The 288,358-nt window shown below is 37.0% G+C and overlaps 1 protein-coding gene across 3 annotated transcripts; it reads right to left on the bottom strand.

Moving 5' to 3' along the window:
* Nucleotides 1–129,128: 129,128 nt before the first annotated feature.
* GABRB2 (gamma-aminobutyric acid type A receptor subunit beta2) lies at nt 129,129–274,480 on the bottom strand. 3 transcript variants are annotated; one of them, XM_068205663.1, is made up of 12 exons: nt 274,445–274,480; nt 272,856–272,974; nt 271,844–272,076; nt 271,626–271,717; nt 270,640–270,707; nt 225,368–225,588; nt 196,115–196,197; nt 156,680–156,817; nt 155,353–155,505; nt 151,914–152,158; nt 138,880–138,930; nt 129,129–135,229 (listed from the first exon to the last, which is right to left on the bottom strand). In XM_068205663.1, exons 3-12 carry the CDS (start codon nt 271,918–271,920, stop codon nt 134,882–134,884), a joined length of 1,476 nt encoding a protein of 491 aa, XP_068061764.1. In that variant the 5' UTR covers nt 271,921–272,076; nt 272,856–272,974; nt 274,445–274,480; the 3' UTR covers nt 129,129–134,881. The 3 variants fall into 3 exon arrangements, with proteins under 3 accessions (XP_068061764.1, XP_068061763.1, XP_068061765.1); XM_068205662.1 differs by lacking the exon at nt 274,445–274,480 and adding an exon at nt 273,127–273,293; XM_068205664.1 differs by lacking the exons at nt 138,880–138,930; nt 274,445–274,480 and having other exon boundaries at nt 272,856–273,109.
* Nucleotides 274,481–288,358: the final 13,878 nt, after the last annotated feature.

Raw genomic sequence — 288,358 nt, 5'->3', positions numbered from 1 at the left:
AGACTCCCCAGGTGCACACTGTCCTGGGCAGCACAGGGGGCTAGGGATCAGCCCACCCGAACTCCACCCTTTGCTGGGCACAAACTGCACAGAATATGTTGTGCTATATGTAAAGGTTTTTTTCCATCCAGGGCATGTGAGCGAGTTTGGAGCTGTAGCTCTGATTCTTTTATGTTTTGTACCTAATTTAATAAATAACTAAACCTCACATACATTAGATACCATTCAGATTCTTGAAACACAGAGTACTTGCAAACCTCACTCTACAGTTAGTGCAAGACTTGTTTAGAAATAATGAATGGCAACTGATTTAATAAGAAGACAGGATCTGATGAGTCAGGCTGGATTTACCTGCTTTCCTAGTCCATCAGAAATCCCTAAGAAAAACTGCCTGTTATCTCTGGGTATGACATGCCAGACTGCTGTCTCTTTAAGTACAGAGAAGGAAATGGAATAGAAACACGGAAAATATTACCAAAAGGGAAATTAACTTATTTTTAAATAACTGCTTTAGACCTAGAGTAGAGAAATGCTCATGAAGGCACTGCTAATGAACATTTATACCAGAAGACAGTAGCAGCCATTGGAGCAAATGCCACCCAATGATCTTGACGTGGTAAAGCTACCACAGCTGATGACTGAAAAGGTGCCCAGTTGTGACCATACAGACCTAGAGTGAATCGGTCACATCTTTAACCCCAGAAAACACATTAGTGAAAGATGAACATGTATTGAAATAGAAGGAAAGTATTTATACTTCTTCCAGCTGCTTCCCTGGCAGGTAGCAATCACCAGTCCATTGAGGCCAGATCATTACTCCTAAACTCAGTGACAGCTGGTAGAAAAGGAAACTTGAAGCAAACCAGGGAGAGCGATCTACAAATAAAACAGTATATTTTGTGTCTTGTTTATTACCAGCAATGGGCACACTGGCTGCCAGATGCCAGCAGTAACACACACATGCTGAAAGTGAAAACTTGTCTCCATTTATTCCCTGGAGAATCTGAAGAAATCAGCTTTATTCATGAAACAGGACAAACATACTCTTTTTCACCAGGCTCCAGAGGATTTAGTACAGTAGGTGACAAAATCTGAGTAACATAAATTGTCAAACAAATGAATAAAAACAAAGAAAGAGCTGCGCACTAGACATCAAGCTCCTTAAGACACAAATCATGTCACAGGGCTAAGAAACTCTAATAATAATTTTTTTAACACAGATATGAACTTTGGCTGGTTTTAGTAACATTATTGTGCCATATCACATTTCAAACTAGGATGCCCTTTGTGGTGGGACAGCTCTGGCTCTCCAGTAAAAGTATTTCCCTTTATATCTCACTCAACAGTTGTGGAAGAAGCGTCTTCCCCTAGGGCTAAGTGATTTAGGAATTGCAGTTGTTATATTGCAAGAAAACATTATCAAGGTTCCTACTTTCACTGCTCTATCTCCATTTCACTCTACAGTTTGCCCTTGCTTCTACTTTCCTGCTTTCTTCAGATTACATCCTAAATATCAGCTGCCAGCACTCCAACCTACTTACAGCCCATTTGGGGGGAAGGAATTGCTGCAGACTCTCAACTTACCACCCATCCAACACATACCAGTATTTTATTTAATATTCTTGTCATCTAGATACTACTGCAGAATAAATATCTCTACAACTATCTGTTGCTGTTTAACTAAATAACAGTTGACCTGGTCCCACACAGCATGTTGTCCGAGTTTTCTATTGTGGGGAAAATTCAGCAAATCCTCTGGAACCTTAAAAGTTAGGTCTTTCTCTCTTTTCAGATGAGAAGCTGTGGTAGAGTAGTGAGGCTTTAATACTTGTGGCTACAGAAAATGCTTCAGCTCTTGGGTGCCTAAACTGGTTTCTCACCAATTTGAGAGCCTTGTTACCTCAAGGTTAAGCCAGTCTAAAAAGGAGCCACAATCAAGCAATTTATTCCTTGTGTCCTATTTCATGAAGGGGATTTATCTCTTCATATATCAAAATTCAGGAATCGTATCTTAGACATCATCCTTTACTCCAGTGGGTGTTTCATATCTCATTCACCAGTGAGGGTAAAACTGAAAAGTTTTATTTCCAGAGAGAAGTTTGAACAATCCATAGCAATTTCCAGGGGTTCTTATATGAATGGGAAGAGGAAAGATCTCACACTTTTCTTTCTTTTTTTTTAATGTGTTAAAACTCATTTTGGTGTGTCCCTAGGAGAGGAACATATATACACTATCTCAAATGATACAAAACCAATGAAAATCATAGGATATCCTAAGTAGGAAGGGACACAAGGATGGTTAAATCTAATTCCTGGCCCTGTACAGGACAGCCCCAAATTTACACCATGTGCCCCAGAGCATTGTCCAAACACTTCTTTACTCTCTCAGGAAAAATAAAAATATTTAGTGACATTTTGGTGAGGCAGCAGATAGCAAAATAAAAAAAACCCAAAAAACATATTAGAATAAAAGTAGAATTTAAATTAATTTGTATATGTAAAGAGGAAAAAAGTGCTGTCAGTTTAAAGACAATGAAACATTCAGTTGGTGTATTATGGGTAATTATAATAACATTCTGAAAAGAAAACTAAATATATTTTTTACCTGATTAGTAACTTAATTTAACTTTTAATTTATTAATAACCTAGAAGCACCTGTTGATGGTTGCATAATTTCATGACTTGAAACAGTGAAAGGTTAGACCCAACTATATGGTAAGCCTCTCATCTGCAGAAAACATCAAATTTCTTACTTCAAAAAAGTAAGTATTTATCATTTCAGTGGGAAATCTTCACTTTGAGGTTATAATGATGAGCCAAAAGACAGCTTCAAATAGATCCAAGTATATAATTCTAATAAATAATGTATAAATAAAAGTCCACAAAAATTAGGACTTTTTAATTGCCTTGGCCTCACATACTCTCACAGAGCAATGCCTCTGCCATCACACAGAGATAGGATGAAATGAATTTGCTCCTATACAGATACCATTGTATACTTGATTTACTATCTGCACTGGAAGGATTAATGTAACAGCAGTTTGCCAACTGTCTACCACAGTGTGTCAAAAAGGAAGGAAACACTGGAACTATTTTCTCAGTGTACCCATCTCCCACCCGTGGAGTCAAAATGAAACTTCAACAGTCAAAATATCTTAACTTCTGTCAAACACAGCGTTGAGAAAAGCAGAGACTTCAGGCACATTGTATGAACCCTAATTTACCTTGTTTTATTGAAATGCACAAAGCTGAGCTGAGAATATTTTAAAGAACATAGGAATTGTTCTGCTCCCAGGTGATTTGTGCATCTCTTAACTTTGAGACCTTAGAGTTTTTTCAGCCCCCTTACCTATACATACCAAGCCTTTAATCCTAAAACTAAACCACAGCTAGTACTTTTGTAGCTGGAGTAGGTGAAAACCTTTTTTTTTTTACCTCTTATTATTGCAGAGTTTCTTGTCAGCTCTCCATATTAAGAATTAGGGATCATCTGGGAATTCAGAAAGGAGATTACCCAAAGATAATAAAACCAGCTGGCAATTAAATATAAGGTAAATGGATATGACAGTATTAACTTGAGTCTGCAGGCAACAGCAGCCCCCCAAAAATGGAACTTTTTGTTTTATCTATGATTCTGAAGTAAGGCAACCTTAAGTTTAAAAGTTTATCTTTTCCACATTATTTAAATTTGAGGGGAGACAAATTTTAAAGTCACAGGAACTATAAGAAATTATAAGTTACTAACTGGAAGCTGGAATTGTAACTTGTACAAATCACTGTGACAAAAATGAATGCAATACACAGAGTTCTGGAATCAGCCTGCTCTGAGCTGTTTGCAAGCCCCAGGGTTGATCCTGACACACTACAAAGCAAGACCTAAACCACCACAGGATAACAGATCTTAAGGGAAGAACTGTTGAAAAGTCTGTTTTGCATGCATAGTTTTAAAAATGCTGAGTAGCTTGATTTCCAGTATGATATAGGTGGAAAAGAAATCAATTGCTAGGTTAACAAACCCATTTCCCCCTCTGATTTCTTTGATTTAAGATTATTATAATCCAGTTTGTTTCATGATATGAAATCCAATTTGGTATCTGAGTCTCAAGGACATATGAATGTAAAAGCAAAGGCTTTTCAAACCGATTTTTATGTGCATATTGGCTATTACTCCATGACCAAGGTCTATAAATCTCTAACTTGAAAGACTAATAGCTCTTATTGATTATAGTTTGATCATGCAAGATAAAGCAAGTGGCAATAATAAATCACCTTTATGGATTATTTGTGTTCGTCAAGTGAATGGGATTAAATGTGTGTTTGACATATTTGTTGATGAATCTGATTTTTAGGTAAAGATGTTTCTGTGTATAATCTGTTAAAGAACTGTCACACAGAAAAGGAAGAAACATTTTCAGTCAGTTTAAAGCATCAGTCTTCTGTCTCAAGAACAAACACTGGGACATACTGGCACATAAATTATCACTCGCCCTAGAAACTCAATTTTACATTAAGTTAATTAAAAGGCGGCAAGAAAACACCACTGAAATTCACTAAATGGAAGCAACTATACCAGGCAGATTACCTGTACCTATTCTAATTGTGCATACAACAGCTTTTTTGTGATCCTTTTAGGAATTAAACTCTTACATGACAATAATTTTACAAATTACCTAGATTATCCCCTGGAGTCACCCAGGAGATGTTTGTAACTTGATATGAAGAATAGCTCCTCCCTGAATTTACCAGTTTTGAATATTATGCCAAGATATTCAGGATTTTTTCCCCACAAACATAACCACTTTAGCACTTTTCATTGTTCTGTGAATAAGAGAGAATAAAAACCCCAGAAATAAAAGCGATACAAAAATTCCTCATATTTCTAAGCTCTATTACTATTACTCCCAGACCTGGGATAAACTGCATTTGCAATATACATTCTAAGGTGATTTGCTGAAATTCTGAATTTTAGTGAAATATAACACAGTACTTAAGACAGCAATCCTAAATCTGCCTTGGAAGAAGTGAAGTGTTACCCATCTCAGTCTTCCCAAAGTCTCCTCCCATCTGACACTTGTGTCTATCTTTTCTCTCTCCATCCTTCCTGCCCCACTTGCTCTTTCCTCTTTTGTTCTGCTTTCTTAAGAAAAGGAAAAGTAGGGGTTTTGTTAGCCCATGCTTTTATGTGAGCAAATAGAACTTGACTCTTCACTCCCCATAAAAATCTGCTGTGTAAAAAAAAACCCCAAAACAACCCAAGATTAAGGGCCTCAATTATGGGCTGTCTGAAAATGCTTGTGTGGCAAAGTGACTATGTTTTTTAAACTAATTGCCACTGGTCAAAGGAACTTGCAACATTTTCCTATCAGTTTTTACAACATTCAGTGTGTCAGAAATGCTTCTCCCATTTTCTCAACAGAAGCAGAGGCACAACCCACCCCAGCAGCTGCTGGCTGAATTCACTGCTTCAGCCACACATACATTTACTTCTGAACTGCAATTCACCATTTCATCCCCTGCTGGAACAAAATCTTGTCTCCAAGAGTGTTGGCTGAGCAGTTAGATTACATGATGTCGGGAGGTTATATTTCCATTACATTACAGATTTCAGAAAACAAAGACCTTACTACGGTAATTCATGTTCCCCAGAGAACACTTGAGCTGTTCTCTGGGAGGCTTGAAGTTACACAGACAGCAAAGCACAAATGGGAAGGGCATTCTGCAAAGTGGGAGAAGAGAAAATTTGCCATCTCCTCCCTCACCTGACAATTAAAAACGGCTTTCTATGGCAAATGGAGAGATAAGGTATGTGTGGATAATCGCTGATAAAATCGAGGAAACTATATGGTAAACCATGTCAGTTCTTGATTCCAACCAGGAGCTCTGAGACCATTTAGGTTACTGCTTAGGTCAAAATGTGACTTCATCAAGACATTAAAAAAGTAAGCTTAAAAAACAAATCATGAGAAAACCCAAAGTTTTGAAATTTAGAAAGAACAGCACATTCAATATCTTTTAACCAAGGAAAACCAATTTCCTTTCTAGGCAGCAATGGCTGCTGAAACTCTCCATCTCCTGAATCATTAAAATTCAAAGCAAATGTGATAAAGCATTGGTAAAAGTCATTAGACAGTCATAGGGAAGAGCTTGCAATCCTGGAATAACAATTAATTCAAATCAATACAGAAATTAGAAGGAAAGATTAGAAATGGCTGAAATTTACCCAGTGAGAAATCATTTATATTTTTATCAAAATGAATCCCGATAGACAATTAGTAAAGCTTCAATTAAGAGTCAAGTTGAAGTTTTCCAACTTATTTTTAGAACACAGTGTTAATACACCGCCAATCTTCAGAAAGAAATGTATGTAGTAAACTGTTGCAGTTCTTTAAGGAATGGTATCACCCTGCAGCAGACCCCCACAGATAGGAATGTTAGAATCACCCTTAAACCCTAGAGGGAACCTATTGGCCAGAGGCCAGATGGCCCCAACCCCCAAGAACCTAGATAAAAACCCACTCCGCCATTGTTCGGTCTCTTTTTCCTCCTTCTCCCCTGAAAATAAACACATGGAAACTGAGCCTCTCTCTCCTGGCTTCTGAAGCTCTGCTCCTCGGCCGTCCCCCAAGACTGACCTAGCATAACAGTTCAGGGGGGCAGTCAGAGGGGATTGCATCAGTAAACCACTGTGAAATTTTGAAGCACAGCTCTAGGGCTGCAACAAAGAAAGTAAAATGTGGAAGTAGTAAACAAATGGAAAATATTAGATTATTTAAGAGGTCTGAGCAGTTTTTTTCCTATACTATGTGGCAGGAAGGCTGTGCTGCAATATTTAAGCCTCACAGAAGACTCAGCCATGATATGTCGGAATGAATGCATTTGCTCTCAGAGTGATCATGAAGAGATGGGCTGGTACCTGATAGGCAGTGACATGGGCAGGCTCCACATGGGCAGGGGCCTCTTCTTTCTGCCCCAGCACTGCAGATTTCGGTTACAGCTCAACACATATGCCCACGATGAACCTCTACTCATTCTCTCAAACAGAAACAGCACACTGTAAAATTCAATGCAAGAATTCAAAACGTTTTCTCCTCTGGATATCTACCAACAAATTCTCATTATATATCAAGGCTGACATCCAAAGCTTTGCAACAGTCAAGGTAATCATCTGAACTTTACTCTCAACAAACCATATAAATAACAACTCCCTACTCATGTTGCAGTCCTCCTCCTGTTTTTTTCTCTTCTTTTGACAACAGAGAACATTCAGATGCTTTTTCTTCTCTTTGAAAAAGGGTAATAAAAAATGGAAAATGCACATGCACACCAGCAGGTGACAGCCTGCTATGACTGTGAATTTTTGTGGAAAGAGCTGCTCTTAGGGTTCTTCTGAAAGCATTTGACATGTTGCTGATATTTTGAAAACCAGAAAGCCTCTATTGTGAGCAATGATAACAAAGCATTTCCTCATAATTTCTTTTTTACAGAGAATGACATTACCAAATATATTTCTTGCCTCTCCACCCATCACAATTGCCTAAATCATCACAACAGTGAATTAACAGATAAAATACTATTATCTCTGGTGTGATAAAAGGTCACTCCTAAAAGCACTTCTCTGCTATGCCTGCAGCCTTCTGGAAAGAGAATGAAACCCCCAAGGTAAGCTGTGTCTCTTTCCATGTCTAAAGATGTGAACAACCCCAATAGATCTGATAATAAGGACAACTAGAATTTCTAAGAAAAGGACTCCTTGCAGACCCCCACCTCCTGCACATGTCATAACATGAATAGGACATTTAAAGGATGAGTTACATCAGCACTCTGCAATGTTTAGATGAAGGACAATGCATTCAGGGGAGGTTCTTCAAATGACCCTTGAGGAGCCATTTGCTTCTAACAAATCCATTTGTGTAAACACTGACATGAAGATGTGCTGGCCAACTCTGTCTTAGTGCCAAGAGTTCACTGAGACACCACACAGCAAGAGAGCTGTGAGCAGGAAAAGAGGTCTTCCCCTTTCCCAGCACAGGAAACAGAGTCAGATAGCAGGAGGCAGGCACAAATGAGATTACTTGGAAGCAAGAAATATTACATGAGATGTTAACAAGAAACACTTTCAGCTCACTAGTTTGTGAAACCATTATAAAAGAAACACCTTTGGATTGCTCCTTCTCACATTTTGTCATGATTCTCCCTTCAGGCCTTGGCCGCTTATGTATGAAGCACAGAGCTATTTTTTTTCAAATTTTCAAAGTCCCAGCCAGATATTTCATGGTGGTTCCCTTTCAAGACCAGCGGTGTTCAACCACCCCAACTGCTCCGCTGTTGCTGCTTTTTCAAGCAGAAGTTTCCTGCTGTCCCATTGGAGCACTTGCCTGATGATTGCTGAGCACATGAGAGGAGAGAAAGGAGGAGAAATACAGCAGCACTCAAAAAACACCAGAGGCATCACAGGGAACCTTTACCTAGAGCTAAATAAAGGTAGGGGTGCAGGAGAAGGGAAGAGATGAAGCCACAAAAACTATAATGTGGTTGAATGGAGTAAAGAGAGACAAAAGGATATCTATGGCATGTAGCAAAGTGAAAGTTTAAACATCCTCCTCTTCTGAAATGTTTCTGTGTCTTGGAAATAAATCATCCAGTTCAACCAGCCTAACAATGCCTACCACATATACAAAATATCATTGGACCAGAGAATAGCAAGATGTTTTCACTTTCTTTTTAAACCAATTTCTTATTGATGATAGCTTCAAAACACTTCAGCTTCTTTTTTCATTCTTGAAACTCTCATTAAGCTTGCTGGACTGGTTTCTTGCACTATAACCATGACAGCTGGACTACCTTTAAAAATGGGGAAACACTGTCAGCCTATTAAGCCTCAAGCTACATTTGCTTCACAGTCAGAAATCTGAGAAATTAATAATCCTTCTCTAGCAAATTTTCTAGAAATGAGTGAAAAGTTGCACATATCCTTTGGTGTTAACAACTCAGTGATGAGGATGGGAGATGAGAATATCAGCATGGCATTTGTGTAATTGCTAAACACACAATGTATCAAGTGTTGTTAATGACCCTCAGTTCTCACTTACTGAGAACTGAACAATATAATACTAAAAGCATATTGTAATTCTATCCCTATAATTAAATAAATTTTAACATAAATTACACTAAAAGTCAATTTTCAGCTTTCTGCAAGGTCTGCATGTCTGAAGACTACAACATCGCAAGCACTGTGAAATGAAAGACTATAATTGTCATTAGTATTTTCTTGATCTTACACTTTCCATTTTCCAGTAGTAAAATACCTGCAGGAGATTTTACCAAAGACTGCATTGCTAACATATTTCACCTACTCCAGCTGTTTCAGCAGTCAGGATATACAAAGTCAAGGAAACACTAAAGAGTCAGGGAATCAATTAACTAATGACCATTACTAACTATTATAAGCAGTCATTACTCTTCTATCCCTAAAATGGTGGAAGAAGGGCTGGATTTAATAACGATGACAGTTAAATATGTAAAATTTGATAAGCTTTAAAGTATTTTGCTTTTTACTCTTGAAAATGCTGACAATTCCATAATACTTTGTAAAAGGCTTGAGTATGTTCTTACAGATAAATTTTCTTAGGAAGACAGAAACTTGTCTTTGGTGTAGAGCATGCTGACTACATCATGAAGAAAAATTGGTAATTTTTTCAGAGACCTAAGATTAGAAACCTAAGTCAGGTTTCTAAGGCCTATATTTTTCCCTTATTTTTGGAAGGAATGGGAGTAATCTGAAAATCATCTACTTGGTAACTTGTGTTGACCCAAGTAGTCATTTGCTATCATGTGTAATTATACTGGGCTGTCAACACTACTCAAGAGTTCCCAAGATTAATATCTTCCAGGGAGGTGCAAGTTTTAAATATGGAGAATTTGTCAATTAAAAAAATAAACTAAGAAATGCATATTTAGAAAGGAAAGCAGAGCTGGGCCATTTCAGCATAGGATTGTAAAAGAAGCTTGAAGTGTGTCCAAAAGCCTCTGAATGTCAATGAGATTTGGGAAGCTATATCCCTTCTGCATCCATGGAAATTCTCAACTTGTTAAACACTGGCTACAAGTCAAAATGATTGTGGTAAATTACACATCTTTTACTTTGATCTTTTGGGTCAATCCAAAACCCAAAGCGAAGCCAAATATGTGGCTTGGAAACCTGCAACAAGGAAAAAAACAGAGGACATTTTATCACTGCAAAGAGATTAGTAAAGCTCTATGTAATTGGCTGTAATCAGAGAGAGGAAATGCAAAGCCATGATATAAATTATACAGACCAATGGCTTTGGTTAGAAAAATGGAAAAATAACCCTTGGATGTTTCCTATGGAGGTGTTGCAACTACTATGCAGTTTGAACTTGAAGGAAAAGCAAAACTCAGGGCAAATCAATTTCCTGCAAACTTAGTCATGCCTGTGTTCTTTGGCTATACAATTTTAGCCCATTGACAGAAGGTGAGGCTCAAGAGTTTGCTGTGGAATAAGAACACTGAGAAGCAAACCAGTGCCCCATTATCACACTCATAATTATCCACCAGCTTTTCCAAAGCACCTGTTTTCCCTCCTGTGCAAGTCAGCAGCACAGCTCTGCCCAGAGCTCTCCGAGTGCCCACAACAGTAAAACGCTGCTTAAATCCTCACTAGCATTCAAGCTTTTCCCCTTAGAAGAAATAAATTTATTATTTTCTTATGCCTCTACTCATCCTGCCTATAAACTATGTTAAAATGACAGAACTCAGAGCAGGACTTTGGTGAAAGTTTCCCTAAAATACAGAATTAAGTCCAGGATGGATGAGCTCTCTGTAAAACTCACCTGGTGAGTTTTACCCCAGGTCAGAAAAACCTCATTAGTGAGGGTGATCAGCACTTACAGGCAGTCCTTGCTGTACATCCAGTCACTCTCTAATCACTGGGGCTTCGCACATTCCCACACTGGAAGTACATTTATATTCCACTGACAGTCAGGCCAGGAATCGGATATCCAGCTTGTCTATGAAGCGATCTCACTTCACAGGCAGCACGTACTTTTTCAACAATGTAAACAGAAGATTAATGAATACAAGTGTTAGGGTGAATCAGGGCCCTGACCCAACAGACTGTCTCTGCTTCTGTCTCTGCTTTTACACTCAGATCATTAAGCAGGGCAGGGGGCATCTTGTGAGTAGCATTTTCTAATCTAACATTTTGGGAGTTCTTTGAGACTACTGAACTTGAAGTATTAGCTCTAAACCCAGTGCTGGGAAACCTTTATATGGAAAGTTCATCAAACAGTGCAAAAATCAGTGAACGTTGCAGTTGCCTGAAACAGTTCATACTCTGAAATTACATAAGTGATCTGAATTGAATGAGAACCACAACCCTTGGGAGCAATTTCCAGCAGCGCTAATGAAAGCACATTGAGTTCTTTATATCCAGAAACTGTCAGTGTTTGCAATAGTATTTGGAGCACATCTTAATGCTGACTCACAGATGCCAAGCATATTATATCACATCACCTTTCAGTGGTTCAGTTTACTCAGCTATAAAGTTCAGCATCTGGTTCCCTTTTGGGAGTTCATTTATATAGAACACCTACTTATATTCTACCTACACAGAGATTAACTGTAAAGACAGAAAGGTCTGGTGACTAAGGGCAGCATTAATGTGGATACATTCAGCTATACATATACACAGGACATTCAGCTATACATAGGGAAAGAAGAGATACAGCCAGGTTGAATGGATTACTCAATAACTCTTTCAAGTTATGATTTTTGGGAGCCAGAATACTTTAGTTGCTAAATTATTCATGACAGGCAGAGTGTGGATACATCACTTACACCTTAAATCAGTTCGAAGTTTTTAAGGTAGCCTTCCAAGTTTGCTGAATAGTTTTAACGGAGGTATGCTTGAAATACTCTGTTATTAGCATACACTTGAAATTAGCAAGTGATCTAACATGAAAAGCAAAGCTGTGCTATTATTTCTGATTCTCAAAGAATCAATTTCAGAAAAATACTTTTTAAAACAGACAACAATGTTACTCAAGCACAAATCCCAACGGGTAGGAAGCACTGTTTTTTTTTCTCATCTCTGTGTCTTGAAAAGTACAAAATGAGGCAAGTCTTGGTCCAATTATTACCCTTTGGAATCTTTCATTTTTCTATGCTCAAAACCTGTCCTTTCTGAGAATTTGTATTTGTTTTGGATTGAAAGATGGGTGTCTGCCAAGGAAGGCAGGAACCTCCCTTGAAATGGAGAATATGACCGCCCCCCCCGGCATTATTATAACTTGGAAATTAAGGGGCTTTCAGGCAAAGATATGAGAAAAGGAATAGCAGTTCTTTACGAGTGTGTTTGTATAAAAAGGCAAAGTACAACAATGGTAACAACAAACAAGAGCAGAAAACTCAACAAACAGAAAACTCAACAGTCCCTTCCCGCTCTTTCAGCCATTTCCCCTTCGGTGCAGTTCCGGACACGGCCAGCAGGGGCGCTGCTGGCTCCCGGCCAGGCAGGGTGGCTGCAGTGATTCCCCTGCGGCTGCAAAAACCTTTTTATGCTCTAAACTCACCCAAAACAAGCTCACACTGGCTGCCTGCACCACAGTATCATTGCTCACGTGTCCTTTTACCCAACCACCTTTTTGATCACATGGTGTCCATGCGTTTTGCCAACCAATCACTGCCTCACACATGAGATGACCTCGTGCTAGCCATACAATTGGTTCTCTGGTTATATGACCTGTTTTTTACCTCACTGTTAGCTGAGCCTTTCCCAGAGTGCTTTCTGGTGGGCAAGAGTGAATAGAACTGAACAGGATTTCTTATCTCCCATAATTTATCTGTTTCATTTCTGAGTTGTTTCTTTTCCTACAAGAGTTGCAAGTGAAAATCTCTCCACTTTCATTATTAACCAAAAATGCTTTGCCACCAGTTTTCTTCTTGAGCATATAGATAAAAAAATAATGCATGCTACTATCAGAAAGGCAGTTTTGAAGTCCCTGCTATCACACAACGTTCTTACTGCCTAGATCCCTGATTCTATTTTGTATTCACTTGAAAATTTACTTTCTCTAAATGTGAGGAACCCAATCACATTATGAGCTGGGGTTTGCCTTTTAGAGTTGCACCAGATTCTCCAGTTGTAAAAAAAAAGCTCTGGACTATTCAGGTATGCTCTGACATACACATGAAATCCATACCATACTTGACTTGTTACTTTGTGCTCTAGAAATACCGGGGAAAGACAAAAAAAAAAAAAAAAAGATGAATCCTCCAAAGGACTGTTCTGTACAAGAGACTTCATTTACTCTATGCTTAGAAGTCCCTAGGAAAACAGTTGCCAATTATTTTCTTTCAGCAAAACACTGTGAATGGTTATTATAAGAGAACCTAGTATATCCCTGTTTTTACCTTGAAACAGAAGGAATATGATTTGACTGAAGGCAAAATGTAGCCTAGCACTGGCAGTTTTATTTTCCTCCCTAGACTCACATGGTTGTTTCAGTGGAGGAAAATGAATGAGAATTTTTTTCTATGAGTGGGTTAATTCCACACCCATTACAGGTCTTGCTTAGCAGAGAAGCACCTCAGTATCCATAAGTAGTCCAGAGCTGAAGGGAGGAGGAGTGCTGAGGTTCCAGAACACCAGGGAGGGCCTGTGGAGGATCAGCTCTGCCCCAGCAGCAGTACCTGTCACCCAGGCTGCTCTCAGGGGATACCCCGGGTCCCCAAACTGCCCTGGGCAGAGCTGCCAGCAGAGGCAGCTGGGAGCACCTCCTGCTCCAGGGCTGCATTTCTAATCAAATGCTCTTCACAATCAGCCAACAGATTTCCAAGAATGCCCTCTATTATGCACAATGGTTACCATTAAAATACTACTTGCTAAGAAGTGGAGTGTTAATCATTACTTTATTAATGCATTTTTTACTGTATAAGATAAAACTATGGAAACTAGGATAAAAGAGGGAACATGATTAAACTTTTAAATAAATCTGTGATGGTATGTTTCAAGGAAAGACTGAATTCTCTTAATGACTTGCAACTCCATGCTGTGCATAGGGAACAAACTGCAAATTTGAGAACGACTAAATAGTAATGGAGACAAAAAAAGCTGGCTTTTTTAATCTCTGTAGTCAAACACATAATGATAGACTTAATCTACCTTTTGATTAAGTCTGACCTTGAAGCCTGCCTTCTTAGGAATACTGCAAGTCATTCTCGAGTAAGTTGAGATTGCAATTAAAAATAATAGAGCAAAGTTTTGTTGCTTGTATTACAAAACATTTTCTCAAACAATTCAAATATTTGCTTTAAAAAATTAACCAAATTTTGGCTATTTGTTACATCAACTAATTAGTCATCACATCACATTCACTTAATTACCAATTGTTCATTTCAGCAGTTAAGTTTGAATCAATGATCAGAATTCTCATTAAACTGTCTTCCACATCAGACAGCACATTAAAAATTCCACAGCAGGAGGAATGAGGCTCTCATGGGCTTATAGCAAACGTGCTTTGGACACAGCTCTCCCTTTGCAGCACAGGGTGGGGGAATAGGATTCAGAAACTCCATAGTACAAAACATATTATTGTATAGTTTCAAGTAACTGTAAATTTTCTATTGCATTTGTAAACCTTCTAAATCTTAACCTGTATGAAACAATTTATCTGTGCCTGTAAACCAGGATTTTGAGGTCTATGGAGAACTCTTCAGATAAAAATAGGTAGAAAAATAAAATCAGTTGTGATAAATTTCTAAGCATAGTATAATTACTAAATCAAATACAGATAGCACATTAGGATATGGATGTAATTTAAATAAGTTTCTGTTTCAAGCATCACTTTGCAATTTAAAGATACACTGATGAGACAGCAGTAATAGAAAGCAAAACCATTTTGGTCGAGATAATTTATGTTTGTAGGATTTTTTGTTCATTAATTTCTCAACATCTTCTGCCCCACTTCAGGATGATGAAATTATTTCACCTTCTGATAGCAACCCAGTTAGTCCCAAAGTAACTCTCAGGTGGCAATCTCTGCCCCAAGCCCCCTCCCTTTTTCAAGGAGACAAAACTGGAAAGAAAAAGTGTTTTGGCAAGGCGTTACTGAAACAGCTTGAGGCAGTGGCGGCTGTTCAACAGAGCACAGTCAAATTCATGTCTGCTCCCTGCCAAATATACAGGAAGAATAAAGAAAACAAACAGGACAGAACAAATTAGTAAATGGAAACAAATAGACCTACCCCAGTCCTCTAAACAGTCTTTAGCTTCCCTTGGCAGTGTTTTGCAAATTAAATATAGAGGACTCAAGCAAGCAGGATAAGAAGCAACATTACTCTACTTGTCATCATTGATGGAGGAAGAGGAGCTATGAGCAAAGGTTTAATTTGGATATTCTCAGCACATGAACAGATCCATAGTAGAAATACTGGGTAAGCTAGAGTAGGTTTATTATCAATTATGAATCATTTAAGTTGCTTGTTAGCATGCATACTGAAAGTATGACCCCTTCCAAACATAACCTAAAAGAACTTAAAAATGTTAAATGTAATTACCTGCTCTATAAATTGCCCAAAGCTTAAAAAGATATCAAGTTTTGACTATGGCTGAAAGTTGGCAGATTTTAAATTTAAATATCTAATATTTAAATATCTAATGCAGGAAGCAATTTAAAACAAACATAATGAACTACGGTTTCTAAAAAGAAAATGGATATCGAGAAGCAAATTATTAAAAAGTTAATCCCATCTCAGAAGTCTAAACCATGTAGCTTAAGGCTTCATATCTCTGCTATACAGAAAGAACTACAATATTCTTGTAATAAAACTTGTTATGGTACAAACTCATGACAGAACTTTAAGTATGGCCTACAAATTTAGCTCACTGCAGAATCTGAGAAATGTAGGCTATAATTTCATTGGGCTTCCACAGAATAATATAGCAGGAAAACCCCAACACTATCACAGGCATGAAAATAGACCATATTTATGGACCCCTCAAGGATCAAGATCAGACTGTAAGTACCACCCAAAACCAAACCTGGGGTACTACTGTGTATACCACAGTCACAGACTGAGTGTATTAACAAGCTACATACAAACTCTAGAGAGCTACCAGAATTCTGATGCCAGAATAAAACTCAACTTCCCAGAGAAAGCAACAGCCACACTACAGGTGAAAGAACAGGAACAGAAGCCAAGGATCTGAAATGTCAAACCAGTGCTTTGTTAAAGCCAGTTTACTTTCAGATCCACTTAAAGTTGAATACAGCTACTAATATAATTTGTAAGCTTAAAAATTCTGAAAATATCCTGTCAAGTTGTCCTGGCTAAAGCCCTGCTCTGAATCTTCCTGCAATTTGGAAACTCTCTAAAGAGAGGTTATAGATTCCTGTTTAATTTTTCTTTTTGATTTGAAGGAGCTTTTATATATACAGAAGCCAGCATATGCTGGATTTTTTTTTTTTTTTTTAATAACAGCAGCTGTGATAACTATAGATATAGTCTTTTGCCAATAAGTCAATTTAAATCATTGCATAAATAAAGATTAATTGTTTGCTTTCATTTAACTTTGCACTTCCTAAAATTAACTGCCTTGCCTCCTTCAAGGAGTTTATTTACTTCAATTTTCACTGATAGCTGCTGAGGAGAATTCATCATCCCTGTAACAGAGTTGCCAATACTGTCAAACATCATTTTTTCATTCTGCAAACATAGAGGAGCACAAAAGTAACTTGGCCTGAGAAACAATTCTCCAAGACTCTCTGCAAATGTCTGGTTTGACGAGACACAATTTGCGCCTGAAGGCGCAGAGGGCAAGTAAATTTCCATTCAATACTTTTAAAACAGCAGTTGAAGAAAGTAGTGTTACTTCACAGTTTTATGAAAAAAAACCCCAAACCCAAAAACCAACAAACCCACCTAGGGGAAAAAAAAATCCAACCCCAAACCAAAAGTAACTTTCACAAACTGATCAGAATAAAAGCAAATAATCCACTGACTTCTGGGTTTGCCTTTGTTACTGGTTTTCCTCCTTTAATGGGTACTTGGTGGCAGCAAAGGTAGCTCTCATCTTTCTAAAACCATTTCCATTCAAATATCTCTATTGCATCAAAAAAATTGCACTACTATAGATCAATCAAAGAATCATATTGTGCTAAAATCTGGACAGAAGGCAGTTTCTAGCATTAAGATACAATTTCTGTGTGCTGTGAGTTTCTTTGTAGAAAGGGCTCACGTAGAGCTTAAAAAATTCTTCTGACATTCTCTGCAATGTTAACCAATGTTATCCTCATTTTAGAGGAAACTGAAAAGGGAACAAATTACTTGTTCAAGTAAAGCAAAGTTTTTGAAAGAGTCTAACAAGGTTCTTGTCTCCTCTTATAGTAATGACCTTTTGGAGACTTATCTAATGTGAGGAAAAAATCTTCATAGCTCTGACACCATGGACCTTATCAGAGATTGAGCAAAAAGAAGGGTTTGGGGGAATCAGAGAGGCAATGAAAGTCAGCAAGAGCAGGTTAGAGACATAGGCCTGGCAGACTAAATTCACAATTTTGTATATGGATGTATGATAATGTGTGTCCTGAATCAGTGGCATTTAAAAAGCAGTAACCATGTTTTATGTGTGGGGGATTCTACAATCAGGGGAGATACTCCATGAAAGAAAACAAAGCCTAGTGAAAATCTGAGATTTAAAACTCTTGGATTCTAAGTTTTTGGAGTGGGTTTCAGCATCAAGATGTGATTTTAAGCATAATATCATTTGGAAGGATATCTCTCAAAGGAGCACAACTCACTGTTTTTGCCTTTTCTTTCAAGCCCCAGCTCAATTTCATGGCAATGAATGTGTTTGTTAGCCTGGGAATTTGAAGGGATGAAGTGCAGAGATTTTGAACTCCACTAATCAAGAAAGAAAATTATCATTACCAAATATACTAGTTTTTAAGTGCTTTGAAAGTAATACTCAAAAATTAACTCTGAAAAACTGGAATTCACACTGACTATCTGAAATTGATATGTCAACACTCTCAAATTACCTCAGTAACTTTTCCTGCTAATCACTAGGGTAAATAAGGGCAAAGAAGAATATTAATTTTTGCTGTTAGATCCACGTATTTAAAACTCTGAGATCCACAGATGTGGTATTACAAGTTTTAGAAAATCATTAGAGTACGTTTGACTGTCTTTCAATGCTTCTCAAGTTACTTCTTTTCCTGCTTTTACAATTGCTTAAAATCAAGCAAATAACACCTATAAAATCCATTCTTGACATAAGCAGGGATCAGGATCCAGGTCAGGTCAGACATAAGACAATTGTTGCATGTGTTGATTTTCTCAGTCCTACAGATGGGGGTACTGCAAGGGTCAAACAATCATGAAAACCACAGCAGTGCTACGAGCTCAGGAAACAGAGGCTACATACACACACGCTGGAAAAAGTTCTGTCTGTCACTGCTTGCAGCTAAGTCCTTACATTTTCCTTCAGACTTTGTCGCTCCTGCACCCACGCAGCATATGCAAACAGAAAACCAAATTCCTGTTTGGCTGTGCCTTCATCTATAATGGAAACAAATTGGATCTCTCTGAGAGCAGCAAGTTGTTGACAACAAAGCTTTCACAGTCAGAGACGTGAGTGCTCAGTAACAAACATATTGATATAAATGTCGGCACCAAAGCAAGTTAGAAGGAGAAATCATTCACCCCTGAAACAGCACTTCAGATAAACACTAAAAGCTACCCTAAAGAAATAGAAATATAGAAAGAAGCTTTCTATATTTAAATAACACTCAATTTCTTCAAAGTCTCATGAAGTCTCACGTAGATTAAACCCAGTGACTATCAATCAATTTATCATATGCAGCAATTACTTAGATAATAACGGAGTGAGCAAAAGGACCAATTTCAAAGTGTCATTTAAAACTCAAGTACTCTTTTCCAAGGCAGATAGTGAAGGTGAAATGCTATTCTCTAGAAATCTCTTTAAGGTCAAACTATTGTGTCCAAATTAACCCTGAGAGTCCATTTCACTGGCATTGCACCAGAACTGAATGAAACTACAGGGTTCAATAAAGCAAATAGAATTATATCAACCAGACTTAAGCAGGCATTATAGAAATCTGGCACACTATGTACAGATTGGAGACCTTCATCTTCATATCAGGTATGTGGAGATAAGTTATTGTTATAATATATATTTTAGTGTTGGTTTTGTTTATTTTTCTTGGTTTTTTCCCCAAAAGTTAAAAAAAATCAATTACAACTGAAGAAGTCTAAGAGCACAAAACTCTCATGTGAAGCAAACCTGGAGGAGTTTATTCCTCTAAAGCTGCTACGACAGATTCTGTTACTTTTCATAGAGCTTTAAGTCAGAAATCATTCCACTGAGCCTTTAAGGAATTCCTTGGCTTTAAGGAATTTAACAGAATGTTATATAGCTTAGAGGCTGAAATTGTAACATTTCATAGATAATTATATTCTTATCATACAGTTCTATCCCAAGAGCTTATGAAACATAGAAATGCATTATTCCCTAAAAATTGACAGAAATTTAGAGTGATTTCTATGAAGTTGAATAGAATACTCATTGCAGAGTTTGATGCTAATGGTGCAATAGAGAAAGTTTGGCATTGCTAGCCACTATGAAATAAACCCAGCACAATTCCTGAACAAATCCAAATGAGCAGAACATTTTCACACCATACTGGGGCTTTGTATCATGTGGCCATAGCATTTTTGATTCAGGGTGGAAGGTCCTCCAACCATATTTTTATCCTGTCTAACCACAGCAATGTTTTGGTTTCCCACCTCGCAAATTTCTGTGTTTTTCCTTAAATGAATTTTAATCACCTGATTTTTCATCGACTGAAGAAGTCTATCATATATTGGTTTTCTGGCCTTAGCCAAGTAGTTCGCAACAGGAAATTAATTTCTGGATAATCTCTTATTTTTCATCATAACCATCATAAAGATAGGAGAATTGAAACTTGCACAAAATAGTTTTAATTAGCCACATGTTTAAGGTAAGTTCTCAGTAAACCAACTTGCACCAAGGTTTATGCTTCAGAAGCTAAAGAAATATGCATAAACAACAGAATAGAAAAAGGAATTTTTTTTCTTAGATATAATAAATAACTCTTGGGTTCCCTGATAGTGCTCAGAAATCTCCTCCTCTATCACCAACAAAAGGTGCTGATCACCTACAATATCATTTAAATACAATATTAATTTAAAATTCTGAAAGTGTAGCTTTAAATATCCTGGAACCAGTTTTCAGGAAAGGGGAAATACTGATAAATGATATATATTCTTATTATTGTTGAAATAAATAATTACTACAGTGTGTTTCAGAGACTCCGTCTGCTACTTGAGCAGACTGCCAGAATATTGGGACAGCCCAGAGAAATATATTGTATTTTCCTACTTTGGCATTTTAACAAAGCACTCCTCTGCACTGCTGTGTAAACACCATGGCCCAGAGCTTTTCTTTGTTAAGTCATGATGAAGTAGCATTTCACAGTTGCAATCATGAAATACATGTTACACCAAAGCCTCCTTCCAAACACAGCCCAGTGTTTAGGTGTATGTGCATATACAGTATTCATAGATATCTGCATATTCAGCTGAATATTAGCAACCAGTAAGTATTTCTAAATCAGAGGAGCTCTGAAGAAGCAAGTTTACCTATGAAAACTAAAGCAATGTTGAATTCTTATTTCAGCATGAAACAGGAACTGAAAAAAACCCCAATGTCTTAAATGCTAGATTACAGCACTTACAAGCTGTAATATCTACGACCTGTATTATCATTCTTCCCACCTCTGTGCATAAGCTTAGTACATTTGTTAGAAAAGCAACTTCTTGCTACAAAGGTTGAGCAAAAAATAGCTCTGGTCATTTCATATAACTCTCGGCCCAATATCTTTGCCCCAACAAGTTTCTATTAATATCTTTCATTATTTCTCAAAAGTAATACTGGAGAAAAATTATTGACATGTAGCTTTTTGTGTAACAGCATCTGTGACATATGAATGAAGAGAGAGAGAGTTTGAGAGTAGACTGAATTATACTTTTATTTCCCTTTGGTTAATTGGAATTTATTAAAAAGATGCTCTTTTACTACAGTCTGCAGTAAGAAGCCAAGGTGAAATGTGGTTAGTGGACATCACTACTCACAGGAAATGATTTTTGTTATCAGAATTGGTTCAGGGAATTTGTAACTGCTTATAGAGGCTTAGAAGCCATCTATAGAATGTGCTTTTCTTAACCATTCTGCAGGTTACAACTTATAGATCTGCAGTTTGAAAATCAAGCTTCTAATCTATGAACAGTGAGCAAACTACTTCTGCTTCTTATCTGTTAGGATTTAAATCTTGAATAGTTGAAATGCTAAAGGCAAGCGTGTCAGGGGTAACCAGCAGAATTGGGGATCTTCATTCCTTGGCCTTAAGCTGGTTTTAAGGTAAAGCTTTTTACTTCTTAATCCATTTAGTCAATTCCAATTGAATGCAAAAGGGCAGAGTTAAAACCAGTAAGCTGAAAGCTAGATATGTCCTGAAACCCATATGAATGTACTTGATAAAACTGGAATTTATGAACAGTACCCCAGGAAAAAAAAAAAAAAAAAAAAAGGAAAGCCAAACCAAACTAAAGCACTTCCCATTCAATCCTTACTTTATCAAGAAATCTAAAGAAGGTTTTTCCAAAATCAGTTCTCGGTGCTAACCAGGTAGAGAGTATTTAATGCAAGATATGCAAAGACACACCTTTGAGATAACTGCTAACACAATAGAAATGAGTGATAAAACAGATTCCTTGCTGGCAGGAAGAGGGAGAACCACTACACATTTTCCTTAAGTGCTTATATGCATAGGGAACCATCCTGTTACAGCTTTTAAAGGTGCCAAGCTCTGGTTGCTTGACTGGGGCTACAGTGACTACAGCACACATTTTGGTTGGAGGCCACCACCCAGCTGCAGGCTGGACAGTTGAACATGCCAGGTGCCTCAGATGTCACCACCACAAAATGAAAGAATTGTTCATCTACTCAATGGGGAATTCCATGAGCACAATGTCCTTCCAAACAGTCAGTCTTCATGCAAGCACTAAAGGGGCAAAGGGAAATTTCTATCATTTCAGGGTTGCCTGAAATCAAAAAGATGGAAAAAGTCACAGTAATTTTTTTCCTGCAATAGTGAGAACGGAAAGCATTTAGATCTGTGGTAGACAGTGGGATCAAATTCAAATTTTTATTTTAAAGTTCTGTCTTTGTGAACTAAGTCAAATCCTCATGTTCTGTGACAACAATTTCTTTGGATGAAGGACACCATCAATGATTTTGACCTGTCAACATTTTTAAAGTAATATATAATATTTACATTAAAACCCACCATTTCTCTTTTCTAAACAAATATGTTTATACTTGTTCCATAAAACTTTACTATTAATAAGATGGTGAAATATCCATCCCTACAAAAAGAGGCATGCTGCTGTGACACACTGTCTTGTTTGCCTTTCATCACTGAGAACATTAGTGCAGTTCCTGCTGGGATAAAGATTTATAGTTTCTTAGATTTTTGGAAACAGTTAATTAGGGAGCTGCACCAAATTTCAGGAAAAGGAAGCCTGAACATTTTGCAAAATGTGAAATAAAGCTCCATATTCAGCTCTTCAGTTCCAGCTGGAGGAGCTAGAAAGAAGAAAACAGTTGGAGAACCCTGAAAAGAAAGGAAGCCCTTTTCTAGACATGGAACAACCCACATATTTTAAGAGCCCCAGCCTTGGCTCTTCCACAGTTAAATACCAGGACAAACAGAAATAAGATTGTAACAAAAGTAATTTCTTACCTCCTTGGAGCATGCACTTGGGAAGAAAAGATTCAGTTTGAAGGGAAACCTGCATCCACAATTAGCAAGGGCAGGCAAACTTGGTTCAGAGTCACAAGTTATTCCTGCTTAATTTACTTTGTTAGAATATGAAACAAAGTGCAACTGAAGAGAACTTCTTTAGCTGTTGAGATATAAGTAAAAGAAAATTTTTTTCCCCTGAGACACTCAGGAGAAACAGCTGAGCTAAAGATGAAGCTTAGGATACTTGGCAAATTTTCTTCTTGTTAATGAAGTGCTGTGTCATGTCTAGGAGGGAAGAAAGGAGGAGTTGGGAAGTTTGATATCTTTAACCTCTTTTCTATCTATTAGCTATCAAGCAAAGCAAAAGATGATAAATGGACAAAAGTCCTTATTTGTCACTATAAACAAATCATCTCCTGGAATTCCCCATTCCCTTGCAGACATGCTCAAATGATGCTTTACAGTTTCTTCTCTCTGGTTCTTGGCCCAGAATGATGAGATGAAAGGGGAGGTATGAACTGAGTGGCTGCTGAAGGCCCTACCAGGACTGGCTGTGCTCTCCCACATGTCAGCATGCCAGACAAGGATCAGTGACCACGTGGGCTTCAGCAGGAATGTCACACTGAGAAGGGCTTTCTTTATTTCTTTCTTGCTTTTTTAATGATATTACACTGGAGTTTTCTGTCCAAAGCTGGTGGGTGGAAGCAAATACCTTGGGGACTGTTGGCCTTCTCACATTAACTTGTTAATGTCTGCTCAGAGCCCCGAGGAATTTAATTGCTAACAATAGGAACCAGTGAATGCTATAATAACTAAATTAGCTTCTGCTCCCTGACATTAACTAGGCAGAACTATATTTATAATATTGTACTTGAAAGAAGAAAAAACCCAACAGATACATTTTACAGCATGAAAAGCTGGACAAACCTCTCCCACTCTTCTGTATTTTTCCAAATAAGAACCATAGAACTACAGAATACCCTGAACTGGAAGTGACCCACAGGGATCATTGAAGTCCAGATTTTATCCCTGTACTGGACACCCCCAAGAATCACAGCATGTGTCTGACAGCAATGTCCAAACACTTCTTGAAGAAGGCAGAATTAGTCTGGGGGAAAATAAAGACAATCAAAACCCCAAACAAAACAAAACTAACAAACAACAACAACAAAAAAAGAGATTTGGCTCTGGAAAATGGGGGAAGTCTGGAAGATGTAGGAGGAAAAGCAGATTTTTAAAAACCAAGAGCCAATCCTAAAGTCTCCTGTCATATAAATATCTCCAAATTAGTGGGTTTCTATAAAAACTTGGAAGTTTTCACCATTTTAAGTTGGTAGGTTGTAAAGTCATCCTTACTGTAGTCTATTCAGTTTGATTTTTAAAAGCCAGAAAAAATGATTTTGCTTTACTAATCAAACAAGAATTCTTTACTGTGATCTCCATCAAAGATTAATGAATGTGTTCACATAAACCCTGGCTGAGTTCTGAGAAGTCTTATGTGAATGATTTGGATGTGAATAGAGCTGCGTGCTTGGATCAGCCAAGGCAGTTAATCAGATCTGCACACTGAATACTGTGCTATTTGTACTGTGCACGAGAAAGAAAATCCTTTGTAGCAGAGACAGAACTTGCACAGTTTTAGCTTCCACTGATTTCTATAAAAGCCATTGACTGACTATACACAGCTTTAAAAGAGAGTATAGTTGTCACACCCATTGGTCTATAATAGCCAAGCAGTTTGAGAACCGATGGAACACCAGCAGAGGACTGGAGAGCAAAACTTTGTCTGTTTTTCTTTGGAATATTTTGACAGTGCTATGAAAAGTAGGACCTTTCAGAACAGTAAGACAGCCTCAGCTGTTTGCATATGCATCAGGATGGATGATTTTAACAGGCATTAAATTTTCTAGAAATGCAGAAGCATGGTCAAACCTGTAGCACAAATATATAATTACATTTCTATTCCATTCCCTTTGTTCTGCCAGAATCAGGCCACTGAACCATTTATTAAACCTGGTAAAATAAAGATGAATAATTACTGAGGTTCTTTGTTTTGAAGAAATGCAGTATGGTATCTTTGTGAAAGCTATGGCCTTTGAGAATGATTTCAAGATAATTGCTCATAACTGTTGTCATTTACTGCAGCCTTAGTGAATACACTTGTTTTGCTGCTCCAGGAGCATTTAGGAGACAAAACCCCACAAACTTTGCCATAGCAAGGACAGCAAAGACTAGCATTTCCAGCATTTATCTCCTACAGTATCAAAAAAGACTGTTTTTTGCTCATGCCTACCAGCTTCTCTTAGCAACTTCATATTTATCTACAAACAGTAGTTGATAAAGTCTCCTAGCAACTCTGCCAAGAAAGGAAACTGCCTCTTCCATCATATAGGAAAACATAGTGATCTTTGCCCCAGAATACATCTGCAAACGTAACTTTTAAAGAGGAAATTGTTAAAATATAAAATTGAAGTCCAAATAATGCTGTAACAGAAAAAAAAAATTAGAGTTAAAATTTTCACTACGTTATAATCGTCAATAAGAGAAGAAAAAAGAAAAACATGTTGAGGGGGGCAGTGTTTGGTTTGAGTGTGAGGTTTTTCCCCTTCTTTTTTTCTTTTTGCATTCTTATCTTTTTGAGCATAATTGGAAAGTACCTTAGCTTTAATTGTTCCTTGAAAATGGTACTTTTAGCTGAGCAGTGACTATGAATTGGAAGATCATCAATTCTGCTAGCCCCTACAATATATATTTATTTTGCAAATCTGCTATGCAAGTATTAATCTACTGAATTGTAATTCCTGTTGGAATGCCACAGTGCACTCATTACCAGCAATGCAGGGAAGGTCTGTGACCTGAAAACAACACAGGTGTGATACAGCCTCACCTCCTTTACACACAACATCAAAGAGCTTGTTCTAAGTCTCAAGGTATGACGACAACTCTTGTTCAAGTTAGGAACCTACCAGAGTTAATCACTTCATAAATAAAATAGTTTGAATAAAATCCCACCTTTAAAAGGTGTATTTATGTCATCAGCTCTGAGTGAGAAATGATGTAAGCTAAAAAGTGAAACTTTCTGTGTCAGCTGTAGGTAGCTACCTACAGACAATCAAACAGTGTTGGACGTTACATTGCTACAGGACTTCAGCCTGAGTGCTGGGCATAAGCCCAAAAAACCCTGCTTAACCCTCTGATCCATCTCCTCTGAAAGTCAGCAGTCCCCCTTCAGAGCAACTACGCTGCACTCTGGCCTAAGTTAAAGATTGAAACATCTGATGCTAATTTTAGTCCTGTTTCTGACTGTCTGGGGTTTTGTAGGACACAGAACACTGATGCTATTCCAGGGTGGAATACAGCCATGCCATGTTTTACAGAGGAAAATGTTTAATGCAGAAGTACAGTGCTCACTTGGTGAGTAGTAAACCTGTTTAACAGAAGTTAAATTGTATCAACCTCACAAATCATGAGTTTTTCTCAGGCTACACAGAACATAAAGACTTTATGGGCACCATTACAGTTCCAATCCAAAAGGCAGAGAAAGGTGGGAGATCTCCTAACCCAGCAATGGCAAACACCTACCCACCCATCTAAAAACACCTGTTTTCAATAACTCAAGCTATGCATTATGAAAGTGGATGTTTAGGAGCAAAAGTACAAATCAATACTTTCTCCAAATCTGTTCTATCATTTTTGACAAAGGGAGAGAATATTTTCTTGTCTCCCTCTCAAGACCTTTTCCCCTGTTCTCTTTACAGAACAGGGAAAAATATCATGTCAATTCTAAAGTTTAAACCAGTGAGACTAAAGCCACGGTGATGCTTCTTTAATTAAAGCATTTCTCAAAAGGGCCTTGAGGTGCAGGATTAAAAATAATAAGGCACAAGGATTGAATTTTATGCAAGTTCTTCATTGAATTGCAGACATATACTGCAATCTGTTTTAAATCAGTGAAGGAAGGGAGCTTGAACAGCCAGTCAGGCTCCACTCCTGCATGTTAATGAATACCCTGTAGAGCAGTCTGATATCCAAGAGAAGACTACCAAAATGATATTGCTTTTATTATTTAGAAAAATTCCACTACACAATGTAATGCAATATCACCTCAGCAGAACAGCTAATGCCTTGGGAAGTAGAATAGTTATATCACAAGTATCTCAGCAAGTACTTACATAAGTAAGAAGCACAAGACTGTTCCTGTAAGCCTTTCAGACAGCAAGTCTGTATTTCCTTCTGAGATATTGGCTGTGGGAAAAGGTACAGGAAAAGGCCATCCCAGTCCATGTACAGGGCACTTTTCCCCTGCAGTTAGAACTAGGTATTGGCATGGTATTACTAAAAACCCCAGCTTTTAAAGACAGAAGCAAATTTAACAGGATTCTGTAACATTTCTATTAACTCTGTTGGTTATATCAGAGTTTGTTTTCAAAGGCTATCTGAAAAACGGGTATTAAAAATAACTACTGGGGAAGTGCTATTTTTGAGGAGGTCTGAAAGGTAACCCAAAATGTTTCAAAACAATTATTAAATGAAACACAACATGTAAAGATGTGAAGTACTGCTGGCTTCGTTTAGCAGGTAGATGTTAACTTCAGAAAGATCTGTGTGTACTCAAGTACTAAGTGTTATTCCCAAATAACTGTGGGAAAGTGACTCTCAGGTTAGGACTCCCTGTCCTCCTCCAAGCCAGGTTGCACAACAAGTTCCACTTACAACGTAACACCTTAGGATGGGCACAATCAAAGACTCTCACGGCAAAATGCCCTTTGTGGAGCCCTGGTTTGTATGACATGGCACAGATTTTGGGCAGGATCATTTATCTCACCCTCAACTCCCTGCTCCTAATAACTGAGACCTCTACCCAACAGCACTCTGGGATTTGCAAGGCTGACCTGCTTAGTGCACTGCAAATCTTCTTCCCTCCACTGCTTTGTAAGGAGAAGATATTACTTGTTACCATGCACATGCAGAACAAAACAGTGCTGTTTGCAGTTCTGGCTGTAGCAGAGATTCTACTGATCCAATGGAAAAAATTGTCCTATGCCAAATTTCTACATGCCTTTTCCTCCCCCAGACATTATACAATATAGGGTGAGTTAGTTAGGAGATCTGTCCTTATGCCACTGAGGTGGAAATGGCTGTTATGGCAAAAGAGAAAATATATGCCATTTGCAGGGAGAAATATTTAAAAAAAAGATTAAAAATTGTCCTGTCCTCTTCTAAACAGGGATTTAGGTTTACCTGTTTATTTCTTTATCTAGAGAGATAGAATAATTTAAGAAACCACAGAAATAAAACCATGTTGAATGCAACAGGCTAAGGCTTTTCAGCTCACAGTAAATTCTGGGTTCTGAAACTTCTAGAGAAGCATCTTTAAATTTCATGAAGCCACACTGCACCTTGCTGATATCTGCTTATTCAGATTCAAACACTTGTGGAATATGTATAGTTTAAACTAATCTAGAAAACAAAGCTCATTTATTAAAAACCAACTGATTCAGAGAGGTCATGAAAAGTGTCTTCCATAATAAACATTATCATAATAAATCACAGCAAGTAATGAGTAAGAAATCCTAACAATTTATAAAGGTTTAAAGTGTGCCTATTGATCTTCCAGATCACCTTAAAGGTAATTTTTTTCTGAATTATTTCACATAGCAGAAGCCAAATACATGTGTGTAGGTAATGTTAGAGAGAACTTCAGCAATGGGAAACATAGTCATGAATCCATTTCTACTTTGCAGCTGATGAAATAGAAGTTAATTCCTAGAGATCATGGTCTGCAAGGGCAGAGGTTACAGAGATAATGAAAATTTAATGTGGAGTCTTTGAAAGTTTGTGGCCTTATCTGATATAAATGCAGTTTAAAGCAAATTAAATGTGACCTATCAGTTTAAACTAGATGAAAATCTAAAATCCTGGATCTCTGGATCTCAGATGTTCAAATGTAATAACAATGCATCCAATTTGCTTATGGTAATTACAGAATTTATATAAAGAACACATTGCTAGCAAAGGTTTCTGTATGTCATTTTTTGGCACCACTCTTGCCAGACCAAAATGTGTTTGCTGTTTTTTACCATCTCAAAACCAGATTATGAATGTGATATTTGATTTCAAAAGGAGAAAGGCAAACTCCTTTTGGACTCCATTCAGAGTTTTCTTCTCCATTACCCAAATATGCACCAGAAATTCAACAGCAGTGCCACTCTTGCAAGTAGTGAAAAATAACATCTGCAATGGGAACGGCAGGGAAAATTAGACAGTCAGAGTGTAATTGCTTGCATTGGAATCTGGCCAAGATATTCAAATTAGGAACAGGACAATGAAAAAAATATTGTAAAAAAATCTGAAGTCAAGGAACACCTGGAGAGCTCTTTTTGCTAAGCAAATGCAATATCAAACGCTGGGGGATGGCAGCAGCAGTCAGAAGCTTAACCAGACTGTCCCTAACACCAGGTGGATGACACCTGGAGGATACACACAGCATGTCTGCCTGAAGGATGTGGAAAACCACCTCTAGCTCTTCCTCAAGCATGAAGGGAATTAAAAAAAAATAAATTAAATTAAATCAGCTTCTGGACAAAAGGACTAGAACACATTGGTATGTGGCTGGTGACGTCTGGCTCCACAAAGTGTAGAAAAAAAAGTCAGAAAAACTGTCATCAAGGATATAATAATTTGAGCAAGTTTAGCAAGTTTTTCTTGATGCATTAGGTTTCATTACACTTTCCAGAGGAGATGAAATAACCACAGAAACTGGTTCTGACTTTATTCACTGTGACTAAATGAAATAACATTTATTTTCTTATGATTTCATCAGGAAGATTAGCTCTGTCAAATCAAAAACCAAGAAAACAGATCAGACACCCTGAAAACTAAACACTGCACAGAACTTCTGCTGTAACTTCTGCTGTAACCCCCATCTGCACCTGTGGTACTTAAAGAGGAGCTGGGCTTAGTGGCATAATGGTCTCTAACTGTTCAAATTAATTAGAGTTTGAATCTAGAATCAGCTTATTATCTCCCCTTTTTCTACTGCCTCTTCTCTGTAAAACCAACAAAAGAAAGTCTATCATGGAGAAGTAAAGAAGGTGGAAGGACAGTGAGTAAATCAAGGCTCAACACTGAAGGATGAAGTCTGTTCCCCTTTCCTGGTTCAAATTCTGCCTGGTTGTAGGCAGCTGGAAGATGCAGATTGGCACCTACTGCCTGTTCCATGGTGGCCCTTCCTCCTGCCTGCAGCTCCTTTCTGTACAAGGAAGATAACAAGGTGTGTTTGCTGGGGAAAGCAAAAGATAAAAATAACTGGTGTCAGTAACTGATGTGTAAAAATGTTGTGTTCTTTTTCGATAACTCTTGTACAAATCCAGAAAATGAAGACAGAAAAATAAAATCTAAACTTGGGCTTGGATTTACTAGGAGGCAAAAAAATGAGGCTCCTAATTGTTACTGAATCAACAGTATAGAAATATCAAAAGGTTTTAGCTTTTAATAACATTACCTGGCAGATTTCATCACAATTAGGGCTAAGGAAATGCTCACTCTGATGCAGTATGGAGCACCCTCTTGTTGGAACACTGGTTAAATCTCAGCTGGTTTGATAGAAAAGGTAACATGGCTGGTGCTAGCTTGAAGATCTAAAGTTACCTGCAATATTTTGTGGGGATGGATTTGGCTGAAGGACAGAAGCACAATCAATAAAAAATCCCAAAATTTGAATCTGTTGCTTTTGAAAGAGCACTGGGCAGCTCTGCATTACCACAGAAAAGTAGGAGCAGAAAAGGAAAGGGCATAGGCTATCAAAAAGGAGAAACAAAAACAAAACAAAACAACAACAACAACAAAAAAAAAAAAACAACCAAAAAACCCCAAAAAACCAAAAAAAGAAAGGAGGAAAACTGCTGAACTAGGAATTCCAGCAAGAGGCACAATTATAATTTCTAAAATAGCCTCCGTTCAAGTAATTTCTGTGAAATTTTGGCTTGAGAGAAACTGTTATATAATACTGTTGCACTGCAAGCGTGTCTGTTATCTAAGCTTATTGCTTGTATTTTGTTTACCTATGTCTAGATTTCAAACCATCCAGCTCCCTTAACTTCAAACAGCAACTTTTTGATTCTCTAACCTGTAGGCAAGCCATCATCAGAACAAGCAAACAGCTACAGATCATGGTCTGCTGGTTCTCAGAGAAGCAAGAAAAAATGCAGTAAAACTCTGAAAGGGCTTGGAATATCAGAAGTATCTTTAGCAAGCCCTGAAGTCCAGAGTATTTCTGAGTTATGCAAACCTAAAGCAATAGAAAGGAAGAAAAGAACAGAACAGGCTTAAAGGCAGCCTCAAAAATTAATGCTGCTCAGAGGTTACAGGCAGCATGAAACATGCCACCAGAAAGCTGTGCAAGGAATATTTTCATGAGGATGTTTCTGATTTAATGTCAGCAGGATAAGAAAAACATTGTTCTGCTATCTTGATGAGACAGCCTGAGCACACCCCAAAGAAATACTCAAGACATTTCCTTCTGAGTCAACAGAACCCAACATCAAATCATCATAGTCCGTATGGTTTCTAATGCCTGGTCGTATACAAGGTCACTGCTGGTACAAAACTCTTGGAACCCTTCCTACTCCTGACCCAGGGCCAGTGAGTGCAGCCAGGTTCCCAGTGCAAGTGGATTACAGTGGGCAAGTGTGCCACGAGGACCAGTGAGGCAGACAGGCTCCACAAACAGGGAAGCAAGAGCTGCATGCCAGCTACCTAATTGTGGAGTTGGAGTCTGCTGGGAAGCCAGCTGCCTTCCCAGCCTTCCAGATGGAAATGTGAATGTTAAAGATGGGAGACAATGAAGGGTACATGAAAATCAAATTAAATAAACACTACTTGCACTGCAATTGTGATCTGTTCTGACTGACCTTTTTTGTGAAAAGCACTTCAGGGTTTTCCTTTTTCTGCATGAGGTAAAAAAGTTGATTATAGAAGAAGGTGATGAAGGAAAAAGGACATTGGAGACATATACTTTAATCTCCAAGTATACAACCACATATAGCAGCCATGAGGGAAAAGTTCAGTTTCTTTTTGAATTATTACAGTTTGCATTTTACATTAATCTTTCCAAAATTCTTCCATTTTGCAAGCTGAAATAACTGCTTGTATTTTCTTCTCTGTTTTCATGCAGACAGTGATGCCAAGACTTCCTCCTAGTCTTGATCAATAAGAACAAGAGATAGCAGCTCTTTGGAGCCCCAGAAGAGGGTAGGTAATTTCTGACTCACAGAACACTTAGATGATGTCTGAGGTAAGATGAACACTCATCTGAACAAGTTTCCCTATAGAGAATACTAGCAGAACATCAAGGGCTGAGCTCCAGCTGGCTCACTGATGTCAATGCTATAATATTTATTTCACTGGGGCATATTTATCCTTAATTAATAATAAACCATTTTCAACAGTGTCAAATGAATGTAAAATTAAGCCACACCACCCTGTTGATAGTACATAGTTATGGCCATTAAGCTACAGCTGGAAATGTCTGCAAAAATCTGATAAGGTCATTGCTGGACTACAAATCACTGCAATTTCAGTCCATCCAAATCAGTATACAATCCTCCCAAAACTCTGGATTTGACCTCTGTCATCAGAGAGTTCAGAAAGAAACATTTTTGTCTACATGAAATCAGTACCCAAGTAGGATAATAGCTAATCCAGGTAATATCACACAGTAAGTTTAGATTTACATGAAGAAAAATAACAGGAAAATGACAATGAAATCTGCAGAACCATGCATTAAATCTTCTTGTTGGATTTTCTTAACCATTACATGGTTGCAGGAAGAAGCCCAGGTTCTTTGAATTATGCTACAAGTAGATAAAAAGAGTTTTCTTACTACCTGCCTGTTGCTGACTTATGGGTCCTTTCCACAGAGATTTCTGCCAGGAAAATGAGCTTCAACCCAAGCTCACAGCTGATGGAATCTAATTTGAATGTGCCTCACAATTGGTGTGAATTAGTGGAGCCCAGCTGACCTCATTCTAATTTGAGAGCTTCTACTACTACAGATTTGCATTTAGAAATTACTCATCAAGTCAAATTCCAAATACTTTCATATCCTTTCCAATCATAGAGACCATAAGGAGTGTGTGTTCTTTGGCCTTTAAAATGTAATTATTAGTCAGAAAAATACTCCAGCTAAATGAATCTCTCTCTCTCACCATCTTTTATATTTTCTAGTTCTGCTTCACAATGCTTTTCCCGCTACTTTATATTCCAGAATTCACCTTCTTCTGTTACTACAGCTGAATTTAAAGAAATTATTTTAACACTTGATGAAATAACTATTAAAATAATTTTTTTTATAGTTGTGTATGTATTTCAATATCAATATGACTTTATCCTTCACTCATAAGCAGAGATCTGGCTCTAAGTTTATGTAAGCAGCATCCCAAACCCAAGCACATAAGTAAAGCAAACCAGTGTTTGTTAAAGTGCTGTCTAAACAAACACAGAATTTGCTCCAAATAGCAGTAGACAGCAAGAATGGAAATGGTTAAATTTTTCAGGGTGCCCACTTAATGACAAAAGATTAAACTGGCTGTCTTGTAGCTAAATTAATTGGTAGGATGTCTTTGATGAATAGATGCCAAGCCAAAGTCCCCAGAGATTCTCAGACCTTTAAAGTCCTACAAATGCTTCCTGGAAGGTGTTTAGAGCTCTCAGTCTGTATTGCAGGAGTCAGCCTCCTCACTTGTCAACATACATGCAGCTGGCAGCTGTCCCTGCATCACCTTTGAGCCCCGAGTTCACTTTTCCTTCTTATTCCCTCTGTGGTTATTTGAACTTCCTTTATTTATTTATTGTGGAAGTTCCTTTATTTCTCCCCCCACAAACTGGTATTTATCAGGAAACCGTTTCTGGCATCCAACACCTACACAGCATCCTTTCTTTCCGTTTTTATCATATCCATGACCTTAGAATGTCTCCTGTAGTTTTTCCACCTGACACTGCTGTAGCTACATGCCAGATATCTCCAGGTATAACAGATGGTGGATGAGCTGTCTGTATTTTCAGTTCAATCTTTTCAACAGGTTATGACAGTTTATGGAACTATCTTTTTTTTTTTTCCTGCCTTTTCTTTATTATTTAAAAAACAAATAGCACCCTGTGCTTTGCAGCAAGCGAGGGCACTTGGAAAAGGGAGGATGTTTGGGGTGGTGCAGGGTTAATTACAGTTTTGATGTGTAAGTAGATGTGAAGTAGTTCATATTACTAGGATTAAGAAGATCTGTTTCTTCACACATCTTTGTAAAAGTATCATTTAAAGCGTCTGTTCATTACAATTTCTAGCCTTAAAAGCCTCTGTCATCTCATAGCATGGGAGAGAGGGGAGAGGCAGAAATCCAAGTTCTATTTAGCATCTCTATTGCTTTTTAATGATCTCTTTGGAGTCTTAAATGATCATTTAATATGTTCTGTCATCGTTTTTCAGAGTTTTACACAATCCTAAGCGTCACTGCTGGTTTTCATGGCTTTTAGCCCTCTAGCATTTCCAGGCATCAGCAAACTTTCACTCCTGTCTAAGCTGGCAAGGATAATAGTTATATCCATCACAACAGGAATTCAGTGACAATTCACTGAGCCCATCCTAAACATCCTCAATGCAGTTCATTACCTGCAAGTCCATAAAGTCTGTTTTTCCTATGCTCAGTGTCAATCTGCCCCATTTCAGCACTTTCAAACCACTGTCTTATACTTGGAACACCAAATACTGCATATTCCAGACCAGTGATTTCAGTGCCTGTGAAAAGGCACTGCCTCTCATTTGGGCCCTTTCTCTACAGCCATCTATCTTGTTTCATAGTCAATTAATGGCTTCAATGTCTGCTAAATTCTATTTTTTCTTTATGTGGAATTTAAGAAATAAAAATTATTTTCACTTAATTTTTCTGACAAAAATTATACCATCTCCTTAGCAACCTCTTATTTTTCACTTGTTTCCCAAGATCTCATTAAAATTTTGTTATTTTCTCCCCTGTTCATATTTTTATCTTTGTTAAATGTGTCCATGCCTGCTTTCACATGTCTCCTCATTAATATCTAGCTTATTAGTATTTAATTTTTCTAGCAGTATCTTGAATGTAGTTTTACATTAATCTATATCTCTTATAAGTTTATTTGAAATTAGGAGCAATGCATATGCTCTTTTCTTCTGCTTTTACTTCTTGTAATATGACAAGTACCCCAGAAAACTATGAATTGTTTATTTTTCCCCCAGGAATTCTTTAACATCCACTTAGACTTTTATAAACTGATTTCCAAATTCTAGCAAAGCAAAAACCAAATGATGAAAACTCATAGTTCATTTCACAATTTGTATCCTCTAGGAAACTAGAAAACAAACTATTAGAAATACAAGCAATAGATACTCTGCAAAAATGAAATACAAAGTGATGTAAATGAGTAAGAGCTCATTTTAGCAGCATTACACACGTGTAAGTGCACGGAGATACCTGCTTTAAGCTTAGATGCCCCATACTGATCATCTGAAAACTGTGATGTTAAAACTGCATCCAGGTTGGATATTAGGAAAAAGTTTTTCATGGAAAGAGTGATAAAATTCTGGAATGGTTGCCCGGGGAGGTGGTGGAGCCACCATCCCTGGATGTGTTTGAAAAAAGCCTGGATGTGGCACTCGATGCCGTGGTTTAGTTGAGATGTTGGGGCATGGCTTGGACTCAGTCTTTAAGGTCTCTTCCAACCTTGTGATTCTGTGAAAACATTTCTCTGAGTTTTCCTTAGGGTGCACCCTTTGGGCTCCTGCCAGGAGACATTTCACTGCACAGCTTCAGATTGCTGAGAATACAAGTTTGGCAGAAACATGCATTGTTCTGCTGCTTTTTCTAGTTGTGGTTTTTTTTTTTTTCACACAAGTTTTTCATATTTAGGGTTGAGCAGGAAGAAAAAATATACCATGTGGAGGCTTGCTCAAAGTGAAAAAAAATTGTGACTTTATTTACACTGATCATGAGATACTTCCTCATGATATAGCAACACAGCTCCTAAAAGTTGAGGCTCAGCTGAATTTTCCAGTCAGAGAATACCTACCCGGTTTAATGGATAAAAGCAAATTGCAGGGGAAAAACTTTCTTCCCTTCCCTTGAAGGAAGCAAAACCTACAACAACACTGGCAAAATCTGAAAACGTAGCTTTGGCCCAAATTAAATGTAAAGATATGTAGAAGAAAAAAAAAAAAATCTCAAAGCTCAAACCTACTGTTGTCTCTATTGAGAGGAAGCAATAAAATCCAACACTCCCTCCTCCACTCCTATAAATTTAGCACTTGGCTAAATTTATTGAGCAGTTATTTCCAGGAAGCTTTTTCCACAATCATTCTGTCTCCTGTTCTTCTCACTACAGTCAGCAGAGCGGGGAGAAGTGTGACCTTCTGACAGAGGATGGTACTGAGAGGAGACAGAAGAATTAGATGACAACTGGGCACAGAGCCACCAGTTCTCTAGCTGGAATATTTTGCCTTTCAAGGTTTCAGATTAAAAAGTGTGAGTAGGGGTTAGGGAGAAGGTTTAAAGGGAGAATCTGGAAGAGAGAGAGAATGGGGCAGGGAAAGTTGCAATGTAAGCCATATATATAGGTCTGCAGGATGCTTTGTGTGTCCTGAATGGGAAGCTTATCAAAAAGAGCATAAAGCTGCTCTGACAAGATAACACAGTACGTGGTATCAGGGAAAAAAAGTAATCTGTTAACAGATCCTTACAAAAGGCTTTTTTTTTTTTTTTTTTTTTGTTACATAAGTGCACTTGGGCATTCATAGAGTGAACATGGCAAATCTCCCGATGAATGGCTGAAAGTTTAAATGGTTGGTCTCTGAGCAAACAGAAAATGCTCAAGGAGAAGTTGGTTATGAAAAGCAAAAACTTTTCAAAGAGCAAGATGCTGACAGCTGTTCAGTGTCTGTCAGAGATATCCATACTCTTCTCAGAAATGTTTAACTCTTGTGATTATTCACTTTCTATGTGTGACTCTGGGCATTTTAGTATTTTTTAACTTCTATTTGTGTCTGGGAAACAGCAAAAACAAGTGATGTGCTCCATCTACTCAGGGTAAATAACAATTAGCATCTTTATTTCATTGAAATAAGACTTTTTTTTTGGAAACTTATGTGACTTATTGCTTTTGTTTGTTTTTATCAGCATATTTTGCCTCATATAATGCCACTTTTATATCTTCCCCTAACACTAGATGCAGGGCATGGGGCTCTTTTTTTTAAAGGTTTGAGAACCCCATTAAGATGAAAAAGAATAACCTCTTGTACTTTAAATACAGAGTTTTAATCCATACTTATCAGTGCAGATCTAAAGTGCCAGAATTATTTAGCTTGCTGTAAAATAATTACAAAATCACCAGAGACTCTTGAGGAATTTTTCAAGGAAGTAAAAAAAAAAAAAAAAATCAAAAAATTCAGGGTGCATGCCTCAGAATTTTGAAGCAAGGAGATAAGTTACTTGAACTGAAGGAAGAAAACCTGAAACAGATCCAATGTCCAGGCTCTGCTGTGAAGGAGAACATGCATCACAATAAATGTTCTCTTTCAAATTTAACTAGGCAAGAAAGAGTTCACAGTTCATGCTAACCTGTTAAGAGAAATTAAAACATATTTTCTTACATAAGAACATAAGGAATGACCTGTTGAGTAAGATATTGCTCAGTGCTGTGTTGTGCTCTGGGCAGTGCCATATAAGACAGTTTTAAGAGAACAAACTTTTCCCTTTTGTACAGTGCCCTGGCCTTACTGTTCCCTTGCACATCATTCCACTGTGTTTGTGCATCCAGAGCACACATTGCTGCAAGGTTCCTTTTAATGAGCAATTAAAAATTGAGTCCTTTCACAGAGGAAATGTCCAATTGCTTCTACTCCTTGCTGACACTGTTCAGCTGTCACCTCAGCCTGTTGTGGCAACAAACTCCATTAAATTCATAAACATCTTAAAAAAGTGCAAAAAGTGCATCCTTTGTATTAAACCAACCTTCCACCAGTCCAACCAATCCATGTTTGTTCTAGCACCAAGAGATTTGATGAACACCAGTTTTTAATTAATTTTCATTACTTTGTGGATCTTGGCTGTGTCCCCTACATTAGCCTTTTTTTTTTTTCCAGATTGCAGAGTCCCAGTATTTTTTTTTAATTTCCTTATAAGACCAGGTCCACATCCTTTCACATTGCAGTGCTTTTCTTTGTGCTTTTTCTAATTCCATCAAACCTTGCGATGCAGAAAACAAATCTGCCTATAGCTGAGCACACCAAGATTTCATTTACTCACTAAGTGCTGCTTCTCTCTAGCTCCCACTTCTCTTGTGACTGAGCACACAATTTTACCACTTTTAAACCTCCTAACCTGCCTTTTCACTCTTCTTACATCCCTGATTTTGCTTACATTTTATAAGCCTCTCAGTCCTTCCTTTTCCAAACTCAAATGTTGTATCTCACTGAGCTCTGTCACACATGGAAGCCTGACAAGACACATCCCATTCAAGAGCAGCCTTCAGCAGCTGCTTCATGGGCTGCTGTGCCAAGGAACTCTCTGGTACTTCTGTTTTGCCTCTTTGCAAATGAGTGGGAATCACAAGAGACCTGCCCACATCTACTCCCAAGCTACTAAAAAAGCCAAAACAAAATAGGTAAATTTAAACCACACAGGAGAGGCTGAAGTGGGGTTTTATTTTCATGCTCAGAAACTCTCCTTTTGGTGTGTTGGGAGGAAGAAAGAAGAGAAAGTCTTTGGAATTAGTAAAGCCAATTGCATTTAACAAAAGAGGATAAATATCCAGATGATTCTTTTCCTCTAGGGTAAGCTTACCATGAATGACCCTAAAAAACTGATGATTTTTCCTCTTGGACTGTGAGCTTAGACTCCTTTAACTGTTCCATCTATACCACAGGGAACTAGAAACCACTTACTGCATTTGTCAAATTTTCAGCAGAACTCCATAAAACTTCACCATTATTTCCCCCATATATGGTACAGAAAAATGATCTTTACTGGGATTTTTTGATAATTTTGAAGACATTTCTCTCTAAAACATTGTTTCAATTTTCTGTACACAAACATTACACTTTTGGCTTTGCCTGATTCAAACAAGAAAATCAGCACATTTTTTATTTAAGACTTTCATCCTTTTCTCACTTGTAGCAAAGGTTTGTTTATTTTAAGCCTTGAAGCTGTTCTAGTCAGCTCTCCTCATGCTGAGAGAAAAACATGCTTCATCCATTACTATCTCTTCAAACCTCTTAGGAGATAATTAGGCATTGCAATTGATTGCAATTTATTAATCAGACAGTCTGCTATAACTTTTTTCTTGTCTTGTTTTTAACCCATAACTTTATAGTTGCAGAAAATGACATGAAAAATGGAAACCTACCCAGATTTTCTTAAGTGCAATTCATTCAAAATCATTCCTGTTTTCTTTATATCCCTTATGCCTTGTCTAATATTTTTAATGGATCATGGAAAAGTGTTCAGTTACACTGTTATGGCACACAGCAAATTTGTTTCCTACATGAAAACAGATAGTATTTTATTCACCCATAGTATACTACTGATTTTTCTGGCTCACGCTTTCCTGTAACCTCTACTGCCCATCTGTATTGTTTATGACTGATAAAAAACCCAAATTCTATCTCAATATTCATGTCTTACCATTAATTTGGTTACTTGCAGCAAGTTTGAGTATAATGTTCCAGTTGTTGCCCAGACAAATATATTTTTGTGGAATTAAGCAACAGTCAGCCATGCACAATTTCCTGAGGGAAATGCATATTTGGAAACAGACATATGAAAACATGCTTTAATTTAATTTTGTTCTATTGTATATGATAGCACTGGAGAGGGGTTTTCATGACATGTTTAAGGATACCACAGGGACATATTACACTGGCACAATATCTGTGATATGTCCAACAGCACTTCAAAATGAAATGGTGGCTCTGATCTCTCAAACCAGAAAGCTACAGGAAAAAAAAAAGAAAAAAAAAAGAAAAAAAAAAAAAGCATGAATTCTTAACAGCTGCATCCAATAAAGTTCCATGGGTAGTGGTCTAGCCAGGCAAGTCAGGATCCCTCACCTTCAGAGTGCTTAAGACTCACTGCCTGCCCTTCTGGAATGGGTACTGTCACAGTAATCCAAAGCTGAGAAGTAATCCTTTACTGGAAATAGACAGCACAGGTTGATTTTTTAAGATGCATTTCCACAATAGTGATTTCAGCACTTGCAACAGTGGTGTCCTGAGGGTGGGGTTTTTTTTCTTCTTTTTTTTTTTTTTCTTTTTTTTTTTTTTTTTCTCTTTTTATTTGTCTTAGGACTTTCCCACAAGTTTTTAAAAACACAAAACATAGCAGAGGTGCCCTGAATGTTCTGCTATCTTTATTTTTGTGATCTGCCTCAATATCAGTTTCATTTTCAAATGTGTCAAACCAAGATGACCAAAACCACTCCTCTCTCTCTTCCCACTGTACTTCTTCCCAAGACTGAGAGATAACATGCAGAAAACCAGTCACCCTGAAACACTGAACAAGCTTTAAAACACAGCATTGGAGTCAAGGGAACATTGTGCTGGGCTTGGGAGCTTTTAGGACAGGGAGGCTGAAAGGTTTGAGTTTCATTTGTCTCAAGCTGCAATTACCCCCCTTTTACCACAAGGTACACCAACCATTGTTTCTGAAGTGCAGAGGTCCTTTCAAATTGGTAATACTAGACTTTACTCCTGTTTTCATCTGGCTGGCAGATATTGCTCATTTTCAGCCTACCAGAAAGAGAAAAAAACCTCTCAGGTATGCCCCCCACTCCCAAAGGTCCCTCAACTACAGAAATAAATTCATTTATTTCCAATTTAGCTTCTCCCACATGAAAGAATTATATAGCAATATATTGTTATAGCAATGATGTGGAGCTTTCTAACCTAATTTGTTCCTCACAAAACCTTTTCTTTGGGAGACTTCTTGAATAAAACAACTTCTCTCTCTCAGTTGCCATTTCATAAAAAAACCCAAACGAAACAACACAAAACACCAACCCACCATTTTTTTGAGTGGACAAAGTTATTCTGATAGAAATTTTGAATAGATATAGTCTTGACCATTTAGCAGAATGACATTGTCTAGCCTAAAAGAGGGAGAGATTGAGATCTGTCCACTCATCTCAAAGTCAGCACTGCACTTGCAGCTCAGATCTACAGCAGAAATTGCAATGTGAACTTTGATCCTGCCCCATCTTTCTTCTCCAAGGAACGTACTGAACATTCTTCAGTTTTGAGCCATTTTCGTGTTTCACTTAGTTTCTTTTGCCTGAAAACACATGTACATCTGCACTATATCACTGTAATGAACTTTCACTTCTATAAAAGATTTTTCTTAAAATTCTTTGCAGATCTAGAAAAGAGTAAGAAGATTTCATTCAACTAAACACAACAAAAAGTACCTGTGTTAATCACTGGTTTTAGTGTGAGTCAGTTTTGCTGAAGATCTGTAAAAGATCCAGCTCCTCAAGGATGAGCAGATACAAGGATGATTCTTACAGGAAATGAGTGTTTAATTCAGGGTAGCACTTGACATTGCTACTCAGTTTTGAGTGGGACTCTCTGTAAATCAAAATCTTTCTCCTTTAAGTCTTCAAGAATTGAATACTGTTGAGCTGAGCAGGGAAATAAAGAGAAAGCCACCAAGTTCACTTTGACCATAGGACTATTAACTGGTGTTTCATTGTTTACTTTCAGCAAGAACCCTTAGAACCCTTCTGAAAGTATTTTCACATGGTTGGTACTATTTCACTGGTCTCTTACCATCTATAAGTGCATGTTTATGTGCCCCTCTCATCAGTATTTCACACTGGTGGCACTCTCTTACCACAATTACATTACCACTCTCTTACCACAATCACATTCTTCTTTTCATGTAAAAGAAGAAGAAACTATCAGTGCAAACTAAGAGTAAAGTAGCAAAGTATGACAGGAACAGGTTATGTTGATAAAAAATGCTATTCAATGCCAAAAAACTCCTCCTGGTGTCTTTGTAAAGAATCACAACTAACTGCTGTTTTATAAAAAAACATTAGCCTTTTTCCCCTATCCTAGGCACTATCTCTAAATACAGAAATCCTGGGAAAAAGCATTTAGCACATTGGAATATAATCAGCATCTTGGCATTTGAGCTAAAGTTAGGGAATAATCAACATCCTCATGAGAAATGAGCATTTTCTCTTAATCACAGTGTGTAACAGCTGAGTGTCAAATAGATGTCTTTGCTTATTCTGCCAAAGAGAAACCTCTGAGCAGTTTTATTTTTATGGAGTCTCTCAGTCTGAGGAGAGAAACATGTTTGTGACATAGAACACAGACACAAAAGAGAAGCACACTGAGGTGGAGGTTACAATACTCTTGCAATGGTCATTCTATGAAATTTTATACTGTTTTGCTTATTCCACAGGATTCGTGAAAGCTGAAGTTTGTGAATAATTGAAAAGAATGAGAATATCCTGTACAGAAAAGAGAGAGTATCATCTTCTGGAATTTTGTGTCAGCCCACTTGATGCAAAAAACTAAAATTTCCTTATATATATATAGACACACACACACACACACATATATATATAAATATACATACATACAATACACCTCAGATAGGAAGAAACATGGATATGTAAAATATTCTCAAATTAGGTGAAGCTCATAAGTTCACCAAGATTGCCATACTCTTACAGTCTTCCGTATCCTTATATGGGATAGATTTTAATGATCCAAGCAATAATTCTGTTCTGATAATGGGGAAACATTAATTTTGGAGAACATACCAACTAGATCTTCCTTACATTAAATTAATTGATGAATTTTCCAATCTCTATAAAAATAATGGTATCAGAAAGGTACTCAGCAACTGAACTGCTAATATTGCCTGCCTGCAAGTACCTGCCATCAAGAGTTAGGCAAGTCAGTAATATAAATTCAGGAACCTAGCCCCAGGGAAACAGTGCCAGGAGCAGCAATTACTTTTCCAAAGTTAAAAAAAAAGGTAGAGTCAGCACTGGTGAGGTGTCTAGGATGGAATATTTTATGCAGAATACAGAAGCCAAAACTCATTAGCACCGTTTGTCCAGCTAATGTAAGTAACAATTGTGGAAATAAGTTTCCCAGCCTGACAAAACTGAGCCATTTTTAGAGTGCTAACTATAATTTTCCTGTTTCTAAAAGCATCATGGATATATAGCATTTCAGAAGCAGCTCTTATCCCAGGTCTCTCTCATACATTCTTAACTAAGAAAATACAATTATTATGTCCTTATTAGTACAATTAAATGATTCCAGTTTATATATGAAGCAAGTTTATATCCTACTCATGAAGAATTTTTATTAAGCATTTGTAAGCTCAGACAAATTTTTTGTTTTCTTTACCTAGCACAGTGGCCAGAAATGGAATAGCTGGTTTTTCTATATGCTTCCACAGTATAAATAGTGTTTAAAAGAAAAAAATATATAATTTAGTAGCTTGCATAAGATTCTCCAAATCATCTTTAGTAGTCATACTAAAAAGACAATCTGAAACATGGTGTGGAAGGAAAACCCCACAATTTAAAAAATATATCCCCTATATTCTTATTTCAAAACAGAACCAAAGGAGTTAAGGTAAAAGCAAAGGGAATATGCAACAGAAACTGAATTGCAGTCATCAGCATAATGAGAACAAATTGTTGCCATGTCCAGGCTTTCTTCTATCTGCTCCCCTTTCCTGCCTCTCCCAGCAAATAACAGTAATTACTGCCTAATACTGCTTTTGGACAGTGTATGAAAAAGCAGGGGAGAAAAGGAAAGACTAGAAGCTTAAAATCTAGCAAAATATTCAATCCCTTTGCTAGATTTTTGGCATTAATAGGACCAGGCTCACTCAACTTTTTAATTACCAAGAACTTGCTATCAAGTGGAATATATTTATACCATGAAGAATCTACAAGGCCTCTAGACCTTATGGGAACTCATAGGTGTAAGCTACTGGCAGAATTTGTCTCTTTATATAACGATATCAGATTTGGTATAAAAAGAAGTTTAATAAAGGTTTATTTCTCATCTAACTGAAAAAAAAGTTGGATCTCACCTCTTTATGTGCCTGCTTGAAACAAATAACACTGATTGTAATGAATGATATCAACCTGTGGCAGATCCCTTTGATGTTGTATATGTCTATGCCACTCAAAAACCTATGTTAGGAGAATGAGTTATGTTATCATTATTCTCCATTAACAGGAAGAAATTATTCAACAGCATTAATCATATGAAATTCTTTGCACTTGATCTGTTTCAGTGCTACAAGATCAAAACCTAATCCTGTCACTGCATCCCAGCTGGAATTTACAATATCTATTTAAAAACCAAGAAAAGCACAGTAGATAACTGTATGACTTGCAAACATACAGCTTTTGTCTCTGCAGTGCTGGCTTATCTAAAAGAAAAGAGTTACTTCAACCTGGATAAACAGATCTACAGTTCAGGCTGTTGAATTATTTTTTTCTCCAGGAGCCAATGCGCTCCCCCTCTGACAGCAAAAAACGGAAAGCTGCAAGGTAACATCTGGCCATGGGCAGCAGATGGGTACAAATTGAATGTACACTGCCAAGAGATGCTGATTCTTCCCTTATTTCAGTCAACATCCTGTAAGGACCCCAGAAAGCCTGCAGGCAGGACCAAATGATCAGGAGTGGTGCAGAACAGATGAAAACATCCTTCACAGGGAGATTCTGGAGATCCCTGGTATCAGACAGTGCTGATGTTGTCTGCCATGGCTGCCCTCAAACCCCAGCTTTGGGGTCCAGCATCTTGCAGGGCATCAGGGATTTCAGACCACACTTCACTGCCAAGGAATGCCTTTTGCTCAACTCTCACCAACTGTGCTTGTTCCTAGCCTTAAAGTGTGAGACAATCTGACACAGGCACCAAAATCCAATCAATTTTCTTAGGTTTGTTGATCATGTTATACAATTTGTATCATCTCTCCACATTTTTCTGTCTGTGCAAAGCCCTAAACAGATCACCCTAAATGGTGATCTGGTTCTTGATATACATTCTTTTCTACCACTTCTGAACACAGCAGAGATTTTGGAAATGGCAGCACTTGCAGAATATACCTGTGCCATTTTGGTATTTCATGTCATGTCTGCTTCTGAGAGGTTGTTATAATGTGTGGAGCAGACATCAGGGACTGAGCAACATGTAGTTAGGTCAGTCATGCAGAACTGAAGATCAGCAGTGCCTAAGAATGATAACTTGTTTGCCACATCAGAACAAAAATCACTGAATGCTCTACCAAATTATGCAGATGGTGAACCTGTTAAAATTTATTGCTTGATACCCAGCCAATTTCTTCTACCCTGGATGTAAATTGACATGATAATCAAATGCTATAAACAAAATTAGAGTGCACTGTAGTACAAAATGATGTACTAAAATTTCAAAGCAGATACCACATAATAGCTACTGCTTCATGATTTCAAAACTTTAGGAAAAAAGTTACTTTCATTTGCAGCAATTCCCAAAAGTATTAGCTAGATACCTTAAAAAAAAAACCAAACCACAAAAAATTCAAAATTTAGACATTCCACAGCACAGATTATTTTTATTATCATGAAAACAGGAGCAGACTTACTTCCTTTGTTTGAAATTTACACAATATAATTTTGGCTTTCCCTGACTAATGTGCTGTCAATGCACAACTGTCTGGTTTGATTTGGCTCAAGCCTTGCAAAAGCAATCAATCACTGTGAAATGCCTGACTCTCCAGCTGAATGCACTGCTTACAGAGGGCTGAGCATATGCTTTAAGGAATAAAATAATGAACATTACCAATTTCTCCTTTCTCCCACCCCCCCCCCCAAACAATTTTTTGTGCCCAGAAAGAATGGAAGCTTCCTTAGAAATACATTTATGGCATCTGTGAAGGATATGTCCTGCCCTTTCATGATTCCCCTCATATTAAGCTTTCCATCTGTAGGGTTACTACTGAGAGATGTGTCACATGTCAGCAATAAGGTTAAAAATTTAAAAAATGCTATTGTAATAGTAAGCACAATTTGACCTAATTCATGTAGCTCTTTTCTAGACTGGAAAACTATTCTAGTCAACAGAAATTAGCCCACCCTGTCACCATCTCCTTTTGAAATTAATCTCTGTAACACTACAAAGGAAAAGTTTTTATGTGGCATAATTGAAACAAAGCTCCATAAAATCACATGTGAAACATCCTGTATTTCTCTGCCAGATCTTGGTGAGACACACTCACATATAAGCAAAGAAACCTGAGAATCTGCTGATGACATCTCCTGCCTGTGCAGGGATGTACAGAATCGTGAGATGCAACCAAGTTGAGATGAAATGCCAGACATTACCCTCAAAATGTGGAAGGGAGCATGTCCTGCACAACCAAATGAACTTCTCACTTTTTTGCTGCTGTGAGTTCCCCCTGCCTTATTAAGGACCTGTTGGTTTTGCTACCATTGACTGAAACACTGGAGCAATTCTGCTGTTGAGCATTTCCTACTTCTGCTCATCTCTACAGCATCTGTGTACATCCTGAACCTAAAGTAGGCACTCCAGAGAGGGCTGGAAGGGAAGAACTTATGAGGATGACAGGACAAAAGAGCAGCCAAAAAAAATGGTTAGAATGGGAAAATCCCTTAATAGAAGTCAAGACTACAAATCAATACAGAAATTAGGATTAAATAAATGTTTTCCAAGAAAAAAAAATCCCTAAAAACTAAAAACAAACCCAGGTCAATAAACTAATTTTTTGTTGAATACTTTATCTTCCTTTTCTCTGCTGTTTCATTCTTTTCTTCAACCAGTAAGACCAAGAAAAATGGACCCTGCCATCCACTGTGGCCCAAGAAATTATGTCCTTGCTCTTTTCTGCAAAACTTTTTATTTTCTGAGGAGCTGAATAAATCCAAGACAGAGTAAAAGAGGTATTTATGTTCTAATACTGTTGAAATAATGTCATTATGCTGCCTAACTTCTCATCCAAGTACCCACTGACAAGGTTCCCCAGTTTGAATAGGTTACACACAACCACGTTGCCTGGAAAAATATGAAAAACAACCCCAGAATTTGGCATCAGAGATTTAGATGACTACATATATTCCATGACAGCTATTTAAGATAATCAGCAATACTGAACTTTACTAATTATGTACTGCAATTTGTGTTTTGAATACAAATAGGATTCATTTATCCTTCCTTATCCCTAACATGCAAAATATAATGAATAATAGGAAGGATTAGGCATTCAGAAACTTATAGTAAAATTCTTCTTGCTTATCAAGGAAAAACAGTCCTACACAACTGGCTTGCATGCCTGTTTTTTTTTTTTTTTTTTTACTGTCATTTAATATTTTGGCAATAATAAGGAAGTATTATGTGATATTTTCTAACTGGTAACAAAGTATAAGGTATCTTTAATTTGCTTCTTTGTTCAGGGAACAGAGTATTTGGGCACTCTTTTTTTTTTTTTTTTAATGAAACCAGTGAAAATACAGAACATTACTGTCTTGGCAGAACATAAAGAAAGAGAGATTTCACCTTAGACAGTATTATTCAGAAGCTTTGTCAGTCCTGAAGTTCTTCTCAGATGGAACATATTATCTGAAAGGCAGTTATTTTTAACGGAGAAATTTGGTTCATAAGGGAAATTAAACTGATCCCTTGCTTTCCTTCAAATTCTTCAGATGCATTAATCATGGGGTAGATTTTAAGGCTGGGATAAGTGCAACTGTCATGGGATGAAATCCCTGATACTTGTGCACAAGAGAGAGGAAGTGGGGTGATGTACCCGAGCTGGCTCTTAACAGCCAACAGAAAGCAATTCTTTTGGTAAGGTTTGTTTTATTTCCATTTCTACATTTTCACTCCTAGAAGGCAATTTTCAAACTGTTACACCAACTGCATGGATTACCTGAATGTCAACTCTTCCTATTGTAACTAGCCACAATATTATTTTGTTGATGTGAAGATGTGTTGAGAACAAACATAGGCATCATAATGTCACTTACCCCATTAACCCATCCTTTTATTTTATATCTTATGAGATATTATTATGATATAAATTATTGCAATTCATTAACTTTAAATTTAAAAGCTAGATTTCCAAAGCATGAAGTAATTATTTTCTTCTGTTTCAGCCAAAGTGATGAAATGTAAAGTCTGGTAAATACTATTATATTACAGCAAATGACCTTAGATCCTATCTGTCTACTAGAGGTCTCAAAGTACCATAATCTGCTTCAAAACCAATTCACACAGTGCAACAGTCAACAGTAGAGACTGCACTTAGTCTACTACATCCATGCAAACATTAAACAGGTATTTCCTATTTCTTCAATGAACCATGGCTGAGGGTAATTTACTAACCAATAATTACAGCATAATAGTTTAAGAAATATTTCTAGAGCTCTTTCCTCTCCATTACTTCTTGTCCCATGTCCTGCTTTCCAGCTGCTCCATTTTCCTAATTTTCTTTGCTCCCTCAAAATAATGAATTTAATTTATATACAGCTCTAAGTAGTAGATCAGAAACTAGGACCAGGAGGTATTTTTAGATGGACTTATTCAGTTATTCAAACCACACTAGTTAAATTTAGAGAACAGCTACATCAGCAGCATAGAGGGAAGGTTTCTGACTCACTAAAGGAAAAGCTGTAACACTGAATTTATTCTATTTGGTCCACAGAGTTTTGGTTTGCACAGCTGTAAAGGATTAAATAAGCCTCCAGGGTAACATTTATGACGGAGTGCATAATGCTGGAGAGACCTAGGTGATATTTACCTGAAGATTGTGAGAATTGTGTCTCAACTGTTGAGTGACCTCAGTGAAGGCACAGAAAAGAAAGCAGTAAGGAGAAGAATGCGTTTCATGCTGACCTCAAACTACAGATGAAGAGCATCTAAGATTTCCCTTTGTGCCATTTTTGTTATTTAAACAAGATTTTTTTCCTCATTGTTTCTCTATCTTTATAGCTCTTTTAAATAGCATATGACATAATGATATTGACTCTGAAAAACACAGGCAGGGAACTTCTGCTCTTCACACACACCAGGGGAGATTACTGACCACTTCACTGCAAAGCAGGGGTAGAGTGGTAAAATTCAGTCAGGTCTCCCATCTGTGACTGGAACACTGAGCTGAACAGATCCAAGTAAATGAATTATTCTAGAATCCTCTAAACTTCTGCAACGATCTTAGCAGCTCACAAGTTGTCTCCCCTATAGTTCCATACATCTAGAAGTTTTGGAAAAAGAAAACAAAGAAATCAAGCACATGAAACAACTTTTAAATGCCTAGTTTTGTTTAACAGCTAAAAATAACTGGACTGATGGCAAAGGAACAAAGAACATGTGGAGAAAACTGAAAAACTATGGTCAAGCTACCTTTGCACTCTGAAACATTATCCCTGACCTTTTCGTACAAGGCCATGTCCTAAAGTCACGTTTGAGGCCACAAGCCAGGGAAACAGTCAGTGATAATTGCAACTTTTATTAGTATGAATGTGTATTTAAAAGACAATGGGGTATGTTTGCAAGACAAATTATGCCAGTTTATGAGAGATAATAACAGCTGGTTGCTTGGCATTCATGGACTGCACTTTTGAGTTATGTGCACAGCACCAGACCACACACAAACCTTTAAAGCTCTTTTTGGATCTTAAATCAAGTCATTGTCCCTTCAGTCAAGGCGATAAGAGTTAATCACAGATAAAAGGTGTTCTAATTAATGATTAGTGAGAACAGGGTTATTTCTCACCTTACAAGGAAACCATGAGTCACTCAAGCAGGTGAGCTGTGAGACCACACTGCCAACAGTTCAGAGACAGGTGCTATGGTTATTTTTAGAAACAGAACACTGCCAAAGAAAAATATACCCGCCAGGTTTGGAGTGAGGATTGGCATAGCAAATGAAACAGGAAGCATTATTTATGCACTGAATCCTTCTTTGTAGTCTTCTGTTTTCTACCAGAGATGCGCAACTACCATCAGAAAACATCAAGAAACACAATCCTGTGCAGAGAGCCCCATCCTGCACTCCCTCAGTGCCTGATCTACAGCCTGCTCTGCACCCTGAGGGACCTACACTGTTTATACCTCTGGGTGGTCATGAAGGAATAATAGAACTGCTTCTGAGGATACTAAAAGTATATGAACTGGGATCACAAAAAAGATTAATGCACTCAGGTGTTTTAAAATAAAGCAAGCAAAAAAGCTCAATTATCCCACAACATCTGAATGTCAGTCTACAACATCTAGATCTCCTTCCCACTGTCTGGGGAAAGAGTGAATGTCCAAGACAGCTGTAGTCCAAATGAAGCTGGTCAAAGGGGCTTCATCTGTCCTCATTATTGGAAGGGGATGTTTCTCAACCAAGCTATTAACTTATGAACTAACTTGACAGTAATATCCCTTGTCCATCCACACTGGTGCACAAAATAAAAGATTATGTTGTGGGACTGCAGTAGCTCCACAAATATATGGGTGGAAGACAAATATTATTAATGAATAACTCAGGGACACCACAACTTTCAAGGGCAAAATTGGTTAAGACATAGAAAAAAAGAACACTTACATAAAAATTAACTTGAGCAATGCATTTCACAGGGTCAGCATCACTCTTTCACTGTGAGTAGATTAATATTGTCTTTAACCTAACCAATTGTGTGCTACTTGCTTCCCTGATAGCCTTGCATGCTCATTAACACAGGATTGATTTTCTCTTCTGGCCTCTGTTACTCAATCACTTGTCAGCCTTATCTCAGGAGAACACGTAATCACTGTGGCTGAAAGGGTCAAGCTCCTCTGCTTGGCATATTTAAACATGCCCCTTGTAAGTGCTGTCTTCAAGAACAAGCAGCTTGGCAGTGAAGTCTCTGATGAGATGCTGGATTGTCATGGGATTATCATTAAAAAGGGCCTTTTCCACAATCTGCTTGCAAATTCTGTTTATACTGTTAAATTCTAGAAAAAACACAGATAAGTCTGGGTTGGACTTGAGGGTGCTTTTTTTTTGTTCTAGGTGTGGCAATTTTTTTTTTCCAAAAAATCATTCAATCAACAAAAATCTTCATGCACTGAAGGCTATTCCACCAGAGTAATATCCTCTGGCAGACTCTGCTCTTCTGAAATGAACTATTTAAGTACAAACTTTGTTATCTTTTGAGAAGTGACAAGAACTTGGGTAGAAAGCTAAGCAAACATGGTATCAGAGGCATCCTGAAAGCATGATGAGTCATATCTGGTTATCTTTTATTGCCTGACAGCATAGTGTGGAGAAAACCCCTCTCTATGGATCATGGAGTTTTATAGGCAGGTTTAAATCAGACACATTCCTAATGATACCTTCCAGCATGTTATTTATGTTGAATATTCCACAGTTAGATCTTACAAATAACAGGCCAAACAACACATTTAGAGCTTTGTAAATTGTTTCCGTCACCCAGACAAATTTATTTGGACAGAAAAGCCCTTTCAACGTTAGTCTTCAACAGCAAAGTGGCTAAAAAACTTGACTGAAGCCCTTAGTGTAAAATCTGTGCCATAATGCCCAGTTATATCACTGTACAGTTATCACTCAGCTCAGATATTCCTGTCATGGACCTTAGCCAGGTGCAAAGGAGACAAATGGCAGCATTTGCCACGTGACAGTTTGCACTGTTTTTATACACAGGAGCATATTTTATCAACAAAGTACAATTAGTTCTACCTTCCTGATTTGTACTCTTCATGTTTATAACAATTCCATTAAGTAAAAAGTTTTACTAGAGGAAAAATTATTTTCTTATAAACAATTAGCTCAGAGTTTAAAACTCCAATTACAATTCATCTGCCATAATAGCATTTTCCAGGTGTAGTTTACTATCCTTGAACCTCAAATTTTCTATTTCATTACACAGCTCTTCTGGAACCAATGAGTTAATGTTTTACATAGCAGTTTAAAGTAGTAGCCAGCACCAAATTTCAGTGGCTGTTTCCTTTAAAGCATTGTATGATAACAGGTCAATGCCATCTGCTAAGTCTTTTCATTTTGCACCTGCAGGAAAGGAGTGGAATAAAGCAGATTGTAAAATGGAGAACTGGATTGGGTTTAGGATGGTTATATAGGTCAGATATAGTGTGTGCTGTGTGCACTTCCAGTGGCATTATTCGTTTCACTCCTGTTCTGTCACATTAAAACACTGTCAATTGCTACAGGATACCAGAGCTTGCCCAAATCACATGAATATTTTACAACTTGGAAACAGCTTCCCTAAATTATTCAGATGTGTATTTTTTTATACTTAAGGCCATGATGGCTTTTAGATATACACTTATATATGATGCTAGGAGAGAAACTCTCTCTTCTCCTCAGGTGAAGGTGAGGTTTTAGAAAAGAACACCTAACAAAACCCAAATTCTTTGTCAGAATTTTAGTGTTAGTTGCAAGCATTTAGTCACATTTAACCAAAATATTTCTAAGCACTTAGTGGAATTGATTACTTAAAATTGGGACACAGTAAATAATAATTTAAGAGGTTCCAAGGGTGAACATAATTAGAAAAAATAAACTGTGTCAAGAAATTAATTTTTCTACTCAATATTATGCAATGAATTAAGGAATCTTTAAAAATAATTTAAGACATTTACAAGTCACATTCTTCCAAGGCCTGCAATACAATATATACAAGGCCATAAATGCAATGTATGAAAATGTATGAGTTTAGATCAATATCAATTGCTGCAAAATTTTACTTATACTTCTCTGGTTACTTCATAACCTCAGGAAACAATTAATTGCAACACAGGTGGATTTGAGTAATTGGACTGAGTTAGACTATCTGTAACAAGGTCAACAGCTTTACTTTGAATAGCCTCAGATTCCTTAGCTAAAAATGGATTTATGGGATTCAATACAGAAAGAATATATTTTACAGTGGAAATACCAGGCAAATATGGTGACTAATTAGCTGAAACATATCTTCAATTGAATCTGAAGTAAGAAGCCTTCTAAGAATATTGTTCTACACAATCAATAATTGTATTTCATACATACCCTGAAAATTAACCTCTCTTTGAGCAAGGGTTAGTTATTAAAAAATGTAAGCACACAGCAGTTGCTCATTATTTAACAAAGCATGCCAATTTTTAATCTACATTCTGCTGTTAACTCTCTATTCCTTGAGATAAGCAGTACATGAAATAGCAAATAAATAAGAAGACTGATACAAAGATACCACAGTGAACTTAATATAAAGAAGCTGCAGTATTATATGGTCCTGAAAGCAGAGAGAATGTGTATCTTAGCATAAAACCAATCTATTTATGACATCTGTATACACATCTTTGGCTTTCCTCACAGTTAAATTCAAATTAGGTACAACAGAAATACTTGGTACATTATTGCTGAATGAGATGATATGGAAAACATCCTCAAAAAGAAGCAAACCCATCCTAAAAAGGGGCCTGATCTTCCCTCTTAATGAAGAGGGGACTAGAAAGTTTAAGAGACAATGTAGAGACAATCACTTCACCCATAGCAAAAAAAAAAAAAAAAGAAACTTTAGCAAAGAAATCCAAGCCTCAGATAAAAAGTCTCAGAGAACCTAAAAGACAATAAGCATTGACTTAAAAGAATGTAATAGAGTCCACAAGGATAGAAACAAAGTGCAAATTTTCAAGAATCAAGCAGTGTTTTGCCTTGACTACTAATTAAGATAATTTCTAAAGATAAACTACTCAGATATTGTTATTAAAAAAAAGAGAAATCTGATCCATAACTTGGGTTGTGAAAGTTTATGATGGCAGGTTTATGATGCAAGGAATTTTAAGTGACTCTCTTTCTTTTAAAATTAGGTAAATAGATAATTAGTAATTTTCCCCTCCCTATGCTGTTATTCTTCATTCTACCTAAGAGCTTCGCCTGTGGGTTAGAGGTTCACTGGTGCTCTGCTCCCAAGCAGTGGCTCAGTGTAATAGAAATTTCTGTAGTTTGACTACCCATTTAATGGAGTAGAATTCAATGTTTTTCTGAATCTACTATCCATTATTTTTTTAGGGCTCCTGCTTTTACAGGGAAAGGAAATATTTCTTATTTTCTGCTTCACCATGAAAGATTTTTCTCTTTGCCACATGCTTGGTCAGCCATACCCTTTAACCCACGTGACAATGGTTCTCTGCTGAGAACCTTTCACCCCATCAAAACTGGTCATTTGTTTCTCACTGTGCTGCTGCTTCTTTACCAATCCTTTGACCACTTGACTCTTCTGGCCTTTTGACAGCTTAGCCAGAGGTTCTGTTGGGGAGAACTTGGTAAAATTTATTTTAGTACTCAAAACAGACTACCTCAGCTGGATCTTCCATGTCACCTTTCTTACTATCAGCTCACAGAATGTAAACAGGTGTTCTCTGAGCCATGACTTCACTTTTCAGGTTTTGCCAGCTCTCTCCTTCTTTTGTACTCTTCTCCATGTCCATTAATTCTACTTAGTTAGTCAATATGGACACCAGACAAATTCTAGCTCCTGAGACACCTTTAAAATATCACATAGATTGTGTGACACACTAGCCACTATTAGTCATCTTCTTCCACGCTTTTCCAACCAAAGGCAACGTGCTACTCAGTAGCTCAGCTCTCCCATTCTCAATTTCTCGTCAATTTATGGATTAATACCATTGCATTGACACAATGTATCTAGATGGCCTTGTATTTATATTGTAAGGAACATAAAAATTGCCAGAAAAAAATTTAGACCTTTTTTTCACCTGAATCAATAATAGATGGTAAAGACCATAAACAACAAGGCAATAAAGGAGGGATTAATCTCTAATATATTCTCTCTGTGTGCATTGAGTGTGTAGCAATTCCTGAGACAGAGGATGCATTCAGATCATGGTTTTATAGCCACAGGTAAACTTCTTTTGTATGAATTTGCTGAAGGACTCAAACTTAATTTTTCCTGACAGAGTAAAGTTTGCAATGTGTTCTACAGAAGAAACGTTAATTGTATTAAAGAACCCCAAGAAACCAACACATTGTTTTAAGATGCCAACTGCTAAACAACAGTGAATGAAAGCAATGGGAGAAATAATGAAAAATCCATCTCCTATTTATCTTCTCCACAATAGTAATATTGCTATAGAAAAAGCAGGTATGACAGCCTTGTTTTCCACTGCCTTTCACACCTCCTTTTGTGGATATAACCATGAAATATGAATAAGCATGAAAGCAATTTAGACCTGTTTGCATTAATGTGACTTATTTGCACAAGGAATTTAACAATGAAAAAGGAAATACTAGATAAGATAATTCTTACAAATAGTGTTAACCTGTAAAGGCATAACTCAAACTTGTAAGGTCATGCTGATCCAAGTTACAAGTCTTTCCTTCTTAATATACTGAGGAACCCACTTTATTTTGCCCATCAGTTTTAGTATTACAGTAAATTTTTCAAATCCATGAATAGAATTCATTAACTCTGATGAACAGAACACAGATTTGAAAGGCATGAGTAATTTTCGTAGTGCAAAAGGTTCTTTTCTACGCTTTAAAGGTTTTGACTTAGCTTAGTGAACATAAGGGTGTTTGCAGTCAGAATGTATGAAAAAAAGTTTTACCTATATGCTGGATATGAGATATTAAAAAAATACATACTGGATTTTCTGAAATACTAGAAACTTCCTCATATTCTAAAATGTACAAACCACCTATGTATATGTTGAAAGGGAAAAACTAGGAAAAAGCCCGTTATTATGTCATGTGGCCCTCCAATAGTTTTTTTATCATGAGTAATTATTGTTATCAGGCTTGGCATTCAAGACAATCTGATAGGCTCTGATTGAATTGTTATTATCAGGCAGAAGAAGCCTGATAATTTGTTGGATTTTCAGATATAAACATAAACAACCTCTCCCAGTGGTCATTTCCTTTACAGGTCCAGTTCCAGAATAATTTCACCTTACAATTAGAAACTTTTGACATTTTCAAATTTGCACCTCATTAGCTAAAGATCTGTGACTTTCCATGAACTTAAAATAGTAAAAAAACATTAAAATAATTTAATTAGCAGTCAATTCACTGAAGAAAAGAAAAACATCATCCAGGTCTCAGAAGAAACATCCCACTAATGTCTTAAAAGCATATATACAAAATACCTATCAACATTATTTTTGATATTACACTAATGCTGCTGATACTTGGGACTTATGCAATATATCTTAACCATTTTTGATAGGTAGCCTCCATGGATAGATATTCACTCTTGATGTAGGTTTTCAGGATTAAATGATTAATCTTCACCACGAGGCTTCAGTCAAGAAAAAGACACATAACTCATTGGAATGACTAGTTCTTGTTTCTGTCCCGAGTTTTTTCTGTTACCAAGAAAATTACATGGCATGTCATGCTGTGCTTCAAGTCTCAGTGCCCCTGCACTCACCTTTCAAGAAACAGCTTTTCTCTAATAACAGATAGGAGCCAGATTGAATGCCAAGCCTCACAACAGATTTTTATTTTGACAATCTAATGTCCAGATTTCTACAGATTAACTGTTAAATTTCTCTAGCCTCCTCCAAATATTAATAGCTTTGCATTTCATCAGAGGAGCATCCCTTAAAACTTGCTGTAAATGTGTACTAGTTTGGGCTCACATATCTGGATGGCCACGAGAATGTGCTTTGTTACTAAATGCTATTTAAAAAAACCCAGACATTGTGTATGTGTATATACACTATATATATACAACCTCATTTTCCAACAATACTGTAATGAATAGAGGTTAGAAAAGGTCTGGTGCAATAATATGGAAATGGACTGGTTGTCATGGTGAATAAAGTGGTAAAGAGTAAGTTAAACATGTTTCATTTTATTTAAACTGCTATTCAGAGACCCATGAAAGCATTTTTCTGTTTGAAAGAAAAATACCAGAGGCCTACAAAAATGGACTTCATTGACATAAGTACATGGAATATAATGTAAATATCTTTTAACTTAAGGAAAAGAATTTACCATTTTAATATTAAAACAATCTCATGTAGAATTCCACCAGAAAACCTGCTAGATCAGTAAGTTAGCTAAAGCTAAATACAGCATGCCACTGTTCCCAATATCCTAGGTAACAGATTTTAAGCCTGTAGCCTAAGCATCTTGCCTTTCAAGTCCTTAGTAGAAAGCATCAAGTGCATAATTTCTCTGATAGATAACCTTTTGAACTAATGCTATTTAGAAGCAAATGCTGTATTCTTTTCCAATCAGCTGATCTATACATCAATTTACAGATGAGAATGTAGTGGGAGTGCTACTAGACAAGGTAAAGTAGCATCACCTAACTGCCTTCCATATGCCCATGGGAGAGCTCAAGTGTTTTTGCAGTCTTGATCCTATGCTACGATGGTTCTTGCTGTGAGTCTTCTCTCTGCTTTTCATCTGAGAATATCCAAAACCAGAAATATTTCTCTCAGACAGTTCTAAATGCCAAATCAATTATTGAAGTTATTTAGTGCCACAAGAATATCCTGTGTTTTTCACAGTTTGGTAGTTCAACTTCATGCCTTTCAACAGTACCTATAGCACAAGATTTGGTCTTTTCACTTTCTTCTAGATGCCATTGTCAAAACATGAATGTATCAGAGGCAGTGAAATGCCAAGCACATTTGGGAAAACACAGAATGTTGTCAAAGATTTACTTAGAGTAGTGTATGCTGTATGAAGCCATCAGTTCCCACTGACAGCCACAATCTCATCATTTACTTTTATTTCATATAGTAGCCAGGGCTTTGCAAGAATCTTAAATCACTTGGGCTCACATTTGGGTAGTTACTGTAACTATAGAGAATGCTCCAGCTCCTAGTGAAGAGCAATGCCTTGCAAGCAATTGAATAAACATTACTTAGGCTGTGTTTAATGCAAATTTGTGCAGCATAATGCACATAATTACAAGTGAGTGACTTTAATTAAAAATCCCTATAAGGAAAGAGAATAATGTTCTGAGTCATGTGAGATGTATAAGATGACAAAATGAGAACAGTAGTCAGGTGATGAGCCTGAAAGGAAAAAATAATAAACACTGCAGCAAACCATTTTCCATGCAGAAAGGATCATGAAAGTAATTTTTGTATGAACAAAAAGTTTTTCCTGCTAAGATTTGGAGATTCAACCCTGTTATATTAGATTATAACATCTATTTTCAAATACTTAGGTGTATATTTAAAACCTTTATCTCTCCCCTCCTACCACATCTTCCTTAAAAAAAAAAAAAACAACACCTGTGAAACTGCCTGGGAAACATTTTCTAATTATATGGTACATTCTGAGTATAAAGAGGGCATGACAGACATAAACACTATATGAAGTTTTCTCAGACCATTTTTTAAATTGTTAGAACTTTCAAGCAGGCTAAGAGCTAAAAAGTTCTAAGTTATGATCTATTAACATAGGCACTTGAAATAAATGTTTGATTTCTCTGATGGTTTGGATGATTTGCTCAAAGGAGTGCATGAGATTCCAGCTCACAGTTTTGTATCATTCCACTGGCTTCTGAACCACCTAGACCACAGGAAAAAAAGTAAAAATCTTTATAACTAAAGGAGACATGGCATAAACAAAAGTTGGATGGAACAATCAAAAGACAAAGTGATGGTTTTTTTCATTATGATTTCTGACCTTAACATCATTCTGAGCTCTTTGCAAAAATGCTGTTGAACAGACAACACTATTATTACATATTTTTTCTCAGAGCAACAATGGAATATATTGCTGCATCCTCAAATCTTTTGCTCATGGAGAGTAAGGGCTGTTACACAAAATATTATTAATTTTGAGTATTTAAAATATGTACCTGTATTTTTATATGTTGTAAATTTAACAGCTATTTTAAGGAATATAAAGCAATGACAAAAAAATGAAAACCTTTAAGATGCAGTAGAACTGGAAGACTCTATACCACACTGGAGACAGTAAGATCCTTGGGCTCAGTTAGAATTTACACCTTTTGAAATTTATAGTGGATTTTTTTTCCAAATTGTGCTAATTTCCAAAAGAAATTAATATTTGTTTCTGGGTATAAAGTAGAAGAGCTCTGTATCTTTCAGGGTGAAGTTTTGATTCCTCCATCCCCAAATATTTAACTTCAAATTGTTATTTAAAATTGAGAAAGAAAAGAATAGGCCTCATATGTAGAACTTTTTTTTTTTGGTAACTAAATATTTCAAAGTCTGTCAAATTATATTGTCTCTCATCAATTACAACCTGATGCAAAAAAAGCCTGATGATATATGTCAACAAAAATTCTATCTGTTTTAGGACACAGCATTTCAGTAAAGTACTTTTTAGCTCTGCTGAGTGAAGGCTGTTTCAGAGATGTTATCAGCTTCATAATCCTATAATCCTGCACATGAATGGGAAGCCACCACCTAGCAGGTTACAAGCAAAGCTTATTGAAACACAGCTTGCTCTGGCCACCATCAATCACAGCTTAGAGCATCCAAAGGGGAATAAAACTGCTGTGCAACCTGGACAACAGATGTACATATTAACATATGTACAGCCACAGAGCTTTTCAGTGCTAAGGTATTATTCCTCAAATTCAGGGCAGACTGACCCACCTTAAGCTCTAGCAAAGGCAACAAAACTTTGACAGCTTGTATTTAGAGGAATTTTGGATTTTTGTTAGGTTGGGTGGTTTCCCACTAGGTAGGTCCTCTGCACAGGATTAAAAAAAAATCAGTTTCTATATGTACACAAGATACAAAATATAGAAATTAAAAAACTTGTAGCTAGACAAGACACTTGAAGGCCCAAGGCACAGGGCTAACAGATCTTCCTGCAGGATCTCTTGCTATTGCACTAAACTTCGCAAACAATGCTTTTCTTCAATAAAAAATGTTTATTTCAAAAGAAATAAACTGCTTTTCCACTTATGAGATAATTTACACTTTCTGGCTACTGTTAACTCACTATTTGCTAGCCAGGAAGGAGGAGCATTGTCAAGAACAGGCACTGCACAATGAAAAAGAAGCAAGAAAATAGTGTAAAATAACTTAGTTTGATGAATTAAAGTTCTACCCACTACCATTTAGCCTCTACCACTTGCAGCTTTGATGAAACACTTGAGAAAATCTTGAAGTTATTTTCCTATCCAAAATGAAAGAACAGATCTTCCTCCAAAACTCAACTATTTCAAAAATTTAAACTCTACATTTACAACCATCTGGTACCAGCCTAAAACTTGGAGTAATAAAGATGATCAGCATGCCAACACTGTTTTTAAACAGAAACCAGGAAAAAAAAAAAGAGGCTCTTACCCCTTTTTTACCAAAATTGCACCAAAATTTTTTGTTTTTGCCCCAGCTGTGTGAATGCCTGTTTCCCAAGATAGTGTTGCATGTACCATTTTCAAATAAAGTTCAACTTCATCAATGTCATATTCAAAAACATTTTCAGAATCTATTTGGTACTTTATATTCTAGTGGGCTTTAAAACTTTGTTTAAAGGTTTCTGTCTGTTCATTTTTATTTTGGGATTTAATTTAGTCATGGAAGGTTAATTAGTCTTCAGATTTATAATTAGAGCAGTGAGTCAGCTCTTCCCATTCTGTGATATGGCCAGTTTTATAGTAGAGTCTCAAAAGAAGAGAATGCAATTCATATTTTTATGCAAATATCCTAACAGCTTTAAATGAAATGGAGATGGAAATCTTTTCTACTCTTGTCTGTGTAAGAATCCGATGCCAAAAGATTTCATTGGAAGCAGCAGAAAGAATACAAAGGATTCTTCACATCCCTTATATACATTCTTACATCCCTTATATAGGGAGAACTCTTTGCACAAGTGAGGAGTTAATTCCTGAAGGGAGGAGAAGGCTTCAATTTCTCTGAGCAATCTGTTGTGCACTGTTGTTTACACAGACCCCAAATATTTCACAAAAACACATTAAAATAATCATCTTTTAATAAAGTATTATGGTAGAGGCTTCCTACATAAGACTTAAATATTTTTACTCAACTTATAATTAAGAATTTCCATAAGCTTATTTTGCAGGAAATCTTTTGTAATTTAACCAGAAAGGAAATTAGTCTATTGTCAGAATTGTTGGAATTGAAATTCAATATTCAATCAGATCTTGAAATTTATCTATTAACCATAAAAGGGCAAAATTCTCAGTTATGCTCCTATTTAATATGGTCTGGTTTATTTCAGGTCACATTAAGAGGGAAATAAGAAATCCTTTGGGCTCAGTAAAGAATCACATAATCTACAGACAATGGCTGCATTCTTTATCCAGAGTAGGCCACTAAGATTCAGCAAAATTATGGATGAATCAAAAAGATAAAGTTATTCTCTCATCAGATGTAATGTTCTACAAGCAAAGGAGAATATTTATGCAGACAGGTTGAACACTGTATGGGGAGAAATGGCTTTGGACATTTAATTCTTGTTAATGTCTGAGAATGTCCAAAGTAAAAATTCAAAAAGACAAATGCAGAAGGATTTCACAGATTTTTCCCACTGTATGCATTATGAATGTGTATAGATTGCATTTTTATATGTATTACATTTTTCATATTTCCTGTAATAAACTTCATGCTAGGAATACTTATCTTACCAGAGTTTAACCAGCTCAGCTGCCATTGTAAGTGTCCTCAACTGGAAAGAGAGAAGTGCTTTTTGGGAGTGACCCATTGCCTTCTAAGCCAGTATCCAACAGATACAGGACAAATCTCTGATGTAAACATATTCTTCTCCCCAGTGATTATAGTGGGAGCCTAGACTAAATGCTTCATTTGTGCGTGTCTAGAAAAGACATCTGTAAAATACAATTTTTATTAAAAAATATTTGGGAACAGAATACTAACTAGTTTAATTGATAAAAGCCAATTGGAAATGAGAAAGCACTGAAGCAGAATTAGTTACAAATACAACCTTGGAGGTTATGGAATTTCAACTTGTTCAGAATTCATTTTCTCTACTCCTTAAACTTGAAAATAATGAGTGCCTGAAACAAAGAATATGCTAGAAAGTAAAAGTTCCCTGATAGCAAGAAACTGACAGCTGGTTTTCAGACATCACATCATATTTCTTTAGATAACTGCATAAGAAATGTAAAAAAAATATTATAAGACAGTTCTCAAAACAGAAGTGCATTTAAATTTTTTTTTCTGAGCCTACTTGATCAAATCTAGCTGAGAGGAAATGTATTATGGCCTTAATGTACAAGAAAATGTGCCTGCATATGTGTCTGCTTTCATGAAAAATTTTGAAAGAAATTAATAACTACAGACACATCCTACATAATAATAATACAGAACTACATAATAACTACAGAACAAGCAGAGATATCTCTTCCAGAAGGGTTGCTACAGATGAAGTAGAAAGTGGATGGAGGATCTAATGATCTAATAAAATTTTCCTAAGAGTTTTGCTTTACCAGTTTGGAGATAAGTACTCTAAAATGGAGCAAAATTGCACCTCCTGAAGTCACTAGTGTTGCACAGTGGGGGCTGGAGTGCTATCAGAACTACAGAAAAGCAGATAAAATGTCACCATTATGCTTCTACACTCAGTGAAGTAGTGACAGAAGCATTATCCCTTCTAAGATCTTACTCAGGGCTTACTGACTTCATTTTGCCTCCAGATGCTGAAGGGTGTTACAAGACTCAGTCCAAGGCTTTTCTGTCTGTGGAATGCTCGGCTGCAGCATCCTTAGGAATGCAAGTGAAAGTCTGGACACTAAACCCCCAAGTGAACAAGTCTGGCCACCTTGTTCCCCTCAGCTATGACACAAAGACATTACCTTGCATATTTGTAACAAGTCACGTGAGAGACATAAAGTGCAAACACTTCATGAATTAGAAATGCTTGACTGAACCTGTGTCCACAAAAGCTTGTGTTCCACCTGTAAAAGCATTTCATCATGGGTTCCCAGTGTATTTCTATATCAGAGCTGCCAGCAGAGATAAAGCCTGAAAACTTCTGTACTAAAGCCTCACTCTTTTTTTCCCCATCTCTTTCATTGAAATAGTTTTGTTTCTTCTCTAAGGTAAAGTATTATTTGGAGGAAAACATAACTGATAGAAATGGGCACTTTGTGGAATAAACTGACTTTGTTGGTAAAATCTGCACATCATATCTTTTTATATCACACTGATGGCCACATTTCAATGACATTTCCAGCCTGCCTGGTCTTATCCGTACCAACAGCTGGTTTAAAGTTTCAGGTGTTGTAGCAAGCTGGCAGCTGAACTTTGTTGTCCTGAAGTGTTTTTTTTTTTTTTTTTTTTTTTTTTTTTTCCTCTTCTATATTACAGAAAGGACTACTAGGAGCAGAGAATAAAAGAATAGTAAGAACTGTTCAAAGGTATAAATATGGTGGAGTGCATTACTAATAGCATCTACTGAGGCAACTCAGCTTATTCTGTCGTTTTGTGAATTCACAGGACAAACATGTTCATTAGAGTGGGATTGTAAATGGAAACAAAATTATCCTTATTAGTCACTCAGAAACAATTAAAAATGTTGAAAATATTCCTGCATAAGGAATTTTGGGCCTCAGAGTGCCAAAATTTTGCTCACTAATGACTTATTTTTACAGCTAGGTGCAGTATTAAATGGCACATAAATGAAAGGCTCTAAAGTGACAAGGGAGCTGACATAACATTCCAACCATAAATGTCAAAAGGAACAACATTCTGTTGCTCCTAAGTGTCCTACTCCAGACTGCCTCAGGTTTGACTGTGGAAGCCTTGCTACTTCTGTTAATGACAGTGGAAGAGGAAACCAGCAGATTTGAAAAAGGGACCAGTGGACAGCATTCACAATACTGATTTCAGGGAAGTAACTGAGGTGACTAAAGCAACAAATGCTTCTAAAGGAAAGTTCAGGTAACAGATATAAGCAGCCAGATATTTTTCTAACTCCAATCACTATAGAAGCAATCAAGACTTGCTGAGTCTCTAAGGTTAGCATTAAAGTGGGATATAGGACCTGGGCAATGAAAATTCTGGGTTCCCAGGAAACAGCACAAGAAATCAGTGGGGGAGAGAGATGGAGACAGAAAGAGACAGAAAAGGGGAAAAGTACCAGACCTTACTCTGGTTGAACTCATAACTCTGGAATAAATACATAACTATCTAGATTTTAGACCAAGATTTTAAAGGTAGTATTCCTACACATGACCTAACTCTGAAACCTGGCAAATGTTACAGGATGTGAGTATTGGCTAGTGAGTATAATATAAAGTAGCAATCCATCCTGCTGCAGCAATGTTTGTGCCAATTGAATTTTACCCCAAATTTATTGGAGAAAAGAGAGTGTCTAACTGCAACACTGTGTTGCAGTAGATAAACCTGGATAACAGTAACTGAAGAGACAAATAGGATGCGTTGTGTATCTCTGTTTTGTTTAGAAGCAGTAACCAGGCATCTCTTACTGCAGGCCTGCAGGCTCAGCCTGTGGGCATGGCTGCTGGGAACAAGACAAATCTCTGGGATATCAAGGAATCTGCATAACTTTTACATTTCTCTTTCATTCAACCTAATTTATTCCAGTCTCATACTCCACAGACTTATGTGACTAGAATAATATCTTGAATTAGTTTATAACTTAAAAGCATTTTATTTCCTGTATTAAAATTTTTGCTGTATGTTACAGTCCAATGAAGCTGGAATTTCTTATATTTCTAGAATATTTCAAAATGGGGTTTGGAATTCAGCTGTATTTTTGGGGCCCGAGTCTGGCCCAACACTGTCCCACTGACTTTAACTGATTTAATTTCACTGCTATTTATATATGGCATTTTTTATACTGATCACACAGTATAATTGTCAGCTGATACTTCTCATATACTACTCTACATCTAGCAAGAAAACCAGTTTTTTCTCTCAGTCCTCTTGTGCATTTCAAACACTATTCTCATGGAAAGATAATGCTCAGTTTTAGAGGGTCCAGCAATAGGATTTCTACAACATCACTTCAGGTTTTTTATCCATATTATTAACCCTTGTACAAGTCTTCAGGCTTTTTGTCTTCTTGGACTGTTCAAAATTCAGCAACTGTCATCTGTCTTCAGCCTCCTAATAGCTGCATTTCTCCCTCATGCCCTTCACTTACTTTAGCACTCTCTTAGTTGCATTTTCTATCCCTTTCTGATACTTTATTTGCCCTTCTTTGAAACCTTTTCTCCATCAGCTATCAAAAATGTCAGTGTCTTCTTAAATTAATTCCTAACTACTTTAAAACCCTGTCTCAAGCATCTTCTAACCTGACCAAGTAAGATTACTGATTTTCTCTCAGCTTCTCTGTGAAACTGAGTTAAGTGGCAGCTTCAGGTTGTCAGAGAGTTTGCTTGTGCTGTCATCCAACTGTGCAATTGCAACAGAGAGTTCTCTCTTTTAAAAAGGAAAATTTGAGACAGAGTGGAAGTTTTTTGAAGGGATCTGGTTTATCTAGTCCACTGTACCACGACTATTTGTTTTGGATGGTCTTCTACTTACCTTGCTTATAGTTATCAGTTTCCAAAGAAGACTTGTCTGTGTCTGTATATATCCCACATCATTCCTGTTGCCCAGGAAAAAATAATTATTTTTTAATTATTTCATTTAGTTAAATTGCCTAAAATTGCAAAAGTTCCACACTGTAGCCTGTAGAAGTATCTGCTTAGGGTGTCTCTTTGAGTGGGTGTTTAGCACCCCAGCTTTGAGGCAGGAGGGTGTGTGAGCAGGTGCAACAGCATGTCAGGAAAAAACAATCAGTGGGAGCCAAAGCACTGCACTGTGTGAGTCCTGCACCGTGGAAGAACCCTGGAGCCTCTGTGGCTCCAGATAGAGCTGTTCTGGAAGGAACCCTGGGGGCAAATTAGGCTCTTTGGCAGTAGGTGAGTAGACCTTAGGAGCAAAACAAAGAGCCAGACTGACAGTGGAGGTGTTGCCCAAAGAGTCCCACTCCAGTTTCACATCTCCATAACCACACCACTAATGGTGTTAACAGGAACATGTATTGAACTTTTTGGTAGATGAGCCAAGAACCTAAACAAGCATGACAAAGGGACTACAAGCAAGATTTACAGTAAGTCAAGACAGAATACATTTCATATAATGCCTGAAATGTTATTGGGCATTTTTTCAGTCCATTTATTTTCAGTTCCAGAGAAAATATTCGCTTAATATACAAAAAACCCCAAACAACTACATAAAGTATCCAAGTTCCTGTACAAAACTTTTCAACTCTAGATAAGACTGAAACATATTTTATATTCATATTGTGTTAAGGTGAATTTGCTATCACTGCAGCTTGTAATGCAATGGAGGAGTGAAATAATTGCTTTGGGTACTCAGTAGCCTGAAATTTCAAGCAAATCTGGCTTATTATTCATGAAGTTTTGCCATATATGGATAGAAACCAGTTGGAAGAATAAAATGCCTGTATCTCTAGTCTAATTCAGTGCAATTCCTGTTCTAGGTAAGGATATTATTTACTAGAATGCAAGAAAAAGAACTGGTATTTCATGTTTTTGTCAAGACCAATGTTTTAAAATAGGAATTCTTTTAATGTCCTTTTGCTTTCCAATTAATCCCTTACCAAACCAGACATATTGGACAAATGAGAGTACTGTCAGAGTTTTAAAAGAACTGGATTTGTCTATTTGATACATACAGGAGTAATGTGTTGCACACAGATAATCTAAAAGCCCAGTCATTCATGGTGCTTTGCTATGCTCAAGTATGAATTAGATATGTAATTACAAAGTGTCTTTTTCACATCATTAAATTTAAAGCATTATCTTGCTTAGAAAAGCTCAGCCAAGTTTAACTGACAGACTGATGCTGAAAAACAACCACTTCAAGGACTTGCTTAAATTATCTAATATTGAATGAACATCTCTCCTTTAGAAGCCAGATTAACAGATCTTCAAATAACATGTTGCAATCTGCATAAATTGGAATGAAATACTTGTAAATACGATGATTGCTTTTATTGTGTCGTGACATTTGTTCCCATGGGTTTTGAAATATTAATTATTTACATTAATTGATAGCAACGTGATTTAAACATTAGATATAATTTGAGTTTTCACAGAACAAAAGCATTATTGGAAGTTTTTAATAAATGACATGTTATTTGCTAGAAACACTTTACAAGAAGAAACATGCCTGTATTAACTTCAAATCTTTTTATATTAATATCACTCCTATTTATTGCACACCACACTAATAGACAATAAATCCTCACAGGGGAAAATCTTATTTTCAAAGTAATAGCTTACCTCATAAGTCATGTAAACAACCCTTTTATTGTTGTTTCGCCTCTAGCATTCATTAGATTTGACATATGGAAAAAATTTAGGTAGCTTTTATAATTTTGTTTGTCCATAGTTTTTAAAATTATAGAAAATAATTTCCTAATAAATTCAAATGTAGTACATGGGCAAAGTCCTCATATACATCAACAGATACTCAACGAATACACTGTAAAATGCATCCTAAATATAACTCAACAATAAAAATGGTCCAGAAAACATAAAATCTCTAAGGGGGTGAATATTCTAATGTGCTGTGCTTTTAGTCACATTATTCAACCAGACTGTGACTAAGACAAATCTGCCCTGTGCCTCTTCTAAGAAATGACAAATGGAGTGGTCCTTTTCTAATCAATTTATGGAACTGCCAACATCAATAGAGCTCCTGCTTTCATCTCTGGGTACACAAGAGCTAAAGTTGTCCACTTTTTTTTTTCTGAATTGCTATAAAATAGACTTAAACCACAACATTAATATGAGCCTGCCCTGATCTACAGAAATGGTTGTGTTTTGAAATGACAGGAGTTGCACTGGGCATCCTTGGCCTCCTACAGCCTGCAGACAGAACTTTGAAGCTGGGCCTTGAGTACCAGACTTGGGATCTTTGTTTTGGTCTCATTACAGAGACAGGGAGCTCCCTCCCTCCTCCATCCAGGCAGATGTGCCACACCTGAGCACAAATTCAGGTCTTGATTTATAGCAAACCACCCTGAGTTTGCTGTTGACTCTGATACCGGAAGGAAGTCACAAAGCTTCAGTTTAGAGATTTTGGGGATTTGATTACCTCAAACTACAGTCTAGTATCATGGGAGTTTTAAAAGCATATCATGAAGTCATTTTTGGGTTTAACCTCCTTTGTTTTTTTAGAAAACATTAGGTTTAGAAGCTGAAAATAAGATAATTACTGCATCTATTATGTTAGATGTTGTGAGGAGAGATATGAAAGTTGATATATCTGAATATCTGGATTAAGGAATATTAGAGAATCTAAGACAATTGAAGATCATCCAAATTTAAATCTTGGATCATGTAAGATCATATACAGGGTATGTGGAGAAACTAAAAATATGGTGCAAATTGCACATCTCTAATCATAGCAGGATTTCCAGGTGAGAGAAAGAACAGACTGTTCAGGACTATTCTTCATTAACCCTGATCTCAGAAGGGCTTGTGCTCTCCTGCAGTGTCACATTAGGAGAAGAGAATTGGGGAAATAATGAAAGCCAGGACTTAAAGCACAGCAGGATGGGTCAGTGCTGTTGTGTCCAGGGACAGACACCCTAAGCCCAGGCTCCAGGGCAGCAGCCTGGAATTTCAGGGGATATAGTCCTTCAGGAGCAGGCAGCCTGTTCCCTTCTATAACCTACAAGAGAAGATCCTTTCCCCATATTCACATCAAGCCTTTTTCTCCTTCTCTATCTAGCAGCAGGGATCAGGAAAAATAGCTGGATGTTTGATCAAAATCTTAATTACAACATAAAACCAAACTGATTTGCAGTTTTCATCTCCTTCTCTGCACTTACTTCTTAGCAAACTATAATTGCTGAAGTGGCATTTCATAAGAGGATTCTGCTTGTGACATTCAGACATACTGGCATTTGAAAGAGGACTAAAGATACACAAAGGCAACTCACAGAATCTCTCTGGAACTGCACAATCTGGTCATTTTATTATTTACCCTTCAGTAGAAGCAGTGGAATAAAAATAACCCTAATCTGAGGGGGAAAAATTGTTTTTGAAAATCTGATTGTCTCCTCTTGAACTCTTACCTCCTGGCAAGCACTTAGTTTATCCTGACAATTCTGTCAATCATGGGTTTTTAATTCTGGGTACCATACACCAGAACAGGGAGGATAAAATGAGACACATAGTCCAACAAGAACCTAAAGGTTGTGCCATCATATCAGGTGTTTTTAAAATAAAAGTAAAGAGATAGTCTCAACAGGAATATGGTGACTGAGTGAAGCAGCATAACAGATGCTTGAACCCAAGACCCTTTACTTTGTAGAGCTCCATGTGAGATAATTTTCCAATCTATGGACATAGAATATAATGAATTAATGCTTCAATGCCCTGGAAATCCCATGGCTTTCATTTAAAAATATTGATTCCACAAAGTGCACATTGTAATGAAGTGGTGAAAGTGAAAGTAACTATAAAACAGATCCTCATTAGCACTAGAAAAGTAAAAACCAACAAACAGAAGGTAAGGCAGTTTTTCTAAGCATGTCTCTCCCTATTTGAATTCAGAATTAAAGATAGATAGCACTCCAATTGCATTTCTGCTATATCTTCATTTTCTACAACAATAAGAAAGTGAATTTCATCATATGTGGCAATAAAAAGGTGAGAAAATTTCAGGCAGTGGGACTCATAAAGCAAAACTACCAAAAAAGCCCTACCACTGCACAGCAGAGAGATCTGCAGTAGCTTTTAGATTCTGTTCAAGTACACATTCTCAGCTATGCCATGTTTCGGAATCTAGTGCTGTCATTTTGAAAATGAATAAAGTATATCCTTATTCCTCACTATGAATCATCAGTTTGCATTAAAAAAAATAGGGGAAAAAAAGGCAAAATAAAGCTGAGAGTTTAAAGCTTACAGAGAAAGAGGGGGATGGGGACAGGGAGGAATGTCCTGAAACAGCCCAAAGAATTATTGATCTTTATTGTGAATTGATCCTGTGATTTTTGAATTGCATAAGAACATCAAAGTATCTTTCTAAAATGTATTTCAATATGCTTGAATCAGACCCTTAAAGCCTTTTCAGATAATTAATGCTTTGCTATGAAATTAGCAAAACTTTTGAGCAATATTATTATTTTGGCTTTTATTCCTTTTTATGGGCTAAAACAATAGCAGATCACTGTCTATATTGTTAAATCTTGTAAACTCAAATGGAAAGACATATATTTATGACAGGGTTTTCTTTTTAAAGCAACCTTTGTTTTCAAGCCAAATTTCTGTGGACTGGTACTCAGCACATTCTGAATAAAGTTAGATCCTCCCACACGGAAAAGATTCCAAGTCAGGCAGGCAAAATTGATTGCCTATCATTTTTAGCATCTTGCTTCTCAATATGGAAAAGTATGCACACAGTCTGCTAGATAACTTGTCTCTGATAACTTGTCTCTGAAAATTAGGTGAAGCTTAGGCTGAGAAAGTGATATTTTTTGATATGGAAATAATTAGCAAGAGGTACTTACAAACAAGAAAACTTTTCTTAATTGTACAATATAAATGCAATTTAATTGTAACTGAGTAAGAGGCTTTCCATAGGCTTTTGATGAAAACATAAAACTAAGCAGCTCATTTGAAACATTAATATTTTGTAATGGTAAAATAAAATGGAAAATGTACTCTTCCAAGTCCCCATAAATTTTCATATTTGAGAAGCTTTTTCCTCATAGACTATGCTACATTTAATAAAGATATTAATTCCAATTAAGACTCTTATCAAATACTGTTTAGAAGCCTTGAATTGTAATATAGTTCAAAAATTGCAAAATCAGTGTAGAATGTCGAATAAGAAAGAAGAAATAAATATTTATTCTACTATTTAAAGAAATATATTTGAGCAGTTGGGATTCAGGTTTAAAATTATACGTTAATATAATTTTGGTAATAATTACTGCTTTTCATCTACTGTGATCTCCTTTGCTCTATAGTTAATTTTCTTGGCTATTCCAGTGGATGATCAGCCTGAGAAATACTGAGAAGTATCCACAAGAAAAGTCAACAGAGCAGCTTTATCAAAAGTTAAAAGCGAGACTACTAATGTTATAAAAAAGTAACAGCATTTCAATATGCATGTGATCCTGAGTCACACCATGAGGAGAGTTTAAGATTAACAGAGCGCACACACATATTTGAAAAGAAAATGAACGGGCGAAAAGAGGATCAGAGCAGCATCAGACCACACAGCAACAGGAAAAACACCATTATTGAAGGTACAGCTGCTTCTCCAGCACACGTTTAAAGGACTCCTCCAGAAGAGGATAATAGGAACAGCTCCTCTGAAAGAACTGAGCTCTGTAGCAGCTCATTAGTTCAGCTGAATTCTTTTCTACTGGATTACATAAAAGATTTCTTAACAACAATGTCATTAAAATGAAATTCCTATCAAAAGGAAAAGTGGCAAAGTCAAACACAATGGAAAGCTGGTCTTGAAAAGAGCATCGCAGGAGCTGTGCTGAAGACTGTAAATAATCTGAACATAATAGGTGATGTTTCCTCGCCATCTCCTATGATTTCGTCCTTTCTGACTTCAAACTAACCTTCATTTATTTTTGAAGTGCTGGTTTTGACCTTGGCTTGGAAAGAGTGTTGTGATTCATCAGAGACAATAACATTTATTATAACTTCTGGTTTTCAGAATTTTCTGATATAGCTGCAGCAGGCACCTGCAGCACGTTGGGCTGTATTCTATATGTTCTATTGCCACACATATCCCACAGGTCTGTCAGAAATAACTTTGGGGACTCCTAATTTTAGTGGGAATAACTCATGGCTCTCCTTCTGTTAAGACAAAATTAATATTGCCATGTAATACTGCACTGAAAGGGAATGCACATTCCATGGTGAGAATAAATGGGATTTGTACAGCTCAGGAAAAGAGGAAAGAAAAGTTGACTCGGTCACAAAGCCATCTGACTCTGTAGATGACACTTGAGACAGATAGAAAAAGTGTTGCATTTTCTCCTGGACACTGTTTGGCAATGTCTGTATTGCAATTTATTGAATTTTACTTCATGGACACTGTAGAACTAACAGTCATGGAGCAAAGATTTCAAAACCTTCTTATTTTCTTAGCATCCAGAATCACTGCACTTTACTGTACAGCTCAGATTGCCACAACAGCCTAATCAGGGCAGTTCAGGTACCATGAAAGTGTCTGGTTATCCACACTATCCCCCTTAGAGCTCCATACTACCACATCTGAAGCAATTCAAATACTTGATATTTGCCTCAGTTACTTTATATATTTCAGAGCAATACGGACATATTATATCCTGTTTTCAGTAAAATTCAAGGCTGTAAGACATACAGAGATACAACATTCCTTGGCAATGGAGGCAGTTCTCTGTGATTTTGAGGTTTCCTCCATTTAATTTTAAAAAGAAGAAAGAAAAAGCATTGTCAACATAAAAGGAAGCATGGGCATGGGGTTCCACAAATGTATTTTTTTAGTCCCTAATTTCATATTGTCCTGGCAGACAAAATAAAGATTAGGTTTATTCAATTTGCAGACTAAGAGAGAGTGCCAGTAGTTAGGAAGAAATGCTCAGAACTCATATTGATCTCAACAAAAGGGAGATTTAGTCTGGAAAAAAAAAAAGATTATATTCAAAAGAGTAAGATAAATACCTATCAAGAATTTTTTTAGGCACATTAAAGGCAACAATTCTGCAAAAGATGTTTTAGGGACTGCTATGGAGCCTTAGTTAAGTATATTTCATGATAATGAGTACAATCAGCCACTGTGATATGATATAGAAACAGATCTGTATGAGGGATGAAGTTGGTTTTCTGCTCTTGTACTGACATTGAAAACACCCCAGCTAATGCTTCAGATCTGATTTTAGGTGCTGTCAGTTGGAATACAAGAAGAGGACAGGGATAATGACATAAGAGTTAGAAGCAGGTCCTAAATGGGCTAAATTTCTTGCACAGATTGAACAGATAGAAGGAAAATATTGTAGGAGGCTTCATAAAAGAGTCCTGGGGAGTTGTAAGGAGCAATCTCCTCTTGCCACTTGGTAAAAAACAACAAGAAATAATAGCAACAAATTTCAGGAAGGACTCAGGGCGAGACATTAGGAAAAAAGCAGTGAGGACAATGTTTCTGTGAGCCTCCCTGTAAAGCTGAACCTCCACCCACTTATGGAGACCACAGAGACTTACACAACCTGTGAGGAGCAGCACTGCCAACGCTACCTGAAGACACGGAAAGAGAGGACACAAGATGACCTTCTGGTGCTTGTCTTTTGTACTGAAACTGAGTTGTGACTGAAGAAACGTGTGATTAAACCTTGTTCTCTTTGATGGGGGGGCTGGTGTGGGAAAAGGGAAGAAAACCCCTAAAATATAATGAGTATATGAGCTCTTCTACTATACATACTATCAATGCGCACAGACTATCCATACATCTGCAAACAGACATCATCCTGAGTGCCGAAAACTGATCTCAGGATGTGAAACACAGATTCCACCGTCACTTTTAAGTTACTTGTTTTAACTTTAATTTCAGAAACCTGGCTATAATGATTCATGAATGTCTTGTGATTCTGAATATTTCTGCAGCATTACCATGGCAACCTGAACTGATAGAAGCAGTGGATATAAAAATATATTGAGACATCTTTTAAGAAAAGAAAAAACAATGAAAATAGAATATAAAATAATGGAAATTGTACACTTGCACATTATATACATACTGAAATTCAATAAATGGATCCTGTGAAAGCACTAAGGATATATTCTTCTACTGCTGAATACAGGTGTAGAATTTACTTCTCAATATTGACACTAGTCCAGTAATAACTGGTTAAAGTCAACAAATAAAAGTATAATTGAAAAGCAAGATGGCTGTTGGTTTCTGATCACCATTATGAAAGAAGTCTTTATCCATCCTTCACCCTCCTCTCACTTATAAAATACAAATAAACATTATTCTTACTACTTAGCTCATCTGAGGAATTCTTGCTTGCTTTTGGGGATTAATGTTTGACTTCCCAACTTCCTCAAGGATTACTCTTTCTTTGAACTTCAGTATTTATAAAAATATGGCTTAAGCTTTTTTTTCCTGCTTCTTCCTCTTTCTTATGCACCATTACTCATTTTGAAAACAGGTGTGGCAGTTAGACATGTGAGATTTAGACAATTCAGATTACTAATGGCAGAACATTTCCTCTTAATGTCTTAATCACTGTCTTCTGAAATTGTGGTTACTCCATTTTGAATTTAAGAGGCTTCCATTCATCCAATTTCTGTAAGAAGTATCAAAAGTACTACTGAATTTCAATTTCTCTAATCCTTCCTTTTCTTTTAATTTCCCTGAAATACAAAAAATAGGCACAATTTATTTTCAAACATACCTTTTGACCTTGGCCTGATCAGACCAATTGTCTCATAACTACTACACCCTTCCATTCTCACCTAATTCAGAAGTGGTTTTGTATCTGGACGCTAAATTTCAGTTGTGCACTCACTTTTAGTTGAGTCAGAACCAATCTAGGCAGGGAGACAGGAACTTCTATTGCCTGGACAGCCTGGATCCTTTCTCCTGTGAGAAAAGTGGTGGTTAATGTAGGGGAAGGAAACGAAGAGTAATGATCTGGATTCAGGGACCTCCAACAGTTTTACATCTTAATTACAGAAGGACTTGAAGGCAGGTCCTGCTTCTCTATTGACCACAGGAGAGGTAGGTAAAGTTGACTCTTCCTCCCAGTGATTATTTCTAAGTAGTGCAAAGTCAAAAATGTATTGAAGTGGTAGAATAACATGAGGCTGACAAATTTCTTACCTACTAGACACTTGGTGAGCATGGAATTCCCTCAGGAGATAACTCCCACCTTGGTCCTTTTCCAGATGGCTCCATCCCTTCTCTGATATGCCTTAGGGTTGCACTGAATTAAACACCAATATGTTATGCATGAATTTGCTCAAGGAATTCATTCTTTGTTCATCAGTGATGGCTAATTGACCATGAAATTTCATTTTTATATGAAAAAGAGCTCAAATTAAAAATATTTTTCTGGAAAAGCTTTAAATTAAAAAATATTAATTCTAGGATGACTTTTTATTTTGACTTATAAGGCTAGTTCACTTTTCATGTGAAACAATATCATTTGCTTTAAAAATACAATCAGAATTTGTAAAAATTCTTCAATAATGTAATGTAAGGAGCTCAGTGTTTACAGACTGCATTCTAAGAGATGTTTCTGGTAGCAATCTATTTTTAATAGTCACAATATTATCATATTATTACATAAACTGATGTGAATCTTTTGCTTTGGCAGAAGCAGGATATCATGAATCCCACTGAGTTGCCGGAAGCTTTCAGGATCACGCAGAGGAAGCAAGAAGCTCCTTGAAGATCTTTCTGCTACTTTTGTACTTTTGTTTATATTATTTAACATTTTACTACTCTCAGAGCAGAGAGACACATACACACTACTGCATTTTCCTGTTCCCACCTCTCCTGATATGCAGGACAAAGCAAAAACCTTTGCTATTCCTGGCCTTCTGTGCTCCAAACACAACTTGATTAACTGGAATTACCATTTTAGGTGTCCTTCAGGATTTCTGAATGGACTGGAAAGCTCCATACATCAGCTGTATCACAGGTGTGTACAACTCCCAACATGTTTATGCAAATCTCTTCTGCTTTTGAACTGCGGCAAAGAAAGGCACCAACAAATCCAGAACAATTCTTACATACCACAATGCTGGTATTATTATAAATCCTGTCTTAATTTAACAAGAGTTTAATCTAGTTAATCACAACATCATGTCTAGAACATTCTCTTTTCTAATGTATTACAGCTTGTTCTCTTATATGGCTCCAAATGGCAAAAGGGAGGAAAGCATCTCTAGCTGCAAATGTACAAAGCAGAGAAGTGTGCCCAGCCAGGAGCAGGTATTTTAACACTGAACTGCCTCTAGTCATGAAATTTTCCATAAGTTACCATAATACTACATAAATATAGACTTACAGCCTTCATGACCCTGTAACTTGTTGCCTCCAGATCACTAATGCTGCTGCTCCCACTGGAATGTGAGCTTTCCACAGCTGTGGCACAAGCATTTCAACTGCATTTTCTGCACACCTGGCTGTTTAGTGTCAGTCTCAGTTGTGTCAGTGACACACATATCAGAGCAAAGTGCTTTAGCAGGTAGATCAGAGTAGAACTGCACAATGGACTCTGGAGCAGCACCCCTGTGCTTTCACTAGAGGTTCAGGGAATTTCTTGGCAGATGGAGGCAAGTATACTCACATTATGGCAATTCCATTTTCCTAATGAGGCCATTGCAACAACATCAATATAGAGCAGCCCAGCTGGCTGCAGTATCTTGGCATCGATGATTAGGAAAGTGCAAAAATATGCCTCTTGCTCTGCAGACTCTCCTTTGTCACCATAAAGACTTCTTGTTCTCACATAGCTAGTGGATGGCATATTGTCTCCCATTTTTCAGATGAGAGTTTCTTTATTCCTCTCTACTCTTCACTAAACAATTTCACTACTGGGAGCTGAATTTTCCTTTATTGAAATACAATTAAGTGAGAGCTTTTTAAGAGAATATTGCCAAAGCTGTTTTCAGAGAGTAGAAATAATCAACAACATTGTTCTTTTGTGTGGTTCAATGGGAGATTATTTGCTGTATGCGGGCTATCAGTCATTGATTCAAATTATGGGACATTGCTGTGCATGTATGTGGCTCACAAGTTTGTTTCTTCCTCCTCTCTAAAGTCCTGTAGACAATCTCAAGGAACCACTACTATCCCATTGTAACCCCTCAGCCACCCCCCACAAGGGCCTCAGAAGAGATCTGAGCATTTTTACAAGCTTGAAACTTAACTTTAACCCAAAATAAATAGGATAAATATGAATTAAACATAGACTTTTCCCAAATAAGACCAAATAGGCTGTATCTGGTGAATGGGGTACCAGACCTGTCAGCTGGATATTTCAGCACAACACTGTTGTTATGGCCTCATAAAACCATGTTTATAGTAATTGAACTTACTAGAGATACATTTAGTGATATTTTCTCAGTTTATTTCCATTTCATTTCTTATTTATACTAGATTTATAACATATATAACCCATATATAATGTGCATCCTTTTGTTATTGTTTATAAAAAAAATTAAGGAGATAAAGTGCATTCTCTACATTATTCCCATCTATCAGCATGTCCCCAATTCCCTTCATCTCAATTGTTAACACTATTATAATGATGGAACAATAAAGGAGCATCTGGCTGGATTTTTCTGAAGCAAATAGCAAACTAGGTTTAGCTGAGGACTTCTAAGGTGCTACCAGAAGGTGGAGGGAGCACTGCTGTCCTCATGTATGAATGTACTGAATTTTCACGGTAGGAGAAATTTCCAATCACAGAAATCCCAAGCAGCTCAGGCTGATTACAGTTTGTTTGTTGTGCTTGACACCACAGGATAAATGAAAAGCTTTTTGGAAGGATACCCATTCCCCCTGGCATAGCATTCATTTAATGATGTTCACAGTTATCTTTACAGCAAAGATACTGACTTATTATGAGCTATCACCGAGCTTGTGGTGCCATGGCTCTCACAAGAAATTGACAAAATTGACACGGACTGCATCAAAATCAAGCTGTGTAAATTAGCTGTGTAGGGAGTTGCACAAACGTGCATGTTAGGAAGGGAGCTGGGGACACTCAGTCTGTTCTATATAGCACATATCAGTATGCAGTCACACGGTAAAAGAGGAATATAGGGCTTTCACACAGGTGTGTCCATGGCAACTGACAGACTATTTCCACTTGTCTCCAAAGATGTTTCCAGCATAAAGGACTCCATTAAAATTCACAGATAAATCCACACTCAGAAGGGATAATAACTAAGAGTCCTTTTTAAACTTATATTCTGTTTTGACAGGGGCATGGGACTTCTTTGTTTCACAAGCCAATTGCCAGTCCATTTTTATGGCAAAAACAAAAAAAACAACAACAACAAAAAAAAAAAAAAAAAAAAAAAAAACCAAAAAAAAAAACCCAAAAAACAAAAAACAAAACAGTGGCAAGGTCTTCTATACACAACATATAAAAATTCAAGAATTTAAGAGTATTGTAAAATGATATTAAATTTAGATCATTCTATACCCATCCACACAGTGAGTTATGACAGAAGGTTAAATATCATCTATGAACACCAAGAATCAAAGTAATAAACAAGTAGATGTTGGAACCCTTGACTGGAGCACAGAAACAAAAAGACCGCAGAGCATTGCTGGTCTTTCCCTGCCTGAAATAGCTGCAATGTTACAATGTCCTTGAAACAGGTTTCCCAGAAGTGATGAGAAAAGCTGTAAGAACACTGAGGAACAGCATGCTATGAAAAACCTGTGATCATTAGATTACAAGGAAATTAAGCAGTTCAAGACAGCATGAGGAATAAATCACGCTTTGATTTTTTGATTAAGATATTGCACAGATCCATTGCATGGATCACAATATTAAAGGAAACACAACATCCATTTCTAAAGCAGAACATCTATTCCAAATTCCTACCAAGCATATGCCACATCATGTAGTAAGTCTTTTAGTTTTTAAAAATGCCCCTTGAATTTTTGCCCCGGTGTAGCAAATTTTCAGGGCTCTTCTGATTATTTGTATCATGGAATGACCTGTCTCTTCCAGTTCAACATTACCTTCATTGAAAAACAAGCGACATATTTCCCATTGAAGGTAGAAATTATTTTCTACTGCATGGATCTTTTATTATTTGTTTTGATTTTATCAGTTTTAATAGTTTTAATTTTACCAGAATACTTTTTTTTTTTTTTTTTTTTTTTTTTTTTTTTTTTTTTTTTTTGCCAGTTCTTACCTTTTCAGTAAGCTTTCTGACTTCTGAGTCACATTTGTTCGCTGATCAATCTGTCCCTCCATTCCCTACAGGTTCTCTGCATAATTGTGTTAGGAACTGTTATGAATAGTTGTGGTTTAGGTAATTCTTTGCCTTTTACCCAGGCCTCTGGCAGTGGGCAGGAGCTTTATTGGAGTGGCCAGCACCCCAAACCCCACTCTCATTCACAGGTTCTTTAATGGCTGATTCGGTCTATTGTAGAAAGAATTGTTTATTTAATAGACATAAAACTAACAGACATAAGACTTAAATTAATACTACACAGGAGTAAGGACAGAAAGAAACTACTGGTAGGTATATGTCTTTGCCCCACTCCCAGCAACACCCAACAATTTAACTAGAACAAATCCTAACCATAAATAACACATAGAACCAACAACTTTCATTATTTTACCCAATAACCTTATGGCTGCAGCAAAATATTACGTCATCTCTCACACCTGTGATATTCTTCTCTTGAGCAGTCATTCACCCAGTAGGTTTCCTGCAAGAGATTCAAAAGTTTGTAACGACAACTCTGGGAAGCTGTGCAATATTGATTAATAACAACAACCTCAAAAACATCAAGCCTCATTGACACTGAAGAGTTTGAACTCTTCAGCACAGCTGAATTGTCTGATGAGCTCCTTTAATTTCTCAAAGCTCGCCCTTTTGAAATAATTAAAGAACTGTAATTAATAATCCACTTGGTTTATTTTCCTATTAATTTGAAATGGACTTAACGCAGGGTCACTCAGTCTGGAATAACTTCCTGGGAGCAGCTCTTTTCAGTGAGTTATCTCCTACCATTCAGGCTGCAGAATCATGCAGCCTGTTCTTGGCTTGATGCTGAGTAACAAGTCTGTAATCTGGCATTGTCAGGAACTCATGGGACCCAATACTGTCAGATTTTGTCTCCAAGCTATATAGAGGAAAATTAAGTGTCCCACAGTGAAACAGTTCCATTCAGAGTAATTATTTGTTTGTATGAATATTAAATTGGTCTTAAAGTTTTATAACAACAATTTAACAGAGATATGCCTGTGGCATATTCCAGAATTGTATTTTACAGTAAACCTAAACTTGAGGTTTCATTCTTTCAGGCTCAGTCTAAAACTCAGTGCGTTTAGTGTCCAAATGGTCATGAATATTTCTCATCACAAAAGACACCAAGCAAAACATACCTGCAGGATTTCTTTTCTTATTGTTTCTCTAGCTCATTTATGGTTAAATAGATAGAACACATTCTGATGTTGTGGTCTGGTGTGTACCAGTTGAGAATTCTGAGTCATAAACTGGAGGCAAAATATTCAGCAGTAATTAGTAATAGACTGTCACTGAAGCAAAACCATGGAATCTCCCATTCACATCAATGACATCTTTTTCACTGTCATTTAAAGTCACAGGTCCCTTAAATTTATCATAAATTTGTGAGCATGCAGCAGGGAAATTGAGAAAACAATGTGTCTCTGAATGAATTTCACTACATTTCATCTAGAAAATGACTCTTTTAATGGATAAGTTATATTTTTCCTATGACATTCAAATAGACTCAAACATACTAACTGTATTTGATTCCTCTGCACCAAAATGGTCTCCTAGTATTCATAAAAGCCCCTCATCAGGCTTGTAGGCCTTTTTTTTTTCTCATGCACATTCAGCCAGGAATCAGATGTGATAGAAATAGTGTCTTTTAATGGATTTTCAAAATTCCTTTGGTACTTTTGAAAATTCTGTTGAAAAACCCTGATTTAGTAAGTCCCCAGCCCTAGTCAGTCTGATTTATCTTGATGAGAATACACACATGATAAGGGTGCCAAGCTGAAAAGGGATACAAAATTGTACCAAAGACCTTGATGTTCCCTTAGAGAAACTTAAGGTAACACTTCTCCATGTGACAGAATTGCTAATGCAAGGATTTCACATTATTAATTTAATGAATATTAAAACTGAGATTTATTTTCATCTAGTTCTCATTACTTTCATAATGAGATATTTGCATGCATATGCATTTGTGTGTAGGATAATGTGCTACACATCATGACTTAAGGACAGATAAAATGGTAAAATGTGTATTCATGCTGTTTGGGGTCAGGTCAAATATGATGGTCTGGAAGTATGAGCAACTTCAACAAGCAATGGAAAACAAACTAAGAATTGCTTAAGAAAAAATGAACTAGCTGAAATGTACAAATATATCAGAGTCAGTGAAAGCACTAAGAAAAAGACCTGTGGCAATACGAACAATTATCCAATCAAATGACCAGGAGGATAGTTGATTAAGACAGCAAACTCTTTAGTATCTATTATTTTGAATGAGATTTAAAGTTATTTATTACCCACCACTTCAGTCCCTGCAAATCAATACAAAACAGCCTGTTGTGTTGCTTGTTGCCTCTGCTTTATTTAGGAGTTAAGCTGCTTTTTAATACTTTATTTTTTATTATTGGATTGTCAGTGTTATTCAGCTTTGCATAGCCAAGCAGGTTCTTTTAAACCTATTTGCATTTAATTGTAAGAACACAAGTAAGTAGAGCTTAACTTTTTCTTAATTAAACTCCAAACAACAAATCATCATTACTACGATACCCTGCAGGGACAGAGATTGGAGATACATACCCAAACCTTAAAATCTGTTTTTGTGCCTGCAATGCAATATTTACAGAACTATCAGAACAGTTTGTATGTTTGTTAAAAAGGCAAAAATATGTTAACAAACTATGTGAGAGTAAGTACTTTGTGCAGTTCCATGTTTTCTTCCCCAGGGAAAAAATCACCTGTCAGGAAGCAGCAGACACAACCAACAGTAATATTGCCTACATTACTAATGAACCCTGACCTTGAGTTTGTCCTTCACTGGCTCAGGGATCATCAGCACAGTCTGCCACTCGATGCTGGTGATCCTCCCATGGCTCCAACCATCCGTCTCAAGTCTGCCCAGCGCTGAGGTATGTGTAGAACAAACTGCCAGCGCCAGGCACCAGGTCCTATCTTGCTGATAGGCAACTTTGGCCATCTGTGATTAGAAACAAATTCAGGACAGGTGCAAAAGGGTTTCAGATTTATTTCTGCTTTGCCTCTGCTTGGAGCAGTTCAAAGGGATGTGTTCTAATTTTCAGTATCAGAGGATGAATGTGAATTTAGTCTGAGCATTTCAGTGTGGGCCAATATAATGAAGAGAAGACCTATAATTTATATGATTCATGTTAAGAGTGGCTGCCAGGTAAGTCCAGAGGACCACTGACTTCCTCATTACACTGCATCTGTTTGGCCATGGACATTCAAGTGCCCAGCTTGAGGTGCCCTGGTCCACGATTAGGTTCTGAGAACTAAAATAAAATAAATATGAATTAACTGATACAGTCGTATCACCAATATTCCCACTGACTAATCATGAGGTGCAACCTAAAGATTTCTGAGTATTTATTAAAGACTACAGCTCCTTTGTTTTAAATTTTCGTTTAAACCCTGAATCATAGAGCTACAGGTCACATTTTCAAAGGTTCATTAGCACTGAGATGTCTACAACCTTACTTATTTTTAATTTTTATTTATTTTCTGGAAAGTTAATACTTTTAAATAACTAACAATACCCGTACTTGAGTATTAAGACAAAAAAAAGACATATTATGAGTATCTGTGAGTCAGAATTCACAGGATCATAATTAATCACGTTTACTAAAGTGAAGGAATTGACGTGAAAATAATATCTCTGCATGATGGTGTGTGAGAGAGGAAGAGAAGGGGAGAGACACAGACAGGTGGACACAGATTTTCTAGCTTGAGCTAATTACAGAAATTCAGAAAACACAGATGCACGTTTTAGTATTTTCCTGTGAATGTTTTAGTTGAGAACTGTTAAGTATTGGAGTCTACCTCCTTAAATTAGTCTTAATGTTCACTTGAGATTAACAATTCACGGAATAGTAATTCCTGCTAGTGAAAATCATACATGAATTTTAAAGCAGATTTTCCCTTTCACTTTTATCTTCTGAACCTTTAGAAATTCTTCTGGGTATTGAATTCAATGCTAATTAAAGAATGTGGAAACCATGCTGGTCCCAGTGGATAAACTTTTCCTTTGGGAGATCTTTTGCCATTAGCTGTGAAGGGTTGAGTTGATTGATAAGCTTTTCTCTTATTTTGTTTTCCCTGCATCACATCTCCTGCATTCTAGAGCTGAGAAGTTTTACCTTTTTAGTTGCTGCATTATTCAGTACTGCTAGCTGTAATCTTAGCTTTTACTACAACCTCCGTTGGTTTATTACTTAAGCTGATTTGTACAATTCATCATGTTCTGTGTTTGCTGTTTTCTCCATTCTAACATTTTCTTTTCATTTTGCTGGCTTTAGTCCCTCTTACCAGCTGCTTACTTGAAAAGTGACCTCCAGCCAACCACTCTGTATTTCTTCTCCCAGTGTTGGTTTTGACTGAAGGCCTGTGTCCACCATCATTTGAATTTAAAGTGTATTATCTTAAGGCATGTTGGGCTATCCAGAAGAACAAATGGTGTCTCTGTCTAGGGAGATCAGACATTAAGTGACACCTTGTTCAACTTATGTTACTTGTACTTAAGGGATACTAGTCAAACCAGTGAGCCATTTATCATCTATTCATTTACAACATTTCTGTTTATGAGTTAAGGAGATACTTTTAAAAGACCTCTGATACTTTGCTCTTTTTCTGTAAGATTGTTATAGATAAACGACCTGCTGCAGTACTGACTGTTCTCTTACTGTGAACAGAACCTGAATATTGCCTGTGATGATGCACAAGCCTAAGTTCAGCACTACTTTAACTTCTGGTTTGGGTGTGTTTCATATGACTCTTACAAACATATGTAAGTGGTAAAGTTGTTAAGTATGTAAAGAATGTATCACTAATAAAAAAGTCATTATTGCTATTCTATCATTAGCCCTTATGATTCTTATCCTACAAGTCAAGCATGATTATTAAATTCCATTAATGATTTTAATGTTTGTTGCACTCAGGCATTTTCAAAATTGGACTGCTTACTTTCAAAGATGGGGAGGCTTTGAGACAGAAATATTTTCCTTATGCCATCTTAAAATAAAATGAAAACCTGAGTGATGAATGCATATATTTATTATGTTCCAAAACAACACCACTCTTTGAAGTCTGAAAAACATCAGAAGACAGGATTAGAACAAATTATTATATTATTGAAGCAATCTGTTATTTATAAATGCAGGTTCTCTTTTTGTCAATAGGCAATTTCTTCAAAACAGGTGTTTGATCTCAACTAGAGAAAAATCAAGAATACTGCACTTCTGGAAGAAAAGCAAACGTTGTGGCACATAAGAAAACCAAAGCAATCAATTCACTGCATGTGGTACTTGTATCTCAGCTGCAGACTGTGTCTAACTTAAGCAATTGGTAGAATGACTGGAGAAAAATCCAGGCAATGCAAGAATAATAAGCAACCTGGAAACATAAGATATAAGTATGGTTTGAAGAAATGGAATTTGTTTAATATAGGGAGAAGAGGTGAAGAATAAAACTTTATATACACAGCAAGAGCCTGAAAAGAATAAGAAAATAATCTGTTCTTCCTGTCAACACAGATAAGATTAAAAATACCCCAAAGGTCTTTAGCTGGACAGGGAAGACAGCAGGGATTGCTAAGCGCTGAAACAGATGGCCCACATGGGCTATGAAATCATCCCCCAGCTAGCCTGTTTGGGTTTTTAAAGTAAAATTAATGAACAAAAGGACAGTTCTTCTTGGTATTAAGAGAAGCAAAAATAACCCTAAAAATGACACTACTGTAGTATGTTCTGACAGTAGGACATGATAGCAGTGTGTGTGTAGGTGTTGTAGCACTCAGAAATATGGGACAGCAGCTTCACAAGTTTTCCATTGTGACTCTTGAGCTGTTTAGTCCCCACCTGGTAGCTCTGAAAAGATCACATACATTTGTGACCAGAAAGCAAAATACAGATGATTTTTGTTGGTATTTATTGTGAATGGATAAATATTAACAGAAGAGGGCAGCTGGACTGCAGTGACTAAATTACTATGTTTATGTGGGTTTCGATTTTGCTGTCTTTTTTATTGCCGTAATCCTGTGTGTGGTCATTCCAGAAAAATGGATGTCATTCCTCCATTATTTTTTTTTAATACAATCTCTGTACAGCTAGAGAACATAAAAAACCCCCGAACCAAAAAAACAAGCAAAAAAAATCCCCAGATTGCACTTAACCCTCCCCCCCCCCCATTTTTCTTTAGCATTTCAAAACAGTCAAATACCTGATTAACTTCAGTTTTTAAAGATCAATTCTGCAATGGCACATTAATGATTAGTTCATGAGCTACGTGGCTGGAGAACTCAAACAACTCTCTGCAAGAGTGAATTTCCTTGTCCAACTCTCACCCTAATATTTCAGGAAGGACAGACTCTATTTTAATGCCAAAGGTACAACTGTTAGAGGCCTTAGGTAATACCAGGGTGTTGATGGACATCCTCAGAATAGGCTCATTCATTCTCCTAGGCCTTGTTTTCCAGACATTTTAGGCCTTTTTCATTCAACAAGGATACTTTAGTTCTGCCTTATAAGCCCAACTGCTGCCTTAATATGAGGTAGTAGGAAATAAAGGCACAGGCATAGAAATAAAGGCAGAGGAAAAAAAAGTGGGCTGCTCTCAGGTCCAATCTCCAAAGGGATAGGACACAAAAAGGGCAAGGATGGAATGCTTTCTGTTTCACATACTTACACCAGTGGGACAGCTTGTTTGCCAGCATCAGATGAAATGCTAAACAGCCTCTAATAATCTGCTTCTCAGACAGGAAAAAAAAGAGACAAAGAGATGTATGTTCTTTGTAGACCTGTAATTCAGGTTGGAGTAAATGTGGAAAATACAGCCCCCTCCATTCCCAGGCATTTGCTCACACAGTGGATTAGACCTGACTGGACAGAGGACAAGTCAACTTTTAAAGAAAACACATAAAGAACATGATTCTACTCAGTGCTGTTATTTCTTGGGAAAAAAAAAAAAAAGACAACCCCCTCCCCCGCCCCCCTTTTTTTCAGCTCACTGATCATTTTTAGGCAATAAACATCTTGTTCTCCTTAAGCACTTTCCAGAGACTTGGGTAAAGACTTATTTGTTCAACAACACTGATGTGGTGGGGTTTGTCATTCTTAATCTGTCACCAGCACAGGTCCAGTTAGGACAGAATTCTTTGGAACTTCACTTTGGCTTCCTGTAAGTTATTACTAGTCTAAACTGAAGGACAAGACACCAGACTTTTTTCCTTTGTTATCTGGACAAAATGAGTTCGTTAAGAGAAACAAAAATTAATTTCATTTTAAAAATGCTTTTGGGAAATGGAAATTTTGATTCAAAGTTACAAGTCTAATAGTATTTCCCATTTTATTTCAAGTTTTCTTCTGGTTGTGAAAAAAAAATTTTAAAAGTAAGTAAAATTATTTGAGCAGAAGGAAGACAGAGAAACCATTAAACAAAAGGGCACAAAACATAGGTTGCAATCAAGCAAAAATAGGAAATTAAGTATATTTTAGGTAAATTTAGTCTTTAATAATAGTAATTAAGCCTAGCAAACTTTTTGTGGGATAGATTTTTAAGCAGCTGCAAAGCAGGTTAAAGTTGTTGTTAACCACTTTTTTGTAGCCAGTATTTCCTGAGACAAGGATTAGAGCAGATTTTAGTTTGCCTCTGCAGTACCAAACAACCCTTTCACTTCAGTGATGTATTATACACTATTTATATAATATACATCAAAAGAATAGAGTCAGGGGATTAAGCATGTTCTGAAAACTGTGTTTCATCCTGCTCTAGGAATTTGTTATGACAAGGAGAAAAAAACCCACAATGTTACCTTCAATGTACTACACACCAGACTCTCTTTCCGTGGAAAGTAAATCTGCTTAGCAGCAATCAAGTCAAAACAACACTGACTTAACGACATAACTGGCTAGGATAAGATTTTTGTCACCTTAACCTGAGGGTTATATAATTTGACATCCTTTTACAATTCAAGGAGAATGCTAAAGGTAAAAAATAAGGTAGATATCTTTCTCAATGTATAGCTATGTTTTCATAGCATGACATGATGTTTGCAATTTTATGCGTCCAGCAGAAGCAAGAAATAAGAAGAAATAAAGAGTAGGAAATTCAAGGCCTCAGCAGAGTGCTAGCTTTTTACCTCCTGTATGTTTATTACTTTCAAGCCTGACTAAAATGATATATTAGCCACTCTCCATATTTTATTATTTTACCCTCCTTACCTTTCACTCAAGTGACTGACCATAATTCCCTGCAGTCATTCTGATAATAAAAGAAGTCTCTTGATATGATTTCCTCCATAGATAATATAATATTCATCAGACCTAGATAACATAAATAATTTATATTGTGAAAGTGAAAGGAAGCCTTCAGTTCTTTTCAAAACTGAAATTTTCAGGTATTTTTAACAGTGCCTTATTATATCTTTAATACACCAAGTGACCCATTTTGACTTCAGATCAACTGGCAGAAAATGAGCTTTTGGTGAAACTAAATTATAACTATTATGTAATAATATTGTCTGGTTATAATGCACTTTCTTCATGTAGGTCTGATTTCATGAGGGCAATTTGATTAATATATGAGTGGGGGAAAAGAGGGTTTCCATAGAGTTGAAACTGCAGAATTAAATCCTTCTTCCATGGAATTTAATAACGACAGAATTTTATCTCCGTCCTTACATTTTCAAAATTAACCTCCTAAAATATTTAAAATATTTAGTCCTGTTGAAATGCTGGATCTAAGTTCACAAATTCTCCTCAGCTGAAAAATGCAGCTATTTTAAATTCAGGCTATGAATCCATTTTAGAAGGAAAAAAGCATTTACTGGTAGGAAAAGTTTTGGACTTAATATTCTTACTTAGATTTAACAACATATAGCAAGGGGATAAAACTTAGGGAAATAAAAGAGAAAACAGTGGAGATGGTGTGCAGGAAGTGATAATGGAACTCTAACACTGGAAGGCTTCCTTGAAGTGAATTCAGGAAAAAAAATCTAGAACTTCATCAGATACCAAGGAAGAATAGGAATAATCTTGGCAGTTCTCTTATGAGCTCTACTTCAAGTGGAAAATTTTCATTTCACGTAAACCAGAAATGCATGTAGCATCTCATGCTCTTATCTTTCATTGAATGTTTGAAATATTTGAAACTCTGAAAAAAAAAAAAGGGGGAGTTTTTTGATTGGGTACCTGGGACAATGCCAACATTTCTTAGAAAAAAAATAAAGCCAATGCCAAAAACTGAAGAAATTTACAATCTGTGGGCTGCTTTCTGTGAAAACCCACTGCAATTATTAAAGATGATAAATTTAAGATAAATAAATGATACAATAAATATTTAAAACTAAATAGGAATTATGATTTAAATACCTGGAAATCCAGGAAATCAAGCCTTCTTTGCAGATACTTAAAGACACTTTTTACTAGACTATAAAAGAATACATCCATTTGATATATTTCAAATTGTATTTGATAGTTTGATGCTATTAAACATCTAATCCAGTCAGTATAATAACCAAGGTTGTGCCACACATAAAAGAAAGAGAGGGCAGCAAACCTCTTGCTCAGGATGATAAGGTAGAGAGATGGTATTTTGTAGTGAAGATGGTTCACTAGATCTCTAAAGCAAATTTACAACCATTTTTAAATTGTGCTTCCCATTAGGTCACATTACATCTCGGTCCCTGGACTTCATTGTCTTTAGATATTCTTTTTTATTAAGTAGATAGCTAAATTCAGCTTTTTAGTAGACTGGCAAAATACTAAATTAAAAATTTTTGTGCACATTTTAAAGGAGACTTCTTTTAAAGTAGACAGTTTTGCTATTTTTTAGTTGACTGTCAGAAACATTTTGGAGGCAACTATTGGAAAATTGGAGGCAATTATTGGAAAATAATTACTGACTCTTAAATATTCTTCTTCATAACATGTGAGGAATGAAAACCTTCTAGTCTGAGTCTATGCAAGGCTCTGTCCTTTATCAAAGAACAGTGACTTCTGATGTCCTTAACACAACATTGAGCTACATAATGCTCTTGAACAGAATGAATTCAAGGATTTTCATTTTAAGAGTAAAGCCTGACCTGAGATCATTCAACTCCCAAGATCACTCTTTATTGCTTTCATCACTGCAGAATTCATTCAGTGACCAGGCCAAATGAAAAGACTCACAATCTATGCATTCAGTTTAAAGGGTGATGGTTCAGACTAGTAACTCATTCACCGTCCAAGATAACACACATGGATTCCTGGATTCACTGTTTTATATATGCAACTCTAAACATTAAAACATTCTTTTTTAAGAAATCACTCACATCACTAGGGGTTTATTATCTTTAGCTGTTTACCAAAATGTATGGGGAAATACATTACATAAAAGGCTGTTTGGGGAACATTCCATTTTCCATGTCAAATGGGTACAGCAAGGTGCTGAAAATGGTGTTTTGTATGAACTGTTTTAGCAGCATCTTTCCCAACCTCCTTGAGCAACTGCACTTACCAGTGATCTAGTAGAACCTGTAAAACAAATTGGAAGTAACTGTTATTTTGTACCCATCGGTAAATTACATAACATTTCTGCAAAAAAAAACCTCACAAACTGCCACACCAGCTGGAAATCCTTCAGTTTAGTATAACAAGTGCAACCCTGAAGAGCTTTTATAGATATGACTAATTCAGTTTAGCTTCATTCTAAATTAATGCATTGGGACAGCCAATAGTAAAGCTATTAAAAGAGTGAAATGACGGAGTAATTGTTAAAATTTCTCCCTTAGCCTGCATTTAGGAAGACAATTTTAGCTACGTGGGTCTCCAGTCAGTAGCAGAGACAGGCATACATTACATTCAAAGTTACAGGAGGTTTTTGGGGACAGGACTTGAGGAAAACAATGTTACCCTCTGAAGAGCACTGTATGCATGCATATGAAATTTATTTTAGTTAACATGACAAAAGGGATGACACTGAAATTAGACAAAGGTGGCCCCCTATCAGGCAAAAGCCTGTCCAAGCAGATGGACTTTCCAATACACTTGAAGGTCAAGAGATTCTAAATCACCAAGTGTGCCAGTAATTGTGGTAGTTTATAATTTCTCTCTGCTATAGCTACTGGATCTAATCTGTTCATATCTCAGCAGTTAAAAGATAAGGTCCTAAAAGCAGCTATCCAAGCAAACTGAAAAAGAAACTAGATCCTCTTTTCTAAAGAGAAAAGAAAACTTGTTGGCTCTATTTGGATCATGGTAAATAGGGAAGTTTATTTCCACTGTGGGCTTTCACATAAGCAATGCTATGAGAATAAATTCTCAAAGATACAGCAGACTGTATTGGTTTGAAAGGCAGGTGTCTGCCAAGGGAGGTGGGAACCTCTCATAGGGCCCTGGGTTTTCCCCTGGGGCACCCCAGTAGAAGGTGAAGGCCCTTTTCCAGCGAGGTCAGGTGTTGATAAGGTCCAACAGCTGCTCTTACAAGCAAAGGCTCAGCCACGGTAGGAGAAGCATCGGGAGGACAAAAGCTCTGCGCTGGCAGCAAGTCCTCTGGGCACCAAAGCCCACCTGTCTCCACTCTGTCCTGAGCGAGGAGGAGCAGAGCCCAGTCCCTCACCCCCAGCCAAAATATCTCAGTATCTCTGCCCTTCCCAAGAGGAAACCCCTCAGCTAAGAGAGTAGCCAGCTGCACCCTTCCTCTTCCTCCCATCCACATCTCTTGTTCTCTTAAGTACCGCTTGTTATCATCTCTTAGGCAACAGATAGGAGAAAATTCCCTAAGAGAAAGAAAAGAAAGGAAAATTCCTGACCTCCAGCACATGCAGTGGATATTTAATCCCAAATAATTATGTCTTGATATTATAGTTCCAATAAACAAACAAAAATGCTATGTTTTGTTGTGCTGATACAAGTCTTGCATTACTGTATTAAAATAAATGATGTTAAGTTTATGTGAAAGATCTAAATAAAAACATAATTTAAGGTTTTCATAGTAAAGTTCTCCAGGACTGGGTAGTCTAAGGATATCAGAAAATTTAACTACTCTCTAAATTGTAGTGGGTGATGAAATCTCATTATTCATGTACCCTTTTTAAAAATCCATATCTTCAACTCAATTTCCTTTCTGCATTTACTTTTTTTTTTAATCTCTGTTCCTTGTGTCTTAAAAGACTGTATTTGAACAAAAGCACCTACAGTCACTGGTATTTGTCTGTTGCTTTCAGTGAGGTTCTCTTGCCTCTTAGTCTTTCCTCTTGATTAATCTGTGTTTACTTTCTCTTTACCCACTCTTTCTCTCCTCTCCTTCTTAAAACGTTCTTCCTTTGTTTTGGGAGAAAAAAAAAGTTCAAAGAATAACTAAAAACCAGCCTGAATTCTCTGATAAATTACCATCATCTAAAACTCAATGAAAAAAATTTTAATCACCTGGAAACACTCTTTCTTACCCTATTAATCAAGCCCTTTCTTACAGTGTGGTGCAAGAACATAGAAGGAAACTATTTCTGTTTCTTCACTGTCTGAAAGGATGTTCCCCTCCATTTCTTCTCTCAACATGCTTCTTTTTCTGTCACAGGGAATCTTTGAATCTACCAAGCTTAACTTGAACATGTTAAAGAATGCATACAAGCTCCTACCCACTCATACCCCCAACATGCCAGATGGAAAATAAGGAAGTAGTATTTAAACACTGGAGACAATATGACTCACTCAATCTTCCTAGATGTATACTGTCCCTACTAGACCTTATTTCCTGATTTCTTGCCTAAATCTCAAAGCTTTAGTTTGTTTTGAGAGCCTGAACGACTGTCACCAGCATCCTTAATAGCACCTTATTTTGGGATTCCATTTACTACACTAACCCAGAGTAGTTGCTCTGCTCTCTATTTCTTTGTCAAGAAATACTGGAGGGATTTATGTTTTAGAATAATGAAAGATGCCTCTCTGGATACCCAATATCACTACAAGTCAGGATAAGGACTGATATTCTTTAAAAGACTCATCCCTTCTGTCAACTCAGAACAAGTGTGTTTCACTTTTTTTTCAGTCAATAAAAAGTCAGTTTTTTTCATTTTAACAAAATGAAAAGTTTTGAACATTAGAGAAATAAATAAAAAAGCTGATGGCAAAACAATATGCATGTTTAGCACTTCTAGGATATGTTTATAAACTCCAGTCACCCAAATGAAAAAATTATTCAGAAAAACTAGAAGTGTGAGGACCAGGCTGACAAGTTACAGGAGACTATACAGCTGAACAGTAAATGAATTGGAAACTACTGTGGTTTGTACCAAATCTGGTTAAATACAATAGTAATTCATTAGGTCAGCACCACCATCAGATCCACCATATGGTCATACAAGCACTTGTGCCAGAACAAGTGAGAAGGAAGCATGGGGATGGGGATTAAATGAATGGAAGGATACTGTGATTAACCTTTCAGGGACAATGCTGGCTTTAAATGTTTGCAAAACAGCAGAGTAACTAGACCATGACATTTCAACTCAGAAAAAAAAAAAAAAAAAAAAAAAAAAAGCTGAGGAGAAATATAAAGATGGCAATAGAAAAATTTCATAACTGAGCTCCTACATAAAATTCCACAAAAATCATGAACTGAAGGTGACAAATTCTTACTTCACTTTGTTCTTCAGAATGGGTGTGTACCAATTTAAAATTATCTGGCAATCCTTTCTGTACAACACAGCAAAATTATTCATGCATCATCTTAAGTTAATTAAAATGTATTAATTCAGCTACTTCAAGTACCAGAAGTTTTTATATACAATTGCTTTCAGCCTCAGAACTACTTTAAAGGACTTGAAATTTTTTCATTCATTTGATCACCTCTGTAACTAAAAAGCAAAAGGGGTTTCAGTTTTTTTCTATAAAATTTATTATTTTTAAAAATATTTGAATTTTTTGATCTACATCTTGTACTTCTACTTTCTTCCTTGTTAGATCATAGTGAATGAAATAACAAACTGGAATGGATAACCAGAAACTTAGATATTATCTGCAAATTTCTTTCAAGTTCAAATCATGGCAACTTTCTTTTATCCTTTCTCTACACAGGGGTAGTTTACATTTAAAGCTCCATCGAGACAAATTCCATTAAACACACAAAGGTGTTTAAACTTGAATATATTTGTAATGTCTATTAAAATTTGAAACTTGTTCTTTCTTTTACTTATTACAGTGCTTTGTTTAGTCACAGGTGATATTAGCAACACTTTTTGATATCATCCTCATCCTAGAACAGGGCAAAGACAACGTTTCAGTTTTGCCAAAATCATTGTCTCCAAAAGCTTAAAAGAGAAACATGTCTTCAAAATGGAAAGGTAGGTTAGAAAGCAGTTCATATGAGCAATCATTATAAAACACTGATTCTCACAGAAGCTGACAACTAATCACAGTTCTAAATTTAGATCTGAGTCTTGAAATCCATTTTCCTTGCAGTGTTCCAGGGACATTTTTGTTCTTGAGGAAAAATAAATTCACAGCCCATTTACAAGCTAGCACATAATCCTGTGGCTCTCAAAGAATATAAAATAAACAGCTCTAAATCTCCTTCAGTTCTTTAGCTTTCCCACTTCATTAAAAAAAAATTGCTTTAAGTGAAAAATGTTAATAACTGGGGTTCTTCGGCCTATGAGAAATTACATAACAACTCAGGGAAATCCATATGGCAAAAGTTTCAAAGCTGAACCACAGTTGAATTTGAATCACCAGAGATATCTTTAAATAAAATTAGTGAGAGAAAGATTAAGTATTCCAGAGGGCTATTTCTGCGTGGTATGATTCATGCTGGAAAACAGCTCACTTTTAAACTAATAAGGCCTAGCACAAAGCCAGAGGAATTAGGCCACCATCCTGCTAAAGGAAGGCTCTGAGTGGCTGATCCTGATGCACCTGCATAATTCTATTACTATCCCAACAAAAAAGGAAGGTGAGCCTTATATATTAAGGCTCTATTAGCAAGAAGGATTTTTCATATTGCTGCAGAGTGTCTTAGTGAGAATTGGTTGTCAGTGAGAACATTCATTTAGAACAGTGTCACACCTATGTTAGAGCCACTCATGCTCTGTGCATCTTCGTCCTAAGCAAGCTGCAGACCTGAGCTGCCTAAATAAAATCCAGCAAGCAAAACAAATGAAATGTTGTAGGGTAACTTTTAGTTTTTTATTAAATACTAAACAGCATATTTCAAGCTTCAATCTGTGTACAGAGAAAACAACTAACTGAAGTAAATGAAGGTATATTTTATTTCTAAAAAAAAAAAAAAAGCAAATTCCAGGGTCACTTACAAAAAAGCAAAGAGAAGAATAGGAAAAAAAAGAGTAAGACTGTTACAGAGAATTAAGTGATAGGATCATATTCTCTTGGAATTTTATGTGAACAATTTTCAGCCTCTGTGAGTTTTTATAAATGAACCATTTTTACTGTCCCTTGACCTATCTAGGGAATTGATGTTACTCTCTGTTGAAAGGATAATTTGTATTAAAACAGACAATCATTTTGTACAGCACTAAGGCCTCTCCACCTCTTACTTCATGTTTCACACACTTACTCATACTAGCCCTTCCTCACAAACCTCTTCTTTTGAATTAAACACCCAGAACTTAAAATCTCTCTCAGAAATGCAAGAACATATTCCTTGGCAACATGTCTCACTCCAATGTCTTAGCCTCATTAGTAAATAAGGCAGATGTCCAGATTCCAATGCTGTCTGTAGCACATAGGTTTTTATATAACATCTCATTATTTATATATAAATGTACAATGCCTTATCCTGGGAATACAGCATCAATTTTTGGTCGAACGTTACTAAGATTCACTCAGAAGTGTCGTGTATATTTTAGTCCACTTAATGGTTTTCTTCTTTAAAATTTGCTTTGAATTATGCTTATTTAGGAGAAAGCAACCCCCCTTTGGGATATTTTCCCCTCAATGCATTGCATATTATAAAATGTCAGTGGCAGAATCTCTTATGGTGTAGCAGTTGACAGTCTGCATACTTTAGTCAAGACTTAAAGTTTTAATTATACTGCTAGAGGCACTGCATTTACATTTATTTTCTTTAATAAAGACTCTGTGAGAAATTAAAAAAAAAAATAAAAGAGGAAAAGGTAGAGTTCCTTGGGAAGAAAGAGTAGGGCACTTCTCTGTTTCTTAAACACAGACAAATCTGCACACTGTCACTATGAAAGAGTCATAGAGTGCTATAGGTTGGAAAAGACCTTAAAGGTCATCAAGCCAAACCTTTAACCCAGCACTGCCAAGTCCAGCACTAAACCATGTCTGTAAACTCCACAGCTACAATTCTTTTAAACACCTGCAGGGATGGGACTCAATCACTTCTCTGGGCAGCCTGTTCCAGTGCTGGACAACCCTGTCAGTGAAAAAAGATGTCCTGGTAGTATAGAATCATAGAGCATCCTGAGTTGACAGGGATGCACAGGGATCATCAAGTCCATCTCCTGGTCCTGCAAGGACACCCCAAGAATGCCACCATGTGCTTGAGAGGGTTCTCCAAATGCTCTGTGACCTCTGGTAGACTGGTGCTGTGACCACTGCCCTTGGAAGCCTGTTCCAGTTTCCAGTGAACAATCTACAGTAGTATCCAATTAGAAAACTTCCTCTGATACCACTTAAGGCCATTTCCTCTTTACCTCTAGTACTACCACTTGTTACCTTGGAGAAGAGATCAACAACCAACCACCTTTTTCCCACCACCCTTCAGGGAACTGTAGAGAACAATAAAACCTCCTCTGATATTCCTTTTCCCCCTTGCTGAATACCCCCAGCCACCTCAGCTGTTCCTTGAAGGACTCTCTAGGCCTTCCACAGATCTGCTGCTCTTCTCTGGACTTGCTCCAGCGGCTCAACGTCGTTCCTGAATGGAGTGGCCCAGAACTGGACACAGCACTTGAGGTCTGTCACAGTGCCCAGGGCAGGGGGACAATCCCTGCCCTGGTCCTGCTGCCACACTACTGCTTGTGCAAGGGTGGGGTCCAGCCAGGAGCACTGCAGGGGGCTGCTATGACCCAAGAGCAGGACCTGCCACTTGGGCTTCTGGAACCTCAGACCACTGGTCTGAGCCCATCAATCTGGCCTGTCCAGAGCCTTCTGCAGAGCCCTCCTGCCCTTCAGGACAGCACTCCCACCCAGCTTGGTGTCCTCTGCAAACTGCCTGAGGCTGCATGCACTAAACTCCTATTCTGGATCATTGATAAAGATGTTAAATAGCACTGGCCCCAGTACTGAGCTATGGGGGACATAATTTGTCACCCATCACCAACTGGATTTAGCCACCACTCTGTGGGTCTGGCCATCCAGCTTGTTTTTTACTCACTGAACAGTACACCCAATCAAACCATGAGCAGCCAATGATATAATTTGGGATTTTTTACAGCAAGGAAGAGAAAATGGTATGTTTGATACAATTCATTATAATGCTTTTGGATACTGTAACTGTTCTAACAATAGCAGGACCTTTAAATATAATTCTCCTCCCTACCCATTTCCCTTTTTCTGTCTTCTGGCATCCATGCAGTTGGGAACTGTGTACCTGAACAAATACAGCTGTAAAAACAGCATGTGTCCTGCCCTATTTAAGCTCACCTTGAACAATTGTTAAGGCAGTGGATTTTAGCTTGGGAAGTATAATGTCTTACCAGATGCCTGCTTTAGGAAAGAAAGGCACCATTATGAAGTATCTGTTGGCCTTTGAAATTGATTAAAGAAAAGAAAGCAGAAGGATCCTGCTGTCAACTATTGAAACAGAATTTCTTCTCAGAAGGGTAGCATAATTCCTCATCAAAATTTATTTTAGATTTAAATGCTATGCTATCATCATTGAAGTCACTATGTCAGATCCTGTTGTATAGTATTTATATATATATATGTATTTCATTAAATAAATTTAATTGTCTACTTTTGATAGCCTGTACGTTTGGGGCTGAGTTCATAATTTAACTAATGGTGGGTTTTTTCCCCCAAAGATGAGCTCATTAGCCATGGGGTTCCTGATTTCATTCCAAATCAGGTAGTTCTTTCTGTACAAATTCTCTTTAATCTTTATTTGGATGCACTGTATTTCTCTCCCTAGTCTCAAAGCACTATTTGTTTAGCATTTCTATTAGAAGCTTTTCCTCATTCTTTCCACAGCATAGGCATCAGAACTGTAAGAGTGAGAAAAACAATCCACATGGGATGAGTGGAAGTTACAGATAGAAGATACACTATATATACAGGACTATTAATGTATGCCACAGTAGCAAGATAACAGATATTTTGATTAAAATTGCACTTAAATACCAGATCAGGTCTCTTCACAGTTGTCTTGTTTGAGCAAATAAATACAGAATATATAAAATGCTTTAATCACCCCAAACCAGATATTCCAACTCAAAAATGGATTTAAATGTCTAATACATAAATTACATGGAATTTAAACTCCCAGATGCAAAGACACAAACTTGAAACTATGGATTACACAGACTCTAGGTAGCATAAACTCAAGAGGGAGTTCAATATAAAAGTTCTCCAGATAAAAAATCTCTAACATCTTCTAAATGATGACAAATAACTAATGTCTGAAAGACTTAAGTGTCATGTACCTCACTGCAGATGACTAACCTGCATTTCTCTGCCTCCCCTTCTAAAGAACTTGTGCCAGAAGGTTTTAAAGCACACTGCAGACTCATTTCCTTTTATTAAAAAAAATTCCCAGAAATTGTTTTGTTTTTCAAAATGACCAGGAAAAGAGTGAGATTTCCCTTGCTTTTAGACTAAAGCTCACTCTCTGGAACAGTGACCCAGGGCTCATTCTCTTTCTGCCCTTAAAATGCTATTCAAACCTATACAATTATCCGATAAGAAAATGCACAGAGGTAAAGACAGAGATGCTTTCCAGCTTCCTATGGAGGCTGTGGCATTTTCCATATAAGAATCAGGCATTACTTGTTAGGTATTTAGAGGAAGGAGAAAGGTTGGGTAGTGTTCCCTGACCTAGGAATAACAGCGGGCAACTGGCAAGATGGATTTCTAGGCTGACCTACAGAATAAAACCACAAATGGAATTCAAAACATTAAGGAAGGTAATTGAAGGAAAAGGGATCTTGTTTAAATGTTATCCATCTCTCTTCTTTTACTTTTGGTTCAAATGGAACAAAAAGTATTCCCCATTCCTCATCCTATGCTGATTCCAGCAGCAAGTACAGTACGTGACAGTGCAGTGACAGCTTGTGCAACAACAGATCTACAACTGTTCCTCTCTGGAAGACAGGTGTCCTCTTGTGATATTTTTTTTGGCTAGACAGACAGCACGATAATTTTTTGGAGATCATCCACAGCTATTTCATAAAGACAATTGTACATCTTCTCTGCCGCTAATTATAGTAATCATCTTACTTAATAATAAGCCAAGAGCTTGCGCCAGAGCGACTAATTTTGCTTTTAATCCCAATTCCCAATTCATGCTACATTGTTCAACCTTGTCTCAATTAAAATTGTCTAAATGTTTAGTTGGACTTAAAACAGAGGAAGTAATAATCTTTCCTACAAGATGTAGATTGGCTTCTGGATGTAGGTTGTTAAGCAATACTGTATGCAGCAGAACTAACCACGTTTTGAGGTGCAGGCAAGTGGAGAACAGTAATTTTGCAGTACCATGTTTACAAAAAAATACTCTTTTTGGTTAAAAAGTACCTTAAAAGCACTGCTTATGTCCGTGACAACATTTAAAGCAGCCCTTAATATTATTTTCAGTTTTGAGATGAGAAAGAATAAATAAGTCAGTTGTGCCAGCAATGTAACTCAAGAAAGTGTCAAAAGTTTTATGAATCTTTTTGAAATTAATGATCAGCATTCTGAGAGCCAAAGAAATTAAACGATGGGATTAAACTGATGGTGGATATCCTTGGTAAAACCCCTGAAATAATGGCATTTTAAAATCAGTAACATTCAGAAAATTCTCACACAAATGTCATGACTGATCTGAAATTTAGCTGTGACATTGTAAACTGCAATATATGCAGGAAGATGTCAAAAGTTGGAAATTATTTAGAAAAATTTAAATACTGATAATATAAAATATTACATAATTATCACTTCCTTATGTGATTTCCCGTATTTTAAGGATAAATATACTTAGTCTGACCTGTAGGTATCATATCCAAAGTCTTAGCTTAGTTCTGTTCCATACTGAATCAATTATAAATATTTTGTGAGTTTAAAATTATTTATACCTATGCAAAGGAGACATTTTTGAGTAGTATTGAATATTTTGCCTCTGCATAGACTATGAGAAAAAGCTGAATTCTGTAGCCTGCTTGAGCTACATTTCTCTGTTTATTGGGTCAGGAGCTTAAGTTTTGAGCTCAGAAATTATTAGTTAGACACACAGTGAGGGACTCATCTGGCTTAACTCAGACATCTAAATGCCAGATTAATAAATCTGAGCCAGTCACACCCAATCCCTTTCTGAAGTGAAGAACAGGCATCTTTAAATGTTTATTATTTCATCAGAGAAATTGCATATCTATCTCTCTCTTTCCTCCAGCCCAACAGTTTTCAAATAAAGGAGTTATTCTTGAAAACTAGACATGTGAGTGCCTTGAAATTATTACAATTTTCTGTGTCACCATTATGCAGTGCTTTGTTTACAGCTGAGAGTGCAGTGAGAGCAAGAGTTTCTTCAATGATAGTGCAGTATCTCCATATCTTTTCTACACTGTTTTCTACATGTTAAAATCTTGAACTTACTAGGTTGTAATGGAACTTCAGTTGTCATTCTCTGTTTCTTCATAGCCTTACTGTCCTTAAGTGTTCTTGAGAGGTTGGGACAACCTTGAGAACAAAAGAAAAGGCAGAAATAATTTATTGCAAGCAGTACAACTGCAGAGGGTTTTATGTTGATAAGGGAGTAGCCCTGGAACATGACAAATGCAAATAAGGCAGGCAGCAATGTACTGCATGTTTAAGAACTACTTATATAATAGGTAAATACTGAGGAAATTATTTCATATTGAGCATGGCAGCTTTTGATATATTTAGTGAACACCAAAATGCCATTCTTAGAGATGAATCACTGCTTATCAACCCTCTGTCCCTCAACACATAAATACATTCATACATGTACATTTGGAAAAATTATTAATAAAAACAAGTAAAATCAATTGAAAAAAACTATGTATTTTAAAAAGTGTCTGTTTATAGGATGAGTTTTAAGTCAGACAACCAGCTCAAATATGTTACAAATTAGTGCAACCACAAAAGGTAATCAGAACAGTTTAAGTACAGGTAAGTAACTTCAAAAACATTCAGAAAAATATCCCCCATAAATTTTATGAATTTATAAAATTAAAAGGGGAAAACATGAATGTTTAGTAGCATAGGGTTTTGCTTAGGGAATACAACTTTTTCTTGCTCATGCTCTACTAAAAACATTTCAGAACTTTCAAGAGTGTAGCAAGGCATTTCATGTAGCTGATAGACAAAGGGGGCTCTATTCCGTCCAAAGTGGTGTTAAGCAAGCAGGAATTAACACAGAATAATGAAATCAACATTAATTTTCATCTTTTTACTGAAAGATCAGCTCTCCTTTTGCCTCCAGCTGACTGTTTCATTGTAGTATGCTGGTCTCTGCCATGTACAATATTTTGATATGCAAGGAAGCAATATTCTCTAAAAAGACTTGAAGCTTCCATTGGTTTGCCTGTTACAAAAATCTGCTGGCTGGGAAATAACTCCCACAGGACACTTTCTTTAAAACTTTTAAATCTAAAATATTATCCTTTTCACCTGGTTCATCCGGAGAGCAGAACTGCAGAACATGCTAAGGTACACATTAGTCACTTCTTCAAGTCAGCTAGCTAACAGAATAGGAGACATTTAAAATGTACAAAATGAACAAAAATGCCTTTCAGATATGTTATGAACAAAGATTGATTGTCATCAAAGCCAAACATTCAAAGAAATTTGATACAAAGTGAAATGTTTCGCTTGACAAAACTGCCACAGAAGAAACATTTGAATTTCTGTGTCTGTCAGTGATAAGTTCACAGTGACATTGAACATCTCATCCACATCAGTTAGCTGAAACTCGTGACACTTTTCCTGCAATATCAGGAAGGAATTCAACATGAACATTTAGCAGATTTGGAAACAAAGATATTTTGTATCTGGTCTTCCAACTAAAGATTTATTGCTCCAGATTTTTGCTTGAAATGATGACAGAAGTATTTGTCAAAACAAGAAACAATTTTCCACCATGTTGTACAGAAAAAGTTATACTCCTGTAGCTATTCCACATATTTCTTTGGAAGTTTGGAAGTCAGCCTGGTTTATCATATTTTATCCAAAGAACTGGTATACTCAAATCCAGAGTTGTTAGTGGCATTTGTCACAAAGAATGAAATCTTTGATCTTTAGACTAGAAAAATCTTTGTTCTACTGGCCAAAGATTTAATTTCTACTTCCTTACAAGTAAAAAATTTAAAACATTTTCATATTCCTGTCTCTATTATCAAATAATACCAGATTTTCTTAATACTTTTTAATTAAAACCACTTTTTGAAACTGACTTCAGCTTTTCAGTCAGAATGAAATCACGTATTCGTTTGCTTTCCACTTTGCATTTAACAGAGTCTTTTCTTACTTTAGATATTCTAATTATTTTTGCCTAGTGAAGCTAATGCAGATTTGTACAATATATAAAGATATTGCTCTCTGCTCTACAGACTTGTACCTCAGCAATGAGGATGTTTTCTAGTAATGCATCCATCAGAAGTTTAGAGACTTTGCCAAAGAGTTGCTGCAAGGTGCTAATACACAAGGAATTCCAGTGCATAAGCTATTAAACTGTGAAGAATTTATTGGGTTTTTTTTTCCTATTCCCTCATCTTTACCATACTTATTTCCATATACTAGAATAAATAATATTTTCTTTCTAATTTTCTTAAAATAAGAGTATTTTTGTCCACTTTCTGACAGTTTTTGGCTGCAATCTGCTCACTGACTTGGAAGTAATGAGACTCTGGAAACATTTTATGCACTCTCTCCTTTTGATTTTCCCCTGTTTTGATATTTTTTGGATTTTAACTATGCCACTGCTTGTTTCCCTACCTTGTTTACAGTGAAGTTGAATGCGTGTGTGCTGGTTTTGAGGCTTGAGGTGCTGGGAGACATGAAGCCCTCGAAATGACTGCTGAAAGTGCAGAAAATGAACTTGGTTATTTAGTCCCTCATATTTCCATACTCTAATGTCTGTGTAAGAAAGCTTATGTTGAACAAATTGTGGCTATTGGTGTTTGTATTCCCCACACAGTCAGAGCACCCACACTATCTAGCTCATTACAGAAATTGCCTCAGAATGCCTTCAGTATGAAAGGTGTTATTATAGTATCAAATTCTACTCTAGTCTGAAATTCAAAGTCTTGATTAGAAAAGCATTTTGGGCTAACAGGTTTTCTATTAACATCTCACCTATATACTTTACACTGAATAATTCTAAATGATTTTTTACAGCGAAGAAAGATTAAGGCTGCTTAAAATAATAGTCTGCTATTACTGCTTCAAATGAGATCTTTATTGCAACAGTGGATTTAATATTATAGAATATTATAATCTATCAGCTACTGCCAGTGAAAGAAGCTCCTAAACATCTGTGGGGAGTGGAAGCTATAAGGCTGAGGTTAGCATCATACACTTGTATCATTATTTCTTTAAATATATAAGTAAAGAGTAGATCAAACATTAATTTTGCCATTCAATGCAGAAAGAAATAAAACTTTGGTTACACGAAACTAAACATACACAGAGTGTCTTAGAAGTATTATGTAGAGTTACAAATTCAAGAGATCCTGGTCCTACCCATACCTGTGGGAATCTAATCTAATCTAATTTTTGTGCACTTGTTTCCATGATTTAGCATCTCTTGCTGAGGATAGAAACATTTCAGAACTGAGGGAAAAGACTTCAGGGCTGGGTGGGACAGTGCCAGGGCTGGGTGGGACAGCCTCAGCTCTGGCTTGTGGCTGTGTCCTGCCATAGATTGCATCCCACTTGTAAAGTGTGGTCCAACAGACAGTCATGGGATCACAGAAGAGTTTGGCTTGAAGAGACCTTCAAGGTCATCTAGTTCCAAGTCCCCTACCATGGTCTACAGAAGTTCTCCCTTACTGACAGCACAAAGTCTTTTATTTCCAGGTAAAGCTAGATTTGCAGTATCACACAGGCAGGGTGATGCACCTCACAGAGTCACTCTGTGTAGGTGTAGCTGTCAGAAAATGCCTTGGTTACATTTTTGGATCTTCTCTGTAAACATGAAGGCCCACATCCTGGAATACAGAAGTAGGAAATCACTGAACCTGCTTCAGGAGGGTTTGCTGCTCAAACCAGTGAGTAGGCTGAGACAAAGACAACTTCAGAAAGGATCTCAGAAATTAGGTCAGACCTACTTAATATCAGGGTATGCAAATCCCTCAAGTGACTCAACCATGCCTGTAAACTACTTTATCAAAATACATTTCTGACATGCTTACACACAGGAAAATTTCTTTCTGCTATTCATACAGTTGATTTCCAAATCAAATCAAAGGCCAACATTTTAAAACGAATGCAGGAGTTTTAAAGGAGATTACTTTGCTTCTTAATTAACAGGTTACAGGACCTCAAAGGAAAGAATTGCAAGAGCTGCAGGCACATGTGTAGGGGTGGTTGGTAACCAGGAAAAGCAGCCCTGGGGATGGCTCATGGTGGAAAGGCTGTGGAATTGCACCTACACAGGTAAGTGCCAGATATCTTAGGAGCAGATCTAGAGAAAGAAAAATCGGACATGCATTTAGCCTTGTAACACAACCTAGTTCAGTAATCTTAGAAAATACTACAGTTAGCAGGAATGTATCAGAGAGGTTTCATCTGCATCTGAAGGAAAATAGCACTGACACTTGAAAATCTGTAACAATTTATGGCAGTTCATAATATTCCAAAATAAATTCTAACATATCTTGAATTATATTTATAATTTCAGAAGACTTTTAAAATTAATTAGCCCTTTAAAACATTTTAAAGTCTCTGGGGAACTGTGAAGATGGTTTTTCACTGTGCATCTATGGCAAGGAGAGCAATTGGACTCTTGGTTAACTGAGTAGTGGGAGAAAGAAACTGAGAACAAATTTTTAATATAGTAATAAAAATTATCAATTAAAGCAATAGTCTTCAGTCAAGTAATGATAAAATAATTAATTAGGATTCAGTCAGAAATAGAATTCTGATTTTGGAAAGGCTTAAACTAACTATTCTGCCACTTACGTTTCCTCCATGATAAATTTAAAGTTTGAAATCATGGTTTCCCCCTACCGATACCCAGTATAATTGTAGAGTATAAGAAAAATATAGAGCAAAATATTTTCAACATTAAAGAAAGTTATAAAAAAAAGGACAACATTTTTTTTACAATCTCAGCTGCAGCTCTGATGACCTTGCTCTAAGCACCTCACAGACTTTGAAACAGAGAACACGGCTTAAAAAGAATGACAAATAAGTTGAGGCCTGTTGAGGTTGAAAGTTTTAAAATTACTAACTTTCAATACAAGATGAGACTTTGAAATGTACTTGGGTTTGCCACTCATTCACCATAATTCTCTCAGTAATATATTCACTGTTAATATTTTCTGTCAGAGATGTTCAATATGATGAATTTATCTGTGAATTTGAATCAGAAGCAAGGAAACTATGTTCAAACAATAATTCAACCCACTCAGATCTACTTCATCTCCCATTTTTAAGGGGTGAGGAATTTTTCTTCTCTCCCAGACTCCCTAAGTGCTGCACAGCAGTTAAATTCTCAGTGATTCATGCTCCCCAGGCAGGCACCATCTCCCCGAGTGCCAAGTGCTGACCGACGCCTGTGCCCTGCCTTGCTCTGGGTTTGCACCGAGTCTGGCTTCTATTTTGATCTGAAATTCCAGTGTAGCCATGTACTGAAGGATACAAGGCCAGATGCTCATTGTGCAGCCCATGCACAAAATACCATCCAAGACAGGCCCAAAGGAATCAAAGTTGCTGCTCTGAGAAAATAGGGGAGGAGCCAGCAATGAAATGTGAAGAGGAAAGGGCTGTGATCTGGAAAGGAGGGAAGACACGTAATGCATAAGGCACCAAAGAGAATATAATGAAATACTATGAAGAAAAAAAAAACTGGTGGGCTCAGCACACCATGACCTGAAGAGTGATTCTGCAAAGGAATCGATAAGCCTGAGAAACAGAGCCCATAAGTAAATAGGTAAAGAAAATGAAGCAAGACAAGCTGAGGTAGAGAAGATATTCCAGAACCAGAATAAGTTGGACAAAACTCATGCAAGAGAAAGCAGGAAAGCCTTTGGCTGTGAGAGGAAATTCTTTGGAGTCCACATGGAAGCCAAGTTCCCTGACACTTTTGGTTCTGAACGCTAGCATAGCCATTAGCTGTGCTGCTCCTGCATCACATTTAGTGCTAATGAGCCCCTATCAGAACCATTACTGCTGTCAGTAATTTCATTTCATAGGTTAAACACCTATTGGGTAAATATAATAGGTTCCCTACATCCAATTCTTGTAAGATAAAATTAATATATTTTTATAGTTTTAGTGCAGGTTCTGTGTGTACAATTTTTATGTTATTTTAATAAATGTTTTGCTTATGTCCTCAGCAATATAAATGGTTAGAAATAAGTGAAAGGCAACATGCTTGAATACATGCTTTTGAATCGTTGCATAAGATTGACCAAATCCCTGTTGTTTCATGTTGAAACTTGTTGGAAGGTCTGTGTAAAACTGCAGAAATGGAAGCACTGTATTTAATTCCTTAATAAAACATCAATTTAAAACCACAAATGAAAATGACACCTTCCCAGCAGGTAGACCTCAATAGAACTCAATATTCTTTCATTTCTTACTCAATGGTGGCTGGGAAGTGCCCACACTGAAACTAAACTCAGAGGTGAAACAATATGAATGCAAGAAATTGTATATGATCTATTTCAGGTCCTTCAAATCCAGATCATGCTAATTTTTATCACTCGTTGAGTCACTTCTAATGTTTTAAAACTGCAAAACCATCCTAATCTGTGCTTCTTCCTAATCTGTTTTAGTCTTGTGGTCCACATATATGATGAAGGCCTTTGTTATATTTTTCCTTTCCTGTGCAGCTGTGGAGGGCAGTGACAGGGAGGCTTTGGTGGGAGTCTGACATCCAGCCAGGGTCAATCCACTACAGGAACAAAACTATTACTACTTATTGATCTAGATCTGTTTGGAGTGAACTGTGGGGAGCAAAGAGCTGAAGATGACACTGTGCAGAAGGAAGCAGGGCAGGAGTTATATTGCTAGAGACATTTGAAATTTCAGAATATTCCCACTGTATATTACAACAAACTAAAGCGCTCTCAAAGCTTTTCCTGACAAAGGAAAGAGAGCAGAAGAGGAAGAAAAGACCAAAACTGCATTTGTAGTTACTGTTTGGATATTCAATTAGGCTGTAGGGAACCTGCATTGTGGTTTTCAATCTTCTGTATTGAGAGTAGGAACTTTGAAGATATTTTTCCTTGCACAGGCACACAAAGACTGCAGGTAAGAAAATCCTTTGTTTTGCTCAGAATCAGTCTCTTGGCTTAACAGAAGTTACCCTCAGGACAGGAAAACGGCTCTTTGTAAAAATAAGAAAGAAGTGCATTCCAGTAGAATGTTTCAGTTTCTATAAACTTTTCCTTATTGAAAAAATGTATAATCAGAAAATTCCAACTTACCTCTAGGAAGAAATATTTCTTCATACATCTGTTTCAGTTGCAAGCTTTGTCACTATAATTAAATTATTTGTTTTGCAAGATAAATCTCTTCAAGAAACTAGCACTGTATTTGCATTTCTATTAAATATTCTGTTCTCATGTTATCTTGAAAACACACTGCTTATATTAACAACGTTTACTTTTTCTGCTGTTTGTTTTGAAGGCATAAAAATTTCTCAGTAAAGATATCTATGAAACTTTTAGTAAGTAATTCAAATGTTTGGTTATTAAATGAAACTGTTTCTCATTTCAATTTAGAATTCAATTAGAATTTGTTCATTTCTCTGGTTCAGTGTTTGGAATCAATTTGCTCTGTGCTGACACATTGTTTATTTTAATGCTCAACCTTAAAAAAAAGGTTCCTGCAACCATAAATCTACAAACTAAAATGTTTAGGAATGTAACATATGTTTCAATGTTTGCCTTCTTCCAAACATGAATGCAAAATTCACACTTCTCAGGATCAAACACAAGCAGTCCAGTTGACAAGGTGTGATATGACAAGTGACTTTCATTACCACCCACCTCAAGCTAGGGTACTTGAAGTATTAGTGGGGTTAGAATGCCTAGACATAAAAGCAGGGATAAAGTTACTCAAATTTCTACCTTTATTCTCTTACCATGTAAGCTCAACACCAAATTGTCAAATTACTGTTGGATGTTGATGTATGAAGACAGCCATGTTCTTTTTCTAGGCTTTTTTCTTGAGTCATTCAGCTATTTGCAAGATACTCTTCACTTAAAAAAATTTTGTTTTGTTGATTTTCAGGAATTGTTTTCTTTTTGTGAAATACTCAGTTATTTGCTAAATAATACATGTGGCAGAATTTTCTTTCCACTATACTAATAAAGATTAGAGGGAAATAGAGCTCCTGTGATTAAATTTGCTTGTAAGAGGATAATATATTATACATCAGTAGCAATAATGGCCTGTTACAATTAAAATACAAGAGATAAATGACCATTTTATGACAAAACATTTCAAAAACCATGAAAAGTAATCTCATTAAGAAGTATAAACTTAAAAAAAGAGTAGAGCTGCATATGCCAAGGATTTCACATGATTTTAAAGTCAATATATAAAAGCAGTTACAAAAATGGAATTTCATACCAAGAAATTCACAAATTTAAAGGGATATATTGTCATGTATTTACATAATTTATATTAATTCCTGTTGTCAAATATAAATAAATGTCGATAGTCATTTAATACTTTAAGTCAATCCCTGTGCCTTAAAAAACTCTTATCTGACTGCAGGATGTGAGATCACACTGTTACACATCTGAAGATGTGGCCCTTACTGATTTTCCTTTAAGATCTGTGTGTGATTTACCTTTTTCTGATAAACAGCACCCAGGTCTTGGGCTTTCTGCTTGCCAGATGCTATCTAGAATTCTAGAACCGAGTCAGAGACAGTTATCTGGGAGAAAGCAAAAGAGGTGTAAGCTAAAAACAAAGTTTCACACAGAAAAAGGCATTTCTGTACATGCATGTGCAGTTAATCAGCTGTTGTGGCCACCAGGTCTGACAAAAATCTTAAAGCTAAAACATCCCAGGAGACTAAAACTCTGAATCTGTGGAAATCAGGCAGTGATGAGAGAGAGAAGAAAGGTAGTGGGGAGTTCATAGGACTCAGAAAAGAGACTCCCCTTATGTCAGAAAATGCACTGTACTCCTATCCACAGCAACTTTAGTCCTTTCACATCATCTTCATTTCTGCAGAGTAAAAAAATACTATGATTTGAAAGGTTTTGAATGTTTTTGATCAGGTATTTGTTTTTAAATGAGAACATTCATAATTGCCATATGTACTTTGTACTCTATATCCAGACTTTTTAGTCTGGATATAGAGGACAAGTTCCATACTGTATTTAAATGTAAACTCTACTTCAGAAAATAAGTTATTTTTATATATTATCTATCATGATTTATAAATTATTTACCATGAGAATTGCTCTTCTTGGCAACAATATCCATTTATTGGTGTAATAAAATAGCTCAGAGTAAAATAAATCTCAGTGCAAAGTACAATCATAAATAGGATAAATATCACTCAACTGAAATAAACTAGTTCTATATGTCCCTCTCTCCAAGTCCAATTTTATCCATTTAGATTTAAATAAGGTGTGATTTTTCTCTACAATATATTCTAACTTTGTGTTCACTTGAGTAATTTTTTCTTTTATGGTCAGTTTCAGTGAGATCTTAGTGCTCTACAGATCCTCTTGATTTTTCAGGTGTATATTATAGTAAATTCCAAAAACTCTTTATGAGGTTTTAGTTGCAGCAATATCAGCAGCAAATTGAAGATAATCCAGGAAATTCTTGTCAATCACCTGGTCTGCCTTGAAGGTTTTGGACAAAAGGTGAAATAGCGGTTGGGACAGTGTCTTCCTGTCTAATACGTCCCTTTAATTTTCTATCTTAATGTCTCTTGTCAAGTGTAAACGTTGTTAGACTGGTCAGAAAGACTCAGGTGAATTCACTTTCATTTCATTTATCTTCCATGTTTTATACAAAGAATCTCAATTGGTGCCTGAATTTAAGGGTTACTTACAGTAACTTTGTGAATTTCTGTTAAAAATAAATAAACCTCAATCTTAGCCAATGAAAATTCATTGTATCTCAGTAAGTACTGAATATCTCAAAATCAGATTATGTGCTTTTTCTGAGGCAGAAAAGTGTTACCAATCCAAGATGAAAGAAATGGAAGTTATGAAGAAAATGTTTAGTTATTTGAAGACTAACTGCAAAAAATTATTCCTATAAATGTTGTATATTGGTTTATTTAATGAAATGCATCCTAATTAAATGTTTCCATATTTGTCACTTTTTACAATTTTAAAACATGAACAATGATAAGTAATCATAAGGGCTTGTTCTGGAAGACACTATATCTTTGTTATTGTGAGGAGCACTAAATAACCTAAATATGAAATGTAATGCAGACAATTCCGAGTTAGCATAAATGATAAAATCAAGGCAAATGTTCTAGAAAATATGTTCAATGAAAACCAAAACACAGTAATGTGCTTATCAATCAGTATGAACTAACTAAATGGTCACTTTCTAGAAACTTTCCAGTAAGAATACTTCTGTAAAATTTTAATGCCACATGGCTAAGTCTAAAGTTAAATTTATCATTAAAACTTCAGAAATAATCTTTCTGAGAAATTATGCACAAAAGCAGTTGCTGATGCCAGAAAGTGTTGGTATTATTTCTTAAATCCTCAAGATAAAAGCTTCATTCATAAATTATTGTTTGAACAGTTCTTGAATGAATGTGCCTTAAAGTGAATTAATCTGTCACAAAAAAACCCACATGGAATTAACAAGCTAATACCGTTTAAAGAACATGATTTAGCACTACTTGAAAGCAGAGCCAGCCCTCATTGGCACACATTCCCACTTTTATATTAAAGATTCCTTTTAAAGTGTAATAGAATCAAGAGAAGATTGGGAAGTGAAAGAAGGAAAGTGGTTGTGATTCTGAGCACTCCTTGGATTTAGAAATTACATTATTTTAAAATTAGGCTGTGACTGTAGAACAACAGGTGAGCTAAAGCACAGAGTGAAACAAAGGTTTTGCTGGGAAAATCCATCAATTTGAATAGCCAAGTGATTCCACCTGTTGGAAGAAAAGGACCTGGGAAATGATTTGGCTTGAAGTGAGATGTGAAAATGGCAATAAGCCTTTACCCTTAGTGCCTGGGTAAAAAAGATCTATCATTTCATGTTTGAGCACTGCAATGGGACTATTGTTTGCCTTGCTCCAACTGGCAATGTAACACATCATTTTGGAATGACCAGACATCCTGCAAACTGTGTAAAAGGCCCCTTACCTCTCAGAAGTTGTGAGTCCTGAACAAAAAATATCAAATATTCAGGATGTTTTTTTTTCTGTTGTTTGGCTTTGTTTTGTTTTTAATTTTTAATCAAAGAATCTTCTAGTTGGAAATCAAGTGGATTAAATTATGGGCCAATTATATAAAAAAGTTCCATTAAATAACAAAAGCAAAAAAGAAAACATAAATTACTTTAAGGCAAATCTGTCAGTCTTTCACTGCAGGGTGCCACTTGAATGTGTGGCATTTTAGCACCATGTTTGATTCTGTATTAATGTTTACATGTTTTGTTCCCAGGAGACAGAAGTTTCCCTACTCTAAGCAAACAGTAACTAAATCAGTATTCTGTAACATATCAAACACAAAAGATGCTAATGTTTAAGGGGAAGGAAAGACTTTGAAAAAGAAGTGGGGGTAAAAATTAATTCTACCCTTCTGGCTGGGTTTTTGTCCTCCAGCCAATGTCCATCTTTTAATACCTAGTTAAAGGCTTCCCACTGCTGTTTATGCCTGGACCACCTGTTCCCATAATGCACTCAAATCAGCAGGGTTTGACACTGCATTAGACAGTTCATAAAAATACTGGTTCAACAGCAGGCATTCAGGGTGACCAGTCTAGATCCCATGATCTGAGTGCTATTTCACTTCCATAAAAACCTAAATGGTTATAATTAGGAAGAATAAATTTGATTTAGGTCAAGCTGGTGGAAGTGAAGGAAAAGAGACTTCGAATGAAGGCCTCAAGTGTATTTGTAGCACAAGTGTTAGAGGGAGGGAAAAAAGCGACAATGAAGAGTAAGGAATGCAGAACATGATTTCCTGAGTAAAAGGAATGCAAATAATGTTGAATAAAGAGAAGGGAGAGGCAACTTGTCTATGGATAAATTAGAATAGGAAGAGCAGGTGATAAATCATCTCACACAAAGGGGTAAATGAGTGGTGTATAGAGGAACAGAGACAAGAAGAGAGGGTGAAGTTGTAGATGGCTTGGAGATTAAATAGGCAGGTTAGTTAGGTACATAATTGTTGACTGCCAGTTTTAAAAGCTCTGTGAATTTTAAATTTTAATTCAACCTTCACATCTAGCCTCTCACAAAACTTTATTATCCATAGGTATATATTCACATCTGGAAGAAAAAAGTCCTGAAACACAGTTACAAGTCTTTTATGTTTATATCATAAGAAACTTTTCTAGCTGCAAAGCTGGAGCTTTCTGGTTCCTTTAACCTCCTCTCATTGCTACAGGCATTAGACTCTGCCTAACAGCTGACATGTCCTGGAATTAAGGTATAATTGCCATTCCAGGAGGTGAGGAGGAAAAGGAGCTCCTCCTCCTTCTGGAATGAAGAGCTTTTCCTTCACTCCCATTACAGTAGCAGCCTCAGACCTCTATCATTTGACTTTTCATGGAGAACACACTTTATTCCAGGTCTTGGCACTGTAGTGTTCTTTGACATTCAGTCCATGGAGGTATTATCCCACACATAACACCACACTGAGGGAGAATCCCAACCTTTTAAGTAAGCAGCACTAGATCTCAAACATCTTATCCACTAAATCTGAATGATTTTTTACATACTTTCACAAGTTGAAACTGAATGTAGACCCTGATCAGGTCTGTCCCCAATGCATATTTCCTGGTAAAATGAGAGGCTTGCTTGGACAGAGGCAGCTTTCTCTGAAAAGAACATGATACTCAGCTAAGAGCTTGAAGAGGTGTTGAGAGACAGGTTAAAAAGTCAAAGTAAAAGGTTTCTTTGTATGAAGTTCAGGAAGGTAGAAAAAATATTAATGATGGAATAGAATAAAGGGTTTTATGAGCCATCTTGTACCTGGTGAGGCTGAAACAGGTCCAGAGCCAACAGCCTAATAATCTCCTTGCTCATTCACTCCATTGTCTCTGCTTGGAGCCTTACAATTATGGGTAAATAGTAGTTTCATTAGAGCTGGGTATACAAAGAACTGGCTCTTCATATACTTATGGCTTCTTCATATACTTTAAAAGCTTTTGTAGCTCAAACATTTCCTTATCCATAGTTATCTGCAATCCAGAAGATAAGAAAGCTAAAAATCGGATATTTTAAGACAGTCAAACCTGGTCTTTTTATCCTAGACAAAGCAGAAATCTAACTTTTCAGAAAACATTTTAAGGAAACTAGCACAACATGAATGCAAAGTATTATAGTAATATAATTCCTGCTTCAAATACACACCTTCCTCTGGGATTCTGCCTGTGTAAATACCATCACATTTTCTTTTTTAAGATTTTGCCATGCATGTGAAGTGGATATTAAGACACACTGCTGAATTTAAGAAAAATTATTGAAAATCTTACTTGACTGAGGCACAACTCTCACACAGTCTTTTATTTTGTCCCACCATAGAGAAGTTGGGACTTCTGCCCCTGTCTTTCCCTTGGTTCACAGCCTTCCACTAATTCTGAACATGTGCATATTTCCTACACTTTTTGACATCATCAAGCTGGCAAGTGTCTCATCCAATTTGCTGGATCAAACCAAGGTGCTGGCATGGCTTTCTTGAATGGTAAATATCATCACTGAGTGTGTAACAGCTGAGAATTTTGCCTCTAGCATCTGCCCACATGCTGCGGGATTATCTGGTTTATCCACAATCTATCTGCTAGCGGGAGAATAAATTAAAACAAACAAACAAACAAACCCCAAAGAAACAAAAAACAATACAGACAAAAAACCAAGCATTCAACTCTAACTGAAGTTGTCTTTCTTTAACTAATACAGAAATATGACATCTGCTTCAAAAAGTAAAGTTAACAATGAGATCACTTATGCTGCCCACACACTGCCTCCTGCAAAGCAGCAAACATGATACAGATACAGAGGAAGAAATTCTGTCAAATTCCGTGTGGTTACTGTTGCTTGGGAAACCACTTCCTTGGTAACTACAATGCATTCTCAGCACGACTCAGTATCAATTTCTCTCTGGCTCTGAGAGACACAAACCTGCAGTATAGTGTGAAGTGAGAACCAGAAAAACAAAAAGCCATTAACAAGAAAGCCAACCTGAAGAAAAAAGGACAGAATGAGCAAAAGATTTCTTGTTGTTGTTTCAAATGTGCCTAAATGAAAAATAATGTAATCAGAAATCTATCTGGAAGTTGTTTTTAATATTTTTTGGAGGAGAAATCATTGATATATGTCGGAAAGTGTGTCTTGAATCATAAGTGTGAAGTTGGAGACAAGTTCTCGTGTGGCTCTGGAGAATTGGCACTGAGCCTGCTACGGAAGGTTGGCTCTCACTGGTGTTTTCTCTGTTCCAGTTTGTCAGGACATTTGTTGCTGAATCCGCACTATAGAATGCAGTTTAAGAAAAGATCTGTTAGGAATAACTCACTAGTATTTTAAACATAATTTTAAAAGAAAATTGTTGTAATTGTTGTAAAATCGTTTACAGGTTTAAGACATAAACCTTAGAATCCTTTCCCATACTGCTCCAGAAGAGTGGCTCAGTGATACTGCTGCTAAACCAGCAACAGTTTCCTTGCTGCTAAAACACAGTGATCCTTCTTTTAGAAGTATTGATTTGAGCTCTCTGCATAGAATGCAAAATTTGGTTTATTCATTGTTTCACACCAAAATCTTATCTTCTGCTTACCTGGACCTCCAACTTCTCTTTGGCAACAGGCATGTAAGCAGCTGAGCACAGTTTTTGTTTATGAACTACATAAAGGAAATTTAGTTTTTATATGAAACAAATAGAAGAAATGCTGTAGTTATAGCACCAGACATTTTTTTTTTGTTTTTGTTTTTTTTTTTCAGTTTGTTTTTTTCTGGGCCTTCTATCAGAATCATTATTGTGTTGTTCCAGTACAGAATGTGTGTTCACTGGAGGTGGTAGTGATTAGGGTGGCAAAAAGGAGGCACCATGAGCTCGCTGCTTCTTCCATTTGTATTAAGTAGCTTAGGACAGAGTGACTCTAAGAAAGCATGAAAAATAAACAAGGATACTAGAGAAATCATGTGACTCACTATCTTTCTCAGTGCAATGAACTACTCCTTTTATGTATTTCTGTTTAAATATATAGATTTCTGTCCATACATAGATATACACACACTTGCCTTTTCAAGGACAGTAATAAATTAGTTTTCTACTTTTTTTGCAGACAAAAAATTAACTGGTTGAAGTTATTTTGCTCTTACAGAAGGAGCATCAGCAAAAAACATGAATAGTATCATTTTAACACCTTTAGTTCAAGCATGCCTTCCACCCACACTCCAAATGGCAGAGGATATACGTAAAACACATCTCTTCCAGGAATTCAGGAACTTATTGAGTCAATGCAAACATTGGTGCTAAACTGCAATAATATACTCATCCCATTTCCTAGTGCTGTTTCCTGGACTAAACAGAGGGACAAATCAAGGAATCTGAAAATTAGAGTTTATAATTTGTTCTCTGAAAATACAGAAATTTGTATATCTGCTCTGGAGTACATGGCTGTGGGAAGAGGGCAGGAGGATATCCCTGGAATACTAGAAAAGATATGAGGGAGAGTTGGGCTAGATCTAGGTAACCACAATGGAAAGGGCACTACTTTCTTTTGGGGTTGACTACCTGGGTCAGCACTACTTTCTCTTCAAGTATAGTGTCTTAATTCAGAAAAACAAATTAGGGAGTCCAGAGGACTTGAACTGATATTATATTGTGTTGCTATGCTAAGGTAGTTGAAATACTTCTTCAGCATATGTTTACAGTACTTTGGGAATGAAAAACAACAGTGGGAAATGCCAAGTTTCACATTGCTGAGATAGCACTTAAAATGTTTTGGCAGTACTCCTTCCCCTCCCTGTGAAATTTAATTACTCTATCCAAAAGCACCAAGTAGCCATTAGGATCAACATTATTTGGACACTGATGCCATGAAAGCTCTAGACTTGAATGTGAAGTTTTAGGTCTCATGGTGCATAATTACTGTCTCCCAACTATGCTTAGAAGAATAGCAGGAAGTTACATATATGTAAGAACAAACCACACAAAGCAATTCCAACAAAAGTCAAAGCCAAAAGCACAAAGTGAATGGGGATAACTCAGGTTTTCTCTTTGTTTTGGTGTTTTTTAAGGAAGTTTTCAACAGTTACATAATCCAGAAATGCACATGTAATACTTCATTCTTTTGCTGTCAGCACTGCTGTACTGTGAATTTAGATACTGCAATCAGACTATTCCCTTTGTTTAGATGAGAGAAAACCTCTTGAGTATATCATGTTTACATGTAAAAGTTTACCACTGTGATTTCATACCTAAATTTGTATCTTGTAGAATAATTACATATTATTAAGACAATAATGTATTAATAATGTATATGCTTTCCTAAGCAAAAAACCTTGCTCCTGTGCCTAGAGTTTATTGAATATTTTACCACTGAAGTCACAATCAAAAAACATAAAGGCAAATATAAAACATGTGAAAATGGGCATCCAATGCATAGGAAGGTAGGCTTGCACCTTGTGGCCTGTTTCAGTAAGCACTATGCAAAACCAATAAAACCCAGGGGGAGTTCAGTATATGACATTATCAATTCCTAACTCAATAAAGTTGGCTACTACAAAATCAGGGGTCCAGGTTTTGCTGAGCAGTTGTCCCTCAGGATGAGTGTGTGAGAGCCACTACTGCAGCCTGATCCACGGGTTGTGAGATGTGGAACACAATCATAATCATGCCCTGTGCTGGCTGGTACTGAGGTGATTGCATTGCACTGTCAATTTGCAGTGATTGAAAAACTATGTTTAGAGAAGTATTTTATCTTACCTTCTCTATGTAGCTCCTAATGTCTTCCATTCTGCTGTTTGAATGAAAAAATTTTGTTATGCAGACTGCAAAAATTCATGTAAGATGAACCAAATCAAGACAACTTTGAAGTCTCTCTACATTGATATTTAACTCCCTTGTCTCCAAATAGGAGCTAAATGAGAAACTGCCAATATAATTTGGACTACATTCTGATTTCCCTACAGCACATCTGTTACAATCCAGTTTAAACACAGAAGAGCAGAGAAAAATAAGTCTCTGGGAATAAAATGGATCAAACCCAGAAAGGTTTGAAATATACACAAAACATATGAATAAAACAAAAGGGGGAAGGGAAGGGAAGGGAAGGGAAGGGAAGGGAAGGGAAGGGAAGGGAAGGGAAGGGAAGGGAAGGGAAGGGAAGGGAAGGGAAGGGAAGGGAAGGGAAGGGAAGGGAAGGGAAGGGAAGGGAAGGGAAGGGAAGGGAAGGGAAGGGAAGGGAAGGGAAGGGAAGGGAAGGGAAGGGAAGGGAAGGGAAGGGAAGGGAAGGGGATCAGCTGGATCCCTCAGTGAATGTGTTCTTCTTCCCCCAGCCCTGAGTTTATCTCATCTCTATCAATGAACAGTTCAGGGCCTCGGTCAGGAGGCCTCTTCAGGGTGTGCTGGTTTTGTCACACGGTTTTGCCATAATAGGCATAGGTGCTTCATGAAGATGTTTAAGTCATAAATTATAGTATTTCAGTCTCCGACAACACCAAATAACAACTTCCTTCAAGAGGAGCCCATTTAGTCAGGAAGGGGTAAATTCCAAGAAATGCTTTAGACAAAGAAAAGGTTGGAAAAAAAAAGAAGCTTGATTTAAAAAAAAACTTCTTTTATTATCTCATAGGATCAGAGTCTCTCTCTGTCACTATGCCTTTAAATAGATAAATACCGCTGCTTTTTGCATATTCAAGGAAAAAACATCTAGCTTTTTAAAAGTCAGACTTTGTATATTTGATTTCTCAGAGGATTCATTTATGTCTACAGTCTATGGGATTGAGCTGAGATAAACATTCTTGCCTTTCAGGCATTCATTTGCAGGCACATCAGGTTTTCAGTGAATTTTTTATGTTTGCCATACATCTGAGGGAGGAATTCTTTTTACATGGAATGAGTAACAAACTTCCATTTATCTTTTGCCATGGTGAAGATCAAGGTACTAACTTGTTACCTCACTGCAAGAGATATTGGATTTTTTTTGTGATGAAGTACAGTGTGATTAAACCTATTTCAGGTACAGTTTCTTTTCAGAATTTTGTCAGCTTTTGTCTGTGAAATGCTCCAAAGCAGTCTCAGAAAGCTTTTTGGCTCTTCAATATTAGAATATATGGATACATTTTCAAAATAAATGTTTTCAGTATATGAGGTTCCTGTGAACAATTTATGCACAGACAAAAAATAAAGAAGTGTTATTCAGAGAAAAACTGCTGGAATATTGGAGACTTGTACTCAAACCAAGGATTTACACCAAACAGGAACAAATACCCATCTTTCTTTTACCTTTGGTTGAAGTCCTAATCACTGGGATATTGGTATTCTGTGCCATTTCCCATACTTCTTTAAATATGCATCAAACTAATGAAGGGTGATTTGGAACATCGCCCATGACGTTAATGAATCAGGAAGAACAACATCTCAAACCTTGGGCTCCCAGCAGCCAGCCCATTGCTGCTCTCTGATGTTTTCACAAACTTAATTTGCATGGTTTTAATTTGTTTCAGTTCAAAATAAAGAACAAATGTCAAACCCATCTAATTTTAACAGAGCTTCCATTTTTCAGGCAGGCTTTCCTACCATTTCTGAAGGCTTTTCCTACAGCCCAGAGGGCTGACATTGTCATAGACAAAGTCCAAACACAGTACCATGAAATACAGCTCTCCTCCAGTATAAAACAGTGTAAATGAGCAATTTGTCTAAACTCTGGTTAAACCTTTCCCTGGGGCTGCAGGGAGCCCAAGCACAGTCAGCTCCAGGCAAGGATTGATTTGCAGAGGAGCACACTGGCCCATTAAGGCCAAACCAAGACCCTGTATTTCCAAACATCCTTCTAAACCCCAGGCCAGGAGCACAGGTGGCACCTTAAGAAAAGTATCAAGGAAAGTTCAGAGAACACCAGTGGGAGCAGCTATTACAGTGGTAAAGCAGGGAAACTCCACATAAATATTCAGAATCTTAATAAGACTAATAATTTCTAGTCCATGGCCTCACCTCTTCTGATACTCACCCTTCACCCCCACACCACATCTCTTCTCTCATACCTCCCCAGTAAAATGAATTTTTGTGTTGCAGCACCTCGGTTGCTCCTTAATTCCTTTTGCATTTCTTCCCACTTACAAGTGTATGTTTTATCTCCCTCATTGGATAAGTTTAAGGGGAGGATGCTGTCATGTTGTCCTTTTCCCTTGTGCTTTTCATCCACCACTCTCTTCATTATCATAACCCCCATGACTGTAAGTAAGTAAAAGTATCTAGTGTTTCTGCTGTCACTCACTGAAGTGCAACTGAACTGGTGTCACTTTTAGCAGACACCATTCCAAAAATAGTGGCAAGAGATTAGCTTAAAGCATTAAAAAAAAAGGTTTCTCCCTTAATGAATAAAAATTGACACCCCAGCTGGCACAACACCCCCTGGACTGAGCCACCTGACCATTTCAGCCTCCTCTCTCCTAAACACCAGGATATTCATGTGACCACAGCCTCAAAGATCTCTTCAGTGCATATTTGTGTCTCACAATTTCATATGCAGAGTGGCTCAGACCATCACAAATGATAAAATAGTTTTCTAAAGCAAATACTTTAAAGCTAATGAAAATAAGGATGCAGCTAAAATGTCGTGTCTAGCATAAGGTTATTTGCTTTTTGTTTTCAGCTTCCTAAATAATAGTGATCCTATAACTGACATTGTTTATGATACTTCTGTTAACAATTCTAATACAACCAAATATGAACGTACAGCCAAGAGTCAGAGATCTTTCTTCTCATTAGTCAGGTAAAGAGAGAAAAGAAAGGGAGATATAACAGAGATCTATAAAATTATGAGTATTATGAGGAAGCTTAATGACAATATTTACTCTTTGTTGTAACAAAATTACTAGGATACAAATTCAAACCAAAATTAGAAGCAACTTCACTCAAACTGAACTATGGAGATTATTGCTGATACATGGCATTGATCCAGTTTATATGGATTCAAAAAGTACATTTATGAATTTATGGAATGAAAATTGAGAAAAGAACAGCTTTTCCTTTACTATCCTTAAAAAGTGGCAACTCTGTGGTAATATATTGACAGGCAAGGGATCTGAGAGGTAGCTAAGACAGCAGTTATTAAGATGGAGGACAGCAGCTGCCTGAAAAATCAAGGAAAAATTGATTCTTTTATGCATCTTCTGCCAAAACAAGAGCAAACCACAAAGCAATGTGTTGCTTGTATGAAAAAACTAGCTTAACATTTAAAGCCAAAATCACCAGAAAATGCACAGTGCTTAAGGATCTGATTCACACTTTTAAAGATAAGTAGGCTTTTGTTTCATGTAATGGAACTAAATGCTTGAACTCAGAGTTTTTCCTTAAATGTAGCTTATTTCTTCAAATAATATTAATTGTTCCAGACACTTCCTTTCCTTAACATTGAGATGACATTAAATGCCGATTTCCACAAAAGTGAGTAAAGAGACAGTCTAGTCAAAAATTAAAGTTTTCTCTCCCTTATTCCTCTTATGCCACAGTAATGTGACACTGAATACAAAAAATACCCATAATTTTAGGAAGTACTTGTATGAACAATGAGCTTAATTATATTGCTTGTATTGAACTTGAAGTGATCCCAGTTGCACTGAATTTTCTGTACCTTTATCAACAAAATGGAAAAGAGAAATGGGGCAAAATGAACAATTTGGAGCAATAGTTTATGAATAGACCACTCCTTTTTTTTTTCCTTGTTTTGTTGGGGTTTTGTTTTTTTTTTTTTTTTTTTAAAGAGGACTTTTTGACCACTGTGTGTTGTTTAAACACAGCCATCATATGCCAAGAGAGACTTTCCCCTTTAGCTGCTGCTTCAAGCCTTGCTAGTACTGCCCAACCTACAAGTGGTGTCACTTGCAAGGTCACACCAGAGACCTGCACTCAGCTGATTGTCCCCAGGTCTCCCAGGCAACCTTCTGCAAAGCTGATGCTTTCCAATGGTAGGAAATTACTACTCCCAGCAAAAGTGTGAATATGAACCCAAAATATTCTCATTCTCTTTTACATTACTGAAAAAGGTCCCTTTTAATATTCTTCTGGACTATTTTAAATACCTTCTATGGAATCATCAGATCGAGTCAAGGAATTCTGGTGTTTCCAAGTCTGACAAGACTTCTAATTAGATTGTTGAACTATTTTCCTATCCAGGAGTAGCCCAAACAAGAACAAAAAACAGTAAATAATTTTAGTCTACATTAACCTTTACCATTCAAAAGCCAACCCATGAACACTCTGGTTCTTCATTAAAATCAGCTTTAAAAAACTTTTTTTATTATTTACAAACCTCCAGGTTATTCATGAACTTTCATGAGGTCCCACTGATCAAGAAGAGCTTATTAGCTTCCAGACTCCACACAGCCTACAAGGTTCAAATTTTAAAGCCTCAAAACATTTTGCCCGACTCCTGACATTTTCACTAACTTCATTTGAAATGGTGATATGTATGTACATTTCTTTGACCCTCACTTGTGTACATCTTCTCCCTAAAAGACTCTAAAGTACAAAGAAAGCTGCAAACGCCACTGCATAAACAATTTTGGTTTTTTTTTAATGCAAGCACAGAAAGGGCAAGTTTAGCAAATTGCCTGAGCAAGAAAAGTATTTGTTAGGGAATATGTCTTAGTGTGTACTTTAGTACTACTTTAAGTCTTCACATGAACAAACCTTATTTAGCCCTCACATTTTGAAAATGTAGTTTAAATTCAATTGAATGCAACTCTTCCTGTGCAATGCTGGTAACAAATGCAACTAATTTAAATCTATTTTAAAAAGCAAAAGACAGGACACATGATGTAAAAAGATCAGGATAACCATTCTGAATTTGAAATTTTAAATTAAAACACTGGGACGTTCTCTCTTTTGAATAGTGAAACAGCAGGAGCATTCAGGGACAGTGAGGAGTCCTTCCCCTGGATTCCTTAAGTAACTCCACAATTCTCTTCTGTTTTAAAAAGAGAGATTATTACTCACTTAAGAAGGAGTCCAAGAGAAGCAGAGGTATGAACAGGGACAGCTTGCTATTTACTACTGCAAAAACTACCACTGTACCATAGCCCAAAATTCAACTAAATGTAATACATGAAGCCAGGACAACTGGAGGAAGAGAACTTCCATCACCATCTCTGCCTGTCTGTACTAGTTTGAAAACAAACCAGTGGGAGATTACAGGTCAGAACTACAGTTTAACTGGAAAAAATGAAATAAAGGCAGAAAACACTGGCTTAAACTGACAAAGTCAGGATACAACCTGACACCCCGCTGGTCAGGGTGATGGTGGCAGTCCGACTAAATGGTGGCTGCAGTCCTGTTGGAATGATGAATGTGGTTCTGTTGAAGCTGTGATCCTGTGGAAGGGCCTGGTCTTCCTCTGCACGTCCAGTGGTGGTTATTGAACTCTTGTCCTCTGGGAATCCAGTAGGTAAATTCTGCCTGTGGTGCTCCATTCTCAGATTGTATCCAGGTAGGAATGCTTGGCTTCTCTCCCTGGGTGGAGCACCTCACAATGGGATGATCTGACTCTGTGAGTGAAGCAGTGAGACTCGATGACCCAGTAGTGCAGCTAGCCCCCCAGAGGGAGTTATCAAGCATGAGATAAGGAACACTGCCCCATCTGTTTTAACAATTTATGAAGATGGTGACAGAACACATAATTTTGGTTACATCTGTAACCTAAGACACAGTTCAAGAGTGGGAATTGAGTTTATGACCCAGAAGAGTTCATTATCATAGGACATCAGTTCCATGTTTTTCAGGACCAGTGGATGCCATGCCATTTTCTCAGGACAAAAATGAATTGAATTGAACATAATAGAATACTTCAGTTAGAAGGGACCTATAGCAATCATCTAGTCCAACTTCTTAGATTGTGTGCAATCACTTAGGACCAAGGACATAATTTTGGCCTGAAAGGAATAAAATTGCATATTTTTGACTATCTTAAGATGATTTAGAAAAAATCAAACTAGAAAATTTTCAAATTTTCTTTACTCTTTTCTTCCCTATGTTGACTTACAATTTTCTACGTGGTGGAATATATTATCAACTATTTAACCATCAAGAAGCCATATCAATTAATAGCATAAATGTCTTATTGTATATTTTTTATTATAAGTAAGTTTTATGGCAGAATTCCTGTGGACATACTTCTTGTAGATAATGATTTATAGTACATAGTGTCCTGAAGGCATTTTAAGAGTAAGTCCACTCCCTTTCTCCCCTCTAAGGGGGTGAAAATTTAACATGGAATCAGAGAGTTATATTTGATTTTAAAAATGTTGTTAAAAACAGGGTGGAATTTGAAGGATTCTTATTCTCATAAACAAAAAAGGCAAAAAAGCTTTTAAAATTGTCTCATAGGGTACATTTGAAAACTATACAAGTAAACTGCCATTACCTATATGTTAGGATAACTTGTGCTTTACTGTCTTTTCTGCCTATTTGCTATGCAAACTGCTTAGGAGCAGAGAAAACCATAAGCTCCAGGAGCCAATCTGCCACTGTTGTCTGTTTATGTAGTCTGATAGAATTTACATGGGCTGACAGAAAAAAATGCCCTTTGCATGCTTTGTCTCTAGGGGAATTTGGAAGTATGTCTAAGTTTCATAAAATAATGATAATCACAAAATACACCAAGCACAAATAACAGATTGTCTAAGGCCTTTTCTAAGCAAGTTAAATATGTGGACAAACAGAAAATAACAGATAATTCTTAAAAGAAAAGGAAAACCAACCCATTTATGCATCAAAGTTAAAGTGGGTCACTCTGCAACATAAAACACATTTTTAGTGGATATAAATTTAGCAGCTCTCTGCAGCATTATGCATGACAGCTGTCTTGTGATATTTCAAGTATAGAACAGGTCCCTGGAGACACCATGTAATTTATAATGGACTAACCATAATGAACCATAGCAGTAAGAAAAGGAGCTTGTTCCAAAGAAATAACGAATGATGGTCTACTTGTCTTATAGGAACATCGTGTTGAAGATCTCACTTATCTGGGATCAGACAGGAACAGAGGAGAGGTCAGTTTATTGGTCACTAGAAAGGAAGAAACCAAAACAGAAAATCTCCTGTTTGTCTAGAGTAAGAACTTAAAATAAAGAAAACAAATACAAAGGATCAAAATACACTTTTCCAGCAGACTAATAACTAGCAACCCTTTTCTCCAAGTGCACAGCAAACGCCTTTCCTCTGTTTGTGCTGGCAATGCTTTATCATAATTGGTGCAGTAACAAAATCCAGAGGTACCTGCGGGGCCAAGGGCGCTGCCTTCCTCAGCTGTGCTGCACATTAATTAGGCCCCAGCTGTCTACAAAGGCACTCTTTGTTTGTGATGTATCTGTTACTTCATTTTTTCACAGGGTCCTTGCAGGTAGGCTGTGGGTGTCTATTTGCTCTGTTCATGGCTACCAGGGACTGAACTTAATAACCTGCAAAGAGTATAGCAAATGATAAGCAGATTAAAGGTGCTCTTTTCCAAAGCATGAGGGGATATTTAGCATGTCCATTCAGTGCAGTGATCTACACACCTTGTAATTAAAGGAAATTTAGGTTAACTTCTTGCTTTTCAAGGCCTGGAAACTTCATTTCTATATCCTAATTTCTTACAAGCCTTTGATGACAAGAGAAATTATTAAAGATATGAGTTTCACTTAACATTCTCCCATTCTGTCATTTGTTCCTTCAAAATAACAGTAACAAAGTGCTCTAGCTACATAATACTTTGCAGTTACCAATTAATGATATAATTAAGGCACAGGTATAACAATATTATTGATGTGATAGTTAATATTAATTCAACAACAGTGGAGGTAAAGTGTCTGGGAGAGAAGGGGGATGCCACATGGGATGCAAACCTGAGGTAAGTCCCAATCTGATAGCAGGCTTAGTGTCTATCAAACAAATGTTTTTGGAAATCCCAGAAGTCCTTTCCAAATTCACAGTATGCAAAAGCTATGGTAATCTTAATTTAATTCCTCATAGCAAAGTGCCAGTGCTTGCACACAGTTGTCATCCTCTTCCAGAGCTGGGCCTCAAACATAGAATCTAGCAAGAGGCATTCTGTGTCTGCTGAAGAATAATGCAGGGGCATTACAGTTTGACTTTTTATATTTTCCAATGCCCATATCATTCTGTTTCATTAGAATGAAATGTCTCTTTAATTCTTTCAGAAATGAGCAAAGCCAACTCTCTTCTCAGCAGTGTACAGATTTTGCATAAATTGTAGTTTCTATTTCAACAATATGCATGAGTGCTTGCAATATCTAGGCAAAGCATTTTCAATTATAGGGCAACAGATTTGTCTTATCTCAGTTTTTAAAGGAGATAGTTCTTCTCTCCCCTCCTCCATTGATACAATGACTAAAATATTTCTCAGTGTGCATAATAAATGGAAATGGGCGCTTAACACCTTTGGAAATCCTTTGGGCAGAGCAAAGGGAGAAGGACTTTGTATTTTCTTTCAAGTATTGTCAAATGCAAAATACTCATCTAGGGAAAATGAAAGGATTTGGATGCTGGACATCCTTTCCTTTCATCAACACCAGGAGCTATTATCTCATATCACTTTCCTGTAAGCAATCTGAAATGGGAAAACCCAGGTGATGGATGGCTGGACTGCAGTTAAAAGACAGGGAATCATGTTATGCCAGAGGAGCAGGTAGTATTTTCTTTAAAATCTTACAGCAATGAGGAAACAACCTTTACTTTTCATCTGCCTGTCCTTTCCATGTTTATGTTTCTTCCTTTTGTCTGGACCCCATAGAAAGGTTTCCCTCTGCCTCTTTTTCTCATCCTTAACTAGTTTGAATGTCAAACCTTTTCAGTAATCACATTGCTTTGGGTAGTAACAAAGGCAAATAAATAATGCTTAACCTTTCTTAAAGAGATCTAGTGACCCTTCCAAAACCAATTAAGGCTTACATGTTTTGCTGGAATTAGCCAAAGTCATCACACTAAATTTCCAAACTTGTCTAAGAAAAAAGCCATTAAAATCAAAGCTGAGGAAGGAGAAAGAAAAATTTTGTCCTTCCTACACTCTTAAAACCTTCTAATTTTAAAGTGTGTCATAAGTGGGAGAAAAAAGAAGAAAATAAATTAGGTGATGCATGTTGCACTTCATGGCTGCTTGAGAGAATGGGAGGGAATTTGCTGGATTTCATCACACTTTTTTTTGTTGTTGGTTTTTTTTTGTTTTCTTTTGGTTTTTTGTTTGTTCTTTTTGTTGTTGTAGGTTTTTTTTTTTGGGTTCCCCCCCCCCTTTTTCTGTCCAGCAATTTTTTTCCTGTCTGTTTGGCACATATTTCCAATTCAGATATGTTTTGAATGATGACTAACAGCAGCAATAAAAAAGCCTTGATTTTTCATAACCTAAAACACAGAAGCACATCAAAAGCAATCCAATGTGTCTGCAAATCTTGCAGATAAATCTTGCTGTCCTGACATGTAGTTTTGATCTGTTTATTATCCACATTGCTTCTCCTGTCAATGTCTTCTCACCTGAAGAAACAATTTCTTTGCGTGACATGGAAGTGGAAATATCACCTTCAGTAATGGAGCTGCACTGACCCTACCATGACCACATTAGCTTTTGTGCTGTGGGTTTATCACTGCATCTCTTGCCCTTTTTGCTGCTGTCAAAGAGCACACGACAGGACTTCATCCCCTGTCTCCTGCACTCCTGTGCTTGCCTGTGATGTCTCTTCACAGCACCTTCAGAAGCATCAATGCCCTGATTAAAGACTGCCATGATCAGTGAGACCCTTCAGAAAAGATCTTTGGGAACGTTTAACAAGGAGATCTCAAAGGTCACAGTCCAGTTTCATGTGGGCTTAGAAAGCAGCAGACTTCAGATATATCAACCAAGCTGAGAAATGTGAGTATGTGTGACCATAAATACTCACAGAGCTCTACTAAAGTCATGTCTGAAAACAAAACAGCACCAAAACCAAAAATGTGCAGTTTACACGATTTAGTTTTTAAAGTGCTTGTAAGGGAACTAAAGCTAGCTTCGTTTCCTTGGCTATATTTTTTTCCAAAAAAGAGAAAAATTTTAAAAAGTGGTCCCAACTGGAAGCATGCCTTTAGCCATTAGAGTGCCAAAATGAATGCAGTATGTCAGCTGTGACAATCTGTCAGAAGGAGAGAAAAAAAAAACCGTTTGTTCCAAGAATAAGAGGTGTTCAAAAGTTTTGCCTTAACATTGAAACAAGCACTCCCCCTCTCCCCAGAAAACCTGGCCCAGAGTTTCAGCCAGGGGAAGCACATCTCCTATTATACAATCAATTTTCATCACCTGTATAGCCAACTCACATTTCTTGACATAACGATCATTTTTTTAAAAACATATCCCTTGATTAGACTCATATGAACACCATAATAAATGAGTCATTGCAGATATCCCTCAAGAATAACAAACGTTATGGATTAATAATGTCATGCTGGTCATTAATTTTGATAACCACAGAATTTATGTCACTGAACATACTTGCTATGTAGTTCTAATGTTGCATTTATTTATATGCAGCAGTTACAAGGTCTTAGATGCCAGTTCCCATTATTTCACTGTTTCACAGCTGTTCAGTATTTGACAGATGCATAATTTCATTCTTTAAAATAATCATTTTCCTTTTATAAATTAAGAACTGTGATGTTAGATAATTTCTCTCATGTTTTGTTAATTTTAGATCATCAAGATATATTCAACACTGCAATTTACCCATAAGAAGTCACTATTAAGATTTCTAATTTGCAATCCCGTAAATTGAATGAAGGAGAGGCCATGTTACACGTCGTGAAGAGTTAAAAATAAGAGTAAAGGAAATAAATTATTCAAATACCCTATAGTGCTAGCCTTTCTTCTTGCACCAGTTGATTTGATATAACTTCTGTTAGGATGGGATAACATCTAATGCATTTATAAACCCAGACAAGTGAAATAGTAGATAGACATTTTTGATTTGGAAATGATACTCACCAATTAATAGAAATATTTTTAGTCTCTGAAATCATGAACCAGTCTTAAAGTTGAAATACTTTGCTTCCTAGCTTGTAATAATCTTGAAAATAAGGGGCAAAGTATTTCACAGAGCTGTAATAAAGCAACTGTGCTGACATTTCAGTCTTTTTTCAGAATTTCCCTCTCCTTTTCAGAAGCTTCAGAGGAAGATGTGATATTTTAAACAGTGAGGGAAGGAAGTAATATTGGAGCTTTCCTTAACAGTCTGGAATATTTTACTTGTCATGTTCTATGTCTCCTGACACAGAGTCAGCATTCTGCACCCAGGAGCTCCTCACCTCAGTACCATCTGTAATGCTCAAGTCTTCCCATCTTCAACCTGTGCTCTGTCTCTGCAAAACTGGTGCCCTTTACCCACAGAAAAGAGAGACAGAACAGATCAATCAGTAAAGCAGTGCTGTTGTGAGGCTGGTACAGAGAATAGCCAGGTGGACAACTTCAAAAGGAATTACCAACTGCCGTCTGCATTTCCAGACAAAAATGAGAATTTGGCAGTTTTAGCCTTTGGCAGCCTTTTGTCTGGTGGCCATTTGTTCCCTTTTCTGATGCTCCATCTGCTCCCCCTGGTAGGATCCGCCAAAGAATCAACTTTGGGAATGTAGCTACAGCTACCAATAAACACCCTGTAGTATGCCCCATGTAGTGATGCTTGGGGTTTGGAAACACAACTATGGACTTTTATTAGAGCTGGGACAGCAGACAACAAGAAAATCCAATGGACACAAACTGCTCACTCAGTACAGGCAGCAAGCAGGTGTAAGTCTGAAGGATATTTAAGATTCCACTAAGACAGAAAGAAATAGCCAAACCACACCTGTATTAGTGGACATTTTACTTCTTTGGAGCACAAGGAGAGACCCAGGTTCTAATCCCTGCCCAAAACAGTCAGAGCCTCTCATGAGCATGCCTTATTGCTCTCTCATCTGCTCATCTTAAATTGTTCTTCAGCGGAACCACTCCAACAGGAAAATCTATCCACCATCCTGAAATTATTGTTCTGAAACGGATAATAATTCATCATCCAGAATCTCTCCTGTTAGACCCTAAGTAGGAAGAGGAAGGAATGAAACTTGGGACTTCCATATCTGAAGTCCACATACTCAGATTAAAGACCATTTACTGTAAAAGGAAATAGCATGCCCCTGCAAACAGACCCTTCCAAATTCCTGTAAGGGGGACACCAGCAACTCACCATTAGTAACAGCTGCACAAGAGTTGACTCTGAGGAGGTGTCACTGAACATCTGAGATTTTTCAGCTGTTCCCTCTGCTCTCAGCCTTTCCTTACTGACCAGCACCTGGCTTCTCATTGCATGTTGCTTCCACTCCCCAGACACTCAAGTCCCTCAAAGGCTTGCACAGGCAAATTACAACATGTTATGGTTCCTCCTTCCCATCCTGCACCTACATTTCAGGTGCCTCAACACCCAACTTCTGAGTCCCTTTCTGCCCAAAGTCAGAGTTATTCACTTCAGATGAGAATTGAAATCTTCAGCCTTGAGAAAAGAGCCTGCCCAACATAACACAACTACGTGTACATATTTTAGGTTTTCTTTATTTATATTTTTAAATTCAAGAATTACACACTAGCCAACATTATTATATATTTACATGCTGAAACTGGCTGCAATAATTTTAAATTCAAGAAAATATCTCTTATGTGCTACTCATTTACAATCATCATTTTACTACCTCATAAATCCCAGAGGTTAGCAGTCCTTTTGAGAAAGACATGAAGATCTGATGCAATGATATCCACTAGTATTTTGCATTTTCTAGCCATTGGAAAATGTGCATTATGTGCATATAAGAAAGGCTACAAGGTCATTAGTAAGGCTGATGATTACTACATTATGAAATAAATAGTACTAAGTAAAAGATAACTCAGAACTGTGCAAAGACAGTACTAACAGAACCATTTAAACACCCATGCCAATAAAAATGTGATAAAAGTCAAATCATAGGCAGTTTGTCAGAATTAATCATGTTTCAAATGTTCTTTTTGTCTTCAACTGAAAGTAACAGGACAGACCATGAACCATACAGCCTGGTGAGTATCTGCCAAATGACAGGAACAGTGAAAACATACAAAATGCTATCAAACTGGAATAGATGACCTCATGTCTGAAAAACATTAAAAAAATACAACCCTTAGTATGAAAGTAGAGGTGAGATTTTTCATCATTTAAGTTTCATTTTTTTGTCAAAGCACTTACAAAGAAAATAATTTTATATTTATGAAATGCTAGTGTTGCATATTCTTGTAGAGATTATCTATTTCAATTTTATATAATGGATATTTAAATTCTTAGTATTTTTACAAAGTAGAATAGGGCAGTATTTTTGATCAACATTCCATTTGCTTCTTAAAAATTTAGACAAAGTTCCTAGTGCATTTTACTAAGCTTTACCTTTGGTGTTAAGCAGTGACTTTTTAGATTTCCCTTTTAAACAATTTCTGGAGTGAAGATTCTTTGGCTTTGGGGGACTATGCTATCTAACGACAGTCAAACATCCTGGTTTTTTTTTTTTTTCTTAAAGAAAAATATAAGCCTACTATTAAATACCATAAGAGACAGATTTCAGAATCAGACAGATGCAATATGCAGGCTTCTGTAATGAAATCGCCAACAGCTGAATTCTCACTTACCTGGACACCTTCACCTCTCCACTCACTGGAGCAACATCAAGGTGCCTTATTCTAAGTGAAAACCAGGCCCTGTTTGTTTTGGCTAATCTGAGTACTGAGCGTGGCCTGAACATTTTAACCATACAAAAGAATCAGCTGTGCCAGCAGGAACGTTGCCACGGTGGCTATTTTACACTACAGCACTTCCTGTACTATTTTATATCTGGAGTCCAAATCTGTTTATGCAAAAGGGTGTTTAAATTACTCTGCTAGAGCACTGCAATTATTGTACTTAGTTAAAAAAAATCACTAAACAAATACTGTATCTATTGACTGCTCATTTACAGCTTATTTAATTATTTACATAATTTTAGGACACATTAACTAAACCATAAGTAGAATTAGCTTTTTGCCTTACCATAAAGTACAAATTAGAAGTTAAAAATGTTTAAGAAATCTGATAATATTTACACACGTTCAGCTTAAGTTATGGTTGCTCACATCGTATGTTCTATGTACACATAGCAAAATGTTTTGATCACTACTGATATAGTATTGTACCCTGGCCATCCCACCCTAGATAATTTTCTAGAAATAGTTACTATTTTTGCCTTGTTTTTTTTTCTTGGTTCCCTAAGGAATTTGTTGGTTTTGAAAACTTACTAGTGGACAATGCTGTTATAAAAAGAGAGAGAAGAAATAGGCAAGCAATGTGAGGACTAGTCTAATTCCAGATGCAAGGAGGTACAGTACTATCATCATGTCAAACGGTGCAATACTCCATACGAATCATAAGCATTGATCTGCTGATATAGAAATGCCCAGTTACCCTGTAGAGTTAGTTTGGTTTTTTCTAAATACATTACTCTTTTTTTTTTTTCTCAAAAATATATTCATACACTGGTTGATGATAGAAACAAAACTATTATTAGCTTATTCCTTTAACACACCAACATGTGAATGTGTGTGCATATATATATATATATACTCAGCACGTGTATATATACACACATATGTCCATACAGACATTTGGGGGTACGTCCATATGCACATACAGTTGGAAATGTTTCACATCTGTTCATTTATGTTTAGCACTGTGTTATAGGATTGGAACACAGTCTAATATTTATAGTGAAAATAAATTGAGGTTTAATTAATTTTAATGCATGTTTTTCTGAAATAAATAGGATATTTTCCCCAGGTATAAGACCACCACTTATTTTCTCTATGCATTGTGCTTTTGTACCTTACAGATTTTATATCTTTTTTTATTAGAATGTAAGAACTCTCTGAAGAACTCTGCTATTATCTAGGACTCTTGTTTTCCTCCCCTGGGAATGAGAAAAGAAATGGTCACAATGTCATTGCTTGAGTCTTTCTTCCCAGTCATTGAACTGCGATAGGATAGAAACATAACATTCCTTATGCAAACACAGAATTATGTTGCATGAATTCTCAGTTCTGAAAATGTGTATCATACTTACTAGCAGTCATGTACAGTATATATTTACAGATTGATCTCAAAGATTTCATTAAAACTGTGCCATGTTATAGTCATAATTCCCCCATGAATTTCGCAAAGATGAAAAACACCTTAATTGCTGGCTATTATGTCTAATAGAACAATAAAATGTGCAACTATAATTATATTACAAGGTTTATCTAAATTATTAACTTTGCTATTTTGTTTATTGAAACCAACAACAATTAACACGATTAAAAAGATCTAGAATATTTATTTTCGGTCAATTCTAAAGTAAAAGCAAATTTATTCTAGTTTACCTGGAGGGTAGCACACATAGCAAACCCCGTATCTCATGTCTGTTGGCATCATTTCCCACTTTCACTCAAGTATCTCAGGAGTAAGTGCTTACCTGGGGATCGAGTTATGCTTTTTCCTTGATAGTGCCTCACCAGCCCTTCTCACCCCCATCTTTTTATATCACAGTGTTAAGCCTTAGTACAAAATGGTAGAATCTTTCTCTTTCACTAATTTTATACATCACATTAATAGCCAGAAGAACATAGTAAAAGCAAAAGTGCTCCTTCCCCACAGATAATTTATCTTTCCTAGTGACACCTGAGCAGAAACCAAACATTTTCTTTCACTCTCTGAATAGCAATATCAGAGAGTATTATGGCTTGTACTGTAGCTTCAGAAAAGTGAATGTGCAGTTCCAGGATTCAATCTCTGTGATTTTTGTAATAGCTGAAGCAGTTACCAATGCAGAGAGTCAACATATTCCCTGTAAGGTTTTATATTTGATCTGTATCAACCACAGAAAGGCTGTGAGCTCCCTGCAGTCACACTCTGCTTCTGTGAAACAATAAAAGGAGCTGTCAGCAATTTCTGAAATTAAAGAAAAGCTTTTACAGAAGAATACCATACGACTGCTTTCATTTAGGATAATTAGTATAATTTTTAAAGAACAGCTTTGAAGAGAAATATTGAATTTTGATATGCTCCATTTCTTAAAATTGGGAAAAAAAAATCCAACATTGACTCATACCTGTCAGCTGAAATCCCAAGTGCATCTACAAAGGTTGCGTTATGCATGAAATGCAGTCACAAATTAAGTATGTGAACAAAGAGCAAAATTTTGATTTGGAAAGTTAATCACATGAGGAAAACCCGTCTCTACATATTGCAGAGTCTCAGCCTGGAGGCAGTGTGTGAATGTACACAACTTCCTGGCAGGTAGTGTGTATTGCAAATCCCACCCCAGGCTCCGAAAATATCCTCTCTTATTTAAACCAGAAATAAGCATATAAAGTGCTCAAAAAAAAAAAAAAAAGTCAGACTATTTGCCTATGAGTTCCCAGAACTATTCTCCTCCTATTAATGTAATTCACTGTCAAATGGTGGGGGGAAACCAAAAATAAAACTACAGAAACTTGTAAGAAAATTACTCTTCTGAAGAACAAAAAAATTAAAAAATATATTTTATGAAAAATATTCTTAAGAATTTTTTTTTAGTACCCTGAAAAAAACCACTTATACTCTCTAGTCTCTTTCAAAAATTTGTACACGGATGAGAGGTAGTATGGATTCAACAGGTGTGGCTTTTCTTCTTGAAACTTTGTGTCAAACAATATTGGGGATCTGATCTAGTAAAAGCCATCAAGAATTTTTACTTTTTTTACAGTAATTGTGACTGCTGTTTTCATTACAAGAAGAGTTCCACAGTGGAATAAGTGACAAAATTTTTTGTCTAATTTCTTTTTTATATTCTATTTTGCTATTTTGTAAAAATAAAGCTCAACGGAATAAAAAAAAACCCTCAACCTTTTAATTCAAGATGCTTCCCAAAGAAAAACTGAAATTTCCTTGTTTTTCAATGGAAATCACCCTAAAGCAGGAAACATTCAAGAGTGTACTTAAACTCTTAAAGTGATTGCTATGAATTTCTTTCCTTTTGAACAATGCATTAAGGAAAACAAAAAGTGAAATGGTATTGCCTAATCCAGACTGAGAAAACACCCTGTCAGTACCTCTTGTACAGAAATACATATGCTCAGATCTCGATTGCTGAAAGAGGTACAGAACATTTAGCTAACAGCAGGAAGCATAATGCTGGAAAGATGAAAACCTGGAAGGAATCACACAGCTCCACATGACTATTTCAGACTAAGGTGTGTAAAACTGACAACATTCATCTGCACTGTGTATATACATACATATATATATATATATATATATATACACACATATATGTATACCCACACACACTTTTATGTATATGCCTCCTGTCTCCTTGCCCCTGCACTTGTAATTGCTCTCTCACTCTCCCTGCCCTAAAGAAAGGCAGGGCACCACTGGCTTCCTTCAGCCATCTACAGAATTACTATTTGGGCAATCAATTTTGGCACTTTGGACAGATTCCCTTTCCTCAACATAACCCAGCACCATCTACCCATTCAGTGCTGACGCATTTTTATACTGTCCCTACATTCCTCTATTAATCCCAAACACAGCCACTGGGACTGAGCATATGTTCTCTCTTTAAAATACAAACAAACTAGTGCTTCTTGCTTCAGCTTCTGTGCAAACACCCAACCCCAATATTATCAGTCAAAGGTTCAGTTCTTTCAAGAAATAAAAGGAAATACCTGAATATGCTTGGGAAACCTCTGACCATCATCATCTTGGAAAGATGATAGGCACTACCTGTTTTCAAGTTTACACATTTAAAAAGTAAAGTGTATGTGTTTCATAAGCATGTAACTTAGTACACTCTCTTAAATGTATATGCATGCCTTGGATATGTACTTTCCTTAGAATGGCATGTACTGCTGTTGAAATTAAAACTTGTTTCTCACATGCTGCTCTATAATTTGTATCACTAAACTCAAACGGCCATTGAAAAAAAAAATAGTGAGGGACAATGAGACAGAAGTGATTTTCAAAATGCAATTTGCCTTTACACTCAAAATGCACTTATATTTTGATAAGGGGATATGTCCATACTGCAACTTAACATATATATGGTTTAGCAGATACAACCAAAAGATTATAAAAACAGACCATAGAGTGGGCCAGCAACTAAGGTGTTTTAAAATAACTTTTTGTCCTGAATAGAATTTTTCCAAGTCCCACTTTTGGCTGTACAACTGATTTGAAGAGAAATCCAGTTCTTTCTTCCTGCGTGGCTTTGTTTCTTAGTTCACATAGTAAAGCCAATAGACAATATTGAAGAAGGAAAAAACAACAGGGAAGAATATGCGAGACCATCGATCTATGGCATTGACATCAGTCAAGTCAGGGATGGTGATTTTCAGCTGGGACGCACGTCTCCGTAGCCGGCTCTTCTTCTGTGCCACGTGTCGCTCCAGGGCGTTGCGGCCGAAGCTGTGCCTGGGCAAGCCGGCTTTGCGGTACTGGATGCTCGAAGTGTCATAGGCCAGCATTGTGCTCCTAGGGTCCCCAAGCCCCATCACAGCCTCGGAGGCAGCCATCTCGTTTTTAATTTCAAGCGTGCTCAACAATATGTTTTCATGTGGATCCATCTGTAAAAAATAAGACAGCAGATTTAGCAGGAGGGAAAGGAAGCCCAGTCAGTTGCAAACTGAAGCCATGCTGATAAGGGCTGTATCTAACATTACTAATTGATTGGGTGCCAGCCTGAAAGACTCTAAGCTTAGCTGTGATTATATTTATTAACATTTATTCGTGCCCCCAAGGAGAAATAGGGCCAGCAGAGTATAATGCAATAAATGATATTTCCCTAGACCCGATGCTCAGCAAGCACAAGCAATACCTGGGAACAGAGAACACACTCAGCTCCTGAAAGTGAGATTCTGTCACTGAGTAGGATATGTGGGGCAAATATTGAAATTTTCAGGGGTTTTGGAAGGAAATCAAATGGAAAAGGATTTGCTTTGTTTTGTTTTTTCTTCTTTCAAATGAGAGCTTTGGCTCTGAAATAAATTTCCATTATTCACGAGGTCTCTCTGCCTCTATGAATGAGGTACAGAGCACTGCACAAGAGAATGCACATTTTAGGTCCCCATATTCCAAACAGGAGTGCTGGTTACTTGGGGAAAGGCAATGGCAGAGTCTGACTATAGCTATGTGGAAACTCCATGCCCCAGTACTAATAAATTTCTTCAATACAATGCATGCTGTAATAGCATGCTGCTGTAATAGCAGAGAACTGCAATTTCAAGCAAGGAAAAAAGATAAGCAGAATGTAATCACATCAAATGTACATTGAACAGTTGTTTCAATGGGTAGATTTAGTTACTATGCATTCTTTAAAGGCAATTCAGTGAAAAAAAATCTTAAAGCAATATTGTAGAGAAACCCCTTAGACAATCAAGAGGATTTCAAAGATAAGGAACTCTTAGGCAATCTGGAGAAGATCTGGACTGTGAAAGGAGATTTTAAAAAGAATCCATTTATAGAAAACAAAAGTTATTTAGAAAGTTCTAATTCTCCTCAGCCTTTTCTCTAAGCATGTATTTTGAATTGTGTTATAACAGATTATAATTAACTAAAAGTTCTTAAAAAAATAATAGCTAATAAGAAGCTAATTAATTACACTGAATTAGTGATGGTAGTGCAGATATACTCTGGGACAATTAAGAGAAAAAACTGTCCCAGTGCTCCTTCAAGAAAAACTCAGCCACATTATTAATTTATCATGTATAGAATATATTCTATGGTTATTACTCAAAGTACAAAAACTGTGACCTTTGTGGATTTCTAAACAATATAACAGGGTATTCGTATATCCTGTAATATTTAGAAACTAGCTGTCAGCAGCAGGTACCCCCCTGCAGTGGTACCTCCCAGTGCAGACTGTATTTGCCATTATTAAACCCCCTATATAATATTTACCATGGCAAGATGAGAGAACTGGGTTTAAAGCAGTTGTTTTTTAGTAGCACTCCCTGCCCGGTGTTCTGAACTGCGAAGTCAGACACTCACAAAGGTACTTTGGACCTACTGAAACACTGTTATTTGAGTGATTACATCTGTTCAAGTGATACACAAAACCTAGTGTTGCTGAGATGACAGATTTCCCTCTCTTGTCACTTTTTCCCCCCAATCTGAGTTTGCACCCCTCTAGTTTCATTATATTTTAATTATAAAACAAATGTCATGACTCAATGTGAATCAGACAAAATCTTTCTTTTTTGTTAGCTTTTCATGAAAGCCACGTGAAATTTATGAAATTCCTAATGTGGGAAATTAATCTTTAATTGAAAAACACTGGAAAAATGTGACAGTTGAGCTGGAACTCAAGAAAAATTCTTTTAAGTGCTCTGTAGCCTGATCTTGAGCATAGTGAGGGAACACTGCTTCTATATCCAGGAAGGTCATCAAATTAGTTCTCATCTGCATTGGACAAGTAATAGTAGTATTCTACTATTGTAATTCCAACAAAAGCATATATCTGCAAAAGCTTTCAAACTGATCTATGAAACTTCTCAAGATGGATTTCAAACATTATTTTCTAATCAGTGTATTTATTTGGAAAATTATTTTGTGATTTTGGGAGTAAAATGAAAGGGGACTCATTTTTCTTATTAGATCTCAGACCAATCATAAAGACTCACAGGGTCCTACAAACAAAACAATTAATTACAGGCACTTGGCATTCTTTGATCCCAAAATATCTAAAATCACAAGAGGTAAGTTTCCTACATGAGGGGTGCAAAGTCATTTGGAAACTACATTTTCTGTACTTTCATATAACCTCAAGAAAAGAAGTTTTAGTTCCAGTGACATCAGGGGAAGCTGGATGTTACATCCACTAACGTAATGGGTTTACCCTTTAGCCCAGAGCCTGGGTTATTTTCACCTCAATGTTGTGCATTCTAGGATACTATTTTTGAAAAGATTTTAGTGCCAACATTTTTTTTCACATCTTAAATCTTCTTAGGATGAATCTACTTTAAGCATTTTATCCTTTTGATCTGCAATGATATTAGAAATTTGAGTGCTCTTTACATATTTGCATACATTCTGTGCAACACACATGCAAGAAAGGCTATTTTAGTCTGCTAGAGTTAGACACAGACATGTTTTAGCAACATCATATCATTCCAGTCAACTTTTTTTCTTAATGCAGCAAAATGCTGCAGCTGTCTATAATCTTGGAAGCAGTTAGTAAGATTAGTGATGCTGGGCAGAAAAAACATTAAGCAATATTCTAAACTATCTTCTAGGGAAAAATGTCTTCTTCTGTACATATCACACTCATATTAGAGCTGAAGCACAGCATTTTTCAATATTCCAAGACTTCTTCAGAAGGAATAACACAAAATACAGTAAATATTAGAGATGGGCGAACCTTCAAGTGTTACAATACCCAGATAAACTTCACAAAGGTCAGCTGTTCCTTGAGCATGAATTTGACCTTCCTGCATCTGGAATTATGAACTGACCATAAGAATAAATGCACTTCCTCATGATATTTTGAATTTCCAATCTGAAGGAATAGGGAGGGAGGGAGGGAAAGGAAGGCAAGGAAGGCAAGGAAGGCAAGGAAGGCAAGGAAGGCAAGGAAGGCAAGGAAGGAAAGGAAGGAAAGGAAGGAAAGGAAGGAAAGGAAGGAAAGGAAGGAAAGGAAGGAAAGGAAGGAAAGGAAGGAAAGGAAGGAAAGGAAGGAAAGGAAGCAAGGAATCTAACTCTTCAACCTTTGTCAAAAGGTTCCCTGTCAGATTAGAGAGAGCTGGGACTGTTTTTTCCACCAAGAAGATTCACCCAACTCTAAGTAAAACATGCTTTTGTAACAAAGTGATGCCTGAGATAGAATGACAGTGAACTACATTAATTGTAAACAGCACCACCCATTCAAAAGGATCCCAAAGCGCTTTACGAGCATTAGAAAGAAGAACCACTTCACTTCCCAGTGAAGCACAATCACCTCTGAGGTGAAATGTGGTGACTGACAGTGCAGAACAACACACTTTATTTTAGTCGAAGAAATGGAGAATGTCGTAGCCAATTAAAACTATGGGGTGGGTGAGTGGTGGTGGGGAATGTTGGGTAAGCAGAACAGTTACACAAATTCATATTTGGCCAGGTGCTTGGGGTTGAGATGAACACGCTATAAAAAAGTGCCATGGGATCTTTAATGACCATAACTGGTCAAGACCTGAATTTTACGTCTCTGAGGGTAATAACATTAGAAAACAATGAAAGATACCTTTGTTGAATACATTTCTGGACAATGATATGTGCCAATTATTCTTCTGTCCTGTAAGTTAATAAAATCAAGACCAGTTTCCTTAGAGATAAGGCAGCTATTATCTTTCATTTAAAATTAAAGCACTATAGGATAATAGTAGGACAAGTAATTAAAATATATAGGGACCTCTAAGCCGACAATTAGCATAGGTACATTCTGGCTTCAGAGGTGCTATTACTGCCTTGCTGTGCTCCTCAAGGTAACATAATGTTGTGATGTAAATGCATTTTTTCCAACTGGTCATTTGACCAAGGAAGATATGATGATATGAAAACAATTATTAAAATTATTCTGGGCGGGGGGGAAAGTAAGTGTAAAAGTGGTTTCAAAAGGAGGTGGAGGAAGATTAAAAAGATCTCTTGGTGCTGAAGCATTGTTCAACCATAGAACTAGACTCTTCATGGTGAACAGGAGAGTTCAAACTTAATGGAGAAATTCCCAGGACGAGAAAGGAAGGGAGGATGAAGATGAAGAAAAAGCAGCAGCAAGTACTATGGAAATAAAAGGTGAAGGCAGAAGTGGAGGAGAAATGACCAGAGCTATGCAAACATGCAAGACACCAGGGGTTTTATAAATCAATCTTAAATGTGAATGACAAAATAGATGATGCAAATGATTCATTTATAGGTCCAGGTCAAACGGAAGAAAAGCTGACTCTGGAGCCTTGAAAGCAGCCATGACTTTTTTGATGGTCTCAAACAAGGGGAATACAGAGGAAAGCATAGAACTGTTACCATTATATATTCTTCCTGATACCTAGAAACTCCAAAATGATGGCTTTCTTGAGGAATTCCTCTTATAATAATACATTAGCAACTGTAAAATACAAGGAAATTACAACTCCCACACACATTCATTAGGAATCCTCCAAGGATGACCAGACCTCTGAAATTATTAACTTCCAGTAAATCAGTTCCTTGGTGATTGTGGTGTGCTGTTCTGCCAAACACAGCTTTATAATACAAGAGAAATTTATACTGATGGATCAAAAAGATACAACATTGACACTTCTCCTTTCTCATGCACTGTTCATTTTTAACTGTAACCTTCAACTACAGGCAGGAACTGATGGCTCATTTTATGGTAGAGTGGCTCAGAAATTGTCTGTATAAAACAGACAGTAGGGATGGAATTCCTGATAGAAAAATTCTTTGTAACAAAATACTTGCAAATTCAAAAGAAACATCTTTTTGCTAAGTAGAGCTGCCATTAGACTAAAACAAAATCTGGTAAGCTAAACCATAAAGTCTAAGCTGGAAGCACCCAGTCTATTATAAAGATTAAAACCAGAAATTTAGCAGTTATATGTCCCGTGAAGAGACATTCATAAGAAATGAAGACAGAAATAAAGATCCCTTTTCCAATGAAGACTTACATTACATGTCTAGATATATAATTCAATTATAGATGAAAACCTTACTATCTATAGCAGAGTTTCCCACCTCTTAAAAGCTGAGGTTTGCTTGGAAAACCACTAACATTCCATTCCTGACTTCTCACAGGAGCTCTAGCAAGATCAGATGAAATTATGACGTGCACTTTATGTGTGATAGTGATCTTCCACCTCATCAGGAAGGTCTGACTTATGGAATGGGAACCACTGAGCTCTGGGGATAGCCCTGACTACACAGGCAATGTGTGGGAGGTAGATAGCTCTGTGTAAGCTGGGTTCACTCTGGATGAAAAAACAATGAATGATTTTCAAAGGGCACCTGCCTAAAGCTGTAGTGGTATTTTTGACTTAAGTCAGTCTGCTGAGATAAAGCTATAGAAATTTATAAGACACAAATGCCTAATATTTCAAAATATCCATATGTGGAACAATGTCTTTAACAATGCAACAAACACTGCATTTCCATTGTCTGTACAAAACTCATTTTACTGCCACTATTGCAGTTATTGTATATGAAACCATGCATTGTTATACACCTAAAATTTGGATCGGGGTGTAAAGAATGCAGTTACAGGACTGTAATGGGGTAGACTTATAATTTCAGATTGCTTCACATGGTTTCAAATCAGAAAATTCAGAAAAACTCTGCAAATTACAGAAGGATTTTCTTCAGGTTCTTGACCTTTCAAAGACTAAAAAGCTAAGCACACCCTGCCCCCACAAGAAACCTGTAAGAGTTAAAAAAAAAAAGAGGGTGAGGAAAAAATACAAGATCTGAAAATGGAGCTTTAACATTGCTCTAAATAATGGTAAATCAATTGTTAGACATCCATTTTTACTTTCTATGTGACTTGATCATTATCTTTAGTAATGCATCAATAACTTAGTTGCAAATATTGCAGGATTCTGGGAAATGGTTGAAAATATGACTTCCTGTTGGTATGCATTACTTAAACATGGGATTCTGTATTTAAGACACTGAAGAATGAGTGCCCAGATGAAATGTGAGAGACTAAAGCGTCTTTGCTTTGATGGCTTTTGAATAAAACCCATGAAATATAAACTTATTCAAACCTCTGCACAGAATCCAATAAGCTTGAAGTTTATATCAATGTCTTCTCAAATACAATTTTCAGCAACAATTTTTTACTACGCAGACATTTGGGAGGAAGCACAGGAAGGTGATTGGGAACAGAAGATTTCTGGGGTAGCAATTAACAATGGCTTAAATCCTACTGTTTCACAAAAACCAAGGTGTTGGGCAGTCCAGATTCTTAGTAATACTACTCTGATGAAATATGAAGTATACAATTAATTTTTGTGAAGATAATATAAATGAAGAATACATCTGCAAGAACTTGCATCTTAAGCTGCTCACTTCCATCTGTGACAAATAAAATCAAATTTTCATCAAGGCTTCATGGCAATCATAAGTCTCCCATTAGGGTGTCTTACAAAATACAATCTAGTAGATATATCTAGCATCAAAAATCTACTATAGAAACAGAGCAAAATTGGTTATATAAGAAAGTGTCATGAAAGAGAAAAAAATGCATTGAACAGATAATTATCACCACAACTGGCAAAATTTCTAGGGTATAATTTGGATATAGTTATGGTTTTGAAACATGAACTAGATGGTAAAAATAAGGTTGTTAAGTTGCTCCTCTAGAACAGCTTCTGTAAAATATACTAAAGGTGTCATTTTTCTTGTTTGAAGACAAATATAATGTGCAAAGAACTACACAGCACATCCTTGTCATGAGAGTGGGTGGACTGAATGGCAGTCTACCACTTTCATCCTTCTGACCATGATATACTCACTTGTCAACAGATTTAGGCTTGTGGTTTTGGGGAACACATAATTCTTGGGCCCAGGCCAAAGACAAACATGCTCAGAGGCAGCAAGAGGTCCAAGGATAAAACTCTGGAGAGAAACTGCAACTAATTCCACAAGAAGAAGAAAACTAAAATAATATTCCTGAGATCTTTCTATGGAAAAATCACTGAGAAGATTTTGTTATAAAGGAAAGAAAGATGAATTTCTAACATTTTATAATAAATGTCCAAATTAAAAAATATCCAGAAAAGTATTTAATATGATCAGTTCATTGCTGATTTAGAAGCCTGAAACAGAGACAGTTCCACAGCTATAGATACTACAAGGCTCAGAGGCCTAGTCCAGAAAATATTAAAATGAAAAGTCTTCTGCTTTAAAATTATGGGGAAAAAAAAACCCAAAGCCAACTAAATTAAAATGTTCCTCCATGATTTACTTCTACACTGATGGTGTGGATTTTGGGGAGAATCTAACATTTTGTCACTTATTTCAAAATGAGCAACAAGAATGAAGAAACTGTCTCACCAAGATATGGTTAGTAATTTAAAATCTGTTTCTGAGTAAATTTCTGCATATGCAAAATATATACCAATATTATGTATTATTTTAAAAAATTGTATTATACTTTAATTGTTTTTGTGTATGTATTAATTCTAGGGAAAATAAAAACTAGATTATAGTTTTCTTCATGATATGATGTCTTTTTGTGTCTGTACATTTCAATCAAACTTGAGTTCAGTTAGTTAAACATATTATACTTTGAATACTTATAAAATACATGGATAGAAAGCTGTCAAAAAAACCCATTACATGAAAAAAATCATATTGATTTAGGCTCTGTGACCTTTACTGTTGCATCCTTCAAGTCACAAGTGTTTCTGACAACCACATTACCAGAATGCAGAACTGGTTTTGAGAACATGAGCAAGGACAGGTATGTGGAGCTCTTTGCACACAGCTGTAAGATGCACTGAGTTTAGGGAGAAGTCTTGACAATTCTACATGGGGAAGAAAACTATATTAAAGTCTCTAAACACTTAAAAGAGGAATGGAGACATAAGAATGAAAAAGGACATAGAAACCATGTTGTAGTACAACCTTTTATCATTGCAGAAGTATTCTTTAAACTAGTTGCTAAGGAGTAAAAAAGATATATTCACATATAGACATACATTTTCTCTATATACGTATTTGAGCTTAGGCATAATCCTACCAACCTACCTACCTAATGTTTTCCTAAGTTACACAAAACTAACTCCTGGTGTCTTTCTTTCTTCATATGCAGAATTCTGGGAAAGCAGTAGAACCCAAAAGAATTTGTAACTAAGTGAATTTTCCAAGAAACATAGGTCTTTACAGGCCAGCTTGACTGTTTCACTAAATTTAACAGATGTGTAAGCAACACAAACCCTAACATGCTTTAAAAAATAAAAAAGTAAGTATTCAGTTTCTGTGTGTCTAAGTGGATACCCCTAAATGCATCCATTTAAATCTAAATAGATTGAGTCTTTAGAATTTGTTCTCATACATATAAAGAGACTGACAGTCACTGTAACAACATTATAATAATACTTTTACCACTTAGTGACATCCAAGTGTACATAATCCAGTGATCTCAAAATTCATGAGTACAACTAGGTTACCTTCTCTAGCACATACTACTTGCAGTTACAACTTATGTTTTGGATAGAAATTTGCCAGCTCCTGGCTGCTGAATTAAACCTTTGCAAACTCTTTAGAGCTGTTGTGTTTCAGGAAATCAATTCACCAAATTCCATACCAGACACACATTCTGGACTGCAGCTACATACATTTCTTCTACTTCACTGTACATAATTTGTCTTTTTTTGTGTCTTATTTCTTCACAACTTGATCTAATGACCTAAACTGAATTAAGAGATTCTTTTATGAACTAAAAATTGTGTTCTGCTCAGGGTCACAGGCTGTAGATGCAGTACAATGGCAAAGGGGAGAATGTGCTTTAAACAAGTGTACAGGCACTGGTCTTATATTAATTAAATATGGCATTCAAAGGAGTGCAACTGGAGAAAAAAAGCCTCATCCAGTTGACTTGACCTTTATTCAGATGTCATGTGGAATACCAACACAGATAGTGGAAAATCACCTTCTGACTGCTTCTGCAAAGTGCTGGGAGCTAAAACTGGAACCTCCTCAAATTTCACTCCTTTCCAAGCTCTGGTTTGATAAAACACGAAGAGGCTGGCCAGACACCCTGGGCACTGCTGACTGTTTCATATGCAAGTTGTTCCTTGAGAATGCATGAATGGAAATTTAGGAGAAAGGCTAAGCTTTTATAATCCATGCCTACTTTGTGACATGGACTTCAATAAACGGCTGTGTAAGGAATACGTTTTGATCCTGGATCAACAATCAGTCCTCATGCAGTGTTACCTGTACTGCAAACAAAATGAAAACTCTCCTTGGAGAGAAAGAGGATGAATTCTTTCACTGACATCTGGACAGTGGCAGCATTAGCTGCAGCAATACAGAGCAGTAAGAATTTGAGACCAGAATTTTAAGAGCTTCCTCTTGCCTTAGTGTTTTAATATCCTGTTCAGTTTATTAACTGAGTCTGTGCATAAAACCAGTTGAAAAATCCTCTTTTTACCAAAAGCTTTTACATCTTGTAAACATGTTATATATGCTTACTCATGTTTTATACCAGAAGTACCTCTAGTCCATAGGGTATAAACTGCCATTCTATGTAATAGGTACTGACTGGTTTTAGGTACCTTTGCAATAGTTTCTTCTCCCTGAAGATGCATTATATGATTTCTTCAGATAGAAATGAACAAATATTGCTATGAACTGAAAAGGCCAGCAGCAAGCCAGCAGTAAATCGGTGGGGAAATAAAGGCATTAGCCAAGCCTAATTGTTTTGGAGCATTGCTATGGAGCAAGGTCTATTATCTCGGGCCTACAGCCCTGCTAATGCATCTTCACACCACAGCCTGAAAATTGAAGAGAGTGACCTTGTCTGTTTGCAGTGCACTGAAAGCCATCACAAACTGCAAAAAGCCACAGGTACAGATCAGTGCATTCCCTTTGGCTCAGGTTAACACACTCCTTCATCTAATTCACCCCTCCTTTTCTAGAGGCATCTATTGATACAACAGATTAAAAAAAAATACAAGGCTCTTCCAGTTATTCTCTAGTAAAGTGGTAAAAAGAAGTTTGGAAGCTGTCATGGGAAATGTCAGGCAGCACACCAGCACCTGAACTGATGGTGCTGCCATCTCCAAGTGAGCTGCTGTAACAGAGGACATTTCTGGCACAATGGACTAGAAAGTTCTCAGTCTCCCTGCTCCTAGAGCACCTATACATTAGACAGTGAATCTGAAAGTGGGCATCTGAGGAAGGAGGATGCTGTGGGAGCCCCATTTCCTTCCTAGGTTACAAACTGCCAGCCCATCCTTAGCCTACCAGTTGCATAGTTGAAATAATTAAGTGTAATCACTTGTGAAACAGGTGATTGTAGGCTCTTCTTTCTCTCAAAGCTCTGATAATGCAATGGAGCTCTCTTAGAGTGAAAGATCTGAGGAAAACTACTTAACTAGTCCAGCAAAACTTGGTCAGACTCCTTTCCTTGGTCAAAATGATGTAGGAAAAAAATAGCAGCTGAGACAACTTGAAAGGGAAGAAAGTTACCAAGTGTTTCTGAGGGCACGTTAAGCTTCCATTTGTTGTTGGCTTGCTAACTCACCTCCTTTAGCAGCCCTGTGCTAATCCAGATATAACAACAATGGGCCAGGAGGGCAATGAATTGCAGATGCCTGTATTTGTTTAAACTTTCTTAGCTTCCTAAGCCCTTCATTAATTTTTTGAGAACACTTCCATGGTATTCAAATCTATTAAGATGTGTTTAAACTCATGATCATATTGACATTCCATGTTCTTGGTACCCAGATTTTGGATGGAAAAATGGCATTAGTCTGACAGTTTTCCTTGTTCATGATTCGCACTATGAGCAGCAATGCACTGTCCCTTTCAGGTATGCTGACTGAATACCTTATGTAATAGAAAGAGGTCTGAGTAAAGAATTACTCATTGTTTTAAAAATACACTCAGTATATTTAAAAAGGAACCTTATCTAAACATGCAGAGGTTAGCAATGTCACTTCACATTTATTTACAGAAAATGACTGAATAAATCTGCATAAACAATTTTACAAAGCATTGCATAATATGCTGACATTTTTCCCCTCTTTCCCAGAGGGAAATTGCTCTGTTACTGCTCACAATAGCAGAGTATGATTGCAAAATTAAAGGTAGTTTTATTTATGTAACTCATGTTATCGTGTACTTCAGGTATATTGCCTGTGCATTGGAGCATTCTCTGTGCTTTAAGCTAAGTTGGAAACATGTATGAAAGACTAGAAATGGAAGGAAGGTGCACCAAATCATTATGTGTTAATGCCTCTGTAAGGTTTGATATCTGAGTTGAAAAAAGGAAGTATCATATCCTGTTTGTAGGTAATATCCTGGTGAGACAACAATAGTGATGTTGAAGAAAAGACTGACCAGGACCTCCTTAAAGAGACAGATCCTAAAGAGTTCTTCCTTTAATAAGAGTCTTCCTCCCAATACTCACAACAAGTATCATCTCTGCTGCCTCTGATGCTATGGAAAAGGATGGCACAGAGCTGCTTTTCCATGGGAATCACCTCTTGTCAAACATACAGATGGCAAGAAGCACTTCTTTACAGAGGAAGAAGAGTCAGCCTTTCATTTACCATGGTCTTTAAAGTGCCAGTCCTGGTTTTACCCCTCTAATGCAGGTTTTCGGATCTATCCAGAATTACAAATAGAGATTTAATTGATATTGAAAAGCATTTTCACCCTACTTATGCCTCAAGAGTAGTCAATTAATGTACGTAGTAGTTTGGATCAAATGAGACAGATGAGCAAATGTAGAAAAACCAGCATTAGAATCCAATAGATGTAACAGCAGCTTATGCAGCTGATGTACAGGAAATTTAGTAACACAGGAGAACAAATGGAAAATATAGAACTTGGCAGGTGATCAGACAGCAAATGTCTAGAAGATATATCAGACTCATCACAATGGTCAGCATCATCAAGCCCATCTAAATCAGAGTTCCAAGATTGAAACATCCAAGGTAAAATTATTAGAAACTGCAAATTAAGAGTAAATTTAAAAAATAATAAAAAATAACTTGGCTCCTGCATTCTGGAAAAAATTTAACGAGCATAAGCCAGCTCTGAAAGAGCACCAATAAACCCATGATCTGAGCTGTCATAACAGAAAGGAAACTTATTAAAATGGCTGGGGGTCTGCCTAAGAAATTATTTGAAGTTGTACCAGGCTCTACACTGGAACTGTGGTTAGGCAAATCATCTTGGAGAGAAAACCAGACATCATAGGGAGAAAACCTGAAGAGTTATATGACAATAACTTGTTTCCCTCCCCTACCCCCCTTCTATCCCAAAATGAAGCATGAAAAAAAAATTACAATGAAAAGAAAAACAGGGTCATAGAGGATTCTAGACCAGATCTTTCTAGACCATTTGTATATAGCTACTGAATGAGAAGATATGATTTATGGATTTCAGTAAAGCCTTTGGTACATTATCTTAAAATAGAAGGGCTATCATGTCCCAGATGCATGTACAATTACCCACAGATATTGGGAAGCCAGAGGCTGGAATTTGGCCCTGTATTTTAATGTATCTGTTAATAATTTTGAAGAAGCACAGACAATATTGGCATGAAGATTCATGAAATGCAAAATACCAAAAGGATACTGATGACCATCAGCATTCTTAAATACAAAAGTTCATGGAATAAAAAGACATAACAACGGCTTAGAGTATATGACATTACGACATGCTAGGTTCTCAAGCAGAAATAGGTCACTCCAGTGTAACTATCCTTATGTACACTTGCAGTACTATGCCAATCAGAACAGAAGAGACTAAGAAACTTGAGACTACCAAGGCAAAAAAGGCATTTCAAGACATAAGATGAAAAACTTGAAAAGAGAAGTGAGGAAATTACGTGAATGATATCTCAAATAAATGAAGGATATCTGAGTAAGAAGAAAGGCAGTGATTTACCTACAAGCAACAATATGATTGTTTACAGAAAGAACAACTAATCTTGACAAGGCAAAATATGATGAGTTATACCGAAGGAACAAACTGCTAAATGCAGCTGAGAAGTTTCAAGAGTGAAATGATGATACTCACAGTTATTTTTATCTGAACTCACTGCAAAGAAAATCAAGCCAGTCCTATTTGATTTAACAAGTCTGTGGCAATGTATCTGCTGGCAACTGAGCCTGAATCTGCCATGAGTTTTATGTTCTTTAAATTTCTACATAATTTTATTACTCAGAATTCAGTATCCAAGAAGCAAATCAAGACACAATTCCTTCTCTACCTTTCCATTACTGCAAACAGGATCAACAGTCTTTGAAAATGGAGTATATCTTATGTGATGATTCAGACTAGATATATGGAAGAATTTTTTTTAAATGAGAGTGATGAAACAGCAGAAGAAATTGCTCAGAGAGGTGGTGCATGCCCCATCCCTGGAAACAGAGATCCATGGTCACATTGGATGGTGCCCTGAGCATCTAGCTGAGGATGGCCCTGCTCATTACAATGAGGTTGGAGTAGGTGACCTTTAAACATCCTTTCTGACTCAAACTATTCCATGATTAAAAAAAAAAAAAAGATAGAACAAACCTCAAAATACCAGATTTTGCATATGATAAGAATATGATATGAAATTAAAAGAAAGATTTGGCCACAGTTTCATCTGGAATAGCCCTGGGGAAGCTCTGCAGCCAGTCAAATGGAGTTCACTCAAATGGAAAAAACATGTGACTCAGGTGACAGGACACCTGAGTCACCAAATCTCCAAGAGATTGCAATGGATTCAGCAGATACCACGGCCATGGGAAAAAAGCTTCCATTGCACACTGTGTTGTAGGCTCCCTAGAATCTTCTGAATAACAGCAAGCAAAAATAGAGAGACTACCAGTGCCCGTATCCACACTGGAATCTGTCCATGGAAGAGAATTTAACAGCATAAAGGGAGCATGGATTAACTTCTTTGATTTTGCAAGCAGAGCTGTGGATGAGAAGACCAGTAAGCAGTTCTCCTCTCACCACCTTCTGTTGATTGCAAGTTGTATGAGATTGTTACCAAACAAGAGTGTTGGAATTGCAAGAAAACCATTACAGATTTTCTGATCTAAAAAGTATAAGCAACTGTACTCCAAACAGCAGTTCCAATAACTATTTATCCACCTCTTCTGCAGTGTCAATGCTGAATGCAGTAACAGAAGCTGTTTTGTGTAGAAGTTTTCATCCTCATGCTTAGGTTTCTTCCTCATGGTATCAGTCTTCTCTTGTCTAGTATCTGATTCTTATGAATTCATAATATTGCACATAGTGATTCAAGAGGAATCTTGTAATATTACAAAAGAACACTCATACCTTGTAAAATCAGTCCTTCACTATAGGAGCCTAGTTAAAGATGGAGTGTTTTGTGATCCCATTTCAAAACTATGTTGCTTTTTATGAAAAACTGTTTCTGAACTAATTTCAGCAGATCAGACCCCTTTTTGATTCTTATAAATGAAAATAATTACATAATATTTGTCTCCCTTTAATAGATAAAATATTCAGGCCCATTAAATATTAATATGCTTTTTTGCTGCTGGTCAAACAACACGAGCAGCTGTCAGCTCCTTTCCTTCTCCCCAGAGCAGCCTGTGCAGTAGGACAAGTTCTCTGATCCTCTCCTATTTGATTCCCTGTCTATTGCTTAAAGGACTGCAGACCTGATTACCAGATCAGAGTGGATCTGGATACCAGAGCAGGACTGCCATAGACTGTTAACCATGCTGGCCTAGAACATTAACTGAAAGGCTCACTATGAAAAAAAATAAAAATAATGTTGAACTGTTCTTTGTGTTCCACAATATACCTTGTGTCAATCCTGTAAGCTGGTAGAGTTCTGCAACAGTATTGAAATTAATTTACTCTGCCTAGTGAATTGGATTAACACAGCAATTTCAAATTCTTCTTCATGATCAGCAATTTGCCACTGGACTTTGGCTATTCTGTTACACAGCTGAAAAGTCTATCGTATGAACAAGAATGTTGAAAACACCACAAGTGAAGCAAAGTGTGCAAAACTATACCTCAGCTATTGGTGGCACTCTAACACCTATGGATCTTAAATTTCCACTGATGTTAGAGGAAAGACTTCAGGTAAATGCAGGTCTAGTCTTGCAAAATTAGTTACAGGGTAGTTTATAGCATTTTTAAAGTGAAATTTAATTTTAAAAAAGAAAAAAGACTTTAACAGTTAAACTCACAGATTTTTTTTATTGCTGAAAAATCCAGTAGAAATAAGAACATGTTCTTCATGAGCTTTATAATGTTAAAAGATAATATATGGTAACATAAGATAAAATTAAACTCATAATTTTGAGTATGCCTTCATTCATTAAAATATGTTTCGCTCCAATCAAAAAGAAAAAAAAATGGATGAGATATGAACCATGACCATATAACTCTCCTTTTAAAAAAACTATAAACTATAACCTATAAAATTATTTTGTGCTATCAATGTGTGATGGATTTTTGGAATAAAAAGTTCTTCTGTCTGCAGACCCACTATGTGTGTAAGAGGTTCTGAATAAACATTAGAAATTTCACTACTAGAGCTGTATGAAACTTAAGTCTCCAATTGACAAATAATCCCTTGTTTTTTTCTAATGTAGATTTCTTATTTTTTTAGATTCTGACTTTGATTTTTTTCTCCTGGGACTGTCCTGATGAATTACAACTCAAAGAGCTAGCCCTGACAAAAAAAAAAAAAAAAAAAAAAAAAAAAAAAAAAAAAAAAAAAATCCCACAACCCTCTAACCCTCTCACCTCCTCCAAACAAACCCCCAAACTCCCAAAGACAATTCAACCTTATTTAATTTTCCAACTTTGCATGTGTGTGAAAATTTATACATTTTAGACTGAGAATGTTTTTGCATTCAGCACAGATTTGCCACTGTGTGAAATTCATCCCAAAATGGCCAAAGTGATAAATTACAAGTGCTTTAGGATAAGTGCCCCATTTTCATTAAGCATAATGGATACTTTTCCCAGAACTGTGTATCTTGGCAAATACCTTTTCTGCCTCAATTCTCCATCCCTAGGGGGCCATTTTTAGATTCAAAATTAAGTACACAGCACATTGATGGTTTATATCTGAGAAGTTCCTCATTTAGTCAATAGTATCCTGGCCCATTAGACATTAAAAATATGCAAACTTCTCAAACTTTAAACACTTCTGTGGCAAATATTTCTTATCCAGCTCAACTGAAAGATTTATGAAAACAGGTTAAATTTAGTTATTAGTTCCAATATCCCATAGAGCTCTTACTAGAATATACAGCCATCATTTTGGATTTATTCCTTTGGAAACAGGTTGTACATATTCAAGTCTACATTCTAAGAAAACATCTCTCAGTAAAGCTTCACTGACTGCATGCTTTAGAAACAAGTCATTCAGCTTTCCAGGCTGGAGGGCAATATTCATTGCTGAGGTAGCTAAGTACACTGCTCTGCAGAGCTAAGACAAGGTCATCATAATTCCACTCCACTCATTTTCTACAAGAAATTACATTTTAAAGCACTGTCTGACAGAAGTGAGAGCCTGTCTTCCTGGGAAAATGCTAAAAATTTATCCCGATTACAGTTTACCTTATTGACATCCATTCGCAACTTCTCATTGTTGGCACTGGCAGCTTTTTCTGCTGCTTTCTTTTGACGCTGAGGTCCCCTGCCAAAGAAGATGTAGTTGACCAATGCATACTCCAGCAGAGCCATGAAAACGAAGACAAAACATCCCATAAGGTACATATCAATGGCTTTCACATATGGAATTTTGGGAAGAGTCTCTCGAAGATGGGTGTTAATCGTTGTCATTGTGAGCACAGTTGTGATTCCTGGAAAAAAGAATTGAGAAGTCTAGTGATTGAAATAATTTTAATTTACTTTCTAGAATAATATTTTATACTATTTAAAGGCTGTAGTTGAAAAATATTTTTATTTTCCCCCGGTTGCAAAAATATATCTCTAACCTCTGTCCATATTCATAGAATCCTAGAAAGGTTTGGGTTGGAAGGGATCTTCAAAACCATCTAGTACCATGGGCAGGGAACCTTCCACTAGACCAGGCTGCTCATAACACCATCCACCCTGGCCTTGAATGTTTCCAGGGATAGGGAAGCCCCAGCTTCAGGCAACATGATCCACTGTCTCACTACACTCACAGTGAAGAATTTCTTCCTAAGGTCTAATCTAAATCCATACGCTGTCAGTTTAAAGGCATTCCCCTCTGTCCCAAGTCCTTTGCCCTTTTAGGCTCTCAAAGGTGCTCTTAGGTCTCCCTGGAGCCTTCTCTGCTCCAGGCTGAAAAATTCCTACTCCCTTTCTTCATAGAGATTGGTGCTCCAGGCTCACAATTATCTTTGTGACATTTCTCCAGCCTGTTAAGGCTGCTCTGGATGGATCTCTTCCCTCCAGCATGTGGACAGCACCACACAGCTCAGTAACTTGCTGAGGATGTCCTCAATCCTATTGTCCATGTTGCTGACCAAGATGTTAAGCAGCCCAATCTCAACACAGACCCCTGAGGACACGTGTCACTTGTCTCCACTTGGACATCTAACTGTTGACTGCAACTATATAAGTGCAACCATCCAGCCAATTCCTTATCCACCAAGTGGTCCAGCCAACAAATCCATGACTCTTCAGTTTAGAGAGAAGGATCTCATGCATAACAGTGTCAGATGCTTTGCACAAGTCCAGGTAGATGACATCAGTTGCTCTTTCCTCATTCCACCAGTGCTGGGACCCTGCTGCAGATGGCCACAGACTCTCAGGCACAACTTGCCCTTAGTGAAGTCAAGCTGGCTCTCATCCATCACCTCCTTGGTTTCCATGTGCCTTAGCACAGTTTCCAGGAAGATCTGCTCCATGACCTTAACAGGCACCAATGTGTGAGGCTGACAGTTCTGTAGCTCCCCAAGTCTTCTTTATTTTTTCCCCTCTTAAAAAGGGGGCTTTTGCTTCCACTTTTCCAGTCAGTGAAACTTCACCAGACTGCCATGGCTTCTCAAACATGATGGGTAGAGTTTTAGCCAATTCATTTGCCAGTTCCCTCAGGCCCGGTGGATGCATCTCATCAGGTCCCATGGACTTTGTGCTTGGGATCCCCAGGTTCCTTGGAAGGTCTCCAACAAGATCCCTTAAGCAGGTGATTCTTCACTCTCCCAGTCCCAGCCTTTGACTTCTGCAACTTGGGCAATGTGTCTGGAGCACTTGTCCATGAGAGCAAGGCATTATAAAGGTGTTCAGCACCTCAGTCTTCTCCAGATCCTGGGTATCCAGGCCTCCTGTTTCCTTTCAGAGAGGACTCCCATTTTCCCTGATCATCTTTTAGCACTGATGTACCTATATAGAAGCTTTTCTTGTTGCCTTTGATGTCCCTGGACAGATTTAGTTCTGTCTTAGGGCTTTAGCTTACCTAACCTGATCCCTGGCTGCTCAGATTTTTTTGTGTGTTTCTCACAGGCTACCTGACCTTGCCACCACCCTCTGTCATTTTCCTTTTTGTGTTTGAATTTTTTCAGGAACATCTTGTTCAGTCCTTATCTTGGATTTGTATTTTTTGCATAGCATAAAAAACATTACACATGCAATAAATTGAGCTCAGTCAAGCAAACAGTAGTTGGATTCCATAAGTATATTTTTAACCAGCTAAACTGCAAACTTTCTGTAATGAGTCTCAGTTAAAAATTACAGGCTACAGTTGCTTTATCTTGCTTTCCTCTAGCATTTTCAGGATGTCTGCAGTCTCAAATTCTTAAGGCAAAATACTACACAGAAAGGTCTGGTAAAACTCAGACGTATTCTATAACATTAAAATGTCAAATTTTCAATGGCATCTTTTACGGGGCTTTATTTATTTTAGTTACACAAGAGTTGTACTGGCAGGAATCAGCCAGATCTTGACAAAATTTGGCAATAGAGATAGATACTTATTTTTGTAAAATGCTTCTTATCATGAGGGGACAGAATAAACAGATTCATACAGGACTAGTGACGAGATATACAAATACTCTAGAGATAATTAGGGAAGCAGTTTTGCTTTTGGTACGTAAGGTAACAGTAAGGAAAAAAATAATCAGACTCTTACAATCATTTAGGTTGGAAAACACCTTTAAGTTCATTGAATCCAATCTTTAAATCAGCACTGCCATGACCACCATGTCCCCAGGCACCAAATCTTCAAATCTTTTAAATCCCTTCGTGGATGGTAAACTCCACCACTTCCCAGAACAGCCTCTGCCAGGGCTGGAAACCTTTTTGGTGAAAAAAATTCCCCTAGGATCTAATCTAAACCTCCTCTGGCATAACCTGAGCCCGTTTCTTCTTGCCCTTTCACCTATTACTTGGCAGAAGAGCCCAACCCCCAGCTGGCTGCACACTCCTCTCAGGGAGTTTTAGGGAGCAAGAAGGTCCCCCCTGAGCCTCTTTTTCTCCAGGCTGAGCTGCCCCAGCTCCCTCAGCTGCTCCTCATCAGACCTGTGCTCCAGACCCTTCCCCAGCTCTGTTGCCCTTCTCTGGACACACTTCAGCCCCTCAATGTCTGTCTTGAAGTGAGGAGCCTGGAATTGGACACAGGATTTGAGGCACAGCCTTCTCCCTCAACATAAGGACAAGTGAGCTATACAGTCCTAGTAAAACTTTATTTAATTCCTGAAAGGAAAACCAATTTACGATCCTTAACACAATGCTGGACGCGTGCTCCGGACTGCTATGGGCAAAAGCAAGTGCATTCTTTTCAGAGAAAAAACAAGCAGCAAAAGAACAACAGAACATGTTGAGACAATTAGGCTAATTTTGATTACAATGATTATAAAGTTAGTTGATTCAGACATGAAATCACTTTAATTTTTATTTAAATTCTGATGTTTTAAATGCTGATTCAAATAATGCAAAGCTTAACAAGCCAGACATAAAAAGATCTAACACGTATATTTTTTATTTTCAAATCATGCACTATCCACTCAGCCAGAAGCTAGAAAAACCATTCAGCTAATGCACACTGCATGAGATGTGTAAAAATGCCTACCTAAAGCAACTCTTGCAGCTGAAGCATCATAATTAATCCAGAAGGAAACCCAGGACAGGATAGTGATCAGAATAGAAGGCATGTAGGTCTGCAGAATGAAGTAACCAATGTTTCTCTTAAGTTTAAAGCTGAGAGACAGCCTTGGGTAGGCACCTAAAAGAGAATATTTGGTATGGCCATAATTTATTTGTATAATGCCTGAAAACATTTTTTTCCATCATTTTTATTTTTTCATTCAACATAGAGCATACTCAGAGCTGAAAGATCCAGGATATTCAGCTGCAGAATTTCTAGCAAGAATTGGGATTAAATAATCTTTTATGCTAAGGGTACAAAGATGCTCTAGTTGCTTATCTTCTGGTAATCATAGCATTCAACAATCAGCAGCCAAAATACACATCAGAGCAACAAAGCACAAAAATTCCTCTTCCCCAACAAACTGTCATATGCCAGCTTCAACGTGACCGTTATCCTAAACTTTTCTCCAAGAAATGCAACACTCCTATTTTGTCACTGGACACCAGAAATATTGTAGTGTATGAAACATTTGTTAATATGGGTGCCTAGAAATCATTCTTCAAGTCCCATTTCTGCTTGATTTTGAAGAATTTGGGATGTAAAATCCTTCTATAGTCCCTCCAAAGATGATTTCTACCCATATCTGGAAAGTGACTTTTGAAGATAATTTTTTAACACACCTAATGGGTTTCTCAAGTAGGTAGAAAACATCTCCTAGTAACAGTCCAATCCAACTCTTGCCTCTCTTGAACAATTTAATATCACTGAAATATGTTGGGTTTTTATTATTATTATTTTTATTTCATAAAATGCAATCTGATTTTTGGCTCCTTCTCAGAAAGCATCTTTTCAGGCTTCAGAAAGTCATACACTTGCTAGAATTGGCTAAAGTGGAAATCCTGGAACAAGCATTTTAAAGATTTTATATTGAAGAGAAAATAATTAGTCTAATACATCCTTAACTTGGCAAAAGGAACATCTAAAAATACAGAGAAAAAGGTTCCTAAATATCCTACATGCTGGGTTGGGTTTATGGCACAGAGGGGTATAAGTGACTTAATCAGTTTTCATAGGTAAACAGAAAATACAGCTCATTTGATGAGCCTTAACATGACACATTACAAATGTTAATGAATAGTGCCTTATACACTATGGAAGCTGTAACAAAAACTTCTGCTTTCCAAATTCACAGCTGCTGCTCTATTTTATTCCTGTTCCCAAAAGTTTTGCTCCTCAACTGCACACTGAGAATTAATCCAGTTTTAGAAGTCTTTAAAAGAATTCCCCTTTTAAGCTACCCTCTACAAACCTGTAGAGAAAACAACATTCTTGGTGATAAGCTTGTAGTCTACAATGGAGAACTGTGGCAGTTCGATCTTTGTCACTCCTGTGACTGCATTATCACCCCCACGCCAGTAAAATTCAATGTCATCTGTTGTATAGCCATCTATAAAAACAGGAATAAATAAGTGAGATACATGTCTCTTCCGACATCATGGGGAAAAGTTCATTAACTCAAAACATATAAAATATATTTCTAAAATTAAGCCATTTACAAACACACAGACACAGGTCATTCCAAATATAACTTCAAAAGGCTACTCTAGGTGCATTTTAATATTTGTTGGCTTTGTGTTGTGTGTGTTTTTTTTTTTTTTTTTTTTTTTTTTTTTTTTTTTTTTAAGATATATTACATGAATGTATTAACAAAAGCAGAGCTTTAAAACCAAATTAGGACTACACACATCCCATCTCCAGATAGCAACTGTACATCAGCTTATGGTAACTTCTGATCCTGAGGCTGGATAAAACAGCACAAGTTTACTGTAATTTCTGTCCTTGAGCTGAAACATCAGCACTCACAATGTTTAGTTTTTAGTTGTAAAACAGCATAATTCTTTTTCTAAAATGGCTTGAATGCAGTAATAGACAGCAACATTCATTGAGGCTTGTAACAGGCCTCATAGGAAGCAACTATAGCAGATGCAACACCCATCAGTGGCAAAAAAACACCCACAAGAAATCAACCAAAGAAAAATAAAATTCCCACCACCCAACAAAACACCCCAGAACCCAGCACATGTTCACACAGTCATAAAACATATCTATGAGAAGGGAATCTGGGTTCCCAAATGGCACCTGAGCCAAGTTCCATGCTCCAGAGTTGGTGTACAGAAATGATCGTGAGACATCAGAAATAAATCTATTGCAAAACCAGGAAATACAATTTTCATTAATGTTTCATTATGCATTAATCTAAACCTTTTTGTCACTGAAATTAAAACACAGAATAATGATCATGACTGTTTTGCAAATTAAGATAATAAATACATAAACACCTTAAGTCCTCATCTACAGACAAAGGACAAGATTGTACACAAAATACCATTTTAGAATGCTCAAATACCACTGAATTTCAAGGAATAATGTATAGAATCTGTAAAATTGCTCATTGAAATGTGCATCATTAATTTTTGATAATTCAAGTAGAGTCCAGCTGTACAGCATTAGCAGAAGGCAAGCAAGTTTGAAGACATGAACCAAATAATCTGTAAAAATATTGAAGCAACTATAAAAATCTAATACACACAATTATTAAAAGTATTTTGGTAGATACATTCGTATAGTATGTTGATAGCAATTCCAGAGTTTTTGATAAGCGACTCTTACTGTCCTCATTACAAGTCTGTCTTCAGAAAAGAGGCAGACAGCTTACTTATCTTTTCCTGCCTAGCAACTTCATATTTGTCAAGTCTTTGTCTAGGCTTTCAGAGAGAGAAAGAAAATAAAGTCGAAAATAAAATAAAGATGAATAATTATATTGGCTGACATTGAGATGTAAAAGCAACTTACTGCACCTCATGTTAAGAAAAATATAAAAGAACACCCTTAGAGAGTTTAAAAAGGTTGATATTACTTTTTTGAGAGTATCTTTGTGATATGGTCAAGTTTTGCTGATATTCTGACATCAACCCTGCCCTCCAATGGCAAGTTCCAGATTCTAATACTATTTACTGAACTTGGATTAATCAAAGTAATATGTTTAATTCTGAGGTAACTAAACTGTTAAACGTCACAGCTAATAAATAAGTATTTTATTTTATTTCTGAAAAAAACAAATGCTAAAATGCTAAAATAAAGTTTTGGCAGGGAAAAATCCCACTTTTCTATGTAAGAGAAATTGTTTATAAAAAGCCCAAATGACTTTTTATTTGGTTGTATTTCTTAAAATAACTGTTAGAAGCAGTTTTTTGCTGAACTGCCTATGAACAGTTTAGCCTAGAGCTGTCTAATCATACCAAGGCTCACTCAAGAGAACTCCAGGGTTTACATTCCAGCTGACTGCCAAATGCTTCAACATTACCCTCTACCAGGAAGATGTGGTTCAGCTTCTCCTTGGATTCTCACAGCCTTAACACAAAGCAAACAATGACAACTACTTTGGAGACAGGAATCCTTGGAAACTCCCTCCCCAAAGCTCAAACTGAAGATTCCAAACTCTGCAGCTCTGGGTGGCTTTGGGGAGAACTGAGCAGAATTCTCTGCTGCTGAAGGGTCTTACATTGGACAAATGATAGCCTGAGACAGACCTAGAATGACAGGACCCCTTAATAAAGAGAATTTCAGGAAGTCTCTTTAAGCTTTCATTAAAATACTTCTCTTTCCAAAAAGGATAAATTATCCTGTTCATTTCAGAGTGTGGAGAAGGAGAGCAAAGAATATTACAGTCATCTGCACATGAATGCTCTTGTGTACTGACAAAGTACCCAAAGATAATTGGATATAAGTCTAATATCTGCAAAACATCTGCCAAAAGAGAGAATGGGCCTATTCATGTCCCTAGTGGATGTTTTACAGTAAAGTCCAATTACTGGTGGCTATAATAAACTCCTTCTGCAGGTATCTGGGAATCAAAACAACTCTACTTACAAGTTAAAATTATTTAAAAATCAACCAATTTCAAGTAGTAATAAGCAGTCTAGAAAAAACAATCTGTAGCTCTTGACAAGAAAAAACAAGAATTAATAGAGTCAGTTTAATATTTCTAAATTATGAGACACCACGTGTTGGTAAAGCAGAAAGGAAAGCATACTAAACCCAAAAATGTTCCAAGTAATCTTTGCAAGAATATGAGTTTAGCACAGAACACGATTTGATTTAGACTGTAAATAACTGTTGGTTTAGTATATATTAAATTGCATGTAGCTCTCCTGCCAGCAGAGAGCATCTGATTGATTGCTTTTCCCTCAATCATTTATATATCATCATCAGCACGATTTATTTCACGTTCAGAAAGTTCAATTTCTCATTTCTGTCATGCATCACACACTGGCAGTCACCCAAATCAATACATTGTCCTGGTAATATGGCACCAATCCTGAGAGAAGCAAAACATTCTCGACTCCCATTAACAGGGACAGGGAGTTTATCATCCTGTATGCATTGAGGGATGACAGATGACGAAGCACTGTAGAGGAAAAACAAACAACTAATAGAACATAAAATAAAACCCCCTTCACACAGAAACTATAGAAGCACCAATTTTTTCCCAGCCTATTCAAGACAAGTCCAAAGTAGGAAATTCTAATACAAACAACCTAAAATGAAACATTACTGACTGAAAACGAAAATATTTAGACACAAGACAATTATTAGAAACACCATACAACGGCAGAAAAGATTTTTCTGGAAATCTCAGGATTTATCAGGATTCACTGCCTCACAATGCTGCAGTTTATACATGACAGCCAGGAGATATTTTACATGTGTAGGAATTCAAGTGCTCCACATTACTGACACTATGGCAGCACCTGGAGACTGAAGGTAGGGCAGCTGCTGATTTTTTTTCTGGGGGGGGAGAGGAGGGAGAGGGAAATGACAAACATGCAAAACAGTGAAAATGTTCCTAAAAGAAAGGGAGGATTCTGAGGCCATGCCCTAAGCTCTCTGTTCTGAACCATCAGCAATTTGTGTGAGCTTGGGCAGTACATGCACACACCCTGCATCGCCTCTGAGCAAAGGAGAACCACCTCAGCCCTGACTAGGAGACACAGGAGACAAAAGCATCCTGTTGGCAGCTGTCTGAATTCCACCTCCAGCTGCTAAAGCTTATCCAAACAACTGCTCCTCAAGTTACAACCTGTACCTGTGATTCTGAGCATTGAGAGCATGCAATTATAATGAAGCACTGCTCAGCTACTCCAAAATTTTTGCTGAGCAGGTCTGGAGATTTGGGGAAAGCTAGGAGCACAGCCCTCACCTTTGATCACCTGAGCTATTTGTCTTTTGCTCACCAATAAAAAAAGAGATGAGAACTCAGTCTACAGCAGATTCTGGACTTAAAGACTATTACAAAGGAACCATTTACAAGATGAACAGCATATACCTGGTGGAGAATAAGAGTTGCATTATACACATGGCATTTTTGGGGGGAAAAAAAATCACAAATGTACATTACTATATACAAAAACCTATGGCCTCATAAGTAGGGAATGAATAACAAGCTATTTAATTTCTCCTGCTGCTATCAAGTGGATTTTTTTTGCCTAGACACTCACTATATGGTAGCTTCCCAAAATAAAATGGAGAGAACTCATATATGATATCTATACCCAAGTGAATGTTTTGATTACAACTATACAAGATATTGTTAGCTAGCAATCATAATACATTAATTTATATAAATGTAGGTCATAGACTCAGAGTAATTGAAGAACTTGACATCTACAGGCCCTTTAAAATGAGATGAACGCTATAAAGAAATATTAAGTCATTAATCCTGTTTGTATAACAGTGTAGAGTATCTTTAGTAGCAATATCTATGCATTTCATTTATTTTTAAAAATAGAACCACTACTCCCTCCTTTATCAAGATTTTCTTCAGCAGTTTTGCATTTACAGAGTAAATAGCAAAATTAGTTATAAAATTGTAAATAACATGCAAACATATTTTGAAATTCTGAAACCTTTCAGATCTCTCAAACTTGTTTCACTGCATCACTTCAGCCTCCACTTATTCATTCAAAAACATAGCCAGGAAGAGTAAGTCAGAAGTGTTTGAATTTGCAGAGATGCTTAAAGCTGAGGAGAACACAAGACATGAGGTGCTGAAACCAGCAGGGTGATACAAGGGTGAGTGGGAAAAGCAGAGTTTGTGTGCCAGAGCAATTGGAAAAAGTACATAATACTTGTTTCTTTCTCCTCTTTCTCATCCCCTCTAAGTTCTGTCTTCCTGCATAAAATATTACAATTCCTGCATAAAATATTAAAATTCTTCTTACATTCCACTTCAAAGGCTTTTTCCCCTAAGGCTCTGAGGATTTGGATACAAAAAGGATGTACAATTTTTTGACTGCAGTGAAATTCAATTGATTTTTTAGATTAAATTGGCAATATTCTCAATAAACAATCATCTTCAAGTTGTACAAATGGCTCCTTACTGGCGAGAGTAGGGTAGGTCAAAGAAAGAGACAAATGCAATGCTGTAATTACTATATACAGCTACTTAAACAAAGTAAATGTCTTTTGATGAACAAATGAAATAATAAAATTGATTCCAGGCCTTAGAGTGGGATTTCCATGATATTAGCAGAATCAAGTTTAATTTTTATGCAGATACTTCAAGCTGATTCTTACAGGAAGCCTGGTAACTTACAGAATAGGTATCCTGATGGAACACCTTATTTTTTTTTCCCCTAATGATTTCACTGAAAATCTTTAATACTTTAAAGAACCTCCTGCAAAATGCTTTCATAAATATATTTCCACTGCTACAATATTTCTAGAAAAGAAAGAGAGCTCAGAATCAGATAGGGAGAACTGTATCAATGCAATAATATCCAAAACCTTTTATCTCCTGGAACACAGCAATTTCTCACAATCTTTTTGCTTCTACAAGTTCAGTTACTCCCACCACTATGAAGGATCTAAAAAGTTGTTGCATTCAACACTGTGGAGATCCTGCAAGCCTAGGAGCTCCTCATGCAGCAGAGACAAGAGCCTGTGGAGCAGAATGTGCCTGGAGAAAGGAAGGTCATGGTGGCTGAGTGGCACAGAGAGGGTGCCACAGCCTCAGAGCCAGCTCCTTCTGGGGCTCCAGGGAGAACTGGGCACCCTCTGGGTACCTTGGAGCACAGACCTCTCCCACTTCCTGCACGCAAGGATGCTCTTCATCTTTTTCCTTCTGGTTTCCATCATCCTTTTGTCCTGCAGACCAAGTGCCATGCTTATGCATTAAATGTATCCCAAAACACAATAAAGTACAACATATCTGGCTTAGTTTTATTTATTTAAATGGCTAAAGTCCAGGGATTTCCATCACTGTGGAAACTATGTATCTGATTTCTGTAGGAAAACAAACAGCTTTAGATAATGTTTTATATAGTACACAGAAACATCCTATCCCCCATTTCTACCACAGTTTGTATGCCCTAACCCACTTACTTCATTTAGCAGATGACCTTTTCTGAGGATAAGGTTGACAGCATTATGTCAGCACGTTGATTAAGTCTGGATCATCTTGAAGGTTATTTCAGTGTAGCATGGGTGACATTAAGCAAATATGTCAGGAAATCATGGGTGGCAACAGTTGTCAATATAAAGTTAGAGCTAAACATATTTCTCACATTCACTACTACTAAAATTATGGAGAAAAAAGCCCTTTAAATTTAAAAAACCAGATTAGTATACATTAGACTTGTTCAGTCAAGTTTATTATTTCCTTATTACACCTACCACAGAAAAAAAGGAGTTCTGGAACACACAAGTAACTGCATGAGACACGACAAATCTGTCCTAGACATAAAAGATGGCGGGAAGCTTAGTTTCATTTGCAATTAAAAGTAGACTATAGTAGAAAACTGCAAAACTCAATATTAAGAAACCCAATATAATGAACTATTTTCTTAAATCTCAATTTTATTGTCAGCAACACAGAAAAAAACAAGAATTTTACTTTCACTTCTCAGTAGATCTTCAAAGATGCAATAGGAAATTGCAATATGCAACGATGAAGATGATACCAATCATTGCTGAGGAAAGCAACATTTAGGCAGAAATAAATTTCTATTGAAATGTGAACTGATGTAAATAGGATAAAAATGAATACATGAATACTTAAGTGATCTATTTCAATGCCATTAAATCACAAAATGAACAGAACTCAAGTGAAAATAACCATTGAGAAAAGACAAGTACAATCAGGTATAGGCAATTATAGGCAGGCTTTTTTTCCCAGAACTATCAACAGAGTGAAAATATAAATTATTTCCTATGTTTAAAGACTGAATATTTTACTACACAATTCATAGCTATTTTCTTCCACATTCAAATCAATTTTAAAAAAGTCAAAATTAAATTTAAAAAAAATACCTTAAATATCACCCAGGCATCAAAAATTGCTTACAGGAAAACAAATGTTTACCCTAGTTCACAAGATTTAATCTCAATCAGAGACAAAGCACATGTCCCAGAAAGCTGAACTGGGAGATCTACATGGAAGAGAGAACTCAGAGTGCCCAGAGCTTACTCAAGGTCTGCTTGAACCTTCTGCCACACCCAAACCCTCCAGTTTAAAGAGCATGGTAGTGAAGTGCACATACTTTAATGAACATGGCTAAAAATGTTCAACTGAACAAGTCAGTAAATGAATAATGCCTGTCATATATTAACTGGATCATTTTATGAAATCCATAAATTTGCATAGGTAATCTCATCAACCCCACAATCAAATATGAAAACTCTTTTGTGTTTTTAAACGAGGGATATGCATAAGTAATGATCCAAATAGGAAGTACTGTGTGCTTTTGGCATAATATTGAATAGCCAACATGGGTGCAGAAGGAACAATTTTTGATACTTTGATGCACAGATATACACATCCACTAAATTTTTCAACTATATTCTGAAAAGATATTTTTGAAGATTGATGGAAATCTCTTAATCCTCAACTCTTTGTATAAAACTAAACACTGTTTCTGTTCTTTGAAAAGAATTATTAGCAACTGTCTTCTACTTTTCAAAAGCCATATTTCAGAACTTTTATAGTAAAATGTACATCCATAGTGAGTGGGTGTAAACGACAAATAATTTTCTCTTCTCTTCTCTCCTTTCAGTAAGGACAAGGATCATGTAGGGAAACCAAATACTTATATTTGCACCCTACCATCACTGCAGCCTGTACTTCATAATTTGAGCTGATTCCTATACTCTTATCTCATTTGACTACATTAAATAATTTATGCATAGGAAAATTGCTGTCCAAAACAATTATATGTAATCTGGAAATTATGAAGGCCATTGAATATTGTTCTCTATTAGACAAACAAATCTCAAAATTTGCTTATTTCAGAGAAGACTTCATGAAAAGACTGTGTATGCTGTTTCTCTCTCATCTGATTTAAGAATTGTCTTTTTGAAACTGGAAATAGAAATGAGGGGTATATCCAAACAAATGAATCAGCAAAGCATCATCTGCACAAGCTCAATTTTTAATACCTTAGATATGTAAGACCAAATGTTCTAAGTTTCCTGCAACCCACTACCAGCCTACATTTTGAATGCTGATGTACATTAAAAAAAAAAGAGGAAAAATGAACAACATCTGGCAACCTTAACCTTATTTATAAAATTGCATTAATACTCCACTCTGCTTAATTATTCCATAGCTGTATTAAAAATACAAGGCCACGAGGAAAAAAATGCAATTTGTAGAAGAAAGCCCTTCTGTTTGTGGCTGTGCCATTTTTTTTCCAATTTAGAAAAACATTTATTCATTATGATGTGCTAGCTTGCAATGAAGTGTGAGGTAATATTCTGAAATATTATTCCATCTTTGCCTGAAGGACATCACAGTATCTAAACTACTTCTACTTTTAGGTAAAAATCTAGTTATGAAGGTTTAGGAACATTGGTCTCATAGACTGTCCAGCAGGAACATGCTAAAACCTGCTATTGCCAAGAGTGAAATATTCATTAGAATGTAAAAATGCCCAAAGATTTTTACACATATAGAATAATGGTTGGGTTTGGACACTTAACTGAACCTGCAGAAATTAATTTTCTTTTAGTAATGAGCAAGATATAATTAATGCTCCTTCTAAAGTCATCCACATGTATAGATTTGGGAACTTTTTCTTTTCTATCTGGATAAGTCTTCTGTCAAGTTTTTCAAGGATAATTACATCTACCTTTGATGTGGAGAACTATTTATACAGTACCATGTGAATGAAGTTTATAGGAACTTTAATTATAGACCATGATATTGTTAGAACTACATCATTATTTTCTAAAAATTGCAATAGTCCTGTAACATTTCTATGTCCTTCACACAGCTTGGTTGGTATCAGAAACCACATCGCTGCCTCCTCAAAATATTTTAGTGGGAGCTGTGTGCCTCAAGGCTCAGAGGACTTTCCTGCAGGAAACTCTGTTGTGACACCTCTATCAGAAAGACAGCACAGGTTTGTTGGCAGGATCCCAGCTACTTTCTGAGGATGCTGAAAGAGGCCAGAATAAATTCTTTTGACATCCATCCCTCCAGCTTTTAGAAATGGCATACAGAGAAAAGTTATTTGGTGGGTCACAAGATGCTAATGGTTCTGGATGGGTGTGCACAAGGTAGCAGGAATTGGAAGTGTTTTAACAGGAGATGGGCACAAGGCCAAAGGAGGATGAAAGCTACTTCAGCACTCTGCATTTACCTGGCACGGGAGACTAACCCTTAGAGCCTCAAACACACCATTCAGCAGCTACTTCCATAAATCCATGGCAGATGCAACCTCATCCCACATTTTTTTCACTAGGAAAATTCACTTGCCCTAGTCAAGTTTAAAGTTTTGGCTTTTATGTACCAAAAAGCTGCATTAAATCCTTCTCTATAGGTAATATACTGTTTCACTCAGTATCTGGTGTTCTCCTCTGATCTGCATTTATGTACCATACTAGGTACATACTAGGTTTCATTACCACATTTCAGAAGTTTCTAAGTTCACAAAATTGTCTCTAACTTTTCTAACACTCACTTTTCTTCTGAGCTGCAGCTCCAGGCATTGCTGGAGGCTATGCCTATTTCATGAAGTAGATGTGACTGAGACAAGATAATGCCAACCTTTAAAGGGACTTTTCCCTGCAAGCACATTTTAACACACTGTTGACTTTTATTCTGTTTTCCTCTAGCTCTAGTATTGTAACTGTGTCAATATGCAAATATGTATTACATAAGGTTGTCTCTTGGGCTGGAAAAACAGGATATCTGCATATAAATGTTCATTAAGAAGAATCCAGTACAATATTTTAACATACATAAAAGGAAATCAGCCTCAAATACAAAAATTAAAGAACTACAACTTTTTGCTGAGAGCCCCATGTGGACTGCACCTCTCTCGTGCCTTTGAAATAAACACCATTCTTCAGAAAAAACGAAGAGAAAAACACATGAATAATACAATAATGTATAATAAACCATGCAGCAATGGAATATGTTATAAGTAGTGCTTCATAATCACTATACTTTCCTGACAACTGCACAGAATCATTCTTGAAGGAGTTATGAGTCAAATTCACCTCCACACTACCAAAAAAAAAAAAAAGAAAAAACAACACCAAAACACCAGTGTAACTATTTTCAAATAAACCTACAGTATTCCATACCTGTGCCTGTCTGTTTCTTATTTAAACTGCCTTTTCCCTCACACAGTGACATTCATTCCTAGCTTATCCTTACAACCCAAGGATTATGTGCATCACACATTATCTACATCTATATTCTTATTTTCTAACTTTGTCTTTCCTTTGGAAGTGTTATCCTGTATGTGTCTGTGGGCTTTATGAATCAGAAAAGTTGCTACTTGTAGGGAACATATTGCTTCAGTGCAGAAGCAAGAAACTGAAAGTACAGTGAGCTCTGCTACCATAAATATGAAAATTGGATTCCTCCTCTGCTCTGCAGCATCCTCGGTGCCCAGGAAGCTGTCAGGGCTCAGGGACACATCCCTGAGGCAGGTATCTAACAGCCACCGTGTAAACATGGTTATCAAACCATTGTCCTATCTGTGGTGCTCCCAAATTTGCATTATTAAATTACTGCTGTACCCTGTTTATGTAACAAGTACATGTATGCTGTAGTAATTATAAGGAAATATTTTATTACTATGATTGTATAAAGCAACTATTTTTCCAAAGCTTAAAATGAAAGGCCTCTTGTGTGGCAAAGAATAAGAATATCCAGATTTTAAAATGTGTAACCACGCTAAATAGCATAATTACATAACCTAATACATATAGCTATGACTATAAACAAACAAAATTTTAATATCAAGTATCTCAAGAAAGATCCCATATAAATAACAATGAATATTAGGAAAAAGGAAAAACAGGAAGTCATTATCAAATGCTGTGCATTATTAATTGTTGCGCATGAAAATGGCAACATTCCCATGGATTTACTTCAGAGCTGCACGTCCAGCAATGATACCTTCTTTGAAAAGGATTTTCCCTGACGTTGTTGCAAACAATCTTTTAAATTAGCAGAAATACAGAAACTGCACTTACATCATCTGTGCTCTGCAGAATTACTGTATGTCAAAATTTCAGAATTATTTGTAATTCAGAAACCTCAGAATTTTGGTTTGATGAAAGAAAATGATACAGGGACAGTGGCTCAGATGGGGTTGATGTATCAATAGATTCCTGAGGGTTTTCACCTGTTGAGGATCTAAATGTTTTTCACACAGAAAGGTGATTAGAAAAATTGTTGGGCTCATCCTGGGTGTGTATTATCAGCTATTTTTACCATCACTACAACACTAGGCTGCATTAGAAACTCGTTCATATAAAAACCAGCATGACCAAGGGAAAAATAATTCTAGTTTGGAAAGGCTAGATGTGTTTCAGAACTGAAATTATAGATATGCAAAAATCAAATAAAATTTGGAAAAGGCAAAAACCCATTCCAACAAAGAAAGGCCCTTCTTAAAAAGGAAAATTATTCAGCAGCACATGAGGAAAATCCAAGGGAAACAATTTTGCTTTCAACCTGTCTTTACTTCACCTTTGGTAGAATAGAAGTGTTTATGGCTCTATTTTTACCTAAATTCACTTCAACTATATATTTATGCTATGGGCAAATTAATACAAAATCTTATGAAGAGCTGACTTGTCTAAAGCATAGAAAAAACCAGTTTTTAGTACCAGACTTCTGTCTCATGAGAATAATCTTTCAGCTTAGTTTCTTTTGCAGTCTTTGTACTACAGTACTTTCTTTTAAAATTAGTTCCCAGCATGGGGAAAGGTGGGCTCTTTTTTTTTTTTTTTTTTTTTTTAAGAAAGAAACACTTTGCAATTCTACCTGTACATTCCCTAGAGACAATTCTGTAACACAGTTTTTAGCCAAAAAAAAAAAATCCCTTGAGAAAACTAAGAGAAACCGAGAGTGAGTTTTGTCTGATGAAGACTTCATGGATTTTAGCTACTAAAAGTAATAAATTTTAAATCACTTCCCAAATTATCATTATATGTATTAGGGGTTAAGGAGTATGCCAGCTACCAATTAAATGCAGCCATTTAATAGCACAAAGTAGCCTCACACAACAGTATAAAGCATACATTGAGGAATGCAAAATCCAATTAAAATTACAGGAGGAGTTTAGCAGGGCAGAATTTAATTAGCAAAGATAAAATTTTGCCAGAAGACTGTGGCTAACACCTGTTCTGAAGTGTAAAGTGACAAGCAATATGTGGTAACAAACATTTGGGTCATAATTCAGATTGCATTTGCTAGAGAGATCCTCCAGTGGCATTTAGACCCTTGTTTCCCTCAGACTGGGGAAGTGCTGCTTTCTCAGCTCCCAGCGCTGCTGCAGCAGCCTCTGACTCATCCCAAAACCCTAATCCAGCCCAAGCAGTACTGCTGGAGCACTGGCATGCTGATTTTCCTATTTCTGCACACAGTTTAAATCCCATTTATTTGCACCTTTCACCTCCCCTCTGTGAAGCTGCAGAGCTTCCTGTAAGCAGCTGTGAGTGGCCATAGGACACAAAGGTTGTGGCCACAGCATATGGCAAGTGGGCAAGTGAGCCCGAGCTCATTCCCTTGGTGAGACAACAACGTCAAAACGGCAGAGAAGACAAACTGAGTGAAACTGGCTTCCTCACTGGGATTGACCCACAATGCCCCACCTGGAAGGATAGCCAAGAGCACCTGTTCAGCCACATAGGCAGAATCAAAAAAAAACCTCAGTTCTATAATATTTTCCAAGTTTAATTAATTTAAGATTTTCTTAAATTCTACTATTTACCTCTTGCATGCCCAAAGTAGCAATGAGGACACTTACTTACCTAAAGATATTTGAACACCTCCTGAAATATAGATGACTAATTTTTAAGTGTTCCCAACAGTAGAAATCTTAAAAATCAACTAAAGCCATTAACTGAATCATCCCCATTTTCTGTTATATTCTCTGATATTTCTTATACTTAGGAGAGTGTTGGTATTTACTTTGATCCACATGCAAAACATCCCTGGAAACATACCCTTCATCTACAATTCTAGAAGGGATATATTGTCCAATAAGAGCATTTTCTACATCTGGCAAGTGGTTACATTCACTAACATTGTGAATTGAAATCCAAATTCAATTCTACTATATTTAATGACTGCAGTTAATGTTTTTCTCTAGGTTCACTAGCAACTTCATTATCATTAACATCAAGTCACTGGACGACCTCACTGATGAAAGATGAAGCCCCTGATTAAGCTGTTCATTATATCCATCAGCATTATACTTATGAGTTAAAATCCTATCCTATTAGTGATGAAAGGAAAGGAATACATATCAGAAACCCAGCATTAATGAACCCTACTGTTAGTAAATCCATAAGTAGCTAGAGTGCAGGACAAATAAAGCATCAAGATTAAAGCTTTGAGCTCTTACAATTACGTAAATAATAAGAGAAAAAAAATTTTAAAACCTCAAAGCAAAGAGTGTTTAAAAAAAATCATCTTTGCCTAAAGGCTGCCCTTTGAATAACAGAAATATTGAGCACCATTACTGTAATTTTCACATAAGAATTTTAATTCAATTTAGAAAATAAAAATTTTCATCATAAAATGAAGGTGTATGCAAGGTATTGCTTTCAATTAATTTTACTGAAAGCAAAATAAAACCTTGTGATTTGGGAAATTGTGAATTAAATCTATATATTACTGGTTCTCTAAGTGAAGTGCTACATCTTAGGGTAGATGAAATAAAAGCAATTACTCGTAATCCAGAATGGAAAAAATAATGCTTTAGAAGTCCATCTCACCAAGCCATCCAAAGCAATAGAAATTACTGTATGTTCTGAAGTGGTTTTATTAAATATATTCAGCTTTAACAAATCTGATTTATTTTGAAAACATGTTTAGTTTTGTAAAGTTGCTTTTACACCGGCAAGAAAGCCTCCAGGGCATGATATGTGCTGTGTGATTGCTATTTGTTTGTGCACTGTGGATTTCCTTCCAACCCACTTCTCACCTAGAGCATTTGGTTACCCTAACTCAGATCTCAGTCAGCAAGTGACTTTAATTATCTGCTGAAAAGTGGCTGCGAGCTGTTGATTGAAGAAATGCCTCAATTCCTGTGTGGGCACCTAGCATCAATTATAACCTGCACCTCTAAAATCAGGTATTTTAATTCTTCCTACAGCAGCACTGCTTTTAAATCTCAGCAATATGTAGGAATCAACAATTTTAAGAGACTAAAACATTACTTAAGATATCTTAAAGGGGGTTTCAGTTCTAAAAACTGAATTGCTCTAACTCTGGCTGACAGAAGGCACACTGAATAAAGAATTGTAGCACAGACCTGAATCTCCACTTTCCATTATTGCCCTGTCTCCCAGCAGAAGAGATTTAATTGCTGTTATGCTGACCATTATTGCTATTTTTTTCACTCTTCTCTCATTCTGCACCACTGGGCTGTGATAGTAAAACAAGACTAAGTCTACAGTTAGTAACAGACCTGGAGAACTTAAATGTGCACAGTGCCCCACACTGCTCTGGGAGTCACTAGAACTAGGAAGACAGGTAGGTGCCAAGAAAGGAACATCCTTCTGGTGCTTAGGCTGGGACTCACAGAGTCCTCTACTCATTTCACTGTGTAATGGCTGACGAATTTTTACAGGTTGATATAGGCAGAACCAGAGTAATCCTTTTATTTTATTTTAAAGCAAAATGTAACTTCAGGGGGAAAGGAAAACACTCTTTCTCCTCGCTTATATTCAGTAACTATGAAATGAAAATTCCTGGAAAATTCTCTCTTTTCTAATTCATCTTTCTTATTAAAATAAGTAATGTGTTACATGCTTTCTGTTTTTGTTGAAGTAGGTTGATGCTACCTGACAATGAAGTTTCTATGCTTTTAACTACACCTAGCAAGAACAGCAAAATAATAAAACAATCTGTCAGCAGTTCACTTCAGCTGCTCAATAGTTTAAACAGCAAATAAGTGTTTCTGTGGGAACACAAAGGAACTTTTGAGTCACTTACAGGCAGAGATCACTCTTGATTTAGATACAAGGCTCTACTTTATAATGGAGCTTTTGAAGACAGATATTCCGCCTCTTCCATTGATTTTGTGTACATGAACTTGAATAACTAAACCCAAGATTTCTGCATTTATACATGTATCATTCACCTACTACTTTAAATAGGGAACTGATGCTTTAGAAGAAACAAAAATGCTGCCTCATTAGTTTATATACATATATCTGTATTTATATACATTGCATATCTTTACTACAGACCAATCCAGATTTTTACTTTATATATACAGTTTTTCTTTCCCCACTGAATATTTACAAATTCCTCTTATTTCCTTAAGGATATACTGAACTACAGGAATATACTGAAACATTTGCAATCACTAAGAAATCAGAAGTCCCCCACTCTCAGACCCCTCCCCCCAGTCCTAATGATGTACTTGAAAAAAAAAATCACTAAATCAATTCATAGAAAAGAATAATAATAATTCCAATTGTTTATTTTCTGTCTAGGAATAACCATGAAAATGGATCAGCTGTTACTGAAGATTGGAAAAGTCTCACCTGATTGGCATTTAGATAGCTTTGATCAATATGCAAGGCTGAGAAGTCACTTTAACATGTTATTTTTTCACATAATACTGTTTCTTCTTCATCCTAATAATGAATTGCCCTAATAAGAAAAGACTGATAACTGAAATGGGGCAAGGCAGCTGAAAGAAAATTGAAAAATGTGCAAGGAATATGCTTAAATACAATACTTTGCCTTTATTCATCACATATTTATCAAACCCATCAGATTTAATCAATAAAAGCTGGGTTGATTCATGAATTACCAGTGCTGATCAGTAGGATTCTGTTACTTTAGGCTTTACCTTGGAGACTTAACATGTGTGGCTTTCACACAGTGAAGGCAGCTATATCAAATTTAGCCTCTTTCCAAAATCAGATTTAAGTGTCAGTGATCTCAAGCAAATCTGTTCCACACATTCCACATCACTTTTAGATTTTACTTTGTAAAAAAAGTAGGTAATAGCATAATCTCATCATTTAAATTTGTAACCCCATGTCAAACAGAAAGCCTCACACAGCATCATATCTCCTCTCGATCCTCAGCCCTCAATTGTTCTGACCTCTCACCTGTGCTGCTGGGATTTACACCACAGGAGAGGGAAAAAAACCCAAACAAAAACCCCCAAAAATCCCAACAAACCACTTTCACATCCATCCTACAAACCAGATGAAAACTCTGGCTGCTTGCAAAGATGAGAACATAACTGCAGCATCCAAACCAGCATGACCTTGTTGTGAAAGTTTTCCTAAAATCTCTGACCTGAGGGCATCTCCTTGAAATATTCCAGATCCTCATGTCTCCTTGAGCTCTGGTTCTATTAATAACATGGGCAGCAGGGCTTATTCTGATCTCTGGTTTGGGGTTTTTTGTGGCTTTTTTAGTTCTTCAAAGGAATGTCTGTTCCTGTGACAAACATTTATTCTCATACTTGATATTCTACAGTTTTATAAGAAAAGACAAAATATTCTCTGTCCTTGTGGAGATTGATTGAGACAAAAAAGCAGGAAATTTTTTCCCCATTGCAATCCCATTCTCATGTGCAAATGCCCTCAATATTCAAAGTGTTTAATTTTAATCTGTCAACTTCCTATACAGTAAAAAATAAAAGACACTAACGGAATGTTTCAGATAAAAGAAGGCTGGCTTGAGTGTTCCTGAAAATTAAATTCTCTTAACTAGCTACATTCCAAGTACTTTTCTGTTTTGTAAGAGAAAAGAAAAAAAAAGAGTTCAAAGTCAAAGAAATATGAAAAAAAATCAGGAATTCATACATATGTTACATAAATGCAATCAGGTGGAGTGCATTTAATCCCCTGGATTTCAATATACCTGCTCTATTTTTCAAATCTTGTTGGTATTGAAAATCTCTTGATTACCTGAACTAATTTGCTTTTCTTAAAAATACATACATAAATAATACTGGATTTATTTTTAAAATGTTATATGTGAATACTGATATGATAACAAATATTTTAAAATAAATGCAGCAAAAATATAATATAATATAATCTGTTCATTATGTTCAAACAGGCCAGACGGCATAGAGCTTGTAATCTTTGGGGAGAGACAAATCAGATTAGTGTGCTCCCATACACTGCCTAATGCTATCAATTTCTGCTTGGAATCTGTAAGAAAGGCAAAAAAAAAATAATTGGAAAATTAATGTGCAACAGTCTATAGTATTATCTTATTATGCAGTTTGCACTAATGGGGCCAATCTGTGCACGATGTGTTTTCTCTTGGGGAGTTATTAGGTGCCTGAATCAAAAAACATGTGGAATAGGAAAAGCTTTACAAAACCAGCTTTAAATAAAGAGGTAATTACATGCAAAGGGCATAATGTTGACAGCAATTATTGCTGCTAACCTGGAAATACAATTTACTTAAGCAGTTCTCCCACAGTAGTACTGTTTCCTGTGAAAAGCTGTATTATATTTCATTTCTCTTACTATGGCCAGCTTCTTCCTAATGCTCTATGCTCCTAACAATCATTCTAGATTACAACAGCTTCAACTCATGCAGTGGATTGCCAGAGAAACATTAATACAGTATAAAAAGAAACTATAGCACAGATAAATGTCACCACAGGTCACAGAAGTGACCAAATTAGTAGTAAATGTAGAATCAGAAATCTGTTTCCCAGTCTGGTGCTTTTCCACATCAGCTTCTCACCCTTACTGGGACACAACTCTCATAAATGAGCTTTCTTTGAGAGATACACATTTTTGTCAACCTAATGACAACAATCAGTGACCTGACCTACAAAAAGAAATGCACCTTGCTCTGCACCTTACAGCAGCACTCCTTAAATGGGAATTTTCATCAGGTGGAGTCTCCAGGCCTGGTGTCAGTGTGCACTACTTGGAACTGGGTTAAACACCTGAGATATTTAACATTTCCAGCTCCTTTTTCTTGTAACAATTGTACTCACATATCCATTAGCATTTAGTCACCAGTTTTCTCTACAGAACACAAATGTAGTCAATGCAATACCATTCATATGAGTATGGCATGATGTCACCAGGTTGGCTTTTCATCCCTGAGCCACACAGGAGTGAGCTGCAGAGGCTCTGCTCAACATGTAGGAAATTGTTGAGTGATGGGCTGTGCTCAGATACCCTGGAAATTGAAAAGAAAAATCAAGGGAAAAGTGCACACGATGTCAGAGACACTAAGCCTTGTGTCTGACATTATGGTATTAGCTCCTCTAGCCCAGATGACTGATCATTCCAAAGATTACTTTGGAATTAAGAATTTTTTTCTGAGAGAATCTAGAGATATAAATACTTATAACACATAAGAGGTTTTTTCTCCAGCGATAAAAGAAGATGACTGAAGACACACAGTCCTTCAAATCATGATTATACCTAACCTGAAAGCATTCTCATTTTGAATGAATGACCATGAATAAAGCCTCTTAGGATTCAAATATATTTATATAAAAAGACAGGTACTCATGGACGAGCACTAAGACTCATGACCAATTGTCCAGATTATAGAGCTGCTGCCTAGATATAAAATGCACATTCCATAGACACAGAATATGAGGATTTGAGGAAATTTCCAGTTTCACCAGCAGAGTAAACATGACAGAATATATATTAAATGTTCACAGTGCAAAAGGACAAAATTAACATACTGAGAATTCTGAGGATTTTAACAGTGCAGTTCAGGCTAGAGAGAGATGTAGCATCCCTAAAAATCACAATCCTAACCCTGAGACTCAGACTAGACACCTGGACTCCATATGCAGAAACTGGAAAGAATTAACCTTCAGAAGGGCACATGCCCTTGTAAGTCAGGTTGGATGACCTGATTTACAGGGATGTACAACTTCCCATTGGCAATCCAGGTAGACCCAACAATTTCTTTAGCTAGCTCATTGTTCTTAGGTGATCTAAACACTAACTCATCAGACAAATGCTACTCTAAGGCTGTTTTTTTTTATTTCTCTTAGCATTTAGAAGAGCTCAGCAGAATCACAAAACACAAAGACATTCTCCTGAACAGAAGGATGGAATTGCTTTTAATATTGATCTCATATTATAGAGAAAAAGAAAAAAAATATGCAGACACAGCCAAACCACAGTCATGAAACAAATATGTTCAATTTGCCTGTGAATTGTGCCGTTTTTATATCTGCTGTGAACATTAATAGTCCAAAGAATTGTAAAGCATCACAGATCCATGGAGTGTGCTGCTGGCACGTGCCTGAACAACATTAAAAGGACTAATATCCTCCTACATCTTTCTTCTCTAAACTCTATGAAGAATAAAACATGGGGGCTCCAAAGCCCAACAGTAGATCCCTCTAGTTGAAATCTGTTCCCTTAATTCACTCTGCTGTGCACTTGCATTATGACACAGCCCACAGTAAGGCAATCACATGGCATTTTACCCACACAACTCTCCCTACCACACATAACAAGCCAACAGAGACTTATTGTTCTCTCAGATACAGAAAATATTTCAACAGCTAAAAGTAATTGTGTACATGGGTATCTTTTGTGGCAAGCCTGTACTTTCCTGTTACAGAATCTACAAAACTGGGCACTGATTTATCTCACACAATCATAAATGTTATAAAAAAAAAAGAGAGAGAGAAAAGGGGAGAAAAGGGGAGAGAAAAGGGAAAGAGGTATAAAATTTAGTTGCATACATCTTTCAGGGTTCCAGAAAATCACTCAGAACAAATATGATCTGAATACATATGTAGTAATAACTTTCATCCTTATTTAAAAGGATGCTCTTCCACAGCAATGTATTAGACAGGATTTCCTCAGTCCTCCTGTAACCTATCTAAAATAATTATTAAACGGAAAACCTAGCTTTTAAAAAGTGGCTGGAATCTATTTAGACAGCTCCACAAGTAGCCAAAATCCAGCGTGCCTGATCATTGTGAAGAGCTGAGCCCTTCCAAGCCCTCACTGTAACAGCACGAGGAGTGACGGCAGCTTCCCCTCTTGGGCACTGACCTTTCCCCGGTGCTGCAGAGCTCGGGGAGGTGACAGGGCTGTCGTGGCTCCCCAGGGAGCACTGAGCTGGCAGGGACAGGCCATCCCTCCACAGTGCTCTGCACCTGGGCCCCCCAGAGCCCTGCCAGGAGATGCCTCCTCACCTCACGCACAAGGAGCAGCAGCTGCAAAGGGCCCGTCAGTGTTCGGTGCAAGTTTACCTCTTGTGGAAAAAAATGGTAGAGAGACTTCTGCTCTCTGTCACAGTATTTGTAAGTATGTAATTAATATTAATATCAATGTAATGTGTAAGTATCGCCACTGACATGAAGGATATGAGAAAACAACTGTGTCAAATATGGGATTTAGACAAAATCAGATGGTTCGTTAGTGATACATTACAGCCCATCACATTAAAAATTGTGTCTGTCAAAAAATATTTGAATTAAAAACCTTTCCATAGCACAGAAATATTTTAAACTTAGGACCAATATGAATTCTGGAACCACACTGCAAAATTTCTTTCTTCATTTCTATAAAACCAAGCAGCACAGTAATAAAATCCATAGTTTATAAACGGCAGCACATTGAAATAATTCAGGATTTTTCTTCAGCGTTACAGACAGAGCTTTTTCAATTCCAGTTCCACTGGAAAAGACATTCACTTGATTATTCCCATATGAACTTATTTCTGTCAGAGTTTTCTCTCAACAAAGTTTTGTCTTTCACTTGTATTTCTATCAGATCTTTTTCCTGGGCACATGTGCTAATGCCCAGAGCAGAACAGAAGTCAGCAGCAACACAGACTTCCACACAGCAGGCTGCCAGTCTTCAGCATGCTTCAAACTAGATGCATAATTTCTCTTTTTCATATATGTATAGAGGAAAAAAAAGGCATTTTGGTTCCGACACTAAGATTTTTCTGAATAAAACTTGTTCTTTGCATTGTTCTACAAAGATGGCAACTTTCATTATCCTAATAAATTAACAAGAAAAGACATCTCTGTTGCAATCGTTACATAAACATCTCACCGATAGAGATATATCATTAGATTATATTTTAAGCTCCCATATGTCACTAGAATTCATGCTGAAACCACCTTACAATGCAATCTTTATGACAGATTTCTGTGGATTAACCAGCTTCCAGTTTTCTCTGACATTTTGTTAAAACTTTAATACTCTAAGCACTGTCGTTTGACATGCTTTCTGCCACTACTTTTGCCAAGCACAAGCATATGCTACAACACAGCAAAGGCTGCTCTTTGACTTATGTCTTTTACAAGAAAAATATTTTGCACTGACATTGCATATTGTTTTAAAAGTACTTAGCTGAATAATGCTTTATTTTATACATGTGGGACTTTGCCTCCACCTGTTTTGTTACTTTTATTACAATCTGTTTAGATAGAGCATGTTAAAAGTATGAAACGGACTGACTCTCTAAATGTGCCATCACTGCCTTTCCCCATCATAGCAGAAACCTGCTAAGGTTAATCACAGGAAAGAACTTCTTTACCTAAGGAGCAGGACAGAATACAACAGCCATAAAATGATGATGACTGAAGACAGAAAACAGACAGGCTCTGTCCCCTTTGTGGCACGGAGCATAGAGCACACATTTCACAGGCATGCTGTCAGGGGAGTTCCCTGGTATATCCATATTGGAATAGAATGTATTGTTCTCCCTTCCTGCTGAAGGCTGAAATTCTTTTCTTGAAAATTTTTAGGTTAATAAAGATGACTTCCAGATTTGAAACTACAGATAATAAGAAGTTGCAGGGCACGAAGTATCTAAAACTAGATTTGATTCATTCCTACATATTTATCTGAAAATTCCTGGAAATACTTGCTGCAACACGTGATCTTCAAATGATGCAGCATGCCATTCCCTCCCTTGCTGAGTCAGCTCTGGAAAGAAAAGTGGAACCACATCATCACCACTACTTCTTCACGCTGGGCTCTTTTTAGGCACTAGGACTAGCTAGAACTAATACCTGACACCCCAAAGATTGATTCCTAGTGAGCAGAAATATCTGAGGAAACTTAAAAAGAAAATGAACATCCCCTGTTAATTTCCAGAACATTGGAAGAAAAGCAAAGTTTAACAGAAATACGTTAGTTCTTAAACAGCAACCCAGAATACTGCCAATTTCATGAACATCTAAAAGCCAGGAATGCTGACAAACCGAAATTCCTCAAAACCCAGCAATGCCACTGGAAGTTCCTGAGGACATTTTAAATAACATTGCACATTCTTATGGGCTTTTTCTCGCACTGTTATATGAACAAAACAAAACAAAACTACACAGTACTGATGCAGGGTAGTAATCTTCCCCTCAGAATAAAACTGAAAAAATCCAACCACCAAAACCTCTAGTACTCATTCTCTTTTAAATTATTTTCATAGCACAGAAATTACACACACAAGGTAACAGACAGGATAATTACTTCCTATAGCTATTCCAGAGGAAAACCTGAGACAAATTTACAAAGTCACAGCCTTTTATACAGCTCAACCTGTCCTGTGCCCGCAAATATTGAAAGGTAAACATATCTATGCATATTCAAATACTACTTAGTATGTACAGCAGTATACTTGTCATTTGCTGATGCTTGTATGCACCTGAAGAGGGAGTGTACACCACCACAAGGAGAAAGTGTAGACAACCTTCTACTAGAAAATAAATCAAAATAACCTTTATGATCTTGATTATACTCAGAGACACCCATTCTAGCTCTGCTTCAGACTGGTTGGAGGAAAATGCAAATATAGTCTTGGGAGTAAGATATGTGGAGTTCCTCATCTGTTTATCAAGCCTTACTTTTGGGTTTTAATCAACTGTATACAATGATAATTTCATGCTAGTGTATCCATCATTCATGCAAAATATATTTATCAGCAAGGTTAGGGGCAACTGTACCTCCACAGCTCCTGTCAAATGGTTTTCTGCTTGTCTTGAGAGCCCTCCTGGTGTGGATCACAATGGGTGAAAATCCATCCCTGCATCTCACTGTGGTTATCTTATTACTCCCCATTCCTACCACCTCCACTTTGAACTTTCACTGCTGCAATTTCAGATCTTCACTTCTTGTCCTAACCAAAATGATAGAGAACAGATTATCTTCTTCCACTGCAGTACATTTCGTGTATTACAAGACTCACGTGTCTCTTCCGTAAATTCCCCTTTACCAGAACTCTTTCCTCCAAGTCATGTTTTCTAGGACTTGGGTTAACTTGCTATGCCTTGGATATTCTCTAACTGATACAAATCTTCCTTGAGGTGCAGTCCTTAGAAGGACATTGCCTGACCACCATGTATTGCCACTACAGGATGAAACAGAAAAAATCAGTTATTTTACAAATAGCACTTCCATTTATAGACCCTGATGTCAGCCTTACTGTTGCTGCCAAGTGTCAAATCACAATCCATGATATCTCCCCAAGGCTGGGCTTTTTATTTTGTTTTGATTCCCACACCCCTGCCCTGGGCTGCCATTTGCACCTCGTTATTTCCCAGTTCTGAGATGCCAGTATTAGATGTAAAATTGGGAATTTGATTTTTTTTCAAGCTGCCTCTCTAGTGATAACCATGAAAACCTAACTCTACCTTTTCAAGCTGCACAAATGTTTGGAAAGTTCCATAATCTGCAGCTCATTAAATGAAAACAGTGAAGAGGGACTTGATAAAAAATTGTTTCCTTCCTGTAAACTCAATAATCATGTTCATGTTATTTTCCAAATGTGGTTTTCTCTAAGCCATGTTTCTCCACCTTGTTTATAAGAATGTCATTCAATACAACATCAGGAACCTTATTAATGTCAAAATATAGGACATCTAGTGCCTCCAGCAAACAACTCTGCTGTTCAGAAATCATCCAGGCACCACCACATGGGATCCACTCATGAACAGGAGTGTTAGGTTCAAAATGGAAAAAGCATTATACAAAATAGGAGATATTTGCATTGGCAGGGGGGAGATGTAGACAGCTGACCATTTTTTCAGACTAGAGGTTTACAAATACTAATTGGACAAATAATTCTGTTGCTCATTTAAAATCATTAACGTTTCCAGCTCTTACTGTGACTGCCCAGAGGTGATTTTTCTCTGGAGACTGTGCCTCTAACAGTGCCATTTTACTGGCAGCAGTCTCAAGGGCTCCTCAGCTGGCACACAGGGTACAAGGTCTCACTGTGCTGCCAGCTTTGCAAACACTCTGGCGCATGTTTTATTAAAGAAGGTTTAGAAAGGAGAGCAATCCCTTACTGATGATTCAAACACAAGAACTCAGAAAACAAATATCAGGATCAGCATGGAACCATCAGTGGGGAGGTGGAGTTATGGGGACACTGCCCACAACGTGGCAGAGCAGACACACTAACTGCATCGATTCTTGACATTCGTGCCAAGCCTTCTGCCAAGGACAGACTCTTAAAGGCAGTAAGGAAAAATCTCAAAATAACATTTCTGAGTGAGATATGTTACCACACCACTTAACAGAGCATGGAGGCAAAGACATATATGCATTTAGTACTACAAAGGCAAGTGGTGACAGAAAACAGAAAAAGGCAATGAAAATTAAAAAACCCAAACAGCTCAGAACTTCTTTCATAGCCAAAAGGGTTACTTGCTAATTTTCTGTGGGCTGACATCCTTTTAGGAAAATACTCAATAAAGAATTTCTGGTCTGGTCATAAGTATGGACATACTTCACAGGACAATTAATGTGTCTGGAGATAAGACAAATCACAAGGAATTCAAGTAATCAGCATGTCTTGAAATAACATGGGAACGTGAAAGGAGTCTGGTTTATAACAGATGGATAACAACTGCAAAACTGGTGCTGGGCTGCCATACTGACATTGTGGGATTGCCAAATGATTGGGCTGAATGTGGACTTTGTGGAGCTTTGAAAAAATTCTGATCATTTAGAGGTAGGTGGTATTCTACAGATATGTGCAAGACTTATTTCATTGCTCAAGAGGTCTGTGATAACCTTACCTTATTTTAAATATGAGAAAGAAAATGGTCATCATGCTCCTCTTCTTTCATGCACTGAACTTTAATAAGCAAGAATGGATATTCTCAGAAATTTTTATATTTCACTCTAATAACCTGAACATTCAAATCATCAACATCAAGCACACAGCATCTGAAAGCTGGGTTCCTTTTTAGGAAGATTAGAGCCCTTCATGTCCAGAGAAGAGAATATTGAGACAGGTACCAACACCAACAGACCCCCTTTTCTCTCTTAACATACCCTGGAAGTTACAGAACTTTTTTATTCTTTACTATCATCATTTTTCAGAGAAGTCATACAGAGCATAGAGACAGGTAAAAAATGGATATGGAATGAATAACCCTGTCCCCTAGATGAAATATTCAACCATTAGCAAGATTTATGGAAGCACAAGCATGTGCATTCCATAAGCCAGCATGTCTACCCTTACAAAATAAATTTCTGAGATATCCATCTCATCACAGACTTCCCAAGGCCTTTTTGCAATAGTTTGAACAACTTAAAATGCAAAAATATGTCATTTAGCTGCAGACACACAGTAAATAACACCCAATAACTTCCTCATCAAAAGCTGTTACAACAAAAGAGAACTTCTATTTAAATGTGTTCAATTAAATTGTAACATTTATTTTGAAAACCAGAGCAATTTTAGAAATTAGTATTTATTTTTGCATTTTTTCCCTTAAATGTAATACTGTATGGTCAAACATTGCTATACTGATAGATTGAGAACTGTCAATAAAGAAGGATTTCGTGCTGTGTACACTGAGGCACTGATGCCAAATTTAGGAAACAGTCACAGGACATAGGATCTCCTTGAGACTATACAAAGCACCAAACCCTGCCTTGTCCCGATAGGAACTGGAGCAGACTAACATCACACCTTGGACATCCATGAGTAGCCATCAAAAAAAGACTGGGAAAATTTTTTTCTGAACAGTAAAAAATCTCATTTAGCCACTCTGTCACATGGGTGACAGCAGAATCCTTCCATGGGTAAAACTCCAAGCACTGATGATATGTTCCCAAAAAATCTGGAATACAAACCCTTTTATTAAAGACTCCAGGCACCACCACACATTCACAGTAACAGGTTTTATGAGAGACCAGCAACACTCAGCTTAAAAGAGGTACAACACACTTCAGACTGCATGTTCCAGTTGCAGCAACGATGACTTGAGATGGGAACATCTCTTATGCAAACCTCTTTAAAGGGTGAAAGCTTTTGGTTAACATTTATTTGATCAGATTTTAGTGAGAGATAAGGACTCTGAATCTCTTTTAGCTACGTTGACCAGAAAACTACATTGACATCAGCCATTCCCCACACACGCTACAGGAAATAGCACTGGCTTATTTTGATAGATCTGCCTTCTGCAGACAGCTGCAATGCAGTGGACAAATTCTAAGACAACCAAGGGGCTGAAAATAGTCCAGGTTAAAGTACACAGAGCTCCACATCAGCTCATCTGCCCTTCTTTGATTCTGTAAGAACAGATGTACACTATCTGCTAATTATCTTCCTCTATGCAACAGACTCCGATATTTTGCTCAGATATTTTTATAGCATACTTTGATATTTTTATCATGATTGGAAAAACAATTTAGATAAGGAAAGATCTAACTAAAAGGCTTGCCTAGTCATCATTCTCATAATTATTTAGGGCTTACATTCATCCTTCCTATGGAAGCAGTTTGCAATCTATTCTGAACAACTCGCTAGGGATGATAGTGCTTGAGCTGAGAGCTGAGCTTCTTCGAAGGTCAGACACTCATGGAATAACCATTATGCATAAGCAAATTAGGAAATTTGGATATATATTTGTAATAACAGAATTATAAGCTCTCAATACAAGGTATTGCCTCCTTTTTTAGAGACTGAGTAATTTTTGGCTGGTCAAGAGGCCTCATGTGTTGACTTATGAACATGTGGAACCAACACTGCTGTATTTTCAGTCCCAGCTGGAGTCTCCCTAGTGAGCTGCATTCTACCTTCTGGCTAAAATACTTGTTACAATCATCCAAATCCCTGAAGGTAAAGATGCCTTTTAAAAGCCCCAAAAATGCAAAAAAAAATTTAAAAACCCACATAGAACAAACAGCTGCTCTAGGTTGCCTTGTGTTTAAGGAAAACATGCTACATTCCAAACCACAGTATTTTCCCTGTTAGAGAAAAAAACCACAAAATGTCATTGTTTCTGTCATCCTACTCACCTCTAGAGCAGCCATATTAACATCTCAGAATTCATTCACAATAACACTTTTCTAGTCCAAGAAGAAACAAACTCAAAGAAGTAGTCAGAGGAGCTTGACTTGGTGGGAGGTGCTGGCTAATGCTCAAAACAGGAAAGACATGCTCCAGCCCTTTCAAAAAAAGCTCCTCTGCCAACAGCAGATTTCATACCCAGAAAAAAGTGCAGTTTTAATCAGCCTAGAGAGCTCCCTGTAAAAGCAAATCATTCTAAGACAAAGTATGAAAACATGTTATAATGCCTGTTCATATGTGGCCATTACAACTATGAAAATCATCCTTAAATGATAATTACATCACTACTTTTACAATTTAATATCCGGCAAAATAATGGCCATACCATATGTAACAGGCATATTGACCTAATTTATCAAATATATATTTCTAAAATCCCTTAAAATCAAAAGCAATTTGGCATCCAGCCATAGAACAAAGTGTCCCTGAGTACAGCTTCAAGACCAAATAAGAGCTAGCACATATGTAAATATGTGCAAATAGGAACTCACTGTTCAGTTACAAAGACCTATCTTCAAAAAAAGGTGACTAAAAGTCTGTTCATGGATCACTCAGCAACACAAGTTGACAGGAATGTGCACAATACAAATGCTACTAATATTTGCATCACTTTCAAGAATCCCCATCCAAAAAGAAATATTTTTAAGAGTATATTTTAAAATGTATAAATACAAAAATTAGCTGACGGACATTCAAACCTCACAGTAATCTTCTCTCAGCAGATTTCCAATATTTCCCATGTTTTGCTGTGTTCATAATTACATTAAATTTATAAAGAAACACACAGATATCAAAATTAAAAACACCATTTTATTTTTTAAAGAAAGTTAACATATTTAGCAAGCAACTTGTAATTTTGTAATGCAAGTAAGTTTCCCACACCTATACAATCAATTCTACAGTAGTATCAGCAGTACATAAAGGGTCATTGAAAGGGGAAAAGGGGAAAAATGGGAAAGAAAAAGAGGAAAAGAAAAAGAGAGAAAAAGATCAAAGGGGCAATAGAAAAAAAAAAGAAAAGAAGAGACAGCTATGCTGTACATAGCACATAGGGTAAAATGCTAATTTTGGACATAGTGAGATGCCAGCTTTTCTGCCATCATAGCAAAATGTAAACCCCAGTTCTTTAGTACCATCTTCCCAGAAATGAATAAAAATAGAGGGAAGTAAAAGATATTTCTTCTTGGCAGCAAGACAACAACTTTGACAGGAAGTTAGGTTGATTTTGTAGGCGAAAAGTGTCATGCATTTACCTATAATGCTGTGGACCTTGCAGGATTTGAAGAGAGTTGTTCTTGGAACCTGAAAGGAAAGCAATACTCTAACTAGCACATGTGCACAGCACCACCACTACCTACCTGTGCTACAGCAACACAAACAGCTTACAGCATAAGGACATTACACTTGCAGCACTTTGATGCACATCTGCACCCCTGCACATTCCTGTTAGCTCCTTGTGGAGAATGAGAAGTTCCTTGGCATGGATACCACCCCTATGAGAATAATTCTAACACAGTAGGAGTCACTAATGTTACTCTTTATATTACTCATTTTTGGTCTGCAAAGAAAAGAAGATAGAGAGGGACCATAAGTAAAATGAAAAAAATCTACTGTTCTCTCTTTGTCCCTTTACTGAATTTTCCCCAGATTGTGTGTCAGGAAGAGATTACAAGCTTCCAGACACAAAAAGCCCCCATAGGAATAAAATCATGATTCACAAGCAAAAATGTAACTTACCAACATTTCAATATCACTCAGGTTGTCTGTGCAACATTTTGGTGCAGATCTTTCTCCCAGAAGTCAGCTGTTGAAGGGATGATTGTTCCACCAACAAACTGTCGGTTCCTTGGAGTGCCCAGATGCTCACTGATGGGCTCCCACACAGTCAGATTCAGGTGCCTGCTGTGCTTTTATGGAACTTGTTCCCATAGCAGCCCAAAATAGGTTTGTTTGGCTTGAATAAAGCTGGGTCTGATACTGGATAAATGTTCACTTCTAATGTATGCTTAAGAAAATGGCTTAAAGTGGTGATTTTACCAGGAAACTGACACATAAGTTTATGCAAAATTCACCAAAAACTCAAATAATCCACTTTGACACATCAATAAAGTGCCCGGATCCAGCAGAGTACTTGATTCCATCCATGCCATTGCAGACTCCTCCTGTTAACAAGGTGTTATTTCCAGTGTTGCACAGTACCAGCTCACATCCTGTCAGAGTGGAAAGGTGTGTTCTTACAGCCAAATACTGTCTCCCACATTGTTTTTTCTATTATGTTACCCTGTTTTTATGTGAGATTATTGGCTGGGCTCAGGTAGCATCTTGAATTCTGGCTGCAGTGACACATCTATCACCAGATGAGACAGGCTTGTCTGAGAGGAAATGCACATAGTGGATTGCTCTGCAGCTGAGGAGTAGAAGTATGACATACCACAAGTTCCAAATCTCTGCATTTCCAATACATTCATGCAAAACTGACTAATTATATCTGTGCTCCATACCCAATAAAGACAACTTGTATGTTGTACAGTCATAGAATACAGAGAATTGCCTTTCAAATGCACGTAACAATGAAGATGTTACTGAGCCAAATATCATAATGAAAATTCTGAGATCATTATCTGGGGAAATGAACCCTTATTTGGAGAGTTTTTAAACCATAACAAGTGGTGACAGAGACACTTCAGTCTATATAATGGGAATAGTACCTGTGTAACTGAACAAAGAAATAAGGAACAGATTATATACCACACCAGATTATACATGGAAGAAAAACTGCATCTTTAACTCTTTGTTAAATTACAAGGCTACTTGTGCAACATACTGATTCATTCAGAGCTTTCTCATGGCATTGTCATTCTGTTACCTGACTCCGAACTTTTTCCCAATGCAGGTCATGCAGCACTGAGGCTCTGTTTCAGATCAGTAATGGTAAATACTTATTCCTGATTCTGTAAGGCAGATGTAGGATCCCAGGACAGGATAAATCAGAGAGAAAACGTCAACTAAACTTCCTCACTGTTATGGTCAGACACTGGAACAGGCTGTCCGGGGAGGTTTTTCAATCTCTGTCCTTGGAGGTTTTCTAGAGCAGACTGGACAAAGCCCTGAGTAAATTGCTCTGACCACAGAGCTGACCATTTTTTTAATAGATTAGACTAAGGACCTCCTGAGGTCCCTTCAATCCCGAATTATTCCTGAAGTACAACTTGAAATATAAGTACATATTAATAGATTAAGTCACTTCTCTTTCCTCACGTAAAAAGGAACATTAAAAAAAACCCACACCTTAATTACCACATAAGAAAAAGGGTAAAAATAAACTCCAACTCTTTTATAATACAACATAAATGATAAAGACTATAATCTTTATTTCTCTCAACCACTTAGACACCCTTTCCTTTATAAATGTTCATTCACAAAACATGTTTCAGGATACTTAGAGTAAGAACAGTTTTATTAATGTTTCATTTTTGCTCAGAACAAATGCATATCATGAGAAAGTTTATCCAAGAGTTAGAATATTTCATACATAAAAGATATCTTGAATTTCCATCCAAATAATTTTAGACAGTGTGTCAAAACCACACTGGATACTCTTAAGTGGCATAGGTATCAAACATTTCTAAAACTAGAAGAGTTTCCCTGCGTCGACCTGCACAGCAAGGCAACATCTTAGTAAATTTGCAGTAGCACTTTTCCACATCACCTATAGTGGTGTCAGATGGATAGAAGAGAGAAGAATCAGCCAGAGGATAACTCCCCCTCGCACTGCCAAAAGTTGGATATATAAGGCTGAATTATTTTACAATGAATGACTGCTGTCATAAGCAATACTACCTTTGGCTTCAATATATAAACTTAAGACATAGGAAAATGGGATTGCATTCAGTAAGAGAAAGTAGCTTGTTTTTGCTAAATACTGGTGGGATTTGATCAACCTGGCTAGGAGTACCAAATAACATGAGCAAATGAAAATAAAATTGTCTCACAAAGCTCCCATCATTAGCAAGGTGTGATCAAGGGACGAAAATATTTTAATTTTTAACTTTGTCAAAGTTGCTTCTAATTCAATTTCTTCTCTGTTATTCCACCAAAGTAAAATAACATTTCCTAGGCTTGTCTACTTGGAAGGTCAACCTTTCCTCAACCTAAATCTAATGTCATAATCAAAACTAAAAATGATCTTATTATTCACTCTGACTTTTACTTGCTGAAACAAAACCAATTAAATTGTTTTCCTGTTCAGATGCAATATTTTGCATTTATGCATCAGTAAGAAAAAGTAAAGAAAATTGGAGTTCAGAAAAAAAGAAAACTAAATCAACCAAACAAAAAAATTACAACCCTGCTGGAGAATACAGATATTTCTTTTCTTTAACAAGAGCTACTGAAGAAGGTTAAGCTCATATTTGAGAGATGAAACTCCAATTCCTGTTCTAGAAACTTAGGACAAATGGACAAGTAGTGACCCAAATACAGAATGCACTCACCAATCTGGTGCCTTGGATTCCTCCTCAAGCAGCAAATTGAATTCTTGTCAGAGAAGGAACCTAACGAGCGTTACCACCTCTCACCCCAGCCCAACTGCTGTCCGTGAGGAAACAAGGGACCCTTGGCCAGGGTGGGTAAGAGTTGACCCCATTTTGGTTGTTGTCGGTTTGTAAACAGGCCAAAACGCCTTGTCAAATTTCATCTGAAACCACAGTTCTGCAGTGACTCAAATATTCATTTTCATTCTTCCCCCATGTCAGTAATTCAGCATGAGCTGAAGAGCATTAGCAAGAGCACTGACATTAACTGTTTGAGTTGCTGCTATCAGTGACCAAGGGCAAATACAGATCAGACTGACAACAGACTCCAGTGCCCTCCTGCCCCTAGATGTTTTGAAAACTAATCTAAAAAAATTGCATGCATTCTTTAATGCGATTGATGAACTAAAGACAGCTGTAGTTACATATAGGGAAGAAGCCCACTATCTTAGGAAATCAAATGAGTGTAGAAACATATTTCACTTCTTTTCACAGGTATATGATAGTCACAGTTTGCATTGTCTTCTAAAGAGACCTGAGGTCCAGGGATTCCAGTACCTGATAAATATTACTATTTCATAAAAGCTGTATTATGTTGAAGAAACTATTTAATTTTGAAAAAGACAGTAGACTACTGAAGTAACCCGATGCCATGAAGAATAAGCCATTATTAGCTTTCAGCACCACCTCCATCCCTTTCAATGTTCTAAAAATTTTAAAATAAGACCTAACCACATGTGGTCCCCAAAGAAAATAATAAAAACAAAGTATAATGTCAGATCATACCCTACACCCTGCTAAGGTATGTAACAATAGGACATGAATTTTCCAATAGCACGTATAAATACTTATTTTTCTTGAAGAAATCACCAGTTACAGTCATCTGGAAAGAATACCAGACCTACAGAAAAAAAAGCCTGAAGTATAATATTTTATACTAAAGAGATCCTAAAAAATAAAGCAAAAAATAAAGGTGAATATTTACCTAGTAAAATTCATACCTTCTCAAAATAGGACTGTAAAGTGCTAACCCATCAGCTTTCCATGCTTCCACATAATTTATTGGATATAAGATTATCAGAGATTTTGTTAGAAATATATTTTTTTCTTTTGGAAAATACCTTTCAGCATGAGAGACGCCTTCCTGGACATGTAATTTTTTTCCCAAACCTTCGCATTTGATACTTTCTGGATATGGACTTTTAAAAAGTGCCCCTCTTTTGTTTCCAATAATCCCTTGATAAAATGCAGGGTTATTTGGAATAAGGAAAAATTTACTCTTGTCCAAACTGAGTATAAAAGACAAAATGCATTAAAAGTTTTAAAACCATTTGATTTTGTTTCTGTCCTTTTGATTATACGATTATTCCATAGTCAACTATAGAATGATAAAAAAGAAGAAAAAAAGGCACTTAAAATTATTAGTTTCTCTGTGGAAATCTATGCTGCCAGTATGGTCTGGGGCTGATAGGCACAGATTAGATATTTGTATATTGCATTCCCTTTTAGATTTAACTCCAGGCAGCTTGAAAGCATTAAGAGTCTGTTGCAGAGCTCCTGTACAATTCTTTCTTCATTTGCAAACACTACATCACCTTGTAAGTGCTATGAGAACTTCCAGGATCCAGAGACTGCTGCAAAGATGTACTGAGATATAATGAAAAAAGGAAAATACTTCCCCCTTGCCTACCTGTAGGGTAATAAATCTCAGGTGTTATTTGAGCTGCAGCTTGAAAGCCCAACCGCCAGCTGGGTGTGGGTGGGTGTTATCAAAACCCTACAAACACTGGTTCCCTTGTACACAGCCCACCCTGATCATATGCATTGATGGTGAGCCTGAATTTCCTTCCCCTCTTCAGACGACACCGAAGAATCATCTACTGCTAGGGATTATTTTAGCTCTTCCTGACTCATCCTATCTCCACACTGAAGAGGAGTCAAGGATTTCCTGTTCATTTTCAGTGTGCATTATGCCACTGAAACGATACCTTTTCTCTTCTCAACATGCTTGAGATAAAATTTCTGAGGACAAATAAAGTACCTGTCCCAAGGAAGCCACACTAGAAGCTGATGGTGCCAAAATGGCAACAGACATAGTGGAATTCATCACTGTTTGCTAAACAACACATATCTCTCCTCCACACACAGTGCTGTACAGGTTGAATTGGCAAGGAATCCAAATTAGGAAATCTGAATATGGAGATGATGAACAAGATGAAAGAAAGGGCCACTTTGATAAGACCATCTACTGATAGAGGAATATCCTCTCTGCAATGGCCGTGATGCAAAACAGTCTCAAGCTGAAGAGACAAAAGGGATGGAATACACATTAGCTTTGATAAAAGGAAGTAAAAAAATTAACTACTCTTAAAATTCTAGCTGTCAGTGGCCCAAGTAATATGTTTAGCTTTCCACTTAGTGTGCAATTGTTGGAAGTCACGTGTTGCCATGGTATCCTCCTGTGCTGAGCACCCCACTGCTGGGGACCTGCAGCTTCTTGCCTGGCATCAAACACTCTCGCCTCTAACCCAGAAAAGCCCTGCCTGGTCAGCTCCTGGAGTTCTACCATTTGTCCCGTGTGACCTGATTACAGCTTTGATCCATGGCCAGAGCAGCCATCTGCAAAGTACTCAAAGCTCCAGCAAAAGGCTGCTTTGATTTCTTTTCAGTGCCTTAAAAGTACTCATAAAGTCACCTTGAGCACACAAAGATGACTTCTCTTTCTCTTGTTGATGAGATTTCACAGATGATCTGATTAGAAAGTGTTTGGTATTGGGCTGCACTGCCATGGGCAGGAATGAAACTCTTTTGGCTCTGTTTCTGGCTTTTTCCAGATTCTCTTACTGAATGGAAGTTTTTAACCTAGTGTGCTTCTCTGGTGGTTTTGTCATGAAGCAGAAAAAAAAATCTAATGATTTTTGCTCTGAACACCTCAGGCTTTCACAAAAATGAAATGTCATGAAAACAATTATTCCTCATTCATCAGCAAAGTATTCCCCCTGCCTGTGTGAGAGTGCTTTTCCCTGGTCAGTACAGCCACATGGGGAGCTGGCTGTCTGCTAAGGGCTTGGATGTGCTTCTTTAATGCCACGTCCTTAATACACCACAGAAAGTGTTTCTGAGGAGAAACTCAGTGCATTCTTGTTTGTTCCAAAGCAAAAAGAAATGTAGAAAACAAAAACAAAAAAACAAACAAACAACTGAAAAACCAAAAACCAAAACACTGTCACAAGGCAGATTCTGAATATTACCTCAGTATAACATAAATATAGCCAGGCCTAACACATTATGAAATAAGATAAGAAGGAACTGAAGTAAATTTTTGTCTTTATGTGGCACCACATAATTCAAATGGACAAAGGTCCAGATGTGCCACATGAATCTTGAATAATTTTGTTTAAATTATTTAAAAGAATCACAATTTCTGTTAGGCTGAGGATGTGCAATATGATATCTTATTAGTTTATAGGAATGTTAAGTTTTCTTCAAATTGTCTTGTACTTCTTATTGCCTTTGAGCTCTCGCTAGTCTTATGGATGATTAGCTGAGCCATTCCTCTCAACAGTTACAATTCCAGAGAGGCAGGAAACAGCAGAGAAATAAAATCATTCTCAAGAGTCATCAGAAACTCAGCAATACAAACTACAGTGGCAGAGGTAGGGTGCAGAACAGACAGGTATTTACTAAGTCAATATTCAACTAAAAAACCAAAACTCTCTGTTGCCTGCCAGTTGAAAAACTAAAAAATTAATATATAGGAAAATTGGTTTCCCTCTGGTATTATAACCCTCAGTATGTTGGGGAATAACAAAAGGGAGAAGTAGAATAGCTCAGAGTAGGCCCCCTTGGACATGATAGCCCACAGGTTTAGAAGTATCTTAGCAAAATTGAATATTCAACAAGCGTCTGCTTTTAAAGGACCTCAGAGTGTAAATAGCTATACGTGGAGAAAAACAGGATTTCATTTCTCAAAACTGATACTTTTTAAACTAATGGGGAATAGTCCTCTCTTACACTTTCAACATCTCACTAAGACTGCCCTTCCAAATGCTGTGTCTTGCATCTTAATAGATGTTAACACCCCCTCCATGTCATGTTTTATATTTTATATACAACCCTTTTGCACAAGAATTTCCAATTTGCAAAGTAATCTATATTGATGCAAATCTAGGTTAACAAAAAATTGGTATTGGCCACAAATATCAGTAAGTATAATGACATGAAGAAAAAAGTAGCCCAGGTATTTAAGAATGCATTCAATTCTGGCATCAGAAAGAGGATGAGGGGAGGAAAGGAAGGAGGAAGCAGAGAAAGAATAGAAGGACATTAGGGACATGAACATGAATTGAAACGGGATAAAAAATATCATTACAACTCAAATTACCTGACTTGACAATAACTCCTTTTTTAAACAATGTATATCTGAGCTGGATTTCATAGAAGTACTTGTTATAAGACTAACGAAGAAAAGACAATTAGTAAAGATGTGTAAAAGATGCGTAGGAAATTGTACTGTACTGAATGGTCATGATCAATAGAGAATAGCTGTAAGCAAAGCTCTTCCTTCTTGACATTAATATTCTTTAGTATTTGTGTGTTGATGAAACTTATAATGAAACAAAATCAGCAGGCATTGTCAGGACCAAGGATGATCAGAACAAATATAACAAGAACTGGATAACCTTGAGGACTGTAGCAATATTAGGAACACTGATTTATGTGAACAGTGTTATGAAATGCCAAGTCACATGTTCTTAGCACTATGCCAAAAAAATTCTTCAAAAAGGTAGCAAGAACCCACTGCTGGAAAATGAGTGAGGAAGGGAAAGACCTTACTGTATTGTTCCAGAAAGGACTCTCACCTGTGATATGCCGTTGTGAAGAAAGGCAGGATTAATGTCATAGTGTAATACAGATTTCATCTGGGACATTGTCCATGGTACTAGTTATTCCTAATGAAGAACTAATGCCAGTTCTGCATTTCTCTTAACATATTCCTGCATGACAAAGCTAAAAAGACTGGAATACTCAGTTTCATTAAATGAAATCTATGAGAAACAAGTGTTTTCATTAAATGTGTTATGAAGGTCCCAGTAGGGCCAGAGAAGATACTGAATTAAAAAAAAAAAGTGTAGGTCCAAGCAGTGAGTAATAATTTCATGCCTTCATAAGACATGAAAAGACTTGGGGTAGGAATTCACAGAATATCTCACCACTAGAAGAAAGCAGTGGTGAAACAAGCATCCAAGAGGATCAGTAGGGCAAAAAATTAACCTTCTTCAGGCATGCAGCTCAACCACTTTTTAGAAGTGATTATGACTTCTACACCTGCATTGAATGACTTGGAAAGTCACTTTCAATCTTATTCATCCTGCCCATCTACCTACCAGCACTTTTGCCTTAAGTGATTCATGAGGAGTAGACACACAGATTTTCATCAGGACAGAATGATGTTTATGAAGATGAATCATTTTCTAAAGCAGTGTGACAGTGCTTCAAAACACAGTTCAAATGTTACTTTATCCACACTCTTTACTGGACTGCATTATTACAATGACAGACAGGCTGGCTACACTTAATATCCTGATTTAAATCCATGCTACCTTTGTGATGCTGCAACAGAGCTCAAAAATTCACCAAATGACCTCTGCTCCAGCCATCCCAACTTCTATGGTAAATTCAACTTGTACCCTTTCTGTGATATAATGAGCATTAAGTTCTCATACTGAGTGGAACAACTTTGAGCGCTCAATACCTCAGTTTTTAGGATTGTTTCTTGAGAGATAAGTGATCTGCATCAAACCTCTACTCTAAATCAGATAAAAGGGAAATTTCAATTTACAAGTCCCACATTCTAAGTCTGAATGACAGCAAGTGCTCTCATTGAAAAGCAGAGACACAATTTTCTGCTTTGCCTGACTGATGTGACAGGTATTTCCTGGGAATATTTTCCAGAGCAGGTTGTAAAAGGATGAGAGGAGGGATATCTACTTTGTGAATCCCAATAAGACTTAGTCATCTCAGTAATGCAGAGAGATGGCAAGACATTTTTGGCCATTTAAACAATGCTGTAAATAGAGAGAAAAGATTTCTTCTGACTCTCCAGCTTCCCATCTTACACACATAATTGGAAAATAGAAAAATACCAAGTCCTTGCTACAAGAACAATTAAAAGACACTGTCACAGCAAAAATTTTCCTCAATAAAAATCTCTGTAAGCCTGAATTATGCCAATAGTTTTCTCACACATTATAATCAACATAATACATATACTACCTATATACTGATTGCATAATAGCTGGCTGCAGGTATGAGATCCTTGATCAAATGCTATCAATGGAAATTGTACACAGAATTACAAAAACCCCCAAAGAAACTAGATTTTTTTCCACTCCCAGTGCAAAGTCCACTACTACATTTGCTGCTTGTGAATATCAGTCCACAGAATTTTAATGATAGTCTCAACTCTGCTTAGTTACGCATGGAAATTATTTCAGGCAACAGTGCCACAAGAATTTTAGCATATCTGTAAATTCCAATAAGATGAATGAAATTTGGACACAAATATAAAGCATATTCATAAATGCTTTCTCAAAAGAAGTTCAGCTGTACCGAGTTCTTACCAGGCCGTAGCACAAATTAAACACAGAAATCCCATATATTTCATAATACAGAACTTATTTAAAAATACACATACTTGTATACTGTATATTAAAATGTTAACATTAATCATGAAAGCTTTTATATAATCTTAGAGTGTTAAATAACATGCTTGCAATATTGTCATTATAAAAGTGATCATGAATATTTTTTAGAGAAAAGAGAGTTTTACTTCACAAGTTTTATCTACATAAGTTCAATAGACACCAGCCATTAAACCAGTATATATAAACAGATTGTTTACATGCTTTGGAAGTTTAACTGCAGCACAGTGGTTAGGAAAAACCCATAATACACCTATTTCAAGGACAATTCTAACCTCTTGCCTTCACTTATAAGTGTAAACAAGCTGCCACACAGTTCAGAAGTAAAGGAGGATAAAGAACTGATAATAATCCTTGTGCTCCTCACATGAACTCCAACAAGGCATTTGAATGAGACTTTTAAAGCTGTAAATTGTCCATCAAAACACAGAATAACTTTAGCTAATCCTTGTGCCACAAATTACTAATCCATCTGGAAAGCTATTTTTTTTGCTTGTGTTTACAAGAATCTAAACATCATCAGACAGAAAGACAACTGGGTTAGTAGCATGTAAAAAAAAAAAGCCAACAACAAAAAAACTCTGAATACAAAACCTGAAAAAATCAGAACTGACAGAAATAAAAACTCTAAAGCAGTTGACCAGAGAATAAGTAGGATTTGCAGAAGTACTTACAGCTTTCAATCTCCAGCGTGCAGTTCTGCTCGTCCAGCGGATATCTCCGCAGGTCCATCATACAAGCAGCTGTTGTTGTAATTCTGGGAAGGAAAGAGAAGAGTTTGTTAATGGGAAGGTTGTTAATGTGCCTTGGTCCAGCCTTTCCTCGATCACACTTTGGTGAAAGAAGAAACTGTATTGCTACATGACTGATGCTCTGCCTGATCTTGCTTGGATACCCTGTCTGCTGCCTGCTTGTAACCAATGCTGTCCCAGGGAGGCTCTCCCAGCACTGCTTCCCCTCGACACAGCGGCCTGCTGCTGTGTGCTAAGCATAGCTGACTGGCCAAAGCCCCTGGGCAGCCTGCTTCCACACCATGAGAACAATGAGAGCATTGGGCAGCAGCCACTGGTACAAGCTTTCTTCAAGCTGAAAGGCTGACCAAAGGAATGAGCTCAGATTGTAAAATCCAAGATGATGATCTCCACAATGGGAGCCAAGGGGAGTAGATGGAGTGCCTACAGCACATGCAGACATTAAGACATTACAGGATCAATGTCTTTCCAAGGTATTAATGAGAGATTGGGTGACAGTTTCCTTCTCAAAATCCTGTCTCATGTATGACATTTACTACTGGCTTTTCATAGCAGATATTTAGAATGTTCAATACGAGTCCAGAAACTTCTTGTATGTTGTTCTGATAAAAAGACTTCAAAGAACTCTTTCATTTGATAGATCTTATTCTTTCTTCTTGAATACCTAAAAAGTGTTCATTAGTGGCAGAAAATTACAGTTGCCTGGTGAAAATTCACTCAAAATTGACTGTAACAACCATTCCTGCAAGGCAGAAATTAAGAATCTTCATAAGTATGCTTACTGTCCTATCCTATTGGTGTCTTGGAGAAAAGGAACATCTTTTGGCACCAAGTTCTTTCTTCATTCCATATAGGTGTACTCACAGAATTGCTTTGAAAGATATAATGTTTTTAATCAGTGTGTATCACCAGAGATGCTTCACAACAAAAAACTTTGTGGAGTGGGACGAAAGTAGAGGGAAAAAGGCTCCTTTGGTGCCTCTCAGTGAAAGCCTTCCAGATTTTCACAAAATCAGACTGCTGGGGAATACATGTGTGTTGATAGCAAATGCAAATGGAGCAAGCAGAAGCACATCTTGGTAAAAAAACCTCTTGGCAGTTAATACTTGGCTCCTTATTTTTAAATTTAAAGAAAAATCAAAGAAATTGCCCTGTTCCAGTGTCAATATAAGATTGATTATTTTGGGGCAAACTTCAAGAAAGGTATAGAGAGACCAGAAAAAAATTACAGCTCATGTTTTTTGTTGGGTTATGTTTGGGTTTTTTTGTGGGGAGGTTTGTTTTGATTTCCTCAGTATTTCCATACTTACATGTATATTATAGCCAGGATTTTACAAGAGTTTCAGTAGTTTATGGAGGAAAAGGCAGAGCACAGACATACAGCCAAGGTTTAAATACACAAAAGAGTTATGGTAAAAGCTAACCTGGTTGACTACAAAGTTTTCTCAGAGCTTTCTCTGCACTAAACACTTCCTACTAGAGCCTACCAGATCCAAGGGTTCCACACAGATACAGCCCCCAGCCCCTGCTACCCTCTGCAAAGTGTCTGTTCCCACTGGTGGAGTGGAGAACTCACAATTCTCACACATTTCCAGAGGATTTTTGGTGCAAATAAACCAAGAGTGGCCAAAGGCTGCAGACAGTTGGGATAAAAGCTCTGTAGAGAACATTAGGAAATTACTAAAGGACACAATGCCCTGCACCTCACCAGAAAGTAAATGAAAAAAAAGTGGCACAGCAAGGAAAATTATTTGCAGAGCAGGGATTTAATCAAGTCCAAACAGAAGTTTTGAATAACTGAATGTATGTAATTCAACTTGCTTGTTCCTTCCTATCCATAATGCAAATCCATTGAAATAAAATCAGTAGTCTGTCCTTTCCTCTCCTCGTACCTTCCTCATATTTATAGCCTGGCTTCTCACATTTATAGCAAAGTAGAAGTTCTCTTTCATCTTCATAATTAATTAAACAGTAAAACTACCTTTGGATAATTCTTAGTGGTTCACAATTCATTGTTATTAGCTAAATCAAATTACCAAAGCAACAGAGTGCAAGAATTACCACCTTGGAATACCTTTAAAGGCAAGAGACATGACCCACACCTTTTCAGACAGAGGAAGAAACAGTTCATTTTAGAAGTTGGGAACACTTGAAACAGGCCCAAAGCCTTTCCCCCAGAGCAGAGCAGTTTAAATTTTCACAGCAGGATTAAAAATACTTTTATACAGCCTGTACTAGTGCAAAAAATATAACATTGTGTTTTGCATAAAGTAACCTTGAGAACAAACAGTGAAAAAGTGAAAGCTTTTGAAAAAACAACACAGTGACTCAAGGCACTGCAGTCATTAGGGATGATACACAATAACAGGACCCAGAGAGGCACCGCATGAAATGAAACACATCACAGAACTGTTTCTCTCATACACTCATCTTTTCATCTGTTGCTAAAGAAAGAGAAACCTTGTGATATTTTATGATTCCTAAAAATGAAAATGAGTTTTCATCTTCCTCTTTTATGAACTATATTTTGAATGTAGACTGATTACTAAGCACAAGAAAAAAGCTAACCCTGAAGCACCACTAAACTGACTAAATAAAGTATTATGAAGTAGACCTAGAGAAAACTTCTCGTGTTAAAAGAAGCACAGCTACAGTGCAAAAAATATGCACCACAGCTGACTTGCAGGGAAAGTAAAGTTTGCTGTCAATAATTCAAAATAATTCAGATAAATTTTGATAAAGCTGAAAATCTGCACACCTCCAAATCTCTGGAGGGTTTGTTATTCAAATAAGAGTCAGAAATTCTCACTACTTCTTTAAGAGGCCAAATGTGAAAGCCATAAAGAACTTCTTTAAACACTTCCAAACTTAAAGTGAGGCAGAAAATAATACTCCTCTTATAATACTATCCCAGAAGTACTAGTAGGTCTTATTTTTCGGTTCTATGCAGGGAACAGTTTTTCTAAATCCTATACATTTTGCTTTTCTGACAAGTTCAATTGCAATTTGAAATCCAAAATAGCAACTTAAACAGTTCTGACATCAGTAGTGAAGAAAAAACAGCACTGGAAGACAGGAGAGCAATGCTAATGCCATGTGGAGATGGACAGAATCCAATTCCCTCTCGATGCTGCAATGGCTTTGCAAAGCTGTGGAGAATAAACAGTAAGAAAAACTTACCTCTGCCCTGGAAGGAAGTAGCCCTGACCTACAATTACAGGTTTACAGACACACAGGAATTATGAGCAAGAGGGAGACAATTTCAGACAGCTCTCCTGAGCAGAGTGGTGGTACAAGAACTCTGTCACACCCTCCTCTCCAGTTCTAGCTCTAACAGAACATGATTCTATGGAGTCAAAGAAAGAGCTGAAGCCCATGAAAATACAAAAACTAATTCTTTCTCTAAATGTATGCACATATATCTTGTTGAAAGCAGAGTGAAATTCTGCTTCTGCTTTGTGTATCTGTAAGCTGACTGACTCCCCATTAACAGCACCAGAAGCAATCCAAAGAACTCACAGGAACAACAGACTCAATCCCTTTATTGAGGACTTTGTAAGAATTCTGTGTGTGTGGTGAAAGAGAGTCAGGAACTCTTTAAATTAGTTACTGAAATAATTTACTGCAGCTAAACCCACTTTTCACCTTTGCTTCTTGGAAAAAGTCCTTGTGCATGACAGCTGGAAATACCTGTGACAGCAGCAGCCAGCAGAACCAGTTTTAAATACCTGGAAAATCTGGGAACAAAATATCAGTGAGATAAATCTCTTGGATGATAATGTTGGATTTAAGCATATGTCAAGGTTGATAGACATACTAGCAGATCTACTTTTAAATAAAATAAACTTATTGCTAATTAGAGAGTCCACAGAATTTTTCTCCTTCTGTTTATTCACAGAAAATAAAAGCTTCCCTTGTGTGATCATACGTAAAGGGTTGGCTGTAGGAAACTCCAAACAATAACGACATTTCTAAAAATTCAACATTAAATCTAAAAATTCAGCTACTGAATTTTTCAACTATAAATCAACTATAAACTTTCAACTGTAAACAGCATATAGAGTCTTAATGTAGTTTTCTAGGAAGAGAAGACCAGCTGTTAATGCTACCTAGAATCTGTAATACACTCTCTTCTAACACTGCTCCTCAACATTTCCTGAGTATTCCAACCTAAGTGTCAACAGCTCACTTTTCTTACTCCATTTGGAAGTAATGACATGTAGATATTTCCCCCTTGTTTCCAGAGTGTGCAGTCCTTAGACAGTAAGGTGCTCTCTGAAAGCACTAGGTATATTTGTCATATATACTTAGTGCTTTCAGAGTATATATGCCTTATTTATGTACTTATATACATATATATACAAGCTGAAAGGCATAACCACAATACAAGTTAAGAATACAAAGGATATTATATTAAAGCACTATCCAAATGTAATACAAGAGAAGAAAAACCTTTTGTAGCTCATGAATCACAGGGAGTCAGAGCCCACACAGAAACTTTGACCGCATTAAGTTTTGTTGTTGCTGGGATTATTGGTAAAATACCAGATTTTTAAAGGAAACTAAAATCTCTATGCCTCTGATCTTTCTTGGTAAGATGTTCTGCATTTCTCTGCTGAAGTACAGCCTATTGAGCCATCTGTATGCCAGAAGGGAAGAGTCATGGAAAACCAGAGAACTGGGCTTTTATTTCATGGTAAAATAATTCTGTCACAGAAGAATCAGAATTTTGCTGCAGGGTTCCATTCCATCTTCTGCTTTATGCTATATATGTAGCTCTATAAATTGTTCTTTAAGTGAGATAGCATTTCTTACTATCCTGTCACTGTGTCCAAAATTCAGTCATAGCACCATCGTAATTTAAGTCCTTGCAAAAAGCACACATCACACTGCAGTAAAATCTTCTGCTACAATAAACTCAGCTTTAGATGAATTCATTCAAACCTTTCTCTGAAGTAATAGGTTCTTCTCCAGGAAATAACACCTACATAAAATGGCAGAAAAGCTCAGAGGAGCACTTCATAATTTTAATATTTTATCACTGAGAAATGTATCCTTGTCTTTCAGCATTCACTTCACTTCTCCCTTTCAAAAGAAATAAATAAAAGGGAGTATGCTGAAATACTACAGGACTTACAGAAAATGAAACAACATGAGCATGATCAGTAGTATGAAACAAGCAACCTTGGAATAAAGAGTTAGTGCATCTCCTCCACCCATCCAGAGTTTATAGTCCTTTTGCTTTACTAAGCATCACTGAAAACCTCAAAGTCATACTTTCAAATATTTCACAAAACATGCTTCTTATTCTGGTTGGGAAAATTCAGGTCTACTTCACTGCATGTCTGCAATGAAATAAAAAGTGCATTATTTCACTTTCTTTCTCTTAAAAAATTATATTGTTACCATCCAAGTCACACTGCATAAAATAAATCATATATAAAAAACGTTTTTAAACCAGTTCTTCTGATATTACACCACATTAAATACAGACTCTCAAACTAGGCAAGAGAGCTAGAACTTTTCAAGGGGACACATGAATTTGGTGAGTTTTTAATCAGTTCTCACCACCTAAAATAACGTGCTTAGCTCTAACAAGTACATTGCACTGTAAACATACCCTATACTAACAATTTTTATTGCTGACACAACCTGCACCTCCCTCTGTTAGTGAGGAGCTTGTGCTCTGGATAATGAGCTCACACAGAAGCTGCAGCCACTTGATTATGTTCTTAATCCATGGTTTCTGTGTATTTGATTTATCAGATGTATTTGATGTATCAGATTCCAGGAAACTGAGTGGAAGGTGTTTTCACTGTTCTGGAGGAAAAAAGTTCTACTTAAGTGAAAAACTAAAGTGAAAGTAAAAACAATCTTCAGTGATAAGTTTTATGATTGCAGCTTATTTAGTAATTCTTACAGAAGTAGTAAGAAAAGAGCCCAAAACTCTCATTCCTCTGGCTTTTGTGAGTCAGACACTCATTTCCCACAGGAAAATGTCAATAGAAATAATAAATGCAAGTGGACTCTTAATAAGCAGAAATTCTCCCAGATCCAAAAAGGTGGGAAAATCAGTAAAAAACCCTGTGACACAGACCAGAAATTATTAAGTTTCTTTCAACAACCTTTACAATAAAGCACTCACCCATGCAATTCTTACAAATCACTGAAACAAAAGAAAAATGAGCTCTCCCTGTCCTAAAACAGGAGTCACACTTGAAAAACAATCAAACAGGGAGACAGTTAAGAGTCAGCATGAAGGTGAGCTGCAAGAAGCATAGTAGAATACCAGACAGGTTATTACTATCTAACTGAATTTTTATTAGAAATTTTTATCCAACAGACTGGAATGCAGAGAGTTACACTGCCTCTGTGTAGGACTTCTATTATACCATTTACTTTCTATGCCTTTTCCCCCATTAGACAATCTATTATATACTTTGCATTTCCAGCAAAAAAGGAAAGCTCACAAATATTTCCTCTTTTCTGCTCTGAAAGAACTTCACTGGAGCTAGTAATGAAGTGTTTGCTCAGCTTTTCTTAATATCTTCTTTTATTTTCTGTCGATAGACAACCTGACCTTCCCTAAAATGCTTCAGAAACTATTTCAGTAGCATGTCAAAGTAACAGGGCACACATAACCATGATTTGCTCACCACAATAGAGAATGAGTAAGGGAAAAATCCTCCTCCAAGCAGATTCACAACGACATAATTATATGTCAACCCTGCTGCCTTGCAGTTACCACCATTGCCCAAGATGTCTTGAGTGCTCCAGTTAGTGAAACTTTCTAGAGAACACTGCACTAGGGCCACCTCTACCCATGACCAAGTCTTATAAAAATGTAGATTTTAAAATTTTTTAAATTGTTTTTGATTCTGCTTTTCCTGATGTCAAAGAGGATGAGGTTCTCCCATTCCTTACTCCCTGAACAGGTCTCAAACCAAACTGTCATTCACCAGATACTCAGTTTATAGAAACAGAGCATGCCAAGCCATCTCCCAAAGTAAGAGCCACAGATCTGTGTCCCAGGGAAGCTCATCCTGAGCAACCTGAGCCACTGCAGCACAGCCCCCTCAGCCCCTGCAGCTGGAATGTGCTCTCTGCTTGCCATAGGGTGCTCTTGCAAAATGCATCTCCACACTTACCTCTGATAACACATCCTCTTTCATTCTCTGAGAGGTGAGCCACTATCCAACAGCTGTAGAAAATAATTTTATTTTTAAGAGAGTTCCCGTGAGAGCTGGAAGCACATGCAGTTGCTAAGCTCATCAGGAGAATTATGTAGCCAAAATCTCCTCTGTCCCCACCTTCCCTCTCCCCTCATGCATCTTGGAGGCTTGAAACAGTGCCACAAGCAAAAAAGAGAATGAGAAACTGTCCTGTTTTGTCCTGCTATTGCACAGGATGATTAAATCTCCTGTAATCATTCAGTAAAATAACTCAAATATCCTTGTAACTGACTATTGTAATGAAATTAATATCTCTAGCTTTGCAAATAAATAGTTCAGCTTATTTCTGATATTTAGGGCAGAGTAAGAGACACATACCCAAATATGTAATTTTAACCTACTGACATTCTTTCAAATATCACTGTAATATCAACTGTCAATAAAGGCAAAAGACAAACAAGTAACACACATGATCTTAAAGCTCCAAAGCATCTGAAAGGCCTCAGACTTTATGTCTGCTATGCTAATGTATTACACTGCCATTGGCTAGATTAGCACACTGACACTAATATCTCAGTTTGCTTTTAATTTTATTGAATGAGCATTATTTGTAGTTAGTAGGTCATAATGCTTCATCCCCCTGTAGCAATAAGGGGATGGGAGTAGTGAAGTGCATGGGTAGGTTGCGATTTTTTCAAAATAAAAATTCTGCAGTGCACAAAAATGTGTGTATATGTACATATATATGTACACACACACACACATATATATATATGTATCTCATTTCTACTGGTAAAACAGAAGGTAATATAAGGGTTATTTCAGTGAGAGTGAGACTGTCCATACTAGATTTATCTTGCATCTACAAAGCCAGTGCACATAATACTAATTACAAGGATGTTTGCATATCCTCACCTGATCAGCGTCTCCAGGGGCTGTGTAAAATCTTTTAAAAGGAAGCAATAAGAAACCAGCTTCCCCTCCCTCTCCTGCCCCTTTCTTCTGACTGCAAAATTCATGACTTGATACTTTAGAAACCATATCTTTCAGGACTCAAAGGAAAATGGAACCCCTGATTTGAAATACATAAAAGTATCTTTCTTCCTTTATACAGTGTCTCAAAGTATATGAAAGCACGCTTTAAAAAGAAAACAAAAATAGCTCTGAAACACAGAACAACTGAATCAACTGTGCACCCATATCAGTTAACACTATTAATTCCATTTTGTGTTCATATTCATCAAGAGTGACAAGCAACACGAATACATTCACACACACACACATACATATAACAACATAAATAACATATGCTCCTTCATCATACTTGATAAATGCTCTAACTTTTAGGGCTTATCCCTGCAGCTGTACTTTCCTTTTTTTCGCAGCCAAATACCATTTTAAATCCCTGCCAAACAGGGCAACGAGGATTGGGTGACAGTGATTGGGAAGTATCTCACCAAGTTTTTATCCTTGATTTTACACAAGTCTTTATTACTAATAATTCCTGAATTGTAGTTGACTACTGCATCACCCAAGTCAATTTTTAAATTTAACACAGAGAACAGACGCTGACCACAATATTAATGTCACAAGACCCCAATTAATACCTAGCACCAATCTATAATTGCATTCCTAAGAATTCAACTTTTTGTCATTGTTTGTATCTATTTTTTTTACACCATTTGATTTACTGATTCCTGTAGCTGTTAAAATAAACAATAAAACTGCTGTCAAGAAGCTTATAATCTTATACCAAGTGGTTTTAAGTTTGGCTTTTTATTGCAAAAAGTTAACATCATATGACTGCAAAAATGTAATAAGTATAATTGGACTAGATTATTCTTTTTTTTCCCACAGCTCTGATTTCAGCAGATCACACACACTGCACACAAAGAGATCACTGGCCAGGTTTTAAAACTGTGTTTGATTTATGCCCTTAGGAGTGTCTACACGGCAGCACCAAGGGCCTATTTCCAGATACTGGAGTGGTACAACTGACATAATACATAACGACCTGGAACACCACACAGAATTAAAAGAGGCACTGTAAAATTACAGATAAGCCCTTGGGGGAAGGCTTGAATGGTTTTTTGCAGCAACTGTTATGTCCATAGAGAGGTGATTACAGAATAGTGTCGAGTTTTTCACTTAGGAATGAGAGCATTTTTCCCTAGAACAGGGAGAAATTTAGTGTGTCAACAGCACTCCAGGTAGTTATGTACCAAGAATATGAGGAAAAAACCCAACCAAAAGCAAAAAAAACCCCACGTATAATAAAATGTACTTTTGATACTGGTGTTAATGTTAAGGCTGCACCATATAGGTAGTACTTCACATGCCCTCTTGCACAAGTACATGCCTGCAAGACCTGTAGATCCAAGTGTCTGAGCACATCACACCTCACAAAACTGCAGAGGGGCAGGATTAATATCTTCAGTGTCAGAACCTCAACTAAGGTTCAAATCTTTCAGTCCAATGTGGTTAATTACAGACTACTTTCAACTACTTTTCTCACTTTTGCTCCTCCTCACCTACTTGCCATGATCTACAGAAAGGCCAACACTGCCCTGCTAAGTGGGGGGAGGCAGTATTAGCCAACAAAAGAGGGCAAGAATCTCTGCTGCTAATTGCTTTTGAATTGCCTCATTTTGCTTTAAGTGATGTTTTATTTCCAGAAGATTTGTTTGGGTTGTATCAAAGATATCACATCATTTATTCTGTAGAATGGACGCTTAGTTAATATTTTTTAAAATACGTATTTTTCACCACTTAAAGGTTCGGTGCCTATGTTTAATCCTACAAGTTACCTAGGCAGATGTCCTTGTATACCAAGCAGGACACCAAATCCTGCACGGAGTAAATAAGATCTGACCAACATGGACAGTATAAATACAGATAGTGGGTATTCCACAACAACATTTTGAATTTATTGAAGAGAAATCGCTCACTTAAAATGACAACCAGAATTCTTAAAAATGTCTACAATTTATTCAACGATTTGTATTAAATTATTACCTATAAAGCACAGATGAAAGAGACATGTATGTAAATCATCTTCAATGTGCACACTAAGAATTAACACTGAGGGAAATAATGCTACAGATCTTCATGCTTCACTCAAGCCCAGTGTGTCCAGTGTCAGTGGGACTTCTCCTGCCCAATTATCAGCTGGATCTGAGGCTGTTTAAGGTGTCTTGAACAAATCACCTGTTTGCATTGTAGTTATATACCTCATCTCCACAACTACTCCCATGTGAACAGTATTTAATTGAGGAAATTAATAAAGATTTAGGAGATATTTTTAGGCTTAATTCACAGCAAATAAGTTTCAAATTACAAATTTCTATTATCATCAAATGACTTTATGTAAGGCTCCTGCAGAGAGCAGGAAAAAAAAAAAGACAAGAAAAACACCTACAGATGAATTTTTATGTAAAATGTTGTAATGAGGAGTTGGGAAAAGAAGATCCCTCTTATTTATATAAATGCTTTAGGATAGGTCTGACATGAGAAAAATATGAACAAGCTTATTCTGCTCATTTAATTCCTAAACACTGCTATTTTTCCTGCTCAGGGTAATCTGTAAGTGGAGATCTGTGGGGAAAACCCATTTTGCAGCTATTTCTGATCCTACTTCCTCTTTTCTCTCTTCTGACATATGGGTCTACTGACATGCCCAAGCCAGTACAATTCTTTTTTATATTGACAATGAAAAAATGAATTACTTAGAATTGTCTTCTATTACATTCCAGATGTCATATCTGGCCTCAACCCTCTCCTCATCTATTTTGTTAGGCTTGTATTGCCCATTTCATATCTGATCCATTTGGGACACCAAATACTCTTATTGCTTTAATATATTATTAGAGCAGGAATATTATTTTGAAAATGGGAAGCCATGTTCTCCTTGAATATTTCCAAATCCATACCTACATCAATTCAACTCAGCTTTAACTAAGAGTTTATTTGATGTGTGAGAGAAGCATAACAATGAGTCAAACCTAATGACTAAAATTAACAAGGCATCTAAGTTAACTCCAGCCATCCTTCTGGAATCCAATTCCCAAGGGCTACATCTCATCCTGTGCCAAAATTAGGATGCTCAGTCACGACCTTTCTCTTCCTCAACCTAATTTCAGAACATTCATATCTTTGTTCCAAACAGAAACAGGAAAACCACTCAACAGACTTCTGACATATCAGCTGTCTCATACTGGCAGGAGCTGAAAGCTTGATAAGCTATGTAACACACTGAATGCTGGAAATCTAAATAGAAAATCTGGATAGGAAATATTCAGTTGGTCCTGCTCTGTTTATGAAATAAAACCTTTAAAAATTCTCAGTAAGTAGATTGCAGTGGCCAGAACACTAATCCATATACTGCAAAAAAAAACCCAAACAAAAAAAAAAAGTGTTTCCTCCTCATTACCATATTTTCCTGTAAAAAATGCTTTTAAATAAATAAATCTGTATTCCCTTCAGACAAGCTTCAGAAATCTTAGCAAGGTCCCTTCTTTTACATTCTAAAGCTAGTTAGATCCATCAGTTTCTGCAGTCAAAGTTATTTGCATTTATGATCAATAAAGCCATTAGATTTGGAAGATACGTGACTCTGACCTGCCAAAGAGCCTAGGATGCTGCTGTTCACAATCCCATTAGCAGAGAGGGTGTGACCGGAGGCAGATTAGAATCAGTTGAACTCAGACTCTCTTTGACACCCTCAGTCTCAAAGAGTCTGAGTTCAACTGATTCTAATCAGAGTTTAATCGGGTCTCGGCTTCCCATAGACTTATGCGGACAGTGGGGATCGCTTTTAACATTCTGTGCAGCCAGAACTGAATTTTAACACTTCACACTGCATTGAAAGTTGAATCAATACATGGGCTACATATGAGGGATTTCTTTGTATTGTGTACTTTTATAATTTAATTTAGAAAACATGTTCCCCATAGCTTTTTCTGTTACCTTGTCTCTACATGAACCTTTTTTTCTCCAAGAAACAATTTAAAATGAGTTGAGGTAGATGAAAAGTCAGATGGAAAATGTCAGTCCTACCCAACAAAGCAAACACATCTGATGAGAAATTAAATGTTTATCTCAGATATGTCAGACCTGTCTGGGACCCATTCCTTCAGTTCAGGGAATTTTTAAAGTGATCATTTTGCTGTAGAAAGTGCACATTTTCTTTCTTTTTTTTTTTTTTTTTAAACCAATCTCTAAAATTACTCCTATGCTTTACTTAAAATTCTTTTATACATCAACAATAGGACAATACATGCTGCAACTCAGTAAATCAAATTCAGAGCCTTGGGAAGCATTTACTTGATTAAATGCACAGGTGCTCTGAGGTGACTGCAAACACTGGCATAAAGCAAAAGCACCACTGGCACAGCAGGTTGAGCACAGAGCCATCCCCGAGGCACAGCACAGAGGTTGGTGGCTGCTGTGTCCCCTCTACACATCCTCAGCCACTCCTGAGCCCAGGCACGTGAGCAATGGCCATCCAGCCACAGCCATCAGCAAAACCTACAGAACCACAGACACGTCAGCACTGCTGCCACTTACCATGGTAAAAAAGTCACCACTGTCCACCTGGCAAGAACTTTTGACTTAATGTACAAGGATAACACCAGCACAGTAACAAAACCAGCACTCCCTCTGTGAGGCAGAGTGCTCATGGGAAATATGCTGGAAGGGCTTTTTAAAAATAACCACTCAGCAGCAAAGTCCTAGCAGGGATGGGGACTTCACGTTGGTGTTGCCTGCAATGTGAGGTCAGAAGGAGAGTACGCTGTGTAACAAAACAGACACACACTTTTATGGGCAAGCAGGTCTCCCAGGAGACAAACATGGGATGATACATGAAAATTATCTGTGCCATGTTTTAACAGGGTAAGACAATTCTCTATAAGCCAGTCCAGCATTTTTCTCATTTCCCAGTACACCTTCTCAAGTACGCAGTTAAATGCTGTGTTAGGAGGAACATCCATCTGTTTGGGTTTTGTTGGGTTCATTCGGGGTTTTTTAAATTGTCACAACATATCAGTATTTTTGATACAAATTTACTTTCAGATATTTCAAGCATTGGCCAGAATTCATCACTACTGTCATGCATTACCCATGTTCATTTAACCTAATGCTAGAGCCAGTGACTCTGCAAAATCTCTCTCAGGAGGTAAATCTCATTTCTAAGCATAGACCAGAAATTTAGTGAACAATTTCAGCAGTTTCATAACTCTCCTGTTAAGGTTAAATATTTTTCTCCTGCTGCCCCTCCAAGCTGACAAAAGAGAAGAATAATCACATGAACACCAGTACTGCATTACAGAAATTATTCTTAGGAATATAGATGAGAGTCTGTTTATATTGTGTTCCACATTTTATAGCGACAAAGAAACTGAGGCAATAACCAAAAATTGCCTTGCTCAAAATGGCTCCACATTTCAGAATTTTCAACAGTTACCATCTCAGATGCTGAAAGCATTGCAAGTTTGATTGTGGTGCTGTGGATCTGTCTCAGCTTTCCATTTACTCCAAGACTTCTTCTATCAACAGATTAAAATGTTACTGCAGTGCCTTAAAAGGGTATTAATAATGTCTCTGTTCTTGGAATAGCACAGACATTCATAAATTCAGAATTCCAGCACTTCACTCAGAGAGCAAACTGCCTATTATGCAAAGCCTTTGCACTTTCTGTGCTAGCTAACAGAAACCATGCTCTGGCTCAAGCCTACAACTCTCTATGGAGGAAAACCAGGTTCCCTTCAGGTTCTTTCTACTTCTTTTTAGGTCACTTCTTCATTCACATTTCTGCCTATTTATATCTTGGAAACCTTGACACATGCCAGGCACAGCCCTAAGCATCCCTCTCTCCCAGCATCACTTTGTGTCACTCCCAAAGGCTCACCATCCCCCAGCCCCTGCATGCAGCCTCAAGTGGAGGGGAATTCATCCCTGTATGGCCAGAAACAGTAAGTATGTACTTGCTGAGGAGACACCTGTGGTACAACTCTCATTGCTAGGAAGAGTACTGTAGCTTTTAAAAAGTAATTATAGACTTCCTTTAATTGTACCTGCAGCATAGGATATTTCCTAAACAAAAAAAAAAAGAAAAAAAAAAAAAAAAAAAAAGAAAAAAAAGAAAAATAGACCAAACCAAACTGCCCTAGTATTTGCAAACAATGATCAGGTACACAGCAGTGATACTTAAAAGAAAACAAGACTTTAAATTATAAGTAAAATATATAAAATCTGACTTCTTTGGAGAACAAACCCAGAAAATGTTTGAACACAGAAATGCCTATACTATTGTGTGAAAGAAGCAATAATAGAAAATCTGGGGAGCAGAATGGCTATGAAAGACAGATGAAAGCAAAGAAGAAATAAAATTTTTAGGGATTTTCTTCATTAGTTGTGCCTAAATTGGCTTGTTTCTTGCAAGCCATAAAAACAAATAAATGCATGAGTAGAAAAGAAAAGCAAAACAACAAAGCAGTAAAAGTATTTCTTTTTTACCTGTCACATACAAATTACACTCGAATTCCAGAAATTAAAAAAGAAATGCTTTTAGTGGAACTTCAATATCTGGAAATCCTGACTTAAGTTCTGGCAAGTTCACAGACTGAAGAGTCTGAGAATCTCTTGAACACATAAGGAACGACTTACAGTTACCCACATAAAGCTTGCACTGCAAATGTCACATGTTGGTATTAGTAGGAACAAAGATGAAAATTCAGTGCTCCTGTCTGTGATTTGCTTGAAGGTTTCAGGCAAAGCTTGGCACAGGTGTACTTAAAAGAAGAAAGTGCACGTGCAAATTCTGCCTCTTAGCAACAGGATGTGATCATAGTATTGGATTTAAAAGGCAGGTGATGAATCAGAAACCCTCCTAAATAATGAGGGCAATACACCCTCTTTGCACAGAGTAAATGCCACCAGAGGAGGAGATATCACACAGCTAAGCCACTACCATCTGCACAATTAATAAATGCTCTAAGCAATGAGGGAGTAGGAGGAAAAGCATCATCACTTATGACTATGTAGTCATTAGCCAAGATCCTCATCTTCATTAGACAAATAAATTAAAATTCACATTTACTGAGCCACTGTCACAGTGGCTCCAAAACAATACTCTAAAAATGGTCCCAGTGGATTTGGATGAAAATGATGCCTTTTGAAAGAGTAGCTGGTAAGCACAAGCACATAATCAAATTCACTGACAATCCTGTGCTATTAATCTAAGGCAACCCTCCTCCCCCTACCTTTCACAATAAGGAGAAAAAAAAAATAGAGCACATGCTAAATTTTAGTGAAAAACAATAACTCAGGATAATAAAGGTCTGTAATTCAATGAAAAACAGACAAGAAGAACACACTGCTTTTCCAAAAGTTTCAGAGCTTTGAGAGATTTTACATTAGAAAATTCCTTAACAGAAAGCATGGATGAGCACAGTGATGAGGTAAAATAGCAAAACAAAGCAAAGCCAGAAGGGGACAGGATAATGCATTTTCAAAAAAATCATACAAAAGAAGAAAAACTTGGTCAGTGCTAAGACTATATTTGATGAACTAAAATCGCGGGGGAGGGGTGCGGTTTTCATTACTACTCAATATTGAAAATAGCACAAAAGTTATGCTCAAACAGAGAAGGGGAATGGTTTACTAACACTCACCCTTTGTACCAACATTGAGAGGGACTGTTTAACTAAACAGAAACTCTCCTGTGTTCCTGGGCACAAAACATCATCACTAAAACTTTTTTATTAGATAAATCCCCTGATGCAGAGCTGACACGCTGTTCTCCTAACTGGCATCACACTTTCAGAACAGAAGATAATAGATTGTCACACTAGGCCTGAACTGTCAATGTCTTTTAAAAAGCACTTTGAACATTATGTTTTCCAGGGCTAGTAAGAGGTGCTTAACAACAAAAAACTGTGAGGAATAAAACTTTATTCCTGTCTAAACTAACGAGCAAAATGAATCCTGACACCTTGCTCATTTCTCTCAACTAAAACAGAATTTTAAAAGTCTCAAAGTATAAGGATACTTTATTTCTATAAACAGGGGGTTAGTTTAGAGGTTGCACCATGGGCACAATATTAAATTTGTTGCATTCCCACCCTATTTTGCAGGACTGGGAATTTTGGGATTCTAGGAGGGATATTCAGACCAGCAGTCTCTCTGGGTTTATCAGCTTGGCCATCACACATCTAACATCACACTATCTGCTGATCCCATACTTTACAAAGCAAACCAAAAATCTGTTACTACGTATTGCACTGACAAATACAACTTAATAAAAAAGTCATCCAAGTGAAAAAAACTGCTTTACCAATGCTTTTTTTCTTTCATAGAGGTAAGTAATAATTATCTTTGCCTATCTGAAGTTGGAGCATTTTATCCACTAATCATGTATTTTCTAATTGCTTTATATTGATGTAATAGCCATACCTTCCTCTGAACAAAGCACTAATGAAGTTCTGTAATACCTGTAATGGCAGGTAACACTTAATATTTACTTTCATTTTTGACATTAAACAATAGCTACTCTCCATGCTCTTTTACTTGTCTTCAGTTCTGTGGGGAAATGTTCCCCACTGCTAACCATTTCAGTGCCTTGGTTCAATCTAGCCCTATTTCTAGAACCAGGACACAGCCAATTTTCTTAGCAATCTTATAAATCATAAATATAGATTGTACTGAAATTAAATCCATTGAAATAAAATGGAAAGATGAACTCTAATGAAAATTAAATGAGGTAAACCAGAGAAGATGTAACCTGATAAGACAGCTGGAATGGGAGTTTATCTCATTCAATACAAGAAAAATACCTTCAGTACTCATGGAAACAAAATATTAACATAGAAAAAACCCCCAAAAAGTGCAAATAAACAAAGCTAAAGACAATACCAAAACACTTACCATAATACCCCAGTATCAGATTCTGAGATATCCCTACACATAAACATTTTTTACAAGGTTTTGTTAAGTGTTCAATTATAAAAAAGGAAGAGTGCCATGATACAAGCTTTGGGTCTGTCCAGTTAAATCAAAGGAGGAGCAGAAAAAAGATGCTGACTGGAGGCCTGACTTAAATGGCAAAGTGCAGCTGCAGTTGATTTACATGAGTGGGACCCCACCTGCAGCATTAGTACTAACTTACAGAAGCACCTGTGCAGGGGAAAGGTTTCCTCCTAATCCTTGTCTACAAAGACCTTTATACCCTCAATTAGATTTTAATTTCTTCTAGAATAGTAACTTGCCTTGTTGTGGTTTTTTTTTTTTTTAAACTAACCATTAAAAAAAAAATCATAATTCTGAATACTGCAGTATATGCATCTGGACCCTTCAAAGCCAGGCTAAGTATTTTTTTAAATTTATATTATCAAAGACATATATAACTGCAAAATAAGAACACCTTCCTGAACACCAGCATTCAACATTTTATCCATATCCCAGTTTTAATAATGAGCAAATAATTTACTTGAAATGATACTGTGACTTCTTTATACAATAAAACCACCTTGCATTAGAAGATGAAGACAGAAGGCTATGAAAAAGTAATCTTGAGTATATCTTCAGAACCTCTTTCTTCAAAATGAAATAAACTACTCTGGTTGGGAGAAGGGGTGGATGTTTCTTTAACACACAGCAGTGTCCTTAGAATTTTTTTTTTCAGATAAGTATTGCAGCTCTTGAATGCATTTCTGGAAGGCATAGCAAAGCTACATGAAAATGACTAATGGCATATCTTTCTTATAGCTACTCTACCACCTCTTTAAAAATCCAACAGCAAACAAAAGTCATCTCCTCTCTGTTGTACGTGCCATTTCTCCAGCAACACTAATGCTGTGAAACAATATTCAAAGGCATTTCAGGATAACCATAATGTCTTACTTGTACATTCCAACTGTAGGTGCTTTGGAGACCCCCTTGGAAAAGCAGCCCACAGATTGGTGTTTAAAGATGCACAGTGTTTTACTCTCAGTTGTTTGCCAAGAATAAGATATACCCTGGGATTGAACAATGAAGTAAGCTCCTGTTGTGTGTAATGAAAAACAAGGAGAGAGGGATGAATACTCAGCATTTGCCTCCTTGCCTTTGTCTTGTTTTCCATCTCGCGCACTGATGGGTCATCTCTGCTTTTTCCAGAGAGAACCAAAGGGAAAAGACATGAGCCATCTTCTAGAGACTGAATATGATGAAAACATAGGTGGTATCTCCCTGAAAGGACAGAGCTTACCAGCAAGGTCTAACAATAATTTACCTCCTCAGCTGAACACAAACTGATGTCCTGCAGTCATCTGAGTTCAAGGGATTTCTAAGTTGTTTCCAAGTAGTTTTCATTGCCTGAAATTTGTAATATTTCAGTAAAAGTATCTATGAGGTAAACTGTAACAAGCTTTATGATTATAGTAAATTAATGTTTTCTTGGTTTCTCACATCAGCAGAAGCATTCCAAATTTTGTTGTGAGTGTTTCTACCTATGCAGTATCAGTCATATTGCCTTGTTAAGCTACAAGACTATTATTCTAAACACACATCTTGGTTTTAAGTTAAAAAACTACAAAGCTACAAAGCTAAAGATCTATTGCTGATAGCTAATTATTGCTGGCATTTCTACCAGTAACAAATGCTGTAAAAACATGCACAACAAAGAAAGTCACAATAGCAAAGGACAAAAAGTCAGGACAGAATTTGTGGATGTCAACATTGTGATAAAGAACAATTTCTTTCTTACTTCAATATTTCTGATGCTTACCTAGATATCTCCAAATGGGGATAGGTTCTGGATTGACAGAAACAACACAATGAAATAGGTTAAAAAGTTATGATCCCTAAGAGAGAAGCCAGCTAAATAATGCTGGACCACTTGGTCCTGACCTTACTGTTCCAGTTTCCATTAATGCAAATTAAACTGAGTTCTCAAAGTATTTCCCCAACAGCTACACATCCCCTGTTTTTCTCCATTCTGACACCAAAGAGAATGCACCACAACATTTTTCAATATATACTGAATACATTTTCCATCACCACTTTAAATAGGAAAAAAACCTGGCATGCAACACCTTCTATAGTAAAGATATCTCAGTCTTGCAGGGATTGTTAAGGACTATCACTACATTTTTTATGTGAAAACAAATGTTAACTTTACAAACCCCAGTGGCTTTAAAACCCTGCAAAGGGCTTTGGGAAAAGGATATCTTTCCACATTAAAAGGTCTTATGCTTTCATATGCCTTTCACTTTTCAAGATAAATTTCTGGAGCAAATATTTTTAAATGTCAGCATTTTAATAAACAGTCCTGAGACAGATCCCTGTCAGCGAATCAAAAAAAGCCCATAAGATGTAAGTATTTTTTTGGGGCAACACACATGAGGAACAGGGGGTCATTGTGCAGCAGAAAAATTATTCTATATTTGCCATCGTGGAAAGACAATGGGAAGACTGACACAACTGCAGGGCTCAGTTCAGGGCCCCTCCCTGCAAGGAAGAGAAGACATAGAGGCATTGGAGCAATACCAGAGAAGGGCAGTGGAGCCAGGACAGGGTTTGGAGCAGCACCTGAGGGACCTGTGGGTCTCAGCCTGGAGAAAAGGAGTCTCAGTGGAGACCTTCTCACTCTCTACAACTCCCTGGCAGGAGGTTGAAAGCAGGTGAGGGTCATTCTCTTCTACCAACAAGCAAAGGGAAAGAGAAAACAGTTCAAGTTGAACTAGGAGAGGTGTAGATTGCATATTAGGAAAAAAATACTTTCCTGCAGGGGCTGTTAAATATGGTAACAGGCTGCCCTAAAGAGGTGGAGTGACCATCCCTAGAGGAATTTCAAAGATGTGAGATGTGTCAGCAGCAGCCACCACAAAAAAAGATATGGTAAGCCACTGAAGGATGACATGCATATTCGATATTCTGCAATGGCTGCGGGTTTTTTAAAAAAGTGTTCTCAAAAGTGACCCACTGTATCACATGAAGCTGGAGAAAACAGTGACCCCTCAATTCAGAAGCTGAGCAGGATAAGGCACTCTGGCAAACCCTCCCTGGGAAATGCTGAATGTGGACTTACAGCCATGTGTGAGAATAATTTAGGGTCCTGAAAATTTCCTTGTTTCTGAGCAACTGCCAGAAAAGATCATGTCCACAGAACAAACCCTGGATCCTTACTGTATTGATTACAGCACCTTGAAACACCTCGTGCTGCTGAAACAGCCATTTCTGCGGAACAGTCTCCAGGTCACGTCAGCGAGGGGACTGCTGAGGTCCTTTTTGTTCTGACACAAGGAACATGCCTCATGTAGTTCTCTCCTTGTGATTTGATCTCACAGACTCCTCCTGGCCCTGAGACATTCTTGCCATCTGCTTGTACAGATGGCACATTCATGTAAATTTTAAAAAAGGGTTTTCCAAACATTTTCTATTCTCTCTTTTCCCAGCTAGTTCTAGACTAGCAGATGCAGTAAATGTTCTAGGAATGGCTATTCAGAAAGAAAAAAAAAAGCAGCAGGAAAAAGAAAATATGATCTTACACAAGTAATTTAGAGGAGAAAAAAATTCTCTTCACTGAACAGCAAGTAGAAATATCTGCATTATAGTCTAAAAATCACTGATAGATATAGCTTTAAAGTGCTCTTCTGCAGAGACTTACACACATCCTGAGGGTGGAGATCATACCTGGAAGCACAAACCCTCAGAATTTCTTATAACTTATCCTAGTTTCTCTCCTTCTAAGCAGGACTGAAAACTGTTCCAAGAAGAGCTCTCTTCAATTACTTCGCACACTGAAGACCACAAGAAATTTGAATTTTCAGAGAAATAAAGAAATAGACCCACGAGATGCAAGTAAAAAGATCCCAACAAACCCCCTATACTTGGATAATTCTAAAGAGGAGTTTAGATAATTCTTATCTCTCAAAAAACACTTTACCATTCTGTAAAGTTTAATAACAAAGTAGGATAAAACACTGGGTGAACAAATCAGCAATTATCTTCCCAGAAAATGCATTAAAACATAAAGAAAATGAGTGAAAAAAAGATTTTTTGGGTGAAAAAAAGTTACCCAAACTAGGTATTTAACTAGAATAAAAACTAAATCCAAGTACTTACAACTTCAGATAAGACATTTGGTAGGGAAAAAACCCATATTCTTCCATTCAATAAATTGTATTCTACAATGTCTTATATTAAAATGTAAAAGAAAATCTTAATCTGTAAAATCACAACTAGAAAGTGATTATGCATGACTCACAAGAGGTATTATTAATTCTACAGTGTCCTAACTTTTTTTTTCTTACACATGCAAGGACTCCAATCCTGCTCCTACTTCTGAGATCCATCACAGATTTTACCAATTTTATTAAAAGAAGCCAATGTGAGCAAGTAGAATTTATACATATGCAAATGTACTCTATTTATTTATGAAATCTATACAATATCTTTAAGCATGTGTTTGGATACACACATTTAGCAGCTGTCCCATTAGCTGAGTCTTGATCAGAGCATTCTGAGATTTTATGTATATCCTTCCAACTGGAAAACCTCCCTTCTCAGGATCACCAACTACCAGCTCAAATAATATGATCAAAGATTTTGCAGAAGAGAAATGATAGATTGCTGTAATTCTAAATTATATAAATATCAGATTAAATGTTTGATGACCTCTATTTGTTTTTTGCAATATGCAATACCCTTGGAGCAACTTAAACTATTTCATGGTTCTGTAGTTGATGGAGTTTTTCTTACTAATAAAGACTAAATGCCACAGTCTGTCTGTTAGGCAATAAAACTCAGAATTCTTTTCACTTCGTTGCAATGTAATAATTTTGGATAATAGGGCTTTTAATGGAAAGAATTCCTGTGACTTAAAGCATTTTTTTTTATTATGCTTAATTGAATTAATTATTCACATACTAATGACTTAACAGCCACTTCATAAAAAAATAAAAGCAAAAGACCCTTCTGAATACTTATCCCATGCTTAAAATCTAATAAAGGGACTGAAATAGAAAGACAGCTTTGTTTTCTTTCAGATAGGAGAGATATTTAAAAGACAACTACTCTTCCTCCTGCTGAGAATTAATGGTAAAAAGATGCCATTCCAAATCCTGCAGAAAAATGCATAATTATCTATGAGTCCTTAACTGAAAAGAGACATTTATGAGAGTCAGTGATCTCCTTTTTTTTTCCCCAGAAATGGCATCTTTCATTTTGTGAATGGGCTGCTACGTATGGAAAGTGGAACAATGTGATTCTGAGAGAACAAAGCAGATTTGTATCTATAACCCGGCCATCCCAAGATGCACATGAGGGCTGGCATTTTATAATTCTTCATAATAATGCTTGGCACTTGTGTAGTGTTTTATAGGATCAAAGCACTTCACAAACTAATTAATTAATCTTCACAACACCCCTGTGAGAAGGTAGGTTTTAGCATTCAATTTACCAAATGGAATAACTGAGCAGAGAAGCTGGATGATTTATTTCATGTCCAAATCTTCACTTCCCAGAAACATTGTTATTAGAAATAACAGTAGTTGCATTTCTCTGTTTTATTCCTTGGAACCTACAAAAGAACTATTTGCATGAGAAAAGAAAACAGCATCTGGGCACACCTTGGGCCAGAGCTGATACCTTGTTTATTTAAAACCACAATCAATTCACTTAAGAGACATACTGGAATTTAAGTTCCTTTCCTTATGCTGGGTCTATATTGACAGTGCAAGAAAAGAGCCATGATCAGATATGTCCTGCCCCAGGATTTCTAAATAATGAGATTGGGGTGGTAATGATTCCTTGTTAATGCAGAAATTCTTTGTACTTGAAATTCTATGTAATTGTATAGTATTCAATTTTTTTAAAGTCTTTGCAACAGCTACATGACTTCAGTTTGAAATGATGTTTTACTACATTTGCATTTATTTTTGCAAGTTTCCAAAAAGTTCTTGCTTTGACCACCTGCATACATGATTTAAGGGTTCTTACACGTCTCTGTATACTAACAGCCTTGAAAATCTGGACACAGAAATTGAATTAACCTCATTTCTTGTGCAAAAGTAAACAACTGCATGTCAGACTGTCAGAATTAGCTTTGGCAAATGTTCGCAAAGGAAAAGTCAGTAATTGCATCTCTAGGTGTGAGCACCAGCACAAAAAAAAATACCCACTCAACACAAAGGAAATGCTTCTTTACAGATTGACATTCTCATGTTCGAACAAGTCTTATAAAAATTCCTTTTTACTTCATCTCTGCAATGCCTATATATCCAAAATTAAGAAAGCTTGTATTTTTAATTGGAGAACAGAAAGCTACTGACACTTCAGACATCATAATAAAAATATACATCATATTTACATTTTTTTAAACAAATAGCAACACTATTCTGAGATACTATTGGTGCTATTTATGCTACAGGGTACCTCACTATAATGTTTTAATTCTTCTTCTTCCCTGAGGCTGCATAAGGCCCCCATTGGTGTGAAGGGCTGCACAGCCAAGAGAGGCACGAATGTGATGGAACCAGAAACACTTGCCCTCTTGACAGGTATCATAATCAAGAGCAGAGCATCCAAAAAAATACATTCTCCCCAGAAAAGAAGTCCAGGTTCTTCTTATCTCTTCTGAAACCCCCAAAGTGAAAAGATTTTGAGAAAATATTTTGTTTGACATGAATGTGCATTAAAAGTCCTTAAACGCCTTCTGTCCAGCTCCTGGAAATATAATATTGTAGCAAAAAGGTAGGACAGGTCAAGATATGTTGGAATAACAAGGGTATTTGAAATACTGTAGGCAGTCCAAAGATTTCATTTAAATTCACAGAATCACAAAATTTTAAGGGGTTGGAATGGATCTTAATGACCATCCAGTCCTAAACCCTTGTCATGGGCAGGGACAGCTTCCACCTCACACCTGGCCTTGAACACTTCCAGAGTTCCAGCTAGTACAAATTATTGTATGATTTTAAAACTGAAAAATGGAGCTTTACCTCCAAATTTTTCTTAGGATTTAATTAAAATTAAGCCCTATCAGGAAAAAAAAATCAAACCCAAAAAACAAAATAAAAATAAAACCCCCACCTCCCAAAACCCCCAAACCGAAACAAACTCCCCCCAAAATGAAAAACAAAACAAAACAAAAAAAAACCAACAACAACCAAAAAACCAAACAAACCAGCAACAAAGAAAAAAGTAGCTAAATAAAAATCAAATGCTTTACAGAACAGTAGCTGGTGTGAACACTTCACCTCTTAAATAATGTTGTCTGAGTAATAAAGATATTTGCAAAGCAATTGCTTTTAAAATTGTCCGTGGAATTTCATAGACAATGTGGTGCCCATGAAGAGTTAAGCTGCTAAACAAGTCTAATAATACAATAAAAATGCCCAATGCTGTTCTACCAGAGCAAAATATGGCAGAATCTATTTTATTTGCAGAAGTGAAAATTTCCAAGCAGCTGAAACGGAGTGAGCAGACAGCAGAAGGCACAGCTGAGACAACACAAAATACAGTCATCCAGGACTGTTTAGGATTTTGTGACTCAGTGCTGGTAGCAGGAAATGGAGAACAAAGCAAGGCCATCATACACATAATTCTCTCATTTGTGGCAGATTACTGTGTTCCATCAGTCAAACAGGAATTATTGCTGCCTGAGTTGGAGATTCATAGTTGGTAATGTATTAGATGAATCTTGGCAAGTAAAACTGTTGGGCTTTCAAATGGGAAAAGTCTTTAATTTCTAAAAAAACTCCTCTGGTCTGCTTCCTTTTCCTTTTGGCCAAAAAGGATGGGAACGTCATTAGCTCACAGAACATGTTTCGTATCAGGAGTTATGTATATATTCAATTTTTCTGTAAAAACCACCCACAAACTTCATTTACAAAAAGCATAAAACCATCCTACTGAAGAGACACAAAAGCATACAACGCTCTTGGTCAAGTAATTATCATTTTTCTACCCACTGTCACAGAGTTCTCTTGTGAGGAATGTCGGGACAAGTGTATGCAAGAGTCAATATCTCTGTAAATAGCCCGGTAATGGTGCAAAACCACACAAAACTACACAAAACATCTTCAGCCACTTTTTCAACTATATTTAATCATTGCATTCCAAACTAAATTTCATCCCTTACTCTGACACATGGCATCACAAGACTTTACCAGCAAAGAGGCAAGTTCCAGAGAGACACCATAAAGTAGTTACACAAAAAGCAGTAATTCTATATTGGCAAATAGAAGGATCTTGTCACCATTCTCAAATTTTGCATTCCCATCCCTGGAAAAAAATTCCAAAAACTTGGTGTTTGCAGAGGGTGGAAAAATCAGAGAAGTGATTCTTCCCCAGGCTTACACAGAAGAAAGCAGAAGACAGCTGAACTTTCCACATTTTAGAACAGGTTTGTCAAAAGTCAGGGTATATTATATATATACAAAAATAAATACAAAAAATAACAAACTTCTCTACTGTAGCATCCATTTCTGTTAAGTGTATTATATAAACCAGATATTTTAACACAAAAAAATTAGTTAAAGCCATATCTTTTCCTTAGTTCTGACTGCATACTGAATTCAAATTTTATTCAACCTATACTATTTGCTATCCTAGATTTGAATGTCTAAATTTACTGATCTAAATGTTGTCAAATCACTAATATCCTCTTGCAAGTCATCTTAATTTCCAGCATAGTAATTTCACTGTAATGACTCTTTATTTAAGACTACATGTTTACAATTTTCTACCATTTAGGTGATTTAAGTATATCATCTACTGAATGTCCTGCTCTTGGCAGCAATGAGTAATTTTCTTGACAGATGGAATATGAAAAAAATACTAAATAAAACATTTTCCCAAAACATAAATAGCTGGCAGTTATCCCTCAGAAATAAAAGTCCTTCTTAACTTAAATGCAACCAGCATGTCATGTTCTCTGTAAAAACAAGGTCAAGAATTTAGTTATGCCCTTAACTAATGCCCTATTGCAGTGAAGAAGGCAGGCTATGAGGACAACATACCAACCATTTGGATGTCTCCATTCATTATTAGCCATTCCTCTTTTTTCCCCTCCTTCTCTCCCCTCTGCCAGCGACAGCATAATCCAGGTGCTCACAAAACTGCCTTGAGTCCTTCCTGAAATTTACCTTCCCAACATCACATCTAATCAGATGTGACATGCACACCATGTATGGGCTCTGCTCACAAAAACAAAGAGAACACTGTTAAGGGATCACTGCTTGCTGTGTGAAATAGAAATTCAACTATAGGGACACAAAAGAAAGGGATGGTTACATTTGTACTGGTAAGATCACTTGCTGTTCAGTGAATTTGGTTACAGAAATCAAGGTAAATGCAACTGAATTCACAGAAACTTTTATATATGTGTGGATGTGATGATGTTTATAAATAGATGTAAGGGGAGGTGAAACACTTCAGACTGATACTTAAAGGAATCTCAGTTTTGAAAAATGAATCCCACAGTAAGAATATGTGACTGCAAGGATAAGCTAAAGTAAATTAATGCAGCAACAACAGTAGTGATTTTCAGAATAATAGTGTTTAGGGCGTTTTAGATATCTGAGAAATACAACTAAGCAGGCATTTTTAAGATGTGGAAATTACTAATAAGCAAGAAGTAAATACATCAGTACTGCAGACATTTAAAATAACAGTAACTCTGAGTTGAATTTAGATGAAATAGCTAGATATAGCTACTTAAAGCTATAAAACTAAAACCTTAATATTAGAATGAGATCACTGATTGCCACTTGATCCAGGGAAGGCAAAAGCAGAATATGGCCAGTCACATAACCCTGTTGTATTTCCACTGGTGCATCTTCCCCATCCAGCCCAGGGTTTGAAGGTCATTTTAGCCAGAAAGTTCTTCTGAGACCTACTGGGCTGAGCCTGAGGAGGAATCAATTCTACAATTCACAAGACTTGTCTGGGGTTCATTAAGAATTAGGAGCTGTAAGAGGGCTTTTCTTCCCACGTCATCTATTAGGTACCTGTTCTGTCCCACAGTCCCCACCCCAGAACACACAAGAACCTGCGGTGCCCTTCACCCCTGCGCTGCCCGAGGGCACAGGTGCCACAGGAGTGCAGGCAGTTGCAGTCCCCAGGCTCAGGTGACACTGACCCTGGCCCTGCCCCCAGGCACAATTCACTGCAGCACAGCAAAGAACACAGCACAGCTCGCATCCAGCATTTATCTTGTGCCAGCTCGCAGGGCAAAGAGAACTCCTGACATGCACCAAGTAGAGTCTTAAAAGAGATGTAACAACTGATAGTCTCAAATGTGAGATTGCAAGGTAAATCAGAATAATAGAAAATTGTTTCCTAAAGTGATATTTTTAATCTAGGAAAAAAGCTGTCGAAATATCTTTAACTCTGGGCTGTGCACAAATCCTAAAATAGAGAAAAATCCCATTTTAGAATTATTCTAAAACCATTTTGGATAACATATTGTGATTGCAAGTATTGAAGAAAATAACTCTGGGAAATAAAGGTTCAAAGCATTAATAACGATTCCTCTAATTACATTGAACAGCTTTAAGTAAAAAATAGATACCATTTCACTTTATTGCATCTCATAAGAGACATTAAAACGGATTTGCTATTTGTGCTGAATGAAAAGGAGGAACAGTTTCACCCAAAACAATGAAGCAGTATCAACACCAGTTCAGCTCAAAGAAAAGAAACAAACAAAACTGTAAACAAAGTATATTTCATGAAAGGTTTTAAATTTTTGAAAAACAAATGAACATCACAAAGAAACTCCCAGAAAAAAAAACTTTCTTTTACTTGATTCTTCTGTGGACAATTTTTTCTGAATTCTACTTGCTGCTTACCAACCTTTTAATAAAACAGAATTTATCACAGACGCTTAAGTACTCAGAATAAAAAATGCTACAAATAGCAAAACAAATTTAGCATTATTGAAGACATTAATTCTGATATTTATTTCTTATTTATTCTAGAAGATAATAATAAAGTTTATGATTTCAGAATATTAAATTGAAAACTACACCCAAACCCTTTTTATGCTCGCTCTCACTCCATTAATATAAATGTGTGTTATGTAGCTGGTTTATATTTCACTTTAAACTGCAGCTGCCTTTCAAGGAACCAAGTATCTGTTGCTTCACTGAGCAATCACAAAAAGTCCAGACTTGCTCGCAGCCATAGTGCCAGAGCCTGAACTGCTCCCACAGAAACACAACTGGACACAACCAACTTTGGTAATTACAATCCCCAGCTCCGCAGCATTTTCTGTTGTTAACCCAGGCAATGCTTTCCTGCTGTTTTGTTACCTGCCCACACAGCATTGGCATCACCTTTTGCAGCTACATTGTTAAATCCATTTCTCAGCAATTATTTATCCTGCTGACATCACTAAACAGACAATTTCCCAAGTTTTCAGAAATTCAAGAGTGAAGCCCTTTTGTTGATTTCTCCCTCTCCACAGAGTCATACAGAACAACAACAGGCTGTAAAAAATTTCAAGTTATACCTCATCTCAGTGAAAATCAGAAAGCTGATTCATCTGGGTAGCATACAAACCAATCTAATATTCAATCAAAAATATTTTTAAAACATATCAGTTAAACTATCAGTTCAGCTGTCACATACATTTTCTGTTTTTTCCTCTAATCCTCATTTTGTATTTCATATTTCAATTCCATTGAAGAAGCAGTTCTAAACCAGGCTTTTAATCCAGAATGAGCATTTCAAATAATATTTACAGTCTTAACTGTTCTTAATACAAGTCTCTGAACTGTACTAAAAATGGCAGTTTATCTCAAAAATTTGTATAGAAAGAAAATCCTTAGATTTAGAATACAACTTTAGAATACTTTTATTTTTCTGGAATATCATCAGTTATAGAGAATACCGCAATAAAAAGAAAATCATTAAAATACAAACAAATAAAAAAGAGGAAGGAATGGTTTTTATTTTTACCTTTTTAATCATAGTTTTAAATTAAGAGACAGAAGAGTTAGAAATGATTCATACTGACCTGAGTCCATAAAGGACTGTTCCATCTGGATGCAGACGAATCATTCTGTTCTTCACAGTAACACCATGAACAAATGACTTCTTGTCATTCAGGAAGTAGGTGTCAGGCACCCAGAGCTGATCAGCTACTCTGTTGTCCAGGGTAAGGTTTAGAGGTATTACATTATAGGACAGCCTCTTATCCCTCCACGCTTGCTGGAAGTACATTGTCAGGGTATAGTCCTGTGAGTAGAAAAAACAAAGTTTGCATTGAAACATACATATGCAAAAACATGACAATACAAATACACACGTATTCATTGTGACTGTTCCTAAAGGCAAACGTTTCTGTTCAGAATTTCCATGAGTAAACTTATTTATTTTTATGGTACTGAATATCATCTATGCACTTAATGACAGCAGTGAGAACACAAAGAAGATGGGGCATTTAAATTTTATGAATGACTTGGAAGTTCTCACTTCAATATCTTAAAATAAAATTTTAAAAATTGTAGACATTTAACAGCCTGTAGCACTTTACAAGCCTGGGAGTTCTAGGAAATAGGAACATTCAAAGATCTAAATTTAATTTCAATATCTCCACTGTATTCAACAGAGCTCTGGATTAAGCCTTCTGTCTCTGAAGTTGTAGTCACCACCCAAAGACTTCCCTAAATCAAAATTTCTTCAAAGTCTGTTACCTTTCCCCTGGGCACTGAAACTAATGGGAATTTTTTAAGGTTTCTAAGCTATACACTTAGTCTTAATTTTACAGATGAAGTAACTCTGGTTACTTCAGAGGGACAATTCAGAGAGCACAATTAGCATCTCAGTAATTATTCACAGTATTATGAGATTTGCATTGTCTTGATGCAGACCACCACTGTACAGTACTTCAGAGATGTTTTGACCTCCTGGTTTTTTAAAGAATAATGCATTTACAAAGGTTATACCTTTGTCAAAATTGTTATCCAGATGCAGGATATTCATTATATTTAGCCAATGCTAAAAAAAAACCCTCTACAAATAGTACAAACAGCATATTGAGAGCAACCCTGGAGAAAGACTTGCATAAATAGCAATATTAGTTCTTATGCCATTTTATATTGTAAAGGAGAGTCCACTATTTAAAGCATTTTTATTACAGTTGGAAAATAAAAATTTTCTTCCTCCTGAACTACTTTAAAAGCATATGCCACAAGTGTATTTTACAAGCATTCTCATTTCTCAGAAAAGACAAAAATAAATTTTTCTTATTCTGCAGTTTCATAGACTGAACACCCCAGTAGGAAATCACTGAAATTGGGTTGCTGTAATTATTCTCTTTACAATGTACAATACCCACCCTTGAACTAGGGAGGGCCTCTGAGAGAACTATGGCTATTTCAGCAGAATTCTGTAAGCAATGACACAGAACCTTGAAACTAAGTGACCCTGCCTCTTCTGCAGAACAGTGTGCACTCAGATGAATCAGTACAAACTAGTTTTTTATAGAAATGTGCATTTCAGTGGTGGAAAGACACTTATTTTTTGCCTCATCCCTCCCCAAAAGAGCCCATGTACATGGGATTGAAATGCCTCTTCAAATTTCAGTGAAGCAGAGGGAAATACAAGTTCTGTTGTGAATAGTTGCTGCATTTCCTCCTTACCAACACAAACCACAGATGGTATTGCTGTGCCTCCAGTGCTCCTGTCTGCACTGGTTACAGGTCAATCCCCTTCCCTGGCTGCAGCCCTGGCCGTGCCTGGAACCCCAGCGCCTTTGGCCAGGTGGCACAACAGTGACTCTGCAGGGACTCAAGCAGGTAAACACCAAATAAGCCTTCCCAGTTGTTTAACTACCAAATATATTTGCCTGGTGTTGTTCTACAGTCTGATCAGTTTTAACAATCTGAAACCTCTTCCCACTCCCCAGGGTCAGGATGAGATTCTGCTTGCAAGAGCGTTCCACCTACATCTGAAGAATTTTACTGTTATGCTTCATCACTGTTCTGCAGGATTTGATTCATAACCAGCTACTGGAAAATCTTCAGCTGGAAAATTTATTAGTCTTCATTATACTAATATATCTCATCATCAAGTAATGACCAGTAGCATTTGTTTCACTATTATCCTTGGAATGCTGCATTTTATTCCCATTCCAAGGAATAACCTACATGTATTAATATACTGCATAAATACATAGAACATGCTTTCCTTTTTACACCTCAGTAAAAGAGGAAAAGAAGAGGAGGAAAAACCCTAAACATACATGGCTCATTGCATAGAAGTGAATTACATAAAACTGTAAATTTGGAGCACTGGCATTGCTGAAAGAAAAGCCAAGTCACCAGGCTGGAGTTTCAAATCAAACACATTGTGTTCCAGAGAGAGATGGTGTTCTGACTGAAAATTATTTGTCATCTGTTGGCCCTAGTTTTCAGATGTGATTGGAGTTTCTGATGGTCAAAACAGAAATCCTTTGAAATTGCTATAAAACTCTGACAACCTGAATTTGAATTTAGGGGTGTTTTTTAATGATCATTAAAAAAAAAAAACAACCCAAATATGATCCAAGCTACATATTCCAAAGTGAAATTGATAAGGTGGGGAAAAAGCAAAATCTGTCACATAAACTGTGATTTATTCCTTAGAAAGGAGAGAGGCATCTGTTTTCAAAATCCCAAATGAAAGAGTAATTCAAAAAAGGTGTGCAGGTAAAAATGTCCCTAAAGAATCCCAAGACCCTTTACATGTTGACATTAAGAACACTCTCATCTAATAGGAATACTACAAGAAAAAAGTCTGTTAAACTCACATTAAATATGGGCATTCCCCTCTATTCTAGGGATAAATATCACAACAAACATGTAAATATCTTGTCTCTAGGAAGAGAGGCACAGAAAAGAAGTAGAGGAATAGAAGTAAAGGATGATTTTATTTTGTTAAGGTTTAGCATGCTTTTAAATTCACAGGATGGGATTGTTAGAGTACAAGTTTGAAGAGGAAACAGGAGCAAATTGTCCCTTGCACAAGGGACTAATTCTAATGAGCTGAGAGAGCTCCAAGCCCAAAGCTCCTGATGATGGTGTCTGTGTAAACCATTGCACAGACACAAACTACAAAGGCACAGACTGTTTGCAGCACAGGCACACAGACACATTTCTCCCACAGAAATAAAGAGGTTCCTCACTTGCCCTGGACATGAAATGCTGTATAAAACTAATTAGCATTGACAAAGGTGCAAGAAAAACCTAGAATGTAAAGAAGCAAACATATTCTCTGTAAATAATATCCATTTAGTAGTTTTCATTATTTTTAATGATTTCATTATTATTCCATTGTTTGCCTAGATTTAAATGTAATAAATTTTTTTGTTCTGTCCAGAGCAACAATTTAGGCATCAGAAATGGATCATTACCCCTATTCTATTGTGATCAAAGAAAAGATGTCTCTTTTCCTCATCTCACCTTTCCACTTTCCCTCTTCTTTATTTCATACAATGAATAAAAGAACAGCAAATATAAGACAAAGTTAATGTCTATGCATAATTTTCCATATGAATAAAAAAGTATCAAACAGTTTCATTAGTATTAGCATATTCATGAGCAACTTTTATTCTGCACATTAACTCTGTGCAGCGGTTGCCTGCAAACATTTTAGCTGCTGGAAGTGTAAATACACTGAGGATTTAAACTTGTATTTAGATAAACAGAAGAACTGCAGACAGGCATGGTGTCAGTGAATGACCAGCAATTTTAATTATGTAACAGAAGATACTGGACAGGAAAGCATCAGATCTGAATACTGGCATTCTTCTTTATATTCTCACATTTCATACATGCTTTCAAATAAATGTTTAAGCAGAAAAAAAGAAAAATCAGTTTGGACATATTATTAGTTTAAAAAGATTACAACACAGGCCTACCCTAAACCTACCCATGGGCCAGTAACTGACATATTGCTGATCCTCTTTTTATATTGGAAAAGGGATAAAGGCAAAAAAGGAAATAGAGGTCATGAATATTCACAATGACAGTGGGTGTCTAATGTAAAAGACTCTACCAGATGTAAATTTTTTCAAAGCATGATAATAAGGTCCAATGTGAGAAAATGCATTAAAAATATAGCTCCTTCTTCTGCATTACACAAATCAGGACTGATTCACACTGCAGCTTAAAACTTTAACTAAAACTTGTATTAACAGGGCTAGAAAACAGCTACTCAAACACTGGAAGCAATAAAGGCAGGAAACTTCAGAGGAGAAAAAATAAGCAGAAAGAATATGCAATATCTAATGTATATAATATACATTCTGTATATTGTAAACATAGTATAAGACAGAGTGAAGTTGAAGAAACTATTTATCATTGCTCTGCAGTAATAAATGCAGAACTCATGTGTGGTTTGGCTTAAGTCCACTCCTCATCACATTCCTGGTTATTACTAACTTGTAAAAAATGCTTTATCCATTTCCACGTATGGCTATTTTAAAACAAAATAATTCCCTTCTGAAAATGCTTGAAGCTGAAGATTTTGCCTGAGCACTATATTTATTTAACATGTACATTTAAAAAACTGTTTGTTGATGACATTTAAAAGTGCTGATTGACAATCCTTTTAATCATCTTTTTATTTAAAACCAGCCACTACAACATGTTTGATTCAAAATTATCTGTCTCAGTCTCTCACTGAGAAAAAATAATGTAAAAAGTCTGCTTAACACTGGCGACACCACCAAGTGACTTATATAAAAATAGAAAGAGCTGCTGAAGGAATGGGTGATACCAAAGAAATGCCAAAATAGTAATATGCCCTTTCAAAAAAAAGTATTTTTTCACATTCTTTAAATGTTTACTTCAAAATAAACAAAAAACCCCAAAAATCAAATTAAAAAGCCACAAACAATGACATCAGGAACCTTACACAGAATTCAAGTTGAATTCTCTCAGTCTATCAAATCCAGCTTCCCAAGCTGGCTTTAAACCTGTGAAACACTTGTAATTAACTAAGTTAGTTTCTCCTGAAACTTACTAGGGGAGTTTTCCCTGATGGGAATTATAAATTCACAAGTTTATGATCTTTCAAAAAAGAAGATCCCAACACCTAGCTTACCATTTATTTTGCTGCGACCCCTGGAATTATTCATCAGCAATTCTCATTTGTCAGCTGAGCAAAGCAGCAAAGATGGGCTGTTGATGTCCCACCACAGCTCTCAGAAAAACACAGCGTCACAGAATCAAGCAAGAGACTGGGGTATGAAACCTAATGACTGTCAGCAGAGCTTCACTCCTTAGCATGTCAGTTTTGATCCTGATTATTTGAAATCTGAAATAAAAGACTGCAGGATTTCAGCATCAAGAGCATTAATCTGTCCTCTCAGCAGTGCTGAGGGCAGCCAATATTGGTATTGTGTCTCCATGGTGATTTAGGCAATGACACAGCCTCACGGGGCAATGGATTTCGTGCACTCAAGTGAAATGAAGCACTTCTGGCTGATATGTTTCCTGTCACCTTAATTAGTTTAGCAAGACGCTGTGACACTTGATTTTCACTTCTGACAGGTCACCCAGACTGAAGCATGACACCGCACTTCTCCTGAGCCAGCAATCCGCACGTCACTGCAAGCAAGGAGCTTCTGCCACGGCTCTTGGAGCTCTCTCTCGTTTGCTGTCTCGATAACCAAAGGAAGATTGATCCAAGTGAACCTGGAGTGAAAACTGTAATCTAACTGCTGCTTGGTTAAGAGAGTCACGTGCCTTGAGATCCTCAGAGTGTTCTCTTCTGAAAGGATCTCATCATCCCGATGCAGCACCGCAGGATTCTCAGATGAGTAAAGCAAATGCAGAGTACGATGCACAAATGCAACTATTCTCACTTCAAAGAAGTTATGAAAAGAGTAGTTTTCTGCCTCAGATGAAATTATTATTTAGCTGTGTCCTTGAAGTAAAATAAAATATTTTAAGCCACAAGAAACATCAAAAACTTCATTTATATTTGAATTTCAAAGTTCTCTTTACTCATGTATCTCAAGTTATTTCCCAGAGCTCACAGATCTTTCCCTATGTAATTGTGCAATTCCACAGATCTTCAGAAAGGTAAATCCCTTCAACAGAAATCATGTTTATATTGTTTTCTATTATAGACTATTATATAATTGCCTTGCAACATAGTAGAGAATTTGTTGAAAATACTAAAGAACAAAAAAAAAAAAATCATAATAATCATTAAGTAGAGTGGAAATAAACCTGTGGTTAGGAAGAACTGGAGATCCAGCTGAAAGGCTGGTGAGAGCAGATGGTGGCCTAAGATATTGTTTTGCAGAGGAGACAAGAGTGAAAAAACAAGAGTTTTTCTGTTTTTTCAAGAGTGAAAAAACAGAAGCAACAACCAGAACCCTGAGTGTCTGATACTTCTGGTGGGAGAGTGGGGCAGAGGGAGGAACTCCAGGGTAAGAATACTGTTATTGATAGATGAAATCTGGCTTAAATCTGAGAACTCAAGTTTTGCCTAGATGCAGAACTAAACTGGCATAACATTTGAGTAAGTGCCCTTTTTCCTTATGCTTTACAGATTCCTAAGCTCCCTCACAAACAACAAAGTCTTGAGAATTCATTCAGAGACTTGAAAGGATTGCAAGTTAATGCTGCTCTGGATCATTGCAATTAACTTCTGAAAAATGTATTAAATTACTACTAAAACAAATAAGGGTTAATCTAAAGCAAATAATGCTTATTTTTAAGATAAATATTTTGCAATATTTTTCAAGGAGACTTCTAAAAACAAATAAATATTCCCAGAATCTATTTATCATAAGCATAACCTTGCTTCCTTCAATCAGGCAGCTGCCACTGCACAGAGACTCCAATGATAAAAGCGCCATTAATATTCCTGTTATAACACAGCTTGTGTGCCTTTCCACATGTAAAAGGATGTTTAACAATCTCTACATTTTCAACCACAGGCTTAATACTGAAACAAGCCACAAATTTATCTCAATTTAAAGTGTAAATTTAGTTTCAATATTAAAAAGTTAGGAGAAATAGCTGACAAAAATTTGAATATCTGAGCTTCAGACTGAAGTTTTATGCTTAATTGGGAAATGCAGTGTTCTAACAAAAATATTTCCCTTCTGTGCTTTCATTTAATTGGGCTGTCTGAGCATGCACTTCTTGAAAAGGAAAATTATATAAATATTTTATTGGATCATTGTTATAGGCAAAAGAATTTCCTTTGCTATGTTTAATTTGCTTTAAAAACAGATTATTTTTCTAGTATTTCCTTTCAGGTAAAAAGCAGCTGCCTCCTCAGTTAGCAATGGAGAAGTTTCAACAAGAGAGAGGCACACTCAAGAAAGCCTATATATGTATATTCTTCATTTTCCTAGATATGTTCAAAGTAATTTTCTGGTAATACTGCTACCATTGGCTTGTCCAACCTGCATCATATTCCCTCTGTATCACACAGTACCTGAACAATTTAAGTGGCTTTCAGCTAAGTTTTCTGGCCTTTGATATTTTTCTTATAAGAACTCTTTCACAAGTGAGAACACTATTAATTTTGCTTTGCTTATGATGTAATAACTGAGATTTAGACATAGAAAATCTTATCAGTATACATGAAAATTCCCCTTTGATTAAGAGGGCCAAAGCCAACATCCCAGATAACCTTACTGTAAGATTAACATTCTGTAGAAAAGAAGGAGCACATATGAATATTAATCATTTCTGAGCCAATATTAGCAGTCTTGGCATTATGCAGTTACCAAACACCACCTTCATTTTAATGATAAAAATTAAAGAGAGAGCAGAGAAGTTCAGATTAAAGTATTGAGTCAGATTTTTAGGAGGCATCAGAGTGAAATTCCTAATCAAGCTGGACAGTCCCATAACTTTTTCAAAATTTAACTGAAATTCTGGGTCACCAACAGTAATAAACCCCTGTTATATTAGCACTAGGAAAGTGGACAAAACCAGGGTACTTTTCTCAATGTTGCCCTAAACAAAGAGTTGAATATATAGATAAATTATTAATTAATGAAATAATTGCTTTCCTCAGTGCTTCTTGGCACTGAACACAGTCACATTTTCTGTTCTGACTTGGAGTATCCTTTAGCAAGCTCAGCTATTACACAGTTTTGTCAAAGTAGTTATGATTATCTTGTATTTGTAACACTTCTAAAACTAGATCAAGGATACATTTAATAGAAATTAATATTTTAAAGCCAATTTTAAGATCACCTCAAAAAGCAATGTTTACACACATTAAGCAACAATCACAGAGAACACTGATGTAAGAGAGAGGCAGTGAGTGAAAGAGCATGAGTTGAAGGAAAATATTTATGAAATAATCCAAAACATTTCCTTTTGTATTTAGTTCATTGCAGAATTACAAAAACAATGGGATACCTAATATTTCCTTCAATAATGTGCTGTAACAGAAACACAATTAGACTAATTTATTTCTTTAGATTATTACAGTCCCCAAAAGCTGCCGATAATTCACAGAAATTTACAGGACAAAACCAGCTAGGTCTGTGCATGACATTTCTTGAGTTTATCTTTGCTTTATTTTTCTTCTAAAGGAGCTCAGAGTCCTTCTCCCTTTGTCTGTATGCATGCATTTTCTCACATACTACTACTAACCACTGTAGATTTTTATGCTGATTTTCTTGGCATTTTTTCTGTTGTTTTATTTGTTTTTCTTTTTCTTCTAAATCTTGTCAAACGTGTGCACTTTGGAAACAGAAACAGAGCTGTTTCTAGGCAAGGGTGACCTGGCAGTTTTCTCGTGCCATTCCCCAGTCCCAGAGGAGCACCAGCAGCAGTTCCCTCCTGTTAAACACTGTCACATTCCACAACACTTCATCCTCTGCCCTGCTGAATCCCAGCTCTCTGAAACGGTTCATTAATCCAGCAGCAACAAACTGACACCTTGAAGGAGGCAAAGTGCTCTGGAGAGCACAAATCTCCCCCAGGAACATCCCCAGAAGTGTTTCTGTATCTTGGTGCAGCATGCCAGAGGCTGCGCTGCAGACTGATGTGTTTCCTGCCCGTTTTCACATCAATCTTGTGGGAATAGACAAAGCACCCTGATTCAGCCCTTCCTCAGCCAATAATCTCTTGCATACTGCAACCTTGTGTACAGATTTCATGAAATTTGAACAGTGAAGAGTGTGAGGATGAAAAAAAAAAAACAATAGTGTCATGTTACCTAGACCTGTTCCTGTATTTTAAATGCTCTCCTCCCTGAAGCCCAAGATTTGACAGGCTGTTTCCTCTCAAAATGTCAGGTACTGCAGAGAACTGGCAGCACTGAAGTAAAAAGGACAATTTATAATAAATACATATCATTTCTTTCAGTGATGACAAGCCTGTGGAAGCTGGTAGAAGGTCCACTCTGCATGACAGCACAACACTTCTGCAAAGAGAATACCCTTAGTTGAGACACTGCCAGAGAATAAATGATGTATTCAGATGAAAGAAAAAATATTATTATTATGCTCTAGGAAAAAAAAATCTGAGAAAAACACAGGTGGAAAAAAGTTTGCATCTCTAAGAGTAATTAATTATACTCTAAATTGTTCCTGGTTCAGCGAAACCAAAACCTATTGGAATATCTCACAGCAAAAATTTCATCACCAGTGCCTCCGTCACAGAGGTGTATTTTCCTCCAGTCCAACCTCACACTCAAAGCAAGATCTACTGTGAGGTCAGACCAAGTTGCTCAGGGCTTTCAGTCTATCCCTTGGAAAAGGATTAGAGCAAGACTTTAATAAAAATGAAATTGCTCCTTGCATTGAGAAAGAGGCTCCCTATCCTTCAAAAAGGAAAAATCAGGGTGGTCACTGTATTCTAGTGGTGACTGTAACTTAATTTCAGTTTGATTCAAAATCACCATTGTCTGATTTTTAGAGCCACTGCACACTACTGCTTTTATCTGTTCTGTTTAGTGTATTATTGTTCCAGTCTTTTTGTGTAATTTTCTCAGCAATTGCCTCCACTCTTTAATCTCACTATTTGAAACACTTAGAAATCAACAGGATTCAGTTACCACTGAGGTTTTGAATGCAGCCATTGTTCACTATTTCCTATATGCTTCAATTGGCACCAACAATTTCCCATGAAAATATTCCCTGTTCCTATACAGTACATGATTTTTGCCTTTTTTCGTTTTCTTTCTCTCTTAATCTTCAAGGTTTCTGTCTGTGCCAAAGAACTTTCTATACAATTAAATAATTTATTTCCTCTTTCAACACTGTAAATAGATACCTTGTAAACAATCCTGATTACATTTTATCAGGCTGAAGCTGTCTTTTCATCAAGGGCTAATAATGTCTCTACACTTGTACTATCAGTTCAGAAATATACTCCAAGAATCAAAAAGAAAAAATTAATTTGGCATCCTTTACTACCAAATGACTTTATTTATTTGTGTCTGATTAAATACCTCATCTCAACATTCAAAATTTGTCACCTCCTTTGTGGTTCACTGTTTCTTCCAGAGTTCAAGTCAGACTTGTATTTCAGTGACCGAGTGGAAGTAACTGTTTTGACAGAGCTGGAAAGATCAAGAACAAGACCCAAGAGAACTTTTTTCCAAGGAATGAAAGGTATATGGTTAATGGAAATGGCATGGGAAGTATTTCTTACTTGCATTAATACAAAGCCAGCCTATTTTAACAAAATAAGGATAAATAAGGATACCATACTTTCCCCACCCACCCCCCAAGCCAGTTTGCTTGTTGGGGAAATGGCAATAAATATTGCCAAATATAATTAATAATAAAAATATTACTGGTTTTATACTTTTTAGCCCTTCTAGCAAATACCCATAAAGTGCAGCAGGAAATTATTCTGGAAACACAGATCACATTTTAAACTAAGCTGCTTCATTATAATTGTACTTTAAATGTATTTGACTTGGCAGACACATGGATGGGTTTTAAGCAATTTTAAGATCTTGCACAGAGCAAACTTTCAACTTACACAGCAGTTCCCTCCAGCTACTCTTACTGGAAGGCATTTGCACAACCTGCTGGGACTCAGTTTGACATCATTTCTTCCATCTGGACATCCAAAACTGCAATCTGGATACAATCTTTCCTGCCTTCTCTCTACTTCACACACTTAACTTTCATTGAAATTTCTGGAAAAGGAAATGCCTAAGAATCAGAGCTCTATGAATACTTCAGAACCCCTTGGGAAAGGGTTTTGCTTTTTCTTCACAGCTGAAGGAACACTAAACCAGTGTTTCCAACAGCAGTAGTCATTTTTTCACAGGTAAAAGAATGCAAAGCATTTGGTTCCTTTTTTGACATGTGGAATTGGCTTATCATTCTCACACCTTTATATATTTGGAAACATATCAAAATTAACCAAGTCAATGTGGTCTTTTATAAAGAAGTCTAAGGACATATTCCAACTAAAAACCTGTCAATTCTTACAGTAAAAACTCTCAAAAATTTGATAAAGATATGGAAATCAACTAACCCATGGATCAGAAACAAATACAAAATTTGCAGGAGAAACTAATCATCAAACATTCCTTAAAACTTACACAAAACATGTTTTCATTCATAAGGTGACCTGGCAAAAGAACTTCAATCCCTGTTTGTGACCGAACCATTATTTCCCTTTCCCTCCAATGGTCAATAGATGTCAAATGCATTTTGCAGTCCTACTATTGGAATTCTGGAGAGAAATTAAAATAAAAAACAAACCAAACCCACATACAAAAACACAAAAGTAATCAAAAAGCTCTGTTATGACTCCACTGAGATGGTCCTGAAAACAATGACTCATCTCCTGGCAGCTTCATCAGTCCTGATGAATTTGTTACACTGGATTTTCTACCTTCACAATAAAGATTTTGCTACATACGTTAGGCACAATAGGTTCAAAAAGACATTAGCTGAAATGCTTTGCTTTTTCTCTCAAATTATTAGACCACAGTAAATAAGAGCAGAGGCACAGCAGTAAGTGCAGGGCTTTAGCAGGTGCTAGATAAGCAAAACCTCCAGCAGCTCATATATTCCTAGCCATGACCTCATGTGCTGGATACAGTATTTCTGCTTGAGCACATTCCATATTAGCTGGGAAGCAGCACACATCGATTTGATATCTACTGGCTAGTAGCTGCTTAATTCATGCATGAAATGCACTTATATAGCAGTTCACTGGTTTGATTGATGACACATCTATTCTTTTCAAATAACAGCATGCTTCCTGTCTCAAGAATCACAAAAGTGCTTTACAACATATTCTTATGTTGCTACACACTACTTGAAATACAGGCTTTTTTTTAAAGAAACTCTTTTTTGAGATGCATTCGCCATCACATCCAAAGGAAAGAGAAGCTCTTTAAAATTTTCCCATTAAGAATGATTTTGTTTTATTTTAAGAAGTGAATTCCTAAGTAGTTCCCTTGTCAGAAAGGATGTTTCACCAGTGTCACTTATCTCTTCTTCATTTCTCTTCTTCATTTTCCTCCCTCCCATTAAGTAAGCAAGAAAGAAAGCAAGCACTAACATCCCAGCATAACACATTACATTTTTTTTACCTACTGGGCTCTGCTTATCAACACTCTATTCTTGAATTCTGATCATCATCTTTCCCAGAAAGTCACAGGGCAAACAAGGAAGTGTTCAGATCCACATTTATAAGCAAACACAACAGAACCCAAATTTGATACCAGCACCACAGATAAGAAACCCTTCTCTGTTTTTACAGGCAGGGCTTGGGGGTTTCGAATGTTTTTGTTTCCAGCTAATCCATAACTATCCACTAGGAAGCTTGAAACCTTCTTTGCTGAGAAATAATTAGAAAAGAAAGGAAACACAGCTCAGAATAATTTTTAAAAAACTAAATTGGTAAGTACTGCCCCATATGCTCCGCTCTGTTCTCAGTGAGAGAATAGCTGTACAATTATTTCGAGACAAGAGTTCCAAACTTAAGGGTATTTAAATTAAAGGTATAAATTTATCAGAAACTTTGTTTGACAAATGAGACTGGTATATGGGAATTCTACCCACAGTTCTCTCTGTCGTTTGTAGTGCTTTCCTGAAATAATTGTTATATCTCAGTTCATTTTAATAAGTAACAGAGTAGATTAGATAAGGGTTGCAGATCTTAAAAAAGGAATCATGCTAGTGAAAAGTACTGGTGCTATATTCTTGTAACAATATTCCTTCTTCCCAAATGTCTAAAAATCATTTTCAGTACAAAGAGAGGACATATGGTCGTGAATTAAATCAACACAATGACTAAAAATTGTTAGCATGGATAAAACTTTTTTTTGTTTTGACTTAAAATATAAAAAAAATATAAGAATAAACCAAGTTCTCAAACACCAATTTGAATCATAAACTCATAAAGGATTTTGAAAATCCTATTGAATAGGTCTTCCTGTAAACAGGTATTTATGTTTTCTCATGGCTCTATTATCCCAGTACCTAAGCCAATCCTAAAGTTCAGCAGAAATCTTCAAACAAACAGTAGCTATTAATTCCAAACAGCATTTCAGAACCAGCACTTACACACTCCTCCCAAAAATGTCGTTATTGATTCTACTCAAAGTAGCTCATTTATTGGCACTTATTTGCATTTAACTTGGTTTCAAGTTTGGATTTATATCAATGTAAATTTTTTACCATTTGTTTTTTGCTGTGTTACTTGCTGAAACATTTCTTCATTACCTGTACCAAAGGTCTCCTCCTGAACATGGCAGGATGTTGCAGATGCTTGGAGTTATGTTGTATTAGCAGTGATTTCACTAATGAAAATATTGCCCAGATTCTAACTCATAGTCTTATCTAGAAAACTGATGCACAATTTGGCAGGTTTTTTGTTTGTTTGGTGGTTTTTTTTGTTTTTTTTTTTCCCTTAGTGGGTGTGATGAGGCAAGAACAGGAAATATAAGCAAGAACATATGATCTTTTGAGGTCCTTCCCAACCTGGGCTGTTCCATGAGCGGTTTTAGACAAGCACACCCCAAATTAATTGCTTCATTTCTTCTATTAGACAACTTGTGATTAATGTCACCAAATATTACAATTAAGTACTCCTCTCAAATTATCTCCTCATCTCTGCAGTGTTCAAATAGTCAAGCTAGACCTCAGCTGGCCTAAGGCATAACATGGTTATCTACAGCAGCTCGCAATTAACGAATTACACTTGGAATGCATGTGCTCTCACACACAGTTATTTAGGAACTCACTGAAACATGAATTTAGTGTCGGCTTGTTTGAGCTATTCAGCAAGGAATATTTACAGCTAGAGATGCTCTCTGAGCCTGGAGAATTAAAGACTCTTTAGATTAAGTAGGAAAAAATACCTGAAATTAATTATAGCAAAATTTGCACAAACAGAAAGTAAATCCAGTCAATACTCCATGAAAACACCTTTCCTGAGGAAAATGCTAAGTGTGTAAAACTAAGCATACAATCTGGGGCTTTACAAAAGAGTCCTTATTCAAATCAATACTGCGAAGTGTCTTTGAAAACAAACAAACAAAAACAACAACAACAACAAAAAAAAAAAAAAAAAAAAAAAACCCTGCAACCAAACAAAACCAGATAAATTCACAGGCAAAACCAGATCTCTCTTTCAGTTTCATGCAGGATCAGAGATTTTAGGCACAAAGCTTCACATGTCCGCTAATCCAACACCTACTGAAATCATGGATTCACTTCAGTATAAGGCTTTGGGAAAAAAACCCAAAGAAAACTTCCATGGATTTTTGAAGCACACAGTGCCAATTCTGAGTTTCTCTGAGCTTCTGGAGATACATGTGAGCCACTTAAAAATGGATTCTTCATTAGATTCTGTTTGATTCCTAGGTTTTATCTGGATCCTTGTTTCTCGAGAACAGGGTGCAAGAAAAGCCTTTTTGTACTTTATTCCATTTTTAGCAACTTTATTTCACTTGCTTTTAATTTATATTTTAATTTGTATCACATACTTTGTAAAAAATGTATCCATTAATCAGTTAAATAAACAGTAAATATCTTTTGTATTCCCTAATGTAAGTTTATTCTAAATCCTTATATGAGTGTGATTCCTTTGAATCAAATGGAACTAAAAATCAAAAAAAACAACATCTAATTTTTCTTAGCAAGAAAAAAATTATCTTTGCACTCTTCTATATAAAAATGTATAACTGTAAATAACTCCTTGGATGATTTAATCAAAAATGTACCCCTCCATATCACAGACCTCAACATTTATGATCACATCATATGTATTTAATTAAAATTTAACCTCTTCTTCTACCCAGATGAAGTTACAACAAAGCAGATGGAAGTACTAAATTACTGAGTATCATTCTGAAGGATATCATGACAATTTAGTACCACAACATAGGGGTTTTCATGACTTTAGAACGTGACAATACAACTGCAGTGAGTGAGCTGGGAAAAGCCGCTATTTATATGTTATTTTTTAATTTCTGTGTTCAAGAACAGCACAATCTCACAGGAAAATCCTAGTTAAAAGGGAAACCTCAGTCTATTCATTAATTCATGCTTATTTGTAGCACAATAGCAATTTTTAACATTCATCTTAGTTCAGCGTAATTAACCATTCTGCCTAGAATTAAACAGAAAACAAAAATGAAGAGGTAAAAGAGAATTCAGATTCCAACCACTGGATAATTTACACAATATCCACATATATTATCTACTATTAACACTGAAAGTCACATTTTGAAACCTGAGTGTTGAAATCCAATATTCCTGGCTGCTAGCCAAGCATAGAAAACAGACAGGCTAATACTAAAGAAAACAAATTTTTATTCATTTATCTTCTGTGGGAAATGAACTGTGTAGTGAATTTTTTAGAAGATTAAAATTGTAATTGTGTGTATAATAAAGCTGAAAATTAAGGAGAAACAGATGGAAGACTAAAAGTTCTTTTTTGTAAGTGATAAGAGAATGATTCATAAGTATTTGACATAAGTTAAAATTACTTATGGAACAAATGTTTGTGGAAAATGTTCTGCTTAGGACAATGTGCCATCATACAATCAGCAGTGAATTATTCCAATTGCAATCCCTAATCAATAAGAGAAAAGGAAATAAACTAAGAAAGAAGAAAAAAGTCAAAACTTATTATTTTCTTCTGAACTTCAGTGACTTGTGTCTTAAAGTTCTACCTCAAGAACTGAGAGCACTATCAGAAGCATTGTAGATCACAGTAATTCTATTAATTTGCAGTTTTAAGATCACTTTATAATGTCACTAAATAGTAATTGACTTCCTAAGGTCAGTTCAACAGAATGTGGGAAAAAATAGGTGGCATGTAAGTACATGAGACTCGTGGTGAAGTTACCACACCTTGTTGCAACAGCCCCAAGAAAACACTATTTTTAAGTCTCCATCTACAACTTCTAAACAAAAATTGACTGGAAAGCCAATTATCTTATCCACACTTACATGGGTACATATAACTTGAAATATATAAAGTGAGCATTTTCACATACAGCTAAATACTTAAAGTAGCAGATTAAAAATACACAGACTAATTTCTTTTCATTGTTCTCCTAATACTGTATCATGAAAAATGCAGTACCATACAGATGATGGTTTTGTTCAGAGTAAATGGGCCAGCACTTTGGTGATGCAGTCAAGAGCTGTCTTTAACATGAGCAGATTATCTCCAGGCAGTGCAGCACCAGCCTTGCTGGCTGGTGCACACCAAGACACAAGTGGGTTGTTGTGGTCTTTAGCAGTAGAGTAGGTGCCTGTCTATTCTAGTGTCAGCAGCAATCATGCTGAAACCCAGATCCAAATTACATCTGGAGCCAATAATGCTGCAAAGCACATCTTAATTCATCTACGAATCTTTTGGTTTAAAATACACAGCTGAGTGCTGCTGTCCTTTCACAGGATGTCCTCCTCCAGGTCACTTTCTCAATCACTCACAGAGATATTGCTATGCATAGGTATTTATAAAATAAGTTAATCATGTCACATGTGGAAGGGTTCACTGAGAATTTCAATAACACAGATAATTTTCAATATTTTATTAACAGTTAATAGGGGTTAGGGACTGATGTTTGGATGTTTCTATGTATTAATTTTAATTAGTTGTTCATATTTTGGTTTTTATTTTTTCTTGCAATGATCCATTTGCCTACATAATCTCTTGTCTTTTTTTCTGTCTTCCCATAAAATGGGATTTCAATGACTATATGAACAGATTATTGAAACCTAGATCACAATATCCCACATTACATAGGCAAAATTGGTATGAGAAAACTGGGGAAGTTTTCCAGACTAGTGCACAGAATACAAAGTCTGGAACATCAACATTCTAAAGCATCGTAAACAGCAAGTTTCAAAATGTCAGTTAAAACACCTAAAACCCCCACCCTGTCATATGTCTGATGAAGAAATATCAAACATCACACCTAAAAGCAAGAGGTGCTATTGCTACACATGAACAACAAACTTAAACATGGACAAAATAAAGTTTTAAGAAATCACTTTGGTACCTCCAATTGACAGACTGCTCCAATCTTTCATTGGTGGATTTTACTGCATCTATTGCAGTCTTAGCACCGCCTGTTCTGCATGGCTAGTCTTCAAAGGTATAATTTTATCAGGCCAAGCAAAGTTATCTGCAACTAGTTAAGGGTACTCCACATCTGGGAAAAACCTGATAGTGACAGGACATTAGCAATATTAGTTCCACAAAAATAAACCACATATTTGCACATTCAAGGAAGAAAAATTGCAACGAGGCAAATACAGGAATAGATGAGCACAAATTGTGGGGTTTGAGAATATAGGTCATTCTACAGACAGCTCTAGATACAAATATTATTTCAGCCATAGAACAGGCTGAGAAGTTTATTCTCTCTTCTTTTTTTTTTTTTTTCAGATTTCCAAATCTAGCAGATGATTTTGCACCGATCACTTTAAGTTTGGCAAAAAAGAGAAATAAACAGGCAAGAAAATTACTGCAGAAAGTGGAAGGCTGGTATCATAACACATGGCATAACTCTGACCTCATGCAGTGAGGAGTGACATCTCTGCCAAAGCTTTGCTGTTTCCAAGGCTGAAGTCCAAAAAAAAACCAAAAACAAAAAAAAAAAAAAAAAAAAAAAAAAAAAAAAAAAAAACAAAACAGAAAAGGACCAACAGAACCAGACAACCACGTATCATAATGCAGCTTTCAAAAAAGTAGAAGGTTAGCTGCATGGCTCTCTAATTAAAGCTTTAAGATCCCACACACACTTCTCTAAAAGCATCATAAAAAACTTCCTTAATTTGTTGATACCTTAAGAAAGTCTTAACAAAAACGTAATGCAATGAAGGAGAAAAGCAGATCAACAGAAATTAGCTGCAGGAACTACCATAAACACTTTGACTTCTGTATAGAATAAAACACACCTGGAAAATTTCTTTGTGCAATATGTGTTACTTAAGAGATAATGTCAATGAAACAGTACATTGTTAGAGGATAATGGTCTCCTGCTGCTATTAAATGCCAAGGCACAGCAAAGACATTTGCAAAGCAAGGGACATTATTCCAAGGATAATATTCTAGTACAAATGGCATTTCTACTACACTGAATAGGGTACGTTGATTCAATCATTTGATCTGATACACAGCAACTGTGACACAGCAACAGTTGCTCAAAGTGCTGCTCTAAAATTGCAGTATTTGAACTGACCACCTACAGAACCTGCAGCATTTGCAACATTTAATCCCAGCACATAATCATCAGCCAAGTCTTAAATAACATTACATTTATATTTTTATGGCCATTTGGCACATAGAAAAACTAAGACTTGCCCTAACTTATAGTACAGCTTAGCAGACCAACTAGAAGCAAAATGGAGAAATATTTAACCTTCCAGGAGAGGTACACACTCCTACTGGGGTTTGCAACCATTTGCTAGCACATAAAAACTTGGATGTGTTTTATACCAGCAGCATGAAGGGTTTGCATCATTTCAACCTTCCAAGTGAGGTATTCTAGATGCCAAAAAGAGGGCATGGAGGGCATGTGGACATCATATTTCCAGGATTTCTCATATCTAGAGAAAGGAGATTGCTCTTGCCTTCAAGTTGTGGTTCATTCCTCACTCCTGCACAGGAGAGGCCTCAAAGCACTCATAACTCAGATTTGTTCAGTCTCAGAAGCATGACTCCATCACTACTTTAAAAATGTTTGTTTTCTGAATTTTACACTAAGATGAACAAGCAACTCCTTGAAAAGGTCCTGCAACCCTTCTTCACCTAAGGATAAAGCAGATGACTGGAGCAAGGCTTCACACGTCCATGATGCAGCTGTACCTGCAGAAATGCTTTCCAATATCTTTAGGTGGACAGAGATTTGGGATGGCCTGTGGGGAAGCCTGGTGCAAAAGAAGAGAGAACTGTGATGGAAGGGCTTGTTGGCGATTGCCTTGGTGCCTGCCCAAGGATCTTACTAAGCAGCAGTAGGTAGAAAGAGCAATTGCAGCCAGTGTCAGCTCATCAAGAGCCATCCTAAAACACACAGAGCACGGGCAAGCAGGGAGAGCAACAGCTGGATAGTGCTGTTGAAGACAGAAGCACTTAATCCATATTTAAAGATAGTTCAAAGACTCTTCATATGAAAATGGAAACCCATCAGGGATCCCAGAGCCATGCAGGACAAGACCTCAGTGACAGCAGAGGCACTTGACTCTCCTTGCACAAATGCCTTCTAGTGAAGAAGGTCTGCGCAGTGCTGCTGCCACTGCCGGCTCCTGGCACACAGATGAGGGGGCAGCAGCATCTCTTTGTGACACACACAGTGGCCTGTGGGCTGGCAGGGCAGCTGGGCCAAGAGGCTTAGCAGTGTCACACAGTCAGGAGCTGTGAGTTGAAGAAGCCGAGCCTTTCTGTGCACCACCTCCCAGACCAGTATTTCAGTTCTGAATAAGCACCTCCAGCTTTCACAAAGAACTGCCAACTGGCTGCTTTTCTTCCCTAACAGCTGGTGAGCTGGTTTCCTAACACAAACTTGACAGAGTGGATAAGCACCACAGTGCAATGCAAACTCAACCATGATTGGTTGTGTAAAAACATAACTGAAAAGCAATTTACTAATTAAAGCAAGGATTCCCCTGTGGTCCAGCTGAATAGAGAAAAAATTAAACTTGACTATAACTCAGACACCAGGCACTTGAGAACAAAGGCACAAAAGCTCTGTTTCACATTTTAACAACTAAAAATATCTTGAAATTTGGGAGCTTAAATCACATGCATATTCACAGCAAAACACATATACAGACAGTCATGGGAAGGAAAAACAAGACTGTTCTAATGATAACCACGTTCATTTCAGCAATTGATAGAAAAGTGCTGCATTTTAAACTTCATGAAAGTGTTGATTTTTATAAGCTTGCTTCCAATAGTTCATTCTTTTTGGTACAATTGTCATTCAGCTACCTCTAATCAACTACCATAGATCTCGTGTTTAGAATTACATGTTACTGTACAGCTTCAATTGTTCCTGTTAGGAACTTCAAGCTCCGTCATATTGCACAGAACTCTATTGCATTATTTTTGTCTTTCAGTTTGTATTTGAATTATGAGTAATTTCTCAGGGAGCTCACACAATAAGTGAAAGCACCAAATTTGTCACAAGTAAAATCATTCCTATTAATCAGTTATTCAGAGGCATCTTATGTCATCAGCACCCATCCAGTTCAGACAAGGAAGAGGTACTGTGAAGGCAACATGACATAAAATCTTGAAATGGTCCTCTCGAGGAACTCCAAAGCATACAGCCTTGATAATTTTTAAGTTTTCTTTTTCTTTTTTTTTTTTTTTTTTTTTTAATCTGGGAGAGCAGATTAGGCCCAGGGCATTTTTATCCTCTTCTCTCTTTATGCAGACCTCATTTTATGGTCAATTGTTCATCGGGTGATTTGGTCATTAAATCTCAGCTATGTTCCTCTGCCTTCTACTACAAACTTCTGTGATCAGGAAGAAACCAGTTAAGGCATTCTGTAAGTTCACTATATTTCCCTGCCAGGGGAAGTGTATTAAGTACATTATATGACCTGGACATGCCAAAATTTGATAGAATTTGACCAGAAATCTGTCAATACTTAAATTTATCTCAGAAGACACCAAGATTCCACTAATGTTCTAGAAGTAAACTAAAATTGCATGTGCTGCATGTTTGTGGTTTTGCTTGTCTCAATAAAGGATGGTTATTTCCTTTATTATATTCCCTGTGGCATGAGGTAATGTGGCAGCTAAAGTAAACAACACCAGACAGACTTAAAAATTGATCCTACAGTTCATTCTATGTGTTCCTAAGGGCTTTTCATTCATAGCACCCAAAGAGTAAAAGCATCATTTACCTTATGTAAGGTCAAGTTAATTATCTCTCATTAAAGCCCCAGTGACCAATCCATAAAACAGCTGGTAGCAGCTATTTTCAACTGCAAAACCATTGTCTATCTTTTTTGTTTCCAGAACATTACATGCAATTTTTCTTGGTAATTTTTGTCTCATAAAAAGCTGACCTGTCTTCAGATAATACTGCATTTCTAATGTCAGTGCTAAATAGATTCTATTATGTGCAAAAAACACCTCCTATGGTTCTTACCAAACCATTTCAGATGGTTCAGAGTATCATATATCCATAAAATACACTTATCCTTTCAGGTCTGTCTCATTAAAAAAAAACAAAAGAAATCATCGGGCATGTAACACCAAACCAGAAATTTTGCTGATACTAAATACATGAATACTGAGAGCCAAAGAAAACTCTCTTTTTCAGAGATGTATAATAATATTACTGCTGCATGACCACACTTAGACATGACTACATGGCAAAGATTACAAAAATTATTTTGTCACTCATATTTCCATGGATAGGAAGAGAGCTTTGATGAGAACAGAATTTGCTCATTTTTCTAAAAATGCAATGTTACACCTTTCTTTCATTTTTCTGTCTCACGTACTTCAAAAAGTCTAAAGCACTTCTGAAAATAACAAATTAAAGGCTGCCATTGCTGCAGAAGTGTTTAAGTGATATTACTGGTATACTACAGAAAGAAATCCCATAATAGTAGCCATATGCTATAGTCACAAAGGGTGCAGAGACAATGCCAAGTTTTAATTTCAAAACACAGTGATAGAAATTAATAAGATACTGTGAAAAACTCCAAGTGTAAAAACTTGGGGATTACCACATATCTAATGGGGGAAAAAGAGGTCAGAAAAGGTCATATGAAAAGAAATTGGTGACCACATTTATGTAGCCATAAATAAGCTCCTTTAATCTTAAACTCAATGACAGTGAACTTTTCAGTGTGAAACAGAGCAGGATAATGAACAGAAAAGACCCTTAAACACAGGTGCTGCAACACCACCAACTCAAACACCTTCCCTCTGCTGAAATTGCTCTTAAACCACAGACATTTCCCTATTTTCTTCTGACCATTTTAGATCATCCCCCCACAATACAGATGTGTCTTCAGAGTACACAAAACTGTTCAGATTCCTCCTGCTTCAAATTAGGTGTGAAATTAATGTGCAGCATATACATGATAATTTGGCCACTGAGAATCTACATAGGGAAGAGTCCTGTAGCATTCTTAGTAATTTTAAAAATGTCATTTACTTTCGTAATGTGCTTAAAAGCAGTCTTTGAAAGAAAATTATCTCTTGAGCAATGCAAAACCATATTCTGAAACAAGTATTTACAGAAAAATAGTGATCAAAAGAGCTTTTACCTGTCAAAGTAACAGTCTTTCAGTTAAAGTCTCCTCTAATAGAAGCCTCGCAGGGCAATGCAAATCTCTAAATTACATGTTTTTGTTCTTCCCAAAGCCGGATGCTCACATGAATTCTCCCTTGAAGCTAAATGACTCTCCAAACACCTAATTTTTACACTAGTTAATATAACTGCAAATGTTCTCAGAAGTCAGTCAATTGAAAAACAAACAAAAAACCCAAAAACCAGAACCCCAAACGCCATGCGCCTTAAAAATGGCGCTGAAGGAGCTCTTGAGGTCCAGACTCCTTTATCTTGACCATTCTTATGTGGCTAATGAGTGCTGCTTTGGCTCGACAGGTTATTTGTCTTTCTGAATCTCCTGCCCTATAAGTAAGACCTCCCAAAAGCCACTTCACAGCATTTAATACATAAATTACTCTTCTTTATAAAAAATGTAATAAAACTCTGAACACAATAGAATTTCCCAACTGTGATTATTTCTGCCATAGAACATTCTCAGGCATGCAGGTAAGATTATAAGTTCCTCACCTTGTTGAATGAGTGAGGAAGGAAGGATGATGCAGAAAGGAGGGAAACAAAAACAAAGAAAAGCCAGCATCTTTATTGTTACTGAGGTGAAAAATTAATTTACTTTTATCTGAAGCTTTGGATTTGTAACTACTGCTATTCAATGCTTCTTAATACTTCTGAAAGCATAGAAGAAGCATATTGATTCCACTAAAATTTCTAATCTCAATGTTCCTCCAGACAAGCAGCAGCTTTGTCTGCCTGAAGATTTATCATGAGACAACAAAGAATATTACAGTGAGAAGAATGTAAATAGTTCCAAAAAATGTATCCCTTTCTCTGCAAATATGGACAGACCAGAGCTAAAACTGACAAACTACTCAGCTTTGGGCTAGGCAAAAAATATTACTCCCACACATCCAAAAAATAAAAACTATTGTGAAATATGAACTATTATAGGTTTTAAGAAAGTGAAAACAAATTATACATAAACTTGAATAAGTCTCCTGTCATTGATTTCACTTGGGTAACATCATTAAAGGCTGATTTTTTAATACCAATTTCACATAGTTGTGTTGTTCCTCTACTGCAGGAACTCTGAAAAATTACTATTTTCTTCCTTGATAATAATTCTTCATCCCTTAACCGAAAGGCTCCATTAAATATCTTCTTTGTTCTTGTTCAAGCTGTCTTTTTTTTGTTTCACACCTCCTGAAGTGTGTCCCTATACAGGTGCACTCATTTCCATATAGCCACTGGGAGCCTTACAGCAAGGTGTCTTGCATTCCTTACCTCCTACCTTCTAGCAATGTAATGCCTCCTTGCATCCCTGCTGCTTTTACTAATGATTGTATAGAAATGTTTCAGTGTCTATTTAAACTCCTCAGTGTTACAGGTTAAATTGTGATGTATAATAATAGCTCTGAAAATAAATCTGCTGGTAATTAACGGCTTTATCCAGATGAGTTTACAGTCATGCCTTTTCCCAAGTCCACTTGCCTCAGATTCTTAGTGTGACAGCAGAAAGTGCACAAATGTTATTGTGCAAATGTTATTGCCTGTGGATACTACTCTAAAACTCACTGCAAATTAAAGCCCCAGTAGGCTTGGACCGGGCCAAATACATAACAAGAGAATGGTCTATGCCTCAAAATGCCCTGCATATCACACCATTCAACTGTTCCAAAGTTCCAAAGCTGTATCTTCACAGACTTTGACCTCAAAAACCAGAAATGCTTTGTTTTTCAATTATACATAGCTTTTTCCACTTGAGTCATCAGTTTTGTCTGACTCCCCACAGGCCACCTGCTTGGCCTCCTCGTGTTGTTGTCCTCAGTTAAGTACCTATATTCACCTTCTAAATAATAGGCCTGACTCCCTCATTCAAATCACTCTCTAAATGAACCTCCTTGGTGTAATTTTGCACTTTTCAGCACTGGCCAGATGACGTCTTTCTTACTGTAGTGCTTCTGAATTAAAACGCAAATTCACCAACAGGAACACATGCAACTATATGCACAACAGAATGCTCCAGAAATTACTGTTTCCTTCTGTAGAAAGTAGAGGTATCTTACATTTTAAAATCAACATTTTGTGTTTTGTCTCGACATGCATTTTATGCACTAAGGTTCAGGATATGGCAGGTAGATGAGAATAACACACTTCAAAAGAAACCCTCAAACTCTGTGTGGTTCTGACACAGATGCCTGTGTCACCACTCACTTGCTTCTAAGGTTGTTGCAATCTTGAACAGACATGTGCTCATGAAACCACAGCTCTCATTTCCCATCAGAAAATCCTCAACAATCTCTCTACTAAAAGGTATGAGAAGTCATGAGTAAGAAATGGGGAATATTCCAGAAGGTGAATTCCCTGCAAACAGGTGGCAGCAGCTGTCAGGTCACAAGCCCACACAGAAGGGTGGGGGAGCAAATGCAGGTGACCTTCAGAAGGAGAGTGTGCCAGAAGTTCAAAGCAAAATCCAACTCTCTCTTTTTTACAAAGGTTAGCTAAGGGTGAGCAAGAACAAATGATGAACCTGAACCTTGGTTTAGAGCAATTAATTCCTCCTATACACCTCCCAATTTATAAACTAAACATATGACCAAAGAGGAAAAGGTGGAATTTCCCAAAAAGGGAACAGATCCACATTCAACACTGAAAAAAATTCCTCATCTCCAAAAGGTCCAGATAAAATAAAATAAAATATTGAGGACAGGAAGATAACACAGGTGATACGGCCAGTAAGATCAGTTATTAATTCACAGAGATTGCAGACAAAACTGAGATCTCTCTCCTTACTCTCATCACATCATGAATCAGTTATACATTGCACACAGAAACAAAATGATATCGCCAATTCAAGTTTATTTTGTTAAACTTCATTCACTTCTTTAGCTCTTGGTTCACTTGACTTCCTGTCATAAAAATTAAAAGCAAAATTAAGAAACAAAGCACTTTTCTGACTACTAAACATCAGCTAAGAAAAACTGACAACATGAAAGCCAATGGCTTCTGCTCTAAAATGTGTATTTCACAGTTCTCAGACTCCAATATTTTCATTCTTATCTTAACTGAAAACATTTCCACTGAGATATTATGCAAATGAAGTGTGGAAATAAAGACAAATTTTTCTACCATGAAGACTATTTATGGAATAGAACCAGTCCACACTGATGCTGAGGAGGGGATTAAGGCATGCAGCTGTAGTCTGGAGGAACCATCCATCACTAAGAGCCTGCTGGTTTTATGTGACTCACTTCACTTAGACTTTTTTTTTAAACTTTAATCCAAAGTCAATTACTGAGATACTGAAGCTTTCTTGAGCCTCACTTTTCATATAATTAAGGCCCTCTGAAATGACAGTGACTTTTAATTTCATTGCAAACACTAGTTTGGAGTGTGTGCCCAAAACCAGAGGTGACTATTACTAATATAGTACAGGCTTCTGCCTTCCATCATTACTTTCAATCTCCGATTGAGAGCTGGGAGATAAGAAGTAATTCCTGGGGAGCCCAGGAAGCCCAATTGCCATCAGCTGCAGCACATGCCATAAGGATGCTACACAGCTCTTGGTCCCTGAAAACAACCCCACAGAGCTTAAAGCACAGATTGATGACAACAAGTCTGTTCTCAGTAAAAGTGACAATTTCATCAGTAGTATAGATCTGGAATTATGTGACAATTCCAAAGTGCCAGAAGAGATTTGGCGTGCAAGAATTTTTCTGGAGATTTTTATATATGTTATTCTGAGGCTTTCACAATACATAAACCAAAAATTTCCATACAGAACAACAGAATATTTTGGATTAGAAGGGACCCACAAGGATCACCAAAATCCAACACCTGACCCTGCACAAGACATCCCAAGAGTCACACTCTGTGCCTGAGAGTGCTGTCCAAACAGTCCTTGAGCTCTGTCAGGCTGGTGCTCGGAGCCTGTTCAGTGCCCAGCCTGTTCAGTAAAGAGTCTTTTCCTGTTATCCAGGCCACACCTCCCCTGACACAGCTTCAGGCCATCCCCTCAGGTCCTGGCACTGCTCACCTGTGCTTTCCCACATGAGAAGTTGCAGATTGCTTCAATCCCGTGTGGACTTTTAATGCAAATTGGCTGCAGTCTGCCAGCACATCACTTGTCAGCTGCACATAGCCCTGAACAACAAGCAGGCCATTAGCTGGTTACTAATGTTAGCTTGTTCTATGCATTCTTTCCTTTTTTATTTTTCTTTCTTTATTTTCTGTTATGAAAATTTTTCAAGAGGCTTATTTATAGTAATTTAGGAATACATAAAGAATGAGCTGCGTTTTAGGTAAGCAGAGCACAGCCCCACTGCTGATCTGTTTCCTGCTTTGCTTTCTACAGAGTACAAAACATGCTTACACAAAGATACAAAGCTATGCCAGCATTTTTACATTGCAGTTAACAGAGATAATCAGCTGGGGCAGAAAGTATTCAAAGAAACACATTTCTCAGCTAAGTGAAAATGCTATGGATTATAAATGTGTTAGACAGGAATAAGGCAAACATGTTGTATCTTGCTTTCTTGATGCTTACTCTGAAAAATGCCTAGTCATAAATAAAATTCTACATAAAATAAGGTACTCCCCAATGTAAGGACAGCTACAGTGGACAGTACTAAGTTAAATTTTGTATTTCCAATTTTTTTAACCACATTCCTGTACATATTCTTTTTCCATCAGAATGTAATGACTCTAAAAGCTACTTATAGTGTATGTGTGTATGATTCAAGTGCCTTCAAACCCAAACTAGAATTATTTTTAAAGTGCATCTGTATTTTCTGTTTGGAGGATAAAACTGAGATAAGAGCAATGTACTTTTCAATACACTTAAAGAAGAGCAGGTAAGATTCTGCTACAGGCAACTACATTCATTTCACACATATCCATTTCAATTTTTAAAAGTACATTAACTCCAGACAATCTGCTAAAACTAACATGGCATTGTACAACTGCAGAATATTGATAGCAAAGACTGACATATTGGTAAAACTACTTTTACATGTCCATTATTACTCAACTGAATTCCCCATTCACATCACCATTTTTTATACAACCTAATACACTTACACATATAATAAAGTGTGGGAACCCAGGGCACAGGGAATAACAAAGTCCTCCCAGACACATAATACATCTTCAAGGCCACTCAAACTTGCCCTCTACCAGCATGAGAATAACCTCAAGCCTATGTCACAGGACTCAAACACTTAAAATATTTAGAATTTTATGAAAATATAAAGAAAAGCTCTCCTCTTTGGAGAAATAGCACACAGACATCAAAGACACATTATTCTTTATTACAAGTGTCTCTCAGGATGTGTTGCTCTCCTGTGACAAAGTCTGTTGCAATCACACCTTCTGATCCATGTTAATAACAAGATCAATGAAATTACCTTGGCCATAGAATAGCATGTGGAAAGCTGCTGAAGCTGAAAATTATGTTCTCCTAGCAACTTGAAAGATAAATTAAATCACTGAACAACAATAAAAAAGCACGACTTTAGGATAATCCTGCAGAACCAAGGCTCAACCACTGTCTATCCCTAACTTGTACCATTTCAAAGCAATAACTCAACTGTCATTTGCTGACCTAGATACTTGGCTTGCACTCCAGATGTTCTCACATTCCCTGGTGCTGGATTTGTTTTCTTACAGGCAGTATGAATGGGTACTCCATTAAAATTCTCAAAGCACTGGATAGTCAGAGTAATACAGAAGTGTTTTTCACATTCTTTCCTAATGCTCTTATCTTCCTTTTTTTTTTTTTTTTTTTTCTTGCACTGTTTTCATTCAGCAATTGAGGTTTGGAAGGTGTTAGGGAAAAATTTGAAACCAGCTGTTTAAAAAAAGGGGCTAACAGTATCTGGGGAAACTGTCAACAAACATCATCTGTTGGTAGTATTTAGTACATAGTGATCCCTTCTGTGACACAGACTATGGAACACTCAGAGCAACCTCTAACCAAGGTGACACTGTCACTACTTTTTAGTTAACAAAACATGCATTACATTAGTGATTCCCTCTGTGCTACAGAGAGCCAAGCACCAGGACAAAACTTCATCATCAGACATTTAATGTTAACAAGACATTTAATTTGCCTTTCAAGCTTAAGGATTCAAAGCAGAAATATGGCTAAAGGAAACTCAGGTTCAGCTCCGATAACCCAAGAATTTTTTTTTTTTTTTACAGAACTGAGAGGAACCCTGCAACAGTGTCCAAATGATCCAATAGAGGAGGCACTAAAATTGGCCTCAGATTATTTTATCAGCCCAGAGAATTGCATGCTGTATTCCAGACATTTTTCCTTCTCTAGGCACACACTGACATTCCATTAAAGGAGCATTTATGAAGAAGCAAGAAGAAAAGGAATAGCATGAATAGCATGCAGTTGATAAAAATGAAAAGAAACTTTATCTACATGAAAAGATAGAAGGGTGCATTAGAAGGGTCATAAAGGGAAAAGGCAGTATTTATCTGGAGCTGGTACTCAATGATATTTTAGAGTGATTACTTCCAAACGTACAAATGTTCCAGCTCAATTACTACTGTTTGTATGTCACTAGTAAGTGATGACTTTTTAAATGCAGTCAATGCAGAAACTATTTCAAATCTTTTAAAATAACGAAGTTGAAGTTTATGGATGAACACACATACAGCTAAAGGTCTTATATCCTATCTGAAGATTGTTACAGCTCTCAAGTTGAAATCTGAACAAAAATAAGTTTTAATCAAAAAAAGGGGCATATGCAGCAAAAACAAATAGCCCCCAGAGAAAGCTGCTGACAACAGATGCCTAAAGAAGAAGGCATTTCAATAAGTCAAACCTCCTCTACTGTAGCATGATGAGGAAAGGTTTCCCATTATTACATACACTAAAAGTACCTCCGGAAAAATACTTGGGTTAATAAGCAAAACAAAAACCAACAACAATATAACTAGCAAAAAAAAAAAAAAAAAAAAAAAAAAAAAAAAAAAAAAAAAAAACCACCTTAACCAAGACACAAAACAGAAAAACCCCACACACATTAAAAAAAAAAAAACAAAAGTAAGAAAATTAAACTTTCTCCCAATTCTTAACCATGAATCTCCTTCTGCTATTGCCACACCCTAATTCAGAAAAGAAAGACAATAGGTAAGATGGACCAAAAATCTGAAAAAACATCACATCACACAGAAAAAGAACTGCAAAGTAACAACAGCAACAGAGCACCAGCCAAAGAGATAATCCTGAGGATTTTGTGTGTCACTGTCAGGCAGAAGAACTCCTGGGAGAACTGCAGCCCACAGTTTTGGTTTGCAATATAATGACAGCATAACCTCTCTCAGTAGAAGAGAGGAATACTGAATAGTAACCTACAAAATTTGAGTGATAGTAACTAAAAGAATGCTACTTTTAAGTGACTGCCCTCACAGGAATACCTTTGTAGGCCTGAACAGTGAGAAAAGTTCGATTATGATTAATCATTACAAGCAGAAATACTGGTTATTTCATTTTGCCTGTGCCCAGTTAAAGGACTATTTTTGAATAGTGATTTTGGAAAATTTATACTGCTGATATGCTGGAACAATTGGCTTAGCTGAGTTCCACCTCTTCACTTAAAACCTCCTCCTGTCTGCTACTGTGGTTCACCTTCAGAGAAATCATTACCCTTTTCCTAAGAGACAATGCTTTAGACTGAAAAAAGGGGAAGTGAAAATCTCAGAGGAAGGTGAATAATTACTGCTCTCTCAAAATTAGGTCTCAAAATAATATTTTGAAAGTGCTTCCATAGTTGGGTGCTATAAACAGGAGAGAAGCACAATCACTAGTATTTCAAAACCTCTTTGCTGTAGCTCATTAATAATCCTGTCATTGCTTAAAGGGGTATTTCCTTATGAAATTATTTTCATTTTTGCCAAGTTTTGCTCACTTAAAAAATAAGTGACTAATATAATATTTTATTTTCTCTAGACATATTAATGCAGATGGCTTCAGGAACCAGACTGCTGTTGAGTTATATTTAGAAAACATGACGGCAAATAGCCCAACATAGCAATTTAATTTCTGCTGGTGAAGACTTTGAGACAGAAGCAGTATGGCAAATGCTCTTACCTTCATGATTATGATCATTACTTTCATAATCAATGTAAATTCTAGTTGCGAATTAGTAATCAATAATTTTGGAAGAAAAAGGGGCTGAAGGATGGGAAAATTTTCTGAGGTCACTAACAAACCACGTTTTAAGGTTTGCAACTGTGAAATTGAAGCCTTGTTGATAATGTAGCCATTTGTGCAAAATCCTGTGTCAGGGGTGCACAGAGGTAATAGCACCATTGTTCCATAGCACATACAAAATATACAAGTATTATTTTGGAAGCCCAGGCACATAGGATAGTGAAGTTCCACTGTCTGAGACAAATCAGCTCTCACATAACTTACAACTACTGGATGGGTAACAGTCATATTGCTAGAGGTCTGGCAAACAAGGTAATTCCGTGAAATAGGACTCAGTTCAGAAGGATGGAGAGGTCTTTCTGAAACCCTTATGTTTTTTTCCCAAGATTTTTTAAGTTTTCATGATATGGTAAGATAATGATAAACAATGATTGTCATCCTATTGATTGTGACATTCACATTCTCTGGGCAGAGAGACATAATTCTGTCTCCCAGGAGAAGCACAGAGAGAAGAAAAGAAAACAATCTTTATCTCTGCTCCTTTGTTTTCCCCATGTGGAATGTGGTATGGGGATTGTTTACCTAAGTGATTGCTGGATTGGATTCTGGTGAAGGTTGTTTGGGGTCAGTGACCAATTGGATCCAGCTGTGGCTCGAGCTCTCAGCAGGCAGTCACGAGTTTGAGTTTGTTAGTTAGTTGTTGATGGGTAAGTAAGAAGTATGTATGTAGAATAGGACAGTCTCTCTTTAAATAGTATATAAATGTAATATAGCATAGTTTTAATAAAGCTATCCTTCAGCCTTCTGATCTGGAGCCAGACATCATCATTTCTTCCCAGTCCGGGTTGCCTTTTTTACTATAATTGATAAAAGCTAAGAGACATTATAGCTAATGCCCATTCACAATTAAAGTTATCAAATAGCTTCATTCTCTCTCCCATTCTTTCTTTAGGTAGATGTAAGGACAAATTGAAAGTAAACAAAAACCCACTGCCCTCTCTCACCTTGTCCAGCTTTAGACGGTCAACCAGTAATTTAGTACAAGAGATTTGAAATGGATGCACTTGAAACTGGGAAACAACAAATTCCTGTAACATTGATCTAACTCAAGAGAGAGCTCCAATGCTCAAACTGATAAAAAATTACTTTGAGGTCTTCAGACAGGAGGAATTAAAACCTTATTCCTCTATCACACCACTGCTTTTTATGACAATGCATCTAAGACTCAAGTTCTCTTAATATGAGGAGTACAGCTACACAAGCAGAGACAGAGGATAAAAATAAACTAACATACCCCAGTAAAAATTTGCCCATAAAAATATATAACTCCATTTTACTAATGTAAATTATAGACTTACCTGTGTTCTAAGGTTTCTGAAAAGTAAGTGTTGTGTGGGGTTTTTTCCCCGAATTTGTTGCTTTGATGTGTTTGCTTTTATATACAGAAGAAAAACCCTAGGTGAGATAAAACTTGGCCTCTCTAGAAGGAGATGTTTCCACAGTGGAAAGTTTGCAATCTGCACTACACTACCACTGGTTCCAGAAATGCTTTTCTCAGCAGTGAGCTTTGAAAAAGTTTATAATAAAATACTGCATTTAGTGACAACCCCACAATGTTTCTCTTGCTTTTTGTAGAAGCTTTTTGACACACTTAAAAATTAATCTTTTGGCGAATCTTTCAGATAGCATGGGAGCTGGATTATTAGTTCCCACTTGAGACAAAAATTGCAGTTCATCTCCTTCAAGCAAGAGTTCTTTGTCATTTTTACAAAGGGGTCATTACCACAGCTTGGTGGCTGCTACTGCAAAATAAAAATAAACTGCAGCTTTTCATAACCCATAGTTTGGAAACTCTTATTGATACAAGAGGAAGTCCATAATACTATCAAGCAGAAGTCAAAAGCTGAAGTCAACTTTTACAAAAATTGAATTAAGTCTTAAATTAAGCAATACTTCTACTGATAATATGTGATAGAGTTATACAAATATTTTTTCTTCCACTGCTATTCATATATTGCCAGTGATTCCATGTGCAACTGGATTATTTTTCTATTTGTTAAGACATTTGTGACATTGGGCCAGCAAGACAAAGCTCTCACACCCAAATCAACACCTTCCTCCTTTTTTCCGCGGAAGAAACTCGTCCAAGTTTTACTGACCTCTCAATAACTAATGTTTAACCTTGCAAATTGACTAATGGTGCAAATTAATTGACTATGTGGTACAAATTGACTAATTCTGAAAATGTTTAGTTTTGGTGCAAATAAAATCATGCAGGAGGTGCTTGCCTGCAATGGTGTCTGTGACATGTTCCTGTATTTATAGGATGTTCAGGCCATCACAAAAGCAGTAAAAATAACTAAGGTTAAAACATCCCATGCCAACCAGATTAAATGATAACTGCATTTTTTTCCTCAGAGAAAGATTGTTTTTCCATCTTCCCACTTGGCCTTCAGTGTACCTGGACACTGTTTTATTCAGCACAGATGATTATTTAAAACACTAGTTATACCTAGCTTTACAAATTGCTATACTCCTCTATATTCTAAATGTAATACTCTGCAGCAAGGTAAACTTTCTAAAAATAATACTAATCATATTTTAAAAAGTCTATGGAATCTGATGACTATAATCAAAACACTTCTTAAATTTGCAACTCAGGAATTGTGAATTCTAAATACATTAATTACTTCATATTTGCTACTCATGAGTCAGCTTTGATCTGCTAAAATAGCATGCAAAAGGCATTCTTTCTCCTCTCAAGATTTTTGTTTCTGCATTATAAACAAAATACTTTTGTTAGTATTTAAAAATGACATTAAGATGACACAGCAAAGTAGTGTGGGTGAGAACGTGTGGGAAGCTGATCAGAAGCACAATGAACTTCTTGGATGCTCAGAGAACAGTGGATCCCTCCAGGGAAATTTGGAAAAAATATTCTGCATAGAAACAACTCTGCCTATATATCACATTTTATCTTTTTCTCTTAAGGCTCTTAAACACTTGGAATATTTGCTGGAAATCAAATTTTCTCTCTTGATAGTTGTCTAATCTGCTACTTACAACTGCAGACATAATCCTGTTTATGACATTGCCATTGGTGACAACAGAAAACTCCCCCTACATCCACCTCCACTCTGCAGTCAGGATGATCCAAAGCACACAGCTCAGAAAACGCTTACAAGCCTAACCCCAAACACATGCTTCTGTCTTCTGGGTGTGTGTCCTCACCAAAGGAGGATGTGAGGGCAGAACACCCAGAACTCCCATTTCAGGGTGGCATCACTGCTGCAGCCAGAGCCACGATCAAGGGCAGTGCCAGGCAGACTAAGGCTGGTGGTCAGACATTTACACATTACAACCCCACTGGTTTTGTTTATAAACATGCTTACACTGATGCTCAAACAGAGCATCATTTCACTCCATCAGCCAGAATTAAATATGAGACCCAGGTGTGTGAATGACTGGGATCTCTTACACTCACATGCAAGGGGAAGAGGGAGACACAGGTTCTGCAGAGCAAGGCCAAACCGGCAGAAATTAAGGAACAACAAACAGGATGAACAAGATCAAGCAGTGGAGAAACAGATCAGCTATGACCAGGAAAGGTTTGCACTCTAGTTAAAGTACAATACAAAGAACTCCATGACTGCATTTCAACTTATATGAATTACTCAACAAGAAAACACATATACACATCCTTTGTTTTCAAAAAGTTTAACTCAAGAGGTAATTTAAGTTACATAAAATATAAAATACATCCTTAATGAAACAATTGAGATGTTGATTAAAACAAGCCCTTTACATATACAAAAGCAGCAATTTTGATTGAAATCTCATATTCTCAATCTTTACTAAATAATTGCTGCCTTCATCAATAAACAAAACTGTTACCCAGACAGCATATAACTGGGACATAGGTATCTATCCTAAACTCCTGTATGCTATAACAAAAGTCCATGCACCTTTGCATTAACAAAAATGAATGCAATAAAAAAAAATTAATGAAAATTTAATTCTACACTAGACTTTGCACTACCATCTAGCTTACCCAAGATGATTATATGATTTTAAAAAGTTGATTTTTATTCATTTTACTGAAAGTGAAAAAACAATGCCAGAAAGATTTTGATGTCAAGTGATGTCTCCCATTTAACAAGAGGCAAAGTTTGGCCCTGGTAGGAACCACACGAACCTCCTAAAGCTGCCTCAGAAATGCATTTGGTTATAGCACAAACTCAGGACCAAGAGTAAAAAAAGTGTACTCTTCCTATGATTGCCCTAGCTGGGTTTTAAATATCCTTAAATCAAAACTGCCAGCAAGGTTTTATTTATGACTTTCCAGCCAATTAAAACCACCAGTAACATCTACTCACTTCAGAAGAGCATCTACTGCGCAGCAACATTTTTGGAGACTATTACCCAGTCCCATTTACACTTAGTGGCTGAGGCATTATAAGAATCATCTTGTATTGCATTTCAAGTCACTCAAGTGCCCACAAATCTGTGAAACCCATGCAGAAATAGCCTCTGTGGAAAAATCAGCCTCACATTTACACATTTTAAGACTTCAAAACAAGGCTCACGTGGGACCTGAGCTCACAAAAGCATTCTGCAAAGCCTATGCACAGAGGTGGGTACTTTTAACAGCAGATCTGAATGCAGCCAGCTAACTAGAATTATTATAGATTTCTCTGTAACTGGTCACTTGTGTCACATAATAGTAGATTAATGAAAACTGTATTTATTTCCAGGCATTTACGCTAACAGGAATGATTATAGTTAAAAGGTCCCCTGGAATTTCCATTACAAATCTATTTTTGAGGATTTATATATCAGCTGTAATAATATATTTTTAGCTGAAACTCAATATGAAGGGTGTCAGCTATGCATTATTCAGTAAATTTTCCCACACCTTTGAAAAGGCTTCTTTCAGAATTAAGAAAAGAGAGTAATTTTACCTAATTTTCCTATTTATTGAGGTTGTTGAGCATTTTATTTTGAGCAAACTAAGGTAGCATTACAAGATACAACATTACACTTTTAATTCTATTATGTATCTCACATTGCAAAACATCACTGAAAACAGCAACTGGACAGTAAAACAGATTGAACAGTCACATAAGTTTTAGGAAGATTTCAGGCTGATTAAAAGGCTCCTTTGGTAATTTCTGGACCTACATGATTAGAGAAGAAATGATGGAATTAGTAGAAAAATGTTCCTTTTCGTGTGTAAAAAACATGCATATTTGTTTAATCCTATTTCTTTCTTCCCTGCATATTATCTAAAAGAATAAATAATTTCCTAATAAGGAATAATGAAACAGTTACACTCCTAAATTATTAAATTTATGAATTCAATCTTCTGGACCTTCAAACTATTTTTCTTCCATTTAAATTTTATGCCTTCTTTGGTGCACATCTCATCAAACATGGATTAACACTCTTATTCTGCCACACCTGAGAGAGCCAGCAGAGTCTATTGGGTCACCAGTCCTTTAGAGACGAAAAAAAAATTCCTCAATGCTCTATAAGTTCTTTGGAGCTGCAGGGTCTATTAACCCAAAAATACACTTATAAAAGAAACAAATAAGGATTAGACAGTGGACCATAACAATTTCTGGACTATTGGGTGATAACTGTTATGCAAATGACAACACATTCACCCTTACTGACCAAAAGGAATTAACACTATTTCACTACTTTTGCTGTGGTTGCAGTAATGTGCCTCCTTTTTTTAACAGTATTCATTTTTAAAGGTCTATACAGAAAATTTGAAGTCTGAACACTAATTTTACTCAGTCAAGAAGAATCTCTTCCAATTATTAAAAAAAATTCAAACTTCCATGGGGAAAAAAAATAAATTAATTTACAGTAGAAATTAGTATCAGATTTTCCAAAGGCTTCTGCATCCATGGTAGTGAAAGGTTTTTAAAAAGGCTTTAGTATCTTTTCCAGTACTTAAATACTACATTTTAATAGCTGGTTCTCACTGAGAAATAGATGCCTTCAGTTCCTTGAAAACAGTAGGAACTTCTGGCTACTTCACAGCTGTATGTAATGCAAGAAGTAGAATGAGAAAGACTTCTGAAATCTAAACCACAAGTCACCATTCTGAGACATCCCAAATATATGAATATCCACACGCATTTCTTCTCATCTCAGTTGGGCTTAGCATGACCTTTACTCAACTCTACACCTAATAACAACTTCTCTCCAAGGGCTGTATCTAAAAATAAACAACACAGAGCATTTTGCACATTAGGGCCTTTTGCCCAAACCAACTGTTCAAGGAAATTGTGGTGACTAATCCCTGAAAAATATTACATTCACAAGTTTCTGCCATTTGATGATTTAGCTTTCCCAGTTCACAAAGATCTGTACTGCACATCTACTTGGGAAGAGTGAGCAGGCATGTGGTCCCTACTAAGGCCTTTTCAGACAGGTTGACAATATTTAAATCTCATGCAAATATAGACAAAACCAGTGTGCTTAGGTAATGTCTAATGTAACAGAAAGTCATGGCTACTCTGGTTCAAAACCATTTTCAGTGACAGAGAAGGCAAGGGATGTGTTGTCAGCCTTTCATGGGTTAATTAATGACATGCAAGGCGTGCTTTTCTGGTCCCCTGACACCTGAACTCTTCCACTCCCAAACACCATGGGCTAACAATCCACCTAGAGTGGAAGTTCCCTACAGCCAGGCTGCCCTGCAGCAAGGGATGCAAACCATGGCCATGGAAAGAGACAGTCAAGAGCAGTAATAAGGACACCCAATTGTGAAGGAAAATTCTGGGGTTTAATGCGTTGTTGCAGAGTTGTTTGGTTAACAGAAATTCGTGTTCATTAAAGAAGAAAAGAAAGACGAAACAGTCCAGAGAGCAGACACTGGAACAAGGACTTTCCACTTCAAATAGCTGAAATTTTTGAGTAAGGCTTTCATTAGGGTGATTTAATATACTGCTCCTGTCCAAGGCCAAGCTTTCTTTAATTTTTTTCTAGTTGTTCAAAATTTATAAAGTTGAGTTTGTCTTTCAGCACAATCACAAAGAATCACTGGTTGGATGTAGGAAAAATCAGTGGAAAGACTCAGAAGTGACATATTTACTATAACAGCACACACTTGAGTTGCAAAATGCATGTCTTAGAAGGGCTGCTTTTCTCCCCACACACTAAAAATCTTATTACTTGAAAACTAACAAATGAATCCCTCTGTCGGTATTTACAGAATAAAAATTAATAGGCCTTAGCTTTGATGGAGATATGCAAAAAGAAGCTCAGGATAGACAGAAATAGCACAGTCCCCCTGTTCTTTCAAGTCTGGGGACAGGGGAAGAGCTCACACTCTCAATGCTTTATCTGGCCTGTGATAAACTACATTGAATATGATCTACATAGTCAGTTGCATATATGTCAATTTCCTGAATATGAAGTGTTTTCTTATTTAGAACAGAACTTCTACTTTTCATTGGGAACTAATTACACCCTTATTGGAAAAACTCACACAAAAATGTCACATGCAGTTGGTGTGATTCCAAGTCTTGGGAGGATCTTTGCATTGTTCATCTAATTTGAAAATACTTAGCCAGGAAATTTGCATTCAAAGATTTTTGTAGGGAAAAGCTGTGAAGTGAGAGCACTGCTACTTCCCTGGCCTTCAGTCAGGCAAGACTGAAACGGTAAATATGCCCTATGTCACTGTTCCTCCAGGGCTTGTGCTGTCCTGGCTGTTATCCATCCACTGTACACAGCATCTCTGTCAAGAAATGGGAGCACGGTGGGAATCCCTGTACAAGTTAGGGTCATTACAGTAGAGCACAAAGGCTGATTCTGTCCTGGTTTTCTTTTTCAAACCTACAATTGATATCATTTGTTAATACCTACAATGCATATGTAATTGTATGGTACCGGTACAGACAGATTGCATCCACTCACAGTAGCAAATTTTTCAGTTTTAATAACTCCAGAAATGTGACTATTTCTGAAGTTATCACCTCTAAAGACAATCAAGATACCATCTTCCATGTCTTAAAAGGGGACTTACAAAAATGACCTTGTGGATGAGCACCATCCTTTGAAATGAGGGGACTGAATCTTGCTTACTTAATTCTTACCAGCACTAGCAGAGAACTACAGCATTAACCACTGGAAGTCTACTAGGAATCTGGATTACTTTTGGAAAAAAAAATTATTACTATACAAGACTGTACTTCAACATGATTGAATACTAAAGGTTCTATTATAAACCTTGCAGAGGGCTGTATGATGTACGAGGATAAAAAAGGGAGGGAGGAATAATAAGGATTTAGTCATGATGCACTGACAGACTTTGGAGTCACTAAGGAGCACAAATACAACCACTGGAACAGCTTAAACTTGTAACAAGTTTGTAGAGTACAACATAAAAATCTTTTCTTCTACTACACAGCTCATCTATAAAGATTTTATGTGATTTTCAATAGAGGAGTTATGAAATAAAGCAGCCTATAGCAGGAGCTAACAAGTGCACTTCATGTTCATTCCCATGCATTAGCACCAAGACACTGCCCATAAAATACATTAAAGATAAATTTATCTTTTCTTCTGTGGTAAGAGCCAAAACACTTCAATATTTATAGATCAAAGCTGTCTTAAAGGAAAAAAACAAAAAAACCCAGAAGACAATAATTATTAATTCAGTAGTAAAAATCACCTCCAAGGCAATCTCTTTAAATTACTAACAACCATCCCCTGGTCTGCAGAAGGGAGTGATCACTTTGAGAAATCACCCCCAACAACCAAACAAGAAGATTTTTCTACTGATTAACTTCTTGCAACACTATAGCACCCCGAAAGTGCAATCCGATTAACAAACCATTTATATTGACCTTAAAGAAAAATGAGAATTACATCATCCTTCTAGAGATGTATAACATAGATACACATAATATATATAAATACACATAATAACTTATTACTTGTGAACTATCTTGTAAAAGCAGTTACAAACTCACTATATTCCTGCATATATGTTCTAGATGAATCTTTTCATGCTGTGGCTACATATATTCTAGCAAAACCAGCATGAAGACTTCAATCCACATGTGGAGTATTAATAGGAAGACTCATTTTGGTCCTCAAGAATAAATATTTTATTTTGATATAGGAGCTCTTATTTATTTTCACATACCTTTAAGCTAAGAAAGGAAAATGCCTGAATTAGAGACATGTAATAACAAAAAATGGAAATCCATACTAATGTAATTTAGTTCAGTTCGAAAATGTCCTGTGATGTTTAACTGAAGGAAAAGGTGAAACAAGGTTTTCAGTAAAAAAAGTTCTCACTTCTAAGATATACATCACCGGCTCTGCATTCACAGAAGTCTCTGTAGACACTTTTCAGTATGAGTCAGTAATGCATAAGCATAATAATTTGACAAGAGCCAAATTCAAACTGTCTGCTGAGAAATGCAGTTTTATGTGAAGAAACATATGCACCTATGACACAGAGAAACTAATAAAACCAACTGTCTCTGGCAGCAGAAGTATTTAGCAAAGCAGCACCTTCTCAATATTCCAATATTTCATTTTCAATGCATTTTCAGCCCTGTTCTCTTCTTTTTCCTCTCTATAGAATATGATTAGCAACATAAACAACTAGGAAGGATTAAAAAAAGAAGATATTACTGACAGAAACCATTTTCATGACTATTTTCCTCATGTCTTTCTACACCAGTGTATACAGGACAATTTTTCCTCTTTTTGTTTTTCTCTATCAGGACTTGTCCATGAAGTTTTGGGGTTTGGAACAGCTCCACCCTATTTTCTTACCACTTAATCCCCGTTTGTTTTTATATCACAAGCTATCTATTCCCTTTACACACATAAAGATAATTGCTGCTACTTGAGAGGCAGCAACACAGCTTCTGTTTTCATTATCTAAACCTACTTCATAATCTAAACCCTGAGCTTTGTTAATGTCCCCTACTGAAAATACTTCAAGAAAAAGGAGAGATTTTAAGTAAACCAGTAGTGGGCTTCCATTATCAAGAGCAACTAAAAATCAGAGGTCTACCAGCAAATTACAGCTATGTCTGCACATTTCTGAGAATATTTTGATCTATGAGTATTATACTTATTGTCTCAAATACAGAAGTGAAATACAATATTAGAAAAAATAAAAAGCATTTTGTTTTTTAGAGCTTTGAAGCTATTAGGCTCTGCTATGTAAAACTTGGCACACACTAAGAAATAAACCTTTCCCTGATAGATGGTAACAGCTCCTTTGTTTCTCCAACTCCCACTTGATGGAAGGATTATGCTCTCAATCAACGGTAATGGCCCCACTAAGGCAAACCAATATATCATCTCTAACTCCACACACACTACTGACTCCATCTGCCAAAACCTGCGCACTAGGCAAGCAAACACAGGGAATTAAATAAACGCTTCAGATTCCTCTCTGCAGACCCCAATGACCCACAGTGTGAATAGTTATATTTAATTATACTTATATCTAGACAAAAAAAACCCGACAATAGCGATAGTGGACCATAGAGCCACCCCAGGACATGTTTACAACCCAACCTCGGCAAGCATACAGTTCCTGAGTAAAATCTTTAGCTACAGAATATTTCTCTCTCTTTTCAAGACATTCTGTACCAGAATCCCAGAATAGCCACAGACCAAGGAGAAAAAAAAAAAAAAAAAAAAAAGGAAGGAAATGTTGACCTATTTAATAGGGAATAAGCCAAGCCATTGAAAACTAACACATGACCATTATCCATAGAAATCCTCATGTCGCATCTAGATACATCAAATGCACAACATGTTATGCAGAATCTTCAGGGGTGGCTAGGGAAGAATATTTATTTCTGTACTTCGTAATGAACCTGTAACAATTTTTACAAAGAGTTTATGAGGGAATAGTTGGGAGAAAAAGGGAGAAAATTAGAATGGAGAATATTCTTCATTGCTACATTTTCAAGGGGTCTATTCCAAAAATTAACTGAGAGGAAAATGTGGGAATGTGAACATTGCATTAGACTCACTGCACCATAGCTAATCTTACATAACATCAAATTCATTAGCCCAGGAAAAGTAGCCTTCACAGGTCTCCATCTTTGTTCTCCATTGTCACCTGAATAAGAGAATCCCTAAGGAACTCTATAATATAACTATAATAAAGGATAAACTCAACAATATTGCAGAACCTGGTGGTGAGTGGAATTAGCCATAATCATTCCTCTATCACATAAAATCCCTGCTGTATATTTCTTCTTTGCAGAATACAAAGAAATTAGTCCAAATAGTCATGATATTTGTTGATAACCACATACACTTGAGTTCTTACTTTTCTCATGTGCATTCAGTGCATTCCCCAGAGCTGGAACAAACTATGTTCACAAGTACCAGCATTTTGAAACAATTTCTGCAAACTCAGACAAATGCCAGTTCAAGTTTCTGACTACCTAAGGTAAACATCTTACAGTTTCAGCTCTGTTGCATAAAAGAAATAATTATAAGGCACCTGTAAAGCCTTATACACTCTGAGTTCTTTACGATGCAAGTACTTATCACCTCTTTAAGAATTCAAAGTCGACAATAATATTCTTGAACATCCTTAGCATACTTTTACTTTCTATAAGAGCAAGTCTAAATTATCCTGTTCAACAGGATGATTCATGATTCATGATGTTCATTATGTTCATTCATAATCCATGTTCATGATTTACTTCATGACACTGGAATGATATAAACATTCTCCCTGCAGGGTGGCACAAGTTTATATGGTAGCTGCAATATATCAAGACTAAGAAAGATATGTAATTTTAAAATAAATAAACATCAAAACTAATAGAAATTATCTCAAACTGAATCACTATGATTATTTAGCCTTTCTCCCAAGGCAGAAGTTTGATCCAAAATGTTAGTACATGAGTCCAGGCAATGATCTGCCTTTCTCTACAGACAGTAGTGTTTGCCATGACTACAAACAAAGCCACAGCAAGGCCATGCTTAGAAAAAAAACAGGTCCATAAATCCAAAAGATTCTTTCTGTGTCTCTTGTTATCTCAGAAGGCTTTGCATCAGCTGGCATTCCATGGTATTCCTCCTGGTTTCTACTCCAAATTCTGGTGAATTTGCAAGCAAAAAAGCCAAGGCCTTGCATTCTAAGTATTTTGTTGTTTCCTTGTATTTCTCTCTCCTCATTCATTTCAGGTTATATTCAGGGTATATTAGGACTTGCTATGTTATACAGAGCATTGTAAAATCAAGTGTTACATTTTGCAATTAAGTAGATTATAATCTTGGTTTAGTATCTTTTTTGAAACTAAGTGAAAAAAAATTATGTAACATGATTGCCTGGGTTTAAGAAAAAGGTGGCTTCTCAGAGTAAAGACTCTTAGTGCTTTAGGCAAATTAGTAGGACAAAAATGTATATACAGTCCCTCCTCTGAGTTCTGCAGATGGTCTGAAAAGACTTTTTTTTCAGAAAGGCCAAACATTTCATTATAGAAACACAATAAACTGACTACAGAATACTAAAACTAATACTGCCTTATATAGTTAGGCTGTAAGTATCAGATCACAGTATTCTGATATCACCTTTAATTGGAGACCAAATGTCTAGAAACCATTTAAAGAAACAAAGAAAAGATTCAGAAGATTTTTTTACCATTTTTTCACATCAACTTTCCAGTTCTGAAGGGATGGGAGGATATAACACTGACCTGGTAGATTGCAGCCCCAAAAAGGAGCCCTAATCCTTCCCTCACTGCTCAGGGCTGGCTAAGAAACAACTCTATGTCCCCTTTACGCCTACCCACAGTTCTCTTAATGAAAAGCAAGTGGTTTATAATACAATGTACTTTTCTTCCTCTGTACTTAAAGCTCCTGGTGGTAGAACACTAGATAACAAGTTTAGTGATACCAAGTTTGGAAGCCCCTTTTAGCCACTTAGAAATTTTCCAGAAGTAATGATTCAGAAGGTGAAATTATTCTGGTTTCCTGGTATCTTGATAAAGACCAGCATCAAGCTCTCTGTCACCAACACCTCCCTGTCTCACAGTAAAATCATCTGTAATGTTATCCTTAAATTAGGCCAAGAGCTTTATTTTACATTATAAAAAAACTCCTGTACATCACACAAGGCATTCAGTTTGAGAACAAATGTTTGCCAATTCATCCAGTGCAACATCTCTGAGAACCCAAGCATGACACTGAGGAATTAAATATTTCAGTAGTACAATGACATTAAAACAACTGATAGCTTTCCAAGCATTATTTTCAAATGCATGGTTAACAGCTACAGCAATAGCCCTAAAATCACATTTGTATTTAGAAAGATGTTTACTTGAAACCTCTTCAAGAATAATGGAAAGTCTGCTTCAAGCAACAAACTTCTATTCACAAATACTTGACAAAATCACATTTATTTTGCATCACTTTTGTATCATGTGCTACTATGTTTTGGTGTCTTTTGTTGTTCTTTATAAACCCCTATGAGTGTTAGGCCAAATTCCATGTGCTTAATCAATTCACATTCAAATTATGATAAACACTTCAAAACTTGACCCCAAACATTTCCAAATAATAAACCTAAATATTAGTAAAGTTTCATTTAAGTCAAGAACAGCTTTTTCTAAAGTATGAATCAGACTTGTCCAAATTTCTCCACACCTCATTAGTCTCCCAGGGGATGTAAGTGAAACACAGAGAGAAACACGTCAAATTACTACGTTCTGAACAAGTTCAGTATTTGAGCACAGTCAGTTGCAAGTACTTAGGCAAGAGAGACAAACATCTTGGAAAAATTAAACTTCTAAAATCATCGACTCTTTCATCACCATCCAAAACAATGTCAGGCTAGGAAAAAAAAAAACAAGGTAAGTTTTGAACACACGCAGAGGAGCAAAAAGCCCTTTTTTTTTGTTCTTCATCGGAAGCGCAGGGCTCAGAGACCCGGGCAATGAGGGGAATTGTTTCCAGCCGGGCGCAGGAAGGGCAGCGGGAAGGGCTCAGCGCGCTCCGCTCGCGGCGCGGCGGCTGCGCGGGGCGCGGTGCGCGCGCGCGGCCGGCAGGGGGCGCCGTTGCTCGCGGGAAGGCGCTGAGGGCGTGAGGGCGGGCGCGCCCCCGGGGCTGCCGCAGGAGCGGCCCCGCTCCGCTCCCAGCCGCCGCTCCCCGCCCGGCAGCCGCCGCTCCCCGCCCGGCAGCCGCCGCCGGCAACGGGGGGAAAGGCCGCCCCCGACCCCCCGCCGACCCGCGAGCGGCCGCTGTGCCCCGCCCCGGCGCCTCCTCGGGGCAGGAGGCCGCGCCGGGTCCCCGCACGCCCGCGGGCACCGCTCCGCCTTGGCAGGGGCGGGGGAAGCGGCAGCCACCCCCTCGGAGAGCAAGCACCCCGAACCCTAAGTACTCACCATATTGACTTCCGAGACCATATCTATACTGGCAATGTCTATGTTCATGCCAACAGCCACTGGGGGACCTGCAAACCAACAAGATGGTCCGCAATGTGATCTCGAAGAACTTAACTCGTTCTTTCCAGAGTTAGCAGGGCGAACACAGCGTGCATATGAAACAGCGCTTACACACAACCAGAAAGTCAGGAGGCAGGCATAAAGTGCTCCCCCCACCTCTTCCCCCCCAAGCCCTCCCCAGCCGGGTCCCACCGCGCCCGCGGGACCGCTCGCTGCCCGGGCCGCGGCCGCGGCGGTGCTTTATGTAACGCCGCACACGTGCCGGCACCGGCGCGCCCGCTCCGCGCCCCTGCGCGCCCGCTCCGCGCCCGCTCCGCGCCCCTGCGCGCCCCTGCGCCGGCCTCCGCGGCCGCCACAGCCCCGCGGCGCGCTCAGCACCGCGCCCCGGGGACGGCGGGCACCGAGCCCCGAGGGAGGGCCGGCGGGGGGACGAAGTCGGGGGGACAGGGCCACCCACAGAGAACGCGTCCGAAATAAACAAACTAGTTGGAAGTAGGAGCACGCAGGGGGTTAAATGACATTTTTGTATCAGTTAACGGCACATCTTGTACTCGAAAATAGTAACTGTGATCACAGGCACATTAGGCTGCAAGGAGCAAACGCTGGGCGAATTTAAGAGAGATTTGCATCTCGATAAAACCAGTTAAACAAGGGTTTAATTACCGGTTAGTAAAGTATCATCTCACACACACATACAATGAGGGACCGATTACGAATATCCAAGTAATTTAAGTGATCGCATTAAGAGCATCCTTTGCTAACAAAATTGAGAAACAATGGTCTTAACTTCGGATCAGCTACAGGAAATGGCAACACACACACACCCCCCAAAGCAACAGCACCCACAAGACGTTTGAAACCGCCCCCATACACAACGCACCCAGCCCGGATATGCAACCTCTCTTATGCAAAAGCAGTCAAATTACCTCCAAAATCTGGCCTCAAGCGAATATCATAGCCCTTCAGCAGTCTATCCACGGTCTCTTTCACCAGTGACATATTGCTAGGGTCATTGACACTAAAGAAAAAAGAAAGAATAATACTGTATTATTTCTGATTTCTCGGCCCCCAGCTGTACATTTCTCTCAGCAGTAGCATGCACTGCAATTCAAAGTAAAGGAAAAGAGATACCTTAATCACTTACCTCTGTGCACACACCGCAGCTATTATTAAAGGGAATGACCAAATCCCAAAGTAACCCTTTTTCCGGACTCTCAGCATCCCTTTAGCTTTTGATATGATTTAGGGTTTCAGTGAAGAGAAGAAGAGATCCAACTTATTCTGGCCAGTGCAGTAATTCTAATGTGAAGCGCATGCGCACGGCGTACCACAACATCAAAAGGAGCAGTGGTTGCTGCTGGAGATGGAGCAAATTTCCTTGAAAAAAAAAATTAAAGGGGAAGAAGGAAATGCATTATTTAAAAAAGAAAAAAAAAAGTAATCCACAGGAGTATCCAGTATATTTTTGTTGTCCTTTTTGTTATTATAGAATATAAATTACAGCAAGAAGAGAAGTTTTAGGAGTTGCAGGGTACAGCGGCTTTGCAACCTAGTTTAAGCGTTGGGGGGGCTGGACGGACTCGGATTAGGCACAGGGAGAATAGTTAAAAGGAGAATGCACTGCGTACGTATGGGGGCAGGTGGGGGGAGAGAGGGGGCAGCTTAACTTTTTAGTCCCTGGAAAGAACCGCCTGAAGCGAGGAGAGGTGCGGGCAAAGGAGCCGGCGCTGGCACCGGGGGCGGGCGGTGGGGGAGGAGGGAGATGAGCGCCTACAATATTTCTCACGGAGGAAAAAAAATGATGACGAATAGTTTCTTGTAAGAGGGGATTAGGCTGTTTCTTTCCTTACTGTGATGCCAGGCGCTATTCCCGGAGCAGAGGCACTGGGAACTGAGGGGGTCGCCGGCTGCGGCCGCCGGCTCCCGCTGGTCACTGGCTGGAGCCTGAGGGGCGGGCGCGGGGCCCCCGCGACCCCGCTGCCCCCCGGCGCATTTCCCCTATATCGACCGATGTTTAACTCGGGGATGCGAGCTCTTCAGGTAGAACGACACCTGCCCACGGAGCGGGGGGAGGGGGGCCAAGGGGAAGACAAACACCACCCTGAAAGGCTTTCAGTGACCATCCAGACCCCATGTAGGTGCATAAGCCCACTTACCTTAGCGGGTAAAACACCCAGGGCTCTTCAAATGCAGCGTGTGATCCAATTAATGCCTCGGAAGAAACCGGAGACGAGCGGAAAGCTGATCTGGGGATGCTTTGAGTGACATTTAAATCCTGAGCAGAAAACGAGATAGAAAGGAGAAAGAGAGAAGGGAAAAAACAAACCCATGAAAAACAACAAACACCGGAGTTAAATTATTCCTCCAAATCTGCCTTGTGCCCGTCGCTCCTTTTACACCACCTCCTCCTCCTCCTCACGCACATACCCGCTCGGCCCCGCGGATCTGTGCTGCTTCACCGAGCGGATCTGGGCGTGCACACGTCCTCGGTCGGCCCGGGCGGTGCGGGAAAGGGATTGGGAACACACTCTGAACACTCTGGGCGTCAATTAACAAAAGAAATATTTAAGTCGCTGCAAGAGAGTGGAGGAGCGGAAAAAAAAAAAAAAAAAAAAAAAAAAAAAAAAAAAAAAAAAAAAAAAGAGAGAGAGAGAGAGAGAAGGGAAAGGGGAAAAAAAAAAAAAAAAAAAAAGAAAGAAAAGACGGCGGGGGGTGGGGGAGGGACAAGGGTGAAGGTGTTGCACAGAAGAGCCGCTCGCTCCCCGCACGGCGCGGTCCCCGGCGCGGCGCTGAGGCGCTCCGGAGCTCCTGCCCTGCCCTACCCCGCCGCCCCCGGACCGGCCACCGCCTCCTGCTCCCCGGGAAAGCCGCGGTTCGCCTCGCACGGCTGGGCCGGGCCGGCCCCAGCCCACATCCAGGCGCACCCTGGCTCGGGAGCAGGAGAGTCAGGAGGGGTGCGGGCCCGGGGGGATGCTCGGAGAGAAGAGGCGGCGGCGGCTCCCCGGGAAGGGCGAGGGGAGGAAGGGCTGGGGTGGGGGCGGACGGCGAGGCGGTGGGATGAAGCCTCACCTAGGGAAGCGGCGGGGTGGAGGGCGGGGAGCTGCCCCCGAGAGACGGCAGAGCTGCTAAAAAAAACCCAACAGCCAAACCGTGAAGAAGCCGGCAGCCCCGAAAAGCAGGCAGCCATTTAATACAGACCGACAGCTACCTTGGCCGGAGCGCTCGGGAGCGGGGAAGCCCCGCGCCGAGCGCCGCAGCCTCCACCTGCCGCGGGAGCGGGGCCAGCGCCCCCGGCCTCCCCCCGCCGCCCGTCCTGCCAGCGGCCAGCCTGGCACTGCTCCCGGCGCGGGGAACAAACCGTGCCCCTCTCCCGCCCTGTCAGTGCCTCCCACCGCCACGCTGTGCCTCTCGGCTCAAGTAAGTAGCTGCTCGGTTTTTCCTCCCAGAAACAAAATAGCCATCCTTTTTGGGGGGGCTGGGGTCAATTCGTCAAGGCACTTTCACTACCTTTCCCATTTGTAAGAATTGGAATTGCACAGAACGAGAAAACACACTTTTCCTGCTGAAACAGACAAGACTATGTGGGTGATAAATTTCTCATTTATGTATTCAATAGAAAAAAACCCCAAACAACTAAGTTAAAGAACGTTTATGCATTTTTAAAATCAGAATACCCACGCCCCCCACCCCATTTTACAGCTTTTCCTTCCGTGGCTTATTTTACAGAGACACTCTCCCTGTTCACCAGCGGAGGTTTCTGTTCTCACACAGCCAGGCTGTTTCATTGCCGAACCTCTTGAAGTATAATCCTGAAAGGAAGATGGTGGATATGCTGTGCAGTGAATCATTTGACTTTAGATGTATTATAGGCACTTTTTTTTTTTGCTTTCTGCAATCATATGATAAGACCAGGAGGTATCAAGATAAAACATGTTAATCCTGCACTGTGAAATTCACCTGCAAGTGCTAACTTGGGAGCACATCTGACACTCCTGAGCTCTGAGTCTCTGCTATTAATTGCCATTACACCACAGAAATGTGTCATTTGCCACACCTGAATATGACTAGATATCAATATGAACCTGATGCTGAAGGCTGGTAATATTTGGTGCTGGAATGACAAGAATTTTTGATTTTCATATTAAGAAGAATTCAAGCAATGCCAAAATATCTCTGATCTGGTGTATGCACTGATAGTCAGAGAACACTTGTTCCAGGCCCAGAGTACCCCAGTGCCATGTGTAGTGAAACCTACTCTCAGTCTGGCTATCCTAGCAAAAAGGAGTTGAACATATCTCAAACAAATTCAATATATGTGGATATCATGGTGCATTATGTGTGGAAAATTAATGTATATCCTTGGGTTTTGGACATTTAAAGGTTCCATTGAGCCATGTTTGGGTTGATCTGCATAACTCATTATTTTTGCTAGCTGTAAATACACTACTGTCTAAATGTGTCTATAGCAGTAACATTGTCTTAGCAACCCTGCAGGCTCTGTGTGCCCAGACAAGCCAATGGGGTAGGGGATTCATCATCATATATTGACTCTGTGCAAAGTCATACAACACTTCTCCTTTTACAAATGTGTTCATGCTTTGCTATACACTTTTGAAAATACCACTTTTTCTCTGACTATGGGGTTTTGGTCTATCTCTGCCAGTTAAAAATTTCTTATCACCTTCAAAATCTCCCATTTATTTTAAGCAACTTGTCAAATAAATTGTTTCCCTCTTTTTCTCACTTGTGTCTGTGTGTTTGATTGAAAAGCAGAGGAAATAACTGGTGTGAATACCAGTATTGGGAAAATGCAGAACTGTTCTTGTGGCATGTTTAAGGATTGCTAAGATTTTGGGTGTCTTACAATGGGCAAACAACCTGGTTCCCAGCTGGGTGCTTCTGGTTCTAAAAATATCTCAATTAGACTACAAGTAGTACTGTAATCTCACAGAGAAGCCAGCAAAGAGGGTCCTATTTTAAATAGCAGTTGCAGAGTATTTTGATTCTTAGCTTTCAAGATGGAAAAAAATACCCCTCAAAACTGAAATACTCTTAAATAATGGCACACAGTCCTTGCTGAGCAGCATGTGATACCATGCAAGAAATGGGCAATAAAGTAACATCATACTTATTCATCTTGTCAACCCTTGGCTACAGCATTATTTTCCTGTCACCACAAGTAATATCCCAGTCCATGTACTAAGAATTTTAAAAGGCTTTCAAATGGGTTGCTGTGAATGTGTTCCTTATGCAAAATAAACTTTCAGATGGAGTAAGAATCTCACAATAGGTTCTCAAGAGATCCAGTCACTCAAGTCAGTAGAGACAGAAGAGATGCTGACTGATGGTAGCCCAAGAACAGTAGCCCTGTATCACAAATGGTGTGACTAACAAGTGCAAAATCCCACTTAAAAAAAAATTCTTTTCACTGCACCTCAACAGGCTGTCGTGTTCTGTCAAAGTGATGTTTCCTGAATTTTTTAGCATTTGGATAAGATGCAGCCGTATCAGAAATATGCAGGTGAAAGTTGTTTCCAAGTATCAGATAACATTTAATTCTTAATTAACAGAAGAATTTTAATACGAAACTATTTTGATGCATGATTTCATTTTCCAAATCCTGTAAAGCTATAAATTCCTGTGAAAGACAACACAATATAGTCAACTGTAGTAGAAATTTCCTGACTGAGGTTTCAATATACTTTATGTTGGTCTCTTTACTTTCCCTGTAGGTCTTCAGATCTAGTGTGTCACCATACACCATCCCATTAGCAATCAGCATGTCACCATGAAGATGCCTATTGCATCACATACATAGAAAAAAATATTCATGCAAGTGTCTTGATTCTGCTTTTCATGGGCAATAGAATTCACTCTTTCATAGCCACAGTTTTCTGGGATTCACATCAGCTTTAACTACTGTGTATCTAAAAGAATCCAAACCATTAGATTTATTGACAAAAGCAATTTTGTAAGACTTTCCAGTTATACTGTTCTCGGCCCTTAAAAAAATATTAATTTCTCAGTATTGTACAGAAAATTAGTCCAATAAGTTGCTCAGGAAACAAGTAACACTTGATACAAGAATGACTGTCACTTAACTGTAAAGAGCAAATGGGAGGAGCAAATAATAATCTCTTCTCGGTTTGCATAATTCTGTGGGATTTAAGATGTCGGAGCTCATATTTTTTCATTGTGTAGCTCACTACACGCATCTCCACAGGGTTAAAGACACTACAGGTAAGACCTCACCCCAGTTCTTGACCCAGGCAGTATTTTATGAGTCAAGGACCTGCTATATCTTTAAACAAAAATCTTTAGTGTAGTTTGAGATCAGCAGAACTTAAGTGTATATTGAAGAAAGTCTTTTAATATGAAATTGAGTTACAGGTTTAAAAACAAAGGCAAGTAAAGGGTTGTGCAAAAGATCCCCAAGTGCTTTGACTGCAGACAGTTGGAAGCAACTCAGTGGGGACTGTAACAAAACACAAAGTGTCAGGCACTGAGAATTACAATGGATTGAGAACTGAAGTCCTCTTATCAAATCATGAAATCACCACAAAAAGCTGCCCTATTTCCTTCAAGGTGGTGGAATAAATTAGTTTAACAGCTATATAGGGAGCAATTTTTTAATTCCTTGATTTTAGCCACATTGGCACTTAGCTAAGAAATATCTGCAGCATCCATATCCTTTGATAGGAAGGCAGGGCAAGGCAGAATGAGTGATTGCATAGGGTAAGGATAGTAAAACGCTTAAAAGACAGAAAAAACGTGCACCAAGATTATGTCACTCTGTGTTTAAATCTCCTGTGTGATGTTTGTGTAAGATTCAGCCTGAAAGCAGATTGCAGAAACCTGTTATGTTTCATGGAATCAATACTTTCTTTACCTGCGATCTGCCTCTGTTTCCAGATGTTAAAAGGTAGAAATTTCACTGAGAGAGGTTTCTGTTCAGCAGCAATCACCAAGTCTGAATACTCCAGTTTTGCTGAGTTGAGAGTGTTTTTAAAGAGCTGCTTTATCCTCTACAGAAGGAGTATTGTTGCCCAAAGGGTATAGCATGGAGACAGGCTGGGAGCCAGTGAAGATGGCAAGGCACCTACCTGAGTTGGAACTCAGATCTAGAGGACATTATGAAAATCCTGGGAAAATTCAGAATGCCAGGAGAGGAAAAAAAAAACCAAAACACTCAAATCAATCACAAAACTTACTGTGGAATGATCCCTTTCAAGAAGCTATACACAGCAAAAACCTCTAGGAATACTGTCAGTATTTACCATTTTGCATTCAAGGATCTCTCTTTAAAATGTTTCAGTGTTACTGCAGAGAGTTCTCTTTCATTCTCTCCACCCATCCCATTTTGTGCTCAGACTTGGTAGTTTACAAACAGCTGTGATCTGGAAGACATCATTCAAACAAGTTTGTACAATATTACCGTGCCAGATTCACAGGTGAGGGAGAGGAAGCACACAGTGGCTCAGCACCCAAGACAACCCCTACTGAAATTAATGGCAAAATCCACATTCATGTCAGGAGCAGCAACATCAAGGCCCATCATACAAAGCACTAAGTGTTTAACAACTGTAAGACACCCAACAGACATGATTATTCAATCTTTTTACCAACCTGGTCTCTACCACATTTACAGGGAAATTAAAAATCCTTTCTAATTTTTATCTAATGAAGTACTAGATGGAAATGAAAACATCCTCAGGTTGTTATATTTTTTGAGGCTACAACTTTCAAACTAGAGGATGTCTTAGATCCTCTAAGGTCCTTAGTCTTTCAAACTAGATGTCTTATTAGAGACGTCGAAGGCACAGGTATGCTCAGTCCTCCAGCAGTGATGGGGGCTCACAGAGGGTGTGAAGCCTTGATGAATTTGTTTTGTGTGACCTCCCCTCGAATGTCTAGGGACATTTTGTATTGATTCCACACAAGCTAACCATAAGGTCACTTCAACAACTCCTATTGTTTGCTTTGCCAGATATGGGCAGTTCAGGGAAATCTTAAACAGGGTGACAAAACTGTCATCAGAGCCACTTGGAAGAGCTGTGAATGAACCAGTCAGAGCAAGAATCTGTCACTGGAAGCAGCTCTGGGTAGTCATACTAATCAAGGTATTAACTTTGTAAATTTATTCTCATATGTGGAAAAAGCAGCTGAGTAATACCCATACTTGATGTTATTACACAGCAAATTCAAAGCACTGTTTTGCATTTTGTCTTTCACCATGGCAACTTTGGACATTTCTTGCCAGTGTAAATCAGGAGCAACTGTATAGGTTTTACATCATTACAAAAAAGCCCAAATCCACACACCCACACCCACCAAAAAACAATCTAAAAATAGAGTTAAGGGAAAGACCTTCTCTGCAGAGTAAAATAATTATGCCTCTTTATTTATATATTTACCCTAATTTTGGTGACACACGTCTGTTTAGCTCACTATGAACAACTAAATATGCTTTATGCAAATTCCACAACAAATCTCAATAATCCTAGCTCTATACATGAATTACTTGCACATCCATTTCGCCTCAGTGTTCAAGCTCAAAAAGAGCTCGACTTTTCTTTCAAATACCTTTTCATTTCTCCAGTTATACTTTATAAATACAGATAATTTGCATCACTATAAGGTATCAAGAATCACTTGAACATGTTAAGAACTTATGAGTTAAACACTTTCTTCTCTAGTTTCCTAAATTTTAAGTCCAGTTTAAATTTTTTCTGGTTTGAGCTTGACCATCTTCTTCCCATTATTAGTCCCTATTTTAAGGTTTTACCCTAAGTCAGAGATCCAGTTGACACTGTCACAACTTTCTGTTGGGGCTATGGGTAAGAGTTCTCTTTTCAGGGCAAGGCTGATGGATGTTACTGTCATTCAGATGCATTTTTTCTGTTTCTTTCTGAATCCATTAGTTTTCTGGTGGTGCTGTGGGTCCACAGCTCCGCAGAGGAACAGGGTATAGGAGATTTGGCCATTACTGCTACAAATAATTCTTCAAGAATTGCCCTTTTTTTTCTTAAGCTCATTAAAATATAAAAGTTTATTACGACTCTAATATATTCTCCCTCTGCAATCAAAATTATTCTTTCACCATTCCTTCATTTCAAACCTGGTTTTGAGGAAAAAAAACAAACACCTTCCATTTCCTTCTCCCTCAAACATTCTCATAATAAATTTCTTTGCAACAACAATTGTTGCAACAATTGCTTGTAATGCAAGCACTGCAGTGTCATGGGTTAGAATATCCTCACTAGTAACCCTTTCTTTCAATAAAAGGATTTTCAAATTCTCATGGCTAAAACCTATATCAGAACAGTATTCTTTTGAAATATATGCATTAGTACAAGAAGTATGCAAGTAACAACATCTGAGAACATGAGAAGATTCTGGTGTGCTTCAAAGAGCTTAGGACAAAGTTTGTACTTCAAAAACATGACAAGATAAATATTTTCAGCCAATAACAAGAGACATAAATACATAAACAGGTTTCTGAAGAAAATCAGTGTCCATGTAAGCATATGGGAATACATAGTGCGTGCATATTGTATATACAAAGTTAGACAGGCATATACCCTGAATTCTGAAAAGAAAAATACAAGTCAAAGGTTGTTTATTAATGTTACCTGCAGTACTTTGCATTGCCCTGATGGCAGTGACTCTGCCTATACGTACACAATCCAGCAGTGCAATATTTTGGAGGTCACACCAAGTTCTACTGTCTGAATATGGTCCAGTGTCAATGTGACACGAGAAGTGCAACTGTCTGTCCTCCCCACCCCAACAATGCTGCCTGTTTTTTCTTCACTAGATGGGCACTGGACTGGTCCATGAAATTTCTGGTTCTGTGCACTTGGGAGATAACTCTTAGAGTACGATGGTCTTCCTTGGGCCACTTTTGAATGATTTCTAAGTAAACAATATTGTATATGTCAGTCTTCTGTCAGAATCTAGATATGTCCATACTCCACTACAACATGATCCAAGCTGGAGAATATTTGTACAGTTGAGAGTGTTTGCTGGTTTTCACATAGATTAGAACAACCTCTAACAAAGATTGTTAGGACAACTATCATACCAAATATATCACAGTATAAATTGGAAAGACAATTTTGAAAATAACAAACAATTGCATCTTGGAAGAGCTAGGTCTGAAGCATAGAAGAGAAAAGGCTATTCTTGACTTTGCCTTAAGTAACTTTCTGAAATAATTCCTGTAAGTATGATTGACCTGCTAGAGAAAAAAAAAAAAAAACCTTAATATAATTAAATTTGACATGTTTTTTGAGACCAAACTAAGCGGTACTTTGCAACACTGGAATTCAGGAGCCAAATTATTTTTAAATAATAAAGCAGTTCAAAAGACAATGAAGTAAAAAGAATAGAAAACTAAAATCCATAGGAAGCAGCCTGGACACCATGCTGTTAGAAAGTCAGGGGAAAGCTCTGAAAACTGGTATACTAAATCAACAAAAATGCAATGAACAGAGTAGGTTTATATTTAAAGTTGGCCTTGAAGCCACTTTTTATCAATGAAACTCAGATTATGGCAGCAAGTAAGATTCCTAACAATGGCTGCCTAGGAGGCTATAATTTCAATATGATTACCAAAAATAAGAACTAAATGCAGTAAAAGCTTTGGAAGCTTAGCAGAATGCATGTGGGGTGTCAGTACCCCCAGAGATCTTTCAGTGAGACAATCATTTTACTTTGCTCTTTAGATATAAAATGAATATGAGAAACCCATATACATCACTGAAGTAGAAAGCAGCTTTTGAGGCATTCCCAAAGATACAGATATCAAAAAGTCTGAAAGTAGTGGGTATTATAACAAGACTGGAGCAGTGCATTGCCACTGCATTTTGTACCTTTGAAAATACACATCTCCACTACTGTATCCTTGGAGGGCTCCTTGTGGAATTATATTTAGCCTGGGTATCAGGAGCTCAGCTCTAGCAGCATGAAGCTCAGCATGCACTAATTAGTCAGGCTCCTCAGAAAGCACTTGCAGGCCATGCTCAGCCCTGCGATGCTGCAGACACTGCTGGCATTTGAAACACACACCAGCCCAAACAGCTCATTTGGTCTTCGTGGAACTGCACTAGAAAAGACCCTGCAAAAAGATGCTTTTTGCCCTTGTGTGCAGGTGTCAAAGTGCTTGAAAACAAGACACCAGGCAACGGGGCATGAACATATACAGTCATTGCATGTTATGTCATATCTTAATTATGTCTTCTCTATTTATATACATAGAGAGAACATACACCTATATCATGTCTTCTGGCTTTTTCTTTGCTTTACTCCAGCTGGAAGTTGTATGTTATGCACAAAACAACTGCATAATGATTAACAAAAGCATGTTATTTAATTCTCTTGGGGGAGACCAGCAATTAGTGTATACTGACTGTTCAAGGGTGTTATTTTTGTGAACAAGAAAGAAACTAAATGAGCATAGAATTCATCATTAGGAAATCATCTCTTATTCAATTAATACACATTCAAGAGAGCCCCACATGCATGTGCTCTAGTCAGTGAAGTACCTCAGGAAAATAGGAAGAGATCTCCCAGGGTGCAGCACACCCTGCTTTCTCTACCATATGCCTTCTAAATATGTTCCTCTGTGTCACTACACTCACAAGGCAACTTGCTGATTCTTGGCAGATTGATTCTGATACATTAAAAACATACAATTCCTAAAGAATAGGTTTTTTTCTTATCAAAACAGCAGCAAGCAAGCAAACCTGCCAAATCACCAAACCAACCACTCAAAGAGAAAACACTCTTAGGAAAGCGATCATTGAATTCTGGAAAAAGATAAATATTTCCAAAATCTGGAATAATCTACTCTTTCCAAATTATGGTCTCGACAAGGTCCTGAAAAACAGAGCTTGAAAAACTTGAGAGACTCCATGGTGCATGAAACATATCAGGTGTATTTATCTGGTTGACATAATTCAGGGATAATATTTATAATAACATTATATTTATAATATTAAGATTATATTTATAGTAACAAGAGCTATTATAAATATAAAGAAAGCATGACAGATACAGGGAAACCATCAACTGTTTTGAGATTAGCCTAAATGTGGATTAAAAAAATTAGTAAAATTTCAAGAGGAAAATTCTAGAGGAAGGCTAAGGAGTTCAAATAAGCTGCTGGTAAAACACAGATTTTAAGTTATATACTAAAATTTACATTTATGGTCTTAATTGTCAGTGCTCTTCCATAAAGTTGTACAAAAAATTGAGTAGGAAACTTTGTTCTTAAAAAGACACTCTTAAAATCCCTCCAAATAGTGATAGAATAAGGAACCACTAATTAAGAGGAGATGGGAATATAAAGGATAATGGAAGAAGAATTGAGTTATATAAAATTCAAGATATATTAATGCTTTTTAAGGTGTGTGTGTGTCTGTGTGTTAGAATAAAGATGAAAAAGGAGGAATTAAGGCTGGATGAAAGCAAAAGTAGTAATAAAATAGCATCTACAGGTGCTAACTGAGATTAGAAATGCACGAGTTGAAACATTAGCAATCACTTTTAGAAACTCTTTGAGAATTGAAGAGGTAGCAGTTGATTAGAAACCAGTGATTTGTTTCAGTACTTTGAACAGCTTTCTTAAAATTATTTTAAATAGCTGCACATCTGCAAGTTCTACATATCTTTATGGTGGGTTTTAAAAACACAAACTTCAGCTTGCGTGTTGTCTGTTTGCTTCCTAAACTTAAAATGAGTAGGAATACTTTTCCCAATAACTCAGGAATCTGAATTGTCTTGAGAACTGGCTGGATTTTGGGATACAAAAATGTTTTAGTGCTTAACATCCCTTTGCCCAGCCATGAATCCCGGAATATTTTGTCCTGTTTTATCTGAACTTTTGCAGTCACTGACATCCTAATTACTAACTGTGCTGGAAAGTAGTTTTAAAACCAGTTCTATAAACTAGCATCCAATGGGCAGAAATAATAATTAAAGTGTGCATAAATTTTCGACGTTATTCAAGAAACAGGCTTGGAAATAGATACAGTCTTAAGACCACACATTATGTGATATATGTTTTTTTTGCAATATCAAACAAGTCATTCTTAATAAAGAACCTTTTTACAAATGGCTGTTTCAAAATATGAACAGAAAAAAGTCCATCTGCAAGTAAGATAAATCAGGGATGTAGTGAGTATTCACTGGGTAGATATGATTTATTTCCACTGTGCTCCAGAGAATCCATCAAAATCTATCACATACAATGTAGAAAAGATGGGATCTATGTTAAGAAGATTTTAGTGTTTAGAAGGCTCAATATAAATCTTTTTGCAAAGTAAAGCAAAAGCTAAACAATGTATATTATGGTAAAGGGAGTCTAAGGAGGATTTTGGTTACAACTTGACAGTGACTCCTGCCATAATATCATGACTCTTAGAAATTAATCATGTTCATTTTGAGAAATTCAACCATGTTATAAAAATCTCAGAGAAACAGAGATGTCTTGTTTTATATTCATAACAAATCACATAATGTGAAACACATTTTATTTATCTTGACTTAAATTCTAAACAAACAAGGCCTCTAAAATAACAAATAACAAACAATTCAGTGACCATTGATAGCATCAGCAATATAGGGCATTGCTGAAGAATTACTTTTTTTTTCCATGTTTGAAGAGTAGCTTTCTGTTCCTCAGAAAATACACAATTGGTCATTTGAATCTGAGGTTTCTATTGTGCATCTATAAACAAATCTGCTGAATGGCTTTCACTAAGTTTCCACCTATAATCATTGCGTTTTACCTTGCTGTCCTTGGCACCAGTGAGTCCCTGGCCTTAAGACTGTTCTTCATACTCAAAGTTTCCAAAGTAGCAAAAATTCTTATTCAAACATTTTAAGAAAGTTGCCACCTTCAACAACAGGAAATAATGTAAAAAATTTCTCATTACACTGTTCAAAGAGATTGATATTTAAAGTAATTTTTTAGATTAAAAAATTGCAAGCTGTTTGCACACTCATAATTGCATTCCAGATATTCCATGATATCAACTAACTCTTAGTATCTAACTTTTCTTCCTCAAATTATTGTTCAATTTTATCTATGCAGATATTTCTCTGGCTATTCACATTTAAAGATCTTTTTGAAACCATTTTGAAAATGCAGCTGCTAATGAGGGGGATGATTAAGAGGCCTAGTGGTTTGCTATTAGCATATGGAAAAGTGAAACTGTTTCCATCTGCATACCTATTTTTATCTCTCTGTTTCTTCTCCTGCCCTTAAAGTAGAACTATTGCATTAGGTAATCTGCCTTGTTAAGGCATTGGAAGAGCAATCCAAAGTGAGAAGCATCCTATGACTGCTGATGATACTGCCTGGAGAAGCAGTGCCTCATCTGCACATCTTTGTGCTACCACAGAATGAGCAGTACAGCTGTCTCAACTGACAACTTTGATTTTAAATTGGGGCAGGTTTGGTCAAATTCTTTCATTGTATTTCAACATTTCTCATAAATAAAGATGTGTACAAAGATGTCACATATTAACATAAAGAGTTATGTGTAGTATGCTAAGGATTTCCTCCAAGTTCATAGTGTAACTTTTGGAATAGAGCCTATCGCATATATAAAATGTACTTGAATATTGCTTGTGAATATTCAGTGCAGTACATCAGGTCTAATCTCCAGCCTCCAAGGTTAAATCTGCTAACAGTTTCTCATTAAGCACCAGACAACAAAGTAAACAAATCCATCTTTAATTAGACCTTCACACTTTTTTTTTTTTTTTTCTTAGTAACAAAGACTAACCAATGCTTAGGAGAATTAACAGATTGAAGACTAATGACAATCTAAAATTTCAAATAAGTCTAATGCTGGATTCAACTTAGAGAAGACATTAATTATTCTTCAACACTGCAAAATGACAATCATTTCCAAAACAACATGCATACTTAAACCCCCAAACTTCATCACATTCTGAAGGACTGGCTTTGAACTCCTTGTGTTTAGGTTGATCCCAGCAAAAAGTTGCTTTCTCTCCCTAATACATTGTCTCTTTATTAAAAGGGCACAAAGGGACCAAACTCTGACACGTCATCTACTGATGGCATCTTTCACTGAATATGCATCAGTGGACTGAAAGAATTTCTGAATTCCCTGTTTACTGCTTTACCATGCCTGAGTCAGGCAAAGACATCCTCAAACCACACCTCAGCACCCACCATTGGACCAGCTGCAGTCAGGAGAGCTATAAGAACTTACAGAATTTTGAATTGTGTAGCTTTCCTACATCCTTCAAGAAAATGCCTGCTCATTACCTTAAGCTAGGAATTTCCTATTAAAATATCTAATGATGTTACTTAAGCACAAGTGGTTTTATGACTTTTAAGCTGCTGTAGATTCTTGCTAGTCTGAGCATACCTTTGGAAAGCAAAGCAGGGCAGGCAAATATCCTTTTTCCATTCTGTAAGCAAGTTTCTACATTTGTTTTAATAGATTGTAATCATATATTCAGAAAGTACTTACACAATTTGAGTCAAATATTTTTTAACATCAAGCTAGAAGTCAAGCATGCGTGTTTTCATCAAAATAAAAAAAATCCCACAAAAAACAAAAAGCTAAAAATAAACCCCCCCACACAACAACCTGATCAACATCGCTTGCCTGGGACCCTGAAAAATAGTAACAAGACCAAACAATATGAAAGACAAAGCTACTTTTACAGAGCTAGATTTTTCTTATATTGCTAATAGAATATTCTGTCCAGAACAGTATGCATAACACAGACAGAATAAACTGAATGCAGGCTTCAGTGTGGCATACAGAAAGGTACTAAAAGAGTAGGAAGCAGCTTCTGAACTATTTCAGTACCTGAAATATAATCTAGTTAGTATAACACTGGAAATAACTTGCCTAATTTCAGGTAAAAGGGAGATAAAACCATGTTTCATAGCAGCATCTTCATAGACAAGGAAAAGCATTTCCCTTTGGATTTACCACTTTCCTCTTGAAAGAAAATATTGTTTCATGAAGCCAATCACCGTGTATTTGCATTCTAACAATGTCTCTCATCAAATATGGGCTTACTAGGAGCAGCCCTGACCTTTCTTACATAAATCCAGTCAGGAAAAGATTTAGTTTCCCAGAAACTACAGGCCTGTACATAGCCTAAGCACAATCAAACATTGATAGACAATCACTGACTTGAGGGTGGTTTTTTGCTTTGGAGTTTTTTGTTTTATTGGATTTTATATCCACCAGCAGCTGTAACAGCTGCTCTGTATCTTCCAGTTCAACACAGTGATGTTTCCTAGGATATGAACTGATGCAAGCATGATCAGGCTGAGAATTTTACAGCTCTCTTAATGGAGAGATGATGACTGAAGTCAGGCAGAACCTGCCAGGTACCACTATTGCTAAGTCAGCTCATTTTTGCTAACTGGTGAGGTGTTACAGGAGACAATTTCCAGTGTAACTGCATATTCAGAACACCATCTATTAGCTGCTGCTGTATCCTCGTTGTTTCACACACAACTACAGGGACTTGTTGCTACAAGCAGCACCTAATAGCCTGTGGAATCACTTAGTACACAAGGAGGCTTTTTCAGAGCTGCCTAACACTGCAGCTCTTTATCTCAGGTGTGTGTTTCAGTACCTCACAAATTTTTAACACTTGACATGCCCAAGTAAATCTTTGAGGTGTGGATAAGGTACAGACAAAGGGAAAATAATTAAACTATATATAGACATGCAAGTTAAAAAAACCTTCCTCATATCCAAATTTCATTAATTTCAAAATTAGTTGAGAACCCCAAATCTTTACAAAATGAGTTGGCACAGAATGCAGATTGGGCAGTTCAATTTAGGTGTGCCCAGTCCTGTGCACAACAGGACACAGCTGGGGGCATGACAGAACCTTAGAAACAGAGAACAACAGCAACAAAATGATAAGGAGAAAAGCTGAAGCAAGAAAGCAAGAAGCAGCAGAGAAGGCAAATCTAAAGGCTGTCCAGGGGGCCAGAATGCAATGGAAAAGGCAGATATACACTGGGCAGAAAACCAGGCAGCAGCAGTTGCTGCCTTAATGCAGTGCTGAGTTTTCCTGGCAGGTGACACCTGATGGTGCTTCTAATATGTCAGAAACTGATTTTAGACACTTAATTATCCATTGGAGAAAGCACTAAGCAGCATTACAGGTCCTTGAGATTCCATTAAAGAATTCTGCACAAGCATCAGGACTTCATAGAATTAGAGATGTAGAAGAAGGTTATAAAGGAAATACTGCAAACCAAGTAAAGGTAAATATGTGTTCAGTTTAAGGAAGAGTAGATCTTAATGGGGAAGAGAAAATAAAAACTATTTTATAGCTCTTACAATGAAGGAAACAGTTGGATGGTTGGTATGAAGCTAATTATATGCACTTGTATAATATTGAATAAAGATTCCATAAGAAAGAAAGACTGAATTAAGCAACCTGAACCTTTATACACAAAAGAGGCAAATATTCTGTATAGAGGACTAAAAAATCACCTATAAAGCAATACATAATACCAGTAACTGAGATGCTAAATGTCTTAGGTTACAATGAAAGGTGTAACCAAAAGTAGGTATTCTATTCCCATCCACATAAGATGTTAAGATAAGTGGGAGAGTGTTCCTTATCTCCTCCATGA

The sequence above is a fragment of the Anomalospiza imberbis genome, chromosome 15 (assembly GCF_031753505.1).
Source record: "Anomalospiza imberbis isolate Cuckoo-Finch-1a 21T00152 chromosome 15, ASM3175350v1, whole genome shotgun sequence".
NCBI classification, from domain to species: domain Eukaryota; kingdom Metazoa; phylum Chordata; class Aves; order Passeriformes; family Viduidae; genus Anomalospiza; species Anomalospiza imberbis.
The sequence above is the reverse complement of the archived record's forward strand: the minus strand, read 5'-3'. Positions and strand labels throughout refer to the sequence as shown.

Excerpts from the sequence above, each read along its gene's own strand:
- GABRB2 (XM_068205663.1), bottom strand. The coding sequence starts at position 271,920 with ATGCTGAGAGTCCGGAAAAAGGGTTACTTTGGGATTTGGTCATTCCCT. Across the intron at positions 225,589-270,639 it reads TGGTCTCGGAAGTCAATATG|GACTATACCCTGACAATGTA; the intron begins GTGAGTACTTAG and ends TTCTACTCACAG. Across the intron at positions 138,931-151,913 it reads TGCGAATGGATGTCAATAAG|GACAGAAGAATAATTGGCAC; the intron begins GTAAACTGTAAT and ends ATTAACTTACAG.